This window comes from Delphinus delphis, chromosome 10, assembly GCF_949987515.2.
Source record: "Delphinus delphis chromosome 10, mDelDel1.2, whole genome shotgun sequence".
Taxonomy (NCBI): domain Eukaryota; kingdom Metazoa; phylum Chordata; class Mammalia; order Artiodactyla; family Delphinidae; genus Delphinus; species Delphinus delphis.
Window position 1 is genome coordinate 8,889,697 of NC_082692.2, and position 288,358 is coordinate 9,178,054.

Genomic DNA, 288,358 nt, shown 5'->3' on the forward strand with positions numbered 1-288,358 from the left:
GTTGGTAAGGAAGAAAGGAGACTCGCTTGTCTCAAATTCATCCCCTTTTCTGAACCTCCAAGTCTTTTCGTATGTCTGGTGATTTGTTGCTGTTTCTTTTTAGCTCTTCCTTATAGAGGAGGGTCTTTTTATTTGTCCAGTATTGGTAGTCTAGATGGGTTTTATTGGAAGCTCTGTGGGTTGCTTTGCTAAACTGTATAAAAAATGGAAGCAACTCTTTCTCTCACTGAGTACACAGCCTTTTGTTATATGGCTTTTCAACTTCTCCTATCAAGGTTTGGAGTCTGTCTCCCTACTTCTCAATTTGGGCTGGCCTTTGACTTTCTTTGACAAGCAAAATATGGCAGGGTCATATACCAATTCCAAGCCAAGGCCTCAAGAGGTTTTGTGCATTTTGGTTCTTTCTCTTGAATTTGGCAGAACCACCACATAAAGAGCCAGCTAGCCTGCTGGAGGATGAGAGGCCACGTGAAGCCCAGGAGGCATCACAGCTGAGGCCTTCCTAAATCAACCAGCCTCAGCCAGCCCAGTAGCGGATGGTACCCATAAGTGAACCCAGCCAAGACCAGAAGAATCACCTAGATAAGCCAGCCAAACTGCAAACCTGCAGAATTGTGGGCTAAAGAAATATTTTAAGTTACTAAATTTGGGGGTGGTTCATTATGCAGCAAAAGCTAACAGGCACAAATCCCTATTCAAACCTTTTAGACTCAGAAGAAAGGAGGAGAAAAAAAAGTTTGGATTTATTTTCTCATGTTTTAATTTGGAGGCTTAGGCATCCAGCAGTCGGTCAGGTAGGGAGGTGGTCAGGTGGATGGGGAGTTTCAGTGACCTGCTAAGACTACACGGTGCTAGGTGATCAGTAAACCATGGTAGGTCTTATCCTCAACTAGCAGTAATCAGGTGGTAATCAGGAGAAAGTCAGTGGGCCAGAGGGCTGTTTCTATAGCATTGTGGCCTCTGAGAAAGCCCATGGCCCTGCAGGTACACATCCATAGCATGAACTAGTACATCTATTTGATTTGACCTGTTGTGCTAGGAAGATCAAGGGAATGTAAGAGCATGGGACATCCAAACAAAAGAGCAAAAAAATAGGAGAAACTTTCAAATGATGATTCTTTGTACTGCAAGCCCCTTAAGCCTGAGTTATCTCTACAATGCAATCCAGTAGAAAAGTCTGACAAAAGTTTGGGGCCACTCACTCAAGCCAGGAAGTTTTACTGAATGCCTAATACTTGTGGTATAGTTTTAAGAGCTAGAAAAATAATTATAATAAATCAGATATTTCCTCAGTATGGCCTCAATGAGGGCTTTCCTCAAGGAAGAGGTGGGCTAGGAGGGAGTAAGGCAAGTATTTTAATATGGCAATATTTTAATATTGGTAATATTATTTTAATAATGTTTCAGTAATGGTACTACATCCTCAGAATTGGTGGGTACCATCTGGAAGTGTGAATTCCACAGGAATTCAGTGGAAAGTAGGGATCAGTTGATGATTCGTCAAAGGGGAGTCATCTGATCTTGAAGGAAAAGCAAGATCTGGATTAAGAAATGGCTTCAGCGTGGGGTGGGAGGAGATGGAGGCTCTTTCAGCCCAGACACTGAAGAAGGAAGCTTAAATCACAGTCCATAGATCTTATATTTAGGAGGCAACATGAAGGTTGACAGAAGACCAAGCAGGAAGTGGAGAACTAGCTATGTGACCCAACAAAGTCGCTAAGTCTTGGCTTCCATTTTCTCTCCTGTGAAATTCAGGTGTTAAAGTTGATGTCTAAGTTTCCTGCCAATGCTAAAATTCTGAAGGGCTTGGAACAAAACACCGTTGTATTTTAAGTCATTAAATAGAGTTGTAGTCATAGTTTCATTTTCACAGCCTATTGTTGGTCACATTCTTGATTTATTTAACATCAAATCCTCATTTGAGAATGCAATAGCTAATTATAACACTAAAATGATGGAAAATATGATTTGCCTTGCAACAATATATTCTGACAGGAGCTCTAGGAAGGCCTTATGATAAACAAAACACAAACTTTGTGCATTAATAATGTGTACAGTAGAAATTGGAAAATGTGTGAGAGGGAACTGAATTGTTAGGGATATCTATAAAATAAGGGTTAAAGGCTCTAGGAAGAAAAAAAGATTAAAAAAGTAAAATGATAACTTAAGTGTAAAAATGAGACTGATTATAGAAAGAGGAATTAGAAAAAGAAATGAAATTTTTGTTGAAATTTGATTATGCTAAAAAGGAAGCTTCAGAGCTTGTTAATCATGTTTAGTTTTGTCTCAATAAGAATAAAAGCAGATACAGCCACTATGGCGAACAGTGTGGAGGTTCCTTAAAAAACTAAAAATAGAACTACCATACGAACCAGCAATCCCACTACTGGGCATATACCCTGAGAAAACCATAATTCAAAAATAGTCATGTACCACAATGTTCACTGCAGCTCTATTTACAATAGCCAGGACATGGAAGCAACCTAAGTGTCCAACGACAGATGAATGGATAAAGAAGATGTGGGACATATATACAATGGAATATTACTCTGCCATAAAAAGAAATGAAATTGAATTATTTATAGTGAATTGGATGGACCTAGAATCTGTCATACAGAGTGAAGTCACTCAGAAAGAGAAAAACAAATACCGTATGCTAACACATATATATGGAATCTAAAAAAAAATGGTTATGAAGAACCTAGGAGTAGGACAGGAATAAAGACACAGATGTAGAGAATGGACTTGAGGACACAGGGGTGGGGGGGAAGGGTAAGCTGGGATGAAGTGAGAGAGTGGCATGGACTTATATACACTACCAAATGTAAAATAGGTAGCTAGTGGGAAGCAGCCGCATAGCACAGGGAGATCAGCTCAGTGCTTTGTGACCACTTAGAGGAGGGAGGGAGACGCAGAGGGAGGACATATGGGGATATATGTATATGTATAGCTGGTTCACTTTGTTACAAAGCAGAAACTAACACACCATTGCAAAGCAATTATACTCCAATAAAGATGTTAAAAAAAAATAAAAACAGAAAGAAGTGGAACTCTGAAGTTACACTGATTAATAACTGAGATATACTTGCATGCATAAGGATTTAATAATCTACCCTGACTGCAGTAGTGTATAAAATCATAAAAATATATTCAAACATTATTTTCAGTACATATAATTTTAAACATTTAAAAAGTATTTTGATGGTATTCTGATACCTCTAAAGGTGTAATTAAATCTCCATTTACCTCCAAGTGCAAAACTTTTATGTTTTAGCTAAAATAGTGGTCATCATCCAGATTGTCTCTAGACACCATCCCTAGGTATATTAAATAATACTGAGTCCACATGTATATTAAAATAAAGTAGGATAAAATTTGACATGTTCCTGAATTCCTTCCTGAACGCTGACCTTTTTTCAATAGACTTGGAAGTCTGTTATTTAAAGCATCTCAAGTTAAAATGCTGTCATTTTCCATTAGAAAGTAGGTTATTGATTTTTCTTCCTTCTTCACCCACTGTCACTGACCCATATCCTGTTAAGAGCAAAAGAGCTGTGGCATCAGATGGAGGGTAAGGGTAGTAGAAAGTCTCTGGAAAGTCCGTGCTGAAAAAAATGGATTGATGAGCATGTACTAGGGTAGAGGATAAAATTCCTAAGACTGAATAACCTAGCATTTCATTCAGACACAAGTTAAACATTACACAAAGGAGCTGGTCTTTTTTTTTTTTTTTTTCAAAAATCAGACATATAGTTTCTCGGTTCTAAAGCATATTTGTGTCTACTGGCAGACAAGTACAGGTAATTGCCTCCAGGTGTTTGCCTGCAGGAAGTTATTGAAATTCAGTGCTAGTAATCGCAGTTTCCTCAGCAGCAAAAACTAACCTACAGGAACCTCGTAGGCACAGGTATATTTTAGAATAGCAATGCCAGCCAGTTTAAAGGCCATAGACCCAGAAGGCCCAGTTTAACAGGGAACAAATTAACTAAAACAAGATTCAGGGTGTATTTTTAAACTATTATCAAAAATTTAAGATTTAAAAAAATACGTTCTTGGTTTTAAAAAAGTTTGTAAACTTGTTTCTTTTTCGTAAATTTTTACTCATTTATGCTAACTGCGTAGCAGAGTCCCCCCACCCAAAGGGAATTACAAGAATATGTTTCTTTAAGTTGTGTTTTTATGAAAGCTCATGTTAAAAAATAATTCATTATTAAAAACTAATCTGGATCTTTATTCCACTGTGAATAGATACCCTATGGTATTTAATTTATCTATTTTTTATTGAAGTATAGGTGGTTTATAATATTATATTAGTTTCGAGTGTACAACATAGTGATTCAGTATTTTCATAGATTGTACTCCACTTAAAGTTTTTACAAAATAATGGCTATATTTCCCTGTGCTGTACAATATATCCTAAACATCATAATTAATCCTATACCCCTATCTTGCTCCTCCCCTAGATTAACCATTAGCATTTAGCTCATTTCCTCCACTCAAATGACAATAACATTTTGAAAGGCACAAATCTATGAAGACAGAATAAACAAGAATGAAGACAACAGCAACAAAAATTTGGAAGCTGGGAACAGATCTGAGAAAGCTAAATTCTAAGTCAGCTATGGGAAAAGTTGAGAAGTAGCCTGATTTGGGGGAAACATTTTCAAATAAAGATCCAGGAATGGGCATCATTAGATACCTCTGGAAGTTCTGTTGCAAGTGAGGTTGTTTAAGGAGGAGCTGGACCTCCAGATCCCCTCCCTTGTTCCATGCAACAGGTCAACTGCCAACCCCAGCAGGTGACTGGAGAAAATGATTTCCTGCAGACAGACATGCAGAGGGTACAGTCCTAAAAACAGCAGGATTGAGCTTACATACTGAGTGCTAGGATTTCCTTCTCCTTTTCTGGTCTGAAACACTGGTGGACACACACACACACACACACACACACACACACACACACACACACACGCACATCCATCCAGGCAGGTGATTGAAGTCTTCTCTAGAGAATTTGACCAGCGTAAGAGAAAAGATCTGAAAATACTGACACTGAGGGCTCCACCAGGAAGAGCAACGCCAGGTCAGCATACAGTGAAGTCCCTGGTGAATAAACACTAGTCACACACTCATGTATTGAGCTTTCAGTTTGCAGTCCCTGTGTGAACATCCAGACAAGGATCACCAGGATCTACTTCTCCTGTGAGAGAGGCTGAAACAAATAATCAGCAATGGGAGAAAACAGAGGCTGCGGGGAGAATAAAACTGGAAAACTAATGTTAATACACTCAGGGAGAAGCTATGGCATGTAGGAGACAAGAAAAAGATGCTATTTTATAAATTTATTTATTTTACTTATTTATTTTTGGTGGCGTTGGGTCTTCGTCGCTGCATGCAGGCTTCCTCTAGTTGCAGCGAGCGGGGGCTACTCTTCCTTGCGGTGCGCGGGCTTCTCATTGCGGTGGCTTCTCTTGTTGCGGAGCACAGGCTCTAGGCGCGTGGGCTTCAGTAGTTGTGGCATGTGGGCTCAGTAGTTGTGGCTCACAGGCTCTAGAGCGCAGGGTCAGTAGTTGTGGCCCATGGGCTTAGTTGCTCTGCAGCATGTGGGATCTTCCTGGACCAGGGCTTGAATCCATGTCCCCTGCATTGGCAGGCGGATTCTTAAGCACTGTGCCACCAGGGAAGCCCAAAGATGCTATTTTAGAAAAAGAATATTTGGGGGGTAAAGAGCCCGTAGAAATTAAAAACAGAATTGTGGAAATAAAAAATTCAATAGAAGAATTGGAAGATAAGGTAGGGGAAATCTTCCAGAAGTGGAGCCAAAATGGGAAATAGAGGATGAAAGATAGGAAAACTAGAGGGCACGTCCAGGAGGTCAAACACCTGTCTGATAGGAGTTCCACAGAGAAAACTGAGCAAACAGAGAAGAGAAGACGCCCAATGAAATAACTCAATACTTCCCCAAACACAAGGACATGTGATTTTAGATCAAAATAAACCCAGCACCAGAGATAATAATAAACCTACACTAAGATACATCATTGTGAAATTTCAGAACTCTAGAGATACAAAATATACCAAGAGCTTCTAGAAAGAAGAGATTTCATAAGAAGAATCGAGATTCAGAATGGCAGGACATTTCTCAACAGTAATGCTCAAAGCTAGAAGACAATGAATTAATGCCTTCAAAATTCTGAGCAAACATCTTTTCCATCCTAGAATTCTTATCCTGACAAATTATAAATTAAGTGTGAAGGTAGAATAATGACATTCTCAGATGTTCCAAGTCTCCAAAAGTTTTGTTTTCTATGAATCCTTTCTTAGGAAGCCCCCTGGTGGGTGGGCACCACCCAAATAAGGCAGTCAAGAGATGCAGGAGGTGGTGTCCCAGTTGAGAAACCAGGGGAAGGCAATCCCCAGGATGATGGTAGAGGGGATCCCCCAGGAAAACAGTGACACGTCAGGCCTTGGGGTCACTCTTCAGAACACAAGTCAAGAAGCTGCGGGACAGAGCTAGTCACTAAGACCAAATTAATACTGTACTGAGTAAGTTTGAATGTATTAAGGTGGCATTTACCCATCTTAGAATGAATGAACAAATACAAAGCAAAGGCACGAATTAAGCAATTATTTTCACCGGGGAAATAAAAAGAGACAGCATTGTAGTATGTGATATGGTCTAGCTGTGAATAGTGTTCAGAATAACACATGTAGTCATGTGATAATGTATCTGTAAGCACTTTTGGTCCAAGCAAAATGATAATCTCTGTGGGGCAAAAGGGGGGGGCATTGTAACCGTTCGTGCTGCAGGATAGAGTGGTGGTGATAGAGATAAAGGCTCATGTTTCAGAGTGAGAAGTCAATAGATGAGTCTAAATTGAAAGGTCAAAATTAGCAATGTGCATTTCTTACTTATAGTTACAAATGTCAACATTAAAGAATTGGCCAGAAGGACTGAGAATATTTGTGTCTAAGGAGTGGGAAAATATGAGAATGGAGATGATCGAAATCTGCTTTTTTTCATAGCATGCGTTATAATATTTGACTTTTTAAACTTTAAACTTTGATGAAAAATTGTACATTAATTTTAAAAAAAGCTCGGGTTAAAAAATATACTCCAGAAATCTTTGAGTGAATTATTCCTGAAGATGTGGCTAAAGTGGATCGTTTATCTGACGAAGACCATACCTCCCTACTTCTTCATTCATTCATACAGTGATGCTGTGAATGAACATTTGTTGAATGACTGCTTGTGCAAAGTACCATGTGAGATACCATGGAAAAGGTAAATAGGAAGGAATACTCATGATTTCCTTCCTCATGTTGCTTGAAAACAATAGGAAAGATGTGAAACAAGTTTTTACATGTTTATATGAATAAATGAAAAAAGATGTGGTGGTAGGGGAACTACATGTGACGGTATAAAAGAAACAGATTGGGACATTTTCCTGTTGGATGTGGCAATTTGAGTTGAACACTGAACAAAGAGGTAGATCAGATAATACTAACATGAGCAAAATCATAAAGAAAGGAAATGTTTCAACCAGTTGGGATGGTTGCAAATTACTCGATATAATGAGAACAAGGAATGACAGTGTTAACTCCAAGGGAGCAGGGACTTGTGGGTCTTGTTCATCACTGTATTCTCAACACCTAGAACATTGCCTGGCATATAATAGATACCCAATAAACATTTGCCCAATGAGTGGCTCGATAGGATTGGAAAGAAAAATGAAGAGTTGGTAATGGAGGGCCTTGAGGCCATGTTAAGAAATTTAGACTGTGTGGAATAAGAAAATATTTGAAGAGAAGATTTTCAGAGTTCTAATTTTGATGGCTGAATTCAGGATAAATTGGAAACATGAGAGATGTCAGGCTAGTTGGGAAGAAATGAGAAATAAAGGACTAAATAATATACAGTAGCCACTAAAGTAGAAGGGAAGAAACAGTTATTGAAGAAGCTTGCCGTGATTTTATGTACATATACTAAGTCTGGGGTTAGAAAATCTAAGTTTAAAACTTGTCTCTGTCATTTAATGTGTGTGAAAATCCTGACAAGTCAGAAATTCTTTTATGAATATCAGTTTCCTTATTAGTAAAATCAGAAAATTTTAAAAATCCTTTACCTGTTATCTAAAGGGTATCAGGTAACTTTCAAGGATATCTAAATATTGGGTTGGCCAAAAAGTTCATTCAGGTTTTTTCCGTAAGATGTTATGGAAAAACCCGAATGAATTTTTTGACCAATGCAATACATTAAGGAAGGATAAATTGAGTGGAACAAAGGAAGAGAAAACCTTAAGAGTGGAAACAGGATATTCACAGGGTTGAGAAACTGAGTCTAAGCAAAGCCTTTTTTTTTTTTTTTTTTTTTTTTTTTTGCGGTTCGCGGGGGCCTCTAACTGCTGCGGCCTCTCCCGTTGTGGAGCACAGGCTCCGGACGCGCAGGCTCAGCGGCCATGGCTCACGGGCCCAGCCGCTCCGCGGCATGTGGGATCATCCCGGACCGGGGCACGAACCCGTGTCCCCTGCATCGGCAGGCGGACTCTCAACCACTGCGCCACCAGGGAAGCCCGATATAGTATTACTAATTAAAGTCCATGGTTTACACTCGAGTTCACTCCTTGTGTTGTACCATTCTGTGGAACCCATAGCTTTTTAATCTACCATTTTTAATTGTATTAAAGAAAGTCTAAGAAGGTGAGGCTCATGATTAAAGACGATTATCACAAAGTACCTGATTAGAAAATTCACCAGTCTTTGAAGTAGAACCAACAAAACTGTAGATTCTTTACCCTAGAGTGGAGTTTATTGAGCTCGTCCAGCACAGTCACTTCACAGGTAAAAACTAAAACCCAATGAGGCATCAATGTTAATGATGAAAGTCACTACCTACCTATGTTTCACACGCACACACACACACACACACACACACATAAAGTATTGGACACAAAATGCAATATTTCCCTGTAAGGATGCTTCATGGATAACATCGAGTCGGTTATTAATTAATTAGTAAGGAAGACTAAAGGGGGGTGTATGTGGAATTATAAGAGTTGTCTATTCTAAACAATTTAGACCGGAAGCTAGAAACCTAAAAAAAGTTAAACAATGGCACTTAGTGTTGCAGACATGATCAACTACCTAATTGAGAGTATGCCAATTTTATATGAGTCTATCGGCCTGTCTCATGGAGTGGTCACAGGAAGGCTACCATTCAGCTGGATCTTAGAGAATGGGCAGGGTCTGGATGAGCAAAGGGGAGGAAGGCGGGCACTCCTTGTAGTGACAGTGATTGGAAATAGGGGAAAAAGGAAGCATCAAACTCATTGCAGAAACAGCAAGTGGAAACATTTAGCTGAAATGAAGACTTTATTTGGGGAAGCAGCTGATGAAAATGCTGGAAATGCACACTTGGATCACACTGTGGTTTGAAAGGCAGCTGGGAATATGGGCTGCATCTTGTAGTTAGAGGGGAGCTACTGGGTTTCTTTAGTCAAGGAGTTACATGATCGAAGCATTATTTTTAGGAGACAATTAGTGCCTGATTAAGTGAAGCTGGGAAAGTTTGGACTCTAGCCCTATCTTTTCCAAGTTGTTTTCATGATGGACAACTGTGTTCTTTCCCCAGACTCCAATGTTAATATTGGCAACAATGGAGTACTACTGAATTAATCTACTATGGAGAAGCTTCTTATTAAACATAATATAGGCTGTACTTGCTTTTCATCTTTAGCAATCTTTTGAATAAAAGAGGGAGCAAAAACTTTTTTTAATGTATCACAGTGGACCTCTACATCTTAGGATGATAATGATGAAATCCCAAGTCTTCTAAATGTGGGGGGAAAGGGAGTTAGTGTTGGGAAAACAGGCAGGAGGGTGTTGGTTAAGAGAAAATTGAGGGAATTGGAAAATGTGGTTGGAAATGATGTCAAAATTGTGGGTTATGGGTGGTTGTAAAGAGATAATTCTGATTTTAATTAGTCAGAGAATCTATATTCGAGAAGCTTGATGTCAGGTCAAAACAAACTAGAAGAAAAAGAGAGATTGTGCAGTAATCTTCATCCAGAGAATTCAGTGCACTTGTAAATATCAACAGGAGTAATTGTAATTGAATTTAAGAGGGCAAATGTCCAATTCACAGACTTTGTAGAACCTAAAAATAATATTGTCCTGGGTTTAAGAATAAGCCATTCACTTCAAATTCAGGAGCAAAGAAGAGCAGTAGAATGACAAGTAGGTACCAGTATGGAAATAAATGCTTACTTAAAAAGGAATCCCATTATGTACTATGGAGGATACAATGAAGAGACATGGAAGAATAACATAAAAGACATTACACACTGTGATGGATAAAGAGAAGGAACTATTTAGATAGATACTTTTGTAGAAGTGGATACATCCAGATTACTTAATAAGCACTCATTGCTCTTTTGTAAAGCATCCCTAGAAAGTAGGTTATGATTATCACCCCATTTTACAGATGAGGACACTGTAAAATGCCCCTTAAAGCTTTAGCACATTAATCTTAGGTTGCTAATTGGCAAAGCGTCTAAATAGTAATTTGGCCATGATCAGAAACACTAATATTTCTTTCCGTTATCTGGGATCTTTAGTTTAACCTAGAAGAATGGTTCCTTTGATTTATCTGCTACACAACTGGTCGGTATCCCATGATGACATCTCAGTACTACCATATATTTTACATTACCAGAAAAATCAAGCAAGCTTCAAGGGTATCTTAGTAGCAAGAAATCCATACTCATGAGTATCTGCTAATATTTCTGCAGCATCCCAGAATTTCTTTTGTAAGTACTGCCCAAATTTATTCTGGCTTTCTTTGAATTTGTGAAAACAGACACAGATGAAATATTTTCTTGTGATTTGTTGCAGGGTGGCAGCTTGGCCTTTTGGGAATATGAATCACAGACCACTGTCATAAAATAACTTGTGTTTGGAAACTTTTTTGAATAATAACTGGTTTGGGACAAGACTTATTTTTTCCTAAGAAAATGAAAAGTTTCTTAATAAGAAATTTCATCAGAGATTTGAGTGAAAAAAGAAATGTGTGATTTTGTTTTAATGGTACCAAAATGGATACAAGATCATCAAATGCTCAGAATAGATACTTGTAAGGAATGATTATTGAGACAGTAAAAAAAATATATTTTTGAAGAAAATTCAGAAGCTAGCCACCTTCCTTCCCCCAAACAGACTTTAGGGTAATAGAAAACTATACCTTTAGAATATGACAAATAAGAAAAGATCTACTGTTAGGGAAATGTCTGATTTACCTTTCTGGAAATCATTTTATTTGTTCCACAGGGGTGGACCATGGAACTTTCTGAGAGAGCAGGCTTACAAAACTGTTGTGTGATCAGAGCTCAGGGAGGGACTGCTTTGACTCTCTTGTTACTATGTGAGGGATAGAATCTTGCAACCAGAAGGTTCCACAACAGTTGGGAACGACAGTTGTATGAGTAGCAAGTGGAAGACAAATGTGTGTCGTGTTACTCCTGCTCGGAGACTACATACCACGAGTGTGCCAAGATTTCCTGCCTGCATCAGTATTTTTTATAATTACTGAACCTCGTGTGTACGTAATCCACGAGTAGCAAAAAATCTTACAAATAATATCTACACCTTCTTTAGGTTGGGCACTCTGGCCGATGTTCACACACACACACACGCACACACACACACACGCACACACACACAGCCTTATTTAGATGACTTTCTTTGTTTTTTTGTGGTTTTTTTTGCGGTACGCGGGCCTCTCACTGCTGTGGCCTCTCCAGTTGCGGAGCACAGGCTCCGGACGCGCAGGCTCAGCGGCCGTGGCTCACGGGCCCAGCCGCTCCGCGGCATGTGGGATCTTCCCGGACCGGGGCGCGAACCCGTGTCCCCTGCATCGGCAGGCGGGCTCTCAATCACTGCGCCACCAGGGAAGCCCTGGATGACCTCTTATAGCCCTTGTTCCGTTTCCTATCTTCCACTATAAATTAAGCTCCATCTCCTCCTGCAGAATTAAAAGAGCGGAAATTTAAAAAGTATGTTAAAGTTTACCATGAGCTGTTCTTGTCCTCTTATTAGTGGCTAACTCTTGTCGTTCATTTCCTTGCTGGTCACTTATCTGTGTACTAATATTATTTTTGTTCTCCTTGGCTTTTATACAGTCAGTTCTGCCTATTGCTCTTTCTCTGACTTGTCCCATTGTGGACTTTGACTCTTGATTCCTGGGCCCTGCTGCACTGATACCCATAGACATTTCGGCATAACAGGAACTGCTATGAAAAGAAGATACCGATAAACTCCAAAACTTCATCCAAGGAGCAGGCATGTAGAGAAAACTTTTTAGAGCCCGACAACATATGTAGAAACCCAGAACCTGGTGAGTTTGGGAGCTGACAAGATTCGGGGTGGCAGAGAAGGTAGTGGAGCCCGTAAGTATACACTGGCAGTGGACATGTGTTGGAGAAAGAGGGCGCCTTAAAGCTGGTAGGCTTGGAGTTGTGGTGTAGGCAATTTATTTACAGGAAGAAAAGGTTACTTATAATCAATGACATCCAAGGGAAACCTGAACTGCTTAAACGCTGTGTTGAATCCTGTCCTGTAGCCTGGCCCACACACCTAGTGTACCCCTGTGTTGATGCTGAAATTCCATAATTATAGATATAACCCCCATTAAAATGAAAATATGCCGGGAATAACCTAATAACCCGGCATATTTTGAACCTGAGATATAAAATATATTTTTTAAACCTGAAAATATATATATATATATTAAACGTGAAATCAGGTTCTACTAGATAGACCATCAAGGTGGGAATTAAATCTCAAAGAGGAGAAAGGTAACTTGGAAAAAGAACACTATCTGCTGCAGAACTGTGTTTAGGCGCCACGTGCTCTCCCAGCGCCTCGACGGCTCCAGGTGAGAGTGTAAAGGAAAGCTCAGACTGACTAGGAGGCAGCAGGTGCGGGGCTTCAGGAGGTGGTCTGTGCTGCAGGTGGTGGGAGTCCCTGTAAGGCCAGATGTGATTGTACCTTGGACACGTTACTTAACCTCTCTAAGCCTGAGTTCCTTTATCAGTAAGGTGTGGATAACAACACCTTGCAGCTGCCAGTTATTATTTTTAAAATAACCTTTATTTGAGAATATTTTAGATATACAGAAAATTTATCAAGGCTGTACAGAGAGCTCTTGCATACCTGCATCCAGTCTCATCCATTGAAAACATTTTTATATTATTATGGTACATTTGATCAAAAACAAGAAAATGCCATCAGTGCATTACTATCAACTAAACTCCAGGCTTTATTTGGATGTTACCGAATTTCTCCATTAATGACCTCTCTCTATTCCAGGATTCCATCCAGGGCACCATGTTCCATTTAGTTATCAGGCCTCCCCAGTCTCCAGAGACTCTTTTCAATATTTAAAAGGTAATTAATGTTAAAGAACACTTAGTAGAGTGCTGACCATGCAATAAGGAATTGGTCAACACTCACATATATATATTTATAACTATATGACAGGCACTATTCTAAACACTTTAGAAATACCAACTCATCTAATCCTCGTGATAATTCTATGAAGACTCCAGTTATAGCCACTTCACAGATGCGTAAACCGAGGTTCAGGAATGTCAAATCAGTTGCCCGAGATTATGCATCCGGCACAGCTGGGATTCAATTCAGGCTGGCTGGCTTCCAAGTTCATGCTTTTAATCATAGGTTGCCTTTCTCCGCAAATGCTTAATACACGCTGCTCATTAGTAGTAAATCCTGGAACTGGTGACTTCTCTCCAGTGTAGTAGGGCTATTACTAACTAGTTGTTTTCTCCCCTCCATTCCTCACTAAGAATATGTTTTTTTCCCACATTGTTAGGTCATGGATAAGGTTGTATTGTTTTAACTGAATGCTGTTGGCTCTTTCTAGCGTTCCCTAGTATGCACTTGTCAACATTGCTTATGAGGAATTCTTTTAGGAACCACAAGTATCACCTCTATCAATCACTTCTAGTACTTTTTCACCTCTTTAACAGATAGGACACCAAATAATACTCATTAAACTCTTCTACTAGTTGGCATTGAACTAGGTGCTTTTTTTTTTTTTTTTTTTTTTTTGCAGTATGCGGGCCTCTCACTGTTGTGGCCTCTCCCGTTGCGGAGCACAGGCTCTAGAGGCGCAGGCTCAGCGGCCATGGCTCACGGGCCCAGCCGCTCCGCAGCATGTGGGATCTTCCTGGACCGGGGCATGAACCCGTGTCCCCTGCATCGGCAGGTGGACCCCCAACCACTGCGCCACCAGGGAAGCCCAAACTAGGTGCTTTTAAATGAAGTTAGAGACTAAGTTCCTTGTAATAGCGTATCCTGTAAGGTTAATGGTATCAATATTGGCATTAATGTGGATTAAGTCATTGTTCTTAAACCTTGACATGGTTACATTTAAAGCCATTTTCTCTTCTTCCCCTCAAGCATCACACCATACCAACTTCCCCATTTTCACCACACAATCTACCAGGTTCTCAAAACTGTGTGAAGCAGTGGACTTTTTTTTTTCATTCCCTTTTCGTCTTTGTTTCAGGGAGGTACAACGTTATAGAGTTATTGTAATGTTTTTCAGAAAATATAATCTTTAAGCTTTAGCATCTCAGTATCCTCTGGGTTCCAATCACAGCACTACCACTTACTAGCTCTATGGCTACAGGCAGATTATTTAGCATTTCTAAGCCTCTCTTACTTCATCTGTGGTGTGGATTTATGGGGGGGAGTAAATGAGTTTATACAGGAAAGCGTGGCGAGTCATAAACTCTCAGTAACTGTCAATTACCACCACCACCATTACTGCTGTATTCCTCCTGCCGCTGATACAAATACTACTATAAGAACTTCTGCAGTGTAAATGCTATTTTCTATTACTGCCCATATAAATACTACTATTACTGCCCATACAAATGCTACTATTCCTGCCTATGCAAATGCTGCTATTACTATTTTTGCTGATACAGACACTACAGACAGTCCTGTACTGTATATTTTTTCACTATACAACGGTGCAAAAGCAAGATTCAATAAAAATCATACTTCTAAGTTTCTACTTTATTTTGATGTTTTCCCAGGCTAGCAATTCGCGTGACTATGATACTGGGCAGTGGCCCCAAACCACATCGCCCAGGCAGTCACACCATCCAGACGGTAAAGAACCAAACACATACAACTATTCAGGTTTTCACTTTCAGTACAGTATTCAGTAAATTACATGAGACATCCAACGTTTTATTTTAAAATAGGCTTTGGGTTAGGTCATTTTGCCCAACTGTCGGCTAATGTAAGTGTTCTGAGCACGTTTAAGGTAGGCTAGGCTAAGCTCTGATGTTCAGCAGGTTAGGTATATTAAATGCATTTTTGCCTTACGATATCTTCAACTTACGATGGGTTTACTGGGCATAACAGTACTGTAAATCAAGGAAGATATGTGCTATCACTATTTCTGCTGATACAAATACTACCATTACTACTACTGCCCATAAAAATACTATGACAGATCCTAAATCCATCAGTAACAATAATTTTCCTTAAAAAGATCCTTCTCAGTCCAGATGTCTCCAAATGACATGCAATATCATGTCTTAATGCCTTCTTAAGAATGCCCAAGAAGGCTTTTCTCAGCCCATTCTGTCTTCACAGGTCACTACCAGAGAACCCATTCCTGTTTGGCCGGGACTGTTTGGCCTCTCATCAGGGTATAGTTATTCACGGCCTCCCACTTCCTCTCAATAGTGCCCTGGTTTGCAGGCTGCATTTATATGGCCACCCTTCTTTTTTTTTCACATTTACTTTGACTTTCTGCTCTAGCCAGAAAAACCATCACACACAGTTTACTTGCTGTCTCACCTTCAAGCTATTTCCCTTACCTGGAATGCTATTCTCAGACTATTGCCAAATCACGAACTTTCTCTCCTTCAAAATCCTACTCAGAGCTCACCCTCAGGATGGAACTTTCTCTGATAATCCTGCCTTCCACCCAATCCAGAAAGCTCTCAGCAATCATGTAAGTAACTGTATAACTTTAATTGGCTCTGTTCATAAGTTGCTTCTTGTATCTTTTCCCCTCTAGGTATTTTTCCATGTGTTTATTCTGTCTCCATTAATTTGTAAACTCCCAGAGGGCAAGGTCTGAACACAGGTTGGTGTTGGCATAAAGTGGATGGACAGATAGGGCTGAGGGCTGAGTGTTAGACTGCATTATTTCTTGATTACTGATCTGTTAAAAAAAAAAAAAAAAGCATGCTTTGTTAGTGCTTTGTTTGTGATGGTCCTGAGCCTGCTAATCTAATGTAAAAATATATCCAGTTTCTGCTAGTGACCAGTTAAGGAAGATAAAATCAACAGTTACAAGCTTTCCATAAAGGGAGGGGAGGGTGCTGGGAGATTATGACCTGTAAGAATGGTATATAAAAGGCATGTTATTACAGAATTTCTTTTCTTCAGAGGTATCTTGTCTCTTCAGGGCTGCAGGTCTAAGAAGGGAAATAATATTTACTTTCAAAACTGAGATCTAAAAACCAAACAAAGCCTCAGAAATCGTACAGTACCACCTTGTTCTAAGTTTGTGCTGAGTGGAGGGAAAATGAATCTAACTGAGAAGGCCTCTTTTCTGTGTGTCTAACAGAAAATGCCACATGGTCCAGCGCTCCAGGATTACTAGATAGGCGGATTGTTCATTTCAGTCCAGGTAACAAAGGGAAGCGGGGCAAATGCTCCCTTCTCGCTGCGGGCTAAGAAGTGGGAATACTTTACCGTGACCACCTGCTTCCCTCTCTTCAAACCAGCACGTAAAGTGCCAAATATCTGTGTATCATTCTCGGCGCGGAGCCCACGGTATAAACCCAACGTAGGCGGTGCACCAGATAACATCAAAGCCCCAGGCAGGGGCCAGAAAAGGGGGGGCAAAAGCAGCCGAGGGAATGAAGCGCCTCCCCCTAGCATTTCCTCTCACGCCCACTTCCAACCTAGGAGGCTTTTGGTTTCTGCTTTTGTTGTTTTTAAAATTAAAAGTTAAACCCAGGAAGCTTTGGATCAGAGTTTGGCGTGGCAGTTCGGGTAAGTTTTCCCTCGGCTCTTTTGTCTGGCGTCTGGCTGGGGAAGAGCCCGGGCGTGGGGCACAGTTGGCAGAGAGTGCGGGGCAGGTTTTGTCGCCGGGTCGCCCCGAGGAGGAGGGGATTCGGCCGGTGGACGGGAAAGCCCAGCGCGCGCGGAGGGCGGAGGGCGGAGGGGAGGGACGGGCGGCGGCGTGACCCGGCCGACAGCTGGGAGGAACCTCCGGGATCTCCGCGTGGCGGAGGCGCTGCCGGGCCGCGCGCTGGGCGGAGGGCCGGGGCCGCGGGGCCGCGCCAGGGGGGAGCCCGAGCCGGGCGGGCCCGGCGGCCGCGTGGGAACCGGGGCAGGGGGCGCGCGGGCGGGGGCGCGGAGCCCCGTGGACGCGGCGGGATGGCGGGGTCCCCCGACGAAGCCCCGCGGAGGACTTGTGCTGGCGCCTAACTGCCCTGCGAGGAAAATGTGTGCGGAGCCTCTCTGTGACACTGCCCTCGCGTGAACCCCGCTCCCCAAGAGCGCTCTGGCTGCCGGGAGGGTGCAGCCAGAGAGGAAGGGGGCCCTAGGAGCCCCCTCTTTGTTTTTTTTTTCTTTTTCAGAGTAGGGTCACCTCCCCCAGTGTTCCAGAATTTTTGACAGTTCAAACTGCTGTTTACCATTCCCATTTATCTTGTGGTTAAAAAAAAAAAAAGCTTTTCCCCAAATTCCGTTTATAAGATACAATTTGAGAAATTGTATTCAATTTGCCACAAAATAATTAAAGCCGAAACTAGCTACTTTATAGTTTAGTTGGATTCCCCTGCATTCTGATAACTAGGAAGTTAGAATTGTAGGCAGAATTAGGAAAAGAAATTGCACTTGGAAAATTCGGAACTTGAAAATGGGAAAATGTTCGGTATTATATATATTTCCAAAAAAAGATTAATATTAATTTGATGCTCAAGATAGTTAAATTGTGAATAGTCTATTTAAGAAAAAAGTTCTTTAACAAACTGAAATGACAAAATTAATCTATTACAACTCCAAATTGCATGTTTAATTTGTTAGAGAGTTCACAGCAATGCCAAATCCCATATAAACCTTGTGTTCACACTATGTATTTGTTATGGTAACAACTATTGGGTTAAAAATGTATTCAGTTAGCATTTTTGACTTAGCAGGTGACACAGAGTAGAGTCAGTTATCATCAGCCTTACCTTAATCTTTATCGTCTGACAGATTAGGTGTACTTTCACATGTAAATGGATTTTTAAAAAATTATTTATTTATTTTTAACATCTTATTGGAGTATAATTGCTTTACAGTGTTGTGTTAGTTTCTGCTGTATAACAAAGTGAATCAGCTATACATATATCCCCATATGCCCTCCCTCTTGTGTCTCCCTCCCACCCTCCCTATCCCACCCCTCTAGGTGGTCACAAATCACCGAGCTGATCTCCCTGTGCTATGCGGCTGATTCCCACTATTTTTTTTTTAATTCAAGTTGTAAAGTTACATTTACATACGTTTTGTGATTGCAGTCCATTAAGTGTCATTTAATTTCATACCAGAGATGATTTTATCACATCGAAAATGAAAAAAATTGCATTATTTCATTGCAAGGTTGGAAGCATAGTGTGCTAAACATTATTTCAAATTTAGGCAGTTGTTGGCTGATCTTCGCTTTTATGACCAAATCTACTTTTTAATGGGCATATTCCCCCCTTTACGTGACACTATTTTTGGTTACAAGCTCGCCATTATTGAGTATTCCATTTTTAATCATTCGCATTCTGGTGCATTAAGCTTTTCTTAGCTCAAATGAGCTAGAGGTAGGATTTCCTCAGGGGAATTTTAGGGGTCAACCCTAGGAGGAAAAACCTAGATCTCTTTATGGAAGCCCCAGGGAACAAAACAATTCAAGTTTGCGCAGATGGCCAGCAGAGTGGGTGTACGGTCGTTCAGCATTTTTATTCCTTAAAAGGGGAAAGCACTTTGGTTTGTATATGAGAATTTTTTCTGCATCAAAATTGTTCTTTCACCTTATTCCTCTCAAGTTCAGCGTGGCTACTTAAACCAGTCATTTGTGCCTGCTTGTTTCGGTGTACATGTGGAATTTCTGAGCCCCAAACTTCTAACGTTCTTTATTTAGGTCTAACCCTGAAAACCTGCATCATTACCCTGGTGCAGCCCCTCCTGATTTCTTTTCCATAGATTTCCACTCCTTGCTTCCTCTGTTGCTTTCTAGCAGCCGGGGTCAAACTCTGGCTTATGGTAATTACTCCTTCTTCCCCCTTTCTCTCCTCCTTGCGACCCTGTGGCCAGGTCGCTGCCCAGGCCCGCAACCCCCTTTTCCTGACCCCAAAGAGCCCTCTCCTCCCTGCCCCAAGCTGTCAGGCGGACCGACCGGCAAGGGTTAACTGCGCTCGCTGCTCCGGCTCTGGGAACCACCAGCGGGCATTGCAGTGGCCTCTGGAATAACCTTGGCTTTCCTCAATCTTTTAATAGAACATCCGCCACCAAAAAGTAGTTTCAGTTCAGGGTTAAAAATATGTCCCCTTCCACCCTTCAACTCAACACCCCGCCCCCCTCCCGTTTTTTTATAAAGTTGTTTTTCAAAGTTAATGAGTTTCAAGTTTCACAATGACTTTCCCCTTCCCTCCACGCGTTGCTGAGGAAACCCCCTTGGGGTCCCCCCGCACCCTGGCCCGCCCTTTTCCCTCTCCCCTCCCCCTTTCGGCCCGGGCGGGGGGCGGGGCTGGGAGACCCCATGACGTCACCGGGCCGGCCCACATCCTGCTTTAAAAAGTAAAGAGACGGTAAAGAGAAACTATCGCCCCGCCCGTCCCCGCCCCTCTTCCCGGACCAACCGCCCCCAACTGCGCGACCCGGCCAGGCCTTCCCTGGGCCGCGTGACCGGCGGGCCCGCCCCTCCGCCCACGCCGGGCGCCAGTCCCCGAACCGGCGCGACCCCGGGCTCCCGCCCCTCGCGTCCCTAACCCCGCCCCTTCCCCCCTCGGGCCGCACCGCCCCCTCCTTCCGTCCCCCCTCCCGTCCCTGCGGCGGCCGGGCGGGGCTGAGCCGCGGGCGGGCAGCGGGGGTAGGCGCGGTCCCGGGCCCGCCCCGCCAGGGAGACCCGGGACTCCGGGCTCCGAGCGAGCCCGGACCCGGGGCACCCACCCTACCCCTACCCCACGGCAGGGCTGGGCAAGTGGCGGCGCCAGTCCCGCTGGGCCTCCGCCCCCGGGGTGACCCCGCCCCTCCCCCCGCAAAGACCCCGCCTTGGTCCCCGCCGGGGGACGCCCCCTCCCCCGCCCCCGCGTCGCAGCCCACGGCCTCCCCGCCTCCCGCCCCCGGGGATCCCCTGCTGCCCCGCCTACCCGCGGGAAAGCCTCCGACCTTCGCCCTCCCTACCCCGCGCCACCCGGCCCGCGCTCCTCCCGTCACCCCTAAAGACTCTAAACGTGCCCTACTCTGCCCCGGGGAGAGGTAAAGCCCGCGCCTGCCCTCCTCGCCCCAGACCCCGGGGTCCCCCCGCCCCGCCTCCCGCGGTGCGCGCTCCCGGCCTCGCCGCCCGGCCCCCCGGACGCCCCCTCCCCGGCGGCGGCGATCATGCCGCGGCCCCGGGCGCCGGCGAGCGCTGCCGCCTCTCCCTCTCGGCGCTTGCGGCCCCCGCCCGCGCGCCCCGCGCTCGCCCCCCCGCCCCCCGGCCGGCTCCCCTGTTTAATATTTCAGCGCTGGGTGGTGAGAGTGCCAGTCGCTGGCCTTTAGTGTGGCTGCTGCTGGGGGCGGCGGCGGCGGCGGGGAGGGGGACGGAGCCGGGGGGACCGGGAGCAGCAGCCGGAGGAGGTTATGTTTGTGTTTGGGGTTGTCAAGTGAAGGAGGGATCCCAGGCGCCGCCGCCGCCGCGCGGGGGTCGAGGAGATTTCGAGCTGCGGCCGCCGCCATCAGCAGCGCAGCTCTAGGGCCGGCTGCAGCGGCAGCGGCCCCGCCGGGCGTCCTGGCAGCAGGTTCGGCGCGGGCTCCGCGGCGGGGGCGCTGCAGCTGGGAGGGCGGCGGGGGACCGGCGTAGTGGGGTGGGGGGCAGGACCACATCCCTCTCCGCGGGCGGGGGGCGTGCGGGCGCGCGTGTGTGTGCGTGTGTGTGCAACCGCAGACCTTGCAGAGGGGATGGCTGCGTGCGGGAGACACTTGCCACTTCTGGGCTCCCTCGCCGCGCGCAAGCGGCCCGAGCTGCGGTCCTGCGAGCCGAGCAGGTACGGAGGGACCCAGCCTCCCCGCCCGCGTTCCAGCCGCAGACGCATTCTGCAAGACGGTGGGGGGTGAGGGAGGCCAGGCCTCGGCTTCCCAACCTCCCGGCTTTGTGGCTTGCTTTTCCTTTCGTTCTTTGCTCTAAGTGCCTGTTTACTCCCAGCCACCTGGGTAGTTTCTTTCCGGGTTGGGAGTACGCGCCTGCATCAGTTGGGAAGAGGGCGGTGGGTTTGGGCGCGGGTCGGCTCCGGCTCGCCTTGGGGTCGGGCTGGCGAAGGAGTTGCTGCTGGAGAGGGGAGGGGGCGGCGGCGGAGCTGGCGGCGAGGAGGAGTCTCAGGGCTGCCGCGCTCGCCTCGCCTCGCCTCGCCTTGCCTCGCCTCGCCTCGCTTCGCCTCGTCCTCCTCCTCCTGCTCTCCGCATTCACTCTGGACTCCTTCCTGAGCTGGCACTTCCATTCCCCCCTCCTCCTGGCATGCGAAGCGCTTTGTTCAGTGCAGCGTTGCGGAGGGGTTTTCCCAGGCTCCGCCCTCCACATTCATTCATGTTTTTTCTCGTTGCAACTAACTGTCTTTACGCTTTTTGATCGTGTCATGTTTTTGCTCCATGTAGTATTTATTTCTTTCCGTAAAGGAACGGTTCATCACTCGTCTTCATCGCTACAGTGCTGCTGTCGTTGGAAAGACTCACTCCCCCCCTACAAGGATTTAAAAATGGGATGGACAGCTAGGGACAGTGGGTAGGCAGAGAACAGGGTAGCGGAAAGCTGTTACTGATTGGGAATTTGCATATTTTCTGTGCAGGCTCCGGATCTTGTGGTGTCACGTGATTGAATTACAGTCGGAGTTGTCGCTTTAAAAACTTCTAAATATCGTGACCTTTTAAAAGCGTTAAGTTGGGAGTTAAGCCTTCATACAGTTTATTTGGCCCTGACGTCTCTACATTCTCTCTTGAATCGGAAGCTCCGTCAGTTGGATGGTGGATGTTTTTCGTGCAGGGAGTTGGGGAACTATATCTTTTATAGACCATTTAGCACAGTGCTAGATGAAGTACACGGTATTGAACCTTCATATTTCATATTCTTTACCATGCAGTTAAAAAATTGCAAATATTTTTTATGCAGTGCCCACATGCAGCCTTATCGGGGTTAAAATACTAAAGTTAATCATAGCCTTCTTTCCTTCTGCTTCTTCTCTGCTGTATTGAAACCATAAATTTCTAAAACCTTATACTGGTTATTAGATACAGCCCTATGGTCCCATATAGGCATTCTTAAAGAGGATTAATATTTGATATTTCCGTGTGCCAGGCAGTGAGCAAAGCACCTGAATTGTTTAGTTCTTACAACCCAATGAGGTGGATACCATATCCTAGTTTTACAGTTGGGAAATCTGATCTTCAGAGAGGTTAAGTACCTTGAACAAAGCCACACAGTAAGCCTTGAACCCAGTGTGATTTGACACCGAAATATATAGTCATGACTTGTTGTGCTATACAGCCTCTTGAACAAAACCCCCAGAGCAGGTACTATTTCCAGCCAGGAAATAAGCGTTGAGAGTACCTGAGTCAGGTGGTGCCACATTTCTTATTTGTTGGCCGTGGGCAGGTTCCTTAACCTCTTCCTGTCTTAATTTTCTTATCTTTAAAATGGATAAATGATAGCTACCTAAGCAGTTATCATTAGGATTAAATTAGGTAATGTGTAGGAAGTACACAGGCACACAGTAGGTGCTTTTGTTTTTTTCTGTAGTACTGGATGTTTTAAAAGTATTAAACAAAGCATTGCTATTCCATTCTTGTGTCTTTGCTTAGTGATTAAACATAATTTCATGTTTAACATCATCATCATGGGCTTTGCTTATCAGCCTTATTGCAGGAAGTTAAAACTAAGATTTTATAGCTCAGGGGTCCTTGAGGATCTCATGGGGGAAAGAGATGGTTAAGTTTTGGATTCTTACTGTTTTGACACATTGTATTTCAAATCGCTGTTTTTAAAATGTGTATGTCAGGACAGGGTTATGCTGCAGTAACAAATAACTCCTAAACCTCAGTGCTTAAAACAACAAAGATCTCCTTTATGTTTCTGCTCCATGATCACGTTGGGTTGGCGGGAGCTCAGCTCTGTGTTGTCAGACTCGCTGTCTAGAACAGTGCCTGTCTCATGGCAGAGGAAGAAGAGCACTGGGGGATCTGGCTTTGATAACTAAATGCTCCACCCTGGAAGCGATGCCTGTTTCTTCCACTCACAGGTAATTAGCCAGAACTGGTCACGCATTCTAGCTAAACACCGGAAGGGAGAAAGAACAGTCCTAAAGGAGCCTAGAAGAGAGAACTGGAATAATGGGGGAACAGCCTCAATAGCAACCACATGTATTAATTGAATTAACTCAGTAAGACAAAATGAATGAGACATGGTCCATGCACTAAAGAATTTATAAACGGGCAGACTTGTACTATATACAGCAAAACCCTTTTATAGCCTGATGTACTTTAATTGTACCTGGAAATGTTGCTTTAAAACACAATTCACTCAATTTTTTCACTCTTTTTTGTTAAAGGTACAGTGATTTTTTTCCCCTGTGTTTTTCACGGGAAAGCCCAGATAGTGGCAAAATGATGTGTCCTACATCGAATTAAAAGTTAGTAGGTAACCTTCTGCAGTGGCCTTCAGCTTGATTAGATTAGTTGAGATTTTGTTGAGTTTAGACTAGTGCAGTATTCAGCCATAACTTTTGAAGTGTCTTTTTCCTTTGAAGGTAGTAAAAGGTAGTGAAATGTGACTTTTTTTTTCTTTTTCAGCACATGGATTAATTGATGGACATTGGGTTTATGGAGCTGCCTTTCTGTGACCTGCTCTTCCTACAGTTTCTAAGAAGAAAAAGGGGCCCCTGAATCAAAGAAGATGCCTCGAACTAAACAGATTCATCCCAGAAACCTAAGAGGTAGGGCTCTGCATTAGATAGAAGTAAGGTTTACAGTCAATCTTTAATCAAGTATCTCATTGGTGGCAGGAATGGCAGCTTGTTAGATGGTGACCCTGCTCCATGGTCCGGCGGCTCCAGGACCCCTGTTCTGTTTCTCTGGTTCACTTCCTCTTGCCCTGCACAATTTCTGTCTCTCAGGAGATGCTTTGTAAATATTTGTTGAACGAATTAATTGAATCTGACAAAACTACAGTGCCTTCCCAAGCATTAGTGTGGGTATTAAAGTCTGAGATTCACTGTCTCTTAACAGGCACCTTGTTTGGAATGAGGAATCTGAAATAAATGGTTGGATATTCTTTGCCAACTAGATCACCATGAATTAGTTTTTTCCACCCCTCCCCCATACTTCTTTTGAGATTTATTTTTGTACCAGTCTATACATTAGATTAACAAGAAGTGAAGACAGTTGTAGTCGACGTTAACTCAGACCACTGTTTGCAGGACTACTCAGGAAGTAGGTATACTGATTTATTTTCCATAGGGAAGCAATTGGTCAAAAATGTGTATGTATATGATATACATTTCATATAAAACAAAAAAAATCAGCATTTCCTCTTAAATGTGAAGAGATATTTTAATATTAGGAAAGTCAGCTTTTTTTAGCTTATTGTTTTAAAAGATTTGTATTATTCTAATGTACCTTATCCACTGGGAACGGTAATTATCTTTTATATTTAACTTAGTAGGTAAAAGTGTGTAGCAGTGTTAAGCAAAGAACTGTTAAAGCAAATAATTCCAAACTGAGTAAAGTATCTTATGAAATATTTACAATTACAGAAAAAATACTCTCAAGCACACGCAAGGTAAGAAATGACTTAAAAATCAGACAAATTTAATTGAAAATGTTCCTTGGTGAAATAATTTGGCCAGTCCCTGTAAGGCGGTAAGTGAAAATGTGGCCAATTACGTGGCCTACTTGAATCTGCAAACAGTGCTCATTTCCTCCCTAAGCGTACTAGAACTCTCTGCTAGCACAGGTAGATACCTCAGCCTGAGTTCAAATTGATGATTTTAGTACCAGTGTTCAATGAGATGAGGATTTAGATGGAGTGTGTTAAGTGTCGTATGTCGAAGTCTGATTTTCAGGGTCACATAGAAAATGTTGGAAACTGACTGTATTTGCCTGTCTCTTTTACTAAAATCTGAGCCCCCGAAGTCGGACTTTCTCTCATATACTTCTGTAGGTAATGGCTCCATGCTCACAGCCAGCTGAGGCGGGCGTTTGGAGTCCTGGGCTCAGCTTTTATAATTCATCTGTCCAGAGAGGGTACCCTGTTCCGATGGATCTGCACGCTCTAAGGCAGCTTTGGGGCTGGCAGGGGCCCTAGCCCAGCACAACCCCTGGCAGCTATTAGGAGCCCAGATACTCACTGAAAGAATGAATGCCTGATTGATCTGAAAGTATCGTTCATTAGGTCATAAACATTAAATGTTTTTCATATTTAAAATATATCCTTTATTATATTCTAGATAACATGGCTATCCAGAGAAATGCAGATTTTTAGGCCATAGACTTTTCCTTTCTGTATCAAATAAATGTACAACTCAGCAGGCACTTGTTTTTTGTTTTTGTGAATTTATTTATTTATATTTATTTTTGGCTGCGTTGGGCCTTCGTTGCTGTGCGTGGGGTTTCTCTAGTTGCAGAGGGCAGGGGCTACTCTTCGTTGCGGTGCGCGGGCTTCTCATTGCAGTGGCTTCTCTTGTTCCGGAGCATGGGCTCTAGGCACGCGGGCTTCAGCAGTTGCGGCACGTGGGCTCAGCAGTTGTGTCTCATGGGCTCTAGAGCGCAGGCTTAGTAGTTGTGGCGCACAGGCTTAGCTGCTGCGCGGCATGTGGGATCTTCCCAGACCAGGGCTCGAACCCGTGTCCCCTGCATTGGCAGGTGGATTCCCAGTCACCGTGCCACCAGGGAAGTCCAGCAGGTATTTGTTGAACACCCTCCTGTGCTGCCATTCCAGGTGGCAGGAATGAAATGATAATCAGACATGGACGCTGCAAAGAGAAGGTAGTGAGGGAAGAGCAGACGTTTAGAGATGACACTGGAGTTTGGGGATCATGTTACATTCCAATTTTGCAGGGGCTGGTTTGGAGAGGGGCAGGGTGGGAAGGAAAGATAACATCTGAACTGGGTTCTTAAGGCTGACAGATTACCTAGGAAGCTGACAAGACAGGATGAGTGCATTTCATCTTGGGGTGGGAGCTTGTGAAGCAACTTGGGGAATCCAAGCTCCTCTAAGTTACCATCCATGACCAGAGCATGAGAAGCTCTACTCAGAGGGGAGACGAGGGAGGGAGGGAGGAGATTGGAGTGGGAGAATTGGGAGGAGTCAGATTATAAAGATCACGAAGTCTGGGTCTAAATTTAGTATGCAAAGTGAAAAATTTTAGCAGGAAAACTTGCTTGTTTTCTGAAATTAAGATGTTTTGAAAGTTTTCGAAGAGAACTTGTGATAACTTGGGTTCTGGCCCATTGGTGAGAGTCTAAAAAGTTGCTTGACTAAGGCAGTTATGAACTCTCAGCCACTAAAGAAAGGATCAAAGTAGATTAGCGCAAGATGACAAAAGCAACTTTGCTAAAGCCGTGTGGGCGGATGGGCAGATTCGGCAGGCACGGGGGAGGGGGGACTTCATGGAAGGGGTGGTGTCTGAGCCAGTTAGCTCACTCAGCTGAGAAGGGTGAGGGCCAAGCTGTTCCCATTGGGAAAACCCAAGTAAGCAAAGGACAAAGGCAAGAACACCTTTACAGTTTCCTCTTTCCTTCTAAAAATGTATGAGAACTCTATCACTAGGCGCAATTTGGGGGTTAAAGTAAGCAGGGAAACAACAGGTACTAAAATGAATTTTTTACTATTTACTGTTGTCCCTTGAACGGCAAGTTTTGAACTTCACAGGTCCATGTATATGTGGATGTTTCTCAACCACAGGTTGGGTGAATCCTCAGAAGCTCAACCCCTGGATACGGAGGGCCAACTGCCTTTATTTAAGGGACTTGGGCGTCCATGGATGTTGGTACCCGTGGGGGTCCAGAACCAACACCCCGTGGATACCGAGGGACGACTGTATTTTGTATCTCAGTTGTGTGATACAGTTGGAGTATCATGTTTGCTTGGCTTTACCTGTGACCCACTGCTTTGTCTTGTAGAAGAGCTATCTCATAAAGTTAGCTCTGCCGTGGGGAGAGACGCAGTCAGAAGACCAGCTCCTCGCTGCTACTCTGTGTGCTGTCATCTTAGGGGTTTCCATTGAACACGTTGCCTCTATTTAGTCTTCCTTAGAAAAGAGCCTGTGAAGAATTTGTCTTGTGCTTGGTCATCAAGTCAATAATTAAAGCTTTATCCTTAAATCTGAAATCATATGTTTTTTATGCTTCCATGGCATGTGGAAGGATTGGGGGAACATATGTATACACGCACGTGTGTGCGTGTGTGTGTGTATTCACGTGTTAAAGTATTATACAAGTGTAGAAAGAATACATGCAGGGCTCTATCCTGGAGGAGCACACAGAGTTAGTACGGGTTTAAGTTAGGCACGCAGGCTGTGCTCCCATAGGAGGCGGAGTTTACACCTCTGATGCTAGAGGTTCTTTAGTGGAAAAGCATGAGAGGAACTGGTATGTTAAGGGCAGGACATGAATTTGGGGCATAACTGAGTCAGAGTTAGAGCCGATGGGTGACTTGTACAGTTCGTGAGAGTGAGGTTTGCCGAGTTCTGGTCTCTTCACCCTTGGCCACATAAACCACCTTTGTCTTTGGTGCCCACTTGCACACTGTGGGTGGGTAGCGTCTAACAGCGACATTTCCTTCGTGAGGTTGAATAGGCATTTCTGAAGGTTCCCTGGAGAGGGGCTCTTGGCCACCGTGTGGCAAACTCCAGGCCCAGCTCCACGTGTGGTCTATATGAGCGTGCAGCAGGGTGGCGCCTTCCTCCCCAGCAGTCATTCCCTACCCGTCGCCTCCTTCCCAGGTCTTCGCAGGGACTCTTGGGTAACGTGGAATGGAGGAACTGGGGACTTGCAGGGGCTCCATCTGTCATTTTAAGATAAAGGGCTGTTTTTGTGCCTTGCCATTCGTCACTGTGAAAGTTTCAAAGCTTTGGGAAAAAAAGCTTTGGGTGTCACCTATTTTGGGCCTAGGGTTTCAGAGAGTCATCGGCCTTAGGATTGGAAATCAGTGTGGAAAACCTTTGCAAAATGTATTTTGAGAATTTGGTGTGGCTGTTTTTCATTTTTATTGGTTGAGTGCATTTGGCTCTGAACACATTGTGAAAGACGAGAGCTCTTTTCCCCTCTGAGAGCCAGCTTTATTATAATGTGAGAAGTAACACTTGGGAGGGTGATCAGAGCGTAGCTGAGATCCACAGGTGGGGTCTGTGGATGCCCATCGCCTTAGAAGATAAGGTCCAAAGCCGTGAGTTTAGCTGGGACACACTTGCCTCGCTCTGGCCTTCTTGTTCTCCTGTGTATCTGTTGGATAGTCATTTGCCATTTCAGGAGCTCAGCGTGCAAACCCAGCATTTTTGTGTTGCTCTTCTTTCTGGAAAGTATCTCTTCCCCCTCCTCACTTCTACTCTGTTTTCTTACTCTGTGTGGGAGGTGTGTCTGCCAAAGAAGATTTCACCACTTCTTTGACTTTTTTCCCCTTTCCTCCTCTCTTCTCCCCCTGTACTCTGCCCCCCACTGCCCCCGTATACAGTGGGCTTCTGTTGCTTGTGTCTACAGGTGCCTTATTATACTTTGTAATTGCATCATGATTATTCTACAGATCTGTCATCTTAGCTGGATATAAATTATGTCAAAAGAGACTGTTTTAGTCTTCTATCTGTGCTCAACAAAATAACATTCGTGTTAGCTTTTTAGCCAACTAGAGGGTTAAAGATGATTTGTACTCATGAAATTTGCTTACGTTTTTGAACTTTAAGTAGCAATTGCTTCTTATGATATTTGGTGACCTCTGATTAAGTAACCTGTTCTAATATAAAGTTTGAATCGCCTTAAACAGGTAAACCAAGTAGTTATTATTAACTTTTGTTTTATGTGAGGTTTTGCCGTTTGGATTCCTAGAGTTTATCCCTTTGGTACATTTAGTTAATATAATGGTAAAGAGTTGGGCTTTAAGCTGTCACGGACAGCTTAAAGCCGTGTGGCCTTGGGCAAGCTGGGAGTGTTGGTTTCCTCCTCGTAAAATAGAGACAGTGTGTGAAGGTTATGGCAAGTGTAGGCAGTTGGGACAATGCCTGACACTGGATAGACACTCAGTCCAGAGACCTGTTTGTTACTTTTGGTAAAAAACTGGTTTATGTCCAACTCTTGAGTTACACGTTCTTTGCAAACAGAGGACACGAGGAATCCCTATGTGAAGCCTCTAACTGCATTTTGATAACTGCATAAAGGAGGCTGCCTCTGTGCTCAGCACTGTTTACTGATGTGCCGCCTCCTGGTCCTGACTCCTCAAGGCTTGGGATTTGGGAGATAGAGGTCAGTGCGGACAGTCATCTGGGGAGGGAAGTTCTTAGCCAGTGCGCTGCCGCTCAACTCTTTCAAACCTTGCCTCATATTTTGACAGTGTTGAATGAAGTAAAACATGTTATTTGTTCTGTCTGCATGGAGTTCTCAGGAAACTGATTGTGAGGTCTTCTATTCTATTATAATTGAACTGTTGTTAAAAATGTTGACATCACTGTCACGTGGGATAGAAGTGACGTGCTCTGGTCATCGCTATATGGTACCGTCTCTCCATCCCCTGGCCCCCTCCTGTGTGAGACCGCAGGAACCCAGCTGGGATTTCGGAAGTAATCTCATTAATGTGAATATTTTCATTTGCTCTCAGTGTATGAACCTACTCCAGTGATTGTTTTGTAAAATCTTACTGTGAATATAATTTTATGTTTTCTTGTTATGTGGGGATTATCTTGTTGAGCTTATCTGTAGAATAGGTTTAATTTTGATGGTCTTCAGATGGAATTCCAGCTGCTTATGCATTGCTTTTCACATTTGAATGTTAGGTTAGCACAGCCTTAAGATTTGAGAAGTTAGAAATTTTGTTGGGAGAACCACCCCATGTCTTACAAAAAAAAAATGCTATATATGACTGTAGCTAGAAATAAAGTAAGTAATAAATTAAAATATAGTTTTGATGACAAAGGTGAAAAAGCAGTTGCAGTTATTAGGAACTATTGTATAAGTAGATGATATTGTTTATTAGGAACTATTGTATAAGTAGATGATATTATTTATTAGGAACTATTGTATAAGTAGATGATATTATTTATTTTGACGAGGATAAAAATAGAAGAATAGACTTAATATAGCAAGCCTCCGTTGTTTTTTTTTTATTCCAGATAATTATTTTTTGGCTCCTGTTGAGAGCTTATCTGATGCTTTTTGAATGCTTATTAACATTAACCAAATGCTTTTTTCTTTTCAAAAGCAAATACAAGATGTAATAATATGATTAATCAGAGTAATGACTTTATTTTAGAACATCTTTGCAGAAAATATGTTCTGATGAGGTAGAATTTTGTCTTACCATAGACTGGAAAAAGACATACTATGCATAACCCCCCTGGTCACATACACAGGTGTTAAAGCTGCACATTTTAGAACGCGGTGTAACGTGAGTAAGTCTGGGCTAAAGTTGACTCTTGTGTTATCTGAAAAAATATTTTATGAATAAATTAAGTGCCTTATTTTTTCATTTATGTATTGAATTCTTTTAAAACAGTTAAACTATTTTTGCATATTAATAATGTGCTATTAACAATGTGCGAATTACAAATGATGCAAAGCTGTTCTTATAAAGCACTGGATGTTTGTAATACTGTTAGCCGTCTATAGCACAAAAACTTATCACCAGTTAGGGTCCTTTCTTCTCAGTACTCAAATCTTTATGTTAGAGGGAAGTTCTTTTTGACCATTAGGCTTAAAGCTTATAGTTGGTGCAGTATTGCGTTAACTTTGACCTTTTTTTAAAATAACTTTAAAATGAAGACTTTTCAGAAGGTTCTTAGACATTTTCTATAATGAATTTTGTTCTAGAAAATATCCTGAGGCTGTGCTGCCATGCAAAAGTATTCAGAAAATATATAGTGATCACAAAATAGCTGGCTACTGTGAGTGGCTACTCACAAAATGTGAGGTGGAACCATAGTAGTTTAAGAGTTAGAGCCGCTTAATTGATACAAAGCTTGATTTTTATTGTACTTAGGTGTTCATGTGTGTATATTATTTGTGTGTGCTTATATGATTAGAATATGAATTTGCTCAAACATATTTACAGGTTTGTATTTTGAAGTGTGCTTATTTGTATATGCTTATCTTCCAACTCTTTCAGATTCTCCAGTGAAGAAAAAGGTACAGTCAGCATGTAGCCGCTTAATGTTACAGTATCCAAATAGAAGTTGATTAAACATATTGCTACAATGGGGCAGTGTTTGATAGTTTAAAAATAAAAAAAAATGAACTGAGCTGCTACACAGGGACCTGGAAGGTGGTTTAACAGTGCCAAGGAGTTATCTCTCCAGTTGCTAGTCTCTCATACGCTTCTCCAAGAGAATTATCCAAGCTTTACAGCTGGGAAGGACGGACCTTTGAGGTATTTCGTTCATCTTCCTCATTTGACAGATCGGAAAGTTGGGCAGAGACATTTAGGGGAATTGATCTTGAGCAGCTCATTTGTGTCTTGTTCAAGATGATGTTTGTGGAATGGTCTTTAAAATCTTTTCTTATCATATTGCTTCCCACAGTTACAGTTTGTTGTGGGCCGGTAGCAAGAGGGAGGTTGTGCCATGTCACTTTTATGATGATGAAAAGAGCTAGCGGGCTTCCCTGGTGGCGCAGTGGTTGAGAGTCCGCCTGCCGATGCAGGGGACACGGGTTCGTGCCCCGGTCCGGGAAGATCCCACATGCCGCGGAGCGGCTGGGCCCGTGAGCCATGGCCACTGAGCCTGCGCTCTGCAACGGGAGAGGCCACAACAGTGAGAGGCCCGCGTACCGCAAAAAAAAGAAAAGGGCTAGCCTCTTCGCAGGTCTGTGTACTAGGCTGTATTCAAAGAGCTTTTTGCATGTTTGTTTGTTTAATCCTTACAACGATGTGAGATGGCTGCTGTTACTGCTCGCATTTCATGGACATGGGACTGAGGCACAGAGAAGTTGCTGGTTGCCCAGAGTCCCACAGCTAGGAGTTTCCAGTGCCTTTGCTCTTAACTGTCATGGTTATGCTTGTTCATGTTGATAGCAGAAAGAGCTTTCCTGACTAGAGTAAGAGCTTAGAAATGCTCTCCATCCCAGTTACAAAATAAAGCTTGTCAAGCTTAGCACATAGAGCTGAGGTTACTCAGCAGGTCAGAATTTGAAGGACCTTTTTCCCCCCTCTAAGTCTTTAACTGTTGGAAATCCATTTTGGAGTTGTGTACGTAGACCGTAGTCCAAGTTGGATTTGCTATGACAAACAATCAAGGGAACTTCCAAGCTCTTCAAGAGGGAAAGTATAGCTGTTCCATCGGAGATGTTTACTTACATGATTTGCTTAGTAAGATGTAGTTGAAAGTAAAGATGTCTTGCTTAAGGTGGAGAGTGGCAGTATTTAAACGGGAGTTTCAGCATAAAGGTTGAAATTTCAGACATAACGGCTTAGAAACTATTTCTGGGAAAATTAATGACAACATTAAAATTCTGAGTAAAATAAAGAACAAAACATTTTATATTTTTTTCTCATGCAGTAGGTACAGAAGAATATAGAAGAGATGTACTGTTTTAGATATATGTGGACCTATATCCAGATTGCAGATATAGGTAAAGGACAAATGAAGAACGACTTTTAGGGGTGAGAGATCAGGGTTAGGAGATTTTATTAGTCTTTCATTTTAACAGTGAACAACAAACCTTGTTACCCTCCTTCAGAGAGTTTTAGAACACATGAAAAAGATCTAAGGGTAATATAAAGCAACACGTATATAATTTCAGATGAGTATGGTACAAGCAGTATGGAATTCTCAAAGGGAAAATGGAGCAAAAAAAAAATCTGAGTGGGATAAAAGCAATCAGAATATACTTTTTTGGAGAAGTTAACTTTGTTCTCCTTGAAAACCTAAAGGAGGCAGAGATTTGAGGTGGGTTTTAAAGAAAAGGATAGATTGACAGAGAAAGTAAGTTTTGAGGCTTTTGAAGAATGGGGGGCAATGATACAGAAGTGGTTGTTGGTCTAGTTTGCCTGATGAGTGGATTTCTCACTGAACTTGAAACTTTAATGAAGAAGAAGAGAGGAAACTTTTTAGATTTGATATGTGTACTTCCAATTATTTATGATAATTGTACAATTACCCAGTTGAGTTCTTTTATACTAAGTTGAATATTTACAGAAGGCTAGGGACAATTTTATAACACTTTGAAATTAAAAAACAACCTCTCCACAGAGAGTCTTTAAAGCAGTGAGTCTCTTCTGTCTGATGCTGTAATGGTGGATACATGTCACTCTGTCACTCTACATTTGTCCAGACCCATAGATTGTACACCAAGAGTGAGCCTTAATGTAAACTATGGACTCTGGGTGATGTGATGTGTACAATTGTCATTTGTAACAAATGTACCATCTGGTGGAGAATGATGCTGGTGGGGTAGCCTGAGCATGTGTGGGGATATATGCGAGATCTCTGTACATTCTGCTTAATTTTGCTGTGAACCTAAAACTGCTCCAAAAAAGTGTATTTAAAAAAACATCCAAAAACGCCTCCACCTCGGTCCGTATGATTTGTTGATATCCAGGCGGTAGGGTGATAGGTTAAAAGAATGAGTCTCTCTCTCTCTCTCTCTCTCTCTCTCTCCCCCCGCCTGCTTCTGTCTCTCTTTTATTTCAGAAAATTATCTTCATGCACACGAACAAACCAGCAAAAACTAATGTGTGACCTCGAGCAACTAACTTGAATTTCGTGTCTTCATTGAGAACACGGCATGGGAGTAGGCAGGGGTCGGGGGCAGGGTGATCTGTAATTTCCTTTCTAGCTGTAAACAGCTGTTATTCCAGGCAGGGGTCAGCAAGCTACAGTCCAGTGGTCAAATCCAGCCTTCCACCTGTTTTTGTAAACGTTTTTGCTGGAACAGAGCCATGCCCATTCATTTACATGTTGTCTGACTGCTTTCCTGCTACGAAAGCGAGGGGCTGCAAATGGCTGAACAAGGCCTAGAATATTTACCATCTAACACTTTACAGGAAACGTTTGCTGACCCCTGTCCAGGAGCTAGAGGAGAAGTAGATTATTTATTTATAAAGCCCTTTCTGCTTGGGAGTAAGTCAGAAAGCTCCGTCTTTCCGTAGAGTTCCGCTGTCGGAGTGCATCGCAGGGGGGCCCAGAGCTGCTGCGTTAGCACGTCTGGGTCTGCCGCCTCACATCTGTTTGGGAAGGAGTCCCTTTGCTTGTGGTTCTAAGGTGAAGAGAGCCTTAGAGGCTGAGTTGGTCTTGCCAGAAAAATTCTGTTGTTCTTGATGTTCTGATGCCAAGATCGTGGGTCCCCACCCAAAAGGCCTGGGTCGTCAGGGAGGGAGCCAGCTGCTCTGTCAGGTAGAGCACTGTCCTTTCTGTGATTGTGTTGTTCCCGTAGTCACCACTGTATTTAACTCACAGCGTAGAAAAATACCATAAGCAGCGATTTCCCATGCTGTACATCTTGTGAAGGATTGTTCTGCAGAGAAGCAGAGCTGCCTCTGAGGGGAGGGCCTTCTGAAAAATGGGCTTGAAAAGGCAGTCCTGCCCCTTGTGAGCGGACCTAAGGATGGGACAGGTCGTCTGAGCAATGACTGTACTAACACGTGAGGCATTACACTTTGTGCTTGGGTGTTTGAGAACATGATTAATACCTGGTGGGTCTGAATTCTCAGTATTCCCTACAACACTTTCTTTAATCTCCAAGTGATTCTTTATTTCTGTTGGTTTGGGATAGTGAGTAGGATGGGGGTGAATAGAGGAAATGATATTTTTGTGTTCTGGTTTCATTTTACTTTATTTTGCTTAAGTTTAAATACTCTATGTTAAGGATAGGCTCGATTGAGTTCATAATAACTCTTTGAGTAGTTTGAGAAATGCTTTTGAAAGCAGTGTCAGTTCTCCACAAACACACTGGAACCTTAGTCTCTTTACTTTGGTACCGGCTGATGTTAGCACATGGCTCAAAAATGGTCTGAGAATCGGGAACTGTTAACGCGTTGCCTTTCTCGGTGAAAGGAAGAGCCTGTAGGGTCATGAAGTGACCCAGAAGCCTCTGTCTGGAGTTCTGCAGGCCCTGCTGTGATGTGTGGGACACACTGTGGAGTTCAACAGCTCTGCCCCTGTCTTCTGGGAAATTTATAGTTGACGACGTTTAAAGACCGTAATGGCTTACACATGCAAGTTCAGACAGCTGTGCAAACATCTGATGAGTGAATATGTAAGTAATACTCAATTAACATACATAAGCAGATGTGTGACTATGTGACAAGGGTTAAATGCATCATTTGGCCTCTTCTTTGTTGATAGTTTAAGTTGATTTGTTGCGTTTTGATGAAATTAATGCCATATGAGTGATAAGTTACATGCCTAACATTCACACTAACATCCTGGACGAGCCAGAGTTTGCACTGTTTGTGTTTGATGCTCTTTCGTGGAAAGAGTGCCTTTGTCAGTCTCCAGACAGTAGTTTATAATTGCCTCTGTCAAACCACTATACAATATATTTTTTTTACAGACTTGTTAAGGTATAATTTACATGCAGTAAAATTCACCCACTGTAAGTGTACAGTTCAATGATATTTGGTACATTTATAGAGCTGTGCAACCCTGACCACAATCCAGTTATAGAACATGTCCATCCTACGCCCCAAATTTCCCTGAGCTTTTAGTAGTCAGTCCTCGCTCCCATTCCTGGCCCCAGGTAGCTCCTGGTCTGCTTTCTGGCTCTTTACGTTTGCCTTTTCTGGACATTTAATATGATGGGATCATGCAATGTACAGACTTTTATGTCTGGCTTCTTTCAACTAGCATGATGTGTTTGAATTTCACGTGTATCTGGTTTTTTGTTACCTTTTATTGCTGAGTAATATTCTGTTGTACGACTAGATCCCATTTGATTTACCCATTCACCAGTTGGTTTTCATTTTTTAGTTATTGTGAATAATGTTGCTGTAAGCAGTCATCCCCAAGTCTGCAGTTAGCTGGAGTTTCTCTAAATGCCACTTAGGTCAAGTTGGTAACATGTTTTACCTGATACAATTATCTCCGATTCCAGTTCTCTTAGGGTTGCTATTTGCGTAGTGTATCTTTCCCTGTCCTTTTACTTTGAACCTTTCTTTGGCTTGTTGAACCTAAGATATATCTCTTGTGGACATGTTGTTGGAATTGCTTTTTTATCCTGTCTGACAGTTTGTCTTCTGAGTGTGGTGTTTATTCCATTCACATTAATGTAATTATTGTTACTGATGGATTTAAGTCTGCCATTTTGTTCTTTCTTTTCTGTTTGTCTCATAATCTTGTTTTTCTCTATGTCACTGTCTTCTTTTGTGTTAAATATTTTTTAGTTGTACAATTTTGATTTCTCTGTTGCTTTTATTGTTGTTGTTATTATTATCATTTTGAGTCCATTTCTTTGACCAAGTCATTTGGTTGTTTTAGAGATTATAATATGCGTCTTAATGTATCACTGTCTACTTGAGAATCATGCTAACTGAACAATGGTAACTTTGTTCCAGTTTGTCTCTTTCTTTCCCTTTATGCTATTATTGTCATATATGTGTGATCCCTGTATGTTGTAAACCCAGTTATACAGTGTTAAATTATGGCTTTATACAATCTTCTATGTTTTAAAGAATTTAGGGAAGAAATGAGAAAAAAAAGAATGTAAGAAACAATATTAATAGCGTCTTATTTACACTTCCAGCAATCCTTGTTTCTTCTTGGGGATTTGAGTTATTGTCTGTGTCATTTCCATTCAACCTGAAGGACTCATATAGCATCTTTGCAAGGCGGATCTTCTAGTAATACGTTTATCTTTTCGAAAAGTCATGGGATGTCTTTCTTTTCTCATTCTGTTTTTTTTTTTTTTTTTTGGTGGTACACGGGCCTCTCACTGTTGTGGCCTCTCCCATTGCGGAGCACAGGCTCCGGACACACAGGCTCAGCGGGCATGGCTCACGGGCCTAGCTGCTCCGCGGCATGTGGGATCTTCCCAGACCAGGGCACAAACCCGTGTCCCCTGCATTGGCAGGCGGACTCTCAACCACTGCGCCACCAGGGAAGCCCTCTCATTCTGTTTTGAAGAGTGGTTTTCTGGTTATAGAATTCTTGGCTGGTAGCTCCCCTTCCCCCCAGCACTCTGGACATCCCATGGCCTTTGGTCTTCCATTGTTTCTGGTGAGAAATCAGATGTGTATTGTGTTGGTTTTCTCTGCGTGATGTATTATTTTTTGCTTGCTGTTTTCAAGTTTTTCTCCTTGTTTTTGGCTTTGAGCAGCTTGAGTACTATGTGTTCAGGTGTGGATCTCTTTGTGTTTATCCTATTTGGAGTTTGGTTGAACTTCTTGGATGTGAAGATTAATGGTTTTCTTTTTTTTTTAAATCAAATTTGGGAAGTTGTAGGCCATTAGTTCTTCAAATATTTTTTCCACCCTTTTCTCTTCTCCCATTACAAATATGTTGGTAAGCTTGATGTTGTTTCACAAGTCTCTGAGGCTCTGTTTATTTTTCTTTGATCTTTTTTCTGTGTTCCTCAGATTGGTTAATTTCCTTTGAGCTACCATCAACTGTACTGACTTTTTCTTATACTAGCTCAAATTTGCTGTTGAACCCCTCTAGTAAGTTTTTCGTTTCATTTATTGTACTTTTCAATGCCAGAATTTCCATTTGGTTCTCTTTTTTTTTTTTTTTTTTTTACAATTTATATCTCTTTTTTTGAGAGTCTCTATTTGTTGAGTTATAATACTTTAATTCTTTAAACATGATTTCCTTCAGTTCTTTGAACGTATATTTCATATAATAGCTACTCTGAAGTCTTGACCAGTTAAATCCAACATTTGGGGATAGTAGGGATAGTTTTTATTGACTGCTTTTTTTTTTCCCCTGAGTATGGGTCTTGCTTTCTTGTTTCTTTTCACGTCTCCAAGTATTTTGTTGAATATCTTACATTTCAGACAATAGATTGTAGCAACTCTGGATTCTAATTCTTGTCTTCTCAAGAGTTGTTATTCGGTAATCGTTTGTTTAGTGACTTGCCTGCAGTCAATCTGTGAAGCCTTCTCTCCCACATTGTGTGACTGCTGGTGCCTCTGTTCAGCTTGTCTTTTTGTTTCTTTTCTCGTTATTACTTTTTTTTTTGGGGGTACGCGGGCCTCTCACTGTTGTGGCCTCTCCCGCTGTGGAGCACAGGCTCCGGACGCGCAGGCTCAGTGGCCATGGCTCACAGGCCCAGCCGCTCCGCGGCATGTGGGATCTTCCCGGACCGGGGCACGAACCCACGTCCCTTGCATTGGCAGGCGGACTCTCAACCACCGCGCCACCTGGGAAGCCCTCTTGTTATTACTTTTAAGCCCAGCTCCCCAGGGGTCACCCTTGAGGCAGCATAGTTTTGTGTTCAGCCAAAGCCTGAGCAGAGGTTGACCTGCTTTTGCTCTGTGCCGATGGGTCCATGTGTGGGCAAGGAGCACCTTCAGATTCCAGGCAATTGTCCTGTCTGCCCAACTCCTACTTTCAGCCAGACCCCCTCACATCTGTGTGTGGGTGCCAGCAAGGGATGTGGGGCGGGGGGGGGACGTGTCCACTCCGACACCTGCGATGCGTGTGCAGGATCTCTGGTCAGCCTGGGATGTCTGTGGAGAGTTGCCTCACCTCCCAGAACTCCCCTTGAAATCCTGGCTAGTCTGCTGGTCTGTTCCTTGACCCTCCCTTGACCTCAGCCTCAGGCTAGCTGAGCTCAGGCCTTTGTGTTCTCTTGCTAATGGCATCACCTCCTTAGCTGACAGTGCCCCGTATCTAATGAGCCTCGCCTGCAGTGGCAGTGAAGCTGTTGGTTTTCTCAACTGACCCACCCCTTGGCTAAACTGTTGCATCGTTAGGAGCTGAGGGCAGGGGGACAGGAGCGGCCGGAGCAGAACGGCCGTGGGCTTGCATTGTGCTGGTCTTACCTGAAGTTCAGTGCTTTTCAGGAAGAAACATTTCTGTTTGTGTATGGCTTTCATTGACTACCAGAGTGCTGAACTGGTTGTTTTGAGGTTTTGTCTTGCTTCAGAAGTTGTGTTTAGGAAGAGAATTTATCGACCTCCTCATTTTGCTGACACTGCATTTCCTCTGGAGGTGTTCTGAGTGTCCCCCTGTGTCAGGCCCTGCCCTGGGCCCTGGGCAAGTCACACAATGTGTTTTAACCAGCTTCTACTTGACTGCTCATAGAGACCCAGCTAACTGGCTGAAAATCTAAGTGCTTTTTAAACGATAGGAAAAGGGAGATAATTGTGTTTTTAGGATACTATTGTAGTCATTATTCATATTTTAAATCCATACTACTCATATAAATATTAGCCCACTGATAGCTTTTATATCAAAGCTTCTATCACTGAAAGTGTGATTTAGTGGGGGGGGGGGAAGCAAGGGCTTTCAAGTTTGGGGCTGTGAAATTGGATCGACTCCTAATTCTATAACTTACTAGGTCCTTGAGTTACAGAATGTTATTTAATCCCTCTGAGCCTATGTTTCCTCACCTTAAATTGTGGCTCATTGTACCTATCTGATGAGTTATTGTGAAGATTAAATATGATACAGATAGAAGATCTGGTACATAGTAGGTATCCAGGAAATGTTACTGTTCCTACCCAGCAGGTTTGTGCTTGTAGTTTGGGTAGGTTTTTCTTTATCAGATTATCTGTTTCTTGCTTTACTTAGCTTTGCTTCTTAAGTTTTCTTCTCCTTTTATTGAATAATTTTGGTATTTATATGGTAATTGAAATGTACAGTATATTTTTTTCAGAGTGCATTTTGGTTGAATGCTCTTTCCAGATATCCAAATGTTCCCAGTGTTTCATAGTGATTTCCTTTCTAAAATCTAAACTTTATGTGTTTATAAGTGCCATGACACTTTTTACAGCCACTTTATTGTGAATGAGCTCATATATATATGTGTATATTTATATATATATATATATATATATATATATATATATATATATATAAGCGTGTCTGTCTTGTGGGGAGGTCTATAAAATGAAAGAAAGTGGATCATTATCTAGACATTCTCAGGACATGATTGGAAAGGGCAAAGCAAGGTCTCTAGTAGAGAGAATCAAAGACCTTTACAGAGAAGTTTTCTTGGATCTTCCTGGATCAGAGCTCACCCTGTTCAACCTTAGAGGCTCTGTCCTGTGAGATTTTTGTTAATATGGAGGAAGTGGTGACTTTGGTTCCATCAGGTTTTAGTGTCATCTTTGGTTTTAGAGAGGATGTGATTGGACTGTGGCATATCCAGATCCTCTTGGTAGCAGCCATACTTTCATGTGATTCACAGAACCGAGAAGTTAACAATTCTCTTGCTTAACATTCTGCTTAACTCCGGCAGAGGACCTTATGCCAGGATATTTTGTAATACTTTCTATTAAATTTTTTAAAATTAAATTTCTAGACACTGCCTCTTCTTAGAATTCTTTAATTTTCTTCTGAAGAATGTTTGTATGGATAATGTGTTTATCAAGAGTAATTCTTGAAAATAAACTACTTGGATAACTATAAATTTTTCAATATTGACATTGCAGAATTTAGAAATTCAGGAAATCAGGATTCAGAGCTCCCTCATGGTCAAGTGAAGTCAGGGAGCCGCTGGTCACAGGGTGGACAGGCTCAGGCAGGCACTGTGTAGGCAGTGCCCTCCCACTGACAGATGCAGCTGTGTGCTGTCTGGAATGAGTTCTGATTTAACAACCCATACATGCCTGTGACATACGTGATACAGCCCAAGTTCTAGAGTTAAATAATGGACTTTGTAAACATGAAATGGTCCTTTAGCATCCGTATCTGTTGCAGGGGTAAAGGACAGAGTGATATATTCATGTCCTTCCTGTTGAACACTGGTGCAAACGTGTCTCTGGAGACAGGTCTATAAAAATGATTACTTTTTTTCCCTTCAGGCTTTAGAAACCATATTTTTGGCAACAGTGTCTGTGATAAAAATTTTAGAAGAGTTTTATTAAATGAAGTAAAAGTTTAGACTTTCTGTTCTGTGTAGATTGGATGTTCTGTCCTGTGTGCTCAGTGAACATTTGATGAATAGGCGTGCAAGGTGCTGGCCCATTGAGCACTGTGGCGGGTTCCAGAGGAACCCTGGCCTGTAGGACCCAGCCTCCATGGCTCAAGAGGAGCGGCCGGACCGGCCCCCAGTTGTGCAGACAGGTGCAAAGTGGTCAGTGCCGTGGGCCCCTGGAGCTGCTGCGGGGAGCCTGGGAAGGGAGGCAGTGCTTTCTGGTTCAGAGGGGAAGCTACCCCTGAACCCCAAGAATTCCCTTTACCTCCTGTGTCCAGATCGAACTAATTCTCCAAGCCCCTTTTAGTGCATAAAACCTGCATACATACATATATACATATACACACATATATGTGCATATAAATATATATGTATGTGTGTGTATTTTTTTTTCTTTTTTAAAAATTTCCTTTCATTGTGGGAGCCTGAAAGAGAGGAAAGAGGAATTCCGTGGTGAGAGACTTGGTTAAGGAGAATAGCTTGGATGCTCGGTGTGGTTCCTCCCCTTGATGGGCCAGGTTGCATGTGGCGTCTGACCTGACATGTCTGTCACTGGAAAAGCCTGTAAGTGCAGGATCTCAACAAAAATATCCTGGAAAAACAACTCGATACCGTTTGCGTGAATCAAGCCCTTGGTACCAAATGTATGAAGAACTACTGACACCTCATGGATGTGGATATTATTTTTTTTCAGTTGCATAAAGAGTGTGTGTGTGTGTGTGTGTGTGTGTGTGTGTGTGTGTGTGTGTGTAGCAGAGTCTATCTGTGTGTGAATCCGGACACTATGTGGCCCTGGCTCAGATTGATCTGTGAGTTTAATCAGTGACAATGAAGGCAGTTCAGTATATTCCCAAGTTATTTGAAAAATAAAATAAATTGTAGTATATTTTGTTCAGTGGAATCACAGCTTAATCTTTCCAAGAGTACCCAGATTTGTTCTGCAGAATTCTGCCTATAGGAGAAAGTAGAGACAAAGCAGTACTTAAATAATGCCTTATCCTTTTCAAACGTATGGGCATGATTGCAATCATGCTTTTTCCCTTCCTTTTTAATGAAACAATAAGAACAGTTCAGAGAAGTAGAGTGTTAGGACCCATTTACAAGTAAATCTAGGAGACTGGAATTTCAGTGGAAAATTACATACAGCACATTTTACTTTTCATGTATCCCTTGCTCTGTGGACTCGTGTGTATATCAACAAAGTTGGTGTTAAAACCTATTTCTAAAGTGCATCTTATTTTCTAACATTTACAATTTTGGAATTATTCTTCATACACATATAAATGCGTATACACAAACAGAGAAGGATCATTTAAAAATGATGTTGGGTTTAACTGAGAAGGTGCTTGGGAGGGAAGGTACTGAAACTTCACCCCACAAGTCAACATTTAAAAGAGTGGACATGTAGAAAATCAAAATATATTAAAAAAAAGAAAAATAGGAAATGCAGAAGAACATGTGAGACCTCTGGAGAGATTACAGTCTCAGATTTGAAGAGTTAGAATTCAAATAAAAAGCATGACAGATATAAAAGTATAAAATATTTATCTCAGGGCTGTTAGACAAGGTTAATGTTAAAGGTAGCTTATTCTAATACGTAAGAAACTATGATAGGTAAATGGACAAAGGAAACTAGAAATGATAAAGTAATATCTGGAAAAGTTACTCTCAGTAATAAAAAGTGAAAATGGGATAGAGATAATTTTTATTTACCAATGCATTTGGTATTTAAAAAGAATAACACCTAGGTCTCCTGAGGTTGTGTGCAACAGGTGTAATCATTTGCTGCTGGTGACATGGAGTAGGTTTCAGGGGTGCAGGTGAAGGTGTGATGTGCAGCTCGTGGGGGATGCATACATATGCAGAAACCGTCTTGTCTCCAGGGTGAATTTAACAGTGACGAGCGGTGCAGAGGGCATGCAGTGGGTGGGGAGGACCGGGCCAAGGAGGGTGTGTTTGTGTCGCGAGGGTTGGAAAGGACTGCGTCACTTTCACCTCCCAGCTCGCTCTTCTTTCTGAGTAGAGCGTGAGCAACCTGTGTTGTTAGTGGTGCCCCATGCTCATAAGTGTTGGACTCCTGATTGTCGGGCTACTTGCTAAATACCGTCAACTGCACAGAATCAAAATATACTCACTCGTCCGTGTAAGTTTCTTTGTGTATTTACTGTCGTGGTCATTCCTATATTGAGCCCTGATAATTTTCTTGAGACTGTACGTGAATCAGTGGCAAAAATTAGATTTTCTGACTCCTGATGCATGAAAGTGTATCCCCTTTGGCCGTTTATTGCTGAGTAATCGGTTACAGCTAAATTAAAACATATTTGTGGATCATGTGGTTTTAAGTGGTTGGGAAACGAGCTTTTTTGGATATTATAGGAAGGAATTTTGTGTATGCAATAGGCAGGGAGTGTTTCACTGTTTTTTAAAAAATATTCTTCAACATTAATATCTAATATATTCTGACATTTACTCTTTTTCTTTTTTTAAAAGTGTCCTATATAGAAAAGATTAAGGAACATGATATATCTCTTAGGCGTTAATGTCGGGCAACTTCATTATGTTTTAATGATTTGAGCTATTGATGTCCTTTCTGTTGAAGGCAAATAGCAATAGTTATTACGTGCTCTGTTAGCGCTTCTATAACATCTTCATAATTTCTAAAATGAATTTTTTTAATAGTCGATATAATTGGTTTCTTTTTTTATTAACCTATGTGTTTTATGCATTTAAAAGCATTCTGAGAAGAAGTCTATAGATTTTACTAGACTCCAAGCTGCATACAGCACACAAAAAATGTTAAGAACTCCCCACCCCCTAATCCCTCAAATCTCAAAGCCAGGAATGGAAGGGACCAGGATGAACTATAGAAATTAACAAATAGACGTTTGAATCTCTACTCTGCCTTTCATGACCCTCATCAGGTGGATGATACCTTTAACTTTTGAACTTCATTCTCTGCATTACAAAATGGGTATGATACATACATCACAAGTTCTGATAAGGATTAAAACAGATGCCATATATAATATACCTGGCAGGGTAACGGGCCCATAGAAGAAATGTTGTTACCTTTGGTCCTAACTCTTACCAGAAACTAGCTGTGTGTCCTTGGGCAAATTCCTTATCATTTCTGGATCTTTGTTATACATTATTCTAAACTAAATGGATTTAGACTTGTCTTTTTCTACTTCAACTAAAAAAGTTATGAGATTATTTTGAAATTCAGGGTTGCCTTTTTCAAATTGGAATGATGTACATGTCTCTATGTGTCACCCCTAATGGGAAGAAGACACACATCTTTGTTTTGTTGATTAAAGACAGATGAGCATTATTTTTCGCTTCTATACCACCTAGCTTTTCTTTACCAGTTTTCTTTCATTAGATGTTTGCCAGTCACCTTTGATTGAAACCATGCCTGTTGCCTCAAATACCAGCTAGAGCGATATGGAGGTTATCCTGGTAAACAAGCCTGTCTTTGGGGTGGATTGTAGGAATCCCACTTCAGTTCCAACAGCCATACTCTTGCATTTTGGGACTGGTCGCCCTCTCTCCCTTATCTTCATTTCCAATAGCTCTTTAGGCCTTCTTTTTTCCTTTGGCTCCAAGTTGGTAAAAAGGCCATAGGATCAGTTGATTGTGGGTGGGTGGAGGGCTGGCATAGGCTTATGATAAAGTAGGAGTATACAGTCAGGGTTCCTGATTGCAAAGGTTAGAAGCACATTCCAAGTCAGTGAAGGAATTTGTTGGAAGGATATTGGATAGCTCACATAATCACCCACACAAGTGGGTAGCTGTGTTTAAAAGACAGGTGGGAAGCTGTGTGTGCAGCCAGAACCTGCAAGGTCACGGCAAGGAGCAGCGTGATGAGGTTGCTACGCGGGGCACTCCTGGACCCTGGACAGAGCCTGGTGGGGAGGCCCTGTGAATGAGCGCCCCAGCGGGTGCAGCGTCCAGGAGCCCATGGTGGGCTCCTGCAGCCTGAGTCAGGGAGGCAAGGCACCTGGCCCTGTAGCCCTGGAGAGGGGAGGGAAGACCTCACCCATTGGTGGATTCCCCAACCATGGGTGGGGATTCAGATGCTGAGCAACTAAGGGGAGCTACAGACAAAAAGAAAGATGAATGTTTTCTACTACTGGATGCAGGGGTTGTCGAAAGTGCCTCTGATTTGTGTGTTTGAGTTTGTACCTGCTCTGAATGTGCATGCACGTGCCCGCTTTCGGAGAGGAGAGGACCCACGGCTTTCATCGGAGTCCTAAAAGGGCCTTTGATCCCAGAGCAGCCAAGAAACACTCTATAATAAAGAGATTTAATGTGTTTGGATCTTTGCTTTTTCCACCAGGTGGTGCAAATCTTTTATGATGTTCACAGAAGTTAAATCTTCTTACAAGACAAGAAAAATTTTAAATTAAATCATTTTCTTTCTTTAAGAGTTTAGTTCTACCGCATAATGAAGGATCGTTGATCTGATTCTTGCCTTCTTTCTGTCTTTCGTGGAGAAATAAGTGGATTTTTATAATGCTGGCCATTGCTTTAAATTTTCCATAGATTTTTGAGGCTGGAACACACCATTTCGTTTTGTTCTTTCTAGGAAAAAAAATATGAAAACTGGGAAAAGGTATTAATATATTCAATATACGGACTGTTTCAAGCTCTTTAAGAAGCCAGAAACACTCAATTTTTATAACTTTTTGCTCGACAGAAAATGTGTATGTTTTAAATTTTTGAAGATTAAGGGTATCTTAACAGACATGTCACACTTTAACTGTCTCATAATGTGGCTCAAATGACAAGTAGGATTGTAATCAGCACAGGAGGGAGCGCTGCTGAATGGAGAGGCCCCTTGATTTGATCTTCCATCAGTGTGGCTTAGAAAGAAGGTGGGGGGTCGGGTGCGGTTTGCAAAGTGTAAATATTTCATTCTCAGGGTAAAGACAAGCAAGAGTGGATTTTCAGTTTGAATATGTTTAAGGTTGTCTTAGAAACTTGGAAAATTTTCATATTGGACATGTTTTGAATATTTTGGGGAAAAGTATTTGAATATACGTACTAAATTTAAGTGTTATATAGACTTGCCATTAACAGAGTTGCTTAAAATATACACTGAGATTAATTTTTAATAGTTTAACATTTGAATTTGATTATTTGATAGTTTAGATGTTTATACCAACAGCTAGCTAGTAACGGTTTTAATTGATACCTAACAACAGGTGAAAGAGTCCGAGCCAACTAGATGGCCTCAAGGTCCACGCTGTGTGTCTCGAGTTTAGATGAGAACTCATTAAATGAGATCTTTTTTGATATTATTATATTTGTAACTCTACTCATTTGGCTATATTTGAATTTCTTATTTTTAAAAATTTTTTAATTTAATTTTATTTTTTTATAAAGCAGGTTATTAGTCATCAATTTTATACACATTAGTGTATACATATCAATCCCAATCGCCCAATTCATCACACCTCCACCCCACTGATTTCCCCCCTTGGTGTCCATACGTTTGTTCTCTACATCTGTGTCTCAATTTCTGCCCTGCAAACCGGTTCATCTGTAACATTTCTCTAGGTTCCACATATATGCGTTAATATACGATATTTGTTTTTCTCTTTCTGACTTACTTCACGCTGTATAACAGTTTCTAGATCCATCCACGTCTCAACAAATGACCCAATTTCGTTCCTTTTTAGGGCTGAGTAATATTCCATTGTATATATGTACAACATCTTCTTTATCCATTCATCTGTTGATGGGCATTTAGGTTGCTTCCATGAACTGGCTATTGTAAATAGTGCTGCAATGAACATTGGGGTGCATGTGTCTTTTTGAATTATGGTTTTCTCAGGGTATATGCCCAGTAGTGGGATTGCTGGATCATATGGTAATTCTATTTTTAATTATTTAAGGAACATCCATACTGTTCTCCATAGTGGCTGTATCAATTTACATTCCCACCAACAGTGCAAGAGGGTTCCCTTTTCTCCATACCGTCTCCAGCATTTGTTGTTTGTAGATTTTCTGATGATGGCCATTCTAACTGGTGTGAGGTGATACCTCATTGTAGTTTTGATTTGCATTTCTCTAATAATTAGTGATGTTGAGCAGCTTTTCATGTGCTTCTTGGCCATCTTTGTCTTCTTTGGAGATATGTCTATTTAGGTCTTCTGACCATTTTTGGATTGGGTTAGTTGTTCTTTTAATATTGAGCTGTTAATATATTTTGGAGATTAATCCTTCGTCCGTTGATTCATTTGCAAATGTTTTCTCCCATTCTGAGGGTTGTCTTTTCGTCTTATTTATGGTTTCCTTTACTGTGCAAAAGCTTTTAAATTTCATTAGGTCCCATTTGTTTATTTTTGTTTTTATTTCCATTACTCTAGGAGGTGGATCAAAAAAGTTCTTGCTGTGATTTATGTCAAAGAGTGTTCTTCCTATGTTTTCCTCTAAGAGTTTTATAGTGTCTGGTCTTACATTTAGGTCTCTAATCCATTTTGAGTTTATTTTTGTGTATGGTGTTAGGGAGTGTTCTAATTTCATTCTTTTACATGTAGCTGTCCAGTTTTCCAAGCACCACTTATTGAAGAGACTGTCTTTTCTCCATTGTGTATCCTTGCCTCCTTTGTCATAGATTAGTTAACCATAGGTGTGAGGGTTTATCTCTGGGCTTTCTATCTTGTTCCATTGATCTATGTTTCTGTTTTTGTGCCAGTACCATATTGTCTTGATTACTGTAGGTTTGTAGTATAGTCTGAAGTTAGGGAGTCTGATTCCTCCAGCTCCGTTTTTTTCCGTCAAGACTGCTTTGGCTCTTTGGGTTCTTTTGTGTCTCCATACAAATTTTAAGATTTTTTGTTCTAGTTCCGTAAAAAATGTCATTGGTAATTTGATAGGGATTGCACTGAATCTGTAGATTGCTTTGGGTAGTATAGTCATTTTCACAACATTGATTCTTCCAATCCAAGAACATGGTATATCTCTCCATCTGTTGGTATCATCTTTGATTTCTTTCATCAGTGTCTTATAGTTTTCTGCATACAGGTCTTTTGTCTCCCTAAGTAGGTTTATTCCTAGGTATTTTATTATTTTTGTTGCCATGGTAAATGAGAGTGTTTCCTTAATTTCTCTTTCAGATTTTTCATCATTAGTGTATAGGAATGCCAGAGATTTCTGTGCATTAATTTTGTATCCTGAAACTTTACCAAATTCATTGATTAGCTCTAGTAGTTATCTGGTGGCATCTTTAGGATTCTCTATGTATGGTATCATGTCATCTGCAAACAGTGACAGTTTTACTTCTTCTTTTCCAATTTGTATTCCTTTTATTTCTTTTTCTTCTCTGATTGCCATGGCTAGGACTTCCAAAACTATGTTGAATAATAGTGGCGAGAGTGGACATCCTTGTCTTTTTCTTGATCTTAGAGGAAATGCTTTCAATTTTTCACCATTGAGAATGATGTTTGCTGTAGGTTTGTCATATATGGCCTTTATTATGTTGAGGTAGATTCCCTCTGTGCCCACTTTCTGGAGAGTTTTTATCATAAATGGGTGTTGAATTTTGTCAAAAGCTTTTTATGCATCTATTGAGATGATCATATGGTTTTTATTGTTCAGTTTGTTAATATGGTGTATCACATTGATTGATTTGCATATATTGAAGAATCATTGCATCCCTGGGATAAACCCCACTTGATCATGGTGTATGATCCTTTTAATGTGTTGTTGGATTCTGTTTGCTAGTGTTTTGTTGAGGATTTTTGCATCTATATTCATGAGTGATATTGGTCTGTAATTTTATTTTTTTGTAGTATCTTTGTCTGCTTTTGGGATCAGGGTGATGGTGGCCTCATAGAATGAGTTCAGGAGTGTTCCTTCCTTTGAAGTTTTTTGGAGGAGTTTGAGAAGGATTGGTGTTAGCTCTTCTGTAAATGTTTTATAGAATTCACCTGTGAAGCCATCTGGTCCTGGACTTTTGTTTGTTGGAAGATTTTTAATCACAGTTTCAGTTTCATTACTTGTGAGTTGTCTGTTTTTATTTTCTATTTCTTCCTGGTTCAGTCTTGGAATGTTATACCTTTATAAGAATTTGTCCATTTCTTCCAGGTGGTCCATTTTATTGGCATAGAGTTGCTTGTAGTAGTCTCTTAGGATGCTTTGTATTTCTGCGGTGTCTGTTGTAACTTCTCCTTTTTAATTTCTAATTTTATTGATTTGAGTCCTCTCCCTCTTTTTCTTGAGGAGTCTGGCTAATGGTTCATCAATTTTGTTTACCTTCTCAAAGAACCAGTTTTTAGTTTTATTGATCTTTGCTATTGTTTTCTTTGTTTCTATTTCATTTATTTCTGCTCTTTATGATTTCTTTCCTTCTGCTAACTTTGGGTTTTGTTTGTTCTTCTTTCTCTAGTTCCTTTAGGTGTAAGGTTAGATTGTTTATTTGAAACTTTTCTTGTTTCTTGAGGTAGGCTTGTATAGCTATAAACTTCCCTCTTAGAACAGCTTTTGCTGCATCCCATAGGTTTTGGATCTTCGTGCTTTCATTGTCATTTTTCTCTAGGTATATTTGATATCCTCTTTGATTTCTTCAGTGATCTCTTGGTTACTTAGTAATGTATCGTTTAGCCTCCATGTGTTTGTGTATTTTACGTTTTTTTCCCTTCAATTTATTTCTAATCTCATAGTGTTGTGGTCAGAAAAGTTGCTTGATGTGATTTCAAGTTTCTTAAATTTACTGAGGCTTGATTTGTGACCCAAGATGTAATTTATCCTGGAGAACGTTCCATGGACACTTGAGAAGAAAGTGTAATCTGCCATTTTCGGATGGAATTTCGTAAAAATGTCAATTAAATCTATCTGGTCTATTGTGTCATTTAAAGCTTGTGCTTCCTTATTAATTTTCTGTCTGGATGATCTGTCCATTGGTGTAAGTGAGGTATTATAGTCCCCCACCCTTATTGTGTTACTGTCGATTTCCTCTTTTATAGCTGTTAGCAGTTGCCTTATGTATTGAGGTGCTCCTATGTTGGATACAGTCTATGCGTATAGATTTATAATTGTTATGTCTTCTTCTTGGATTGATCCCTTGATCATTATGTAGTGTCCTTCCTTGTCTCTTGTAACATTCTTTATTTTAAAATCTATTTTATCTGATATGAGTATTGCTACTCCAGCTTTCTTTTGACTGCCATTTGCATGGAGTATCTTTTTCCATCCCCTCACTTTCAGTCTGTATGTGTCCCTAAGTCTGAAGTGGGTCTCTTGTAGACAGCATATATATGGGTCTTGTTTTTGTATCCATTCAGCGAGCCTGTGTCTTTTGGTTGGAGCATTTAATCCATTCATGTTTAAGGTAATTATCGATATGTATGTTCCTGTGACCATTTTCTTAATTGTTTTTGGAGGTCCTTTTTTTCCCTTGTGTTTCCCACTTAGAGAAGTTCCTTTAGCATTTGTTGTAGAGCTGGTTTGGTGGTGCTGAATTCTCTTAGCTTTTGCTTGTCTGTAAAGCTTTTGATTTCTCCATCGAATCTGAATGAGATCCTTGCCAGGTAGAGTAATCTTGGTTGTAGGTTCTTCCCTTTCATCACTTTAATTATATCATGCCATTACCTTCTGGCTTGTGGAGTTTCTGCTGAGAAATCAGCTGTTAACCTTATAGGAGTCCCTTTGTATGTTTTTTTTTTTTTTAAGAAGGACATCAGCTCAGCTTTTATTTATTTATTTTTGGCTGTGTTGAGTCTTCGTTTCTGTGCGAGGGCTTTCTCTAGTTGCAGCAAGTGGGGGCCACTCTTCATCACGGTACGCGGGCCTCTCACTGTCGCGGCCTCTCTTGTTGCGGAGCACAGGCTCCAGTAGTTGTGGCTCATCGGCCTAGTTGCTCCGCGGCATGTGGGATCTTCCAGGGCTCGAACCTGTGTCCCCTGCATTGGTAGGCAGATTCTCAACCACTGCACCACCAGCGAAGCTCCCCCTTGTATGTTATTTGTCGTTTTTCCCTTGCTGCTTTCAATAATTTTTATTTGTCTTTAATTTTTGCCAATTTGATTACTGTGTGCCTCGGCGTGTTTCTCCTTGGGTTTATCCTGTATGGGACTTGCTGCGCTTCCTGGACTTGGGTGGCTATTTCCTTTCCCATGTTAGGGAAGTTTTCAACTATAAGCTTTTCAAATATTTTCTCTCATCCTTTCTCTCTGTCTTCTCCTTCTGGGACCCCTATAATGCGAATGTTTTTGCGTTTAATGTTGTCCCAGAGGTCTCCTAGGCTGTCTTCATTTCTTTTCATTCTTTTTTCTTTATTCTGTTCCACAGCAGTGAATTCCACCATTCTGTCTTCCAGTTCACTTATCCGTTCTTCTGCCTCAGTTATTCTGCTATTGATTCCTTCTAGTGTAGTTTTCATTTCAGTTATTGTATTGTTCATCTCTGTTTGTTCTTTAATTCTTCTAGGTCTTTGTTAAACATTTCTTGCATCTTCTCGATCTTTGCCTCCATTCTTTTTCCGAGGTCCTGGATCATCTTCATTATCATTATTCTGAATTCTTTTTCTGGAAGGTTGCCTATCTCTACTTCATTTAGTTGTTTTTCTGGGGTTTTATCTTGTTCCTTCATCTGGTACTTAGCCCTCTGCCATTTCATCTTGTCTGTCTCTCTGTGAATGTGGTTTTTGTTCCACAGGCTGCAGGACTGTAGTTCTTCTTGTTTCTGCTGTCTGCCCTCTGGTGGCTGAGGCTATCTAAGAGGTTTGTGTTCCCTGATGGGAGGGACTCTATATTTGAATTTCTAAACAAAAAGATTTTCTGTTGAACTGTGGCATTTTAATGAGGGCCTCAGTGGGGTCACTGAAGTGCACCTCCGGAAGCTTGAGCCCCCCAGCCCCGCTGGTGCCCTCTCAGCCCACACATCTCTGACTCCAGACAGTGGAGCTTCGGTTGCCCTGTCCACGCCCCCCTCCTTCCTCCAAGCAGACTGGACACATCCCTCCTCTGCCGTCCTTCTGGAGCCTCCGCTCTGAGGCTTACCTGTCAGCGTCTGTGGAGCGTTTGTTTTCTGGTTCTAGGGCTTTTGTGGCTGTTTAGGAGAGTTGTCAGGAACTAGACTAGGGAGGTCACCAGGGCGATGAGACATCGTGTGGCTCTCGGCACACTTGTCTCTGTTCCTAACCCTGATCGTCCCCTGAGCATTTTTATACCTACCATTGGTCAGAAGTTAGATTGTGTGAATATGTGTGTGTGGATCCAAATAAATTCGTCATCCGTCTCAGACCAGCAGCTTGGTCCCTGGTCCTGGGAGGGTCCCGTGAATTGCCTGGTAGAGGGAGGAGCAGGTTTGCTCCACGTTAGAATTGGTTCCTGGCAGGTTCGAGTAATCTGGAAGGAAGGTGGAGCATGTTTGAATCGATTTGACACGTTAAGGGAGATTTATTTGGTTTGTGTACTTCCTTTAACGTGTCATGAATTGGGCGCATTTTTCAAGGTGCTGTCAGAGTGGAAAGGTGGCCCAGGGATACTGTGCTGTCAACTCCAGAAGTCCGTGGGGATGGTGACCCCTGGGGTTGTGCAGCAGGCAGGGACTGGGACTAGCCCCTTAATTTCTTCAGTAAATTCAAGTTGAGTTAATGCTTGGTAAGGGAGTGTGTCCCGTGGTCAGTGGAGATTGACCCACCTGAGCCTCAGAGGGTGTGTTCATAGCACCTTTTACACCTTATTACCTTTATCACCTTTATCACCTCTCAAACAACAATTAAAGATGCATTATGATTTTTACAGTGCATGCCTATTAAATGCTTTCTGTAGCACCTGTAGTGGTGCAAACATCCCTAGTAAAAATTTGATTGTAACATTTGCAGAAATTGGGAAGCCCTGCTTTATAGTTGTCTTTTAAATTCTACCAATTGGAAATCGGCAGTTAATTGTATTCTTAATACTTGATGTTTCTTTTTATAAATGAATGTGATTTTTCAAAAGAATGTTAAGTATCTTTTGTGAAACATTGACCCAAGAGATGAAATACATATAGTAATTTAAATTACCCGGGATTCACTAGGAGATTTTTAGAAATAATTGTAGCCATATAGAAACTAGAAAAATTTTTCCTTGGTTGCCCTGAGTATCTGAACTACTTCTGTAGATTTTATAGACTTTCAGATTGTGTTAAATTTTTAAAAATGTACTTTCAAACACGTAGATATTCTAAACTGGAGTAGTAGTTTAAAAATTAGCCATATGGTAATAATATTTTGTGTATGTTGTTAGGGATGGTGGCCAACATTTATTGAGTTCTTACTGTATTTCTAGACCTGTCCTAATCTTATTACCTCATTCTATCCTACAAAAAATTTTTGTAGCAAGTTCATACTTGCTTGTCACCGTTTGAGAAAGAGGAAAACTGAGGCGCTTAGGAGGAAGAAGCCACAGGCCCCAGAGGGCCTGAGTGGCAGAGCAGAGACAGGAGATAGAGTTCTGGTCTGTCCTACCCAAGGCCTTGTCCCTCATCTTACTGCTGCCACACTTCTAAGTGCATAAAGTGCTATTCAGATACTTTCTGCAATAATATATAAATGACACAGTAGTGACATAACTCTGAATGCCTATGCGATATGTGTACGTCTTATAAGATTTAAGTTTGGGGATGTACTGGTGTACAGTATACCCCTCATCCAGTGATGTACCAGGATGCCAAGAGTCAGTGCAGCTTTAAACAATTGGAGGCACTTTGCCAAGATCATTGTCAAAGGATTCAGGGAGCTGCACAGTTGGCCAGTGGGTGCAGCGGGGTTTGGGGAGGCATCCCTGGAGAGTGAAGGAGCTGGGTCGTGTTGCTGCCCGCCCTGTGCGGGCGCTGTGCTGAGGAAGCAGGCTCCTCACAGCCCTGGGCAGTGGCGGTAACCTGTCCCAGGTCACTCAGACGCCGGGCGGGCGGGGTTGTTAGAGACGAGGGCGTCTCCCCCAGACCTCTTTTCTCCATCTGGCGCGTCGCTGATCGCTGTTGCCCAGGCTGCCCTTCCCTCACTCTGCTTGGGGGCGGAGTCTGAGGGCGTGTTTCCTTCTGGTTCCACCCCCAAATTCATGGAGCTGTGGGTCCTTCCACGCGGGCCGCCTCACTCCTGTGGATGCCCCGAGGAGGTGACATTTTAACTTGCTGCTGTCTCCGCCTGCAGCCGAGGGAAACTCGGAGTTGTCTCAGTGAGCCAGCCGGGAAAGAGTTTCAGACCCCATCTTGGGTTCATTGCACTTGAGTAACTGAGCAGTTCATGTAGTTGGGGGTATGGCAGGGACCCTCTGAGTTTATCTCTGAGGCCGGCTAACCCTTCGCATTCCCGTTTAGGAGTCATGGTACACCTGGGACCTCCTTTTCTTACCAGCTGTTGTGCCCATGGATGTATTAAGCCTTTCCCAGGCTGTCTGTTAAGCAGGCACCCCCATTCGGGGCAGTTATTTGTTTCCCTTAAAAGTCACGAATTTTGGGTACCTCGGGGTCCACTGGTGAGGGCAGGTGGGCTGTGCAGAGCGTGTGACTAGCCGTGGAAGGCACCTCAACACTGTTCCTGAAAAGAGCACATTACAGAGGCCCAAGAGTCCACATTTTTCCACTTCTTTCCATAATGGTATGAAAATTTGCTTTAATAAAGAATTATGATCATACTTTTCTGAACTTTGTCACCCAGACATTAAATGAGCATTTAGTACTTGGAAGAGGTGGCTTATATTCCCAATACTTCTTCTCTACAAACAGCTCTTGGCCTACTTCCAACCGGAGATGTCCACCATCCCTCCCAAAATTCCTGCTGTTTTTTTCTTAGTCGTCAAGATGTTACTTGTGATTCACAGCATGTTTCAAAACATGCATCTGCATCTGTTGTTAATGGAACCTGGATACCCTCTCTATCTGGGAAGTCAATGTGCGGGGTCCAAACCAGAATGCTTATTTTTCAAAATATCTTTCCGGTTGAGGTGAAGAACTCTAGAAGTTAAAAACAGAGTTTTCTCCTTTCTAATATTATTTAAATAAAAATGTCCTCAGTCTTTGAGAAACCGGCACCTGGGGTTGCTTTGTGACGCTTTCTTCCCAGGTACTGGGAATGTTGGGTTAGTTTCAGGTGTACAGCAAAGTGACTTTTATATATATATATATATTCAGTTATATATATATATACACACATACATATATTTATATTCTTTTTTAGATTCTTTTCTCTTATAGGTTGTTGCAAAATACTGAGTATCGTTCCCTGCTTGGGAGCATTTTTGTATTATTTTCTCAGCACTACTCTGTCTGCTCAGTTCAAACCAGAATCAAGCCTGGAAGTGTTTATGTGATGCCTACTGGCTGCTTACTGCATCTTAACAAGAATGTCAGTAAAAGGATGTTAAGATAGCTATCCATTGTGAATAAGATTCTGGATTCGAACAAATAGCCAGCTCCTGGTTGTCCAAAGGAGGGTGGCAGAGGTGTGAATACAAAAACAGGTGTGTGTGGCTCGGGGCGGGTGATCCTCTCAAAACAATTTATAACCATAGCATTCATTATGGGGTTAGATTAGCAAATAATAGGCGCACCCTTGAAACCGGTGCTAAAATACAGGAATCTTTTCAGTATGTGGATGTTGGGGATTCATGATACTTACTGTGGCAGAATCCATTTGTCTTTAAGGTGAAAGGCGATTTTGGTGCACACCCCTCACCCCCCGGATTCCCACGGTGGGCGGGTCATCACCCTGGGGTAGAGGAGCCAGTGGTATCTGAGGTCCTCAGGCAGCTGTGGGGTGACCGTGCTCATTTTCTGCCTTTGGAGGAGCGTGTGTAAGGCTTTTCACAGACCATCATGTCGGTTGCTCTGCCTGAATTGCTTCTCTTTCACTGACTATATAGACTATTAAAAACCTAGGAAGTGCTTTTTGATATATAAACTTCACCCAGTTCTCTGTTAAAAAAATCGACACAAGTAGCTAAAGAAGATAGTTTTCTGTCTGCTCCCTCGGGTAACAAATACCACTTATATGTAGGAAAAAAAAAAAAAAAGATGGAAGTATGATTTACAGATGACTCAGGATTATGTAAAAACAAATTAAATTTGTTGTTATCTAACTAAGAAGTATATACTTTCCCAGCAAGTTTGAGTAGTTCTAGTGAATAAACTTCCTTTTTCTAGCATGCCCTATTTGGGATTTCAACAATTTTTATTATGTAATGAGGGAACATTTCTTTTGTGAAATTTTGCTTCCTTTTTAACATGTAACTGTTATAATGAGAAAACTGAAATTTGATGACCTGGTTTGTGACATTAAAATGAGGGTGTAAACTCAGGCATTCGTTGGGAGGATGCTCATGATGGGGTGTCGCTGGGTGTAGTGAGCTCCCTGGTGTAGGGTGTAAGTCAGGACACCCTCAGTGTCTGTGGCCTTGCAGCTCCTGAGAAACCTGAAGCCTCCTGTCCCATCAGCTTGCCTGGGCCTCTCGCCTCTAACCTGTGCGAACAGTGACCCCATTATCTGCCCTGAACGCAGGGCACCTGGTCCACCAGCCCAGGGGGAGCAGCCCTGTCTTCAGGAATCTTCAGGCTTGGATCCTCGTTTTCCCCACTTACTGTCCGAGTGATAGATACGCCTTAGCATCCTCATCTGTGAAGGGGAAGGGTCCTGCCTGCCACAGATGTGGATTGAATACTACAGTTCCTCAAAGGAGCCGGCACAATGGGTGGGTGAGTATTCGTTGAATCTGGTTTGCCTTCCTCCCTCCCTCCCTCCCTCCCGTCTTCCCTTTGGGTTGAGCTGCTTGCTCAGGCTGTCCCACGTTCTTCCCCTCCACCAGCCTCACTGCAGTGCGCTCACCTCACACCCTCTGGCCTGGCAGGGCTACGTGCTTCATCCGACAGACTGTGTTCCTTCGGTTTTTCCAGTCTCTGCTCATCCTTCGCCGTCCGCTGTGCTCCTATTCTTGGGCTCCAGCAGCTGAAACACTCTGCTGATGACCCCCAGATGCGGTGGAAGACGGAGTCTCTGGGAGCCATAGGCTGGGTGCCGGGTGTGTTCATCGCTGCTGGGCTGGCCGTTGTTCCCAGGCCTCTTCGGTAGACTCGGTGTGTGTGTACACACACAAGTTACACGTATATAGTTTAAGACAAAAATCATGACTGTAGGGTTATTATTTTGATCTTGGGTCTGTATCTCCTTTCTCTCACAAGGAGAAACCTGATTCTCAGTGACTCCTGGAATGGTAGAATTGCATACTTGCTTTATCCCACGATGTACCCAGGATAGTTTCAGAATAATAACGCCAACACCACCATCAACATGGTTTTGCATTTTCCTTTTTCCTTAGGGTACCTATCACTAGGGGTATGTCGTCGAAGTATTGTCTCTTGATATCGCTTGTTCCTCTGTGTATGGTTATGCCACAACTCAGTACATCCTGAAATTCATTCGTCGCATTTTGTCTTTGAATTTTAGGGATGGTTTTATTTTAAAATTTTCTTTTGTAATTACATAAAACATTTACGTAGTTCCCAAGTGTAATCTAGAAAACAAGCTACTACTGTCAAAGAAGTTCAGCTCTCATCTGTGTCCTCCCCGTGCAGTAAGTAGCCATTCAAAAATATTCTGGTTTGTTCTTCCATTTTTGTCTTTACTGTGTGTATATTATATAATTTATAGGTAAAATATAAAAAATGTAGGTATATACGTGTGTACGCTGACCCCTGCTTTGTATTTCCAAAGGAGAGGAAACGAGCCTAGTTACACTTTACATGTTAACATGCAGACTATAACCATTTTTGGTTCTGTCTGTCTGTCTGTCTGTTTTTCCTGCGGGAAGGGAGGATGTTGGGGAGGAGTGCATGAGTCCGTATTTTTGAAGTCACCTCATCAGAGGGACCGAAGCCTTTATTTGTTGTTGTCCGTTTTTAGCCTTCCTAACCCTTCCCGAGTGGCTCTTTCTTTCCTGTGGTTCCCTTCTCTTTCCGTCACTATCCTTGCCCATAATTACACTTCGGCAGCCTCGGGAGAGAACCTCTGTGGCTTTCTGAAAATTGGCCTTTTTTTATAAACTTGCCCAGATGAGTTATAGGAGGAACTGTCCTCTCTGCTTTCCAAATGAGTTCAGATACCGCGTGGGGGGACTTGCCGGTGAGCGGAGCGTGTGTGCTCAGCCAGCCCCACCCTAGGGGCCGCACAGCTGTTCCTCGCTTGGGAAGCAGCCTCTGGGGTTGGGGCACCTTTGGAAACTCTACCTGCCAGGTGTGCAGCGTGCCTGAATAAAGCACTGTCTTCTTTTTTTGTTTTTAACAAGGACAACATTTATTTATTTCATATGGAGGTAAAAGTATATAAAAGATGACTAAAAAGATTTGCTAGAAGTTAAAAAGACAGCTCAGAAAAGCAAAATCTAAATAAAACATACAAAGACAAACTAGGAAAAATGTCATCCATCTGAGCTATACATAATAGGTCTAAATTTCTTTTAAAATACAAATATGGCAGTGCTTTATATCAAAGATGTAAAATCTATCAACTGCTTTCAGATAATAAGCCATAAAAGCAAGTGAACGCCAACTATTTACGTTAACAGTTTACTCTATATTTGTTACCTTTTCAAATGTTTATATGATTTATAGGCATCATATCAATTAAAATAAATAAAATATTTTAAAATGAAATCATGGATAACAATCTATTAAATGTTACCTATACAACAGAAAGAACAATGTAAACAGAAAATGAAAGGTAATTCTTAATAAAGTAGTACTGATCATAAACCCACTTAAGAGAATTTTGACTCCTGATTATTTAATCATACTACTTACAATAGAAAAATAATCAAGAACTTGAACCTGATACAAACTAAACCACATTTTAAGTAAAGGACAGCAAAGGCAGAGAATGGAGTGGGCATCTGGGGCTCTAATAGAGTACTAGGATTCAGAAAAAAATTTCTACAAAGGCAACAAAATTTAACTCTCGCAAATTGGTATTTCATAAGGAACCTCCATACTGTTCTCCACAGTGGCTGTATCAGTTTACATTCCCACCAGCAGTGCAAGAGGGTTCTCTTTTCTCCGCACCCTCTCCAGCATTTATTGTCTGTAGACCTTTTGATGATGGCCATTCTGACCGGTGTGAGGTGATAACCTCATTGCAGTTTTGATTTGCATTTCTCTAACGATTAGCGACGTTGAGCATCCTTTCATGTGTTTGTTGGCAATCTGTATACCTTCTTTGGAGAAATGTCTATTTAGGTCTTCTGCCCATTTTTGGATTGGGTTGGTTGTTTTTTTGATATTGAGCTGCATGAGCTGCTTGTATATTTTGGAGATAATCCTTTGTCAGCTGCTTCATTTGCAAATATTTTCTCCCATTCTGAGGGCTGTCTTTTCATCTTGTTTATGGTTTCCTTTGCTGTGCAAAAACTTTTAAGTTTCATTAGGTCCCATTTGTTTATTTTTGTTTTTATTTCCATTTCTCTAGGAGGTGGGTCAGAAAGGATCTTGCTGTGATTTATGTCATAGAGTGTTCTGCCTGTTTTCCTCTGAGAGTTTTATAGTGTCTGGCCTGACATTTAGGTCTTTAATCCATTTTGAGTTTATTTTCGTGTATGGAGTTAGGGAGTGTTCTAATTTCATTCTTTTACATTTAGCTGTCCAGTTTTCCCAGCACCACTTATTGAAGAGGCTGTCTTTTCTCCATTGTATATTCTTGCCTCCTTTATCAAAGATAAGGTGACCATATGTGTATGGGTTTATCTCTGGGCTTTCTATCCTGTTCCATTGATCTATATTTCAGTATTTGTGCCAGTACCATACTGTCTTGATTACTGTAGCTTTGTCCAAAGTAAGGGAGTCTGTTTCCTCCAGCTCTGTTTTTCTTTCTCCAGATTGTTTTGGCTATTTGGGGTCTTTTGTGTTTCCATACAAATTGTGAACTTTTTTGTTCTAGTTCTGTGAAAAATGCCACTGGTAGTTTAATAGGGATTACATTGAATTGGTATATTGCTTTGGGTAGTATAGTCATTTTCACAATGTTGATTCTTCCAATCCAAGAACAAGGTATATCTCTCCATCTGTTTGGATCATCTTTAATTTCTTTCATCAGTGTCTTATAGTTTTCTACGTACAGGTCTTTTGCCTCCTTAGGTAGGTTTATTCCTAGGTATCTTATACTTTTTGTTGCAGTGGTAAATGGGAGTATTTCCTTAATTTCTCTTTCAGATTTTTCATCATTAGTGTCAAGAGATTTCTGTGCATTAATTTTGTATCCTGCTACTTTACCAAATTCACTGATGAGCTCTAGTAGTTTTCTGGTAGCATCTTTAGGATTCTCTATGTATAGTATCATGTCATCTGCAAACAGTGACAGTTTTACTTCTTGTTTTCCGATTTGTATTCCTTTTATTTCTTTTTCATCTCTGATTGCTGTGGCTAAAACTTCCAAAACTATATTGAATAATAGTGGTGAGAGTGGGCAACCTTGTCTTGTTCCTGATCTTAGTGGAAATGGTTTCGGTTTTTCACCATTGGGAATGATGTTTGCTGTGGGTTTGTCATATATGGCCTTTATTATGTTGAGGTAGGTTCCCTCTGTGCCTACTTTCTGGAGAGTGTTTATCATAAATGGGTGTTGAATTTTGTCTAAAGCTTTTTCTCCATCTATTGAGATGATCATATGGTTTTTATCCTTCAGTTTGTTAATGTGGTGTATCCCATTGATTGATTTGCATATATTGAAGAATCCTTGGATTCCTGGGAGAAACCCCACTTGATCATGGTGTATGATCCTTTTAATGTGCTGCTGGATTCTGTTTGCTAGTATTTTGTTCAGGATTTTTGCATCTATGTTCATCAGTGATATTGGCCTGTAATTTTCTTTTTTTGTGACATCTTTGTGTGGTTTTGGTATCAGGGTGATGGTGGCCTCATAGAATAAGTTTGAGAGTGTTCCTCCCTCTGCTATATTTTGGAAGAGTTTGAGAAGTATAAGTGTTAGCTCTTCTCTAAATGTTTGATAGAATTCGCCTGTGAAGCCATCTGGTCCTGGCCTTTTGTTTGTTGGAAGATTTTTTTTTTTTTTTTTGTGGTATGCTGGCCTCTCACTGTTGTGGCCTCTCCCGTTGCGGAGCACAGGCTCCAGACGTGCAGGCTCAGCGGCCATGGCTCACGGGCCCAGCCACTCCGCGGCATGTGGGATCTTCCCAGACCGGGGCACGAACCCGTGTCCCCTGCATCGGCAGGCGGACTCTCAACCACTGCACCACCATGGAAGCCCTATGAATACTTTTTAACTTCCTGAAACATCATTTTAAAAAATTAATGTTCTAAATATACTGCCCGTGGTACATCAGATAGTTTCGATATTGTCTGACCCTTACGCCTGTGAAGTTATTTGGCAGTTTATAAAATGTGCATTTGAGAGGAAGGGAGGAAGAGCTGACTGACGGATATTGCCCTTCCCCTCGGTGGCTGGTATGTTACATCACTTATCTCGTTCAGGAATTAAAACCATCTTGTGAGGCAGATGGTGTGCTTTAATTTTGGGGTTTTGGTTTTGGTTTGGTTTTTTGATGGAAAAGCTGAGGTGTGGGGCTGGGAGTAGAGTTGCTTGCCTGGTATCACACAGCCAGTGGGTGGCAGAGCCAGGATGGAGCCTCAGTTTGTCTGAAAACAAAACCCTTACTATTCCCACAGCACACTGTTGCCTCACCTTTCCTTTCTTGTCCTAAAATGAGACCCAGGGATCTCATTTCACCAGATTAAGATTAGGTAACTGCTTGTTAGGTAGAAGTTTAGTTGACGTAACAGTTGTTGAAAACCATGCAAAATGGTTAGGAAATGTTACATGAAGACTTGGAACAAATACTCAAACAGTAGTTTCTTGGAGTGAGAGGTGGGGATTCTCATTTTTAAAATAATATTTAAAATAATCTAGTTTTTAAAGTAATTTGATTTTCATTATTGGAAAAGCTGTATAGTTCCTATAATTAGGCCATGTGCCTATTATACTTCACAGCTATAGTTTTTCCCTAGATCACAAGACTCTCTGTGCAGCTGCTTTAATTCACATACCCATTTTGGGGAAGATCTAAAAGGATATGTGTCTCAAGTATATGACGTTTTAGAATACTGATTTGCCTGTGATGAGATACAAAATTATTACAAATACTTTCTACTGTGCTAGTTTTTTTTGTGTGTGGATTGGAATTTTCTATGGCAGGTCTAGTCAAATTTTATTTTCTGCTCTTTAAACATTGAGATCTCCTGATATCAATTTATGGTTTGTTTAAAAGAAGAGAGTGAGGGTTTCTCCTGGTCAAGTTAGAAGATAAAGTTTACCAAGGGTAAAAATAAGAGAAATAGCATAAAAATGTGTTATAAGCTCTGGGAAAAAAAAGATTTATCATAGGAAAACGTTCTTAATTATAAACTCACCCAAATGTTTGGACATAACAGAAAACATAAATAGATGCTGCAAGTCTTGGGGCAAGAGACCAATAGAAATGTCCTCAGACCCTGGGGAGATGTTCTAATTCCCTGTAGGGAATTCTCAGACTATTACAGCTCTAGGTGAGGGCTTCACTGAAGCTAGTGTGTTGGCAGTAGGGGGACGAGTGTGAGGGCTATGGACTGCTTCAGCCAGGATATGTTTGGAGAGAAAATAAAACACCAGTTTTCCTTTCCCAGTTTTCCCAAACCCCACACAAAACAAGAGATGACATAAGAGCATAAGAGATAAAGACACACAGCTCTGTTATGTGGTGGCTTCCTGTTCTTTTCCAAAATAAATACTATTATGATGGATACGTGGATGCATAGTGCTGATTCCATATTTAAGATTTTTTTTTTTTCAGTGAAGAATCTCACAAGTAGGGTAACAGAAGGAGAGTGTACTTTTTCATCATTCCCCATTAGAAATAAGAGCTACGTCTTGTTAAAATCAGAAAAAAATGGGTTATCTTTCTTTCTGCATTGCAAGAAGAGACTACTATACTTGAAAGCTAATAGCTTTCAAACTCTTAGAGCTCTTAGCTCTCAGCAGCAAGTATAAAGTGTCTGCTCTGTATTCAGTTAACTTTAATCTGATGCTCCTTTAGTCAGTTGTGATGCCGGTGTGCGGTATTTTAGAGTATTATATATTTGGTTCACACATTTGACTGATGACTCTGTAAATAATTAGATTGATACCAACGTTTATGCTGTGGAAATTAGGATAGGAAGAACAGAACCTAGTCCATCTTTCTTTCTCCCTCTGTAGGTAGAGTTAGCAAAAAGTATTATTTGTTGATATGTTTATTGCTGAAAATTTGAAAGATCCACATACAAAACTTGTCGTCACTCATGATTGTATCATCCAGAAATACTAACCATCTGATATATTTCCTATGTGTATATGTATACACGTATCCAGACTATATACATTTACACACACATGCATATGAACATATAATTATATATGTGTAAATTTTAAAACACATTTAGGCTCATATGCTCCCCTTTAATGGTATCTGTCACTAGTATTTCTCAATGTCATCAGTATTCCTTTTAGACATTGTTTCAAATGGTAACATGATATTGCATCCTATGACTTTGCCATAGTTAACATTCTCATGCTGTTCTGTGGTTGGTTTATTTCCATTTAATCTAATCATTATCGTGGAACCTCTTTTTTCACTTTTCTAATTAACATGGTTTAATGACATAGCATATTATTTGATCAAATATGTCTTGCTTCTTGTTCATTAAAAAGTCTGAACATTTGAGAAGCTGATTCAGGACTGTTAATATTCCATTTCTGTATTTATCCTGCAATAATTTTAAGAAAAACACTTTGTATTTTAAATACCTATTTTAGAAACTTATCTTTATTAGTTTCAGTTTGATCTGTTGTACTTTCATGCACTCTTTCATGAAATACAGATCGAGTGTCTTCATGCCAAGTAGTCAGACTACGATGCAGAACTAGATGGACAAGGTTGCTGTTCTTGTAGAGCTTATTGCCTGGTGGGAAAGTATAGTATGAAATAATTACCTAAATTATTATAGAATTACAGTTGTAATAAATGTTACAAACCAAAAGTCTCAGTGGGCTATTAGAACATACACTTGAGGAATCTGAACTGGAAAGAAAAGAGGATTCTTAAATTAAAATTATTCTTATTAATTTTATTATCTTTTGTGGCTTCTGTTTAAAATAGAAAACCTCTGTGCTTGATTTGAGGAGCTGCCACAAACCAGAGGATACAAAGCAGACACTTTATTTATGTGTTTTCCTCTCACCAAATACCCAGTCTGGGGGAGAAGAAATCATTAATCCTTCTGGTTGCGTATTTGACTTCTGAGCTGGAATATTCTCTGAGTTAGCAAATTTCAGGGTATAAGTTGAATTCTTTCAGCCAGCATTGTGGTTTTGAAGTATGAGATTTCATCATCATGATTAAAAAGCGTTCACCTGCTTACAAAGTAAGTTAAACACAAAATGAGCAAAATGACCTAGATAAACACGTACCCAAGACGAGGATCCGATTAAACCAGTGCTGTTTATACAGGTAATGCAGTGAGACGTGGAGGTCTCAGTACATCATTTAGGGGAACTGTGCCTCGCGGAATACTCATGGAAAGAATGACGTAACATTTGCTTCTTTTATTATACATTTGATTGCTCAGCAATTTAGTTAACAGAAGTCATGTGTTGGATTAGAAAGGCTGTGGAAGGTTCTAGGGATCCAGATTAGATCTAACCTCCATCTTGTGCAAAAATCGGAAGAAAAGCTGAGACCTAGAGTGATTAGTTAATAAAGAGCCCGAGTGAAGAATACAGAGCAGAAAGTAAGTTTAAATGCCCTCAGATTTATTTGGAGGCAAAACAGGATAAATAAACTGCCAGTAGGGTAACCGGGCAACGTTGGAAGATTTTTTTTTTTTTTTTTTTGCGGTATGCGGGCCTGGCACTGCTGTGGCCTCTCCCGTTGCGGAGCACAGGCTCCGGACGCGCAGGCTCAGCAGCCATGGCTCACGGGCGCAGCCGCTCCGCGGCATGTGGGATCTTCCCGGACCGGGGCACGAACCCGTGTCCCCTGCATCGGCAGGCGGACGCCCAACCACTGCGCCACCAGGGAAGCCCTAAACTTCCCATCTTGTACGGAACCTTGCATGGAAGGAGTGTGATATTCTTAAAAGTAATAAAATTTAAATCCCCATGTTTCCTTCACTCAGATGCTCATCTGTTAACATCTTGCCACATTTGCCTTATCTCTCTCTCTATGTACTATTTTTGGTTTTGCTTGTGGTACATTTGAAAGTACATTGAAACTGTCTGTTTTTGTGAGTTGACTTTGTATACGGCCGCTTTACTGAATTCTTACTCTTTCTTACAATTCAGTTGCTTTTCTTGGTTTTTCTCATTAGATTATCACATCACTGCAAAGAAACGATTTTGTTTCTTCCTTTACAGTTTTCACGCCTCTTTAAAATTTCTTTTCCTATTTTATTGAATTGTCCGGGACCTCTAGTCAAAGTAGTAAGTAGTATCACTGATAAAATTCTGACTTAGATGGGAATGCTCCCGATAGTCTGCAGTTAAATACAACGGTTGCAGTTAGCTTCTTGTGCATATTATTTATGAAGTTTCAGAAATTATCTTCTAATTATAACTTTCTGGGCCTTTTGGTAGGCATTGTTAGGCAATTTTAGCACTGTTTTGACTTCTATGGTGATATTTTTCCTTACTATTTCTGTGTAGTGAATTGTAGGGATAGATTTTTCTGATATGAAGCTAACCTTACGTTATTGAGATAAATCCAACTTAGTGTGATGATCTTTTGATCATTTAATGTATTTTGGTGCTACTTTATTTTAATTAGATCAGTGAATATAGATGCTGTTGTGACTAGTGAAATACAGATCCATTTAAGAGTTACTTTTGTTTTTTTTTGTTTTTTGTTTCTTTTTTTGGCGGTACGCGGGCCTCTCACTGTTGTGGCCTCTCCCGTTGCAGAGCACAGGCTCCAGACGCGCAGGCTCAGCGGCCATGGCTCACGGGCCCAGCCGCTCCGCGGCATGTGGGATCTTCCCGGACCGGGGCACGAACCCGTGTCCCCTGCATCGGCAGGCAGGCCACCAGGGAAGCCCCACTTTTGTATATTTTTATCATTGATAAGATTCCAACATCAACCAGATAGTAAAAGTATAACTACGATCACTGGGAGAACTGCAGAATTTTTTGTTTAAAAGAGGTCCTCACAGTCGAAATGGTTGGGGATCAGTCATCTAAGAACTTAAAAGCAGGTCTTATGCTCACCCTTGCCCTTCTTATCCTGGTAGTTTTGCTTATGAGTCTGTTGTCTAGAAGATGGTCTTAAAGTTAATCTGCACATCCTACAATCTCAGACATAAAAGGGATTTTAAGAGGTTATCTCAGTTATATTTTCTAAGTAGATTAAATTGTGAATATGAAATTTATTTTTGGAGGATGGGAGGGGTGTTGGTATTTCTTCAGAATCCCTCCTAACAATCAATAGTCATTACATAGTAATTGTAAAATGTGAAGGATATTAGGTTTTGAGTTAATAACTCCCTGAAGCCCGAATGTTGGGTTGTCATGTCTTTTTAGTGTGGGAAGGAAGGAATGCAGATGATCAGATGTATTCTCACAGCTATTGTCTGTTTTTAAAAATGCCTCCGTATCGCTGCGATGTCTGGGTATATTCCTTTCCCCTTTTTACAGAATCTATAAGCCAAACGCATGGATTGTAGAAAGAAGATTATTTAAAACCAAAATGCTGCTGTAACGTAGGGGGTTTTGATCTGGGAGCATGTGCTAGTTGTCAGTATTGCTGGTGATTTGGAAAACGTTGTGTAAAATTTTCGTTTGCTGCATTTATAAAGTGCTTACAAGTAATTCTGACAATTATAGTTTTTTGAAAATAGCCTTCTCCCAGTCCTGTGTTTAGTGAAATACAGATAGTCAAAAGAAGGTGAAAGAAAGCAATTGGTGACGTAAATTACATTTTAGGCCCACTTGCACGTTGGCTGGCTCTTTTGAAGTTGCTTCTCAAATAAAATTCTAGGATCATTGCTCTTAATAGCTGAAAGGAACCTGGAGAGTATTTTTTCAAAATATTTTGGGACATTTCTGATGGAGCAAATATTTTGCTAGATGTTAAGTTTATAAAAATGAATAGAATACGGCTCTCGCCTGTAAAGTCTAGCCTGAGAGACAGATAACCTGAATCAAGAGCTTACTTGGGGATAGTATATTCTGGAATGGAACCCTTCGGCTGGAGGTGGATTTCCCAGGTTTTGTGGGTGTCACTCCCACAGTTGGGCAGACAGCCCAGGTTCACACAGCTCCAGAGTGCTGTAGTGATGGCGCTGCTGAGTCTGGATTCCTGGTCTCTTGACACACGTCTCATGATCTGGTTCACCCTGGGTTGACCTGTTAGGCTTCGAAAAAGAACACTTCGCACCTCTGTTTAAAGTAGCTTGCTCTGTGCACTTAACAGCTGTTTCACTGAGATGCATAGGTATTCCTATGTTCTTATCTCACACTTTTTTTTTTTTTTTTTTTGATGAGGGAGGAATTCCCACTAAACATTTAGAACCAGAAGCAATTGGAGTGATCATTTGAGTAGTTTTTAATCTGATCATGTCACGTGTTCTCTAACATCCTGTACTCTGACCATATACCTCAGGACCAAGGCTCAGACCCTTTCTGTGGCGTTTCGTCCTTCCTGATCTTGCCTACTTCTGCAGCCACATCCTTCTCTGTGATCCCTCTTTTACACTTGAACTTCAGAAAGGCTAAATGCCTACCTGCCTGTGGTTCAACTGATTTGACGTGCTGTTTTCAACCTTCATGCTTTGCCCAGGACCTCTTGACTCCACTTCTGCTGTGGACTAATACCTCTTTCTGAGAGCTTCGCCTTTGGGAATCTTCCAGAACCCTGGGCCGGTCTAGTTGAAGGACAGCACTGACCACCCCAGAGTGGTCCTTCGTGAAAATGCCTCATGTTTAAAAAGAAAAAAAGTTTTAAAACTGCCTTTTTCATGAGACGGTAAAAGCGTTTCCACATACCTGGGTGTATTTAAAATTTTTTTTACTGATTATTCTGTTGTATTGTTTTTCCTTGGAAAATACATCTTTTAGAGGATATTAAAGCAAGCACATTTTATACTTCATCAACCACCAATGGGAGCTTGCTCCATGCAAGTTCAGTTGGAATTCTTATTAATAAATAATCACACGTTGGACGACAGTTTACAGGATTTGATATTTTGTCGCATTCTATGGATTAAAACATGTATTTTAAAATAAGGTATTTTAAAATTTATCAGTTGCTGTTAGTCATGGTCTTATGGACAAGAAATACTTCTGTTCTCCAATCTCTGTAGCCATATGAAGTGTAAACTAGCCATTATATATTTTTTTCTTTAAAATATATTTAGGAAAGGAAACTGTTGGATTACAATATAAGCTAAACCTGATAGCAATTGAAGGATAATCTGTTCAGCTTTTCCCTTCTGTAGCATAATTAATAGATAATTGACTATTTGGTCAAAAGGTAAAAACAAACCTTAATTTTTCTAAATAAATATGAACTCGCAGAAGAAACAATGCATATTGAGTGCTGAGTGTTTCCTGGTAATCATAATGGTTGGTCTCCCTCTCTCTTTCTCTCTTTCTCTGTGTCTCTCTCTAAGAAAGCCAAATTACAGGATAGTTCGTATCTTAAAGGATGCTTATCTCAAATACTGGGATGCCCAGATACAAAAGGGCACTCGCTGAGGTACTGCCTCGGTAAATGAACCTCAGCAAATCATAACCGTCTTTGGATTCTCAGTTACGTTATGTAAGTGGTCATACGGATGGATTTTTAACTCTGATTATCCTAAATTGCTTTCCCATCCATTAAACGGTGGAAGGTGTTCAGAAATAAAAAATAAGAAGAATGCACTGCTGTTACTTTAAGAAGGAAATTAAGTAGGAAGGGAAGAGGTGAATGTTGTGACTGCTGACATTTGTGGCCTCTTTTCATTTGCGTAAGAGGTGGACTGGCTTTTCTGTAGCTGCGTTGCCATGGAGAGGTAGTGGGGGAGGACTCCCAGGACCACAGCCTGTGCGAGCAGTTCTGTCTCCACGCTGCTGCTGCAGAATGTGACGCGCAGGGCAGGGAGCTCAGGTGTGCCAGCGGCACAGATCATGGGGGCTGGCTGACCTGTCATGGCTGGTAACGTGACGGTGCAGAGACCCCTGGGGGTGACAGACACGTTTGTGGAAGTGCCTGTGGATTCTCTATGTGAAGTGAAAGGATTGTAATGTTGTATGTATTCCCACCCTTCATGATTCCTTACACTCAAGATTTGATGGAAAGAGTGTAAACATATTAAACCAAATGTATGCCCTTGTTATAAGAAGAAATGACATAACAGCAAGTCAAATAAATGCTGATGGGAATAATACACTCAGAAAGATCTAATATGGTAGGTGAGACTGTAACCAGGAATGAATGTGTTACTAACCTGGAATCATTAGTGAACGGGTGTTATAGAGCCGTGTAGCTAGATAATATGAGAAAAATGGAACAATGAAAGTTATAATTTTTCTGTGTAACAGGTAGAAGAAAATCAGTTGTGTGTTTTATAGATAAATATGCTTGTATCTTAAGAGATGAATTTTAGGAATTTTGTCATTGCTGTTAATAGATTTTATTGGGAATAGTTTTATGTCAAATAGAAAAGTCTTATTAATGAGTTTGTAGTATGATCATTTTGTGGGGTCTTACTGGCTTGTTTTCTTGACATCAGTGATAAATTGAATATGATGATTATATTAGTCTTTTGATTTCTCGTGGCTGTCATTGTGGATAACGCCTTTGTTTAAAAACAAATGTGATTGGTAATTTTAGCTTAAACTCTGAGCTGCTATTTAGAATATTTCTAAATAAAAATATGTTTCTCTTGAGGAAATCATATAATACGTTAAATTTACCAAACATAAAGAAACTGATTTGACATCCCAGTTTTCCGATGAAATCTGAATGATTGTTTTATAGTAGTTGAGTCAGAAATGGTTTGCGTGAATATACATCGTACGGCTGTGATAGCCATTGATTGCTTAATGCATACTGCAACTTACCTTAAGAAGGATAACCAATTGCCTAATTAAATCCATGAAGGAAATGCCAAACCAAGTCTTTTTTTTAATGAAGATAGTGTTATTTATGTAAAAATCTAGACATAGCGTCATACATAGAGGTACATAGTACTACTGTAAAGATTTGTAAGATGTACAGCTTTATTACTGAATTTACTTGGAAAGTAGCAAATTCAAATTAAGGTATTTCAGAAATTGTTCACTAAATGTAGAGATTATATGTATATATAAACTATTTCTTAAGTGTTAACCTTATTTTGCTTACTAAAACCTACTTCTTTTGTGTTTGGAATATTATATATTAAGGATAGATTTCCTTACTTTTTAAATATAATATTTAAAGGCATAAAAGTTAATAAGTTATTAGGTACAGATGTTGATGGAGTTGACATTTTCTTTATTTTTCTTAATTTTTAAATTAATTCTCAGGTACACCTATTCAACAGGAAACCAAAATTAGTTTTCTCGAGTACTCATGGAAGCCAAAGGGCGATGAGGTGTACAATATTTGCATATGCATTAGATAATAATAGGTAATTTTTAATGAATGTTAACTACAAGCTAAGTACTAAACATTTGTGCTTGTTGACTTTTCTGAATCTCACACACCTTTGCGAGGCAGGTGGTTTTGTTTTGTTTTGTTTTGTTTTTACCCATTTTATAGATGAGGAAGCTATGTCTAGAGGGTAATTTGATGTCACAGAGATAAGAAGGGGGTGGTCCAGGATTTGAACCCATGAAAGTTTTTAACCACCACACTGTTTGTTGCATGTTAAAACTGTAGCCTGGCAGTGTGAAAAGCTTTCCATCCAGGTATCCTGGGATGGAATCTCAGCTTTCCACACCTTAGCCAAGTGATTGATAGCAGAAGTTGCACCTCTCCGTGCCTCGGTGTTTTTCATAGATACTTAACAATAGAATACATGTGAGTACTTTAGTTCTAGTGCAGATGTGAGGCCTGCTTCCCCTCACCCCCATGGTAGTAGTTACTGTTATAATGTATTATCATTCATCACATTAAAATATAAGATAGTAATCCAAATTATGTTTTATTACTTCATTTGGAAATAATTACTAGGATAAAAGAAGAGTAGAGAATATGATTAAAGTAATATTGAACCTTTCTCGGATACCCACACAAGTATGTATCCTTTTAAAGCAGGGTTTCTCAGCCTCGGCACTGATGATGGTTTGGGCTGGATAACTCTTTGCTGAGGGAGACTGTCCTGTGTGTCGTAGGATGTGTGCAGCCTCCCTGGCCTCTGCCCACTCGATGCCAATCCCTCCCCCTCAACGGTGACAACCAAAAAAGTCTTCAGACCTTGTCAGATACCCTTTGAGGGGCAAAGACATCCCTGGCCGAAAACCACTGCTAGAGCTATGTAGACATTAATCAAATAAGTAAACATAATGTAATTACAGAGTGTGCTAATAGACAAGGCTAAGATGCTGTAACTGAGAATAAAGTGAGGGAGCAGACTGGCGTTTGTGGCAGGTGTGGCTGCGTGTGGAGTCCAGCAGGGAGGGGCGTGAAAGGCGCGCAGGCCTGAGTGGAGGCTGTGGCCGAGGTCTCGGTGAGAGGCGCAGGCTTGGACCCGCTGGTGACAGTGGACAGTTTAGAGAGGTTTTTAAAGGGAGAATCAGAGGGCTCGGGGTTTGCTGGAATACTGCACCCGTAACAACAAAGGGTGGTTTGAGGAGTGGACGCAGGGCAGTCTGCAGGCTGACTCACCGGCCCAGTGAACCCTGTGTGCCTGCTTCGCTGTGCACGGGACTCACATGTGTTTCTTGGCAAAGTTAGAAATTACTGAATGTCCTAGACCTTCATGAATATTGGAAACCATGAGTCTTACCGTCTGTGACTGCCAAATGACTGCATATTTAAAACCTGAATGCTTTGCCGTGCTTTACCAAGCAGATGTGCTCTTGAGGGAGGTGAGAGCTCTCACGCTTGACTGTGGCATGCCTCGGTGCGTGCCCCTGCCGTCGCTACCTAGGTTTCTGTCCTGGCCCCGGGGATTTCTCCTCCAAGTGCAGCCGCTTGTAACGCAATCAGTTCTTTGGACAGCAAATGATTATCTTGCTTTTGAGTCACAATTGTGAAGTTTCCAGACTGCTTAAAGCAGGGCGTCCCTATGGTGGCTCCAGTATATACCCCAGGTTTAACAAGTGGTAAGAGCAGGGCATTCCAGACCCTTTCTGTGGGCAGCGTTGAGGGAGGCCTGATGGGAATTCCTCTCTTTCCACAGCAGATAACTTCAACAGGCTGTTTAATGGTGCTATCTTAATGGTAAGATCGTCATAAGCGTAATTTAATGAACTTTTGTTAATAATAGTGAATCGCTGACTTGTAGTTGCAACTTAAATGTTAATATTACAAGATGGTCACGCCTGTTTCCTCAGCAGTGATGATAAAACCTTTTTTTCCCCCACGAAATTAGGTTGTTGGAATTGTGTGTATCTGAGTGTGTCTGTCGGGGATTTCTACCACGGTAAAATGGAAATTCATTTTTGAGCCAGAACTGAGGCCTGTCGGTTGTGAAGTCTGTAGCCCAAGGGAGGACAAAGGGGCCAGAGGAGAGAGAGGCTGGTCTCCTGACAGCTTCCTGGAGTCTTGTTTCTCCGCCCCCCCCTCCCCTCCTCCACTTCCCCACTCCACTTCTGTTGATCAGTTAGGTCAGTTATTGGCTGCTTCATTTTCCTCTGGGAAAAGACATTTTCAGCTCAACTTTCCATCCACTGTCATCCTCCCAGTGGGCCTGAGTAAAAGTAGTCGAGACGTTTTTAGTGAAGGATGTGAATTCAACCACGTTTGAACACGTGCTGTGTCTCTAGGATTGCATTTGTGATGTGGGGAATCCCTTTTCCTACCATTAGGTAGCGTAAACATCTCAGAGACGGAAGAGAGATTTACACGAGAATTTAAGGAATGAGACCACAAGTAACAACAGGCAAATGGGATACAATTAAATACCATTACATAGAAGCTTTATTCCATACAGTAGTATGGAGTAGATGAACTTCTGTGGGATGTGTAGGAAGGTAAGAAAGTGTTGCTTTTCTGGATTTATGCATAGACGTTTCAGAGAGTTGGGATTTAAGCTTGGTCGTGAAAAATTGGGAAGGGATGGATAAATACTGCAGGCCAGGATGTTGGGTGACCGTGATAGATGTTTATCATGGCGTTTATGATTTTAGCAGGTGATACAGGCCTGCAACAAGCAACCTCACGCACACACGTGCGGGAGGAGCCAGGGTGCTGTTGGCGCACACTGTGGTGGCCCCCGCGGGGATCAGGAAAGGCTTCAAGAGTACGTGGTGTTCAAGCTCAAACGTGAAAGATGAGGAATTGCCAACTCAGGCAGGACACCCTTTCAAATAATATGGAGAAGTAGTGTAGCGTAGTGTTCAGTTCACATCCTGGAGGCCACGTGCCTGGGTTTCAGCGCGGCAGACAGGCTTCTCCTTATTAGCTCTGTGAAGTTTGCTTCCGTGACCCATGGTTCGCTCCTCTGTCAAACAGAGGTCAAGGGCGGTTCCTCCCTCCTGGGCAGGTTTTCTGGGGAGGGCTGAATGAGCGAGTACCATCCGGTCCTTAGAGCAGTGCCCGTAGACAGCAAGCACTTAGATTTTAGGTGGTATTGATAGATTTTTCCCCAGTAGGGTCAGAAGGACGATGAGGGCTTCCCAGGCAGGTGTGAGGGGAGCATGGGGAGGCGGGTCCCAGAAGGAACCCGCGAGTTTGAAGCAGCGCTGGGGGCAGGCAAGCTGCAGGTGGGCGCCCCCCAAAGGCAGCGCTGCTTCTCCTCTTAGAAGAAGCTTTTCGGGGGGAAGGATTCTGGCGATGCGTCCGGACAGGTAACGGACAGGTAACTTGTCGTTTCTCCCCCAGCTTTCAGAAATGGGTAAATGTGTTAATTCTGTTTTGCTGGTTTGTTTAACGTATCTTTCAGGGAGTTTAAGAAATAGTTAACCTTATTCGCTCTCCAAAATAATTGTATCCTGGGTATTCTCATGTGCTACAATGTTATTGAAAAGAGCTTTCAATCATGTTGAAAAGAGCTTTAAGTTTTCTCAAGCTCCATTATATTTCTGCGTGTTTTCACCGTAATTTGCCTAACTTGGTCTGTGTGATAGAGTTAGCCTCTGAAACAAATGCCTGCAGATGATAAATGACCAGAGCTATTTTTGGCTTGACCAGATCAGATCCATACATACTAGGTCACAAGCCTAACCACTGTTATTTTTGGCCAGAGTCCTTGCCAGTGAGGGAGGTAGCCAAGTACTTCCTTTGTGGAAAAAATGACATTTGTTCATTGTTTCAGTCGTGATGATTGCTGCAAACATATGGGCTTTTTTTTACTGATTGGTTTGTAGAGTTGCAGATTGGGAATTTTATGCATTGTAAAATTTGTCATAAATAAATGTTTGTTCGTAACCACTTAACTGTACTAAGGGCCCGATGCTATTATTATCTTCTGTGAGCTGTTATACTAGGTAATGGTGAAGACAAATAAATAGAGGACATGTGCATGGACACATATAATGGAGTGGTGGGTATATTTCAAATCAGGTAATAGATACATACACACTATATATTATACAAACACACACATCCATTATAAACGTGCACTTGCAGACGTATACAAAATTGTATGAACTGTTATTTGATTATTTAGGCTAATGGCCTCAAACAGTAATGTGAATGGTCCCCAAATAATTTATTTTCCTAAAATAAAATTTAATATAATGTAATCAGCAGATTTAATGATGTGTTTTCTAAGTGTTAAATTTGTTTCTGAAAATCAGTTTAGGGACTCTCTCTGAATGTGTTGGCCAGTGGTAAAAGGCTAACTTTTAAGTTCGTGGTTGACCATTAATATTGTGGGTCACACAGGTGACCACCTATAGATTTCTTTACATTTTGTCTTTGTAATGAACTAGGTCACTCTGTAGTTCATATCTTTTACATGTAAAATTATAGCATAGAATATTAGTAATTGGAAATTGTTATATGCTGTATATTTTCTTCTATTTCTGTTTTTCTCTGTGAAGCTATGAAAAGTTGGGGAACTAAGTTACTCTAGGCCAATTATGAACCTATAGCACAGAAGAGATAATAAAGATTGTTTAAAAGATGTAGTTAATTTAAACTTTTTGAGTTTGGATTTTTTTTTAAGGTCTATTTTTCTTGTGGTTATCAAATTTTAATTCTTCCCTGCTTTTGAGTAGCCTTATAAGGTATAGAATGGTTAGGACTTAAGACATTTGTCTGATGCCAGTTTTAAGAGTATTGGACAGCTTACCTGCCGTGTGTCCAGCATGGCGTGCGGACTCAGTGGTTAGCACCTACCTGCCCTGCCCTCGTGGGCCTGCTGGGCTGGTGAGGAGTCAGACCTTAAAACAAGAATTGCTCACAGTAAAATGAGGTGACAGCAGTGGCAGGGACGGTGTAAGGTGCTACACAATTACTTAGCAGTGGCCCCTGACAGTCTTGATGAACGACAGAATGTGAGGGTGTTTTAGTTTATTTTGACTGTAATTCCCGCCATAAAGATCGTTATCCGTGGGTGATGACTAAAACTGTTAGACTTTGTCTGTTTTCACTTTAGTTGTTTCCCCTCCACCACCTACTTCGAATTTTTCATAGCCTTTTACCTTCTGATTCTTGCTGGTTAGGGAATTACCCTTTAGAAGGGATGCAGATTGGACTGTTTTGAGTTGAAAAAACAGACTTCTTAACTGACCTCTGAATATTTTGACTTAACATGTTGAATTGGGTAAATTAAAGTGTAAAGAATAGTGGATTGCAATATTTATAATGGTATTATTTCTGATTGGTAAAAGTTAAAATAGCCTCAATTTGGAAGGAGGAGACAGGCATCAAATAATTTGAAAGAATACAGAGTTTAAGTGAGATATTGAAAAAAGGAATCTGAAAGTATGCATATATATTCATATGTATACATATGTATCTACAGATATATGTGTGTGTATATATATGTACACATACATAAGTAATAATATGTATTTTTAAGCATATAAGTAAATAAGCACTTATATACTTTTAGGGAATTGAGGCATTCAAGTTTTATTTTTGATTTGGCTACCCATATTTATACATACATACATACATTTTTATACATACATACATATTTAAATGAGTAAGTTATACATCTTCTTCAATATGAGTAATAAACTTAATTTTAAAAATTAACTCGTATAGAAGCATATACAGTTTTAAAAATGAGCATTTCCCCCTTTTCCTGCCCCTGCTCTTTATCCTCTTCTCAGAAGTAACCACCCATATTAATCATTATAAATAATGATTAAAATTTATAATCATTGTCACTTTTTCAGAAATGTTTATGCAGACACGGCAACATCATTTTTAAAAATATGCACACATGTCCACAAAAAATTGAATTACATAATATCTACTGACCTGAACCTGATCTTTTTTAAAATTTAAGATTTTCACACTCCAAAAAGTCATTGCCCAAATCCCCGCAGTTAGGAGCAAAAATTGAAAGCAAAATCCGTAACCGTAGAAAAACGTCTACTAGTGAGAACTGATAAAGTTTGGCTCTACCCAAACCTCTTGTGTGATTTTAGGTACCCAGTTATTCTCACCCAGAGGTGTCTTTTTCAGTTTATTGCTGATTTTTATTTTTTTCACTGATAATAGTGTTATTTACAGAATGCACTTGAAATAGTATGAGAACAAAGCACTTTCAGTGTTCTCTAGTGACCAAACATGATAAAACCAGAATCTATTAAAATAAAAAGAAGTCTAGACTCAATTCCAAATCTGTATGTCCAGCCTTAACCAGTCAATCGTGTTCTATTTGGCTTCTCTTTAAGCATCTTTCCTGGAATAAGCCCTAATCCCTTCGGTCTCATGTTGCAAATTCAGTATCACGTCTGCAGATGGACTTCTCATCCCTAAAGGACCAGTTTTGGTTCTTTATTCATTTGTTCATATAGTAAGTGATTGAATGATTCCTAGATGTTAACAAAATGCTCACTCTGTTGTATGTGTGTGTTGTGCTAGGTGTGAATACATGGTGGTGAAAGCAGGTCACCTGCCCTTGTGCCACATAGACTGGTACCATCTTTGGTCCAGCCATCAGAACCTGAATTTCCCATGTCATTTTAGACTCTCTGATTCCTTACTCAATATGCGGACTTTTCACCACATTCTCCTCTCACTCTGCATATTTACTTTCTGCCATTTAACACCTACTCATGGTGTCCCATATACTGTATGTTTAGTTCTACTTTGTAACTTTCTTCATGCTCTTTCCTCACAGAAGCCTTTTCACTTCCCCTGGAATTGATGTCAACTCTCACACTTTGCCAGTATTTAATAGGATGAACTAATTAGTAATTTATTTAAAAAGAACTTTAAGAAGAGTGCTTTCAGCTTTTCAAAAGATTTTCAGAGCTGATAATTTGCCTGCTATTTGTAATGTGTACTGGAGAATAGATTGGGGGGAAAAATCATCTATTTCAGTTTTGTGTTTTTTAAAAAATAATCATTTCAATCTAGTACTTTAAGATTTATTTGAAATAATATGAAATAACTTGAAGGTACTAAGATTTGCTGTTTCATTTGTTTTTTTATTTTAGATATTGTGCTTTTGTTATATTATTTCCATTCTTTTAAGAGTTTCTATATTTCTTCTGAAATTCCTCTACTCTCATCCTTCACAAAAGCCGTCTTTTTTTTTCTTCTGTTAAGTTCTTTACTGTATATATTATAGTTTAAATTTCTTGTCATTATTTACAACATCTTTGTCGTGTGCAGGTCTAATTCTTTTTACTGCTGTCTTACTCTGTGTGTCAGAGTTTCATGATTCACACGCCTAGTAATTTTTTCTTATATAAAGAACAATGTGGTTGGTTATGTTTTATAGGCTCTGGATTCTGTCGTCTTCATCTGAAGATCGCTGAGTTTTGTTTCAGCAGACAGTTGAGTTACTATTAGATCTTCTGGAACTTGTAGAAGATGGATTTTAGGGTTTTCAGAGTCGTCTGTTTGATTTGCCCTGATTCCAGGATGCGAAGTTAATTTTAAGGTGTGGCCTTCTGAGATTTCAGTGGAAATAACAGGGTTTTTACCTGGCCTGTCTCTCGTGGCCGGACTTGAATTCCAAATTCTGTGTTCTCTGTACCAATACTGAAAGCTTCCGCTGATACTTTGCTCAGTTTTTTTTCAGCCTGCCTGTGTTTGCTTTCCCTCAAGCTCCTTGGAGTCTCACCCTCCACACAAGCAGTTCAAGACTCAGCGAAAGACTTGAAGGGCTTGTTCCCAGATTCTGGACTCTCCTCTGGGCCTCCCTTTTTCTGGGATTTTCCCCACTCAATTTGCAGCTTTTGCAGCACCCCACACTCTCCCTCTGCCTCCTCAGCCCAGTATACCTGCTGCTTTCTACTTGAGGCGTGCTCTTCACAGACTGGTGACTGCCTTTCTGGAAAGAGTCATCGAAATGTGGGTCTTACGTCATTTGCTTCTCATCCCTCTAGGGTCAAATCCCATCCGATTTTTGCCTGCTTTCGGTCACTCTCCAGTACCTTCCTGTTTATTTATTTAAATATTTTGTGCATAGTTTTATTGTGTTGATACGAGAGTCCCATATAAGCCGCTCTGCCCTTACCAGAAGCCAGAAGTTCTAAATGAGTAGATAATACATTCTTGCTATTAGTGGAAGTTTTTATAATGTTAAGCAGATGGTTGTCTAAAAGAGTTAAGAGACTCCGGGAAGCCTCCCAGGCTGGTGAGGTGGAGGAATCAGAGAGCACTCTGATCCTTTGGTTCCTGAGTTTGCTATCCCGGGATGACGGACACCCAGTGGGAGATCTCACCACTACAGTGCTTTGCACTGTACACCATTGTGAGCAGAAGTAGATTGATTATGGTGGGGTACGTAGTATGAGAGCTTTGCTTCTTTGTCCTTTCTTCCTTTTGTTATTGTGAGGGTATCATTGTTTACTGTACATTAGAGTTACTTATACACTAATATATTTTAGTTCATTAGTGTATTTTCATCTCCGCTAGAGCCTGGGTTCTCAAGGGAAGACACTGCCTATAGCTCAAAGCTTTGCACATGGTAGGTGCTAAGGATGGAATGATATGTGCTGTGCCGAGCACAATGCCTGATGTATTGATACCAGTACTTTTTTCTTTCTTGTCTACTCTCCTCCACTCTTGTTGTTAAATGTAATCAGGCTGGTAAATGAGGAAAAGGAACAGATTATTTGTTCCAATTACCTACTTGTCCCCCTCTTTTTTTCATGTGGCCAAATAAAAATAGTTTTATATTAGTAAGAGATACATTGTTATATAATTTGGGGAGAAATTAAGAAATTTAACAACTGAAAAAATAAAAACATGTTCATTATTACTGTGAAAATGTACCTTTGAATCCTCGCCCAGAATGCAGAACAGTGACAGTGTAGATCAAGTCTCTATCAGAACCTGGATTTAGGGTCTCCATAGATCCTACCGTTCCTGAGATGGTGTGCAAAGAGCATGTGTGTTTGTGTGTGTGTATCATTCACTTCTAGGAGAGGCTATACACAGTGATCATATGGATTTTTTTTTAATAGAGACATTTTGAAGTTTCATTTTCTTCTTAGTAAACTAGCTTTTTCTTTTTTTAATTGAAAAAGTGATGGATCAGTATTGGAACAGTATTGGAATAGGATGGAGATGTTCTGATTTTAAAACAAAAGAAGACAGTGTCCATATAGTTTTTGTGTCATTTTATTTTAAAAAGTGATGTGTGTATGGGGGGTTTGTGTGTGTGTGTGTATGTATGTGCGTGTGTGCGCATGTTTGTGTGTCTGCGTGTGTGTGTGTGCCCACAGATGTGAAAAATGACTTGCAGCCTAAGGTGCCAGTATGCCCAGGTTAATTTGGTTGAAGTACTGTTCCCTTCTTGTACCATATATCATTGTTTAAATTTCAGATCTAAAGTAAATCTCACGAGGTTAACTGATTCAAACGGAAAAGAAAGTAAAAAAATACAATGAAATATATGTCTTTCTCACCTGGTTCCCTTTCCCCAGGGGTGACTGTAAACGCCAGCAGCAGTGAGTGATTTAAGTGTCATTTCCCACACACACAGAGACACACAAACACACCCATTTTTATATTTTGACGCAAATAGATGTATACTGTACACATTGTTCTGCTCCTTAGGTTTTGTTTTTTGATTTGTTTGTTGTTTTTTTTTAACTTTGTATCTTGGAAAGCTTTACAGTCTTCAAATTCTTACCCTCCCCCTGCCCCACCAAAAGGAATTAAGAACACTGGAGATCATATTTCTAGAAATCATTATTTATTCTCTTTATTATCCTTTTCAACTTTGGTGTGTACAAACCGGACTCCTAGTGGTAGCTTAGAAATTATTTAATTTCCTCTTGGCTCCAATTATGTCTGGGGGCAGTGACCTTGATTAAAGGCCTACTGTGTGCTCGGCCATTAGCTACTTAGCTTCATTTCCTTCCCACTGTTCTATATTGTTTCTGGCTTGTGATCATTATTTGAACTATAACACTAGCAATACGTGAAGAATACTTTGGTAATTAGTTTTTTTAATTTTCAGATTGGGCTCCCTCTTTTGTCCTTTTTTTATACCTTTGATTGTGAGAGTTTCAAAATGATTACAAATAGAATGGTGTGATAACCTCTGCTCACCTATCATGCAGTTTAGCAGTTCACACCTGATAGCCAGTCTGGTTTCCTTGCCTCCTCTGGGCACGTCCCCTCCCACAGTGTTTTAAGACCTCAGATATAGCATTTCACTGATAGGTTTTTATGATATAAGCTCTGAAAGACAAGGAATATTTTTTTCACATAATCACAATACATTTATGAAACTGAAGAAAAGTAATTCATAACTGATCATATTAATGATCAGTTATCCTATCCGTGTTTAAATTTCCAGTTCTCTGCAGTGATACAAGTTTTTAAACATTTTGTTAGGGCCAATAAGGTCCACATATTCTGTAGTTTGATATGTCTTTTATGTTTCTTTGATCTATAGGTACCATTTCCAGTTCTCTTTCTTTGCAGATTATTTGTCAGAGAAACCAGGTTTTTCGTCTTGTAGAATTTTTCATTATTGGTTCATTCTTAAATGGGCAAATATATAAATAGATTGCTTTAAGAATTGTTTTAACTGGTGGCTTTAAGTTTCCAGATACTCTTTAGGTATCATCAGATTATATTTGAACGTGCGTTCGTTGGCTAACATCACTCTATTTATGGCTTTCTACCTACATTTGCAGATTTGAAGTATAGGATGCCCTTTGAAATAAAAATTCACAAGAAAAAACAAGACAAAATAGATAAAATTGAAGACAACTCTGAGAGGTCCCCATAGCTATGCATCAGATAATGACTGTATTATGTCTGCTAAATTCGTGGGAGGGGCTCAAGGAAGAATGTGGATTTCTACATTCATGGATCCCTAGTTGCTATTCATCAATGCTTTTATTTGTCCTTAATATTGGTCAGTTCTTCCATTCCCATCAATAACTCTGTCTAATTTTCCCCGGTCTCTAAGACCCCTTCACATAAACGCTAAACTCCTTTTTCTTTGTAGACAACCATGCCTCTTACCTCAATAAAATTGTGAAAGTTGGATATGAACTCCCTCTAACTCATCCTTCTCATCAGCAGACTTTACCCAACACATCCTTCTCCTTCTCTTCCCTCTGACCTCAGGGAATCGCCCTGGGTGTTTCCCTATTCAGAACCAGCCCTCCGCCCGGACTTGACGCTGGCCCCCACTTTCTTCAGTGCCTTGCCCTTCACATCCCACACTCTCGCCTGTATCTTTACTCCCTTTTTATTGGTTCCTTCCCTTGGGTTTATAAACATCTTTGAAAAACACGTCAAATCAGACAACCCACCCTTGACCGTGTGTTTCTCTCTGGCCCCCAAGTTCACTCTCTTGTTTTTTGCTGAGTGTTTTGAAAGACAGTTCTGCTCTATTCTGTCCTCCACCTCCTGTCCCATCACTTTCTCAGCCCTCTGCCCTCCGCCCTCTCATTCCACTGCAGGCTCCGGGAAGCATCACCAGGACCTCTTAATTGCTCAATCCAGTGAAGCTTTTTCAGTCTTTATCAGTTGCATCATCTACTGATTTGATAATGAAACACTGTTTTCTTGACTTCTGTGGCCAAATTGTTTTTGGTTCTCCTAATTTTTTTTCAGCCATTCTTTTCTTTTTTTCTTTTTTGTCTTTCTCTTGGGTTTCCCTGCTTCTCATCCCAAGGAGTCTTAACTGGAGGGTAGGTGGCCCATTAAAACCACTTGTCAAAGCTTTCAAAACTTATACAATCTGGGCCACCATTTCTATAGTTTCTGATTCAGTAGGTCCTTCTAGAAGCCTATAATATAGTTTTTCTTTGATATTCTATTATATGAAGGTACCATAATTTACTTAACCATTTCTCAAGTATTCGACGCATATTTATTGAGCATCTGCTATATTCCGGTGTCATTGGTTATTTAGGGTTTTTTCTGTTATGAAAAGTACTCTGATGAATAGCCTTTGTTCCATTCTTTCATAACCTCAGTCTAGATTTCCAGTAGTTGAATCAATATATTAAAATGCAGAGACGGGTTTCAAGGATCTTGATGCCTATGGTCAAATTACTTCATAGAATAGTTATATTTTTGCTTCCACCTACCCTGTGGTATGGTTTTAGCAACCAGTTATGTAAGACGGTAGCTCTCAAATCCTGTGTGCTTAGATCTGTTGTCTCCGGATTTACGCTGCAGACCGCTGGGAGTGCCCGACTCTGTCTTGTTTTCTGCGTCTTTGCCTCCCCATCCGCCTCATGCTTCCCTCCCTGAATTTCCTCCTCCTCTAGACAAGATCTCTCCTTTTCTTCTCTGCGTATTCAGCGCATGTATTATTTCTTCCATGAAGGTGTTGCAGGACCAGTCTTCCTATTTCCAAGACAAACACATTCACACCCTTCAGTGTTCCCCTAGGACCCCACAGACTTAGTCACCCAGTTACTGCGTGTAGAGGGATTGCTCATTTACTTCTATAAGTTCCTACCTGTAAGATTAGTCATCTTTGTGTATCCCTAGGGCTAGCCCACAGGAGCTAATAAATATATTCTGAACTGAATGAACCATTCACTATATTAATGTTTTTATGTTTTAGAAACTACCCAGAGTCTTTCATATGATCTGGAAATTTGGAATTTAGAACCTATAGCCAGCCGACATATTTTAAAAAAATAATTTGATCGCATATTTTTAGGGTTTTTAGTTTTTATTAAATTTAAATAATATTTATTTTTATATTAAAATATTTATTATAGATAATTGAGTAATTGAAGAAAATAGAAATAACATTAAAACTGTTAATGTTCTACCCTCAGATAATCATTACATTTGAGCCTATTTCTTTATAGATCTGTGTGTGTGTACATCTATGTGGCACAAAATGTTTTTACGTAATACACTTTGAGCATTGTTTTCTATCAGTAAGTATTTTTAAAACATTTTTAATGGCTAAATAATATTCTGTTGTATGGAAGTACCATAGTTCTTTAACTAGTCCTTTATTGTTTTACATGTAAAATTGTCCACAAGTAATTGTTAATTTAACATAAATGCTACCGTAAATACGGCAATAGCAATTCCTTTATTGAACAAATATGTGTTGAGGCTCTAGTGATCTAAGCACGTGTGTACTCTGTTGAATAAGATACAGTTTTAATGAAGAAAGCGGGTGAGCATGCAGGCTCTCGGAATATCCCGTGATGAATGCTGCTCTGGGCCTTAGAACACTGTGCTGGGGGCGCAGACCAGGGCCTGGGGGAAGGGCCAGGGAAGGCTTCCGAAAGGAAGTGATAGGTTATTGGCTAATTTCTCTGTTTTAGGGTGTTTATTAGAATACCACTTCGTTAATATGATGAAGCATATCCTTTTTTATTTATCGTGGAGGGTTTTTTTGTTTTGTTTTTGTTTACACTAGAGATAGGTGTTTTAATCAAGGACATGTTGGACATTATTTAAATTGCCTTCCCCCCACCCCCGTCCTGTCCTGTTACAAATGATAATAACATGCTTCCTAATACTGAAATGTCCTTGCATGCTTACTGTGCACCCTCCTGGGACGTGGCTTTCTGACTGTGGAAAGTACTTCTGGACGTGGGTTGCTACATCCATATTCATTTGTGAGCCTTGCATGGAGTGTTGATTCTTCTGCCCCTGCAGTCACATTTTGATATCAGGGTTACAGCAGCTTTTAAAAATGGTTTAGAACACCTTTTGTGTTAGCTTGTACTCTGGGATAGTTTAGGAAATGCTTTATTCTTCAGAATTGGTAAGAATTTGATAATAAAACCATCTTGGCCTTTAACCTCTAAAAAAGTAATTCTGTGTTGTTCTCTGGTAACTTTCTCAGTCATCCCTCGTTATTCTAGTTGAGTTTTTCTCTTTCTGGATCAAGTTGAGTAATTTTATTTTTTTTCTAGAATTTTTACTAGTAAATCACAGTTTTCAAATTCATGAGTGCCGAGTTGAGTCTCTCTCTCTCTTTTTTTTTTTTACTTATTTCAAGCAATATTTTTCAGTTTGAAATATTACTAGTCTAGACTGTCATTTTCGGCATTATTGTAGAGTCTGCCTCCCTGAAAGACATAGGTCTAGAGATAGGAAAGATGTGTAACTGACAGGTTAAAACGTGTTACTTATAAAGGTAGGTTTCCTTAGCTGATTTAGTAGTGAACATTGGGATCATCATTTAGACGACCATGCATACGTGGTTATGGGTATTGGATGCATTTTTAACATTACGTCATTGTCATATGTTTAGTCTTATTGAAACAGCTCTAGCAGTTACCAGTGAGAACAGGGGGCTCGCACTGACGTGTGATGAGGGACATGGGAGTTAGGTTTATTCAGTAGTAAAAATAGTGCAGTCACATATGGTGATCTTTTTTCAATCAGATGGTATCTCTTCAGCCTTTTACAGTTCCTTAGGATCTACTTCGTAAAATTTACTGTTAGTGTTTCCACTTTATGTTTTTAGGGCTCAGTGAAGAAGGAGAGCCTCTAGGTGTCAGAGCAGAAGTTATGGGTGCCTGTCAGAACAGCAGGAGAGAAACATGAGCTACTAGAATTAGGGGAGAGATCATTTTACTCCTTGATAATCTAATGGAGTGATAAATAGTTGATTCAGGTGCTTTCAGTGCACTGATGCAATTTCCCAAATGTAGGAATCATTTATAACATTAAGGAAGATAAAACGCCAGGCTCTTACGTGAAACCACCTAATGCCAGTTTCAGTTTGTGTGCAGATACGCCTTTTTCCCTTTTTCAGAGTGTACCCTTGCTTCTGTGTGTCACTTGGCAGGTTATCGTCAGCATTTTTAAGGCCAGTAAATCACTCAGTCTGCCTTACTGTCGTTGTTACTAATGATCACCAGATACATAGCTGTGGAAAGACGGATCCTACACGCAGGGGTGGTGGCACAGAGAAGGAAGCAATGGCTCTGAGGAGGGTGTCAGAGCAGGTTTCCTAGAGGAGGTGACATCCTGAAGGGATGGGGTGGGAGGGCAGCTAGCTGGAAGAGTCTCAGGGACCTGAGGGAGCCTGCGCCAGGGGTGTGGCTGGAGCTGCAGAGGAGGGAGTGGGATGACAGACAACTGTGTTCGCTGCACAGGGAATCAGGCTTTATATTTACCGTCAAATTGATGTTAAAATGCTTGTTTAAGAGGTAGAATAATCCGTAAGGTCCTCCAGGGGAGCCATTCTTTTAGCTTTATATTTCTGGTTCTTCCTTTTGTACCTGACACCAGGCAGACATTCAGTGCAATATAAAACCCTCAGCAGTTGTTGAACCAAATCCTAACAATTTAATGAGTCGGTCCCCAAAGCTATGATGTATGTACTGAGTCGCAGGGCTCTTGAGGAGTGGTGTCGAGGATCTGAGACGGTACAGGAGGCCCATCGCCCCCACTTCACCGCAGGGTGAAAAGGGTCAGAGACAGGCACTTGCTGTGAGCTCTCATTTGAAGATTGCTTTAGTTTTCCAAATGATTTGTTTTTAATTATCTAGTCTTCTTCCCAGAACCCCAAAAGAACGGTGGTTTCCTAAGGGCTCCAGGACTTTTTTTTTTTTTTTGGCTCAGTGGTTTCAGATTATGCTCCACAAATCAACATTTTTTTCTTTATTTACAGTTATTTACCTATGATGAAAACAAAATGTTTTGCATTGTTTTCTTGTACAAACAAAAGTTTTAAGATATGTAAGGCATTAAACAAGATTGTTCATAGCCTTTACCGTTAACAAATAGTTTCTGTGCTTTACCAGAGAAGAAAAACTGTAAGAAGGTGTACATTTTTAATAGTTGCAGAACCAAAATCTAACCTACACTGTCAGTACCCTTCCTCTCAGCCTGCCACTCTTTCAGCCATGGGCCCTTCTGGATCTTAGGGACAATTATGGATCCATTCATGTGTTGCTGGGATCTTTTCCAGGTAACAACTCCACGTGTATTTAGTAAAAACTGAATTAATTAGAATTACATCTTAATTTAAATACGGTAAGCACTCATTACAGTAAGAATATGTTATTTATTTTAGATTTACCACTGGTGTGAATGTCAATTTTGCATATATATCTGTTTTTATTTTTAAGCAACAGAGAAACGACTGTTTATTTCTGAATGTGCAGTCTTTGTGAAATTATTACCTCAGGTAACAGTGACACTGGGGAGGGCATGATGGAAGATGTCTCAGAATCTGAGATCCCATTATAAACCACACGCACCCCCCTGCCAATCAGGGCTTACAATGAGATATGTCCTGGCTGGGAAGTGTTGCCCTTGGTTGAGGACTGCTCTTTCTATCAGTGAGTTTCAAGCTGCAGGTTTGCTCCAGCAGTGGGTTGTGAAATCAGTGTATTTGAGCAAGGCAGCATTTTCCATTTTTACTAGGAAAGGATAGAAATTAGAGTGTGGGTAAGTTGGTTTCTGAATTATGTATATACATAATAAAGATACACATGTGTAATTGGTTGGAATGTAAAAATATCTTTCTTACTCTGGGTCATAGTGAAAAAAATGATAAATGTTGCTTTTAAATACTAGTGAATTGCCTTGTCTGAACCAATAAAGAGCATATAATAAATGAGAACTTTCTCTGTAGTTTTGGAGAGTGTCTTTAAAACATCATCTTTTATCAGGAGAATTATAAAACATAGGTTAACTATAAACAGGACTTTCTCTAAAAATTGAGGCAAAATCTTATAATGGCTATTATAAGCTCTCTCATTGAAGACTGTATTTACCTATTGAACTGGAGCTCCAGGTAAAGGCATTTAAGTAGATGCCTATACCTAACACACTAGATATCCTAAATCTACTGATTTATACACAAATGTAAATTGAGGTCATTTTTGCAAGAATTTGTTATGTTAAAGTACAAATAGAAGGTGGCCAAACCTCAATATACTAAATAGAAGCTATTCTTTAAATATTATGTCAAGTCATGAGTTTTTGCTGCCTTGAGCCCCAGTTGGTTCTATTACTAAGAAGTCGTTTTATTGTATAATGCCAAATTTTGTGTGCATAAACTCTTAAACAGTCATTACTACTATGAATATACATAATATATATGTATATATTATTTATGGTTCTCAAGTTTGGACAAACAGCTGGCAGAGAAATAATAGCGCTTTTCATTTTTATGTTTCTCAAAGACTGTATATTTAATATTTATTTACATTTTGAATGTCTCCAATGTACTTAGTACATTTTATTTTTTGAAAAAGTGGGCCTTGTCTTTTTGTTACTTGTGTTAATCCAGGTTTCACCCATACGTTTGGAATTCTCCTTTTGAAGTAAAAGTACTGCTAAGCGCAGGATCTACTTTCTGCATTTAATAAGGGTTTGTGTTTTTTTTTTTCAGTACTGTTTCCAATTTCACTCATCATTTCAGGAGAAATAACTAAAGTTTGTAAATGAGAAGAAATTGTATTATTTCCAAAGATAGTCTCTTCTCCCCTCAAATCTTATCCTGGGTCTGGTAATTAGCAGGAAGCAAATAGGACATTGCTGTGGGGAGTGCATTTGTCAGGATGAAGATTTAGTTACGATTAACCATTGCTTGTTTCCTTTATTCTGATGCTCCCCCCCGCCGCTGCCCTGATATGGCAGGATGGATGGATCAACATGCAATTGAAAGAAGTTTGATCAGTAAATCGAAGGTTCTGTGGATTTCTGGCTTTTCTGGAAAGGCTGATGGGGAAAAGGCAGATAGAACCAGAACTTGAAGGGCATATGGTGGGATCTGTGCCCTATTTAGTTGGGGAAGGATGCCATTTTGGAGGCTGCATCTTCCATGGCCAGTAGAGGGCATTTGGGGAGCTGCTGGTGGATGCTGGGAGGCATGAATGGCTGACATACCAATATTTTGAAAGCGTTTAAACTGTACGCCAAGGGACTATCTAAAATGTTGCATAATTATGGTTACTGTATTCATTTCAGTACAAAATAGTACCCTAGGAATTTTGTTACTTTTACCATTATAATTAGCACTTAGACCACTGTATTAAATTTGGAATTGGTTGCTGTCATAAATCATCAAATATATATCTCCTTATAAAATTTAAATTAATTGTTACCAAAGTAGAACATGTGCTTATTTACAAAATCTAATTGTGCTCAAAGCTCACATGGGAGACCTACAGGCTCTGGGCCCATGTGCCTCCCTCTCCCAACCACTCCTGAGGCAGCCATCCCAGCTCTTCGTTAGTTATTGCTTCTTTCAAAACTGTGTGCATATATAGCACTTCTGTAGTCATTAGTTTTATCTGGTATCTCTTTAATGCAGTATTCCACCCTCACACTTCATTGATAACTATTCTGTAATCAAGGGTTGGCAAAAGTGATGGGTATTGTGTTGCTGCTCTTCAGCCCATCATTTCCTTTATTTTTCCATCCTTTCTTTTATCTCTTCCGTGTTTGGCTTAGGTCTGAGGCTATCTATGAACTTTGCTTAGACTTGTTTCTAAGCCAGTAGGCATTTGCTGTATCTCTCTAATAAAATCTGTGTGTCTTCATAAAGAAAGTATTATGTTTACATACTTTTATTACTCAGCTAAACATTTTTAAACTATGGTTCAGTATTTAAAATGCACTAATTACTTGCATTGTGGAAACAATTGGAAGTAGTCCCTGTGACTAAGACATAAAATTATAAGTATAATTTTTAAAAGGACTTTATTATTACTTTAACAGTTTACACATATTTGTTTCATAAATAATTCATTCAACAAATATTTATTACTATGCGTCAGGTACTGTTCATAAGTAATAATATTTGTTTTACTGTATTCTTATTTGTGTATGATGAATTGACTTATAATTTTTTGTTGCTGTTTTTCTTAGACAAAATTGAAGAAGCACAAAAAGAACTCAATGGGGCAGAAGTGTCAAAAAAAGGTAAATTAAAATCAACCCCAGTATAGGCTTTATTCTTGCAGAGATTCCTGTATAAATATCTTATTATCGCAGCCTCTCTAAATGAATCAGTGTAAACATATCCCAAAGTTAAAAATCACCTTAAACTGATTGATACCTAAAAGTCTATGGACTTTGCTTTGTGAGATGTTTTAACTGCATAGCATATTCTGTAACTGTTTCCCACATGTTACTATTTTGCTGGTGGGAATATGAAAGATGGTTGCAGCTTTTCTGAAAGTCCTGTTTGCGAGACTGTCCCATAGCAATCAAGTCACCAGTATAATGAGTACTGATGGTACTGTGTTCCCATATGTGTGTGCATATGTGTGTTCACGTGGTGCAGTATTCTTTGTGAAATGACAAAAACCTAAGACAACTAAAATAACCCAAATGTTAGTCATTGCCGGGAATAATTGCATCAATTGTAGTACCTTCATATTTTGGGATGTTATGCAGCTTTTAAAAAAATGTTAATTATTTCAGTTGACTGTGGTGATTTGTTGCAATGGTGAGAGAAGGGGCAGAGGAAGGTGATTAACCTTTATTTATCTGGATTTTGTTCTTTCACTAGTTATAATGGGTAAATTTTGTGTAAAGAATAAAAAGCTTAAAAGCAAACATCGGTTTTCATCACAGAAAGCATACTGATTATTTTCCCAGGTAATACGAAAAAACGCTTTCGATGTACAACAGCCTGTGGGAGGGGAGGAAGAAAGGAAGGTGGGTAGAGTTCCAACACTCTCTGTTAATGCGTAGAATTGAATAGAAGGATCTATGGTTCTCTTTATGGCATTTAGATTTCATGATTTTTTATTGCTTTATCCTTGTTGTATCTTCTAATTACAGTGGGATATTTTGGCAGAGTAATTTAGCTACGTTGGATTCCAATGGAAAGTCATTTTTTTAAATCTAGTTAGCTTCCTAACTAGGTATCATTAGTGGAAATAATTTCCGGTTGTCCAGCTTCTCTATCCCTTGGACCAGCCTGCGAAGTCTCCAGGGTTGTTTGGGGTTTGTCTGAGTAGTGACTCTGTGATGCGCGGACACCTTAAAGTGTCTTCCTTCTTTTTTCTCTCCCCTCACCCACCATGGGATCTCTGGGAGGCCCGTATCAAATATGACCCTTTAATGACACTCTTGCAGAAACACAAGTCTAAGAAGAGCAGAGAAGTCACCACAGCCACACCGTTCCTTTGAAAGGTTGACTGAATATCCCTTCCCACATTGCTGAAATCATGAAGCGTTTGAGACACTCAGGCTATAAGAACCTAACAATTTAAAGTTCTTTGTCATGGTCAATCTTTTCCACATCTACTGATGGTTTAGAGCTGCTTCAGTTAGGGAAATAAATCTGTTCTTGTCTTCCTTTTCCCCCTCTTTCCTACCCCTGTGGCAAAGAGCTTTAAAAACCATGAACTAAATGTCTGATAGGAAGGGGGAAATGAAACAGAGGTTCTAGAAAAAGAAATTGGATAATGAAGTTGAAAATAGTCCAGTGGGCTGCATTTGGCAGGCTACACTTATTTAAGACCCAGGATGAATACCAAGTGAGCATTGTTGTGTGCAATTCACTGCCTAGAATTTCTACTCAGCTTTCAGTTTTACATACGCATTCTGGGCAAATTAAAAATAAAATAGTTTTCCTCCAAAATATAATTGAGGAGTAACATCAGTTTGTCTTTAACAACATGAGATAAAATTTTTGAGTAATAAACGTCTTGAGATTTCTCAGGTCTTTGCTTGCTAAGCTGTCTGTTTGGTGAAAGGAAATTCATTTATTCTTTCGAAGAATATACTTTAAAAATTTAGAGTTATTTATTTTTATTGATTCAGATAAGTCATATCGAATAGCCCACTTTTTCACTGTTTTTTCCAACATGCGTTTGGTTATTTCCCCTGACATTTTAACTTTTTCTACATCTGCCTTTTTTTCTACATTGCTCATGTTTCTAAGGCTTCATCTCCATTGAAGATGCTGTGGTCCTTAACCTATTCAAGGTTCTTCCCGCTCCCCTTCTTTTTTTAACCATTAGGACAAGTAACTAATTTATCTTCAGAAGCATTTAGCGTACCGGTAGGCTCTTAAGGAAAACAAACCTTGCTTATTGGTAGATTAAAAAAGATATCTTTCCTGTTTTCTAACATTTTAAGGAAGGATTCATCTGTTTAGTATAATACGGTGGCAAAGAAACTGACTTGGCTCATTATACACCAATAGGATAATGAAGTGCACTAAATTATGGTAATATTTTTTTTTATTCTTTCTCTCCGCTTATGAATGAAAGTCAGATGACTAGAATGTGATTTACTTTGATTTTAACCAATTTGGGGATAAATATAGCATGCAACATTCACACAGTTCTCTATAATGTCCTTATTTGCTTCCTTACAGCACTATTTACTTGGTCTAAACATCCACTGTGCTTGACACTATTTCTAAAATTATTGCACGAGATTTAAATAAAATAAATAGTGAATGTCACAGATGTAGTGATGAATATGTATGAAATAAACTGGGAAGAAATAAATAGATCAGTTAGGAAAGCTTTTATATGCTGTCTCATGAATAAACTTTAATTTTAATACTTTGTTTTAAATTTTTATCACACAATATTTGATACATAAAATAATATATATTATTACATATGTAATATATATTATCACATATATCATATATTATTACATATATAATGTGTAATATTATATATTATCACGTACACTTAATACATAACACTTAGTATATGTAATATGCATTATTATAAATCATAAGAATAACATGGTAATCTTTGATTCCAAAACCCAATTTAAGAACTGGCACATTGCTAATATGTACTGTTGTATCAGCCTACATGCTAGTCTCCATTTCATCCCACTATCTGCTTGGTAGAGATATTTAAGTGTTCTTAAGTTTGCATCATCATTTTAGTGCTTCTTAAAAATAATTGTGTATTCTCAAACAATATCCTTTTTGGTTTTGTCTGAGTTTGAGCTTTAAAAATAAAATTATATTATTTGCAGTTGGAAAAATTTCATTATTTTTTATGGCTTAGTGGTATTCCATTCTGTGTGTATGTATTCCACATCTTCTTTATCCATTCATCTGTTGATGGACACATACCTTGGTAATTGTAAATGATGATGCTATGAACATCGGGGTACATGTATCTTTTCAAATTAGTGTTTTTGGTTTTTTGGATATATACCCAGGAGTGGAATTGCTGGGTCATATGGTAGTTCTATTTTCAGCTTTTTGAGAAACCTCTGTATTGTTTTCCACAGTGGCTGCACCATTTTACATTCCCACAACAGTGTACAAGGGTTCCCCTTTTTCCACATCTTCACCAATATTTGTTATTTGTGTTCTTTTTGATGATAGCCATCCTGATGGGTGTGAAGTGATACCTCATTGTGGTTTTGATTTGCATTTCCCTGATGATTAGTGATGTTTTCACGTGCCTGTTGGCCATCTGCATTTCCTCTTTGGGAAAATGTCTATTCAGTTCTTCTGCCCCAGTTTTTAATCAGGTTTTTTTTTTTTTTTTTGATGTTGAGTTGTATGAGCTGTTTATGTATGCTGGATATTAATCCCTTATAGGTCACATCATTTGCAAATATTTTCTCCCATTCAGTTGGTTGTCTTTTCATTTTGTTGATGGTTTCCTTTGCTATGCAAAAGCTGTTAAGTTTAATTAGGTCCCATTTGCTTATTTTTACTTTTATTTCCTTTACTTTAGGAGATGGATCCAAAAAAAATACCGCTGTGATTTATGAAAAAAAGTGTTTTGCCTGTGTTTTCCTCTAGGAGTTTTGTAGTATCCAGTCTTACATTTAGGTCTTTAATCCATTCTGGGTTTATTTTTGTATATGGTATTAGAGAATGTTCTAATTTCACTCTTTTACATGTAGCTGTCCAGTTTTCTCAGCACCACTTATTGAAGAGACTGTCTTTTCTCCAGTGTATATTCTTGACTCCTTTGTCATAGATTAATTGATCAAGTCAATGTATTTAATAATATGAGATTATTCGAGTTTTCTTTTTTCTCTTCAATCAGATATTCTTCTTATAATTTATCCATTTTATTAACCATTCACATTTATTGGCAAAACGTCATTCATGGTATTCTCTTACTCTCTCTCATTGCTGCTGGACCTGTAGTTGTGTCTCCATTTTCTCACTGTTAATATTGTTCATTTGTGCCTTTTCTCTCTGTCTTGATTAGTCTTGCCAGAGGTTTGTCTGCTTCACTCCCCTTTTATTGTACCAACTTCTGAGTTTCTTGATATTTTCTTGTATCATACTTTCCCATTTCATTACATTTTTCTCTTTATTTTTTCCTCTTTTTTGAGCTTATTCTGTTATGAAATTTCTTAAGTTGGAAACTGGGCTTATTCATTTTTAAGTCTATTCTTTCCTGTTAGAATCATTTAAAGCTATTGATTTCCTTGTAGGCCTTGCTTTAGCTGTATTAAATATGACTTCATGTTCGCTGCTTTCATTAATTTCTGTGCTGGTTTCTTTTTTCCCTCTCTTGATAGAATTTTTTTCCCTTGGGGATGGTTGGGGATTTTATTTTTTTGTTAGTGATTTCTGACTTAATTGCATTGTTATGTTAATTGATTTTTAAAACCAGTTTGTATTTCTAAAATAATTTACTCTCTGTTTCTGAATACAGTATAGTCAAAAGTTTCAGGGAATGTTCTATAAAAATGCTCCTAGAATTTATGTTAGAAATTCAGAATTCAGCATTTTACAGATAAATTCACCATTTTACAAAGATGGAAAGCTGAAGTTGAAAACTGTTAAATAACCTTATCCCAGGGACTGCAACCAGAAAGTGGCATGAGGACTTTTCTAGTCTGTGTTATTCTAATATTATTCTGCATCATAACTGGATGAGAGCTGTATTCTAGTGATAGTTGAATCTGTAGTACAGTTAGTCCTGTTCTAAATTAAGCCGTTGAATAAGGAGATCACCTTTTAAAAGAATATTGTAATGATTCAGGAAAAAATAGGAGTCAAACAGTGGGTATAGGAAAAGGTGGAGATTTTAGGTCAGCTTGCACTGGGATTTTTTCATATTATTCTGTCTCAAACAGCAAAATCCTGAAATCACCACCATAATACCTATAGTTTCCTTTTAGAAGCCATCACTCTGAAATTATATACTCTAGCCACCAGAAAATTTTTATTTAAAAGATAATTTCAGTTAATCATCTATTTTACCATGTATATGAGACTAATGGGTCCTAAGGATATAAGCAGTTTATGGCTTAAGAAATACATTAAGGAATCTATCCTGCTGAAATAACTCTGTGATATTCAGACCTGCTCCAAGGAGTCACTTGACAAGTAGGATTTTTGTTAACATAGGCATAATGAATGGCCTGGAATTACCCTCTTGTTATCTGGGGAAGCTTGAGGGAAGTTAGGTTCCTATGTAAAACTAGATTGAGTAATTCAGAAGTGAACGTGACAGCCTAATGAGCAAAAAACTAGATTGTGAACTCTAATTAGTGGGTAAATATGAAAGCCAGAGTTTGCTCACCTACTTTCCTAAATTTTTTTAAGCTCCTTATAATATGAATAAGTTTGCAAGGAGTGAAAAACACTCCCATTTTTTTTCTTTTTTAAATAGCACATGTGATATTAAAAAAAAAGAAATGAAGTTTCATTTGGAATAGTATTTTATGTTAATAAGGTTATGCTTTAATGCCAGTGACATTCTCTTCCTTAAGAATTCTGCTAAGAATACTTAAGAAAATACAAGAGCATGTTCCTATAATTAGGGATGATGAAGTCCTTCCTAAGTGAGACTAAACTTTAGGTGGCATACTGGAAAAGTTGGACTGATTTTTATTAAATTAAAATGAATAATGTTAAGATAAGATTAAATATAAGATAAGATTAAAATGTTTTAAAACAGCCTGAGAGAAAATATGTGCAATAAAACAAAACTTGGTTGGGTTACTTAAAATGTTATAAACTTGGAAAGGCATTAGCAATTTATAAAATGAAAGCTCACACGGATACAGTCAACGGAAGGGCTAGTGTAATATATTAGTGAGATGTCTGAACTATTGAATTTTTTAAAGGAACACAGTTTAATTATTTCAGTATTATAATAATGCTAGCTAGTTTATAAATTAATTACCAGGAAATAGTGTAATTAAATGAGCATTAATGGCTGTTTATTTTTTACTTTATTTTTATAACCTAACCAAAAGTATGATTAATCCCCAATATTTCTTATCTTCAATTGTGAGATGAATTCTGGTTAGTGGGAAAGACAGAGAGAGAGAGAGAGAGAGAGAGAGAGAGAGAAAGGGAGAGAGAGAGTAAGGGAGACAGAGAGAGAAAGTGTGTGTGTGTGTGTGTGTGTGTGTGTGTGTGTGTGTGTGTGTGGTTGTTTCCTTTTGGGTTTGTATCCTCTTACCCATTCTTTTATTTTTTTTTTTAAATACAACAGGTTCTTATTATCTATTTTATACATATTAGTGTATACATGTCCATCCCAATCTCCCAATTCAACCCACAGCTCCTCCCCCCTGCCACTTTCCCCCATTGGCATCTATACGTTTGTTCTCTACATCTGTGTCTCTATTTCTGCCTTGCACACCAGTTCATCTGTAACATTTTTGTAGATTCCACATATATGCGTTAATATACGATATTTGTTTTTCTCTTTCTGACTTACTTCACTCTGTATGACAGTCTGTAGGTCCATCCACGTCTCTACAAATGATCCAATTTTGTTCCTTTTTATGGCTGACTAATATTCCATTGTATATATGTGCCACATCTTCTTTATCCATTCGTCTGTCGATGGGCATTTAGGTTGCTTCCATGACCTGGCTATTGTAAATAGTGCTGCAGTGAACACTGGGGATGCAGGTGTCTTTCTGAATTATGGTTTTCTCTGGTATATGCCCAGTAGTGGGATTGCTGGATCGTATGGTAATTCTATTTTTAGTTTTTTAAGGAACCTCCATACTGTTCTCCATGGTGGCTGTATCAATTTACATTCCCACCAACAGTGCAAGAGGGTTCCCTTTTCTTTACACCCTCTCCAGCATTTGTTGTTTGTAGATTTTTTGATGATGGCCATTCTGACCCGTGTAAGGTGATACCTCATTGTAGTTTTTATTGCATTTTTTTAATAATTAGTGATGTTGACCAGCTTTTCATGTGCCTCATGGACATCTGTATGCCTTCTTTGGAAAAATGTCTATTTAGGTCTTCTGCCCATTTTTGGATTGGGTTGTTTGTTTTTTTAATATTGAGCTGCATGAGTTGTTTATATAGTTTGGAGATTAATCCTTTGTCCATTGATTAGTTTGCAAATATTTTTTCCCATTCTGAGGGTTGTCTTTTTGTCTTGTTTGTACTTTCCTTTGCTGTGCAAAAGCTTTTAAGTTTCATTAGGTCCCATTTGTTTATTTTTGTTTTTATTTCCATTACTCTAGGAGGTGGGTCAAAAAAGATCTTGCTGTGACTTATGTCAAAGAGTGTTCTTCCTATGTTTTCCTCTAAGAGTTTTATAGTGTCCGGTCATACATTTAGGTTTTTAACCCATTTTGAGCTTATTTTTGTGCATGGTGTTAGGGAGTGTTCTAATTTCATTGTTTTACATGCAGCTGTCCAGTTTTCTCAGCACCACTTATTGAAGAGACTGGCTTTCCTCCATTGTATATCCTTGCCTCTTTTGTCATAGATTAGTTGACCATAGGTGCATGGGTTTATCTCTGGGCTTTCTATCCTGTACCATTGATCGATATTTCTGTTTTTGTGCCAGGACCATACTGTCTTGATTACTGTGGCTTTGTAGTATAGTCTGAAGTTAAGGAGTCTGATTCCTCCACCTCCTTTTTTTCCCCTCAAGACTGCTTTAGCTATTTGGGGTCTTTTGTGCCTCCATACAGATTTTAAGACTTTTTGTTCTAGTTCTGTAAAAAATGCCATTGGTAATTTGATAGGGATTGCATTGAATCTGTAGGTTGCTTTCAGTAGTATAGTCATTTTCACAATATTGATTCTTCCAATCCAAGAACATGGTATATCTCTCCATCTGTTTGTGTCATCTCTGATTTCTTTCATCAGTGTCTTATAGTTTTCTGAGTACAGGTCTTTTACCTCCTTAGGTAGGTTTATTCCTAGGTATTTTATTCTTTTTGTTGCAATGGTGAATGGGATTGTTTCCTTAATTTCTCTTTCTGATCTTTCATTGTCAATGTATAGGAATGCAAAAGATTTCTGTGTATTAATTTTGTATTCTGCAACTTTACTAAATTCATTGATTAACTATAGTAGTTTTCTGGTGGCAACTTTAGGATTATCTATGTATAGTATCATGTCATCTGCAAACAGTGACAGTTTTACTTCTTCTTTTCCAATTTGTATTCCTTTTATGTCTTTTTCTTCTCTGATTGCCATGGCTAAAACTTCCAAAACTATGTTGAATAATAGTGGTGAGAGTGGACATCCTTGTCTTGTTCCTGATCTTAGAGGAAATGCTTTCATTTTTTCACCATTAAGCATGGTATTTCCTGTGGGTTTGTCGTATATGGCCTTTATTATGTTGAGGCAGGTTCCCTCTGTGCTCATTTTCTGGAGAGCTTTTATCATAAATGGGTGTTGAATTTTGTCAAAAGCTTTTTCTGCATCTATTGAGATGATCATATGGTTTTTATCCTTCAATTTGTTAATACGGTGTATCACATTGATTGATTTGCATATATTTAAGAATCCTTGCATCCCTGAGATAAATCCCACTTGATCATTGTGTATGATCCTTTTGCTGTGTTGTTGGATTCTGTTTGCTAGTATTTTGTTGAGGATTTTTACATCTATATTCATCAGTTATATTGGTGTGTTATTTTCCTTTTTTGTAGTATCTTTGTGTTGTTTTGGTATCAGGGTGATGGTGGCCTTGTAGAATGAGTTTGGGAGTGTTGTTTCCTCTGCAGTTTTTTGGCAGAGTTTGGGAGGGATGGTTGTTAGCTCTTTCCTAAATGTTTGGTAGAATTGACCTGTGAAGCCATCTGGTCCTGGGCTTTTTATTGTTGGGAGATTTTTAATCACAGTTTCAATTTCATTACTTGTGATTGGCCCATTCATATTTTCTATTTCTTCCTGGTTTAGTCTTGGAAGAGTATACCTTTCTAAGAAAGTGTCCATTTCATCCAGGTTGTCCATTTTATTGGCATAGAGTTGCTTCTAGTAGTCTCTTATGATGCTTTGTATTTCTGCAGTGTCCATTGTCAATTCTTTTTCATTTCTGATTTTATTGATTTCAGTCCTCTCCCTGTTCTTCTTGATGAGTCTGGCTAAAGGTTTATCAATTTTGTTTATCTTCTCAAAGAACCAGCTTTTAGTTTTATTGATCTTTCCTATTGTTTTCTTTGTTTCTATTTCATTTATTTCTGCTCTGATCTTTATGATTTCTTTCCTTCTACTAACTTTGGGTTTTCTTTGTTCTTCTTCCTCTAGTTCCTTTAGGTGTAAGGTTAGATTGTTTATTTGAGATTTTTCTTGTTTCTTGAGGTAGGATTTTATTGCTAAAAACTTCCCTCTTAGAACTGCTTTTGCTGCATCCCATAGGTTTTGGATCATTGTGGTTTCATTGTCATTTTTCTCTAGGTATTTTTTGATATCCTCTTTGGTTTCTTAAGTGATCTCTTGGTTACTTAGTAACGTATTGTTTAGCCTCCATGTGTTTGTGTTTTTTACGTTTTTTTCCCTGCAATTTATTTCTAATCTCATAGCGTTGTGGTCGGAAAAGATGCTTGATGTGATTTCAATTTTCTTAAATTTACTGAGGCTTGATTTGTGACCCAAGATGTAATTTATCCTGGAGAATGTTCCATGGACACTTGAGAAGAAAGTGTAATCTGCCATTTTTGGATGGAATGTCCTAAAAATATCAATTAAATCTATCTGGTCTATTGTGTCATTTAAAGCTTGTGCTTCCTTATTAATTTTCTGTCTGGATGATTGGTGTAAGTGAGGTGTTAAAGTCCCCCACCCTTACTGTGTTACTGTTGATTTCCTCTTTTATAGCTGTTAGCAGTTGCCTTATGTATTGAGGTACTCCTGTGTTGGATACAGTCTATGCGTATAGATTTATAATTGTTATATCTTCTTCTTGGATTGATCCCTTGATCATTATGTAGTGTCCTTCCTTGTCTTGTAACATTCTTTATTTTAAAGTCTATTTTATCTGATATGAGTATTGCTACTCCAGCTTTCTTCTGATTTCCATTTGCATGGAGTATCTTTTTCCATCCCCTCACTTTCAGTCTGTATGTGTCCCTAAGTCTGAAGTGGGTCTCTTGTAGACAGCATATATATGGATCTTGTTTTTGTATCCATTCAGCGAGCCTGTGCCTTTTGGTTGGAGCAATTAATCCATTCACATTCAAGGTAATTATCAATATATATGTTCCTGTTACCATTTTCTTAATTGTTTTGGGTGTTTTTTTTTTTTTTTTGGTCCCTTTCTTCTCTTAGGTTTCCCACTTAGAGAAGTTCCTTTAGCATTTGTTGTAGAGCTGGTTTGGTGGTGCTGAATTCTCTTAGCTTTTGCTTGTCTGTAAAGCTTTTGATTTCTCCATCGAATCTGAATGAGATCCTTTGCGGGTGGAGTAATCTTGGTTGTAGGTTCTTCCCTTTCATCACTTTAAATATATTGTGCCACTCCCTTCTGGCTTGTAGAGTTTCTGCTGAGAAATCAGCTGTTAACCTTATGGGAGTTCCCTTGTATGTTATTTGTCATTTTTCCCTTGTTGCTTTTAATATTTTTTCTTTGTCTTTAATTTTTGTCAGTTTGATTACTGTGTGTCTCAGAGTGTTTCTCCTTGGGTGTATCCTGCCTGGGACTCTGTGCTTCCTGGACTTGGGTGGCTATTACCTTTCCCATGTTAGGGAAGTTTTTGACTATAATCTCTTCAAATATTTTCTCAGGTCCTTTCTCTCTGTCTTCTCCTTCTAGGACTCCTATAATGCAAATGTTGTTGCGTTTAATGTTGTCCCATAGGTCTCTTAGGCTGTCTTCATATCTTTTTATTCTTTTTTCTTTATTCTGTTTTGCCACAGTGAATTTCACCATTCTGTCTTCAAGGTCACTTATCCGTTCGTCTGCCTCAGTTATTCTGCTATTGATTCCCTCTAGTATATTTTTCATTTCAGTTTTTGTATTGTTCATCTCTGTTTGTTTGTTCTTTAATTCTTCTAGGTCTTTGTTCTTTAATTCTTCCAGGTCTTTGTTAAACATTTCTTGCATCTTCTTGATCTTTGCCTCCATTCTTTTTCCGAGGTCCTGGATCATCTTCACTATCGTTATTCTGAATTCTTTTTCTGGAAGGTTGCCTATCTGCACTAAATTTAGTTGTTTTTCTCGGTTTTTATCTTGTTCCTTCATCTGGTACATAGTCCTCTGCCTTTTCATTTTGTCTATCTTTCTGTGAATGTGGTTTTCATTCCACAGCCTACAGAATTCTAGTTCTTCTTGCTTCTGTTGGCTGCTCTCTTCTGGATGAGGCTATCTAAGAGGCTTGTGCAAGCTTCCTGATGGGAGGGACTGGTGGTCGGTAGAGCTCAATGGCTGTTTATTTTAAATAAATATATTTATAAATTCTACTTTTTAATATTAAATGCTCAAAAAATCATCATGTTTTCCTTGTAAAGTTGTTATTAGTTCATTCTTTTATTCAGTAATTTTTTATTATGCATCATCCGTTCTTTTTAGCCCTAGGAAATAGATAGGAAAGAAAAAGTCTGTACCTTAACGGAACCTGTTTAACTCAGCTCTTGCCCAAATTATCATAAAATCTGAATTGGTGGAATCAAAATTCATGAGGTTTTCTGTAGTCTGGCAGCAGTGCCTAACTAATTTCCCTTGGGAAAACAGGAACAGATTTTCTGTTTTTTAGAAAAAAAAGTCATCTCTTTTTTCTTCTCATGCTATATTACTTGGAATTTCAAATTTAAATATTCAGGTCTCCTGAAGTGTTCTTTTTTAGTGTAATAGGCAATGCTAATGGCTCACGTAACAGGAAAATTAGTATTATTTTAATTATTTGTGCCATGTATATGAGTTAAAGGTATCATATGTCAATGCTGTCAGTATTTCGAGATTTAAAAATACTAAATCCCAAGAGATCATTGCTTTGCAACTAGACTGGTGCCGGCTTTATGGAAGATGATCTGCATAATGATAAACAAAGCACCTTTTAGTACATTTATGTAAAATAAATGTCTGTAAGTATTCTGTTCACGGTTTTTAAATGCAAAACGTAAAACTTTGCTTCCTACAAATTATGAGAGGCAAAAACCCTCAGTATATTTCCTATGAATCTTACTGATTACACTCTATGGTGTAATCATTTATTAAATTAGAGGCTAAAATAGTTAGCAAGATTAACTGTTATAGAATTCATTGAAAGGCTTGCATTCTTTTACAGTTTCATAGCCTATTCTGTTGACTTCAAAATGCTATTGATTGTAAGATGCAACGTGATTTCATGCACCATTTAGGAATGGAAAAAGTCACTGCCAGTTAAGTCAGGACACAGCGCCTTTATAATTGATTGGAAGGTGCCCCAGGGTTTCAGGGAGATTAAAATGTTCAAAACACATTTGTTTAAGATTCTATAAAGTGTGTGTTTATGTCCACTGCTTCATTTTTTCACAAGAGAGATATGAAATAGTTCAGATTATGATATATGGATTTGAGCTGCTTTGAGGACAGCATCTCTCAGGACTGTGGAAACCAAAGAAATGGGTCTCATTCTGTTGGTTCACTTGGGGATTCATGGAAGAATGATAAGGAAAAAAGCCCAGATTATGTTTAATTTACCATCTTCACTTTCTTAGATAATTGACCTCATGCATATGCCTCTATTATTTTTTATATGAATCGTGTTGCAGACTGACTTAAAAGGATAATGTGTGTAATTGCTGTTGATTTATTTAAGCTTTTCTCCAGCTTTGCTTCTGTATCCTATGTATGGGGCAAAAGAAAGAAAAAAAAAGAGAGGCGGGTTCAGATGTTTATTGCCTCCATGGAGACTTGTTCTTTTTTCTCATGTTTAGTCAGATCAGAGAAAGCAGTACACATGTTGCGTGGAAGTCAGGGATATAATTCTGGGGAAGAAAGAATAGAAAATAAAAGCAATGGGAAGGCAGAATCAGTTGAAGATAGGTAAACGATTGTGTGAAATTCTAGAAAATAAATCTTAAAAGAATTGAAAGCAAACAGCTGTGGAAACAACAAAGTACCGTTTCACCCAAACAGGGCATTCTTTTGCTACTGTTTCAGTATTCAGAGTGTGTTTTGTTGGGCTATGCTATATATAAGAAGAATATCAAATTTTAAGGATGATAATTTAGAATTTTGCACTAACCACCAAGCATGGGATACAATAGTAGCTATTTCATTCAAGAAAAGATTTGGAAGAAGAAAATGAGACTCTCTTGATGAGTGAGAAAAGGCAGGAAGAGGACTGAAGAAAATTTAAATGAGAGCAAATGTATATAGTAACGTGTGCCTAGTTGGATGTTTAGCTAATGTGGAAAGGATTTGACAGATTGTATTGGAAGTACAGCTCTGCAAGGGAACCAAGAATGGGGGTGTTGCTATGGGTGTTTATTTCTTGAAGCCCACCACCTAGCATGAAGTTAGCCACTTAGTAACTGTTGACAAACCTCTTTAATGGCTTCCTGTGTCTCTTCAGTGTGAAGACAAGACAAAGCTCCCTAACACAGCCTATGAGATCTCATCCCTTAAGCTCTTCCCCTCACCGCTGCCACACAAGTGTCCTCATGAATGCTGTAGTTCAGTTTGCCCAATATCATATACTAGCACCTTCTATGGCTCCTAGTGCATACAGTAGGCATTTGGCAAATATTTATTAATAAATGAAGATGGATGGCTGGGTGGGTGGATGGAGGTGTGGTACGGATGGATTCCTTTACACAGCAGGCATGGCTTTTAAACAATATATACTTTTACTTTCTTCTGTTTTCGAAGTGTGTTTAAATCGATATATTTTATTTCTCCTGCTGTAATCTAGACTGCATATCTGAAGTAAATTGTTTGATTATATCAAATTATCTCCAAAATTTAATCTATATAATTTAATTGTATATAGCTGCAGTGATATATAAAGATCATTTCTGTATGTCTCTCTAACAAAAATAAAAGCTTCATTCTTTAGTCTTTAGTAGAGACTATGGACATCTAGTACAAATGAATCCTTTCTTTTGATTTTTCTGAACACTGAGATTAAGACTACTCTTGGTGTAGTTTATAATGTTTATATAACATTTTAGTTAACCTGGTGGGAAGTTGTGATGTTCTGAAGAATTGAGGAACTTTCTTAGAAAAATCACCAAGGTTTTTAGAATCTTTCTCAATGAAAACGAAGCAAAAGGATATGAATTTGTATTACTCTTTGGTCAGGGAAGTATGATTGTTATTTTGTAAACTTATTGTTTGAATCAAAGTCTGAATCAGCTTTCTACCAGGTAATCTTTTTAAACCTGCAGAAATATATCAGAATATTTGGTTTTTATTAGTGTCAGCTATCTTGTTGGCAACATTCACATTTTTATCTTTTGTTTCAACTCACTATTTTCATACAAACCATATTATAAGACATTAGAACAAGTTATAAAAATAGAAAATATACTTATTTTGTAACACCTCATCTCGATTGTTGTCAATTTTCTATTACCTTCTTTGCTAACTTGGCTAGAACATAGCCAAAGAGGACCTGTTTTGAAGTACAAGGTTGTTCTTACCATTTTTTCTGGGGTGCTCCTTAAAAGTCAGGTTGAAAGTGCTTATCAAAATGGCAAATAAGAAGGTTCAAATAACAAATGCTATAAGTATGCACTTGCTCTCCTTCTCTTAGTGGTATCTTTAAAAGACAGAGTTATGTCAAGTAAAAATTATATCATAGTATTGTTGGAGTGTAATGTTTATGGATATGATATGTATAACAATAATTCCACAGAAATAGGGAGAAAGAGACAGGAGGTATATAGTTGTAATGTTTCCATGTCTCACTGGAATTAAGTTAGATAAGTTAAAATGTAAGGTAAGCGCTGAAGCACTACAAAGGAAATAACTCAAAAAAATAGTGAAAAAAAATCATTGAAGAAATTAAAATGTTATATTAGAAAATACCACCTAATGTAACATAAAGCAGTAAAGCAGAAATGTAGGAACAAAAGAGATACAACATGTATTAAAAACAAAAAGTAACGTGGCAGAGGTAAATACAGCTATGTCAATAATAACATTACATGTGAATGGATTAAACAGTCCAGTCGAAAGGCAGAGATTGTCAGACTGGATAAAAAAACAAGATCCAGCTATATACTGTCTATGCTGAGACAAACTTTAGATTCAAAGACACAACTATCAATAGATTGAAAAAGACCAATAGATTGAAAGTAAAAGGATGGAAAAACCAGTAGATTGAAAATAAAAGGATGGAAAAAGATATGTCATGTAAATGGTAAGCTTAAGAAAGCTGAAATAGCTATACTAATATCAGACAAAAGAGACTTTAAATTTTAAAATGTTACTAGAGATAAACAGGGGCATTTTGTAATGATAAAAGTATCACTCCATCAGGAAGACACAACAGTTATAAACATAACAGAGCCCCAAAATATATGAGATAAAACTGACAGAAACGAAGGGAGAAATAGACAATTCAATAGGATAGTTGGAGACTTCAATACTCTACTTTCAATAATGGATGGAACAACTAGGCAGAAGGTCAACAAGGAAATAAAAGACTTGAACAACACAATAAACCAGCAGCCCTAACAGACATCCATAGAGCATTCCATCCAACATCAGCAGAGTACACATTCTTCCCCAGTGTACATGACACATTCTCTGGGATAGACCATAACCTAGGCCATAAAAATTTTTATCAGTAAGTTTAAGAGGAATGACATAATATAAAGTTTGTTTTCTGACCACAATGGAATGAAATTAGAAATCAGTAACAAAAATTGTACTTATCTGAAAATGTCCTTCTGATGCTATGGTAGTCAGTAGAGTAAAACTTTTATGTGCAGATGATTCAAAGATTTTCAAAACAAGTAGACTGAACATTGCTATGAAATTGATCAAAGGGATTCTACATTAGATTCTCTATCTACACATGAGGAAGCTAACACAGATAAAGCCCACTGGAAATACTTTCTTTGAAACAAAAATACAGCTTGCTTTAACAATTTTTTTAAAGACTACAATTGCTCCAAAAGAACATAGAGTTGTTCTAAAGCATTTCCTTAAGTAATGTAGCAAGAAGGGGATTATTTGGTTCTACACTCCAGAGAAATATATTTGGAACTCTCTCATCTCTCTTCTTTTGAGTAAGATAGAGTCAGAACATCTTAGCTGCTGAAACTTTTAGCAGAAAAATAAACTTGTGACCCAGTTTGGTTACCTTGGGTCTTAAGGATATACTACTGAAGAGATATAATTTTATTTTTCTACGTTGATTTAATATTCTTTATTTTAATGGTGTTCAGTTTATTTCAAATAATTATTCTTATTTTATATTCTAATACATGGAACATATTAGAATAATGTAAGCTCTTTTATAAACTAAGACATCAAACAAAATATATGTTTATGATTTTTTATTAGAAGAGTATTAAAATTTAGTTTCACTGAAGCTAAAATACACGTGTTAATCAGTATTATTCAGTATTCAGTTTGGTATTATAGAAAATGCGAAAATACTGGTTTACGTATTGTGTTCTAGTATCACAATTCAACCGATGATGATGATATAATGATAATAATGGTAATAATAATATCATCAACAATAGCAATGTTAATGAGCTTAAATTGAAGTTCTGGACACCACACCATGCTTTCTACATGTATTATCTCAAAAAACCCTCACAACCCTATGAGGTGCCATTATGTGCGTTTTACAAATGAAGAAGCACAGTGACAGAGCTTCCCTAAGGTCACATAGCTAGTAAGTGGTCAAGCCAGGACTTAAAACCAGGCTTTCTTCTGTCCAAAGTCCACCGGGGACATATTTGCGTAATGATGGTTTGGTGAAAGAACAAGCAGCAGTGATCACTGGGTACAAGAGAAGGATGGATCTAGGATAATTTCTGGCTTTGGAATGGCTGTGCCATGCACTGAGATTGGCCTGTAATGTTAAATCTGTTTTGATGTGTCAGGACTTAATTGATTCTGTTGGGTGGTTTTCCTTATGTTTAATATGAAAGTTTACTGTAACTTACTTGAAAGTTGAATGTTTGCAAAGGAAGAAGAGCATGTATATGTCTTCAGTAGGTGTATTGTTATTTTCTTCCTTAATTAGAGGCTTGTTCAAGCTTGTGCCTTCTTGGGTCGATTGCATTTATAACTTCTTATATTCTATATGTTATACAAGTATCCAAATATTTTAAGATGGAGGATAACCTTCTCTTATAATTTTAAATAGTTTTTTTCTGTTATGTCCTACCCTTTTTCATTTCTTTTTTAAAAATGTATTTTATTTATTTTATTATTATTTTTTTTTTATGGCCACACTGCGCGGCATATGGGATCTTAGTTCCCTGACCAGGGATCAAACCCACACCCCCTGCAGTGGAAGCACAGAATCTTAACCACTGGACCACCAGGGAAGTCCCCCTTTTTCCTTTCTGAGAACATTTATTATTGATTAGATTGATTTTTTAAATAAATATATTTATTTTATTTATTTTTGGCCACGTTGGGTCTTCATTTCTGCGCACGGGCTTTCTCTAGTGGTGAGCAGGGGCTACTCTTCATTGCGGTGCACAGGCTCCTCATTGCGGTGGCTTCTCTTATTGCGGAGCACGGGCTCTAGGCGTGCAGGCTTCGGTAGTTGTGGCACGTGGGCTCAGTAGTTGTGGCTCGCAGGCTCTAGAGCACAGGCTCAGTAGTTGTGGCGCACGGGCTTAGTTGCTCTGCGGCATGTGGGGTCTTCCTGGAGCAGGGCTCCAACCCACATCCCCCTACATTGGCAGGGGATTCTTAACCACTGCACCACCAGGGAAGCCCTGATTTTTTATTTAATTAAAATTTTCAAACATAGTTGTTACTTATTCTATTTAAAAATTTTTCAATTTGATTTATCTCTGATTTTATTTTTGTTTTTATTTTTTATTCCTACAGTCAAAATTCTTTCTCTGAAATTATATTGACTGCTTAAGAAATTTTCTTTTATATATAAAAAAGTTCTGCAGATTTATTTGCCTTTGAATGATTACTAACACAAATACTTGAGTACCTATTTTGTCTCTGCTAGGTTTTGGTCTATATTTTAAATTATTGTTAAATAAGCAGTTATTTGTTGGGTTCTTAATTTGCTAACTACCTGCTTTGGGGTTGAGTATTTCATTACACATTTATTTGTATGTGAACAATACCCGTGCATGATGAATTTAAAAATACAGAACTCCAGGTGACAGAGGTGTGCCATCTCTATACTCCGATCCCGTAGTGTTTTAATTTTTTTGAAACTTAACGAAATTTTTATTTTAACAAAGATTTTGTAATGTATAAAATTTAGTATGTCTTTATTCTCCTACATTTTCCTTTTCTGTTAAAACCTATATTCTTTTCCTGTTTCCTGATTTTTTTTTTTTTGCTACATCATAGCCTGTTAATGGTGAATTCAGATTCCCTCCCTCACCCCATAATTATGTTTCTATTTCTTATGAACAGTTCTTTAAAATGTATTCTGTTGCCTATTTGTTATGCTGTAAAAGTTTAATGTTGTATCTTGCATTGTATAAACCCTTGACTAAATGATTCTAGTTGTTACTTTGGAGGAGTTGATCTCAAATTCCACTTATATCCCATTCCTGCTTTTCTTTTCAGGGCTGAGGTTCTTGTTCAGAGTTGCTGCTATGTTCTGATTGTTTTGTAGTGTATTTCCCCCATTAGGAATATTGTCAAAGCTTTGAATCTATTTTGGTTAGTAAAACTAAACTTATTCTTCACTCAATGCTGCAAGAACACTGACCTTCCTCTCCATGTGCCTTTAGTGAAGCATGGTGATGCTCCGAGAGGCTGCTGTTGTGTCAGATGCTGGCTCCAAGCTTTTGGGGCTCTGCCTCCACAGCATTTGTTCCTTCCTCTCTTATGGGTGTGTCCATTTACTCTGCTTTTGACTTACATGCTATTATTATCATGTATTTGAATTCCACCTATATCTTTTATTACTTTTATGCAGTTGCTATTCATCTTCATTTTTCACACTCATTAATCACTTTGGGACTCATTTCGTCTTACATCTCTAGTTTCCCATGTGGGATAATTTTATTTTATATGAAGAATTGTCTTTAGTTTTCCATTAGTGCAGGTCTGTTGTGACATTTCAGATGACAAATTATTTCAAGTATCATTTATTAGAAAATGTCTATTTCTTTTTCATTCTTGAAAAAATACTTTTCCTGAGTACAGAAGCATAGGATTCTAGCTTGGCAGTTTATTTCCCTGAGTACATTGTTGCTGTTGAGTTGTCACGTGTGAGCCTAATTATTGCTTGTTTGAAGGTAATCTGTCTTTATAATTAAATTTTCTGTTACTGGTAAGACTTTTGGCCTCGTCTCTGACTTTTGCAGCTTCATAGTGATGTGCTGCATAGGTGTGATTTCTCTGTGTTTATCTTGCTTGTGGTTTATAGTACTCTCAAATCTGTAGATTCATGTGTTCCATTAGTTTTTGAAAATTTTTAGACCTTATCTCCTCAGATATTACTTCTGCCCAATTATTTATCTCCTCACCTTCTGAGATTTCATTTCCAGCCTTTGCAATTTATCCTCTTTGTTTTAGATCTAGCTCCTGAATTTTGCATTCCTTTGTCTCCTAGCATTGAGTTGGCCAAAAAGTTCGTTTGGGTTTTTCCATAATATGTTATGGAAAAACCCAAACGAACTTTTTGGCCAACCCAATACTTTATTCCGTGTTGTTTCTTTTGACTTCCGTCTCAGTTTCCTATTGTTTTCAGCTATTACGTTCTGAACTTAAATCCCTCCAGTGAGGTCTAAATTTGATTGTATTTTTTCAGTTCTGTAATTTATATTTGGCTTTTCAAATATGTTGTCTCTCTTTTCATACTTCTCAGTTCTCCTCTGGAATTTTCAGTATGCTTGTCCTTGAACAAAATAAGCACGTCTATTTTTAAGTCTCTATATTAATTCCAATATATTGAACCCCTGTCAATTTATTTGTAATGTTGGTTGTTTCATGTTGAATTCTCTTCTCAGGTGCCTGGTTATCTTTGAATATGAGTTAGACATTCTATCTGAAAAACTAATGAAATAGTTTGATGCCTAAGTTGATGATACCTTCCTCCAAAGAAGGTTTTAGTTTGCTCCTACCAGGTTCCTAGGAGGACTAGCCAATACAGTATCAACTTAATCAAGTTTGGGGTTTGTGGATTTTCTGGGTCCCTGAAAGTGAGTTACAGTTCATGCAAAGGTTGGTCTACATCAGTTCTCGCGTTCCTAGAACGAAGCCCTTCCAGATCTCGACTGGAAACGTAGGTTTTCATAGGGACTCCATGCATGGCCTGCCCTGGGTTCTGTCATTTATACCCTTCACTTCTTTAGATTGTCCAAAGAGCTGCTCAGCTTTTCATTGCTCCTTCTGGTTAAGCAAAACCTCTCTGAGCAAAAGGAGCCCCAGATGCTGATTTCACTTTTTGGACTTTTATCCTCCCCTAGATCTTGGCCGAGTACCTTTTCATTGCCTTCTTAATGGTTTGGTGCCTTTAAACTGATAATGTTCATATTTTGTTTAACTAGTCTGATGTTCTCAGGGAGGATCATTTGATTTACTTAATTTGTCATTACTAGGAGTCCCTTAGAAATGTTATTATAGTTAGAATATTAACTTGTTGTCAGCCTATATGTTGCAATACTTTTCTCTGTCATTTGCTTTTCTATGTTGAAGTGTTTTTGATATACACTGAGAGTGTTTAACTTTTATATATTAAAGTGGTTTTTCTTTTGCTTGTTTTTTGGGTTTTTTGTTTGTTTGTTTGTTTTGCTTAGTAAATGTGTTTCCACTCTCAAAATTAGCTAAATAGTTATCCATATTTTTCCAGTTCTTTCTGTGGTTTTATTTCTTACACTGAGTTCATTTAACTTATTTTGGAACGTGGTGTCTGCTTAGCATCTACTTTACTTTATTGTCTCATTGTGAAACCTGCATTGCGTATTTTAGAACTACATTATCCTTTCACCAAGATTTTGAAATATGCCACTTTTTCATATACTAAACGCATATATAGTCTTTCTATGGATTTTCAGTTTAACCATTAATTTTTTTTTTTTTTTTGGCGGTATGCGGGCCTCTCACTGTTGTGGCCTCTCCCACTGCGGAACACAGGCTCCGGACGCGCAGGCTCAGCGGCCATGGCTCTCGGTTCCAGCTGCTCCGCGGCATGTGGGATCTTCCCGGACTGGGGCACGAACCCGTGTCCTCTGCATCGGCAGGCGGGCTCTCAACCACTGTGCCACAAGTGAAGCCCTTAACCATTAATTTTGAGAAAATACTTTACTATTTAATCTCTTTCTTTATATAATTCTTTTTCAGAATTTTATTGTCTAATTTAGAATATCTATTCTCCCAGGTGAAGATTAGAGTCATGTCATATTTTTTAAAGAGCAAATCTTAAAAATTGTTTGCAATTGTATAAAATTTAGACATTTGGAAAGAATTGATATCCTCAAAATATTGATTCTCTCCAGGAGCATGATGTGTTTCTTCATTTTGTAAGTACCTTTTGAAATCATATCAGAAGACTTTTAAATTTTCTGTATGTTTTGAATATTTTGTGCTAAATTTATTTCTAGGCATTTTTCTATTTTTATTGCTGTTATAAATAGAATATTTTTTCATTGTATTTTCTGGTTTTGGTATAAGCAAAAAGGTTGATATATGTATGTTTTGGGTGGGCAGCTGACTTACTGAACTCTTGTTAGATGTAGTAGAGTTTCAGTTACTTCTCCTAGGTTCTCCAGGAGACCATTATGTTATCAGCAAATAATGCCGTTTTCTTCCTTACCATCATTTGTATCTTATTTCTTTTTATTCTGTTATTGTATTAGCTAGATAATTTGGAGACATGATTAAAAATTATAGAGATTATTACAAGAATCTTTTAGTTGTCCCAGACCTTAGGGATTTCTCTCGTGTTTGATTTTGAGTATTGCCTGTCATTGGTGTGGTAAATATTCTTTATCATGTTTTCCTAGTGCTCTGAAGGTTTGTTTTGATTTTTCTAATTCCCCTACGACTTCCTCTTTAACCCCTAGGCTATTTGGAAATATGTTGCTCAATTTCCAAATATTTGGGGATTTTCCTGATGTCTTTCGGCTGTTTATTTCTCATTTAATTTCTTGTGGTCAGAGAACATAGAAAGTTATTTTTTTGGGCAACAGACTTTGTTTTTAAGTTTAAATAGTCATATGTGGCCAGTGGCCCCCTATGATAGTTTCCTGTTGCTGCCTAACTAATTACCATAAGCTTAGCAGTTCAAGAAACACTTCTTATCTTATAGTTCTGTAGGTCAGAAGCCTGACATGGTCTCACTGGGCTGCAGTCGAGGTGTCAGCAGGGCCATGTTTCTTTCTGGAGGCTCTAGGGGAGAATCTGTTTCCTTGCTCTTAGGCAGAATTAAATCCTTGTGTGCGCCTGAGCTCCTCCTCTCAGTTCAAAGCCATTCCCAGCCTCTTGAGTTCACCTGTGTTCCTTGAAGCCTGGTTCCCCTCCTCTTCAAAGCTAGAAATGGCAGGTCAAGTCTCTCATACTTCATATCTCTTTCCTGCCCCTTCTGTCAATTGACTAAGTTTGAAGAGGTCCTGTAATAATCCAGGATAGTCTCCCCACTTTAGTACCTTAACCTTATCACACCTGCAAAGTCCCCTTTGCCACGTAAAGGGGCTTATTCTCAGGTCCCTTGGATTAGGGTGGACTTTTACAGAGCCATTATTTCACCTACCAAACTGCTGTATTGTGCACTACAACTTTACGTCGTATTATATTTTAAAGCGATGACATTTTTAAAATTCTTTTTAAAATTTCCTTTCGTTTTTATCATTTTCAGAGCTCTTTATTTCTTTATTTATATGTATAGCTCCACATTAAAGTTTTAACCTTTCAGTACAGGTCTGCTGGCAGTGAATGCACTCAGCTTTTGTTTTTCCCAAAAAAAGTGTCTGCTTTGGGCTTCCCTGGTGGCGCAGTGGTTGAGAGTCCGCCTGCCAATGCAGGGGACACGGGTTCGTGCCCCGGTCCGGGAAGATCCCACATGCCGCGGAGCGGCTGGGCCCGTGAGCCATGGCCGCTGAGCCTGCGCGTCCGGAGCCTGTGCTCCGCAACGGGAGAGGCCACAACAGTGAGAGGCCCGCGTACCGCAAAAAAAAAAAAAATGTCTGCTTTGCCTTCATTTTTTGAAAGCTATTATTTTTTGATGTAGAATTCTGGGTTGGCAGTTTATTTTTCTTTCAGTAGTGTTAAAATGTCACTCCATAGTTTCTGTTGAAAATTTGGCTTTAATTTTTATCTTTGATTCTCTGTATAATTTTTCTACCCTCTGGGTGCCTTTACCCAGCTTTTCTCTTTACCTTTAGTTTTCAGCAGTTCGAATATGATTTGTCTAGGTGGTTTTTCTCCTTTTATTTTTTTTTTATCTTTTATTGCTTTTTTGTTTTTTTTCCACCTTCTTTCCTCATTCTTAATCTTTCTTATTCTTATTCATTCCATGGGGGTTCTCTAAGCTCTTTGGATCTATGGTTTGTTGTTTATTTTTGGAAAATTCTTGGCCATTATTTCTCACATATTTCTGCCTCCCTGTTTGTTCTTTCTTCTCCTCCTATGATTCCAATTATACATGAGACCATTTGATATTGTCCTGTGGCTCTTAGATGTTTTGTTCCTGTTTTTTCCCCCCCATGTTACTTTTCTTCTTTGTGTTCTGTTTGGTTTATTTTTATTGGCCTATCTGTAAGTTTACTTATTCCTTAGTTTTGTTGAGTCTGTTAATGAGCCAATCAAAGGCTTTCTTTATCTCTATTCCTTTGTCTTATTTCTAGCGTTTTTGTTTGACCCTCCCACTCTGTTTAAATTCCCATTTGTGAATGTATGTTGTCAATGTTTTCCATGGATATTTTAACATATTAATTATAGTTATTTAAACTTCCCCATCTGAGAGTTCTGACATCTGGATCATCTCTGAGTCTGGTTCTTTTGGTTGCTCTGTCTCTTGACAGTGGGTTGATAGTGCACGTATCTTAACTTTTTATTGAATTTTGGGAAGTGCGTGCCTCACGGTAGGTACTGAGTTCAGTAGTTTTTAATAGCTGAAAATGGGCACTGCTCTTCTGTCAGGTCATCAGGTGGGGAGTTGAGGCAACCTGCTCAGGAGTGGGGCTGCATTAGGATTTTGGTCCACTGTGTTTATCTTCAGTGCACCATGCTGGCCTCCAGTTCTTCTATCAGTGGCCTGCCCTTTCCCTGTGCTTATAGCAATGCTGGGATATGGAGTCTCCCCCTCCTTGCCCCTCTGCTTGTAGTAGAGCGCCGTGCAAGGCTGTCGTCGGGCAGGTGAGGACTGCTCTTTATCCTGGTGCAGCCTCAGTCGGAGGCAGTTCCGTGTTCCCTGCTGCTCTCCCAGGGTAGCAGACCTCTCATTGTACGTGAATGGGATTTTGGTCCCAGGACAGTTTGCTACCTCCCCTGGGATAGAGATTTCCTGGTCTGCTCTCCCCCAAGTCACAGTGGGTTTTACCCAAGGCTGCTGCTCTTTTCCCAGCAGCTTAAGCCTTCAGGCTTTTGCTCCACATCAGAGAAGCGTTCAGGCAGGGCCCGGGGCTTGGCGCCTTTTCTGCAGTGGCAGCTGAGCCCCTCCCGCGTGCCCGCCATGAGCACCTGGGGGAGGCCTACAGAACAGAGCCTGGGTGTGGGTGTGAAGCCCCCTGTGTCCAAGGCCAGGCCTGTCCACCCCACGCTCAGCCTCCAGCAGTTTGTTGCAATTCGGGGTGATGCTTTCTCACTCGTTCGCGAGGCTGGCACGTCTTCCTCCACATTCTCCTCCCCACTTGCCCCAGCGGAGCTGGTCCACACATCCCTCTGTGGGGTTCAGGCTGTTTGGTTGCCTTGTGATTCTGCTTTATGGTGAACTCAAGAGAAGTTCTGATTTTTGTGATATTTCTGGCTTTTTCTTACTGTTTGGGTCAGGGCAATGCTTTTCGAGTTTCTATATCCTCAGGCAAGAATGGATGTTGAATTTTATTAAATATCATTCACCCTTATTCAGAATGGTCATGTGAGTTTCTCATTTATTCTTCCTGATGTGGTGAAGTATATCAATAGGTTGCCTGATATTAAATTCATCCCTTATTTTCTCTTACTCAGAGAATTCTTTCATTAGCAAATATTTTTTTAACACCTATTAAGGGCTGGATGTATAGGGATGAATAGTAAACATAAGATCTTATAAATCTTATACTCTAATCAGAAGGTAGACAAAACATATAAGTAGATAAATAGGGCATTTCAGATTGTGATCATAATTATGAAAAATAAACAGGGTTTGGGCAATATGGGGCAACTAATGTAGGCAGGTAACACTGATGTTAGGATTTAAAGGTTGAAAGTGATCCCGGCATTTAGAGTTGAGAGTAGGGAAGGCTTTTCAAGAGATGGCGAGTCCAAGTTCCCAGGGGCAGGAAGGAGACAGGCCTGTTGAGGCATCAGAGTTCACCCACCACGGCTGAAGCATAGTGAGGAGAGGGGAACGGTGTGGAGGGGGCTCGGGAAGCTGGGTAGAGGACCACGCTGTGTTTTGGTGTCTTAGATGTTTGAATTCCATTCCGTGAGGAATGGGAAGAACTTGGAGATGGATGTGGCTTTCTGTCGCTTGCTAAGTGAAATTAGTTGTTCCCATATCTTACGTGGTCGGTCCCTGGCTGCTGTACTTCTAGTGTGGTTCTTCATTGCACGTTAATTTATTTGTTATCCGTCTTGCATTTTCAGTCTCTTTCTCTCTGCTGACTTTTACTTCCTGTTTATAAGCCCACTCAACACCCCTTATCCTACAGAAACCTTGCTATGACCTCCTCTACTCTGGTACTGGCATCCTGCCTTTCTCTCTCCCTCCCTTCACGGCCAGATTCCCAGCGCGTGGTCTGTATTTGCTTGCCCTGCACTTCCCCAGGCCCTCCCTCACTCCTTGCCCTTTTGTGATATGGTTTTTATCCCCTGGACCCAAGTGACGACTGCTCTGAGATAACAGCCCCCCAAGCCCAGCAGCCTCGTGTCTCGTCCTGTTTATCTGAATGTGATACGTAACACTGTTGCCCACATCTTCCTCCTTGTAAGTCTCTAAACCCTGGCTTCCTGAGCACTTCACTGTCACATATTTTGTCTTACGTTTCTTATTACTCCCTGTTTCTTGTCGTTTCTAGCTCACCCTTAAATATAGGGATGACCCAAGCCTCTGATGCCAGACTTCGCTCTACTGTCTATTCTCTGTGGCTTCTCATTTCTGTACTTTTATAGAAACAGCACTCACTACGTGCTCCCAGATCTGTGCCTCTAGCCCAGACTTCTCTGTGGGTAAAGGAGAGAATATGCATATATACTTAATATGTCATAGTTTTCACATTGCTGTGTAATCTCTGTAATTATTTTACATGGATGTATAATGTTAAGTGGCTGTGCCGTAGTTAGCCTGTCCATTTCCTGCTGAAAATTTCTAATCCAGGGTCTGCAGCTCCAATTTATAATTGTACACAAGGATATTGAGCTTGAGATTTGGTGGAATGGAAAGTGAGTTGAGTTTTTTCCCCCTCCCAAACTAGCTCAGTCCTCCCAGAGAACAGGAAACCTCAGCAGAATCTTTGGCAAAACTTTCTCAGGCTTTCTTGCTTTGAGAATCAGCTAAGAGGCCCATTGTCACTACCTGAGTTCAAGGTAGCACTTTAACTCTTGCATGAACGACTGAAAGGCCTTCTAAATGGTCCCCCTACCTCTGATCTCTTGATGCTCTGACACAGTATGCCATCAATTGTTAGAAAACAGGTGGTCCTTGTGTCCCCAAGACCTAAGAGAGATCTGAAGCTTTTTACACTGATGTGTCTTGGAGTCAGCTGGAAAAAGATATTCACCTTCAGTCAAGGCAGGGTTTTAAACACACTGTTAGATTGTAGGTCACCATACTTGAGAATATCCAAACGTGAGAATATCCTTTGTCATACTTTAGCTCCTATTTCCCTAACCATTCACCTTTTTCCAGTCAGGTGGCCTCTGCAATCTCTCCAAGCTGTTCTCAACCTCCTACTTGGTGGAGAGCTGGCTTGTTTATAAAGCCCAACAAGTCAGGGATTCTGACAGTGGCTATGCTGCCAATCTTGGTCCCTCTTCTAAGTGCGATTTGTGTCTTTTAAATGAATTCCTCTTTGGATCTCTGACCTGTTGATGCCTCAGAATTTCTGCCTGATGGTCAGCCATTTCCAGCAGCATGCTGACCAGAATATAATTTTCAGCAGTTGGTCGACCTTGATGTTGAGCCTTTCCCACCCACTTCCTGGTCTGAGTGTGCATGCTCACTGTGTAAGGAAGGAGGGTTGTGCTTCATCCTTCACACAGAGAGGGTTATGGGCCCCCAAGGATGTCCAGCCCTAGTGTTGGTAAAAAGCAGCAGCTCTGGAATCACATGGTGATAACTATAAAGCAGCGTTTGTCCCGTGAGGCAGAGGGAAGGCCTGTGCCCTGGGAGGTGGGAGAGTGAGCATCATCCTGGTACACCTTCCACCACTGTCTCACGGTCTTTCTTTCTGCTTCCTTTAATTTATTTTCACGTTAGTCTACCAAAATAACAAATTGCCCTTAAAAGTAATGAAAAACCTAAGCACTGATGGTAAAGAGCTGCTCCCCTCCCATCTTCCACCCCAAGCTGTATTTCTGCTTTGAGGCATTCTGGTCTATACCCTCTCTTAACTCTATGGCCTGCGGTAACTGTATACCGTATGTTGTCGACGTAGCCACAATGTTTGATTATTACATTCTTTCCTGTAAGGGCGGGAGAAAATAACTCCAGTCACGCTTTGATAGGTTTGAAATTAATCAAGATTAAGTTGAGTTGAAAAAACTATCCTGAGTGTATGATTCTCCAAGACCCAAGGGTCTGCTACCTCACACTTCAGGGCATTGGTTCCCCAGAGGAGGCTTGTATCCCTGATTCCTAGCCAGAAGCCTTAGCCATTCACTCTGTGCACTCCAGCCAAGGGATGGAGAGTAACGATCCCATGCAACTTGCCTTAATTCCACCTCTAGAATAATAACGTGGGATTCACCTCAGATGTGCCTGGCACCTTCCCTCTTTACATCGGTCTCATCTGCTCCACCACCCTCTCCCCTCCTGATAGCAGCAACAGCAACAACAAGCTCCTTGCCTGTAGAGACTCCAGCATCGAAGGTCATCCCCTTTCAACCACCCATGATGGAGTGGACGTTACCCCTTGAATGAGGGGAGTGAACCCTGGTAAAGGAGATCCAACAAATCTTAGAAGAGCGAACACAACTCAGAAAAACACTGTTGGGAACATATTCTCCATTGAATGCCACTCCCTGTGATGCCCCATGATCTCAGGCAATGGAAAAGCCTGATGTGATGAAGAGAACGTGAAAAGACAGACCAGAAACTCAGCCTTAAAGGAAACATTACTTCAGAAACAGAAGCTTTTTTTTTAAGCATTGAACTTAATAAGAACATAAATTTATTAAAGCAACAGTTCAAATATAATATGAGACCGTAAAAGGAGATGATATGGGCAATGTGGAACTTAGGGAACAAAATGAGAACAAAGCAACGTCAGTCCAAAACCAATAAACGAATTTGAAACAGCAAGGAATTTAATGGCCTGAAAATCAAATTACTGATGTAAGGGAAGAAACGTTAGATAATTCTAGAAAGAGCGAAGGAGAAAAACAAAAAGATTGAAGAGATTTAGATCATCATAAGGGTGGTCCTGCACAAAGGTCATTTTTTTTTTTTGCCTACGTTGGGTCTCCGTTGCTGCACGCGGTCTTTCTCTAGTTTCGGCGAGTGGGGGCTACTGGGCTCTAGGTGTGCGGGCTTAATTGCTTCGCGGCATGTGGCATCTTCCCAGACCAGGGCTCGAACCCGTGTCCCCTGGATTGGCAGGTGGATTCTTAACCACTGCGCCACCAGGGAAACCCCATAAAGACAATTGATGTCAGTAAAGTAAAAGAGCCAACCCCAAAGAAAACAATTGGCCAGAAAATGTATTTGAAGAAATAATAAAAGAAAATTTTCCTGAAATAAACTAAATGAATTTTCTTTTAGAGGTCATTGTGTTCCAGGAAAAAAATGAAACGTTGTACAGTGGTAAACTCTGAGCTGACTTCTAGTGATGTTATTAGACTTTGAAAATAAAGGTTTTTGCAGATACGCTGGCAGAAAAAAGGCAAGTCACCTCAAGGAGGAGAAACTACCAGTCAGGCTGGCAGCAGGCTTCTCTCTACAAGCTTCATTGCCAGAAAGCAAAGGAGTGTGCAAAGTTTTGAAGGAAAGAAGTGGTATATTAGCACCAGGTCTTAAAATTCAAATAGAGAACGAAGGGTAAACAACTATGCAAATAGAATGTAAATGTTATAAACATTCATCAAAGAGAGATGAGTCCGTCTTCATCTAAGATTGAAACATGGTGCGTAAAATCTGTTTAAAATGCGTTTTTTCAAATTCTTAACTTTAGAGGAATTATGTCTATAAAGAAATAGGGATCTTAAGTCATTCCTTCCTTTTCACTTCAGCTTCATTTTCTTTAAGTACAAAGTTGAATTGTACTTCTTAAAACAAAAAAAATACATAGAATGTTCCCTTTAAAACTTAATGTAGGGTTTCCCTGGTGGTGCAGTGGTTGAGAATCTGCCTGCTAATGCAGGGGACATGGGTTCGAGCCCTGGTCCAGGAAGATCCCACATGCCGCAGAGCAACTAGGCCCGTGAGCCACAACTACTGAGCCTGCGCGTCTGGAGCCTGTGCTCCGCAACAAGAGAGGCCGCGATAGCGAGAGGCCCGTGCACCGTGATGAAGAGTGGCCCCCACTTGCCACAACTAGAGAAAGCCCTCGCACAGAAACGAAGACCCAACATAGCCAAAAATAAATAAATTAATTAATTAACTCCTACCCACAACATCTTCTTAAAAAAAAAAACTTAATGTGGTATTTCTGGTTTTAGCTGTGGGTTGAATGTTTGCATTTTTTTCTTTGGAGTGTAAGCCATTGTTTAATTTTTTTTTTTTTTTTACACGTAACTTTACCTAAAAATAAAATCTTATTACAGAAAGTATGTAAAACATAACAAAATAAACCTATCTACCCCACCCAAGGCTCTGGTTGCATAGGGTGGTGGTTGGGCTTGGCATGGGCAGATTTTTTAAAAATCTCTTGTGTTTCTGCTCTGACAGTTGCCTGAGTTGGGAACTGCCGTTCCTCCAGGTGGCTGCTGGGCTCTGCTTTTGTATTTATTTTAACAGCCTAGTGGCTCTCACTTTTGTTTCAACCCACCTCCGAGCTCCCGGGAAGTGAGTAGGGAAACTAAGCACCCGAGACGCTGATCATCATTTTTCGTTTTGCCTGCTTTCTTGTATAGTTAACGAGAGGCATAAAGTACATCACCGACTTTATTGCATTCATCCTGAAGAGGGAAAACCACTGGGCAAACATCATTTTATAAATGAGTGGGTTGAAGAATAAAAAAGGTTTGCTCAACATCATTTTGTAGCGGTATCAACAATATGATACTTTTTTTTCTATTTTTCTTTAGCTCAAATAGTTTCATCATGAGACACCCTGCCCACCCTTTTATTTGCCCTTCTGATTATGGTGGGTAAATGTATCTTTAGTGGATTAGTATGCAATTTTTAATTAAATTAATACATGAAATCACATGAACTGATGTCACAAGATGACCAGAATATTTTATTTTATGTAAATTCTTCTGTTAATGCAAAGCGGTTATTTTGGTATAGACATTTTGGTCTAATATGAATTTTTAATAGGTACATTGTAACAGCTATTTGAAAATAATGAGGAATTAGAGTATTTGGCTTTTCTACAAGTAAGTAATATAAGCTTGAATAATTTTTGTTTACGTGCCCGAGGATCCAACAAATCAAAACAAACGAAATTATGGCAAAAGCAGTTATTGCTCAAAACTACAATACTTGACAGAGATTGTGGTGGTTGATGCCATTTAAATGGTGATTTATTTCAACACAGCAAGAAATGGAGGTAGTTTCATCTCTTCTCTCCTGTTATAAGTTCTGTCTGTCTACCTACTCACCTATCATTAGTGGCAAAGAAACATAGCCATTGAATATTTTGTTCAATTAAAATGGTGATTTTTATTTTAAAACTAAGGGCCATTACAACATTAGGACTTTAAAATTGTGTTGGTGAAGAACCACAAGTAAGTATATTATTTTACTTTCATATTTTTCTGTTTATTGATATAACTGCTATTTAGCAATTCTTCAGGGTTCTATCAGTGAATATCCCATGATCATCTGAGGTATCTGTGTCTAAAAATTATTGTATAGTAACCTTTGTTCTCGTAAGAATATCAGTATTGCCTATTTTGGAGCAATACTGTTATGTAGAAACTTGCTGAGAAGTTTGCTTTAAGAGATACTAGGGCTTCCCTGGTGGCGCAGTGGTTGAGAGTCCGCCTGCCGATGCAGGGGACAGGGGTTCGTGCCCCGGTCCGGGAAGATCCCACATGCCGCAGAGCGGCTGGGCCCGTGAGCCATGGCCACTGGGCCTGCGCGTCCGGAGCCTGTGCTCCGCAATGGGAGAGGCCACAGCAGTGAGAGGCCCGCATACCGCAAAAAAAAAAGATACTAAATGTGACAAGACAAATACCCAGCATTAAAGGTTGAATTTTCTTCTTTGTGGGCCAGCTCTCTTAAGACTATTGTGTAGGGTCCTCAGCTGCAAGGGTGAAGGGGGAGGATAATTTAGTTTTGAAACATCAGGTTCCAGGACTGTGGTGAGATAGGGGGTCAAGAACGGAACACAGCCTTCTAGAAATGTGCACTAAGGTCTTCGCATGATTGTTTCAACAGATGTTGATGGCCAGCCTTCTTAATATTGCCAGAATGTAGGAATGCAGTTTTATCCAAACCGGCTTTCCTTTAAATTGCCTTCTTCAGTTGTCATAACACCCTTGTGATCGAAATGTTAACCTAAAAACATCATAGTTGGTGTACATACCATTTTACCAATTGGTTTTCTTTTTTCTTCTTTGAACAGAAATCTTAGAGGCTGGTATTAAAGGAACTTCAGAATCACTTAAAGGTGTGAAACGAAAAAAGATTGTAGCCGAGAATCACCTGAAAAAAATACCAAAATCCCCACTGAGAAATCCTCTTCAGGCAAAACACAAACAAAATACAGAAGAGTCATCTTTTGCCATTCTTCAGAGTGTGGCGGAGTCCCACAAGAAGCAGAATCACAGTCCTGTAAAAAATGGGAAGCAGTTTACCAAACACAATGGAGAAGCCCCTGGGCTAATTGCCGAGGCCTCTAAGTTGCAAGAGGCTGTCTCCCCGAGGAAGCCCGCGTTTCTGCAGCACCCATCCGAGCCGCGCCGGTGGAGGTCGGAGGGCTCCGACCCCGCCAAGCCCGGTGTCCCCGAGGGAAAATGTGACTCCAGTTCTCTGTCCAGTAAAAGCAGGACTGACCACCGTGAATGTATCTCTTCTCACTGCAGCCCCCCGCCCTCCTCGTATGCAAACACCGCGTTCGATGTCTTACTGAAGGCCATGGAGCCAGAACTGAGCACCTTGTCGCAAAAGGGCTCCTCTTGTGCGGTTAAGAGCGAAAAACTGAGACCAAATAAAACTGTACGACCCCCTTCTCACCTGAACCACAGCCCGATGGATGCCCCCGATCCGACCCCGCAAGAACCGGCTGCCCAATCACAGCCGCCTCCTCGGACCTCATACGCCGGGCACGTGTCTGCCGCTCAGAAGAACGACCAAGCGGCACTTCAGGCCGTTTCTCCTTCGTGTAATCCACGCGAACACTCTGTTTCTAAACCTGGCCAACAAAATCAGCAGCTTCCAGCGTGTTCGGGTTTCACCAGATCACTCACGAGTCTGCAGAATCAGGAGAACGCCCAACTTGAACACGTCTGTAACGCAGCAGTGATGTCATCCGTAGGTGTGACGTCACCCTCCAGTAGAACTCAGGTTTCTCCTCCAAACCAGCAAGTGGATGCTGCCTTGCCGCTGTCAGTGAGCCCTGCCCTTTCCACGCGGTCACCCCCCACGCCAATTTACAACTCAACTCCTGTCGCCTCTGTTGTTAATCACAGCGTGGAACAAATGTGCAATCTTCTTCTGAAAGATCAGAAGCCAAAAAAACAAGGAAAATACATCTGTGAGTATTGCAATCGAGCCTGTGCAAAGCCCAGTGTGCTTTTAAAGCACATCCGCTCCCACACTGGAGAGCGACCCTATCCCTGCGTGACCTGCGGGTTTTCATTTAAGACTAAAAGTAACCTCTACAAGCACAAAAAGTCCCATGCACATACTATCAAACTGGGTCTCGTCTTGCAGCCCGATGCTGGCGGCTTGTTCGTGTCTCACGAGTCCCCCAAAGCACTTAGTATCCATTCGGATGTGGAAGACAGTGGGGAGAGCGAGGAGGAGGGTGCTGCTGACGACAGGCAGAACGACCCGGGCTCCATGGTCCTGCAGCCCGTGCAGATAATGAAGATGGTATCCAGCTCGGAAGCTTTACCTAAACTGGGTTCCATTCCAAGCAATCCAGATCCTGTGGTAGGTGACTTTTCACTACAGGACAGATCTTCAGAAGCACAGACTGTGACAGAGTTACCCAAGGTTGTGGTCCACCCCATCAGCGTGTCCCCTTTAAGAGCTGACAGCCCGAAGGTTACGGATTCCAAGCCTGAACCTCCTAGTGCACAGAAACAGAAGGACCTTCAGGTAACCGGTATACTGTCCCACTCAGCCTGGGCGTGCTCCCTGGAGATGGATGACAAGTCCCATGAGAAGGGCGATGTGAGTCAGCCCGAGGGAAAACAGGAATCTCACGTGGGAACGGTACATGCCCAGCTCCAAAGGCAGCAGGCCACCGATTACTCCCGAGAGCAGCAAGGCAAACTTCTCCTGAGTCCTCGCAGTTTAGGAAGTACGGACTCGGGTTACTTTTCACGTTCTGAGAGTGCCGACCAAACAGTGAGCCCACCCACCCCCTTTGCCAGAACGTTGCCCGCCCCAGAGCAGGACTCTAACAAGAATAATGGGTCTTCTGCACCTCGTGTCAGCACACCAGCAGCTTCGGCTCTTCCAGCAGGTGAAAAAGCGTCACTCCTCCCAGGTCAGATGCGCCCACCTTTGGCGACAAAAACGCTTGAGGAACGGATATCAAAGCTTATCTCAGACAACGAAGCCTTGGTAGATGACAAGCAACTGGATAGTGTAAAGCCACGGAGAACCTCTCTCTCACGACGGGGAAGCATCGATTCCCCCAAATCGTACATATTTAAGGATTCTTTCCAGTTTGATTTAAAACCAATGGGACGGAGAACAAGTTCAAGCTCTGATATACCAAAGTCCCCTTTCACTCCCACAGAGAAATCAAAGCAAGTGTTTCTTCTGTCTGTACCTTCCCTCGACTGTCTGCCCATCACCAGAAGTAATTCTATGCCTACCACAGGGTACTCAGCAGTACCTGCGAGCATCATCCCTCCCCCACACCCACTGAGAGGAAGTCAGTCCTTTGACGACAAAATTGGTGCTTTCTACGACGATGTCTTCGTACCAGGGCCTAACACTTCTGTGCCCCAAAATGGACATCCCCGCACTCTTGTCAGACAAGCAGCAGTAGAAGACTCCTCAGCAAATGAAAATCATGTTCTGGGTGCCGGGCAGTCCTTGGACGAGAGCCATCACGGAGGCAGCCCCGCTGGTGAGACCGCAGCAGCAAGAAGCAAGCCCCCGGCCCCGGGTTCACACGTGGAAAAGAAGAAGTCTCATCAGGGGCGAGGGACCATGTTTGAGTGTGAGACCTGTAGAAACAGGTATAGGAAACTGGAAAATTTTGAAAACCATAAGAAATTTTACTGTTCAGAGTTGCACGGACCAAAAACCAAGGTAGCTCTGAGGGACCCCGAGCACAGCCTGGTGCCCAGCGGCACACAGCCTCCCATTCTGCACTACAGGGTCGCCAGTGCCACCGGGGTCTGGGAGCAGACGCCCCAGATACGAAAAAGGAGGAAAATGAAAAGCGTCGGAGATGACGACGAACTTCAGCAAAACGAAAGTGGAGCATCTCCCCAGAGCTCCGAGGGCCTCCGGTTTCAGAGCGCGAGGGGCTCGGTTCCCAGTTTGTCTCAGCAGAGCGTTGCCATAACTGGTGACCAGCCGCCTAGAAATATCCAGCTGCAAAGCTCCCCGATTCAGCTCGTGGCCAGAGGCCCCGAACAGCCCCCGGACCCGAAGCCGTCCTCCGTCGTGGAAGAGCAGGTGAGCTCGGCTGCCCAGGACAGGACAGAGCCCAAGAGACACGGGGCCGGCATCTCCGTCATCCAGCACACAAACTCGCTGGGCAGACCCGGTGCGCTTGACAAGCTGGAGTCTTGTGAAGGCGCTTCCCCCATTTCTTTCCAGGAGCTGAGAACAGGGAAGCCCGGGTCTCTGCACATAAGAGGGATTTCCCAAGAGGAAGGCCGCCTGCCCCGGAACACGTCTCAGCCCGCCGAGCCTGCACTGTCCGATGCTCTGAGAGGGGAACTTCAGGAAGGTTCCAGAAAGATCTCAGGTGAGCGACACGTGTTAGGGCAGCCCTCAAGACTCGTTCGGCAGCACAACATCCAAGTCCCAGAAATCCTGGTCACAGAAGAGCCAGATCGGGACCCGGAAGGCCAAGGCCACGATCAGGAGAAGTCTGAGAAGTTCAGTTGGCCTCAGCGGAGCGAAACCTTGTCCAAACTGCCAACAGAGAAACTGCCACCCAAAAAGAAGCGGCTCCGTCTTGCCGAGATCGAGCACTCCTCAACCGAGTCAAGCCTGGACTCCACTCTCTCCAGGAGTCTAAGCAGGGAGAGCAGTTTATCTCACACTTCGAGTTTCTCTGCTTCCTTAGACGTAGAGGACGTTTCTAAGACTGAGGCCTCCCCCAAAATCGATTTTCCGAATAAAGCAGAGTTTCTCATGATTCCACCTGGCTCTAATACCCTGAACGTTCCTGGGAGTCACCGGGAAATGAGGCGCGCTGCATCGGAACAGATTCACTGCCTGCAAATGTCGATGGAGGTCTCTGATTTCAGAAGTAAATCATTCGACTGTGGAAGCATGACTCCACCTCAGCCAGCCCCGCTTGCTGAACTGCAGCCTCCGACATCCCCTTCTGGCATGGGGGTCGCCGGGCATGTGCCTCTCTTGGAAAGACGGAGAGGCCCGCTGATACGGCAGATCTCTTTAAACATCACTCCGGAGGGTCATCTATCTCCTGGGAACCCATCCTCTTTCCAAACTATCGCTCGCCCTGGTGTGAACACAGTGCCGTTTCAGGGGCCTCAGCTCACTCATGCACCTTCACCTGAGTTTCCTGCAAATACTTTGGACTCCCAGACTCAGATTAAGGATCTGCGAGCAGAAACTTCAAGTTCCAACTCTCCAAACATCTTTCCTGTTCAACAGCTTCTTGGTATCCATTTGTTAAATCAAATCCACGTGCCCCTTAGCCTCCCAGACACACAGATGTCGCTGCAGGTGTCTACACAGAGTGTCAAAGCAGATGCAAGCCCCGGTGGACATGTATCTTCTAAAAGTGAGGACTGCTTTGCTCCCAAGTACCAACTTCAGTGTCAGGTGGTCCCTTCGACCCAGCCTTGCACTTCTAACGCTGTACATCCTCTGCCAAAGCAAGTTCTTTCAGACCCAGCTGGGGCCAACCATCGTGCGACCTCGTTGACATTACCAGCCAAGTTAGTAGAAGCCACGTCTAATTCGTGTCCTCTGCCACCACTGAAGGTCGGGCCTCTCGGCAGTCAGGTGCCGAAGGTGCCGGCGTCCTTTGCGCTGCCCTTGCAACTGCAGAGTCGGGTCCCAGCGTACTGTTTCGCCACAGCCACAGCTCTGCCGCAGATCCTAGTGACCCAAGATCTATCCAGTCAGCCGATTGGCCAGGCTAATCATAGTATGGTGCCAATCAGCGAAGAGCAAAATTCTGTGCCAAAGTCGCAATACGCTCACCGGAATGCTTTGCCAAACCCAGAGGGAGAGCTTGTCTGCGAGAACGTTACTTCCGAGATGGGCCAAAATTCGTCGCCATCAGAATCCTTGCCTGTAACTCAGAAAATGTCTGTTGGTAGGCTTTCCCCCCAGCAAGAATCTTCAGCTTCAAGCAAAAGGATGCTGTCCCCAGCAAACAGTTTAGACATTGCCATGGAAAAGCACCAGAAGCGGGCCAAGGATGAAAATGGGGCCGTTTGTGCCACAGATACTAGACAGTTGGAAGCACTGAGCTCAAGAGCTCATGAAGTCAGTAAGCAGAAGAAGCCAGTCCTGGTGAGGCAGGTTTGCACTACGGAGCCCCTTGAAGCTGCGATATTGGAACAGGATATTTTTTCTCACCCTGAAGTGAGTAGTGAGGCTCTGCGTTTGACTGGTGTTTCACCAGCTGATAATTTGTCAGCAGGACACTCCAAGCCTGTGGTTATAGAACCTGTAAAAGAATTGCAGGAATTTGAAAGCATCCCGTCGGCCACATCGCTGACTCTGACAGTTAGAAATTCAGCTGTCCCTGCAGAGAAAACTCACGTTTCTTCTTCGGAACATGTAGACGATAACCAAGAAAGGAAGTCACCAGGGGTTAAAACTCCAGGCGACGAAGCGAACGTCCAAGAACAGAGTCCGCCAGCAGCCACCACTCCTTCCGCATGTAAAGCCAGTGACACACAGCAGCCGTCCTTCCCCAGCCTGAAGACTGCAACCAGCTTCACGTGGTGTTACCTGTTGAGGCAGAAGGCCCTGCACCTGCCCCAGAACGACCAAAAAACTTCGGCCTACACCGATTGGACCGTGAACGCCAGTGATCCAAATCCACTCAGCTTGCCTACCAAAGTGGCTCTTTCTCTCCTGAACTCAAAACAGAAGACCGGAAAATCTCTATATTGTCAAGCAATAACGACCCATTTCAAGTCAGATTTATTGGTCTATTCAAGCAAATGGAAAAGCAGCTTAAGCAAGGTACTTGAAATATCATTTATCTTGAAAACTAGTCTGTGCAAGTTAGTTCCAACATGTCTGGATGCCTTTAAAGATTTCGATGGGAGGTTGTATTTTAATTTTGAATGACAAATTGTGCTTTCGAAGTGTACAGTTATTTGAAAGAAAGAATGATAAGTTTACCCAGGGAGTTATACTGATAAAGATTACCCAGAGTCCTCTAAGGTTTGATTTTCTTGTTAGGTGAGAGAAGATTATGTTTATGCTTTATCCCTGCTAATGAAGGGGAACAGAGGTGTGGATATTAGAGATTGTTCTATTTCACTTAAAAATGTAAGCAGAGACCCATTCATCCTTGTTTTATGCAAATCTGACCACTCTCCCCTCACCGTGCTGATCCCAACTCTCTTCCTGTGTAGCTCTGAGAATCATCTTAGTACTAGAGAGAAGGTTCACAAAATGACTGTACACTTGATAATTAAGTTGGTTTGGTCAGGATTTGTACAGTAAGGTCGTAAAACGATGATTTGGGGTTATTTGTGGAATAAAACTATAATTAGAGTTGTTGGCTTTATAAAATGGGAGAAATCACTTAAATGATTAAGAATAAATAGATAAGGGTATTAGGTTGGACTCTGGACATTCAGAATTATAGATTAAGTTCATGATCTCTATAGGCTCACAAGCACATAATACAGGTTCATAAATATTTATTTATCAATAAGAAAATATCACAGGATCAGTATGATAATAGAAGTACCCATAACTTTAATAAAAGAAGGAAGTCTCTAACACTGCCAGTAGCTTGAGCAGGAGGTGTGGTTACACGGAAGATATTCCAAAGGTGGTGATACTTCAGCTGAGTCTTTAAAAAAGAAAAAAAAAAAAGTAGGGATTTTTTTTTTTTTCAGGCAAACAAGAGTGAGAAATTTTAATAGTCTGCCAAGTGATGTGGAAGTGAGAATGAACTTAGTTCATTTAAAGAGCCCCGAGGAGTCCAACATGGCTAGAAGGTGTTGGAAGTTTGAAACACTGACGTAATTTGAAGTTGGAAATGTAGGTAAAGACCAAAGAATACGCGTGGTGGTAGAGAGCCTTTGATGCTTTCTCAGCGGAGGAGGGTGCATCCGAACCATTCAGAATTTAATTGTTAAATGCTCAGGCTCTACGTCTACTAAGTCAGATGGAAAATGAGGCTTGAGCGTGAGAATTTAAACAGCGCTTCGTGTATGTATGTCCCTGAAGTACCTATGAAAAGTGGCTCTCCTTCAGTACCAAGTGCCTTGGTAGAAATGCCTTGGGGAATGCACATCTGGATTTGGAGCTGGGAGAGAGCTCCGGGCGGAAGGTGTAGAGATCGTTCAGTGCATAGGTGCAATTAATGAGGCCTTTAGAGAGAAGGGCCTGGAATGGATCCCGAGATCCCTACTACTCAAAGGCTTGAGTGGATGAAGAAAGTCCACATAGGAGATGAGAGAGATTGTTCATAAAGGAAGGAGGGGGACTACGAGAAAGTGGTATCACACAGATCAAGGAAGAAGATATTTTAAAGAGAGTTGTTCAAGCCAAGAGGCCAAACGAAGATGAAGACTAACATGGTTTCTGGACTGAAGGGTTCTAATGTCCCAGAGACGTGAGTTATATGGGCAAGTGGCCGTGGAGGACTCGGTACTGGGTTGACTGTTAACTCACAACCCAAATGTGCATGTATTTATAATTCAAAATGGAAGAGAACAGGTCGATGGTAAAGTGAAAGCATTTCTAAGAGAAGCAAGGTGTCGACAACATACAGTGTATAGAGCGGTCAAACATATAAACTAAGGAAGTAGTAAATATTTTGGCATTTAGCTTCTTGGTGAATAGAAGTCAGATTTGATAGCAAGAAAGTGAGCAAAAGATAAGTGGGAATTTGGTACTGAGAAGAAGGTAAGAAATAGGATTACTGTTAGAGGTATAATGTCAAGGAAAGGTATGTGTGTATTCCAAACCTGATGTGTTTGCCAGAAAAAGAGGAGACAGTTGCACTTGTACATGTCAGGGTCAGTGTCATTACCTCTTCACACCACCTTTTTGAGACACTCAGGCCAGCAGCTTTTCTTTATGCCTGGGTTTGTAAGGACAGGGCCTTCCCAGGGGGTTCTTCCCGAGGCCACATAGGCCCCTGGGTCCATGATGCACATACTCTCTTGTCACTTACTGTTGTTATGTCATCGCAGTATGATAGCTTTCTACTTGGTGGTGTAATTTTTAAAGGAAGTTTGTAACAAAGAGGACCTTGATCAGAAAAGTTGTGCCTTGTGTTGGGCTTGGCCAGAGGACTGGAGTTTGAGCTCTTGCTGTTAACACTTGACGTTGGACAAGTGACTTCACCCTATGCGTGTCCTTCCTCACTGGGATGTGATCCACCAGTGCTGGCTGCCTCACAAGGATATGTGAGAGCAGAGTAGGCTGGGGAGTGAGAAAAGAGGTAGTAAATAGTGCGGTTGTATAAAATCATAAGGTCGCGTCACTACAGAGTTTCCGTAGGAAAAGCACACACTGTTTATTATTCTGATGTTCACTACTTTTTTCCTAGAGATTTTAGTATTATCAGGCCAAGACCTAACTTTTGACCTGCCCTATAATTCACAGTTATCAGTATTCAGGAACTTTTGATATATTCAGGATATAGAGAGGAAACGTAATTATGGTTCAAAATGATGGGAGACGGGAAAATAAAATACTGGGAAATGGAGCTTCGGCTCTAGCTTTACACTGCATTGATGTTGAAGGGAAGTTAGTCATGTTTCTCAGGAGTATGAGACATTGTACCATAATGGGGTAGCTAGCTCTTTTCCATCTTTAAATAATAAACTCTTTAACAAGTATACTTAAACTGTAGTCTGAGTGGTTCGTTAGCTATAAGAAAGAATATTTAGTTTACTAAAAGAAATTCCTAAAATTAAACTCGTGGAATACCAGGGTGGAGGGTTGTAGAGTCTTTATTTGGGGGTGTCAGTGGAATGTGGTGGGATTTTAAAGTAGCATGAGCTGTGTCAGTTTGCTGTGATTCAGACAGATAAAGGAGGAGATAAAGCGATGACCTTTAAAGCTGTTACGTCCTTGAAATGCCTTCCATTAAGCTAACCGCATGCACTGTACTCGGCCATGTTTTAATTTCCAAGTGAAACACTAGCATGTTTGTGTTTTCAGTTTTATTAAATTAGTGTCTCTCTCTCTCTCTTTTTTTTTTTCCCTTTCAGAGAGCATTAGGTAATCAAAAGTCCACAGTAGTTGAATTCAGCAATAAAGATGCCTCTGAAATTAACAGTGAGCAAGATAAAGAAAATTCCTTAATCAAAAGTGAACCAAGAAGAATTAAAATATTTGATGGAGGGCAAGTACAACTTTTCCTTCTTAAATGTACATTTAAACTTACTTTTTAAATGTACATTTGCTTTCATGTGAATGAAGACTTACCAGTGCCGATTTTATATAACCGTTGCAAGATTTCTCAGCTTATTAACAGAATCTTCATGGCAAAATACATGTTAGGTATTATGTTAACTAATGCCATTTTGATCAAGAAAATGACAACTATTTAGAAAACACTGTAGGTTCTAGGAGGCAGCAGAGCACTGAGTTTTCAGAGTGAACCCTGGGTTTCACGTTGCTTCATAGTAAGGAGTGAACTGAAAAAATCTGCTCTAAAAGAGACGAATCATTGCCTGTTTGATGTCTTCTGTGAATTCGGTCGTGAGAAAAATTGTAAAAGCCAACTGTAGTTAAAATGAAGCTCAGAAATATTTCAGTACCTGTAGCTGTGATTGAATTTAACAATAAAGGAAACTTTTAGAGCAGTCACTTAGAGGAGCTATTTTAAAATCAAACCTGGTATTGAATAAAGTTGTTTGATAAGAAGTAGCTATTAGAATATTATGTTGATGTGAAAAGCTGGAATATTCTGTTACTTACATGTGCATAACATTTATATTCATTGAGTGTAAAAATTGTGCCTTGTTTTATTTTTTAGGTTGAATTTCAATCATCAGTATTTTCTCAAAGGCATAGTATCCAGTTGCCCTATTCATTTTCCTTTTCTTTAAATTAGATACAAATCAAATGAAGAGTATGTATATGTCCGAGGCAGGGGAAGAGGAAAGTACATTTGTGAAGAATGCGGAATCCGTTGTAAGAAACCTAGTATGTTAAAGAAACACATACGAACCCATACAGATGTCCGCCCCTACCACTGCACTTACTGTAACTTCTCCTTTAAGACTAAAGGTATGAGATGACATCGCTTCATGGTCCTTTATTATATGCATTGAGTTAGTAGACCTAAGACCCAACTTTACGTATTCCTTGACCAAGGATGCAGTAGCTTAAATAGAATAATATAAATTACATCTTGTCAACATCGTAGTCTTATATCTCTTTAGATATTTCTAGACCTCTTGAGAAAAAGTTTTAAATTACACACTTTGAGAATATACGTAATAAATATGACATTTGAAAAGGAGCAACTGCCCTTTTTTCTTTTACTTCCCAAATTAGAGTTGTATAACATGATGACTAACACGTTTTCAAAAATACTTACTTTGGAGCTAAAGAAGAAAAAAGAAATTTTCACGATCACATTGTAGATGCATTTCAGTGCTAAAAGATTAAAGAAAAAATTAAAATAATAACTGCAGTAAAGTTATACTGATTACATTCATGTTTTATTATCTAATTTTACTCATGCATAGCCATTTCTTTTTCTTTCCCATGAAGCTCTTTTACTGAAGTACTGTTGAATATCAGCTTCAAAAAATTTCTAAATTTTGTACTATTTAATGTTTGTGGAACTCAGAACTAGTAATTAAAATTATAGTTAGTACCATTTCTGTATTCTTTATATGTTTTTATTTAAATTGTAAGCCTTTATTATAGTTAAGGTAATTTTACTCTCTACAAATTTCCTGTGACATATAATGAATAAATACACTATCATAAAATGTTTGCTTTCTCCATTAGGTTCCTTGTTATGAATCATTATACAAACATTTCTTGCTTGAGACTTTAATTTCATATACCACCCTTTAGAAAGTAAGAATCTCGCAAATACAAAGCAATATAATCATAAAATTATTTGTCTGAAAGGACAAAATCTGTGAAAAATATTTAATCAATATTTTTTAATAGAACTACATTATTTTTATACCTTTTCAGTTAACATTTGCTTTTTTTTCTGATTATATTGGTTGTCTTTGCAGTTTTTGTTTTAAAAATTGATCAGCTCTTTAGCAAAATTTATTCTATATTTTGGCCAGTATTTATTGGCATTTAAAGAGTATATAGCAACTAAATAGCTTCAAATTAGCTCTCCTTAAATGCCAGTAAAATCTGAAACAAGAATGATGGGGGAAAAAACAAAACTGTTCTTCAGGTAGCCTTGAATATTTCTAAAGTTTCAAGAAATCATAAGTCAGAAGGAACCCTAATTCTGTCATTCTCAGGTTGTGGTATAGAACCTTCTTCTGGAAACGGAGGGTGCATTTCAGGATAATTTTCCTGATCTTGTGTGAAGGCTTTGATAGGATTAAGTGCTTTGATCTTTTAACCCAACTTACTGCTTTTACACTGGTGTTGATCCTATGATTAAGAAAAGTCCGTCTGTTGAATAATTTCCAGTGTGAGACCAGGAGCCAATATTACAAATAAAACATTACCAGTTACAGAATGATGTTACCAAACCACATAAAAGAGGATCCAGGTATAATGTGAAATGGGTGTTTCTCAAAAGAAGGAGGAAAAGGAATCAGGAAATTTTATAAAGTAAGGGCAAAGAAAGGAAGGAAAACTTTGATGTGGAAAACAAATGAAACTACAGAGATTTCTTGGCAAAGAAAAATATTATGAATCATCAAGTGTTAATCCTAATGAAATAACTCAAGCCAACATCATGTAAAATATTAGATAAATGTTTGTTAAATGGTGGACAGGGCATAATGATCTTTGAAGAGTGAGCAGTATATGTTAGCAGTTTTCATGTCTTTCATTTCTCAAATATGCTGGATACCTGAATTTACATTAACTTTTTTGTTTTGTCAGATAATTCATTGGAATTATGTGATAAATATTTATTTGAAGAAAGCTACCCTAGCTAAGCAGACTGGTGAAGAAAATATTAGAAGTTCAGTATTTCCCTATTCTCGGCATGGCAGTTCTCTTTTTTATGGTCGCTTCCTTGTAGAAGTCTACCTTTTATGAATATATGTCAAACAGATTCCATAGTACCTTGTAAAGGTAGCTAAATAATAAAAGACTTGTTTTTAGATTAGGCTGTAAATTTTGCCCTACTCTGATTTACTTTGTTGTCCCATTCTTGAATGTGTCTGGTTATTAACAGAAGGTAATAGTGATGTAATGGCATGCTATATAAATAGGAGTATGCAAAGATAGCATGGTACTATCAAAGGAATGATCTGCCCTCCTAGAAATTGATGCTTCTGATGGTAATGCTCGTAAATCTGTACTTCATCATTTGTCCTCTCGGTTTATTTTATGAATGCATTTTCAAAATAATTTTAATTGGTTTGTTTTCACTATTCTGCTTTAAAGGTCAGTCAGCTCCGTCAGTGAGCTTGCATCTCTGCAGGATTTAGTTCCATTTATATCACAGAAAGCTGGACTTTATATATAGCTATAGGAACCCAGAAGCAAAATCTTTCATGCTTTCCAGAGGATTTATATTACTGTTTATTAAGTCTGTTGAAAAATTTATCTGTTAAGTTAATGCACAGCCTTGCTAGGGGATATTTGCATTTGAATGTACATACTTTGCATATTGAAATGCAAATTGTTTTATATTAAATTATTTAAGAAGTTGGTTAATAATAAGTAATAGCCCAAGTTATGAGAAAATATGCTTATTAAAAACTCATATTCCCAAATTTGCCTAGTTACCATTATACATTAACTTCTCAGAAAGCAAGTGACCTTCGTGGCTGTCTGTTTAGGGAACAAAAGCATTTTGAAAGCACTATTAGTGGACCTTGTGATTTGGTTTATAATATTGTCATCATACTAGAAAGTGTTTTGACTAATAAGTGGAAATTTCAGCTACAATAAGATGGGAAAACTATTTTTCATAACTTCTAATGTGAAAAATTTGAAGCATACAGAAAAGTAGATATTTGCATAATGAACACCAGTATGCCCATCACGTTTTAATAATTGTTAATAATTTGCCGTATTTGCTTCATAGTTTACTTTTAAAGTGTATTTAAGGTAAATGTGAGACATGGCCAAGTCATTTAAGCCGGGCGTTACCTGTAGAATCACAGAGGTCAAGGTTTGCTGGATCTTAGACATTTCCTGGTCCGGGCCCTCTCTTACACTGGAACCCCTTGAGCGCTAAGCTCTGGGATGCTGTGCGTACTAACTAGTGCAAGAATTGGCCTAAACGGGTGTGACCAGTCCCACGGGCTTCGTGCAATTTTAGTGAAGGTGAGGCTCTATAAATAGTGCAATTTTGCAGGTCTTTCAGCTACTGCAGACTCAAATCTGGACCAATGATTCGAACATTTTTTGCTCTGCTGAAGGTTTATTCTGAAATACTAATTTGCCCTGCTCGCCAAACTCAGCATTTAGATTTTATTTTCGAAAGAGACGATTTTCCCTTCTTGGCAATTCTGTGTGTGTGGCATTATCTACTCAAGCTGCTTGGTATCCTCGAGAATTTGAGCTCTCCCCCTGCATTAGTGATCACTTGGGGCCAGCACGCCCAATGGTTCCCAGTTAATCTGGTGATACTTCCAGAGGTGTGCACCAGCTGCCAGAGGAAACACACCTCTAGGGATACTATTATGAGACTTGTAGTCAGTATGGTGAAGTAAAATTAATGTAGGAAATTCTTTCTCTTGTTCCAAACACACAGAACTACTATTTATAGTACAACAACCAACTGTAGTTTTAAATAGATAGCCAAGCTTGAAATTTAGAAAGAAAGACTCCCAGCCGCCAAAACTAAGGAAACTCCAAACTAGAATGGTGAACAGATATTAAAAAAAAAAAGTCCATAGGGACATCAAGCCAGATATACGCCCACAGGCCTGGGATTTAATGCTGCCAGATATATGCCCACGGGCCTGGGGTCTAATGCTGGTCCTGGAATGGCATCTGAGACCTCTGAAATAAGCATGGCTCTCCTGTCCAGTGACTTTGGACCATGTGGGGGAAAAGCTACCTGCTAAAAAGCAAAACCCTATACCTGTGCCATGCCAAAAAAACCTCACAAACTGATCCAGGATTAGCGTAATGAAATTGTTAAGGTCCCAGGCAGAAGCAATTGGAAGGCTGACCCATAGCGATGTGTCTACAACCCAGGGTACGTAAGACTCCACGGAAACCAATCTTGCTGAAGATAAGTTTACAATAAAAACTAAAAAATGTGCAAGGAAATAAAGTACTATGAGGGAAAGCCAGCGCACACAACTGGTGGAGAATTCAGAAACCACAGATCATAGTGCAATCTGAAAGGGACTTTAAGTGTATATAAAATGTTCTAAGGAATAAATAGGGACTAGAGAATAGTAACCATAGGCAAAAGTAGACATTATCAAAGTTGAGGAGGCAGATTTGAAAGAGAGAGAGATTATTACCAGTAACAAGGTTATTACAGCCTATAGACACCAGTATTATTTTTTGAGCAAATTTTAGTCATTGGAATTGTATAACCACAATCTGTACTTTCACTTGAAATAGGAATGGAATTTGCCAGTGTTGACAAATGCAATAGCAAAATAATACTATGTAAGCTTAGTAAACATTCTTTTCCCTTAAGGAAATCTGACAAAACACATGAAGTCCAAGACACATAGCAAGAAATGTGTGGATTTAGGCGTCTCAGTAGGTTTAATAGATGAACAAGATACAGAAGAATCAGGTAAGGCTTTATTCCATATTTTTCATAAATGCTATTTACAATGTACTCTTTTTTTCTTTGCATCCATACTCTTCTTTCCATTCCCACTGATACTGCTCAGTTCCTCCTTTCATTACCTCTTATTTATACTATGTGATAGACTCCTAATCAGTTTTCTCACCTTCCCTTTGTCTTCCTTCCTTTGCATCTATCCCCACTGATGTTAAGTTAATCTTCCTGAAGCATGTGTCTGATCATACTATTCCTCTGCTCCAGGTCTTCCATTGGTTTCCATTTGCCTACCAAATAGAATATGAGCTACTTGACCTCAAGTAATTCCTCAGAATCCTTTATAATCTGATGCCTGCCTACTTCTTCACCTTTATCCCTCATCTCTCTCTCTCTTTCACCTGCCCTAATGCTTGAATCTCCTGCTTACATGACACTGATCCGGCTCTCTGCCTGTAAAGCCCTCACCCTCAATCCCCACACAAACGTGGCTCCCCGTCTGCATTGGTCAAAATCTTATTTTCCTTCAAGATCTAGCTCAAATCCACTGCCGTCATGAAGCCTTCTCTGATATTCCCTTCCCACACCACTTGCGGGAAGCAATTTTTCCCTTTTCTCAACGCCTGTAATATTTTAGAGTTCACTCTCTGAGAGTATTGAATCCCTTTCTGCCATAACTTTTTTTTATTATTTACATGCTTCCTCCCTTACCTCTTCGCTGATTCTCAAGCGTGTCATGAGTAAAACTGATGCCTGAGTGATACTCGCTGTGCCCGCAGCCTCAGCGCAGTGCCCTGCTCATGGCAGCTGGTCTGGAAATATTTGGGGAATAAAACATTTGTTTGCTTCCCCAAATTGTTTATCATTTTGAAAAAAGGTTAACTGGTTGTTTTCTTAGTGATGTTAACTCAGCAAGTAGAAGTATTTATCTCTAACCAATTTTGAGGGGAAATTAAGCTGTTCATCTGTTCCGACTAGTCAGACAATAGAATTATTTTTTGGTAAGACTTTTTGTTTTAACCCAAGAATTTATCAACAAGAGATAAGTTTTTTTAAAAAAAAGTTGTCCTATTGCTTTTTTGAAAAACACCCTAAATTAAACATTTACCTGCTTGCTATGTTTTAGTTAGTATGTACTAAATTTCCAAAGAGAAAACGGTGAGGACATCTTTGAAAATGCAGGTTAAAAAAACGCAAATGCTTTTCATTCCACCGGACAACCAGTAACACACTAAATGAATCAGCCTGAATTTGTTTCTAAATATGCAAGAGAAGTGACTCACATCTTAAGTGCTACAATTGATATGATTTCGTATTTTAAGCACAAGGAGAGGATTGCCTTTAACTTGAATTTTGGGAAATAAGTGGATGTATTATCAGTAGAAGGAAAATATAATCATAACAAACTTAGGACAATAGGGAGGTTTCTAGTGCTTTATAGACACTTTGATGCTCTGATACATATTGGGGATGGCAGTATCAGGATTTAAAAGTATCAAATTAACATATGTGTAACTTTTTGTCCTAGGAACATACGTATTAAAAACTGATTTTTGAATGGCTAGGAATTGAATTCTGTGTTGATGTCTTTGTATAAAGACACACATTTAATAAAATTAATTAATTTACTTCTAATGTAAATAGTCTGTTTGATTTATTTTCTGCTCTTAGTAGTCATGCAGTAAATTAACTACCATAACTATTTAAGTGAAAAAAAAATCCCTCTTTATTATTTATTTGCTTTATTGCTGTTACGCTGAGCAATTCAGAATTAAAAAGCTAGGAAAAATGAGTAATGCTTTCAGTGAGTATATTTGTTACCCGGAGACTAGAAAAGGCACAAAGTAGAGGCTATAATATGAAATACTGATTTCTGAAAAATGTATAAACGTTAAAAGCATTATTATTATAATATATACTCTTAGGTGTTTTGCTTCTTTAAGAAGATGAGTCTTATCAAAATTAAGTAAAATGTAGAATCTTCTAAACTGTCAAGGGAAGGTAGTGTTTATATCCCAAATTTACGTAGGAGAATTAAGTGTAGTTTCCATTAATTATCATGCATCGTTTAGATTGGCCAGCTGACTGATGGACTTACATATCTATCTGTTCATTTTTGTTATTTCTCACCTGATTCCAGAAACACTTGAAGCAGGTCTTAGACTATAACTCAAACTTGATAGCCTAATTCCCAATTCAGATGAGATCCTCTGATTAAAACTCTAGGTAGTTTTACCTGTTTTTTCTGTGTTGTTTTTTTTTTTAAAATTACTGTACTTATCCGTGGTATACTCAAAGTTTTTTCACGGTTTTAATTGAATAGTAAATTATAGCACATAGGTGGATTTTGCCAAGTGCTGTGTCATACCTCGTAGTTCTTTATAACATGCCAACAAAATATATTCCTCCACTTTTGCTTTATTATAGGCTTGGAATGTAGGTATAAGTGTGGCAAACGCTGTTTCAAACGAATGGTCTGGTTTTCCCTTTATTGTCTTTTGTGCTTTTAAAAATATTTTGAGATGTTTTTTAAAAATACAGAAAGATTACAGAGAGTTTTATTACATGCGCTCATGTATTCACACCAGAGTTGGGGATTATAAATATTTTCTCACATTTGCTTCAAGTCTTTTTCATAAATTGTGTTTTTGAAAATTGTATTTTCATAAATCTGTACTTTTGGAAAAAAACAAGCTAAGTAAGGCATTACACATTAGGTGCAGTATCCCTAACTCGCCCTTGCCCGTCACATGCCCTCCCAGAGGCAAACACTAACTGCACTTAGGGGCTTTCTCTCAATTCATTTCACATACGTGTGTATATCCACACATAGCGTGTGCTTTTGTTTGGGTTTGTATTCCAGAGTTGCAGGAACAGTACCACCTTGTATGCAGATACCGAGGAAATTGATTTTGCCGTATCATTTTAATTGCTGCCTAGGATAATTTCTGTTTCTGCACATCCTTAACTATACCTGGTGCTACACGCGTTTTAGTTTGGGGCCACCTTGATGCATGGTAGTCTGCTGTCTGTACTTACATTTTCTTGACTGCTGTCCTACGTTTGGATCTTATTATTCTTCGGGAAGAAGATTCACTCTATTAAACTGATGGTAGTTAAGAGATGGGATCTTGCGTAGCAATTCTTTCGATGTCTATGTTTTTAGAGAGGAAAGCGCAGAAGCCCACAGTGTGATGCTGCGTGTCCGCAGCGTGTACTGTTTTCTAGTCCAACACCAGCCTAGAATATTCTAGGCATTCTTTCTTCACTCTCCTTTACTGGATCCTTCTCATCTCCCCAGCCTCTGAACGCAGTGCCCAGGGCTGCGGTCACTAATCTCTCATCTCTTCTGTCTGTGCTCCCTCCCCAGGTAGCCTTCCGACTTTAAATACCATCTATATGCTGATGATTCCAGTATCCGCTCCAGACTTGCATGTCCATCTTTCCACTCACCATCTCCACTTGGATGTCTAATAGGCATCTAGAGTGTGACGTGCCCCAAACTCCTGGTTTCCCCCTTATGTGACTCTGAGAAGCACGCTTTCCTGGAGTCCTTCTCCCATCCTTGCAGCTGCTGGACCAAAAACCTTGAAGTCGTACTTGGTGTCCTTTGGCTCCAACCCACCAGTAAAACCTTTGGCTCTTCCTTCAAAACGTATTCGGCAACCTACCGCTTTGAACCACCTGTTCCTCCCAGCCCTGGTCAGAGCTATCATCACGTCTTCTAAGTTGCTTGCAGTAGCCCCTCACTGGTCTCCGTGGTTCAGCCCCTGCCTCTTTACAGCCTGCTTTCAACACAGCGGCCAAAGTGGTTTCTACAAGTTACGTCATTGCTTTGCTTAAAACCCTCCATCGGTTTCCTGTCTCGTTCGGAGCCGTGGTCTGTGTCCCCTGCGAGCACCACGCCTCTGAAACTCAGCTCCACTCCCGCCTCCCCTGCCCCTCAGCCGTAGCCACCCTGATCGCCTGCCTCGGTGGCAAGCATACCGAGCTGGACCCTTTCCAGGGCCTTTTCTCTTTTCCTCCCTTTGGAATGGCCTCCACCAGGTGCTGCAAGACACCCCATCATCTCTCAGTGCTCTTCCGCTCAGATGTCACCTTATCAGTGAGGCCTTCCTGAAGCTCCCTAGAGAAAAGAGCACCTCACCCTCTTACTGCCAGCATTACTCACGCCCCCGACCTGCTTTATTTTTCCATATAGCACTTACAACCACTTAACAACTTACAGATGAGTGTGTGTATTTATTATCTGTTCCTTTCAACTAGAAAATAGGACATGAGGACGGCGATCTCCCTGTGGTCACTGCTGTATCGCCAGCACTTGCTGGGATTGTGGCTAGCAGCAAACCATCGATAGTAAATAGTTGTAGATTGAATGGATGACCGGAAAAAAATGACCTATAATCTGTCAGGAAATCATTCAATATTGTTGTTTTTAGACTATGATATACTAGTTTTCCATTACATTCCTTCACTACAATTCAGTGGTAGCTGTAATACAATATTTAATGCCTTTACCTATGAATAGTGTTTACATGATTTGGCCGTGGTCGATATAGGAATTTTCAAGGTGATGATGGCCACTCATTTGTTAATTTCTTATTTATTGGTTATTAGATCAGAAGACTAGAAGATATTTTAAGTTATCCTGACAATTCCATTTTTTCATCCTCAGTAATGATCTGTGCAGACTGATAAATATCTGTTCCATTTTTCAGTGGTTCCAGAGAAGAAGAGTTTATTCTCTTTGTGATTGATTATTTATTTATTTATTGGTTATTAGATCAGAAGACTATTTATTGGTTATTAGATTTATTTACTGGTTATTAGATCAGAAGACTAGAAGATATTTTTTATTTATTTATTGGTTATTAGATCAGAAGACTAGAAGATATTTTAAGTTATCCTGACGATTCCATTTTTTCATCCTCAGTAATGATCTGTGCAGACTGATAAATATCTGTTCCATTTTTCAGTGGTTCCAGAGAAGAAGAGTTTATTCTCTTTGTGATTGATTATTTATTTAGCACCGCAGCAACTGTCTAGTATGTCCACAGTCACTGCCCTCAGGAGCTCCTCGCCTGTGGCTGTGATGTTGGGACGTTGGAGTGAGCTCAGACTTGGCAGGGTTCACTCCTCAAGGCTGGGATCTGGGAAGGACAGTGACGGCCTCGTCTGGAACAGAAGGATGACTAAGGGTATCCTAGGAGAACGAAAAGAAAGGAAATATATCAAAATATAATTATGCATATATTGCTTTGTTTGAAAAAGTATTGATGAGGGGGCGGGGTAAAGGAGGGCAAGCATTCTGGACCGGGGGAGTTGTTGAGCAAAAGCCCAGAGGTTGGGAGAGGGGAATAGGGCATCAGGAGTATAAATGGGGCAGGATGAGAGAGTTGGGCAGGGCTCTGGGGGACAGGTCCTAGCATGCAGGGGAGTTTTAGCACCTTCCTTTAAGAAAGTCTGAGGGATTTTTTTTTTTTCTTGTATCATCTAAAGTAATTTAAAGCCACTACCTCTTTAGTCCCATATACATCTGACTTTTAATCTGGATTATTTTCTCAAATGTTTTTTAAACAAGCAAACAACAAATAGTAGGCTTTTAATTTGTGTCCCCAGGAATTTTCATTGCTGAGCTTTTGTTTGTTTTTTCTTTCTGCCGCTGCTGTTTTATTTTGTAGTGGGAATTTAGACAATAATGACTAAAAGAAGCATGATTTCTTTAAGTGGTTAGTCCCATTCGGCAGCAACAATAATAAATAATACGAGAGAGCAAAAATCTTTTGGGGGCGGACTTCCCTGGTGGTCCAGTGGCTAAGACTCCGTGCTCCCAGTGCAGGGGGCCCGGGTTTGATCCCTGGTCGGGGAACTAGATCCCACATGCCACAGCTAAGAGTTCGCATGCAGCAACTAAAGATCCCATGTGCTGCAACTAAGACCCGGTGCAGCTAAATAAATAATTTTTTTTAATCTTTTTCTGAAAGGGTGTTTTTATGAACAGAGTACCTCAGCGTTTCAGCATCCCTCATTCTCTACCAGATGGAGTTTACAGGTTTGGGTGGAAAGTCTGGTACGATTTTTTCCCTTGTGACACCCAATTTTGTATGTATATGTGTATAATGACTCATTTAGAAATCTTGCTCTTCATTTATTAAATTAGGGAGCATTATTTCTCCTGGAATTCATTTCTGCTGAGCAGCACCAAGGGGTAGAACTTTCCCCACAGACTAGACTATCATAAAAGATAAGGACTTGATTTTTTCCTACCTTAGTGTTTCCGGGTATGTTTTAAAACCGCGCCCTTATCAACTCCATAAGGGTGCTGCACGAAGTAGTGGCGTGTGTTACGAAGTGTTTCATTTTACTATCAATTTAATTTTCCAAGGAAAATTACAGATTATTAGCCATATAGTAGTAGTAGAAGTAGTGACTAACTTGAAAAAAAAATAGGAGGGAGAATATTTTCAACTATCATAGTTTTAATCTTTGAGGTGTACATCTGCTCGTAGAAGGAAGCTTGGGGTCCAGAATCTGGTCAGTGCCGAGTGATCTGACATGCTGGGTTCTCTCTCCCCCTGCTTCCTCCCTGCCCGTAGGAGTTTCCTGCCTCCCTGATCACACCTGGAAGCTTCCCCCTTCTCAGGGATCAGGCTCATGGCAGCGGTTCCTTCTGAGACTTCAGCCGCCAGCTCGAGATGGCTGCCTGACAGTGTATTCCCTATTTTCCTGGCCCAACAAATGAAAATAAGTGATGAAATTGCATCGTGTAATGTAGGGTCTTTCCACACATAACTTGCTGTCTCTTCCCTTTAATGATGAACAGTTTTATCAAGTGCTTTTGTGGCATCCTAGGGTCATACTGTCATTTCTCATACTCTTAATCTAATGTAACTCTGGTGTTAAGCCCACTGCACAGTGCACTGCTAGAAACCGCACTGAGATTCCATTTGCTGCGTGTCTACGTAAAAATTCAGGAAGATGCTAAGGTTTGGCCAGCAGTTAGGTGTCACAGCAGTTTCTTACCTGTGTCCCAAAAGGTAGTGATTCCAGTGGCTCTTCCGATGCCTTTCATGTTGCCCTCACGGCTGCATTTATCCAGGGACGTGACTGATCTACTATATGAAATACGCAAGTATGAAATTACTGAGTAAACTCTTATCAGCGGAATCTCCTTTGTCACCTAGGCTTTCCTAAACACAGTCGAAGTTTCTCACTTAATTATGCAACTAGATTACAGATGGCTACCAAATAACGGTGATTAAAGAAAAATAAGTAGCCAGGTTCAGGAGCCACGTGTCTCTTGGGAAACCAGTACACTGACACATCGTCTTGATCAATACGAAAATTTGTGACATTAAGTCTTCTCTAGATACTGAATAAAATCCTTAAGTAGTTTTGATAGCCACCTTCATATTTCACATTGACAGCAGGGCAGTTCTGTCAGAAGTGGAGTCCTACAGCACCTTAGGAAGGACTATTCAATTCAGCACACTTATATGAAAGTCACATATACCTAAACAGCCAGTGCTAACAGGATATGCAAGAACTTGTTCCAGATATTTACACCTTGATTATCTCAGACATCTGGGAAATGGGGTAAACATTTTAAAGAAAAGAACCCCACAAGGATATTATTTGGGCACCCTGATTCTAAATGCCAGGCTTTGCAGAATAGCAACCAGAAACCTAAGGATAGTGTTTCTAAGGTCTAGAGGAAAGATTAGGGGGCTTGGTCGTTTGATCTTTTCTGTAGCACATACATAATCATCAAGAAATATCATCTCTGAGCTTTCATTTATTCAACAAAATTTGTTAAAGGCTCTCCAAAGGCCAGTGTTACTACAGAGTATCCCACCATATTTATTTTTGAAAACTCATTACCATTCGGTAATGTCTTGGTCAGCTTCTGGTTTTCTGGGAAAAGTCCAAGTCTTTTTGTTCTATGTTCATATTGAATTTTTCCTTAATATCTGCCTTGTTTTGTTTATTTTCATCAAAGGTTTACTGTATATTTATTTCTACTTATCTACAGTATTTCTTTTCCTGGTATTATCTTCAATCTTTTTCTTTCTTTGAATGTCCTAAACCTGTTTTCTACTCTCTACCAACTTGATACTCTGAATGTCATTCACCAGCAGAATGTGCATGTTTCCTGGTTGATAGAGTGCTTATTAAAGGTCAGCGTGAAGAAGCTGTGATGCAGGAGCAAAGACTCCTGATTTTTTGATGCTTTACTGCCCTTAGAACAGCGGGCTGTATGGCTGCCCTTTTTTTTTTTTTTTTTTGCAGTACTCCGGCCTCTCACTGTTGTGGCCTCTCCCGTTGCGGAGCACAGGCTCCGGACGCGCAGGCTCAGCGGCCATGGCTCACGGGCCTAGCCGCTCCGCGGCATGTGGGATCTTCCCGGACCAGGGCACAAACCCGTGTCCCCTGCATCGGCCGGCGGACTCTCAACCACTGCGCCACCAGGGAAGCCCTAACCATTTTATCCTTCAGCAGATGAATTCTTGTTCCAATTTTCAAATGGAGTAAATTTAGAGATGTTGGGAAACATTTATTTTGAATTAAGCAGAGGGGACTGTAAATTTATCTAAGGCAGCCATTAAAATTTGGACATTTGACATCTCAAAGGAGTTCCCGTGTAGTTTAAAACTAGCAACTCAAGCTGTAGTTATAGTAGGTGTTCCTGAAAAGTCTAATCCCTCCAGCCAGCTGCACGTGTCCCTGTATTCTTGCCGTGCAAAACGATACAGCCTCAGGAATTGCGTCCCTGTGTTCTTGGGGTATTAGTAAGTACTTTTTCTTTTTCACCTTTTGTGTCAAAAACCATGCTGCTGGCTATTTGCTTTTCATGTCCTTGATCCGAAGAATGTTTTTGTCAACAGACTGCTCGGAATGTTAACATGTGCCCTCCACTGCCAGACTGGGAGAACCATTCAGTGTGGCAAGGTGCAACTGGAAACACTGTTCCCGCTGGAGGTTCAGTACTTAGGATGATGCGTGTAAGAGGATGGCATTAGATCACAGGATTTAAAACCTGTATCACGTTTACCCTTAAAATAAATTTAATGAATTTTTCTAAATGAAGTGCTTTCAAAATGAAACCTGTAGAATATGTTTTTGTCACTGGGATGTTTACAGAAAACATTATTAGTTCTTTTAAGAGAAACTTCCACGCACAATAAGAAACCATGATAGGTCTTGGGACTTACAGTTAAAGAAGTGTGTATGTCGTTAATGAACAGTGCAGATACCACTGCCTTTTGGTTTACTGCCTAAAGTTAACAAACGTTAAACCCTGGCTCATTATGTTGTTAAGATGAAAACATAGTTTAATAAAAAAACCCAAACAAAAACCCACTACTGCAGTAGTTGCATGCTTTAAAAGACTTTTTCCCCAGGTTTCCCTTGTTTGTCTGGATTTCAGAGTAATTTTTCTAAACATGAGGAAAACAAAAGCAGACCAATTACAGCAGTAGCAGAATGTTGAAGAGGGAGGTGCTGCTGACCTCCCAGGGGAGCCTGTCTGAGGGAAGCCCCTCCTGGCTCAGCCAGCAGGGGTCACTGTGGGGCAGCGATGGGAGGGCAGCCTGGGGTTCATCCAACTGAAATCAGATTTTGAAACACATCTTCAGGGAAGTGGTTTGACATAAATTACTTTTGAAAAACAATATTGCTGCATTGTTTACCTTCTTTTTCCCTCATGAATTTAAATTCACAGAAAATAGAAGAATTAATTTTACACATATGTAAAATTGTACTGAGTAGTAGAAATTTTATTTGTAATGAGTTGGGAATGTATCTAGGAGGACAGAAATTAAATAGAAATTTTATAGGCCATTTATTTATGAATTTGTTCTGCAAGTATGGGTTCCTTATACCTGTTCTAGGGTCCTTGGGGGATGCAGAGGGGTGAGCTACAGCCTTCCCCCTGCTGGCATAGTACAGTCTACATTGTACAAAGCAAGGAAGGAACAATTGTCATAGAGTATATCTTACTGGAGTAATGACAAGACTCCTAAATACAAAAAAAAAAACCTGTTTCCAAATTCTGACTTTGATGCTTTCCAGCTGTATTTAAGTCTCTTAACTTCCTGTGTAAAATGAGTTTGGTATCAGCTCTGTCACGAGTGGCTGTTAGGTTTAAACATAACGAGTAAAATGTTGGCAAACTTTTTCTGTAAAGGGCCTGATAATCAGTATTTTAGGCTTTGTGGGCCGCACAGTCTCTGGCGTGACAACTAAACTTTGTGAGTGTGGCAGGAAAGCTGCCATAGACAGTATGTAAATGATGGGCCTGGCTGTGTTCCAGTAAAACTTTATTTAAAAGAACAGGCAGGAGCCGCGTGAGGCCAGCAACTATGGTTTGGCAGCCCCTGATACAATAGGAACTCAGTGTAGTATGCCGTCGTAGTTACTATGCTCAGTAACAGGCTGTAGCAAAACGAGCAGTATCACAAAGTACAAAATGGCAAGTTCTGGAGGAGTTAACACGTCTGTGTTCTTGACCTTGCTGACTTGTCACGGGCAGGTCACTTTTCTTTTCTGGGTCTTCTACCCTGCACAGCTTCTGACCGGATAGCAGCAGTCTTCGTTGGGGGTAGGGGTTAAGGGGACAGGGCAGTAATACGAAAGGACTTTTCTTAGCATGCATCCAGAGAGCAGAGGTGTCTGGGCTCTGTTTTGGTGCTGTGCATCTTTAAAAGATGCCATTGTCTTCGGTTCATTTACGTTATCCACTGTATCTTGTTCCGGTCACCCTAGAATATCCACCCTGTTTAACAAATATGTAATGACCCCAGATTCATTTTCAGGTTCCCAAACTTTGACAGGGGTCTTCCCCTTCAGGAGTTTTACGACCCAGTGCACGTAGAGAGATAAACATTATTCAATCCTTATCTTGGGGAAGGAAAACTACAGAAAGAAATCCCAGCTCTTCTCAAGTCCTCTGTGAGCCGTAGGCATGTGGCTCTGTCCAGGGAGAAAGAAAGGTCCAGGGACACCAGCCTGTACGTCTTCCCACCCAGAATACTTCAAACCTTGATCTGAAGTATGGGACGATCAAGGCCAAAGAACATTAAAAGGGAGCCAAGTAGTCTTACTCCCTTCCCCATTAAAAAGCGTATGGTGTTCTTTATAAATCCTTCTCATACGCTGCATACACTGACATTTTGTATCTATATGTAAAATTAAAAACTTTAAAGATTTATAGTATAACTAATTATTCTTAAACTTCCATACTTACTGTAAAATACAGTGTATTTGTTGTGAAATTAAAAAGGTTATTAGTTTACATTTTCCTTGGGGATTGTATTTTATATGTTCTACTCTTCAAAATGAAATAATTACTTGAAGCTTTTAATGTCTGTACCTGTAAATATTCAACTCACTCATGCATATTTATAAGCTAGGTTATTGACTGTAGTTCATTGTTGACCTTTCTTTCAGATCATTCTGTGGTTAGGTTTTTATAATATGACATCTGAATGTGGAGACCTGGGTTTAAATCTTGGCTCTGACACTTCTGAGCTGTGGGCTTCACACTTTAAAATAATTAACTGCTTTTTAAATTTTTTTTAAATCATTGTCTGATAAAAAGTCGGGTCCTTAATTAGTCCTTGTTTTAGTTATGATCAGATGGCACTGGTCTGTCTGTAGTACTGAGCTGGGCTCTCTCGCAGTCTCGATGGCTAGAACCGGAGTAGAGGCATTCAGGCATCATACGTACAACTGAATAAGAACTGCAAAAATACAGTTACAGATACAAGGTAAGAATAGTGTTAGGTGCCAGATATTTAAAGAGCGTGTGTGTGTGTGTTAGGATGTATTTTGGAGAAATTACCTGTGCCTTTAAATTAAACAAGAGAAGTGTTGGAATTTGTTTCAATTAATAGTTTCCTATTAAATAATGGGAAAGAAAAAAATTGCTTGTCAGAAAGAGAAGTCTTGATGGGTATAATAAGAACAGCAGGGAGATGGAGATTGTGCAGGCTTATCTGAATGAGACAGAATATTGGTGTCAGTAGAGTAAAATAAAGGTCCTGGAGCATTGGCAAATAGGTTTTTCCTTAATGTCATTTTTTAAAAGATTATTTTGGTCTTTGTAGAAAGTCGAAAAACTAGTAGAGAGAGTTCTTGTATATTCTTTACCGAGCCTCCCCTGTGCTAGCATCTTACATAACCAAGAACATTTGTCAGCTCAGGATTGCTAACTAAAGCATGGGACTTACCAGTTTTTCCCCTGATGTCCTTTTCCCGTCCCAGGCTCCCCTTCAGGATCCCACATCACACTTAGTCGTCGTGGCTCCTCCACCGTGCCCCTCAGTCTTTCCTGTCTTTCATGACCTTGGCATTTATAGAGAGTCCTGATCAGTTATTCTGTAGACTGTTCTCAGTTTGGGGTTTTCTGATATATGCTCACAGCTGGATTGAGGGTATACATTATTGGGGAGGCGCCATAGGGTGGTTATGCTTTTCTTAGTGCATCATATCGGGGGTACAGCATGTCAGTGTGTATTACTGGTCACGTTAACCTTCTTTACTCGGCTAAGGTGATGTCTGCCAGGACTAGCTACTGTAAACTTACTGTTGTTCCCTTTATAAATATTACATATTTGCGGAGATACTTTAAAACTATGCAGGTATCCTGTTTATGCACTGAGGGATCTTGCCTGTGGTAAGTATTGCTATGGGGTTCTAATTTATCAATTAGAATTTTTCTGCAAGGAAAAGTTACCATTTCTCCATTAGTTCATTCATCCGTTCATTCATTTACATCAGTATGGACTCAAGGTTATGTATTTTATTCTTTGGGTTATAATCCAGTTATTTATTGTGCAGCTCAAGTTCTCATTGACCATTGAGAGCTCTTTGAGGTCCGTTCCTATGCCCTTTCAACATCCTGCTTCTTTTTTTTCTTTAAGTGGTTCCTTACTTTTTTTTTTAATTTTTATTTTATTTATTCATTTATTTTTGGCTGTGTTGGGTCTTTGTTGCTGCTCCCGGGCTTTCTCTAGTTGTGGTGAGCGGGGGCTACTCTTCGTTGCGGTGCGCAGGCTTCTCATTGCAGTGGCTTCTCTTGTTGTGGAGCACGGGCTCTAGGCGTGTGAGCTCCAGTAGTTGTGGCATGTGGGCTCAGTAGTTGTGGCTTGTATGCTCTAGAGCACAGGCTCAGTAGTTGTGGCGTATGGGCTTAGTTGCTCCTAGGCATGTGGGATCTTCCTGGACCAGGGCTTGAACCCATGTCTCCTGCATTGGCAGGCAGATTCTTAACCACTGCGCCACCTGGGAATCGCAGTTCCTTACTTTTTGACACCCAAGATGTTCCAGCCATGGAGTTCACCATTTCCCCAGGGACCCCTGGTTCACGTTACTGGAGAATGGTATTTAGGAACCAAGATCTAGCCGCTAGGTGGTGTGTTTCTGGCTACTAACCTGTCACTTCTTCTAGCCCCTTTCGTTGGATAGAGCTGGGAAATATGCATATTTATGCTAACTCGTACATATACTTACATCTGTGTTTATTTCTGTATCTGTGTATGTGTACGTGGGCACACACGCACACACGCACACACACACACACACACACACACACAAACGAGAACATGAATCCATACTGATAATTCCAGTTCCAGTCCAGTCCCACAGAGTTTATTTTAGCCTGCTCCATTTCCTTTTTTTTTCTTTCACCAACAGTGAGAAACCTTCTCATCTACAGTATGTTCACTTACTTGTTCAACTCTAGCATACCAATAAACTAGTTCCAGAAATGCTGACCCACCTGTGAAAAACAGGTTTACAATCACAGCATAGTGTCTGTGTGCAGCTCTTTTTGTCTTTAGCCTTCACATTGTCTGGTCAGAACCCCCTTTGCCAGGGTTACCTAGGTCATGGTTGTGGAGTTCATTTGTACTCAGCCATCCGTCTCAGCTTGCGTTTCATCTTAGATTTCCACCACATCCTGGTTAGTTGTGTTTGTATTTACACACCCTACAGTTCACCTTAGGGTGCACAGTTCTGTGGTTTTCGACAAATGTGTACAATCGTGTGTCCAGCCCCACAGTTCCACAGAGAACAGTTCCATCGCCCCAAAATTCCTCTGCGCCACTTCTGTATGGACACCTCCCCCCTGCATCCAACAGCCCCTAGCAGCCACTGATCTCTTTTCCTCCCTGTATTCGTACGTTTTCCAGAGTGTCATACGAAAGGAATCAGAATAAGGAGCTTTGGGGGGTCTGGCTTCTTTCACTTAGCAGAATACATGTGAATTTGTCCATGTTTTTGTGGGTGTCAGTAGTTCATTCCTCTCTATTGCTGAGTAGTATTCCGTCGTATTGATGTGCTATAGCTTCGTAGCCACTGGCCACTTGAAAGATGCCTCTGTTATTTCCTTCCTGCTCCTTGCTTTCAGTTTAGTTTGATTGTCTTTTTCTAATTTCTAAAGCTGAGAACTTAGATTATTTATCTGAGACCTTTCTTCTTTTCTAATAGAAGTGTTGGATACAATAAATTTCCCACTAACCACTGCTTTAGCTGCATCCCACGAATTTTGAATGTTATATTTTGGGTTTTATCCAGTTACATTTCTAGCTAAAATATTTCTAACTTTTCTTTGAGGCTTTCATTTCTGACTCATGGATTGTTTAGAAATGTGTTATTTAATTCTGAAATATTGGGGGATTGTTCAGATATCTTCCAGTAACTGATTTCTAGGTTATTCTGTTTTCAAGCAAAAACGTAAGTATGATTTCTATTCATTGAAATGTGTCGAGGTTGGCTTTGCAGCTCAGAATATACACATGGGTGAATGTTCCACGTACACCTAGAAGGAAAGCACATTCTGCTCTTTGGATGGAACATAACTGTTAACTAGGTCTAGACGGTTGACAGTATTTTTCAAGTCTTCCGTGTTCCTACTGATTTTCTGTATGCTTGTTCCATCCGTTACTGAGTAGAGTGCTGAAGTCTTCAGCTGCAGTTGTGGACTTGGTTATTGCTTTTTCGTTTTGGCCTCATTTAGTTTGAAGCTCTGGTTTCACTGCTACACATTTAGGATTGTTGTATGTTCGTGGAAAGGTAACCCTTTGATCATTATGTAACGTTCCTGTTCATCCTTGATAATATTCCTTGTTTTGATGTCTGCTTTGTCTGATATTAGCATATAGTTTTTTCAGCTGTATTTTAGTTAATTTTTAAAGGTATATCTTTCTACAAACTTTACTTTCTATCTATTATGTCTTTATATTTAAAATGGGTTTCTCATCCATAATATATACTTGGGACTTGCTTTTTTACCCAGTCTAGCAGTCTCTCTCTTTAAATTCATGTGTTAGAGCCTTCCTTTTATTTTTATTTTTCATGTAGTTGGAATAAAATCTATCATCGTGCCAGCTGTTTCCTATTTGCTTCATTTTTTCCTTCTTTTTATGCCTTAATTAAGCATTTTTATGGTTCTGTTTTTCTCCTCTGTTGACTTATTTGTGTCTTTTAAGAAAATTTAGTCATCTGCCTTCAAATAATATTCCATTACTTTACATGTAGTGTAAAGACTTTATATAGCAGTGTATTCACAATTCCTCCTTTTCATCCTTTGTGCTATTATTGTTATACCATTTACATTTACACATGCTCTAAACATATAGCACATTTTTACTACTGTAGACATTAAATTATCTTTTAGAACAAGCAATTAAAAATTTTTTAAAATTTTATCTTCATTTATTGTATTTCCATTGCTTTTCTTTTTTGGGGGTAAATATGAGTTCCCATCTGATACCATATTCCCTGTGCCTAAAGAGCTTCCTTTAACATTTATTGTCAAGTAGGTCTGCTGGCAGTGGATCTCCTCAGTTTTTGTTTTCTAAGAAAGTCTGTACTTCTCTTTCATCTTTGAAAATTATTTTCAATGAGCATAGAACATAGAATTCTGGGGTTTTTTGTTTTTGTTTTTGTTTTTTTTTTTTTTCCTTTTCTTTTCTTATCATTGTTACTGTGTTTTTCATTGCTAGCATTTCTTTTTTTTTTTTTTTTTCATAGTTTCATCTCACAGTTGAAATTCCCGCTTGGTAGTATATATTGTTCACCTTTCTCGTTAGAGCCTTTAACATATTGGTCAATTATTTTAAATTCTCTGCAAGTTCTAACATCTGTATCATATCTGACTGGTTCCGATTGCTTTTCCTCTTCTGCGTATGTTTTTTCTTGCCTTTTTGTATGCCTTGTAATTTTTGTTGAAAGCTAGACATCTTGCATAAGACAGTAGAGACTAATGTACATGGTTTTTATGCCTAGCAAGGCCCTTTGTGTGGGAGTTAGAACGTTTCTAGTCAAGAGTTGGACTGGGTTGGAGAGATTTGTTGTTGTTAAGGCTACCATCAGAGCAACAAAGCCTTCAGATTCCTATAGAGCCACTTCTTGTTTGCGGTGGGGGTTGGGTTATAAGAGAAGTGCTTGTTCCTTTCCAGTTTTAGGTGTTTCCTTTGTGCTATGCCTCAGAGAGGGTGCTCTACACATTCTATTCTTCTCCTGGTCCTCTTCCAGCAGTATTTTGCTGTTACCTCTCATTTCAAGCTCCTTAACTTGGCATTAGGGGGTGAAGAGGAGGATGGGATGCCACCTCTGTTCTGATGCAGCCTCAGCCTTCTACGTGCACCATGTTCTCAGGTTTCTGGACTGTGGCCCTCTTGTTCTCCTTCCCTAGCTCAGCTGTTGTGGTGGACTCAGCTGGCAACCTTGTCCCTCCTTAAGGAGTAGAGTTGTGTTTTTTCTCTTATTCATTCCCTTTCCCTACTGCAGTAAGTTTTCACCAAAGTTCCCAAGGGCAGCAATGCTTGTTGCCCTCCTCTTCACAGGACAAAGTGTTTGTTCCCTAGTGGAGAGAGGGGAGAGGGACCTAGGGGGAGTTCCTTGCCCCTCCTAAATGCTGCTGCTCTCCCCCGGATCTGGACCACAATGGATACTTAGTGCTCTTTTCTGTGAGTGCTTGAATGGTGTTCATGACATAGAGCCTGCAAGAGAATGTAGCCCCAGAGGAGTCACACAGCCCTCCCAGCCCACGCTTGGCTCTAACCAGTCTGTCAACCATTTAGCTGACCTCCCCCGACCCGTGTCCTGCTGCATCTGCCCCAGATGACACAAGCATGTGTCTCCTCTCTTCCTACAGACACTGTCTCTAGAGTTTGGGCTGTTGGATTGCCTGGGAGTTCAACCTTATAATGGGTTTAAGGAAATCTTCCTACAGACACTGTCTCTAGAGTTTGGGCTGTTTGATTGCCTGGGACTTCAACCTTATAATGGGTTTAAGGAAAGTCATAAATTTAAAGTTAGGCCTGTTATTTAAAAAAAAAAAAAGAAAAGAAAAGAAGTAATAGCTTTTACGATAAAGCAAGTCTCACCCTAGTCAGGCTTTGCGGCAGGGTTGGCCTCTGATGAAATCAGCCTCCCTCTCCAGTAACCTGTTCCCTCTCGTCAGTCATCCGGTTTCTTCTGTTTTGTTTTGAGTTTTTTTACTTTCTCCTTTGAAAGAAAAATTTTTTCTCATATTAAAATCTCTAAAAATACATCTGATTCGGCATTCATGTGGCAAATTCAAAATATATGGGGGATGACTCTCTCATTTTAGCATTTCAGACATCAGACAAGGTATCAGAGAGGGATCTGTGAGGCAGGAGGCAGGGCATCTACCCGGAAGTCACCCATTCCACGTCCAGCATGGGCATCTGGTGGGATTCAACAGATTGGTGTTATTTTATGTATGATTTTACAGCAAAATAGTAGAACCCATAAATCAAAAGACATGAAATCACATATGAAAGGAATCTAAACGTATATGTTTTCTGTTTGAATGTTTTAATTATAAAAGTAATATATGCTTGAGATTAAAAAAAACATAAAAGTTCTAGTCTGTTCTGTCTCCTAGAAATAAACATCCTCAAATGTGTTGGTGTTGATGCTTCAAGACTTTTCTCTAAGAACTTATCTTTGTAATATAGAAAGAGTAGTAAATTAATGTGCAAACCATTTGGAAAACCCAGGAAATATACCTATTAATTATTTCTGTTCACGTTTTTTTCTCTTCAAAAAGAACATATAAATGCAGACTGTATCACAGCTAAGTTGAACTTGGTCTGATGCCTTCTTTATTATAGCTCAGTGACAATGAATTGGGGTAGAGATTTTGCACTCCTCGTCCATTTAACTTTTTAAACTTTATTAGCTTTCTAAGGGAAAGTACCTCTAATTTTGCAAGATTTTGAATAGATAAGGTTTTAAATCCAATTTCACATGAGCTTATGAGATATCTGAAACTATTCCCTAGATTATCTTGAATATTCCTTGTTAAACACAGTCTCACATGACATTATAAGGCTGATATTAATGACTTTTAATTAATGTTCCCCTTCCTGTGAGAAGTGGGTTGAGTCATTATAGAAAAAAATGATGGGAAAATTTAGTACCTTTCTCAGTTAAAAAAAAAAATGTACAAGGATTAAATATTACAGAATATTACTACTCAGAGGACAGTGGAAATATGCCTAAACTACTATTCAAATATAAAGGAAAATTATTGTTTGCAAATACGAAATACCATCATTTTTTTGGTTTTGTTTTCATTTGTTCAATAAAAGGGAGATACAAACAAGTATATAGAGAAAAAGAGCTCAGAAAAAGAGTTGCAGTGAACTCTTTGTTAATTTTCTTTATATAGTTCAGTTTTCTTTTGCAGGTTTTACGAGTATAATATTTGAGGCCTTTATTTCTGGTTTTCGTTGTGTATCACCCTCTGCCTGTCTGCTCCCGCGAGGTTCATTTCACGTTCTGCATCCCTAACAAGCCTCCCTGGCCACGCCCCACTCTGTCGGCGCCTCACTCCCCTGATTCCTGCTGCACAGACTGACCTCCGCATGTCATTCTCCTTGACTAAACCGTAGCCTTTTTATGGGTAGAGCCCTTGCCTTGAACATTCCTCACAGTATTGCCAAGCTTATAAAAAAGAAAAGGTTGCATTCGACCACTTGCAAAACATTCTGTAACATACCCTCCCGGTTGTTTTTATCAGATGAAAAACAAAGATTCAGTTACGAGCGGTCTGGATATGATCTTGAAGAATCCGATGGCCCAGATGAGGACGAGAACGAGAACGAAGACGAGGATGAAGACAGCCAGGCCGAGTCGGTCCTGTCGGCAGCCCCCTCGGCCACGGCCAGCCCGCAGCGCCTTCCGGCTAGAAGCGGCCTCCAGGACTGTCGGGGTGCTGACGAGGACGTCAGGATTCCTGATTGCTTTTCTGGGGGACACACGGACCCGATGGATGTTCTCCCGAGAGCGTTGCCCACCAAGATGACCGTGCTTAGCACAGTGCAGTCGGACTACGGCGGGAAGCCGGGGTCTCCGGTTAGGACCAGGCAGCGGGCTGCGGGGGATGAGGGTGAGGCAGCCGCTCCTGGAGACTCTGCCAGGTCACCCGAGGCTGCGCCCAGGTCCCCGTGTCACCAGATGTCTGTGGACTACCCCGAATCCGAAGAGGTCCTGGGAAGTTCTGTGGCAGGAAAGGCTGTTGCTTTAACACAGGTAATAACTTGGTGGTTTTCTTTTCGTTTAACCTACTGAATATGGGGAACCTACTGACTTAAGAAATCAGTGCACTTAAATTACTCATTTACAGCTAAGGCAGTTTCTTTAACCTTATTTTTTTGTTTGATTTAAGGCCAAAGGACATTTATGTCCTTTGGATTCTTGCTAGGTATTTTAGTCAGAGTTTGTATATTGTATTATAAGTCTGTAAAAGAACCAGTATATTTACAGTATACTCATTTGTTATTATTTGGATTTTTTTAAAAAAATCTTGGAATAAAAAGTATGTGTGTGCCAACAGAGAATGTGAGTCTTGGGACCTACGTATTCCACGGCTTCCTCTGAGATGATCTTCCACTGGCATCGATGTGGTGGATTTGCACTAAATTACCTGAACATTTTGCATTTTGCCCCTGTTAGCAGGCAGCTACCAGTTTCCATGACAAAGTTAATGTGACCCAAAAAACGTATTAAGAAGTTCACTTTGCTTGAATGATCAAATTGCTGTGACAGCTTAGGAAAGCTTCCTGCCCAAGAACTAGCTCAGGGCCAGACTCAGGCCTCGGGAAAGTCACCCTCCATGTGTGCTGTGAATGATTCCTGCTTTCACAAACCCTGGTGGGCTTGTGAGGAATCCGTTCTTCTCTCTCATTGACAGTTCTCTTACCTCTGGTATGGACTGATAATTGTAATAGGATTTATTTCTAAATGCGGCAGATTTTGGATTGCTGGGTATCACTGGAGAAAACTAAAAAGACTGTGAAAAGATTGGATTTCTGTAGCCTATCCTACATTAATATAATTTAATTAAATTACGTTCCTATTTAAGTAACATTAATTAAATTAGTATGTACATTAATGTAGTTCCATAATACGGATATATCAGGAAAAAGCTAATATTTATACGATAATCTTGGGTGGAAGGGAGGATTGGTGAGATTTATCCCTTCTACTAACATTTCATTACTCTCACATTAGTCACCTGTGCTCTAACCTTCTCTATCCCCAAATCGCTCACACACCTGCCAATGGCTGGAAATCTGGTTTCCAGTAGACATTTCATACACTTAGAATAAATGAACAAATGAAAACTGCAGACCTTTCCGTTAATGGCAGCTCTTTATTTCATAAATGGAGAGTCCTCCAGTTAATTTTCCCCCGAGTCGATACTCATAGCCAACTAATATCTCAGAATTTCTCAGTAACTCCTAATCTCTAAAATAGGGTGGAGCCGGTGGTGGCAGCAATAATAGAAACAACAACAATGGAAGAAGAATTATGGCCCCTCTCAGGGTTAATTTCAGTATAACTGAGATGATATCCAGGAAATTTGTTTGAAAAATGTAAAGTACTCTACAAAACTTGTTGCTGACCTTTGGAAAGAGATGAAGAGTGTAATAGGTTTTAAGTTGGAAATTTATTGTTTAAATCAAAATACAACTTTTAGCAAGCTTATCATTTTTATAAAATACAAGTGTACATACTTTTACCTCAGGAGGAATAGACTTTACAGGAGCTAAAGATTTTAGCTCAGTGACTAATAAGGAAGCTCTGCCATCAAGGACCGTTCCGTCTTGTCTTTTAGGGCCCGTCATCCGTGAGCCTTCCTCCGCGGGGCACTGAGCGCAGCCCTCAGCCGGCAGGGGCACCTCCTTGCACGACCTCGCCTCGGCCCGGCGCTCAGGAGCCGAAGCAGCAAGTCGCTCTCCATCCGCCTCCAGGCCTGCCTTCTCCCCAGACGCATCTGTTCAGCCACCTTCCTCTGCATTCCCAGCTGCAGTCAAGGACACCGTATAATATGCTTCCGGTCGGGGGGATCCAGGCGGTCCCTGCCGGCCTCACATACTCCACGTTCGTACCCATCCAAGCTGGGCCAGTGCAACTCACGATCCCCGCTGTCAACGTCATTCACAGAACTGTGGGCACCCCCGGGGACTTGACCGCCGAAGTGTCCAGCGCTACCAGCCCCTCCGGAGTGGCTGAATTGAGCAGCGTGGTGCCCTGTATTCCCATCGGCCAAATCCGCGTGCCGGGCCTGCAGAACCCGAGTCCGCCGGCCCTGCAGCCCCTGCCGGCACTGAGCATGGAGACCGTCAACATTTTAGGCCTGGCCAGCGCGAACCTCGGCCCGCAGGTGCGCCCGCCCGGGCTCGCTCTGAACGCCGCCGTGGGGCTGCAGGTGGTGACCGCCAGCCCTTCCTCCCAGAGCGGCCCCGCCCCCCCGCCCCCCATCCCGGGCCTCCAGATCCTGAACATCGCCTTGCCCACGCTGATCCCCTCCGTCGGCCAGGTCACCGTGGACGCCCAGGGAGCCCCCGAGAGGCCCGCTCCCCCAAACAGAGCCCGGGAGGCGCCGCCCAAGCAGCCCTCGGCCGCCGGTGCGCACCCGGGCGGTGGGAGCGCGTCGCCGCAGGGCTCGCCCCGAGTTCCTCGGGAAAACGCACCGAAGGGTCTAGACCCACCTGCCCCGGCCAGAGACCACGCCAGGCGGGACGGCTCCAGTCGCCTGGACGCGGGGACGGCCGCCTCCGGGAATCACCCGAAGCCCCGGCACGAACTCCCTGCGGCTCCGGGCAAACCAGCATCCGGGCCCCCGCCGTCCGGCCGGCAGCCTCGCCCCCTGGACCGGGAGGGACCCGCGGCCCGGCCTCCGGCCCCGGCCCCGCCCCCGGCCCGGAGGCAGGCCGCGCAGTTCAGCGATGTGAGCAGCGACGAGGACGAGGACAGGCTCGTGATCGCAACCTAGGGGCGTTTTATTTGCGGGTTTGGGGTTTTGTTTGGGTTTTGGTTTTCTGGAATTTTTTTTTTTTTTTTATAGAACACTTACAGGTTTCTTTGAAAACCCTCCTTTCCTTAAAGCACATTTTTCTGACATAAACTCATGACTAATCTTTGTGCAATCATGAACTTTTGACCAATAATCGTTGTTTTGTGTCAGCTCCAGCCATTTTTGTACATGTTGTATAGACAATTGTGCCTTTTAGGAGTTTTATGTTTAGAGACTGTACAGATTGTTGAATATCTATATACATAAAATATATATTATATATGTATATGAAAACCAGGTAGTTATTTGTGTTTAGCAAAAAAACCTGTCAAATAAATCCAATGATTAAATTATATGTTGCACTGTTAAATATAAATTTTTATGGCTGTGGGACAGAGTTTCTGTGTATAAATTAGTACGTGAGCTCCATATTTATTGTATTCATATTAGTCTTTGAAAATGGGTCTGTCCTTCTTGCGTAAGACAGTAACTTTACACTTCAGACAGAGTTTCTGTGTTATGTTTCAGTAAAATATCGTTTACTGACTTTACCATCGCTTTAGTTGTGCTTTCTTTATGTCATGTAGGGGCCAGCAACCTACATTCGGAAGATAGCCCTAGGTTAACATTCCTTCCACACTCGCCCCCCTCCACCCGTATTTTTGAGAAATGGGGGCTTTATAGTGGTGTTACTGCTGTGTGAAACTCACTGAAATCCATTTAGCCAAGTGACCAATTTTTCCAACTTGTGAGGAGTAATTCTGTAGCTGTTAACTTATGAGGAGATTCAGTACTTGAGAACACTTTCTGTAAGTATACATAGCATACGGACAGAAATGGGCAAAGTTCCTAAGGGTGAATATGACAGCTTCTGGGAATTGTAAATTAAGTTACAAAACAGTCGTCCGGAGAGCTCGGCTTGGGTGAGGTGCATGAAACCCCGTACCTCAGGTATCACCCCAGGTCTGGGCTTGAGCCTGGCCTCTTCTTTCCCTCAGCCCTGATCGTTACACCCGGAGACCTCTGTCCAGTACCAAACTACAGGGGGTCCGGGATTTACAGAAGAACCAAATTCAGACTTCAAAATTACTTCAGTTGACTCTTTAGAAATGATTACTCCCTGTCCTGAGAGGCTTAACTTATTCAGAAAAATGGGGAGGGTACCCACAATTACCACTGCAGTGATTTGCATTATTACCTGAGCATTGTAGATGCTTCATTTGTGAAAAAAATGTTTTAATGTTGGAATTTGAATACTTAGCACGTCATTAAGGCAATGTGTTCATGTTTTTAAAGGCCTACGCTGTGAAGATTTCAGCAATACGAAGTTGGTGAGACAACAGTGCATGAGGGAAATACTCTAAGGAATTTGGAGTCCTCCTTTTAGCCAGCCCCTGCTTCAAATCTGGGACTTTGGGAACCAAGTGCCTGTCATCTGGGCCTGCGGGCTCTAACCTAAATTATGATCTCTAAAATGCGCCCCAGCCCCAGTAGGCTGTGACAGATCAGTGATGCTTTTGATGCTTGCTTCAATTTACATTTATACTTTTCCACAGATAGTAACAAAATTCTCAAAAACAATAAAACTACGCTTTATATTCCAAGATGTATTTGAAAAGAATTCTGGACACTCTGTCATAGGAATTGTATTGCTCTAACAATAGAGTTGTTGAAAATGAGGTCCATTATCTGTCAGATTTCTCAAAATAAGTTTTAACTTTGTGTCACACCTCTTATTACAATTTTGTTGCCTAAAATTCTAAAGCAGAATAATAAACATATTTTTGTTTCCTAATCACATTTTAGGTACATATGACTTCTCTAAATTCAAAAGTAATGCTAAGAATTTTGGCATTGAGGGGTTTTTTTGTTTGTTTGTTTTTTAGTTTATATAAATAGAATTTTCTTAATTTGAAGAATTCCTGTATTTAACCAAATACTAAATGTTGTGATATGCTTGGATCCTCCCTTGAAAATTTCAGAATGCCGTAACATACCATAGGCTCATTTTGTACTCTTGACTTTTTAAGATTCATCACATCGTACACATATCTTTAGTATCACTGGCTATAATGCCTTCATGTGGCTTTCAAATATTTTGCTAGCATTTGAAATACGCAGCTAACTCAGAAACATTATCAAAGTTTGTGCCATTATATTTTGAAATAGTCCCGTGAGCAAAACATAAGGGGATAATTTTGAACTGTTTCTCCAGAGTCTTCTTTTCCCAAGGAGCAAGTCATTCTCAGATATTAATGACTTACAAATAATGACTCGAATAAATTACTTACAAGTAATCCAGAGAGCTGGGAAACTACATTTGACTTTTATTTTGTTGTACTCTCATGAAAGACCCAGGTCAGTAGAGCACTAGAATGCAAGGACCCAGCAAATCTCTTTAAATTATTATCAAAACAGGTGAAACCCGTAATGTGAAACAACTTCAATATCTTCTTGTATGAATCCACTGAAACCATCAGAAGTGTCGGCGAGAGCAAAAGAACAAAAGTCATTTGTCTAGTTTTTACAGATTAGTACATCTGTTTTATGAATGTTTGCTATGACTTAACATAAATCAATGGCACTAAAGTAGTTATTTTTATTCTCTAAGTTTTAGGCTACAGCAATAATTATTTCAGAATGAGATGATCCACTGATAATATTTATATAGAGATTTTGTTTCTCATCTTTTTTCATAATATAGGCATGATTTTCCTTTCACGGAAAAGGTATAAACAACACTTTTCTTATTAGTTGATCTCTGACCTGAATTTTAAATGGTGGGGCTTAACAAAGATTAGGGATCATTATTTTCCTTGGAAGACTGTCAAGATAGGTAACATTTCTTTCATGATGCGTGCTCAGGGCAAAGTACATGCTCTTCTTCACTTCTCTGTTTTTAGCATTACGTTTTAGGGTGAAGTTTGAGATCGACTTGAGATCATTTTGAGATCAAGCAACACCAGAAAGGTGACTTTCATTGGAGTAGTTTTGTTTCCAAACCATCTATACATTCGAAACATGGGATATTAAATGTCCCTAAAATAAGAATCTTCTCCCAAACTGACTTCCCACGACTTAGGAGAATTATCTATTTAATATTCAATAATAATATTCAATAATAATAATAATAATAATATATAATAATAATAATATATATAATATATTTAATATATTATAATTATATATATTTATATATAATTTAATATATAATTTAATATAATTATATATATTTATATATATAATTTATATAAGATATAATTTATATATAATGTAATATAATTATAATTATATAATATATATTTATATATATATTATATAATAATAATATATAATATTTATATATATATTATATAATAATATAATTATAATATAATATAATTTATATATAATATATAATTTAATATATAATTTAATATATTAAATTATATATTATAATTAAATATATATAATATATTATATATATTATATATTATATATATATAATATATATATATAATATATTTAATATATAATATGAATATGTATTTTAATGACAGTAACTCCTTGCTGTCATAACGCCCCAAAGATATGCAGGGAATTAATTTAAAGCAAGAATAGTAAAATATTTTTCTCTACAGATTGTATCATCTGAAAATCATGAGGCTGTTACATATATTGGTTTCATCTAGAACCGTGCATACATAAGATTCTGTGCAAGGCAGTGTAGGCATGAGTTAAAGCAGAGGTACCTGCCCTCAGGTGTTCCCTCTTCTCTGAATCAGGAGTGGATTTGAAGAAGACTCTCAGGCATCCAAAACCCAGGAATAGTTTAAGTATAAACCAACTCCATTACTATGCAAGATACAAAAGGAATTAGAAGGCACACTTTCTACCCTAGAGGGGCAGGCCTTCTTAAGATTTAGGCCATAGAAACTGGAGAATAATACTAGACCACATACATCTCAGAAACCACAGACTATAAGCATTTCGAAAGGTAGAAAAGTTATTGCCTGAATAATTAAAGAATGAGCTGTGTATGTTGGGGATTGCTGTATTTTTGAAGGAGATGATGTAGGATTTGGGACTCTAGAACAGAGAGGATGCCAAACAGCAGAACAATAGAGTAATGAAGGTGGAGGTGAATATGTTATTTAAAATTATGCTGGGAACCGGTCTAAGTGGAAGAGAGAGGATCCGTTCAGACTTTCAACAAATATTTATTTAGCACCAACGAGGTAGGAAGCACTTTGGAGATGCTAATTTAATGCAAGTTAAATGGTGTTTACCCTCAGGAAGCTTATGTTCTAGTGGAAGAGCACAACCAGGCACAAAGTACCGTATCATAAGGGGCATAAAAGTGCTACAACCAAGAGCAGGAGGTGAGCACAGAGGGGAGAGCTCGGGGCTGAGTAGATCCGGGGATGCTTATGGAACAGGTGACATTACTCTTGACCTTGAAGTGGCTTTGCTAAGGTGAAAAATAGAAGGGAAGGGGATTCCAGACAGAAGGGTTGTGGAAGGGGACCAATATTCATCCTTACTATGTGTCATTTGTAATGTCATCAATGCTCCAGGCAGGTGTTATTCTCCCATTTTAGAGACAAGGAGGCTGCATCTCACAATGTTATGAAACTTGGTCTTGCAGGTGCTGGAGCTGGTACTCGAATCCAGGATTGTACACACAACAGCATTACACACAAGTAAAGGTGCAAGAAGCTTAAAGGAGTATGGAGACAAAGGGAATAGACAACATTATTGGGGCTTAGCAAAGCATGTAACTAAGCCATGATAACATTCTAGAGAACAAGGGCTGAATTTAAAGATGATTAGAACGGCAGGGGCTCTTCATGTGAAAAGGGCACTCAGTGGGTCAGAGTTGGTGGGAAGGGAGTGCCATATCATTAATGTGCTGAGAATTTATGGGGGGCGGGGAAGTAGGACAGCAAAAGTGAAGAGGAAAGGGGAGTAATTCAGCGACCGTGAAAAGCAAATACGTTATCCATTGCCACGCTGGCCACAGTATCTCTTTAATTGGTGAACTCAATATATTATAGGAGACATTTGTTGACGATCCAAATAAATAAGGACCAGCATCCAAGAAGACTGGACTTACTGGAGAGATGACATGAGCAGATGCTCTGCCACTTGTGTTGAAAAATTAAACTGTATCTTTTAAACGTTGCCGTTTCCTTTATACAAAGTTCAGCACGTGCCATCCTCACCCCCTCCCCAAAGCATCACTGTGGAGATATTAGAAATACAGTACTTAGACCCAGGTGAAAAGCATCCACACTCTATACCCATGAACAGAGCATCATGGGAGTATCCTTTCTGACGGAGATTTCTGGACTCCAAGCTTGAACAAGATAGAGACAAATGAGCGCATTTCCAGGCCACCAAGCCCTGGAGGCAGAACAGCCCAGATGGTTCATCCTGATGGTTCAGCCACGAAGTCACATCAGGAGAGTCCCAGCAGCAGGAATATAAGGAATAATTGTAGTAAATAATAATAAGAAAGTTACCTTTTCTTTCAGTAAGGGAGAGAGTTTGGGGATTATCAAAAAAGAAGTCAGACTACTAGGGAAATCCTGTGTCTCCATTAATTTTTGTGTAAAACCAGGATTAACCTCACAGCAAACAGCTAGTGGGCATTCAGGGCTCACAAACTAAAACTCATTTGCATAAGAACCAGGAATAAATATTAGGAACATAGTTATCTTCAAGGGAGACTGCAAGATTAAAAATTCTAGTGTTATTCACATCAATCCTTTAAGATATATCAGGATCGACCAGGGAGGAAACGTGTAAGTGTTCTTCCCTCCAGTTTATTCTGAAGCCAGTTCTGAAAGAGCACGACTCCCAAGAGCTCGGGTGCTGGGGACCAGATGTACTCTGGCAAAGCACAGAGGCAGCTAAGAAGAGCCCAAGAGTCTGACCAGTCAGTGATCCGCCCACATTTTAACATCAGGGAGAAAGACCAAGCCGATGTTTCTGTCAAAGTCATGGATCAAGTGTGGCTTAGTTTGCAGTTTGAGTCTTTTCTAAATTAAAAGTCCCCCTGAAAAATAACAAAAGTTTTCTTATTGCCTTGCTTTTGTTGTCTGAGAAGTTAGGGCTCTCTTATTCCATAATGCTTGAGGGTTACATTAGAAAATAAGGATTTATTTCAGGGCGCTGAAGAATTATTCTCTTGAGGCACTTGATTGTGGCAGAGGTGGGGAGTGCATGTTGGGGAAATGACGGAAGAACGGAAGTTAAAGATCTAGGAAGTTTAAAATTTTATTCCTCCCTCCCACACTCAGGTGATACACCTAATTCTGAGAAGACGTAATGAATTCAGGTAATTATGATGAAACGTCAAATGAAATGTGAAAATCTCCTGGTTTAACAGGATATGATAAATTAGTTTTCAAAATTAGGTAAATTTTCTTTAAAGGTATTCGTATAGATTTAAGTTTTGAGATTATACACAGTTATGCTCCATTGACACCATAATGGTATTTTATGGGTAAATCGCATTATATATAACGCAGTATTTCTAATTTTAACAATTACAACGAATACCATATTATGTTATCCGCGTTTTATGTTTGAGAAAATGTCTCAGGGTTACAAAGCTAGTTAAGTAGTGACGCTGTGATTTAAAACTAGGTCTGTTTTTTCCACTCTACCATGCTGCTTTCAGTAATGATTTATAGTAATTGGGTTGTATCGTATTCATTTCTAGGTGAAAGTCTACTTAGTATTCATAAATCATCCCATTTAAATTTCTTACTGAAATGAACATGTCCAGTGCCAGGCATATTTGTATAGCTAATAGATTTTATAACCTTTTTCTATACCCTTTCTCATAATTGATATGAGGAGTCATAAAAATATTTAGTGAGGAAATATTTAGTTTTAATAGCAGGAGATAAAATGGCAATCTAAAGTGACAATTCTAATCAAGCATAAAATATATAAATCTCCAAAGTGTATTAGGTTTCAATTATTACTCATTATTGAGGAAAAAGTCTGTTACATATCATATTATGATGATAAAAGTTAAATTGAAAAGAGGAGAGTTGAGTGTGGACTCACATTGTTTAGGGTGTAGACAAGGTCTGAGCACAGCATAACATAATGTTATTAAATCTCTGAACTTGATCCTTTCAGGAATATTTCCAGAAAGAAATAGAACAATTTTCCATTACTTTTGATAGAAAGGAAAATTATTTAAACATACTTCTCTTATGAGAGGGGACATCAAATTGTACTATTTTTCCAAGGTACCGATTTAAAAATAATGTAAAGAAAGCAAAGATAGGAATTTAAAAGGAAATGAAGACATTTATAAATTCTTTTTACAAAAGCCGTGAGGAAAATAATTGATCTATTTAGCAAATGATTCCATATCTCAGGATAAACCAGTAGAGGTTAACTATATAAAATTTAACTTTTTTTCTTAATTTTGGTATCTGCAATATAGAAGTGAATAATTAGATACCTTTTATGATGTTCAGATATTCGTGGGTTTTATAAAGATATAAAGACCAATAGACACTTGTTGGAAGTTGGTTTTGCTTGAGACAAGACATCTTGCATTCATTGTTTTCAGTTACTTGAAAGACAGCGTGTTTAGTTATTTACCTATGAATGTTGCCAAATGGGATCTAAGGAAACCTTGTAGGTGAAAGACAAGAAGACTTCACATTCCTGAAGGTTAGTCATGGAAAGAAAAGCCAGCTTTGGGATCAGTCAATTAGCCAGGCATGCCTAGTTTTCTTTGCTAATAGCAAGGCTTATTTTTGCCCTGAAGGGTCAAATGTTAAGACTGGGTTTGATTCAACAGTTGTACCCTTTGATACATTTGAATTTAGTTATTTCAGAACATCTTTATACCTTATACAGTGAGACATTTTTTGTTACTTTGACACTTATATTCCTTAAAAGTGGTTCCTTAGAAGTAGTTTAAGATTTCAAGCAGAGTCTGCTTTTATAACCAGCCATGTATAATCGTAATCACTATTGATTGAAAGATCCAGTCTTCATTAAGAATATATTAACTATTCTAATAAAATAACTGACATCACTTCATAGTAAGAAAGGGGCTCCAACCTTTTGAATTCATCATTTTGATGATAAGAAACTGAATTCCAAAAACTAATCTACGAGGAGAAAAATAAAATAATTTTTTAAACTTACTTTTTTAAAGATGAATTTCAGATCCAAATTATTAATGACTTTTTTTTGTTAATGGCCATGAAGTTAAATGTTTAATAAAATATATTTTTCTTTGTCTCGGCCTCTGTTGGAAATAGTTGTAAAATGTTCAGTACATGGTGCATCAGTCCTCTTTGATGCTTAAGCAGCCCTGAATGCCTTCAGGTCAATGCTCGGAAGGTCCTTTAAATGGAGATAAAGATCAGAACTGACACAGGGACCCCAGAGGCCTATCCTGGAAAATGTTTTGTTTGTTTTGTTTTGTAGCTAAACAAATTCCTGCGAACTCTTTGTTGTCATTTTTCTAAATCCTTCAAAAAAAGAGGGGTTTGGAAGACAAAACAGATTCAGGCATCAAAACATTTAAACTTTCTGCTATAGGTAGGTAAGGACATATATTCTTTAGAATTTCAGCTAAAATAGATTAAATATTTCATAACAGACTTTCATTAATGTCTCTCAGAGGCACTTAAAGCTTTCATTGCTGTTGTTTTTATGTTGCTATTTAAATAACTCTCTCTGCGGCATGTAGAATACATGCTGAAAGTATTTGTAAATGATTTGTGATGTGAAAGATTTGTAAATAAATGATTTGTAAAACCTCCACATCTCATTAATTCAGTCCAGAGTTAGGGAACACTTAGATCTGTTGGCTGAAGTGTGTTTGAATTTTGGTTCAGTCTCTGCTCAAGGCTTATTTCAGTGGCCGTAAGATTGTATCCTTATTGTTGTAAATCATCTTACAAATTTATGATCACATGGGGTATGGACAAGGGAGAAGGGATTTGCAAAACATGTCTCAGGTTCATGATCTACACATTGCAACAATGTTATTAGCACAGATAGTACTGATGTCCTATAGTTTGTTTGTCAATCAAAACACAAGCTTAATTTTCTGTTCTTATTTTTAAATATTACATATGGAAACAAGTAACATATTGCATACGGAAACAAACAATCTTAAGAAGAGATTGCCTAAATTTAAATTCCAGGTCAATGACTTATCAGCTAATTGTCAAATGATTTATTTTCTATGCCTCAAGGCTTTCATCTGACATTTAGGGCAAAAGTGAGTAGCCACCACACAGGGTCTGGGGGAAGATTAAAGCAGACAGTATGTAAAACGGTTAATTCCTGGTGCATAACATTATCTGAATAAATGTTAGCTCTGATTGTTAGAGTTTTTCAATGATTTTGAATGCTTTGCAATAGGACAGATACTGATAGTCATCCAACAAATACTTATGAAGCACTTACCACATGCAAGACCATGGTCAGATCTTTATCTGTGACTATGTTGAAAACCACTGATACCCTTTTTAAAATGCTGCGTTATGCTAAAAATGTTTTCTAACATTTTGCTTTGCAGGAAAACCAGACAAAGCCGAAGTAAAATGAATAAACCAAATAGGTGATTTCTAGCAGCTTACATGAACTCTTCTGTCTAAACGTTCAAAAAGGGGAAGTTATCCCTGTTCATTTTCAAGGAGAAGAGGGGCTGTCAGCTGGCAAAAAAGGTGTGTGTGACATTTGCAGATGATGGAGCACACTCCCAAAGGGAAGGTACCCATTTCCCCGGGCTGTCCTGTGGTCGCCTTTATCCTTGGTAGGGCCTAGCAGGAAGTGGGCACCAGAGTTTTCTTTGCAGACATCACAGCTGGGCCCAGGCGTCCCCAGACCTGCCCGGAGACCAGCGTAGGATAAAGATTAAACCTCCCGGAGGCTTGAGGAACCCATCAGCAGAATTAGGCTGGTGTCTCTCAGCATCTCTAGTTATTCTGGAATTGGGGTCGTTTTTCATTACCTCGCAGCTTACTCCAGAGTGGGATAGGAGAAGATTCAAATTAGATGCTTAAGTGGGGATTGAAAACAGCTGATTAGTCAGAGAGCGATATGGTTCAATTCTAGGTAATTTTTTTTTTTAAGTCTTGGGTGTGTTTTTAAGAATCACAGAATTTTAGGTGTAAAAAGCAAACTCAAGCTAACTCCTTCAATCTCCTCATTTAATAAATGTGGAGAATAATGTCCAAAGAGGAAAAATACATCCTTTAAGAAAAGTACAAAGTGGCCACATTCGCACTGGCTGCCAGCACGGGATCTGGAGAGACGGTGCCTGAGATTATAGTTGTCCCCCTCCACCTATGAGCTTTCTAAATGTGAGGTCACTGAGCCCTCCTGTATCTCAATTTCCTGATCTATAAAATGGGTACAAGAACACCAGCCTCAGAAGTCAGCGTGAGGATTAAATGAGATCTCATATGGGTGTTTGGGAAAGCGCCTACCTAGCCTGTAATAAGCATTCAATCACAGTTACCTCTTACTATTATTACTATTATACTTATTGGTATTATTTGGGGGAAATGAAAGTTAGACACCAGTAGACAATGACGGACAGTCCAACATCCCTTCACTCTAAACCTCTAATGAGTTGGCTACATGATAAGGAGAATTTTTATGCTTAGGAGTATTTGGTTTTGTTTTTAATTTGTATGTCTTTCAAGTCAGCAAAGTACTTGAGAGAAGAGATATAAAAGTTATGCTTGTGGGAGTTCTCTGGTGACGTGGTGGTTAAGAATCCACCTGCCAATGCAGGGGATATGGGTTTGATCCCTGGTCCGGGAAGGTCCCACATGCCGTGGAGCAACTAAGCCCGTGTGCCACAACTACTGAGCCCGCATGCCACAACTACTGAAGTCTGTGCGCCTAGAGCCCGTGCTCCGCAACAAGAGAAGCCACCACAATGAGAAGCCCGTGCACCGCAACGAAGAGTAGCCCCTGCTCGCAGCAACTAGAGAAAGCCCGCGCGCAGCAAAGGAGACCCAACGCAGCCAAATATAAATAAATAAAATAAATAAATCTATTTTAAAAATACGTATAGAGAGACATAAACAAACAAAGTATAGATTTTTGGAGTCATAGCTCTTTATGTAAAAGCACAGGAAAAGGCATGGAATGATACTGGGCATCACTGGAGAGGAGCTGAGGATTGTGGGGAAGGTTTTCAGGGGATGCTTGGGTTTTATGGGGCCAGCAAAGAATACACCTGTTTTCCACTATGTAAAACATGAATACATGGATGGACACAAAAATGTCAACTTTATGACTTATAAAGGCTGGGGCAGAGCAGGTGGCTTAGGTTCACAACCAAATGGGCTTGCGGGGGTCTTGCTCCCTCACCTCCCATCACTTTCACCTGCCCTGCCTGTCCCGTCCCCCCGCCAGGCCAGGCTTTGGGACAGTCCATGAGAAGGGGACTTTAGTTCTGCATAACTTCATCTTGGTCAGAGCCAGAGGGGAAAGTGAAGAGACTGATTCCTCAGTCTCATTGCCTTTTAATAGATGAGCCCCACCTTACTTAAAAAATGCAGACCAACACTGTCACCACCAAGCTTACTTCTCCTTGTCATCCTCTGGAGAGGTGAGGATGGAAGGGAGGAAGCAGGAAGGGTGTGAAACCAAGAGCCCTCTTGTGATTGCTGCTTTTTTTTTTTTTTTTTTTTTTGCGGTACGTGGGCCTCTCACTGTTGTGGCCTCTCCCGTTGCGGAGCACAGGCTCCGGACGCGCAGGCTCAGCAGCCATGACTCACGGGCCCAGCTGCTCCGCGGCATGTGGGATCCTCCCGGACCGGGGCACGAACCTGTGTCCCCTGCATCGGCAGGCGGACTCTCAACCACTGCGCCACCAGGGAAGCCCGTGATTGCTGCTTTTATTGTTACTTTTCCTATTGTTCCATGAGGATGGTGGGTGTTTGTTCTAACAGTATTACTAACAAGTAATGTGTTTAGAAAGGAATGTGTTCTTGTAGCACAAGTGAACAAAACCAAAATTTGAGTAGCATTCTACAATGGACTTTAGGCTTTTCTCCCAACAGTAGTCACTTATAGGTAATGTTTTAAGGCTTCCAAAATGGAAAATGTATTCATGTTACATTCATGTAATAAAATAAAAATTAAGATAGAAAACAGAATGGGAGGCTAATGAGCTATGACATGAATTTTCTTTGAAAAGACTAGAAATTATTTCTATGAAATTTAACATGAATTAAGAATTTCATTAGTATTCATTAGAAATTCATAGAATTTCAATAAGCTTTACAGCAACATCAATATACATTCAAGAATTGAGCAGCATTTGTGAAATAATAAAAATAATAATTATTAAAATATATGAACAGTTACTGCATGCCAGTTGTTCTGTTATTCACTTTACATTGTTTGTTTGTTTGTTTAATCCTTTTAGTAGCACTATGAGGTGAGCAGTCCTCTTCAGTTAAGGAAACTGAGACTTGGGATGGATAAATATTTGCCGAAGGTTCTAGAAAAGGTAAGCCCATTTCAACTGTGTATTTGTCTTCCCTTTTCTTCACCCATATACTCTTCCAGCTGCCAGGCCAACACTGGGTAAGCTGAATATATGCATATTAAATTCAAGTAAGTTCAATTGTTTTCTTATATACTTTTGCAATGATTCACAAACTTGAACCTTCATCTACTGAGAAGAAAGAGTCCTTTATTCTTATAAACTATAATTATAAGCATTCAATATTTTTAGAGGGAAAAATGTATCTGTTTATACTAGGTGTTTAATAAGCACTTACAGATTTGCCCTAATTGTCAGCTTCTCCCAAATTACTATTGTTTTCTAAATTTCTTAACGAGTAATTATAAATAGATGTTTGGGTATGAAAAATGAGAAAAGATATTCAGTGTTTCCTGTATTTCATAAACACCACATAATTTCCATTCATCACAATTTCCATTTGTGATATGCAACAGTGTTAGGCCGCGCCAGGGGCCCAATCTATCCCAGAAGCTGCCGCAGATTCTTTTCCTTCTAGATTACTACAGATCTTCTCTGCAATGTCAGAAATTTACACAGATTTATATTTAAATACATGAACATATCTTTGTTTTCATTTGCAGCAAAGGATTGTTTTAAATTGTAAGTGCTGTTTAACGTTGAATAGGCTTGAAAGGCTATATCAAGTACAGGTATAAACAACATACGATTTCCTTAGTAGTAGTAAGTATAGTACAGTAATGCTGGCAACTGGGTCAGATTCAAGGTAAGAGCTGATACTCCGAATGTGGAGACTATTTATACCTCTGATTGTATGTATGTTTAGCTTGGCTTATGAACCTGATCCAAGCTGTTATTGCAGAGAACTGAGGTAATGCAAAGGAAAAGTATTTGGGGACTTCCAGTAGCTTCTTGAGCCAACAGAAATAGAGCCACATGCCGAAGCATGGACTTCCTCGCTAAAATCAACACATGAAAATGTGAGCATTATCCTGGATGCCATTGTGCTAACGCAAGTGTGCAAAGGTGAGAGTCTATATTTGTCTAGTGCAGATTTGATTCTTCTCATGTCATAAAACAGGAAAGCTGACATCTTGATGACTCACCTTAAAAATCCTTTTTTTCCCCTCTTTTGATAATGATAATGTATTTTGTAGTACAGACAAGAAAAGCTGCTTTTTTTTTAATCTGCCGAAACACACTGAGATTATGACAAGCCAAGATATAGAAACTATGAGATACCTCGTGTTTCTTTTCCCAAAACTTGATTCCCTAGATATCCAAATCCAGTAATTCTGTAGCTTATTCACAGCTCCTAAGATTTGGGGATTAGACAGTCCATACACCAGGAACAAAGCGTAAGTGCTTTCTGTATTAACAATAGAGAATAAAATATCACTCCAAAGGGAAAAGCAATTTAAGATGCTGATTAAAGCAGATATTTAGAAATTTTTTCTAGGAAACTGTCAGGCTGAAAAGTCAGAGAGAAAGCAATTCGCACGTAATAGCAGTACCCCTTTTTTTCTATTTTGTTCTTTAGATTTCCCCTTTCATTTAAAAAAGAAAAAAGAAGAGCCAAAGAAAGGTATTTGAGGAATCACACTGAGAAATTACTTCCTCATCCCATGCCTCAGGGTGTGAAGCAGAAAAATCAGAATCATCAGTGCACTGGTCAGAACGCTGGTAGATGATTGGCACCTCTAAGAGATCTTTCGTTCTTCTTCCAACGAGGAGCAAAAGTTCTGATCATGTGTGAATTAATATGAAGCCAAGTATTTTCATAGAGATGTCAAAGTTTTAATTGAATTCAGAGCTGAAGGAAACGCCTATTTCTTCAGGGAGGAAGAATGGCTTAGTGGATTGTGTCCCTGACCAGGGGCTGGAGAAAATGGGTCCTCCCTGCAACTCCCCCACTATTTTGATCTTTCATTTCTTCCTTCTGAAAGGAAATGTCTGTCATGCCTGCCTCGGAAGAGCCTTGTGAGGAAGAGCTGATGAAGATGTATTCGAATCACCTAATAAAATAAGCAGTGCTGTATGAGTAGAAGTAGCCACCATTCGTATCAGAATTTCCTTGTGATTACTAATGAGTGTGGCACTGTGTGAGTCCTTGCTGCGGGGATGAGGTGTCAGCTCAGATAGTGGCCCTCCCCAGTGACTCAGAAAATGATATACATCTTAGCATAGAAGGAGACCTAATTTTTTAAAGTGAAGAAGCAAGGAACAATGCCAGAGACCAAACTGCAGTATAATGTTATCTATGGGGGAGACTTTGCTGCAGGACATTTAAAAAGAGAAAATTTAAAAAGATGAAATACTTTCAACTAGAACAGCTAAGAGGATTTTTTTTTTTTCACTTTTAGGAAAGTATGAAGCCAAAGGAAAACAAAAGAAATGTTGGGAGGCTACCAAGTCCAGTTTTAATCATTTTGAGAAGCAAGAATACTTGAGAGCTGATGAATTCATAAACATGGTGCAACAAAGCTGCTGTTGGTACTGGTCTTAACGTCCTCTGCAGTATTAATCATTGACACAAAAGTCTCAGGAAGCAAGCTGAGAGAGAGAGAGACAGACAGACAGACAGACAGACAGAAAGGCACATTTAAAGGGTATGACTCTGCCGTGGAGCAAACTGGCTCCAGCAACTTCTCTTGTTTATTAAATATTCTGTGCAAACGTCTGGGTTGCAAAGCTGCATTATGGAGTTCTTGGCTATTATCTTTTAGATAAAAGCCCTCACTTTTTAGATGAGAAGGATACTGAGATAACTAAGTTATAATCACTTAATTTAATTTTGTCCTTCTTGGGCTAGAATTCAGGTTCCCTGATTCCTAATCTTTTTGCCGACTTTCATCATTTTTCACTTTTACAAGATAAGATCTTTTAATTATTGGACAGGGATTTCAGCTCATTTCTGGAAACCCTGTCTAACCACCACCACTCAACATCATATTCCAGCACACACTGCTTATATACGGATATGAATAAAAGTGAAGTATAATCTTAATAATTTTCTTACATCCCTTGAAATTAGAGATACAAACACAAGGGGTAGAATCTATGCTCATAGTTTTTGATGTGAAGCAAAAAAGGTTTGAAATACAGATTGCTAGCAAAAATAAATTTTAAAGAATTTCAGATGATTAAGCTCAGTATAACTTTAAGAAATTACACTGGCAGGGATTGTAGGCTAAATCACACTACTGATATGAATTCATTGATAATCTTTTGGGGATGTGTGAGCTATTTGTCAGAATTTAAAAGGGAACTGTTACCATCCTCCTGTCAAGTACTTGCAGTTGGGAAACAGTTACAGATTTAATGGGATTGCCTTTCTTTTTTTTGCCTTCAAGAGACTATAGGCAGAGTGTTTTCAGCAAAGATCCTAGTTTGGGATCTCTGCAAACCTTTGTATTGAGAAGACAGCTGATCCATTTGTGGGCTAATCTGGAATTTTCTAGAATGTTAGCTACCCAAAGTTGAGATATTAATCCCTGTAATAACATTTGGCGTAAATATAAAATTTTTTTTTCTTTACCACGTACTTACAATCATGTATCATCATACCAAATACAGACTAGGACAAACATCCACTATTGCAGCCGAGCACACGAGGTATATTTTGATCTGTATTCGTGGTCCTCTATTAGTACGGCATTCACTAACAATCCAGTTTTGGCAGACTAAATTTACATTTTAATTTCATTATCATCAGAATAATGAGGCTATTGATGTTTCCATTTTCTCTTTGAACAGCCTCTTCAATTTGAACTGTGGCCCTTTTGTGCATCAAACTGTTGTCACAGATGGAATCTTTTAGCATGCATTTTTTTGTTTCTATGAAGCAGTTAGAATTGGAAAAAAAATCTCTTCACACTCACTAAATTCCATCAATAAGATCAAAACTTTTTTTTTTTTTTTTTTTTTCTTTCTTTTTGCGGTACGCGGGCCTCTCATTGTTGCGGCCTCTCCCGTTGCGGAGCACAGGCTCCGGACACGCAGGCTCAGCGGCCACGGCTCACGCGCCCAGCCGCTCCGCGGCATGTGGGATCTTCCCGGACTGGGGCACGAACCCGTGTCCCCTGCATCGGCAGGCGGACTCTCAACCACTGCGCCACCAGGGAAGCCCCAAGACCAAAACTTTTATAAGTGATTATTTTATCGTTCCATACAGTAGACGTTTCAGCGAAAGGTGATATGTATTATTAGTTTATTGCATTAAAATAATTAAAAATTAAAAATCTAGGGACTTCCCTGGTGGTCCAGTGGTTAAGACAATGTGATTCCACTGCAGGGGCGTGGGTTTGATCCCATATGCCACGTGGCATGGCCCAAAAAAATTAAAAATCTTCCTAGAAGAAAGTATTATTTATTTAAAAATGAAAAGCAGGGCTTCCCTGATGGCGCAGTGGTTGAGAGACCACCTGCCGATGCAGAGGACACGGGTTCGTGCCCCGGTCCGGGAGGATCCCACATGCCGCGGAGCAGCTGGGCCCGTGAGCCATGGCCACTGAGCCTGCGCGTCCGGAGCCTGTGCTCCGCAACGGGAGAGGCCACAACAGTGAGAGGCCCGCGTACCGCAAAAAAAAAAAAAAAAAAATAGAAAAGCAGTGGAGGTCTTCAAAATATTTCAGGCTAAAATTGATGTATGTGGAGATGGAGATACATATATATATTCTCTATGAATACATACTTTTAAAGTAAAATTTCTAGGATAAACATAAACCTTTTAGTATTTAAAAAGAAGGGACTTCTGGTTATGGATATGACTAAGTAACAGGTATTGGATTTAATTCCCTGAGTAATCAACTATCAACCTGGACAAAATATATGAAATAATTGTTTTCAGACATTGGACAATATACCACACAGGTCTACGGTTCTTAGGAGAAGAAAAACACAGGACTGTAGAGACATCTTACATTCACCTTATCTTTCTGCCTGGGGCACTGTCCAAACTGTAGTACAAGGAATTTAACCCAGGCTGAGAGCAGTGGTCTTCTGGGTGGAGGAAACAGATACCAGAGTTCAGGGCTGCTGAGTCATCTGTAATTCATGGAGGAGGGTATCCAGAGATGAAAGCTGCACAGAGAAGTGGCTTTAGAAACCTGCATAGACATTCCTTTGAGCCTCTCATAGACGACGTTCCTTTGAGCGAGTCTCTCGCCAGGTGCTAAGCTGGGTGTGCTCAGAGCGACACTCCATGATTACCATCAGAGAAGAGCCACTGACAGGCTGGCAGTTGCAATGGGTGGGCTCCTGGAGGTACCATTATGCAAGGGGGTACTGGAGTTCTGACCAGAGTGGAGTCAATTCACTGAATCCCCCAGGCATTCTGTTGAACTCATAGGAAAGCCACCTTAAAAGTAGGGCTAACAGCCGAACGAAAAAGTGAGCAAAAGATTTGATACACATTTCATTTTTAAAAGATCCGTGGGGCTTCCCTGGTGGCGCAGTGGTTGAGAGTCCGCCTGCCGATGCAGGGGACACGGGTTCGTGCCCCGGTCCGGGAAGATCCCACATGCCGCGGAGCAGCTGGGCCTGTGAGCCATGGCCACTGAGCCTGCGCGTCCGGAGCCTGTGCTCCGCAACGGGAGAGGCCACAACAGTGAGAGGCCCACATACCACACACACACACAAAAAAGATCCATGAATGGCTGATAAGCACATGTTGAGTAAAATTTGCCATTAGGGAAATATGTGTTGAAACAAAAATGACATACCACTACACACCCACTGAAATGGCTGCAATAAAATGTCAGACAATACCAAGTGTTGCAAGGATGTGGAAAAACAGGAAACTTCATGCGTTCTTGTGGGAATGAAAAGGCACAGCTACTATGAATAACATTTTGGCAGTTCCTTAAAGTGTTAAACATAAATTTACCATTCAACCTAGCAAATCCACTTCTAGAAATCTACCCAAGAGAAATAAAAACATAGGTCTACACAAAGATATGTACGCAAATGTTCACAGCAGCATTATTTATAATAGCTAACCAATGAGAAACAATCTAAATGTTCTTCAGTTGGTGACTGGATAAACAAAAATGAATATATCCATACAATGCAACTGTATATTCAGCAACTAAAAGGAATGAACTGCTGATGCATGTTACAAAATATATTGTTAAAAATGTGCTAAATGAAAGAAGCCAGAAACAAAGGGGCTACTTAATTTATTTGCAATGTCTAGAAAATGCAAATTTATCATCAGAAAGCAGGTCAGTGTCTGCCCAAGACTGAAGATAGAAGCTGGAATTGACTGTAAATGGCACAAAGGAGTTTTTGGGGATGATGGAAATGTTCTTAAACTGGATTGTGGTGATGGTGACACAATTCTATAAAATCATTGAATTGTTAAAAAAAAAAAATCGGGCTATACTAACCATAGAGTAAGTGCCAATCTAGAACCTTCTTAGTAAAGCCAAACTCAAGCTGCTCCACCAGTAAATTAACTGCCTCTGAAATAAAACCCACAATTGTTTAAAGGGAGGCAAAATCCAGACTGTAAGCAACATAGCAGCTGCACTGTCCAACATGCAATAAACAGTTACTAGACAGGTAAAGAAACAAGAAAATGTGGCCCATAGCCAGGAGGAGAAAATGTCAATAGAAACAGACCTGAGATGATTCAGATGGTGGGATTATGCAATAAAACCTTCAAAGAGTATTATAAATCTGTCTGAGGTTTAAAAGAAAAACACAGACATTTTGAGTGAAGGTACAGTGAATTTCAGCAGAGCAATCAAAACTATAAAAATTGAATACATGGCAAATCTGGAACTAAAGAAAAGTCAGAAATGAAAAATTTGCTGGGTGGGTTGATCAGCAGATTGGAAAATACAGAAAGAAGTAACGGTAAATTTAATGCAGGGCAACAGAAAACTCAAGTATAGAGAAAGATTTCTTAAAAATGAAGTGACGTATGAGACATATCAAGTGGTATAACACGTGTAAGTATGTTTAATAATATGAGAGTAAGACAGCCCTTTCTAAACATAATACAAAATATAGCAACTATAAAAGAAAAGACTAGTGAATTTGATCATATAAAAATTAAAAGAAAATTTTGCTTGGGTAAAAAATACAACATGCAAAGTAAGTTATAAACAATAAATGGAGAAAACATCTACACATTAATTAGAAAAAGCCAATAACTTGGTGGAAAAATCAGCAAAAAAAATGAAGAAATGATTAATCAGAAGAGAAATACATATACATTTTTCACCTATGAAAAATGTTCTACCTCACTTATAAGTGAAATGTCAATTAAAATGACTATATACTCACAGATATAGAGAATAAACTAGTGGTTACCAGTAGGGAGAGGGGAGGGGGGAGGGGCAAGATACAGGGTAGGGATTAAGAGGTACAAACTACTGTACCTCTTGAATAAATAAGATACAAGGGTGTATTTTACAACATGGGGGAATTGAGCCAATATTTTTAAATTTTAAATGGAGTATAATCTATAGCAATATTGGATCACTATGTTGTACACCTGAAACTAATGTAATATTGTAAATCAACTATACTTTAATTTTTAAAATAATAAAAATAAATAAATAAAACTACTGTACACTACACCCCACAAATGATTACCGATAAGAACAAGAGTGGTTGATAATGCACTACGAAATAAAGATCTTAAAGAGATATTAGCACTCGTTCATTACAGCACTGTTCACAATAGCCAAGGTGAGGAAACAACCTACACGTCCATCCATAGATGAAAGGATCAAGAAAATGTGGTTTATACATACAATGAGATACCATTCAGCCTTGAAAAAAAGAGAAGGTGATTCTTCAATATGTGACAAAATGGATAAAACTTGAGGACCTTATGGTAAGTGAAATAAGCCAGTCAAAGAAAGACAAATACTCCATGATTCTATTTATAGATTCATAGACTCAAAGAGTAGAATGATGGTTTTCAGGGGCTGAAAAAAGTGGGGAAATGAGAGCCATTAATCAATGGGCATAAAGTTTCAGGTGAGTAAGATGAATTCTATAGCTCTTCTGTACAACATTTTACCTACAGTCAACAATAGTGTACTGTATGGTTAAAAATTTAAGAGAGTACATCTGATGTTAAATGTTCTTACCACAAGAAAAAAAATTAAAGAAAAAAGAAGGCTGATTGAGGGAATATATGGAGAAACCATTAGTTTCATACATTGCTAATTAGAATAAAATAATTGTTCCAACCAATTCAAAGGGCAATTTAACACTAGATACCAACATTAAAGATAACATGTCTTGGAATTTATCCTATTTGTAGGAATTTATTCTTACATATTCACACATGAAAAAAATTGAACAATGATATTTGTTGTGTCCTGATGTGTGATGGCAACAGTTGGAAACAATTGAAATGTCCAAATGAAAAACAGACTAAGTGAATGATGAGATATTCTTTCAATAGAATGCGATTCAGCCACTAGAAAAAAATGAGGCAAATCTACACATATTGATATGGAACACTCACTAAGACATATTAGATAAAAAAGAAAGCAAAGTGCAGAACAATGTATATATTATGCTACCATTTGAGAAAAACTATAAACATGTTTGTAGGCCCACATCTCCACCCCCTGCCCCATACACAGATCCAAAATGCTGATAGCATTTGTATCTTCTGGAGCAGGGACTCAGGATTGGGGACAAGGAGAAATGGGAGAGGCTGGCTCTTTACTCTATAACCTTTTGCTCCCTTTGAATTACAATATTTACTATTTGTATGCATTACTTAAAAAAAAAAAGAAAATAAAAAATTTCGAAGTTGAATAAGCAGGGTGGAGGGGTATTGCACCCAAAATAAAAGTCAAACTTCTTTCCAGAGTTACAAACCCTCCTTGAACTGACTTTTCCCCCATTTCTTCAATCACTTCTTATTCCTTTGTCCTCCTCACACTCTGTGGTTTCCAGCTATGCATTAGTCCCAGGACGCCCTTGGATTCCAAACTCTACAGATGCTCAAGTCGTTCATATACGATGGCGTAGTATTTGCGTACAACCTACATACATCCTCCTGTGTATGTGTATATATTTTTTAATAGATCTTTATCAGAGTATAATTGCTTCACAATACTGTGTTAGTTTCTGTTGCACAACAAAGCGAATCAGCCATGTGCATACACATGTCCCCTTATCCCCTCCCTCTTGAGCCTCCCTCCCATCCTCTCTATCCCACCCTTCTAGGTCATTGCAAAGCACCAAGCTGATCTCCCTGTGCTATGCTGCTGCTTTCCACCAGCCAACTATTTTACATTTGGTAGTGTATATATGTTGATGCTACTCTCACTTTGCCCCAGCTTCGCCCTCCCACCCCACATCCTCAAGTCCATTTTCTATGTCTACCTCTTTATTCCTGCCCTGCAACTAGGTTCTTGCGTCTCCCTCCATTCATCTGTCGATGGACATTTAAGTTGCTTCCATGTCCTGGCTATTGTAAATAGTGCTTCAGTGAACATTGTGGTACATGTCTCTTTTTGAATTATGGTTTTCTCAGGGTATATGCCCAGTAGTGGGATTGCTGGGTCATATGGTAGTTCTATTTTTAGTTTTTTAAGGAACCTCCATACTGTTCTCCATAGTGGTTGTATCAATTTACATTCCCACGAACAGTGCAGGAGGGTTCCCTTTTCACCACACCCTTTCCAGCATTTATTGTTTCTAGATTTTTGATAATGGTCATTCTGACCAGCATGAGGTGATACCTCATTGTAGTTTTGATTTGCATTTCTCTAATACTTAGTGATGTTGAGCACCTTTTCATGTGCCTCTTGGCCATCTGTATCTCTTCCTTCGTGAAATGTCTATTTAGGTCTTCTGCCCATTTTTTAACTGGATTGTTTGTTTTTTTGATATTGAGCTCCATGAGCTGTTTGTATATTTTGGAGATTAATTCTTTGTCTGTTGTTTCATTTGCAAATATTTTCTCCCATTCTGAGCATTGTATTTTTGTCTTGTTTGTAGTTTCCTTTGCTGTGCCAAAGCTTTTAAGTTTAATTAAGTCCCATATGTTTATTTTTCTTTTTATTTCCATTACTCTAGGAGGTTGGTCAAAAAAGATCTTGCTGTGGTTTATGTCAACAAGTGTTTTTCCTATGTTTTCCTCTAAGAGTTTTATAGTGTCTGGTCTTACATTTAAGTCTTTAATCCATTTGGAGTTTATTTTTGGGTATGGTGTTAGGGAGTATTCTAATTTCATTCTTTTACATATAGCTGTCCAGTTCTCCCAGTACCACTTATTGAAGAGGCTGTCATTTCTCCATTGTATGTTCTTGCCTCCTTTGTCATAAATTAGGTGCCCACATGTGCGTGGGTTTATGTCTGGGCATTCTGTCTTCTACCATTGATCTATATTTCTGCTTTTGTGCCAGTACCACACTGTCTTGATTACTGTAGCTTTGTGGTATAGTGTGAAGTCAGGTAGCCTGATTCCTCCAACTTCGTTTTTCTTTCTCAAGATTGCTTTCGCTATTCAGGGTCTTTTGTGTTTCCATACGAATTGTAAAATATTTTGTTCTAATTCTGTGAAGAATGCCATTGGTAGTTTGATAGGGATTGTATTGAATCTGTAGATTGCTTTGGGTAGTCTAGTCATTTTCATAATATTGATTCTTCCAATCCAAGAACATGGTATATTTCTCCATCTTTTGATGGAGAATTTTGAATTTTGTCAAAAGTTTTTTCTGCTTCTATTGAGATAATCATATGTTTTTTATTCTTAAATTTGTTAATGTGGTTGATTGATTTGCATATATTGAAGAATCCTTGCATCCCTGGGATAAATCCCACTTGATCATGGTGTATGATCCTTTTAATGTGCTGTTGGATTCTGTTTGCTAGTATTTTGTTCAGGATTTTTGCATCTATGTTCATTAGTGATGATGGTCTGTAATTTTCTTTCTTTGTGATATCTTTCTCTGGTTTTGGTATCAGGGTGATGGTGGCTTTGGAGAATGAATTTGGGTGTGTTTCTCCCTCTGCAATTTTTTGGAAGAGTTTGAGAAGGATTGGTGTTAGCTCTTCTCTAAGTGTTTGATAGAATTCGCCTGTGAAGCCATCTGGTCCTGGGCTTTTGTTTGTTGGAAGATTTTTAATTACAGTTTCAATTTCATTACTTGTGATAGGTCTGTTTATATTTTCTAATTCTTCCTGGTTCAGTCTTGGAAAGTTTTACCTTTCCAAGAATTTGTCCATTTACTCATGGTTGTCCATTTTACTGGCATATAGTTGTTTGTAGTAGTCTCTTATAATCCTTCGTATTTCTGCAGTGTCAGTTGTGATTTCTCCTTTTTCATTTCTAATTCTGTTGATTTGAGTCTTCAACCTTTTTTCTTGATGGGTCTGGCTAATGGTTTAACAGTTTTGTTTATCTTCTCAAAGAACCAGCTTTTAGTTTTATTGATCTTTGCTATTGTTTTCTTCATTTCTTTTTCATTTACTTCTGATCTGATCTTTATGATTTCCTTCCTTCTGCTAGCTTTGGGGTTTCTTTCGTTCTTCTTTCTCTAATTGCTTTAGGTGTAAGGTTAGGTTGTTTATTTGATAATTTTCTTGTTTCTTGAGGTGAGCTTGAATTGCTATAAACTTCCCTCTTAGAACTGCTTTTGAGTGGCAAGTCCCATAGGTTTTGGGTTGTCATGTTTTTGTTGTCATTTGTTTCTATGTACTTTTTAATTTCTTCTTTGATTTCTTTGATTTATTTATTTTATTCTCTGGGCAACTTCTATGATAGTGCCTGACACATTGCAGGTTGGTTGGAATGCAAATATCTCTTGAGTCAATTAACTCATTCATGAAAAACCAAAAGTTTTATTACAGGTTAGAAGAACTGTCTTACTGATTGGTATTTACGTGTAAAAATGTGGCCCCTATGTTTAGTATTTAAAACTCCCATGATGTCCAATATTTTCTACTGCTTTATACACTCAACTTTCATGCACATGGCTCATTTTTCTTAACAATCTCAGTGCTTTGACAACCAAATCAGAAAAAAGAAAAGCACAGAAAAGTGTAATTTTAGCAACTACTAAATGGACTAATAACTCCAGTGGTGATTTTAAAAAATTCTTAAGAAGCATAATTCTCAACTAATTTTTCTTATAACAGTAAACTAAGTAAGAGGAAGCTGGTGCATATAAGATGTGGAGGAACCACACTTGTGTAGGGGGGCTGTTACTTCATCTACATCAATTTGTTGAAATATCTTCCACGTGGCCCAACCCATAAAGGAAACCATAAAATTTGTACATAAGTTAACATGCAATGTTGTTTGATTATTTTTGCCACGTCCAACTCACAGTGTAGTTATAGGGCTGAATTTTAAGAGTAGTACCAATGTAAATGGCATGATGCTTTTCATATTTTAAATTGCTTTCATAAATATTATCTCATTAGATCCTCATTATAAAAACACAACAGAGATGATTTTGGCCCTTGCTTTTGTAAAATCATACAGTTTTAGACCTGGGAAATTTACAATGTCATGTAGTTCTGTTCAGTTTATAAGTAAGAAAACTGAGGCCAAGAAGCATTAGAAAGGTGTGTTCCAGTCTCACAGCTCAGTAGGATCAGGACCCAGGTCCTTTCTTGGGCAACTGGAAAATGACTGAATATGCTCCTGCAACACCTTAACATCATACAAATGACCTTAAAAATGTACAGATTTATTTATTTAAATAAATTGCACCCTTTTCTCTTAAAACATGGAGCACAGTGCAATAAAAAACATCATCTATATCCTATTACCCAGATAGAACCATAGTTTTCATTTGGAGATATTATTTTCTAGTATCTTTCTCTGATTTGCATAAATACATTAATATCAGTAACATTATATAATAATGTTATATATTATATATTAAAAATACATATCTTAAAATATATATTTAAAAGGTATATAAAATTTCATTCTATGCTTTTCACTTAACATTTTATTATCTCATTTTTAGTGCTGAAAAGTCTTCATAATCATAATTTTAATACATATTTAATATGCTGCCTAATTAATGTACTGTAATTTACTTATTCCATTTTCCATTTTGGACACTGAGGTTGTTTTTACTTTTTGCTTTTACAAACCATTCTGAAGTAAACATTCCATGTCAATACCTTGGTCAATACCTCTGATAATTTCTATAGGACAGATTCTCTGAAAGATGATTACAGGACCAAATAAAATGAATATTTTTAAAGTCATTGACTCACATTGTCAAAGGGTTTTCCTTCAAAGGATGTGATAATATCGCCAAGAGTGTGTGCGAAACGTTTCCCTAGGTTTTATTCTCACTGGGTATTTTCATTTAAAAATACATTTCTAATTTAATAGGCAAATAGCTCCCAATTGTTCTTTTATTTTGCATTTATTTACTTGTTATTGAGCTCAAACACTTTCCAACTTGTTTACCTGATATCTTTTAAGCCTAGATTAATCTAATACTTTTTTTTTTTTGCGATACGCAGGCCTCTCACGTTGCGGAGCACAGGCTCTGGACGCCCAGGCTCAGCAGCCATGGCTCACGGGCCCAGCCGCTCCGCGGCATGTGGGATCTTCCCGGACCGGGACACGAACCCGCGTCCCCGGCATCGGCAGGCGGACTCTCAACCACTGCGCCACCAGGGAAGCCTTAATCTAATACTTTTTTTAAGGCAAGCTATGACACTGAAGATGAAAAAGAATGAAGAGCAAGAAATGAGGAAAACAGAGGCAGAAGTGACAGCGACCCCTACCAAGGTGATGATGATCTCAGATTATATTGTCGGGTACATTAATAGGTTATGAGAAAAAGAGGAAACAAAAGTCATAAGACTTGAGCTCATAGTGAAAAACTACTTCACCCTGGCTCAGTTTTAGATCTTAAGGGACTTTTATCCTTTGTTAAAGTTTTTACAAACTAAATGAATTAGTTTAAGGGAATTAATTTAATATTAAAAGGAAATAATGGGGCTTCCCTGGTGGCGCAGTGGTTGAGAGTCCGCCTGCCAATGCAGGGGACGCGGGTTCGTGCCCAGGTCCGGGAGGACCCCACATGCCACGGAGCGGCTGGGCCCGTGAGCCGTGGCCGCTGAGCCTGCGTGTCCGGAGCCTGTGCTCCGCAACGGGAGAGGTCACAACAGTGAGAAGCCCGCGTACCGCAAAAAAAAAAAGAAAAAAAAAAAAGCCATCCATTCACCGTTGCAGAATGGTATAATCCACTGTCATAAACAACATATAATCAGATTTCAGCTGGGCATTTGATAAAGGTCACTTATAATAGTTTCGCAACTAAGGCTGGATTATGACATTCAGACCAATTAGCAGTATGTGGAACCACTGATCTGAGTAGTGTGAATTAATAAGTTGCCATGAAACGCATAGGAAGTCATGGGAATAAAGCTCTGTTCCTGATCTTTTTGCGTTAAAGAATGTCAGTGACTTGGAGAAAGTAATAACATTCCCATTTTTATCTGATCACACGATTTTATATTAATTCCTACACATGGACAATTAACCAATACACTCCCATTACACATGTCCTCTTTTCTACTTCTTCCTCTAGTAGAACAAGAAGTGACCTCGATGTGTTATATTTAGGCATTTAATCCATTTATTTTTAAGCACACATTAAATGGAATTTTTCACTCTTTAGCCCTCAAGAAAGAATCAGCACAATCGTAGTTTCCTCATTTTGATCATTACTCCAAAAAGAATTCTTGGGCGTGGACCAGGTGTTGTCTGAGGTAAGCATTCACGTTCTCTTCCGCCACTGGTCCTGTTCTCTGTATTGCATCACTTTGGAATATCTTCACTGCTCTGTTATTTTTCCTGCTAAAGGGAAGTGACATCAGACTGACTTTGGGTTTAGTCTCTGTCACATCGACACAAGTCCCTGCTCCAAATCATTCCTTCCTCTCCCCTTCCGCACCAGTATTTGCCATCCCCCATCACAGCTCTGAATCGCTCTTTCCATTTCTGGCGCGTTGCCCCGGTAGAGATAGAGGACCAGTGGTCGAATCCTCTTCCCAGACTCCTGGTGAAAGTAGCCTCAGTCTTTTACTTAATCTCAAGTTGCTCTGTCACAATCCATTTATTTCATTTAATTAAGATTTATTTCGCTTTATGCTGTGCTGGGAACTGACAAGAAAAGCAACTATTTCATTTAAATAAGATTTATTGAACACTTCTATGCCAGGAATGGAGCTAAGAACAAGGGATAAAAATATAGAAAGACATATTCCTTGCACTCAAAAAATGCTAAGTTTAGGAAGATGGAGTTAGTGAGTAAATCAACTTCAATTCAGCGTCATAGATGCTAGATACGATGAGAAGTATATAGGTGATGCTGTGAGCGCTCCTAGAAAGAGGATCTAAATCATCCAGGTGAGGGAGTTCCACAAGGTGAATGTTTAGCAGTAAGTCCCAGTTGGCTGTGTAAATAAAAGGGCAATGGGTGTTGCAGGCAGAAGTGTCAATGTGAACGAAGGCAAGAAGACCTGAGGAGGTGAAGCTTTGGGAACTGCATTCTGTTTGGCTCGGGGAGGGTACAGAGCAGGGGGGATGTGGTGGGAAAGCAGGTGAAAAAGGTAGATTGGCTTTGGATCCTAAAAGACTTTAGACAACGTCTTAATGCTGTGCGGAGGCAAGGGAGGGTTTTAGGCTGGGGAACCACAGGGTCTGATTTGCATATTGGAGGGACCACTCCTGGCAGCCATGGAAGGTTGAGACAGTAGGGAAAAGGCAAGAGGAAGGAAGGACGATTAAGGGGTTAGGAAGTAATGTTTACAAAACGTGGTGGGGGTCTGAATAGGGCTCCTGAAGAAAAGATGGATTTGAGAGTGACGTAGGAGGTAAAACAAAGAACTTCATGAAGATTTGTCTACGGGATGAGGAAGAGGGAGGAGATAGAAGGGAACCTGGATTTCTGGCTTCGGCAAGTTGGGTGGGCGAGGATGTCATATAGAGAGTATACACGAGGAGGGTAGGTTTCGGGGAATGACAATGGCTTCAGCGTTGGAAATGTTGAGTTTGAGATGTTCGTGAAACGTGGGGTGTGAGGCTGGGAAGCGTATCAGGCAGTTGTCTTAAAGCATCTGCAGCTCCAGATGAGTGGGCTGGGCTAGAGAGAATGATATAAATAGACATGGCCAGCGTGGACATGGTGGCTGGAACCCTGGGTTTTGATGACATCACCCAGGAAGGTGGTAGAGAGTGATCAGGTCAGAGGACCTCTGAGGATGGAGCCCTAGGAAAACATTTGTGGTTGGTCTCTATTGTTTTGTTTTATTAAAATGGGTCCTCTTGAAGATTTTTTTTTTTTTCAAGATGCTAGGCAAACTCTCCAAGGCTAAGCAGGCAGCTGAGCCAGGGTTGGAACTCAGCAGTTTGATTTTATTTATTTATTTATTTATGGCTGTGTTGGGTCTTCGTTTCTGTGCAAGGGCTTTCTCTAGTTTTGGCAAGCGGGGGCCACTCTTCATCACGGTGTGCGGGCCTCTCACTATCACGGCCTCTCTTGTTGCGGAGCACAGGTTCCAGACGCACAGGCTCAGTAACTGTGGCTCACAGGCCCAGTTGCTCTGCGGCATGTGGGATCTTCCCAGACCAGGACTCGAACCCATGTCCCCTGCATCGGCAGGCAGATTCTCAACCACTGCGCCACCAGGGAAACCCCTGAAGAATTTTTTTTTTTTTTGTAGATTTTTTTCTTTTAATGCTGAGAGGAAAGAGCCGAAGGAGAAAGTCTGAAGAGGCAAAAGAGAGCAGGTAAGTGCAGAGTGATTTTCCGGAGGGAGCAGAAGGTTTTCATTCATTTGCTCATTACAAGTATTTGCTGAAGTCCTCCTCGAAGCTGGGAATCAAAGACCCCTGCCCTCATGCAGCTTACATTCCAACCGTGATGAGAGACAGCCAGAAAAATTTAGTAAGTGATAGAGTATGTTAGAAGGGGACAAATGCTACAGAGGAAAATAAGGCTGCATTAGGAGGATGGGGGTGGGGTGGGGAGAGTATATGTATGTGATTTAAAGCATGATCAGGGAGAATTTCCTGGGGAGATGACAAAAACTTGAAGGAGGTAAAGGAGAGAGTCATGCAGACTTCGAGTGTTCTGGGCAGCGGCAATAGCAAGTGCAAATACCCTGAGCCTCAGAGAACAGCAAGGAGGCCAGTGTGGCTGCAGCAGAATGAGTAAGACGAAGGGCAGCAGATTAGACCAGGGAGGTGCCTTGTGGACAAATCACGTAGCTGGCAGTTTGTAGGTCTTTGTAAGGAGCGTGGCCTTTTCTCCGAGTGAGATGGGAATCTACTGCAGGGCTGTGAGCAGAAGAGGAACAGGGTCTGACAGCTTTTAAAGGGTCATTTTGAGGCTGAGGACAGATTGTTGGAAGCTGTGTTAGTCAAGGTTCTTCAGGAAAACAGAGCCAGTAAGGTGTGAGTGTGTGTGTGTGTGTGCTTGTGTGAGTGTGTACATGTGTGAGTGTGTGTGCATGTGTGTGTGCATGTGTGTGAGTGTGTGTGTGTGTGTGTGTGTGTGTGTGTGTGTTTATATGGAGAGAGAGACAGAAAGAGAAAGAGGGAGAGATTGATTTTAATGAATTGGAGCACACAATTGTGAAGGCTGGCAAGTCCAAAAATCTACAGAGTTGACCAGCAGGCTAGAGACTCAGAAAAGGGTTGAAGTTCAAGTATAAAGGAGTCTGCTGGCAGATTATCCTCCTTTTCTTCAGAGATGGTCAGTCTTGTTTGTCAGGCCTTCAACTGATTGGATGAGGCCCACCCACATTATGGTAACTTGAAGAAAGCTTAGTTTGTGGAGGTAAAAAAATAACTCATATATCTCCAATATGAGAAGTTACTTTTTTAAAAAGTTTTTCCTAATTGCTTCTTTCTAAGATTTTTTGGTAAACTTTTTATTGTTTGGTTTTATGGCTATGTAGAGGGGTCTCATGAGAATGACACTAAAATAAGCTTTTGCTGACTTGGAGGATAAAAGGTAGTGGGAAGAAATCCAAATGTGTCCAACAAAAATGGTCCCCTCTGCACTTAAGAAGTTATTTTTCTAGAATTCAGATATTTGGAAAAACACTGATCTAAATCCATATTTTCTTGGAGTCAAAAAAATTTTAAACAACTTTAAATACTACAGTAGACAATTTTTATATTCTACTCTCTTCTAACATGGAGAGTCTTTTCCTCCATATTTTATGACTTTGAAAGATTTATTCTATTTCATAACTTGGAGCACATTTCTCATTTTCTTGCTATGTTTCCAGTGATGCAAAATTATTGACTGTTTTTGGTATTGTCTGTTCTTAATTTACCCCCATAATTGAGTTAGGACATTTCTGGATCACTTCTCCCCTTCCTGCATTTTCTCTCTTTCTTTCAAAATCTTCTATGTCAGCAGAGTAGGTTGTAGGTAAATGCTTGCTGAATATAAAAGAGTTGATGCATACCCAGAATATGCAAATTCATTGTAATATTAAGTTTAAAAACGTATCCCAAGGAAGGTAAGTGCATTCCACCCTACCACTTGCACCAAACACGCTGGATCTCTCTGTCTCCCTTGATCCATCGTCTACAGTGTGAACCTTGAATTAAATGTCAGAAAAGTTACAGTTACTAGGAAATTACGTGGAAATCAGCGCTCCATCCTCCTTCAATTTTCTGAAAATGAAGTAATCACAGGGACACCCCTTCAAATCTCTGTAATGAATGTAAGTACAGAAAGTGCATTTGTGAACTGCGAACCCCAAAGATCTGGCTTTCTAAATTCCAAAAAAGGGCATGCATTTTTGGATGTCAAATGCACATTGATGTCAGACATCATTAACGGCAGCACATTTTTGCATTTTGCAGTCCAACTCCCAAGAGATCTCATCGAAGAAAAAGTCTCTCCCTCTTGCCCTTGATTTGTGGGGAGGACGGTCTGACACATGAAGCTTTGTCACTGAGAGCACCACTTTGGCAGCTGGAAATGACCTTATATAGTAGCATCGCTTCACACTCCCAGTGTTGGAAAGATCGGTTTGGAATGTGGTGACTTCGACTGCTGATAAGGACATTCCACAGGAGGATGGATGCTGGGGTCGGCTTGAGGAAGGATGGCTGCAGCACCATCACCCATTAAACATAGTCCTTGTTTCAGACCCGTGAACAGTAGCAGCAGAGTTTTCATTCATCATAGACACTATGAACTGGGCTGGGCCCATTTTCCTTTGAAACGTTTGGAATTGCCAGCCAATATGCATCCTGTGGAGTGAGTGTGCCTTTCAGTGCGGCCGTTTATTATTATAGGGGTGACACTGGTACACAGAGTCACTAGCGAGCTATTGCTTCATTTGCTGAGAACAGCAGGAGGAGATAAAAAAGCCCTTCAGAAAATAATGTATCAGACATTTGTAAACCAGTGAGCTGAGCAACTGTGTCCTGAGGACAGAAGATGCCTCTGAAGGTGACCGCACATCTAGAAGCTTCATTGCTCATCTTGCTACTATTGGGCAAGTGAAGTTCAGGGATTCAGAGAATATCCTTTCTCCTCGTAAATGGGAATGAAGAGCAGGGGCACTCAGAGCGCTCCAAGCAGACAGCCAGACCAGCACAAAGTAAGGTGGCCTTGTCATTTTGTACCATCTGGGACAAGGACACATCCCAGGCTACCAGACTTCTCACGGGCGCCCCTCGTTTCTCATCTTTGTCGCCGCCTTCTTGGTACACAGCTCAGTGCATGGTGGGTGTTCTTTCTTCCTCCTTTGCTGTTCTCTCCCTCCTTCCTTGTTCTCTCCTTCCATGCCCGCCCACCCCCCACCCCCCACCCCCACCCCCACCCCAAGCCCACTCCTTTCCTTCTATCCCAGGCACTGTGCTCAAGAACAATTTGCAAAGCCTCATGCAGGGTGAATTTCAGCAACAGGCATCCTCCTAAATCTTAAGAAAAAAAAATCCCTTGCCAAAGCAATTTATTTTCAGCCCACTTCTGTGCCACTTTCAATACATTTTGGTTTCTGCTTTTTTTTTTTTTTTTTTTTTTTGCGGTACGCGGGCCTCTCACTGTTGTGGCCTCTCCCGTTGCGGAGCACAGGCTCCGGACGCGCAGGCTCAGCGGCCATGGCTCACGGGCCCAGCCGTTCCGCGGCATGTGGGATCTTCCCGGACCGGGACGTGATCCCGCGTCTCCTGCATCGGCAGGCGGACTCCCAACCACTGCGCCACCAGGGAAGCCCGGTTTCTGCATTTTAAAACTGGCAATGATTATATATTCAGCATGATCAGACCCAGTCGTAGCCACCTAATTCATTGCTTCATTTCTCCATTCACAAATATTTATCATGCCCCTGTTATCCACTAAGCTCTGGGATTACAGCAGTAGATAAACAACAAAGACTGTCCTCATGAAGCTAGGGGGGTGGGAGAGAGAAGCAATATACAAACAATGAGTAAACATACATCACATCAGGCGGGAATGAATGACACAAAGAAAAACGAAACTCTCTATGCATGAGATGCATAGAGAGTTGCCGATGGAGAGCTGGATGCCTTTGGAGCAAAGACTGGAACAAGTCCTGTGGAAGCCAAGGGGAAAAGCATTGTAGCCAGGGGGAACAGCAAAGGCAAAAGCCCTGAGTCAGAGAGTGGCTGGGTGTTCAAGAACAACAGTGTAGCCAGAGCAGAAGGGTTGAGAAGGATAATGGGAAACGAGGTCACAAAGCAGGCAGGGGTGAGATCTCCCGCAGTCCTGCAGGCCATGGTAAGGACCTTGACTTTCCCTCTGAATCAGATGGAAAGCCAGTAAACATTTTTGAGCAAATGCAAGTAGGATATGATCTACTGTATCACCCAGTGGTTAAGTCCTGAGGTCTGAGGCCAGGCTGCCAGTGTTGAATCATGCCTCTGCTTCTGGCTAATTTTGTGACTGAGCGTAAGTTACTTTAGTGCTTTCTGTATGATAACTTTACCCACCCCCTGGGGTTGTTATAAGGATTCTATAAATTAATGTGTATATAAACTATGCATTTTTTAAATATATAAACTAAATGTATTTTTAAAGGATCTCTTTAAAAACTTGTGCAGGGTAGTTTTGACCTATTTTTCAGCAATTACTACAAGTGACTTTCCTAAGGCCGAAACTTGCAGATGACCAGGTCAGGATTTATATACAGGTCTGCATGACCCTGACGCCCACACTTTACCATACAACACAGTACCTGCCTCTTTCCCTCCGCAACCCAGGCTGCTAGAGCCATCATTAATGGGGTAGTAACACTGCATGTTATGAGTTGAATTGTTGCCCCACCGAAATTCCATTGTTGAAGCCCTAACTTCAACACAGAGTGTGATCTTATTTGGAGATCGGGTCTTTACAGAAATTATCAAGTTAAAATGAGGTCATTAGCGTTGGTCCTAATGCAATATGGCTGGTGTCATTATACAAAGGGGAGATTTGGACACAGAGACACACACACAGGGAGAAGGCTGTGTGGAGATTGGAGTTTTGCAGCCACAAGCCCAGGAACTACCAGAAGCCAGGAGAGAACCTGGAGAAGATCCTTCCTCAGCAGTTTTAGAGGGTGCACATCCCACCGACACTTTGATCCTGACTTCTAGCCTCCAGAATGTGCGACAATACATTTCTGTGGTTTTAGCCAGTCAGCTTGTGGTACTTTGTTACAACGGCCATAGGAGACTAATACCCTGTGTTTAGGCTATCTTTAATAGTTTATATACTCGAATTAATCCTTGCCAAGTTTCTAGCAAAGGCCCAGTGCTGGACTCCCTGCCCAGCTAAGAGGCCTGAGTTGCATCCAACTTCATTGCTGTCCAAACCCTTTGCCCAACAGGTGACTGAGAAGCTGTAGCCAATCATTTAAAATTAAAGGTGATGGCAAGTGGTATCACTCACCTAGGTCTCTGAGGTGCACTCATTTCCTCCTGTAATTACCCAGTCAACACCACCTGTTAATAAACCTAGGGGGTTGCCAACATTGATCAAGTAAAACGTGAGGAAATTGGATCCTATGGAAAAATGTCACATCAAAGTATCAGAAACATTTTTTAAAATCTGTTCTGATTCTGCTGACTTTTTAAGTAGGACAAATCATCCCTGATGAGTAGAGATTGCCCGCACCTGGGTAGATAGCCTGGTAAGTCGCTTCATTTTAATTGCCTGTTGTGTGGTTTCATTTTAGCCTGAGATCTTAATTCCCACAACTGATCTCCACAGCATGCACACCGAGAGGTCATGCACCTGCTGAAGATGGATTTAACCACACTAAACTCTCCATTAAAAAGACCTAGTCAGGGACACTGCCTTTATTTAATTTTTAAATGTTTGTGCAGTATGGTGGCATATAAGTGCTCAATAAATATCATTTTCATTATTACACTTGATGTTTTCCCTCAACCTTGATCTCTTCCCATAGACAATTTAAATTCCCTGTGTTAATACTAAACCAGAGGTTTCCACTGAATTCCTATAGTTTGCACACTCTTCTACAAATGCATACTACATTGCCCATAACTGCTGAGAAGCGACCTCTGAAGCAGACTGGGGCGGCCAACTTAAGGTCTGATCCATTGCTTAGTAATTTCATAACTACTTTGTAATCAACAATCTAGATTTAAGGATCATGGTGTGGAATACGGCAGGTCTTGATCTGAACTCAGCTGTGCCACCCACGAGCTGTTGGTCAGGTTATTGAATCCCTCTGGGCTTCTGTTACTTCAAATGTAAAATAAGGATGATAATAACATCTCAGTCGGGATTATTTTGAAAATTAAATGAGATAGTACACATACAGTGCCTGGCACCCAGCAAGCGCTCTTCAAATGGTAGGTAGCTAGTGCAGCTCTTACTCACCACAGGGTGTTACTACGTGATATTTTTAGAAATACCTTCTGAGGCCATTGCTCCCCTCAATAATGATAATGAAAGGCTATAGAATTTTTTTGCCTCTGAAGAAGCAATTGTTGATTCCCTGAAAGAAGGAAAGTCCATAAGGATTTTTTAAGTCAATGCTTCATTAGTACTGATATTTCAATAGGAGGCACAGGACAGTAGTAATTACTTTTTTCTAGTTCTTGATTGACACCTTCCATTAACTTAGATGAGTGCTTTGAATCACCTAATGTCTCCCAATCTTTTGAGCAATTTCCCAGAAAGAGGTAATAATGATAATAATGACAACTAACATTTACATAGTGCTTGCCAGGAACCAGCTACTAGTCTAAGTACGTATACATATATTTTTTTTCTTTTGATCTTCCTAAATCACCCTAAGAAGTAGGCACATCTATTCCCATTTTTAAGCTGAGGAAACCGAGACGCAGAGAGCTTAAGTAACTCACTTGAGATCATATACAGCTAGCAAGGGGCAATATAGCAGAACGCCGAAGAGGAGATACCGCCAATCCATTGGTCTTCGTGTTCTTTTATCATGTTTTATTATTATTTTAAAATATATCATGAAACATTTCATATATACAAAGAAGCCCAGGTGATGTAATCAAGTTGTTGCTGGTGAACTTTCTAGGACGCAAAGCAGAGCAGAAAGGGACAAGAGCCCGTCTTAGGGTCAGGGCTGGGGGAGGGGGAGGAAGCATACAGAAAGGAATCACCTACCGTGGAGTACACACTGTATCTATCTGATAGTCATAGGGTATTTTGAATTAAGTTTCATGAAAATGTTTATATTCTTGAGTTCATAATTCACCTCTAGGAATTTATCCTAGGGAAACTGTTGGAGGAAAATACAATTTTCATTGCATTGTTATTTATAACCAAAAAATAAAGAAATAGCTTAAATTCTTGGAATAATAGGTTAGCTAAGTAAGTTGTGATATATCCACAGGATGGAATAGTATGTAGCCCTTACAATCAGGGTCTATGGGGGGGTCTATCATCCCCTTTGTACCCTCACCATCCACATTTCTATTTGAGAAAGTATCTTTCTTTAATGTAGCAATATATCAGGATTTGGATGTCAAAAACAAATTTTATATATATATATATATATAAAGCATGAAGAAAATACAACACTCTTATTTTTACTACCCAGGTGAAACTATAAAACATTACCAATAGCATTGAACAGCACTATGTAGCCTTCCCAACCGCAACCCTAGATAAACACTATCAGAGCTTTGTGCTTGTCTTTCCTACTCATGTCTTTATTCTTTTATTTGTAGATCCCTCTACACACTATTGTTTAGTTTTGCATGCTTATAAGTTCAAATTTCCTGGCACATTGACTGTATTTTTTGATAACATCCTTTTATTTTCCCTTCTCTATTCACCTCTCTTCCGGTTTCTCTTTCCTTTCTCTTACCCCCATTTCACCATTCACACCAGCCTCCAGAATCACAGAGTTCGGGGGGATATCAGGTTGAGTTTTGAGCATTAAAGCTCCCAGTCGCAGTGCAGCAAGCTGGGGAGAGAGCAGGAGACCTAACGCTTACACTGCAACATTAAAAACATAGGATGATATCCTCCGATTTATCTTTCATTGAACTGAAGGGTGTTGTAGAAACTCTCCTCTCTGGTCCTCTCTCCCTCTGCCTCTTCCCTTTTCTCTACACCTTCCACTGGACATTTCACAAACAAATCTCTGGAGTGGAGTCTATTCTACTTAACAATAAGCCCCTCTAGCAGTTGGAGTCACAAAACCACAGTCAGACGTGGAGACAGCTGTAAACCCTGCTTTCCCAGATGGAGAGCAGCCCGAGCAGGGATTTGGTGGAGGGAGATGGGAATACATTAGGCAGAGTCTGTGATGAGAACAAAAGAGGCAGATGACTGGTCACCACTCCATCTTAGAGGGCAAGAGTGTAGCATTCCAGATTTGTCATCACCTTGGGGTCTGGCAGGGTCATTAGCATATTTCCAATAAGCACAAGAAAGAAACAGAAAGTGACAAGTATCTGGGGGTGCGCCTGCCTGCCTCTCTCTTGTGCAGACAACTGGAAAATATGACTCCCCCCAATCCCACAGGGGAGGGAGAAATTTGGAACTGTTCTGATGAAAGAGATGATGAAAGAATGGAGCTAGATGAAGAGGTTCAAATGCTGTTCCTGGTCTGAGAAAGAGAAATGATTCATTTTTAATAAGATCGACTGCAAAGAGTATAATCGTGTGGGTAGAATCCTCTCACACTGGCACCCTGGCGGATAGAGAGGGGATAGGACATCCGGCATACCTACGTGTGCACCAAACAGCAATGCAGTAGACTAAGGGGAGTCGTCCGTAAGCCCCCAGGTAGACACGGGGTGCAGGTCAGCCTGGCCCTGCCCAGGCCTATGGCTACTGCCTGGGAGAGTGTATTGCAAGTACCACATCACTGATTTGCATCACCTACAGATATGTTTATGGATAAATTTATTTTATTTTTTTAACATCTTTATTGGGGTATAATTGCTTTACAATGGTGTGTTAGTGTCTGCTGTGTAAAAAGTGAATCAGCTATATGTATACTTATATCCCCATATCCCCTACCTCTTGCGTCTCCCTCCCACCCTCTCTATCCCACCCCTCCAGGTGGTCACAAAGCACTGAACTGATCTCCCTGTGCTATGCAGCTGCTTCCCACCATCTATTTTACACTTGGTAGTGTATATATGTCCATGCCACTTTCTCACTTCGTCCCAGCTTCCCCTTCCCCTTCACCGTGTCCTCAAGTCCATTCTCTACGTCTGCTTCTTTATTCCTGTCCTGCCCCTAGGTTCTTCAGAACCATTTTCTTTTTTGTTTTAGATTCTGTATGTGTGTGTTAGCATGTGGTATTTATTTTTCTCTTTCTGACTTACATCAATCTGTATGATAGTCCATGGATACGTTTATGAACAAAGTGTCTAAGTAGCACAACTACACAGGAAACAAAAATGATCGAGTTATGCAAGTGTGGATTTATTTTAACCATCCCATTCCACGCCTTTCTCTAGCCAGGTGAGTCTAGGCTACCATCGCTCTTGTCTTGGTCGTCTCTCACCCCGTGACGCTCATCCTCTGTGGGTGACCCGGGTGTATGGCGGGTACTGTTGTAATAAACTCCCGCTCTGACATTCACTACAGCTCCCCATCAAAACCACTCCTTCCTCCCCGTTTCGTGGCAGGGTGTTCCTGCCACTATAGCGTCTGACAATGGCAGATAATCATTTTCCCCGTGTCTTGCAGCTCAGCAGAGCAAGCGTACCCAATTCTGGCCAAAGGAACTTGAATGTTTCAGGAAAATATCTTACGTTTCCTAATTCCAAAGAGAGGTTTCTCTTTGGTTTTTTTGCTTCCGTAGAAGAAGCGTGTGATGCTTGGAACTGCAGCCACTGTCTTGTGATCATGTGGAAACAGCCCCAAGATCATGAAGAAGCTGACCCAGATCCTGGACGTCGCTGAGCAACTGAACCAGTCTTGGAAATCCCTGTCTCTAGGCTCCTTGTTAGGTAAGAAAGATAAACTTGTCTAAGCCCTTTTTAGTCAGATATTTTATTTCCTGCAGCAGAGAGTATTAATGATAAATTGCAGCAGAAACTGACACACCATTGGAAAGCAATTATACTCTAATAAAAATGTTTAAAAAACATGATAAATTGCAACATATTATGCCATGTAGTAATGAAATGTGTAATCACAGTGCCCTTTTATAGACCCCTTGGGTGGGCTTCCATTGCAGGTGGAATAAAGTATAGAGTCCTTACCTGGGTTACCAGGCCTTGTGCATCAACCCCTCCACCTCTCCAAGGACTCAGACTTTGTCCTATGTTCCCTACCCACAACCTCCTTTTCTTTCTTGTTTTCCATCCTGGCCAAATTTCTACCACAGGGCCTTTGCACACATTGACTCTATCCTATTCCTTCCTCTACATCTAGCTTTAAGCTTTAAGGCAGCTTCTTCATAACAGCCTTGCTTTGTTACCCAATCTAAAGCAGATCTCGCATGCTATGCCTTCTGACTGCTCCCTGCTCTTTCCTCGGTGACTATGGCTGACGGGGTGGGCTCCCTCAATGTGCATTCCAACCTCCTTCTAGAAGGCAGGGACTGAGACTGAAACTGCCCTTTCCAGGCTCCCTGGAAGCTGGGCTCTAGAAGTGGTTGAGATTCTGCCAATCAGACATACATGCAGAGATGGTTTTCACATGCTGTTGCATGAGCAGAGAGTGGTGGCTAGAGGAGCTATTTGCTGGCTGGGAACCTGGAGGAGGAAATGTGATTTTCACCTTGACAAAGGCACCAGGTCCCTTCGTGGCCTAGTTTTGCAATATGGTTTGGGGCGTTGATGTAGGAATGTTTGCGAAGAGTTTGTTTCTTTAGGCCTCTTTCAAATGTGGAGCCAGCTATAATTTTTAACACGTCCCTTTCTGCTTAAGTTGTCTAGGGTGGATCCTGTTGTCTGTAATTAAGAACCTGACCCATAAAGAAATACTCACCGTGATTGTAATTTTATATCTATTCATACATTGCCTTGTTACCTGGTATCTCCTGCTAGCCTCTATGCCTTGAACAATCAGCACGGGGTATGCACGTATCTAGGGCTACAGTTATTTACTGAGTGGGTAAATGAATGATTTAAAAACACCAGACATTGCGTATAAAGCTGTAAGAAAAAATAATGTCTTGAAGTCACATGTATGATATTTGAAACTCTAGCCACGTGTAAGAAGCCAGGAAGCTAACATTTACAGTGAATTTCCAACTTGCTGATTTCACCTGGCAGACTCATGGGTATGACAGACAAATTAAACAACAAACAAACAAACTGAAGACCAGGGAACATGAACTCTGTTATGAAATGAAATAATAATCCTGACCATAATGATTTTGTTTCTCAAGATATGGAATTTTGTTTTCTTTTTTTTTTTTCATTTTAACATCTTTATTGGAGTATAATTGCTTTACAATGGTATGTTAGTTTCAGCTTCACAACAAAATGAATCAGTTATATATATACATATGTTCCCAAGGATATGGAATTTTACTCAGGGAGATTTCCCTGGCCCTTTCCAAAAGAGGACAAGCTACACTCTGATCTGAGACGCTGGCATAGAACCATGGAACGCTCCATCGGAGACGCAGCCTCACCTTCTCTCTTGGGTGATTCCCTGATTAGACACTGGCCATGCCTTGCCCAGTGGACCGTCGGATCCATGAGGGCATGAACCCATGTCTGGCTTGAGTAATCACTGTTCCTGATGCTTCCTAGCACAATGCCTAGCACACAATCAGCACCCAGGAAATAAATAGATTGTGCTGCATGCTTTTTAAGCATCAATTCTGAGGAGTTTCGTAAAGGACTAAAGTTAGTGTTATATTTACATCAATGAATCAGATATCTCTTTTTACGTCTTATTGGTGTATGTACATTATAAACGCACAATCCCCGTCTCATACATGTAAAAATATATTTTCTACAGCCTACACAGTCTTCTTTAATTGTAGTAGGCTCTCTCTTTTACTGTGGTTTTTTCCATCAACTACTAAAAGTAGCAAATAAGTGTATCTCTTGCTCTCTTTGCTCTCCCTCCCCGTAGCTGGGCTTGTTCCCTGAGTCTGCTCTCTATCTGGTATTTCAACTGAAAGCTCATATGCTCTGAAGTTACCCATTGTTTGGAGTTGTTCCTGGGTGACTGACTCTCACCATTATAAATATTAGAGAGGAGGGAGTGGGAACTGAGGGGACAGAGGGAAAAGGGGAGAAACCACAGACCTCAGAAAAGCCCTCCAGAAAGATCATCTCCCCAAGAGACAAAACAGAGGTTCATGTTTCTTCACTGTGGTCACATGTTCCTACTCAAAGGCTGGTGTTGGCTGGAAAAAAACATGTTTCTGCCATGTTTTCTTGTGTTTAATTCTGTTTTGTTTACTGATCTATAAGTTACGTTAATAAGTATAGATTTTACCATTTTAATCCAATCCAATTTGCAGTACATTTCATCCTACACACAGTAGGCATATATGACGTGGAGCTCATTTATGCAAATCAATAATGTATTTTCTCTTCTTTGATGTCTATAATCGGCTTTTGTGCCCCAAATCTCCACTGAGTCTAGGAGTTTCCATTAATGCACAGATGATCACATCCTCACTTCATGCCACCAATAGTTGAGATTCCCTAGTCCCGAAATGCTCTGATGTTCTTTCTTGTGACCCAGAGCTGAGGACCCTGCATCTGCCCTCGTCCTCCCATTGCATCCATCTTCTTTCACATGACTCCCAACACACACACACACACACACACGCACACACACACACACACACACTCACTTCACCTGTCCTTGAGTCCATGCTCCCCAGGGATCTGGGAATCTAGAGGGTGCTCTCAGAAGCCTGCCTGAGGGCATGACACACACATGCTGAGCTGCAGGAGTGAAGGTAAAATTCACGAAGACGGGGGCACAGAGACCCTGAGCCCCAGAGCCTGGGGTGTTTGGGAACCAGGGAGAGGGAAGGGAGGGAGCAGTGAAGGATGATGGAGAGGAACTAACGCAGTTATTCTCCAGCACCTGCAGCTCAGGACTCCCCAAAATTCACACCCTTTTACCTTGAAATTGCTAAACCAAGATCGCCTTCAGGCTCTGGGAGTCTTTTCATTTAAAAGTTGTATCTTTTGTAGTATTGAACTCATGCAAAAAGAATATGTGCAACTCAAGTAAGTTTTGTCCCAAAATGATAACCTAAATACTTGTGGGCCTGAGATTCACATGTCCACGGAGGACCTTGTAACTCAGTTTCCACTAACTTTTCACGATTACCTGAAATTCCTTTTGTAGAAGACAAAAGCTTTCATGCTAGACATTGACAGGAAGGCTAAAAACGCAGCTACCAGAGAGAGGTGACACATTGGTATGAATGAGCTTCAGGCAAAGCCTAAATGGTGACAGCCCAGTGCTTTGTAGGTGCAGGGGGCTGGGGGGAGGGGCAAGGGAGAAAGGGGGCTCAGAAACTCTAAAACCAAACGCCCCGAGCTGAGCTTCACACACTGTTTTCCATGCCTGTGCCCCTTATATCTATCTATTCAGGGACACATGAAAATTGTGGACAGAGGCACTCCAAATCCCATGCTGTCACAACTGAGCCTTCTAGAAGCTGTTTCCAAGATAGCAATATTGCTATTAGTAATATTTATAATGTACTGAGTGCATATGAAGTGTATTGCGCTCAGCTCTGGGGCCTCAGCTCTGAGAAAAAGTGAAATTTAGAGTTCACAAACACTGTAGTCTACCAGGGGGACAGACAAGAAATCAGGCAGTTATCACACAGTCTGAAAAGTGTGATTTTTATGCCAGTTTAATGCACACTTTCACAGCATCCTAGAGCCTCCTTAAAATTGAAACCAAAGACCTTTTTGGGGAAGTGATTTGTTTCATACACGCCTCCCCTGATCTATTGTTATTTCAAGAGGCAGAGGGCTTGAGTCCGTCCTGCAGACGCTCTACACGGCACTTAATAAATAATCGCTAAATATCCGAGCGAGGAAACCACCAAATGCTAGAAGAGAGGCAAGCATGGAGACCTGAGGGACAATTAACTCTATCCCGGGGCTCAGGGAGGCTTTGGGGAAGACCAAAGCCTGAATCCTACAAGAAGGAGCAAACCCCTTAAAGTCCGGGAGGCGAGACCGCTCAGCGCGCATCCCGTTGGAACTGGGACCCGCGCAGCTGGAGCTCAGAGCTGCTGCTCTGTCCACGGATTTTAGTGCAAAACAGAAAACGGCGCCATCACCAGGTGGATAAGTTGCCGGAAGGCGCCTCCTCTCTAGACCAACCAATTAGAAAAAAGACACTTTTCTTCCAGGATGATTGACTGTGTCTTCCCCTTGTCCGGGGCCACCTGCCCAGCTGCCCCAGTAGCCTTGGCAATGGGTAGGTGGGTGGCCAGAACCGAGCTAGCTCTAATAAGCAGGGACAGACCCACAGGCAGCCCTTCTGGCCCCATAAGGAGTTTGAACTTCATTCTGTGAGCAATGAGCTTTTGAAGAACTTTAACTTGGGAATGACGCTGCCACAGAACTTTACTCAGCAGACACTTCTTGAACTCCTGCTTACGTGAGAGGCGCACATTGATAGGTACCTGCACTGGTGGAAGCTACAGTTTAGTGATGAGAAAATGGGCTTTGGGGCCGGCAGCAGGTAGGAGGAGCCTCTTCAACTAGAGAGAGAATCTTATAACCAACCCTGTGAGGCAGACATGGTGATCCCCATTATACAGATGAGAAAACTGAAGGAAGGGAGGTGAAGTAACTTACCCACCGCTACACAGTTTCCAACTCATATCTGTGCGATCATAGATCCCACAGGCTGGCACTACAGAGAAAAAAGCAAAATGCTGAACAGTATATGTCCTTACAAGAAATTTAAATGTGAAAATAAGCAAGATAAATCACTAATTGAGCACACACACACACACTAATGAAATACAACCTCACATTCCAGAAAATGCAGTCTGGAAAGTACTGGTCAGAATATGGCCAGGGGCCTAGCTTTAAACCCTATATGAGCTTATTCAGACAAGTTAATTCCATCCTGGGTGAAAACATTCCATAATCACAGACCTTGCCTCTCAGCTTAGCAGGGCCCCTCGAAAGTGAATGCTATTCATAGGAGCCCAGAGCTGTAAAAAGCCGGTCGGAGTACCCGATTTGGAACTCTCAAATTCAGTTGAGCAGTTTTGCGAATTAATGTCAGTTTTCTCTTCTTTTCTGGAAGCTCTCTAGGGGAGGAACTCTGTATTCCAAAGTTTCATCACCCTGATCAGTAAAATGTTCCACTGAGTTCAAACTCAATCTTGAGTATGGGACCATCTCTCCCTTCTTTGGTCCTCTATTGGAAGGGAGGTCGGAAAGGCTCTTAAACGTATTTCTTCTCTGAACTGGACAAACCCCAGTTCCTTTTAAAGTTTACCCTAAGATTCATTTTCTCTCTTTATAAAGTGTTCATTTCTCTTCTCTGAACTGTCTCCTTTCCAGTTTCCTTTCTGAAAAAAAAAAAAAAAAAAAAAGCAGGAATATGCGTTTTGGGAAACAGAAAAGCCAGCAATGGTAGTTATGACTGATTCCTGTTCTTGGTGGTATTGTGTTCTACAGGGTTGCTGTGAACACTGAATTGATGAAGACTGAACCATTGCTCCCAGGGGAAATAAAGGTTAGGTTCCTGTGAGCCTCTGGTCATGTTTTCATCAATCGACCAATACCTAACCTTGTTTTATGTGTGTTTTTGTCGAAAGACGCTTTATGTCAAGTATCACGTTGATTCATTGACATTGAATTCATGGCCATCAGAGCTGTAACTCACACCTGAATGAAACTTAGGAGACACATAGATTTTCTCCGTAAGGCACATCACACAGCCTCTGTGCTTAGGACACTAGACGGCCCTTTGGCACTATGCCTGGGGGACATTTTAAACAGTGAAACCCCTCCAAAGACACAGAAATGCAAAGAACGTGGCACTAAAGAGATAGCAAAGACGACACTTTATCAGTATGGGAGCTGAAACAAGAAGCTGGGAACATGCACATTGGTAACTCATAGGCTTCCCTGTCCTGCCTGTGTCCATCAGTCACCGTGAAAGTGCTGCGAGTATTGCTTTGGGGGTTGCAAATACATTTTAGCAAGTAGGTAGATTTGACTGTGTTTGTTCCTTTCTGTTAAGTGATCAAGGCCTTTTACAGATGGTAGAAAAAAGGGTGAGAGGAGGGAACTGGGCATTTTTTTGGAGATCCAGAAGATTGTTGAAAATGATTTTGTGAGAGGTATTGTACCTGGACAGTAGCTAAATGGCCTAAGGTGGAGACATATAGTTCCTTACATCTCCAGCAATCTGCCTGCAGATCTCCTAGTGTGAAAAATGGCTTGCTATAAGATGCAAGTTTTGTCATCCTGTACGTGTAATTATATTTCAATAAAAAATAGCTCGACAGTGAGCCGTGAGATTATACAGCCCCGAAGCTGCTGTGAACTTTCAGCCATCAAACCCCAGCCCTCCTGCCCCTATGGCAGCCCTGAGTTTCTGCCCGGTGGTGGGTGTTCGGACACGCTGACACACAATGGGCTGTGAGGGCTCCTGGGAGCCACATTCTTTGCTGGGTACTTTCACTTGAAGGACAGGGCATCAAAACTCCAATTCAGTAAATCAAAAGCCAAATCCATACTTAACAGGAAAAGACAAAAATCACTGATTTAAAGGGATGACCCAAAGCTAAAAACTGATGGAAAAATCATGTCATGAAATCCATTCAAAACATGTACTTCTTGGGCTTCCCTGGTGGTGCAGTGGTTGAGAGTCCGCCTGCTGATGCAGGGGGTGCGGGTTCGTGCCCTGGTCCGGGAAGATCCCACATGCCGCGGAGCGGCTGGGCCCGTGATCCATGGCCGCTGAGCCTGCGCGTCCGGAGCCTGTGTTGTGGGGAGAGGCCACAACAGTGAGAGGCCCGCGTACCGCAAAACAAACAAACAAACAAACAAACAAAAAAACATGTACTTCTCGTAGTTCCCATATGCATTTGCTGCTCAAGCTCGACTAGTAAAAGTTATTTTTTTTTCCTCCTACTGGAACTAGCCTATAATTTGATTTCTAGATTCTTCCAGGGTTGTGCTCTGAACAGAAACAAAATGAAAATATTTCAGGGACTTATTTGACAACCACTGCAAAAGAAAACACATGGTTATCTGTGGAGTCGTAGGTTAAAGCTATAAATTTATTTTATTAAACAGAAAGGGAATGGGTGAAATTTAAAGACACTGTAACCCTGACCCTGTTTTCTTGGAATAATATTCTCGTCTGATTTATTCCTTTAGTTTTTACTTAGAGATATCACATGCACACCAGTGGTAACCCCTTCTTTTTGGTAAGGTTTTATCTCTCGTAAAAGTCTGATGTATTCAGTGATGAATTTGGATTAAAAGAAGTTTTTCCAAAAAATCCATAGACTTAAAACTACAAAGAACACATTAACCCTTGCATTAAAGAAGGAAAGGGCAAAATCTTGACATTTCCTCCAAGAGAGAGCAGGTCTTCACCTTCTTTATATAATCTCTTAGAATATAACGTCTAATATATATATATCTTATTTTATATATGTATATTTTAATATATACTATATGCATCTCAATATATATTATATATCTTAATATATGCCATATGTATGCAATATATATATAATTTCTAGTAACATGATCACAGTCTCCATTAATACTAGACTAGATCACTGTTTGGGAAGTCTGTTCATATTTTTAGTAATTGAGTTTATTTTTTTTTCGCAGACAATAAAATGTCCAGTATCAAATAAATAAGGGTCAGATGATCCCCAAATAACATGACCAGAGTGTTCATAAGATTCAAAGAAGCTGAGTTAGATCATTTCACAAGGACAAATGCAGCTCTCCTCCAAATTCAGTAACTCGTGGAATGTAGCAATCTTGCCTTGTCTTTCCTCTGAGCCAAGCAGCTTGGTGCTGTCACGCTCATCTTTCAACTCCTGTGCCTTCCACCAAGTGTAAGTTTTTATAGTTGGGAGAAAAATTTATGAATTTCTTAGTTAAAATGAAAGTGAGTCTATGAAAATGAAGTTGATCCTAATTGATCCTGATTCTCTCACTCAAACTATGAATAAATAGACTGGAGGAAACCGCTGTAAGATGTGAATTAGTGATGTGGCTTACTGACTGTAGCTGTTGTGACTCATTGGATCGGCCTTTCTTTCGTTATTTTATAACGAAACGTTGTTGGGTGCAGCCTTAAAAGCAATGAGAAAATCAACAGAATGTTCTTGGAATGACTGTTGGCAAACTTTCTTTTATTTGCCTCTGTTCTCTTCAGGGAAAAGAGAGGGCACGTCACTTTCAGAAGGATTAAAAGGTCAAAGGTCTTGGTGAAGGGACGTCTACACAAGCCTTTAGAACACTGTTATCAGAGGATCAGCTAGAAAACAATCTTCCAGCTAATCCTCTGCCTGGATCCAAAGAAAACCCTTTACCTTTCCCCCCACCCCCATCTTTTTCCCTTTACAGAAGTCATGTTCCACAAAAGCCTCTCACTTTGCCTTGATGTCTTAGCCTAGGTTTACAGGATCCGAGTCCTTCTCTCTCCAGCTCTCTCACTTTTTCTCAGTACCATCTTGGTCTCCAAGGCTAGCCCTTCCTTCCTCACTCTGTCCTCTTCCTGCCTTTCTCTGACCTCTTACTGTCTTTGCTTGGTTTTATCTAGGATTCCCTGTAAAGCCCTCCTAGCCTCCACAAGAGCCCAAACCTTAGCTGAGGCAGAACCTCTTCTGAGGGAGAAAAGACACTGACTTCCAGATTGCTGGTATTAAAGATCATCTGGTCTACCTGCCTTGTTTGTCCACCATGTTATAGGTGAACAAAATTCATGGAATTGCCCGAAGTCACACAGCCAGGCAGTGGCTGAGCGTAGACTAGGACTCAGAACTGTTCATTCTCCATGGCCTCTAATAATGGCTGCACGTTGGTTGCAAAGTCCTTTATGTTGTCCGGCTGCTCTCCTAATCTAAGGCAGTTAACCCAGTGGGCAAGATTGCTGTTCTTGTCCTGACGCCAACTCAATGAGACCAGGGTGGCATGCGTGTTGGCAAGCTGTAAATGGAGAGGGGTGGCTCCGCTTTACACCCAGAGCCCCGTGATCTGGACTCATGGCCAGAGGCTCCAGTCACTGCACCACAAGGGGGAAGCGGACTTCTCACCGCCTCAGGGTGGATGTCGCCAAGAGACCCTCCTTCTCTCCCTCATCACTGCACTTTGTGAACCACTGCTCACCAGGAGATTGAGTAAGACGGAAACCGGGGAAAATCACACAGTGTGTGTGTCGGTTTGACGAGAGTTTACATAACGCTATAGGAAAAGAAACCCCATAAAACTGTCAGCTTTGCTGGGGCTGTCTTCTCCTCCCTCCCAGCTGGAGACGGAAGAATGGGGAGGACCCAGTACTCCCTAGTGCCCTGTGCTCCTTGGTCATCAGTCACAGAGGACAGGAGCCTATCTGGATGTTTGTGTTAGGTTTGGGAAGTTGACACTTGGTAGTGATGCTGAATGCGCTTTGCTGTTCACTTTTTGTGGTTGGAAAAATCCTCCTAATATCATACATTAGAATAAAGCACCACCTTGTGGTCTGATGCATTTATTAAAGTGGCAAAAATCTGAGAGCTGAGACTGGAAATGCTCCCCCACCTGGCAGCAGAGAAGCCAAGTTCTGAAAGCTGACTCCAGGGTGGCTGAAGGTAGCAGGAGCCCCAAAATGTCTTTCTGCTCCTTCTGGGGGTTCTCGGATCAGGTAACAACAGCATCACCTTCCATGGTGTGAGTTTCACGTTTCCGACACTAAAATACTATGTTATTTACATAGAGTAACCAATGTAATCCTTTCAAAACCACAGGGAAATGAGTCTTAATATTTAAACATTAGAGGTTGCAGCTGAGGTCACTGCATGATCCAACCGCACTTAAGTGCAGAGCTTAGATTAGGGGTCAAGCCCTTCGGACACAAAGTCTCTGCTCTTAACCACTGCTCTGCTGATCCCCAAACCAAGACCAAGACCAAGACCAGGGTCCACTTCAAGCTCTCTCTCCTAGGGGACTGTGGTTCTGGACTCAAATCAGAAACAGCTAGAGTCTTACCTGAAATTCACTCAGGGGGCTGGAAGTAACCCATTCCCCAAGGTTTACTTGGTAAGGAAAGTCTGTACTCAGACGTGGAGACCCCACTGGTGCCCATCCACCTTCTGAGATGGCCAGAGGTGAGGGATTTTGAGGATGAGCCAGAAAGTGGCTGAGCAAGCAACCTGACCCGAAACCATTTCACGAAGAAACAAAACCAGGAAGAGATCTTTGGCAAATATTCACTTGTACAATTATAGTCCTTTCCTGAACCATGATATTTTATCTTCTTTAAAAAGTCATTATTTTATCATGTAGTTTGTTTTAAAGGGAGGGTTGGAGAGTCTGTTTGGTTACTATATAAGGTGAGTAGGTAGTAGTAATATAGGTAAAACACTTTTAGAAGGGAGACCTGGCCCCGGTCTTGTTCCTGTGACATTGTGAGTATCTTTGGGCAAGTCACTTCCTTGTCTCGGGCTCTCAATGATCTCATTTGTAGAACAGGGGGTTGGAGTTGACTAAAAGGTAGATGGCTTTAAAATAGTGCTCAACGCAACTGTGGAAGATCTGAGTCAAGAACCTCAGCTTTCTCCATTTCCTTAGAAAGTCTATCCTGCCCATGCTCCCTTCCTATTTTCAACTGAATCTGCTGCTCATTTTGGTAGCACAGTGACCTGCACACAGAGATGGTCAATAACATTTTCTAATGACGATGACTTGGGGAGACATATGCGTCTGTTTTTCCAGAGGAGGTAAATCCACATCGTTCTTGACTTCCTAGTCCCTTTTCATCCACCAAAAAGAAATCCAAGCAGTGTTTTAAAGTTCTATAAAAAGAGGAAGCACTGCTCTGGACTTCCTGCCCTTGGAGGGTTACTATGTGACACCAGGACAGTGCCTGTTTGTTTCAAAGCCTCTCACCTTCTATTTCCTTCCTGTGTTCTCACTCTGGGTGTCTATTTGTTGAGCCCTTCTTTTAACAGGTAATCTGTGCTAGCGTAGACCCCAGGACAGGGCTGTCCAATAGAACTTTCTGTAATGTTGAAATGTAATTAGTGCTTTGCAATGTGGCAGTCAGTCAAAAACCAACAGTTATAGGTGACTACTGAGCATCTGAAATGAGGTTCGAAAGCCGATGCACTGAATGTTTAATTTTATTCAATTTTAGTTTATTTAAATCTTAATTTAAGTTGCCACATATGGCTGCTGTTACCACATTGATGAGTACAGCTCTATAACATTGTTATGACACGGGTCTTTGATTCAGACTCTGTGGTTTTTCTAGGACATCAAGCATATATTATAACAGAGCTATCCTTAATCCTGGCTCTATAAGCAGACCTTTAAAAGATTCTTTTTCTGTGTTGTTTTTCTTGAAAACAGGGTTTCAAAAATGTAATGGTGTATTAGTCTTTGTAAAATATCTATCTTTGAGATAACTGAATTTTTCTTAATTTTACCCTAAATGATAGAAAAAGAATTCTGGTTTGATTCCATGGAAATAGAAATTATTCTTTAGTTTAAGTAGAAAAAGAAGTATTTTCTCACTCTGTAGATTTTTTTCCGGTTAATAATGGAATAAATTTGAATGTAATCTTAGAATATCTTCCAGTTAATGAGTATTTTTGATGTCAAACATTTAATAATAAAAATAGATCCTGTCCTTAGAAGTACGGATTTATATATAAGGTATTTTTTCCTAAAATATTTGATCTGTAGGATGAAATTTAAAAAAAAAACTGGTGAAATTCTCAATGCTTTATTATATAACTCCTATCTTGAATAAGCTCACGTTACTTTCCAAGTATGTTTCTAATTAATTAGTCCAGTATTTCTCAACTGGAACAAAGATTGGGTAACATTATACCCATTAATCTCAAAATAAAGCCTTTATCCTCAAAAATATAAAGAGGTTTTCAGAGAGGTGACAGTCCTGAGAAAGTGACTCCTATATCGGAAGAGAAGACTAAAACGTCCTGTAAATAATTTTGACAAATGCACGGAAGCGCTCGTGAGAAAGCATGTTGATGCATTTCAGAGTCTATGGTGGCAACGAGCAAACAAGAGACTCTGTCCCCTGCAACGAAGGAGCGGTACCCCTAGTGTCTTTCCTTGTCCCCTCCATTATGAAGTTGTCAAGCTGGGACCGCACGATGGTCTGCTGCTCTGGGCCTGTCCTGGCTTTATGATGATGATAAGCAGACACCGTTATCCTAGGGGACCAGAGCTCTATTTGAAGGATTCTTCCTACACTTTTAACCCTGGTGCAGAAAATCATCCCCACTCCAGAAAGTGACTTAAAACCCCAAACTGCATTTCCTCGGATTAAACATGTATTATGTGCCCAAATACAAATGAATGGAAATCAACTTCAGGAGTTTAAAATAAGCCAAATTGCTGCAGAAAAACAAAGGTAGCCCATGCTTCTATTTCTTTTTTTTTTTTTGCGGTGCGTGGGCCTCTCACTGTTGTGGTCTCTCCCGTTGCGGAGCACAGGCTCCGGACGCGCAGGCTCAGCGGCCATGGCTCACGGGCCCAGCCGCTCCGCGGCATGTGGGATTTTCCCGGACCAGGGCACGAACCCGTGTCCCCTGCATCGGCAGGCCGACTCTCAACCACTGCGCCCCCAGGGAAGCCCTATTTCTTTGTCATTTGTTTTTCAGGAGAGTTTGTACTTGAGAGGATGTAGACGTTTCACTGGCGTCTGAAGGCACATTTACGCCATGATAAAAACCAGATGATACCCCAGTGGGGTCCCTTCCCAAGCCCTGAGTCATTTGTCCGACGTAGAGGAAGCGGAGAGCCCTTCAAGCCCACTCTACACCCACTCACGTGGCTGCAGCGGACGAGGGAATATTCAGCACCGTCGGACAGGAATTGCCCTGGACTCCGTGACCCTCAGAGCCATGAGGAAGTTGGTCAACAGCACTTGTCAGAGACTTACCAGAGAACACACAGGGAGAGAAAACCCTTGCCAGGGTTGACTAACACGATCCTCAGGCTGCTGAGAATCCTCGTAGGAGGAGAGGAAACCTCCTCTGAGAACTGTGGTTGCTGCCAACCGTGGGTGAAGCAGGGCCATTTAGCTCTCGTAGGAAGAGATATTGAGACTCCTTTACTGCAATCAGTTTGCAAGCCTAGATGTGAGGAACTCACCAGTGTTAACGCAGACGAGACATCGAAGAGGAAAACGCAACACCGTGCCAGCAAGAGCTGCGAGAGGCGTTTCCTTAGGGTCCACCTGACTAAAAGCTTCCCAGTTCCTCGGTGAAGAGGAATTAGAACTTACGCGAGAACCATACCCTGTATCACTTCTCGATTAATATATACAGTGCACAGGCCAATTGTTTGGAAAACTGTATATCTCAATTAGGTCAGCTGAACCATCCGCGACTGATCTTTGAGTAGTTGGCATAACATTCTAGCTTTTAGAAACTTCTTCAGGATAAATTAGATGCATGGCAAGACCCAGGTTGGCTGAAGAGCCCCGATCAACCATGACTGTTAACTTCTGGGTGCAGATTAGGCAAACTAAGTAAGCAGCATGTCTTTCAGAATGTCACCTCAATACTGCTTGCTCTTCTCTTGCCGTGATACACATGAGAGTCTCTGCAGCAATTGTTCATTTCCCTAAACTCATTTTAAAAAGACACATAGAACAGCTAATCTTTCCTGAATGTTCTTGTTCTCCTTCTTCCTCAGTAATAAAACCTCTGAATGCTAGTAGTCATGACCACCTAGAAGACAACCTCTATTTCCTTGTCTTCCAATATCTGTTTTCCCCGTCATCCTCAGGGAAAGAACCAAGGGTTGTAAGCAGCAGTAATGTGTATGATATCTAGGAAGTGTCACTAAAGGAGATATTGCAGCCTTAGCCTGCCTCCTTTTTTTGTATCCTGCTGCCTGGAATGCAGATGTGATGGCTGGCGCTGGGTCCTGATGAGACGAATGGAGCATCAAGGTAGAAAGCACTGGATGCCCTGATTATGGTGGCGTCATCATTCCAGTCCTGGATCAGCCGCATTCACAAAAGAGATTATACAAATTTTCGTCTCATTTAAGCCACTTTTATTTTAACTGTTCAATCACTCTCAGTTGAACCTGATCCCAACTCCTCCAAGAAAACATTTTCATTATGAAGACTTGAGGATATACATATTGAGCAGACACCTTGAAAAATCATGATGGGAGGAGAGATGGCTCAGAAAAGGCTGCAGGCTCAGCGCTCACATTATAAAAATTATTTGCAAGAATCATGGGTCTACATTTCTTCCTGATAAGATTGCCCATTGCTCTATGGTGAGTGAAATACCGATATAATTGCTCACCTGTCTTCTTTCTTCAGAAATTAAATATAGTTCAGAATTGAAACCAGGTCTTTCTTCTCTTGCTCTTTCAATAGGAGACAATCACGGGAGTGACACTTTTTTGAAGACTCAATCCTTGTTTCCACTCTCTTACATTCCCTAGCAAAGGATTTTCTTAAGCAACTTCCACAAATTGCATCATCACACATGCTTGAAACAAATTTAAATTCAGTAAACCAAAGAAAGCAAGGGCGTGGTGGTGGGAATTGCTCCTGAAGCACTCGAGTGTATGCTGTGGGCCACCCCTATCTTTACTGCTTTCCCATAAAAGGCTTGAGAAAAGGAAGTTAAGCTGCAACTCCATTAGGTAATAGGCTGTGCATTAATATAATTTATGGGGAATGAGGAAGAGAGACTCAGCTTTGAAAGAGTTTCCTCAAGAGCATATTTCTCTTTGCTGCAAACATCAGTTGAGACATAGGAGGAAACCTGGAATCCCTCACCCATCTTATACCAAACACTTTCTGGAGGTGGGCGATCTTTCAAGATATTGAAAATGTTTCTCAGTAGATGGTGCAGTTTGACAGCCAGTCTTCACCAGGCTGATTTCCAACCCAGGGAACAGAAGTGGACATAAAGAAGAGTGGTGAGGGGTTTTGACTTAACCCAGAATCCCTCATACCCTTAAAAATTATTGAGGACCCCCAAAAGCTTTTGTTTATGTGGGTTATATTTAACATATTAGAAATAATACTGAAGAATATTTAAAATATTAATTTTTTGTTTAAAATAACAAGAAACCCAGTACATTAAAATAAAATAATTTGTAATGCTGTTAAAACTGAAAGAAATTTAAGATATTTATTTGTTTCAAATAACTGACAAACTCAGTGCGTGTTAGCAAAAAATAACCCCTTTTAATGAAGTTAATTATTTTTTCCTAATGGATCTTTCGCCCAAGCACGATTTTGCCGTATAATGCATCAATCACTGGAAACTATTGTTTCACTGAGTGAACATTTGAGCTTCCAAATACGGGCTATACAATATTTTTTTTAAATCACGTTTGTTAATATCACTGAGCTCATTAGAAAAGTCTTTAATCATCAGGAGGCTATCAGGTTTACATTTAGCAGATACAAGTTTTCCAAAATTCCAAGTTTTGCTTGAAGGCTCAAAGTTTATCTTTGGCAGCAAAGAATGTCTGTCATTTTCCTTGAAGTGACAAGCTCTCTTTATGCACTCTCAAGAAAAAGTCTGTCAAAAGACAAGTTCAAATAACAATAGTTTGCTGTCAGCTGTCTTTCAGGGAAAAATGGTGTTCCATGAAAAAATAGGCTATTTCAGCTTGCAACTCAAACGACTGCATGCATGATGGAGTATAGTTGTTGACGTGCTTTATACATACTGCCTATTTTATCACATAGAATATTGAAAAGACATCTGGTCAAGGGTCAAGATTAACTAAGTTAATCATTTCCCTGTTTTATTGAGGACATGAAATAGTCCCCCCACCGTTTTTTCCTACAAGTTTGTGGTGATAAAAAAAAAATACAGTGACGACTGATGCAGGCTGGAGCCCCTGCCCCGGTTGGTACAAAGGCAGCAGCTATTATACCTAGTTTTGCTTTTGCACAATTAATGCAAATGTCAACGCAATGAAAAAGGCAAATAACATTGTAGTATTATTATAAAAATAGTTTTCCTCTCCTGGACCCACACAAGGATCTCAGGGAGTCCCAGGGGGAAACAGACTACACTTTGAGAATGGCTGTGGTAGACGATTCTAGTATTAAATTAAGATTCATCAACATTACATGGATGAAATTTACAACAATAGGGTCTTTTAATTAAGCATCTTTTCTGCACTGTCTACCCCATCAGGAGCAAATCAAGAGTAAACTGTTAACAAAAGTTTATGATGACTGCTATGATCTAAAATTGATCAACATACAAGAAATATCTTACCAATAATTACTAATGTAAAAAAGCAGCCTCAGAATACATTTTAAAAAATTTCTACCCCTGAAAACATTTCAGAATTTAAGAGGCAATAATAATAATAATAATAAATAAATAACTACAAAATCCCCTTTGAGTGCATTTTCAGCAGCTCTTTTCCTAAAGGTTTACGTTATTTTATTTTAACTTGAAAGCGTCTCTGTGATGTGGTTGCACAGGGCTTTGTATCAGCTTCATTTTGCAGGTGAAGAGTCTGAGAATATGAGACTTAGCCACAGTCATAATGGGAAAGAGGGGAGGAACCAGGGGGGTCCTCCTGGTGAACATTTTAAAGCCCTTTCCTTTTCACCACCCTGAACCACTTGGTGTGTCCATCCTCAGCAGCCATATTTCATTTCAATAAAAAGAGACGATTCCAATGAACTCAGAGACCGTAGAAATCCCTAAGGTGGAGTTTGCCAAATAACTGAAAACCTGCAGGGCAAGTGTGACTCCCATGAGATTTTTCCAGTTTCTATTTCTGCTGATAGGCAGAAGTTCAGAGAAAGGAAGAAATTCTCTCAGCCGGGGTCACATCACTTGCTAAATTTGGAATTCCAGATTAGAGAAACACCCTCAGCTGACTGAGCCTTCCATTCCTGATGTCCTGGAGATGCTCATTCTGAAAGTACAGATGCATGTTTCCTTCCCCTTTGGAACCAGAGGGCAAACCTGGCTAAGACGGCTGCCGCCCTTGGCCCTCGGGAGTGATGGGGACACTATGTCGAGATTTAGGCAGAATGTGTTGAATGGGAAGGGGACGTGGGTGGGGACCGATGATGAGTGAAAGACAAGGAAATGGGAGCCGGTGGTCCTATAAGCAGGAGCAGTTTTAAAGTGGTCAGGTTCGTAATTTCCTAGCCTGTTACAGGTAACAGAATCTTTCCTACCTGTCACCAGTGAGTAGTTGCCATAGCAACGCTGTATTTATGTGACCCATATTTTACCTCCCAAAGGCAGAGGAAAATCCTTAAAGAAACACATAGACCTCCAGTTGTGTGCAGAGAAGAGCGACTGTCTTCCCTCCTCTTCCAAGTCATACGACCCTTTCCTCTTGAAAATACCCGTAACTTTTCCTTCTTATTTCCATCTTTCCCTCCACTCTAAATCCTAGCACTGGACCTAAATGGAAAGCACATAGGAATTCCCTGGCAGTCCGGTGGTTAGGACTCCACGCTTTCGCTGCCGAGGGCCCGGTTCGATCGCCGGTCGGGGAACTAAGATCCCGCAGACCACCTACCCCACCTACCCCGCCAAGATAATAAGTAAATAAATGAATAAATAAACAGATAAATAAATATAAATAAATGGAAGGCACAGGCGAAGTGTTTTTGAATGGAACCTGCCTGACCCGAGCTGGCTAGCAGGCAGGGCAGCATCTAAGAGCCCTTCTGCAGCCCTCGTCTCAGGGGTCAGAGAGAGATCACAAGAATACACATTGTTCGGATGCAATCACTTCTTACCGATGAAAAACAGCTTGCCGGGGTGGAAAACTATTTTCTCAGATAGCAATTTGCCTCAGAGCTGCAAGGACATTCTTTTTCTGTGCCAAGAATGTCAGTCAGTTCAGAATTCCCTCTCCCTTGAGATCCTTGGCATATGTCTGTACAAGCATGTGTAATCCTTATGCTTGGTGCTAGTGTGAATGTCAAGGAGGAATATTGGGATTATTCTGCCAGTACTTGGTTTTCCTATCTCCTCCACCCTCACCCCTTTTACGTTATCTCTTGACGTTCCCCCCGCCCGCCCCCCCATCTCTTGATTCTATTGTTTCTAGATTTACTGTTCTCAGTTTAAAAGTGTAAGCCCTTTGGGATGAACGGTGATATAAAATCTGGGCAGGATCGAGAAGCATCTTACAGTATAAAGGAGAGGGCTGGACTTGGACCATGGTCCAAAAGACCCAGGCTGGACTTTACCCTGTCAGTTATTAGCTTACACAAAGCCACTAACGTCTCTTCGTCTCAGTTTTCCACCTTAAACTGGGCATGATAATCCTTACTCTGTCTGCTTTCCAAGATCTATGTAAGAATCAATTGTTATTGTGTAATATTATGTAACACTATCTGACATTGTTTATTTGCTTCATTCCAGTACCAAGAACGGTGCATAGCTGGTGCTCAATAAACATTAGTTAAATGAATGACTATTTTCAGAAATGTTTTGTAAAGTGTGTAAGCACTGTACAATGTTTTTATTATACTTCTTGTAGATTATCCTAGTAGAGGGCAATGCTCTAGACCCCTGTTTCTGTGATGTGTGGTGCGGGAGCCGGCGGGGTCCTGCCCTGGCTGGGGTTGCAGGGATCTCTTTCCAGGCCACGGCATCTGCTTTTCTTCCGAGATGCCATCTCCTCATGTGGATCTGAACCACTGCCCAGCAGATTGCGATAAAGGACATTTGGTATGTAAATGTGTTGCTGGAGGGCAAAGGGTGGTTCCCAGGAGGGTTGGCCTTATACGTTCATAACACATTTTCATATAACACAGAATGACACAGATACTGGCACTGGGAATTTTATTAGTCTGGGAAGTTTCAAGAGAGTTCCAGATCAAAAAAGGGACAATAGTAAATACCAGGATTATGGCAAAAAGAAGAATTTTAGAAGTATTCTTATGAAGAATTCCTACTTACACACTTGTTATGGATTGAATACCGTTCCCCTTAAATTCTGTGTTGAAGCCCTAAACCCCAATGGAGCTATCTTTGGAGATAGGGTCTATAAAGAGGTAATTGAGGTTAAACAAAGTCGTAAGGGCTTAGTTCTCCTCTACAACTTGTGCTTATAAGAAGAGGAAGAGATACCAGAGCTCTTTCTCTCCCCATGCCAGCCCCCACCCCTGGGGGCCACAGAGGAAAGGTCATGTGAGGACAGGACAGAGCCAGGAGGCAACCATCTGCAAGCCAGGAAGTGACTCGGTCAGCACCTGAATCTGGGACTGCTAGACTTCTGAAGTATGAGAAAATGAATTTCTGTTAGGCTACCCAGTCTACGGTATTTTTCTACAGCAGCCTAAGACAGACTTTGGTACGGAGAAGTGAGGTGCTACTATAATAAATACCTAAAAGTGTGGACGTGGCTTTGGCGTCAGGTGAAAGGTAGAGGCTAGAAGAGTTTTGGGGTGCATGCTAGAAAAAGCTTAGATTGCCTTGAAAGGTCTGTTGATAGAATTGTGGACATTAAAGGCAATTCTGAATGAGGCCTTAGAGAGAAAAGAGGAGAGCTATAGAGAAAGCCTCTATCATCTTAAGGAATACATATTTCATCAGGAATATAATGTTGGCAGAAATATGGATATTAAAGGCCATTCTAATGAAGTTTCAGACAGAAACGAGGAACTTATTATCAGAAACTGGAGGAAAGGCCATCCTTTTTATAAAATAGCAAAGAACTTGGCTCAATTCTGTTTCAGTATTTTGTGTAAGGTAGAATTTGTGAGTGATGAAACTGGGTATTTAACTGAGGAGATGTCTAAGCAAAGTGGAAGAAGTAGCTTACTTGCTCCTTATGGTTTATAGTAAAATGAAAGAGGACAGAGGTGAGTTGAAGGAATTGTTAAGCAAAAGGCACCAGAGCTTCAAGATTTGGAAAATTCTCAGCCTATCCATTTTGCACAAAATGAGGAAGGCGTTCTGAAGAGAGCGCGATAGGTGTTCTTATTCATTTGATAAGGAGATTAGTATGGGTGTAAAACACAAATTTAATGAGCCATTTCAGCTGAAACCCAGCATAGAAATGGGATTATACCATCAGAAACACTGCCAGCTGGGACTAAATGGAACAGAGAAACAGAACAGAGTGAAGGAAGGCTGTCAGACTTCTGGGATTCTGCAGGATGGGACAATAGAGCTAGTCAGTTGTAAACATGAATTATCCTTCAAGAAAAGGAATGGAACCAAAGGTGATTCAGAGAACACCAGGATTAGCACCAGAGGCCCAGGGAGCAGGGCTGGTTCCTTCTTGCTTTCAAAGGGTGGGGCTATGTCTTGATATTAACGAGCCGGAGCCTCAGGGACAGGGCCACCACCAAAGGCCATGGGGATGACACTGCTGCCCCAGTAGGCCTGGAAGGATGAGCACAGAGCCAGAGAAGATTATTCTTGAGCTTTAATATCTTATGGAGTTGGCCTTGCTAGGTTTTGGACTTGCTTGGGACCTAACGCCCCTTTCTTCCTTCTGGTTTTTCCCTTCTGAGATGGGAATGTCTATCCTCTGCCTGTCTCACTGTATTGTGGAGGCAAGTAATTGGTCTGGTTTCACAGGTTCATAACTGGAGAGGAATTTGGCTTTAGGATGAATCATATCTCGAGCTTCACTCATATCTAATTAAGGTGATATTTAGATGAGACTTTGGACTTTAGACTTTAATGTTGATGCTGGCGTGAATTAAGACTTTTGGGGCTGTTGGGATGGGGTGAATGTATTTTGCTTGGGAGAGGGACATGAGTATCGGGAAGCCAGAGGGTGAAATAGACTGAGCAGTATTTCCCTGCCACCCAACCCCAAATCGATATATTGAAGCCCTAATTCCCAGTGTGACTGTATTTGGAAACAGTTTCTATAAGGAGGTAATAAAGATTAAATGAGGTCATAAGGATTGAGCCTTAATCCGATGGGACTGGTGTCCTTATAAGAAGAGGAACTCCACATGTCTCTCTCTCTCTCTCTCTCTCCTGCCTCCCCCAGCCTTTTCTCCCCACAAATCCCCCCACTTTTGTGCCACAAAGGGAAAGCCATGTGAGAATCACTCAAAAAGCTGTCGGCAAGCCAGGAAGAGAAATCTCCCCATGAACCTAACTGGCCAGCACATTTTTCTGGGAATTCCAGCCTCCAGGACTGTGAGGAATAAATTTCTGTTGTTTAAGCCACCCAGTCCGTGGCATTTTGTTATGGCAGCCTGAGCGGACGAAGACAATCCTCCTCTCCTTCGGTTTCTCCAGCTCACTTGTGAGTAGTTTCTCTGCAATTGACAGCTCTGTCTCCATCCCACATGCAAAGTCACATTGCAGTCCAGGAGTGACTTGAATGTATGTTAGAATATCCTTGTGATCCAAGCATGATGGAAAAGAGGAGAACAGTTACAATCCACTGAATGACAGTAAATTGAGGGCAGCTCTGTTACCTGCCTGGCCAGAGATAATTTGGGTATATTTCATTAAACTTCAGGAGAGTGAAAGATTGTTTCAGGTAGCCTGTGGAATTTTCTGAAGAGCACATGCGTAAGGTCAATGACTTTCTCTTGCATCAGGTTTTTTGAACCAAAGTTAATTGTGATGAATCAACTTTGCTCACACCACTGCTATCACTACTTGAAGCCATAGCTAGGTGGTATTGGTAGCGTACATGCACACGGAAGTTATTATCTGGGAAAGTGAAAAAGGTGTATTTTATATAACATGGTAACAGAATAAGTGTGAAGACTGAATTTTTGGAGCTCGGGTTTGAACCTCCACTTTTAACTTTTTTTGAAAGATTGTTGCTACAGTCTTATTATTTAGCACAAATATTGAAAAGGTTGGACATAAATGAGTCACTCTCTCACAGTCTTTCTCAAACTTTAATGCTCCTACCTATTACACAAAGGGCTTGTTAAGAGACGGATTCGGATCCGGTGGGTTTTGGATGGAGCCCCAGATTCTGCATTTCCGAGTTTCTGTTTCTGTTGCTGCCGCTGATCTAGTGAAGATCACGTATACTGTGTATTAGACAGAATGTTGTGGAACTGTATTGTTTTTCTCCATGAATAAAACACCATGTGAGCTTGAGTTGTAGTACATCATAATTCCTCTCTAAGAATGGTTCAAACCTTCCACTTTGAAGAATTACGTTATAGGGATTGTAAAGTGATTTGAGCTTCAAATGCTTGATGTGAAAATCCGCTTCATACCTACTGATTAGTTGATTCCCGGAAAGTAGATCTTCAGAGATGTGTGAGGAATGTCTCCCAGTGATACATAATGACACATCCCTATGTAGGGGCTCTAGAAACCTGTGCATTTAGAGACAAGACAAAGTTAACACTGCAAGAGCCAGTGAGAAAGCATGACGAATCTGAGACTAGCACTACGGCTCCTTTGCAAATAGTCCTTCACTTGGGGTGAGCAATTAGTTTAGGAAACGGTAAGGAAGGTTTGTTTCATAATTTTATGACTGGGTACCTCCTGGAGTGAAGGAAAGGCATTGAAAAATTTGGCAAGAGCTAGTAAAGCTGGAGTCCTTATCTGCAAGGTTTGGTATGCATATGGGTGTGTTATTGCTTATTTCATTGTGATTTATGACAAGCAAATTCCTATTGCCGATTATACCTATTGGTGATTATGGCCTACTTGGGACCTCTTTCCCTCCAGACACTAGGGACTGCCAGAACCAGGCTTGCCTGTGGGTGAAACAAGGAAATTCCCAGGGGTCAAGGGAAGGCTAAAACGCCTCCATGAAGCAATCTTTTGTACCCTTTCAGAATTTGTATACCTGTACATACACATATGTATGTATGTGTATTGGGTAAGAGATTATAATTCATAAAGTAAAATTGAAATTTAAGAGCATTTTTGACAGAAAAAAAATGTGCTTTATCTTCCTACTCCTACTGAATCAGATTCCTCAGAGGTATACAAGATAAATCAATTTCACAGATTATAAGTAAGACTGTTGAATGTTGGAAATAATATGGTGTCACATTGGTTGTCAGTGGCTTAAGTTGGATAAAGGTGGTGCACTTTTTTTGTATTTTGCTTGTCGTTCTTTGTTTTTGTTTTCTTTTGTAAGTTAGACTTGACCCTGGAATTGATACTCTACCAAGAGGTCTTTATGACACCTGCCAGTGGTGAAAACAACTGCAAGTTTTGCAGATGATTGACTTGGAGCAGGTATCTTCAGGCTCAGCTCACTTCAACTCTTTGCTCAAATAATTCCAAAGTTCTGGGTGGTTTGTCATTATCAGTGAGTAGAAACTTTCGGCATTGCTAAAAGTTGTTATGTTCTGTGAGAGAAACTTTGGGCAAGATTGAGCTTTGAGGAAGTTTCATATTGCATAACCTAGGGGATGCCTGTTCCTGCTTACATCTAAACAAACTTTTCAACTGTTTATAAGGAACGCTGTTAATGTTAAACAGCGTTTAAACATTAAACATACATCTAAACAAACTTTTCAACTGTTAATAAGGAATTTAATCTCCTCTATGTCCAAATTTCATTTTACCATAAAAGTACTCCTTTCGACTCATCATAAAAGTATTCCTTAAAAAAAATATAGTACCCCTTTAAAAGGTTTCTTTCAAAAGATTCTCTCTCTAGGAGATGGAATTAAAGAATGAGACCAATTACCCTTGTTTTTCTGTAAGTCCAGGGCTCCCTAAGCACAAATTTCCAATGGCTCCTAGCACATGTGTGTATACCAACAGGTTATCCATACAATCATTGCCTATAATACCATTCAAACATATAATGAAATCCAGCAAGTCATTCCTGCCTAACTGATGTAACACAGATCAAGCCATGCTTCCTGAGACTGAAAGGTTAGCATGAATCTGACTAGGGCAGATGTCTCGAAAATTACTGCAAGTACAAAATAAAGGGATATTGGACTGAGGAAAGGCAAAAATCAGCAAAATAACATAATTAGGGAAGATCCATCTTAGCTTCTATGCCTCTGAAGTTAAATATTAGATGCATACATATCACAATACTCACATGTAACTCAAAAGAGATTAAAATGAAAACAAAACAAAAGATGTATTCAGCCATCCTCAACAAAACCTATTCAACTGACGAGTTATTTCATCATTTGATATAATGCATAGACCAGTGATGAATATCTCTTTAGTAGGAACATTGTAAAGTCTTATACGACGGAAGCCATAAATGACATAGGTCTTGCTGAAAAGTCGATAAAGCAAGTAAAACCACATATCACACTAATGAATGTGGATCACATGCCTTTGATGCATAACACTCCAAACTTGAGGTGTTACTCAAAAAGACACACTTGCAATTTCTGTCTTTTGATTTCCTAGGAGAGATTACTATATTGTCTAAAATGAATGTACTATCAGATGACTGACAAATGCATTTTAAATTTACACGTCTTCAGTTGTGCACGTATAAGTATGCCACTAAAATATCCTTTTAGCTTTCTGCATTTATAGTAGGTCGGATTGATATACCTGTTAGGTGTTGTTTGACGTGGATTCAGTTTGCATTGTTCTCCAACTCATTTGCTCCTAAAATCTGACGGTAACAAAAAGTTCTTGGTATATTGTGTAAATATAAATGATCGCTGTTGATCCTGATGGGATTCTATACCTACTACAGAAATCAACTTCGTGGCAGCCAAGGGAAGAATAAAAAAGGAAAACAAGAGAAAGATATTTTAATTTCACACGTAATTTGTGTCATTGACAGTGTTTTGTTTCATACAAATCATAAAAGCAATAAAAAATTAGGTTCCATTTCTGTCCCTTATCATGTCAACTCTCTAAGGTAAAAAATTAAGCATTTTGGGGCTTCCCTGGTGGCGCAGTGGTTGAGAGTCCGCCTGCCGATGCAGGGGACACGGGTTCGTGCCCCAGTCTGGGAAGATCCCACATGCCGCAGAGCGGCTGGGCCCATGAGCCGTGGCCGCTGAGCCTGCGCGTCTGGAGCCTGTGCTCTGCAACAGGAGAGGCCACAATAGTGAGAGGCCTGTGTACAGCTAAAAAAAAAATAAATAAATAAGCATTTTGAGTAGGTCTCTGAAGTTTATTAGATAATAAAGGTATCGAAAGAGGGGCTAATTTGATTTGGATTCCAAGAGCGGTGAAGCTTTCTGCATGGTCATAATGGCTTTCCAGAACTTTCGGGTTTTAGTAATTCTGCAGGAACAGAAGGTGGCATGCCTGACTCCTCTTAAGTTGTATCAATGTCAGTTGAACTTGAGATTGATAGTCAGGAAGAGAAATGGTGGCATGGTTTTAAGTTTACCTAAACATAATTCGTGTGTGTTTATCCAATATTCACTCCACACCTACCATAAACCATATGATCTGCAAGATACACAAACATGAATGAACTTGTCCTCGAGGAACCAGTAATTTTAAAGTTAAAAGATAAAGAAAAATATCCAGCTTGCATCCCAGAAGAAAAATAAAAGGGTCACCTATAAAGAAATGAAATCCAGCAAACTATTATATCTGGAATGGATAAACAACAAGGTCCTCCTGTATAGCACAGGGAACTATATTCAGTATCCTGTAGTAAACCATAATGGAAAAGAGTATATATATATATATATATATATATATATATATATATATATATATATATATATGTCTGTGTGTGTCAAACTGAATTATTTTGCTGTACACCTGAAACTAACACGACATTGTAAATCAACTATACTTCAATAAAATAAATGTACAAAAAAGAAATGAAATCCAGATAACCTCAGAACTTTTCTTCAAAACTGTAAATGCCAAAGACAATGGAGCAACTTATAGAATTGTGATCAAACCACACTCTATATGTAGTCTCTCTGGTGAGAGAATACAGAAAATATGTCCCCACTCTCTTTCAGAAGAAGAAAATGCTTGAACGCATGCTATAGCAACCAAGAATTGAATAAAATTAAAGCTTAAATTGTGTAAGAAACAGATTGCCAATGAACAGTGAAATTAGTGATTTAAAAACTGAATGCGGGCTTCCCTGGTGGCGCAGTGGTTGAGAGTCTGCCTGCCGATGCAGGGGACACGGGTTCGTGCGCCGGTCCGGGAAGATCTCACATGCCGCGGAGCAGCTGGGCCCGTGAGCCATGGCCGCTGAGCCTGCACGTCCGGAGCCTGTGCTCTGTAGTGGGAGAGGCCACAACAGTGAGAGGCCTGCGTACCTCAAAAAAAAAAAAAAAAAAGAAACCAGGATTAGGACTAGAAGGCCTAATATCACCATTTCCGTACACAAGGCAGAAATGCCCAGAACATCAGTTTTGACTTAAAATTGACCAAAATCTGCTGGTATGCTTCTGCTTTGATTTTGGTTTTGGAAGACTGAATAGATAAATACCTGCTTCAGCTGGACTTCTGGCATCCTGAGATCCTGCCTGATCAAAAATTATATGTTTATGTAGATGACCATCACATTTAATCAATGATTGACAGTTAATATTGCGATTATGAGATTTTGCACTTGTAGGTCAAAATGTTCAAATGGCAGCCTTTTCTTATGGTTTAGTCTAATACAAGTATTGAAGAGAAATATGTTTGTTAAATAACTTTAGGGAGAGCATTATATCTGTGGAGATAAGCAGGAATTCACGAGTGAACCAGAAATTGTTAGCAGGTGTGTGGTAAGGAGGGGTCTATACCTAAACTCAGCTTCTCTTACCCGCGTGCTTAGGAACCAGTGTTTCCCTACCCTCCCCTGAAAATCTGGCACAAAACGAGACTGCTTGTCCTCTGAACTCAAAATATTCTTCCCCACAACTCACTCCATTCCTCAAGGAAACATCAACCTAATAAAGAGAGAGTAACAAAGCATGGGGTCCCTCTGCTGGGATACAGTTCCAGGGTGCATGCAGCTGTGACCAGGGAAAGCATTTTCTTCCCCAAGAGGCCAAAAAGATGGATAAGAAACTGCTGATTTTCTTCCTGTGAGCTCCATCCTTCACCGAGTGATCCTGGCTATAGTTTACCTGAGTCTATGACATGACGGTAGCCATTTTGAACCAGCCTTAGCTGGTTAGCTATTCTATAAAAAACAATAAATAACAATATAAGGAGAATAATGGAATTAGATTATATAGTGCTAGTAATCCTCATTGGATTGTTTGCATACTAGTACTCACATCATGGAATAAAATAATCATGAAGAACTGTACTGGGCTTCCCTGGTGGCGCAGTGGTTGAGAACCTGCCTGCTAATGCAGGGGACGTGGGTTAGAGCCCTGGTCTGGGAGGATCCCACATGCCGCGGAGCAACTGGGCCCGTGAGCCACAGCTCCTGGACCTGTGCTCTAGAGACCACGAGCCACAACTACTGAGCCTGCGTGTCCAGAGCCTGTGCTCTGCAACGAGAAGCCGCGATAGTGAGAGGCCCGCGCACCGCGATGAAGAGTGGCCCCCGCTTGCCACAACTAGAGAAAGCCCTCGCACAGAAACGAAGACCCAACACAGCAAAAATAAATAAAATAAATTAATAAACTCCTACCCCCAACATCTTCTTTAAAAAAAAAAAAAAAGAACTGTACTGAATTTTCAGTTGTTTAACTTTGTGTAAGCTGTGGGTATTTCAGGAAATGTGCTGCTTAGGAGTTCTTCATCTCTTGTGAAGATGAGTTAACAGCAGAATGTCAGCACTACCGCCTTAAATTTTCATGAGGAGGTAAATCTTGAAAATCATGGACAACAATAATATTGATGATTTAGAATAATATAGTGAAGAGTATGAGAAAAGAATGTAAGAGAAAAATGAGGAACCAAACCACAGTTGATGGTGGTTTGGTTTAATCTACTGATGGTGGTTTAATCTACTTTCAAAAACTAGATTTCACAAGAATGCTCTAAGAAGATAATCCTTCATGTCTCTGAGTCTCCAAAGGTAAAAGTTTTACTATAAATCTTGTTGAAATGATTGCTAGACTGCTATCATTTTCAGGATGTGAAAAAGAAGGATTATTCAGATTTCCACAATCTACGAATCCTAGGTACAATGTCCACTTTTGGGATGTATATTACTAAGAAATATTTTCCGGAATTCCATTTTACTGTGCACAAGTTTATTGACATTTTAAATGTGCTACTTCTGCATCTTGTTTCTCAGTCATTGGGACATGCAGAAGCCACCAGAAGTCCTTTTAAATTTGACAATGTTGTGGGTTCATGCTGAATTAGCTAAGTTTCTCTTTTATGTGCTGAATGAGAGATTTGAGGACACAGTTAATGAATCTGATGAAGAAATATTTATAGAATGGAAAAATCAGTAAATATAATTATTACCAATGATGGACAGACATGATGAAGGCTATGATTGACTTAGGAATGATGGGCATACACTCTTTTATTCATAACCTTCAGTTATGTTTGGAAACTGATCCTAGCACAGTGTATCTTAACAGAATTATCTACCCAAGAAGAAAGACCACAAGACTTCTTGTTCTTTAATCAAAGACAAACTTCATGATGTTTAAGAGATTCTGGAACAGGCTTGCTGTGTTTAAAAAGATAAGAATGTAGCTATTATGTATAAAAAGGCTGCTTGAACCAAATAAAGCCTCAGTACTGCAGGTTACAGTTAATGATACGAGCCTAGCAGGGGGTACTAGCTGCTAACTTTTTTTTTTATTCAGAGAAAGTAGTTTGTTCTTTGGAACATTCTCAAGAAATAATCAAACTGGTGAGTCTTAAGAGTGCAAATACTTATTACATGATTCCTGTTATAAAAATACTCCTGTTACTCCACTCCAGAAAATATTGCTGCAATTTCTTTATAGGCAATAGAAGCTGAGATGCAGAGGGAAAATCAGGGATTATTCTGTTATCCCATAAGTTGATTACATTCCATTTCGGCATTTTTAGATTCAAAGCTTGAAGACAGATTTTTATCAAATGATTTATCTGAATGCAAAGTATATTAGAAATGTAGCATAAGTGAATGTAAAAATCTCAAGTGTGATTATGGAAGTATTTCAAAAGCTCTCACTCCAGCAGTTCACAAAACTTAAGTTGGTGCAATCGTTTTAGTGAAACTACAGCATCATCATCAACCAAATCTCCAAGGCCAGGAGCTAAAGGGAAGGAAACTGCCTACTCTGTAACTGTCAGAGACGAAGGAAAGCTTGGTGGCAACATGTCCACCAGCAGTGCCTATTCTTGTATAACTACCCAGAAAATTTCTCTCCTCTACCAGTCTTGGTGAAACTGAGCACTTATTTAATATCATCAATGTGCAGTGTGGTAAGTACAGGAGGAATGTAGTGTCCAACAGAGCTGAGGAATTACCAGTTCTAAACTGTAATATCAAATTTAAAAAAATTAACTACTAAAAACTTTAGTGATAAAATTATAATGATAACTTAAAATAAAATTTTAGATTTGGGCTTCCCTGGTGGCACAGTGGTTAAGAGTCCGCCTGCAAATGCAGGGGACACGGGTTCGTGCCCCGGTCCGGGAAGATCCCACATGCCGCGGAGCGGCTGGGTCTGTGAGCCATGGCCGCTGAGCCTGCGCGTCCGGAGCCTGTGCTCCACAACGGGAGAGGCCACAACAGTGAGAGGCCCACTTACCGCAAAAAAAAAAAAAAAAAAAATTTTAGATTAATTTTGTACTCCTGCAATTTGTTCTATGTTGATGATATATGATTTTGCCATGGTTTGGGTAAATAACAAATTTTAACACTTGGCTTTTCTATATTCTTCCAAAATATGTAGCCGGTATCCCTCTATTTAATATGGTTCAGAAAATACTGGTTAAGGCATTAAATCGTGAAATAGGAATGAAGTATAATTCCTGAAGGAGAGGAGGTAAAGTCACCATTATTTGTAGATGATACAAATATAATGGTAGAAATCTTATGAGCACCAACTGAAATATTCTTAGAATTAACGTGAGTTCACTAGCAACTCAAAATTTTAGCAGCTTAGAGTTTTAAAATAAGATTTAAATAATTAGAAGGATATAACTTTATCGACACAAAATAGCACTGTAAAGAGTAAATACTTCTTAATTTGTCGGTTTAACAAAGTTCTGGTCACACTTGCAATGGAATTTATTTTGACATTTAAAATGTCAAAAGATCAGCTAGAGAATAAGTGGGTAAATTGGCTAAGAATATTTTTAAAAATTAAAGTGATGGGCAGAAATTGCTCTATCATCTATAAACTATGTTATAAAGTAGCATTAAGTAAAATAGTGTGATTTTACTGAAAAAATTGAAAAATAGATCTGAAACAAAAGAGTCAGAAATATATCCCAAACCTATGGAGAAGGAATGGTGTTTGTGGTAATACCATAGGAAAATTAGCTCTTTGGGGAGAAACAATTAAGTGCCTTCTCTCTCTCATATACCATTAACTGAATCAATGTTTAAGAAGAGCTTATAATAGTGCCTGGCACATAGTAGTTCTATTAAAAAAAAATAAACATAAGATATCAAGATAAATTAAGAACTTGAAGTAAAGCATCAAACCTTTAGAAATAAAGAAAATACAATTTAATTTGGAAATTTCTATACAAAAATGTAAATATTGATATACTTGGTGAATTTTGTCCAACATCAGAAACATAATACAAAACAAACAACAAGCTGGGTAAAATATTTCCTAGCAAACATGGTAGACAAATATATAAAAAGTTCTTACAAATCAATAAGAAAACCAGTAACATCTCTTGATAAATAAGTACATGAGCAGACAAGTTACAAAAGAAATATGAAATTCTGATACTTATAAGAATACGAATTTAAAGTAATAAAAACTTTAAAAATTGGTAAAGACTTCCAATAATCTCAACATTTTAGAATACTGTTAAAATATATTTTATCAAAGTAAACATGTTCCTGGTTAAAAGGGTCTCATAATTAAAATCAATAGGCTTCTTTTCTTCTCGTCCTTACTCCAAGTCCCACTCTTTGAAGGCAAGTACTTAACTCTTTGTTTCTTCTCATATTAATGTTCATATCTCTGAGTAATAAGATTACATTGCTTTCCCTATTTTTATCATTTTTATACCTCAGTTATTGATCGCTACAGTAACAAATACAATTTCAGCTCTCTTACAATATACACTTTCCTCTCCTCTCCTACCCATGGAATTATATCACTTTTTAAAGTTAAATCATTACATTGTTATGACCATGTAAATGTCATTCCCTGCAAAACCAGGCAATGTTTTATGATTATATGTCTTTTACAGTTTTGCCCCCTGATCCCCTGGAATTTCTGATTGCTTTTATTTTTTTATGGCAGTAATTGCCTTTATCATACTGTCAAGGTTTTTTCAAACTCTTTATACTTTCAAGGCATGCTGGCAAATCCTCTCCTGGACTTAAACTACCCTCCCAGAATCCTAGAGTTTTCTACTCCAATCTGGGCTGCTTGCTCTGCAAAGATTTGTTTAAAAGGTTATATAGAAAAAAAGGGTGTGGTGAGACACTCCAGTAGTGCTGGTGGAGTGTACATTGTTACAACACTCTTGAGAGCACTCTTGTCAATACGTGTCAAAAGCTATAAACAATCAAAGACTTTGACCCCATGTTTTACTTCTAGAAATGTCTTCCAAGACGACAACCAGAGACGTAATACAGAGTTATGCTCTAGGACAACTACTCAATGATATTTATGTGAAATATTGGAAGTGACTTAAATGTCCATTTATTCCTGAATTATTAATAGATTATGGAGTATTCTGGATTTACTGAAGTTTATCAGTAGAACAGCTTTTGAAATCTACTTTTGGGAAACACCTCAAAGAGAGAAGTGGCTATCTTCAAGCATCTAAAACTGAGGTATATTGAAGTATATTAAAACTGTAATAAAGGGAGATGTGATAAGAAAACCACGTGATTGTCAAACAGTGGGTCTGTGTTTCACACATTGGGAAAACCTAGATAGAGCAAGGAAAGTCTGCAAGTCCTAAGTCCTGAATCACTGTAGTGTGGCTACTCACGTGGGCAACCCTCTGCAGCATGCATGCCCCAAGTGGGTCGCAGGGGCTTTATTTTTCATTTAATGATGGTAGTGAGGCTTCCAAACAACGAGGAAGACAGCTGAGAATGAATGGGTATGAGGAGTTAGGTAGGTATGTGAAACTGACAAGGAGGGGAAGAGGTATTATTGGAGAAAGGCTGAAAGTTCACAGGGAGCCGCAAACAATGGCCCAAGCTCTAAGGTCCTGGGCAAAAGGTGTGTGGGGAATGAGTACACTCACCTTGAGAATGATAAGGGAAATTATGTCATTGGGGGAAATCCAAGTTTCAGCTGGGGTGAGGCAGAGGAGTGTGTATTTGAGGCAAAGTTTCCAAATTTCTGAAAGTTTCTTGGCTATCAGAACAGGGTGCAGCGAGGGTCAGAGGGAAGGATGTGCTGGAGGACAGTCAGGCTGCTCTGCATGGAATGAAGAGCAGAGATAAGGGTGGGCCACCAGAAATTTGTCCCATAGCGACCCTGAAGATGAGAAATTCCGGGAATTGAGGGTAAAGACCCAGGGCATCAACAGAACTAATAGGATGGCACTGACAGCCCCAGGATTACAACTGAAACTTTGGAACGAATTGTGGAGATGCCTCCACAAACTTTTGTTTCAACTCTCTCAGGTCCACCAGATTGTTTACCAGGGCTTTAAGGATGACTTCATGCACAAATATCTGGGAGAAAACCCTATGGCTTAGTCATCTGAATGAATGCTTTGCAAGAGAATGAAGCAGTAAGGAGGATGGATTTAGGATTATATATTTATTTATTTTTTGTTTGTTTATTTTTGTTTTTATTTCCATTACTCTAGGATGTGGATCAAAAAAAATCTGGCTGTGATTTATGTCAGAGTGTTCTTCCTATGTTTTCCTCTAACAGTTTTATAGTGTCTCTAGTCATATAGGTCTCTAGTCCCATTTTTTTTTTTTTTTTTTCTTTTGTGGTACACGGGCTTCTCGCTGTTGCGGCCTCTCCCGTTGCGGAGCACAGGCTCCGGACATGCAGGCTCAGCGGCCATGGCTCACGGGCCCAGCTGCTCCGCGGCATGTGGGATCTTCCCGGACAGGGGCACGAACCCGTGTCCCCTGCATCGACAGGCGGACTCTCAACCACTGCGCCACCAGGGAAGCCGTCTAGTCCCATTTTGAGTTTATTTTTGTGTATGGTGTTAGGGAGTGTTTTAATTTCATTCTTTTACATGTAGCTGTCCAGTTTTCCCAGCACCACTTATTGAAGAGACTGTCTCTTCTCCATTGTATATCTTTGTCTCCTTTATCATAGATTAACTGACCATATGTGCATGGGTTTATCTCTGGGCTTTCTATCCTGTTCGATAGATCTATATTTCTGTTTTTGTGCCAGTACCATATTGTCTTGATTACTGTAGCTTTGTAATATAGTATGAAGTCAGGGAGTCTGATTCCTCCAGCTCCGTTTTTTTCCATCAAGACTGCTTTGGCTATTCGGAGTCTTTTGTGTCTCCATACAAATTTTAAGATTTTTTTGTAAAAAAAATCTAGTTCTGTAAAAAATGCCACTGGTAATTTGATAGAGATTGCATTGCATCTGTAGATTGCTTTGGGTAGTAGAGTCATTTTCACAACATTGATTCTTCCAATCCAAGAACATGGTATATCTCTCCATCTGTTTGTGTCATCTTTGATTTCTTTCATCAGTGTCTTATAGTTTTCTGCATACAGGTCTTTTGTCTCCCTAGGTAGGTTTATTCCTAGGTATTTTATTCTTTTTGTTGCAATGGTAAATGGGATTGTTTCCTTAATTTCTCTTTCTGATCTTTTATTGTTAGTGTATAGGAATGCAAGAGATTTCTGTGCATTAATTTTGTATCCTGCAACTTTACCAGATTCATTGATTAGCTCTAGTAGTTATCTGGTGGCATCTTTAGGATTCTCTATGTATAGTACCATTTCATCTGCAAACAGTGACAGTTTTACTTCTTCTTTTCCAATTTGTATTCCTTTTATCTCTTTTTCTTCTCTGATTGCCATGGCTAGGACTTCCAAAAGTATGTTGAATAATAGTGGTGAGAGTGGATATCCTTGTCTTGTTCCTGATCTTAGAGGAAATGCTTTCAGTTTTTCACCATTGACAATGATGGTGGCTGTGGGTTTGTCGTATATAGCCTTTATTATGTTGAGGTAGTTTCCCTCTATGCCCACTTTCTGGAGAGTTTTTATCATAAATGGGTGTTGAAATTTGTCAGAAGCTTTTTCTACATCTAATGAGATGATCATATGGATTTTATTCTTCAATTTGTTAATATGGTTTATCACATTGATTGATTTGCATATATTGAAGAATCCTTGCATTCATGGGATAAATCCCACTTGTTCATGGTGTATGATCCTTTTAATGTGTTGTTGGATTCTGTTTGCTAGTATTTTGTTGAAGATTTTTGCATCTACATTCATCAGTAATATTGGTCTGTAATTTTCTTTTTTTGTAGTATCTTTGTCAGGGTGATGGTGGCCTCATAGAATGAGTTTGGGAGTTTTCCTTCCTATGCAATTTTTTGGAAGACTTTAAAAAGATGGATGTTAGCTCTTCTCTAAATGTTTGACAGAATTCACCTGTGAAGCCATCTGGTCCTGGACTTCTGTTTGTTGGAAGATTTTTAATCACAGTTTCAATTTCATTACTTGTGATTGGTCTGTTCATATTTTCTATTTCTTTCTGGTTCAGTCTTGGAAGGTTACAGTTTTCTGAGAATTTGTCCATTTCTTCCAGGTTGTCCATTTTATTGGCATAGAGTTGCTTGTAGTAGCCTCTTATGATGCTTTGTATTTCTGCGGTGTCCATTGTAATTTCTCCCTTGTCAATTCTAATTTTAGTGATTTGAGTCCTCTCCCTCTTTTAATTCATAAGTCTAGCTAAAGGTTTATCAATTTTGTTTATCTTCTCAAAGAACCAGCTTTTAGTTTTATTGATCTTTGCTATTGTTTTCTTTGTTTCTATTTCATTTATTTCTGCTCTGACATTTATGATTTCTTTCCTTCCACTAACTTTGGGTTTTGTTTGTTCTTCTTTCTCTAGTTCCTTTAGGCATAAGTTTAGATTGTTTATTTGAGATTTTTCTGGTTTTTTGATGTAGGCTTTTATTGCTATGAACTTCCCTCTTAGAACTATTTTTCCTGCATTCCATAGGTTTTGGATTGTCATGGTTTCGTGGTCATTTGTTTATAGGTATTTTTTGATTTCCTCTTTGATTTCTTCAGTGATCTCTTGGTTATTTAGTAACATGTTGTTTAGCTTCCAAGTGTTTGTGGGTTTTTATGTTTTTTTCCCTGTAATTGATTTCTAACCTCAGAGTGTTGTGGTCGGAAAAATGCTTGATATGATTTCAGTTTTCTTAAATTTACCAAGGCTTGATTTGTAACCCAAGATGTGATCTATCCTGGAGAATGTTCTGTGTGCACTTGAGAAGAAAGTGTAATCTGCTGTTTTTGGATGGAATGTCCTATAAATATCAATTAAATCTATCTGGTCTATTGTGTTATTTAAAGCTTCTGTTTATTTATTTTCATTTTGGATGATCTGTCCATTGGTGTAAGTGAGGTGTTAAAGTCCCCCACTATTATTGTGTTACTGCCGATTTCCTCTTTTATAGCTGTTAGCAGTTGCCTTATGTATTGAGGTGTTCCTATGTTGGGTGCATATATATTAATTATTATATCTTCTTCTTGGATTGATCCCTTGATCATTATGTAGTGTCCTTCCTCGTCTCTTGTAACATTCTTTATTTTAAAGTCTATTTTATCTGATATGAGTATTGCTACTCCAGCTTTCTTTTGATTTCCATTTGCATGGAATATCTTTTTCCATCCCCTCACTTTCAGTCTGTATGTGTTGCTACATCTGAAGTGGGTCTATTGTAGACAGCATATAGATGGGTCTTGTTTTTGTATCTATTCAGCAAGCCTGTGTCTTTTGGTTGGGGCATTTAATCCATTCACGTTTAAGGTATTTATCTATATGTATGTTCCTATGACCATTTTCTTAATTGTTTTGGGTTTGTTTTCATAGGTCCTTTTCTTCTCTTTTGTTTCCCACTTAGAGAAGTTCCTTTATCATTTGTTGTATAGCTGGTTTGGTGGTGCTGAATTCTCTTAGCTTTTGCTTGTCTGTAAAGCTCTTGATTTCTCCATCAAATCTGAATGAGATCCTTGCCAGGTAGGGTAATCTTGGTTGTAGATTCTTTCCTTTCATCACTTTAAGTATATCATGACACTGCCTTCTGGCTTGTAGAGTTTCTGCTGAGAAATCAGCTGTTAACCTTATGGGAGTTCCCTTGTATGTTATTTGTCATTTTTCCCTTGCTGTTTTCAATAATTTTTCTTTGTCTTTAATTTTTGCCAGTTAGATTACTATGTGTTTCGGCCTGTTTCTCCTTGTGTTTATCCTGTATGGGGCTCTCTGCACTTCCTGGACTTGGGTGGCTATTTCCTTTCCCATGTTAGGGAAGTGTTTGACTATAATCTCTTCAAATATTTTCTCAGGTCCTTTCTCTCTTCTCCTTCTGGGACCCCTATAATGCGAATGTTTTTGCGTTTAATGTTGTCCCAGAGGTCTCTTAGGCTGTCTTCGTTTCTTTTCATTATTTTTTCTTTATTCTGTTCCATGGCAGTGAATTCCACCATTCTGTCTTCCAGGTCACTTATCCGTTCTTCTGCCTCAGTTATTCTGCTATTGATTCCTTGTAGTGTAGTTTTAATTTCAGTTATTGTATTGTCCATCTCTGTTTGTTTGTTCTTTAATTCTTCTAGGTCTTTGTTAAACATTTCTTGCATCTTCTTGATCTTTGCTTCCATTCTTTTTCCGAGGTCCTGGATCATACTCACTATCATTTTTCTGAATTCTTTTTCTGGACGGTTACCTATCTTCACTTCGTTTAGTTGTTTTTCTGGGGTTTTATCTTGTTACTTCATCTGGTACAAAGGCCTCTGCCTTTTCATTTTGTCTATCTTTTTGTGAATGTGGTTTTTGTTCCACAGGCTGCAGGACTGTAGTTCTTCTTGCTTCTGCTGTCTGCCCTCTGGTGGATGAGGCTATCTAAGAGGTTTGTAGGATTATATGTTTATTAAAGGAAAAAGCACAGATGAGAGAGTGTTCGAGGTGCACCTGTAAAAGGTGGAAAATCCAGCATTGGCTCAAGATAGCTGGGACAGGCTGGGTGCTTGCATGGGAATATTCTGGGACTATCTGAAATCTGGGCTTAGTTCTGAGTCAGGGTGGAGCAAGGTATGGATCTGTCTTCCTAGCAGAATGGAACTTATCCCATTGTTGAGGGAAAAATCTTTCAGAAATGGCTCTCCTTTTGGACTAAAGGAAGGAGCAACTGTTACACAGTAAAGGAAGACTGAAAAAGGGAGCAAAAAGGATTCATGCTTTAGAAGTAGACACACAAAGGTTTCAGTCACCCATCTGGTGACGTTTTGCCTTCCCACTTCCCCGAAGTGTTTAAGTTTAACCTAGGGCATAATTCAAAGTGGGTGTGGTGGTGGGAGGTATATTTACAGGTGTTCTCATATTTCTGGCTGATTATAAAGGGTCAATGTGCACAATTATCTTTAGAGTAACCATATAACTGTGAAGAAGACAGTCCTATCATCTTATAATCATTAGCATTGTTAATGTTTCGTTTGCCCAAGTGTTGAGAAATTGTTCATGTAGATAACAGCAAATGCACAGCATCTTCTGACAAAGAAGATTCAGAGCAACTCAAACCCTCTTGGACCAGCATGTGACCTCATTCCAGAATCCTAAGCTGCTGCACTTGAGTTCTGAATTTGACTTGGTAAATATATGTTTTGGTAAATCTACAGAGCAGAGTTTGTCCAGTGTTTGAAAGAAATCGTATTCTGTATCATTTACCTACAAACACATCTACCAGAACCAATGGGAACAATTTCCTTGAGGGCTTAGCACAAAAGAAACCTGTTACAAAGGAGGTACATTTGCAAATGATTGAAAGAGAACAAAAATACACCCAAGTTCTGTGTGTTACCTCTGCCTTCATCCACGGTATGGGCATTCACAGAGTGGCCTCATTTTTCACCCCTCTGACATTGTCCAGCCCACCACTCTGGGTCTGCACAGAGGCTTCTGTCTTCCTCATACTTGAATTCCATCATCAGCGGTCTCATGGAAAAATCTTTCACCACCATAAATCAACTTGGCTGTTATTGATGCTTGGCCTGAAGTTACACAAACACTATGAGATCTTGGAAGAGAGGGTTAAATGGATTAATTCTGGACATCTTTCATGACAGTTACATGCTCCTCACATTTCTCTGCTGGGTTTTCCTTTTCTGAGTGGCTTCTTAATTTCAGTATAATCATTTTCTCTATCCTGTCCAGCTCTTTGTTAAAAAAAAGAAAGAAATGTGTTTCTTAGAAATTGTCTTTGTGAACTGACCTTTGCATATTAAGCTCTGTTGCCTTGATTTCTAAAATGAGTGGAAGGAGAAGTAATCATGAAGGTCTAACTCTCCTTAATCTTAGGTATGAGCTTACTGAACAATTTTTCTTTTGAACTCATTGGAACATTTAGTATTATTTTCTTTAAGAAACAAAATGTCATTTAACAATGGCTCTTATATAACTATTTTTACCTGTAACACCCAAGAGTTTCTATTGAGTAAAGAATAAAGAGTAAGTCCTAATGTAACATTGAGATGTAGGTAAGCTCTGATAATGGTATGAATAGTCTCATCTTTCTTGTGGTTAGGTCTCTGCTCATCAAGAGCCCCATGACTGTAGTGAGAGAAGAAACCAGGCACCTGAAGCAATGTGGTTAGAAGCACGGGATCATGATGAGTGTGAGAACAACCTGGGCTTGAATCCACTGCTCCAATAACTGTATAAACTTGAAAAAGTTTCTTAGCCTCTCTGAGCTTCAGTGTAAGAGATGAGATGTGGTCAAGTGGATTCTGGGTAATGGTCCTGAAGAACAGGAGAACCACTTTTCTAACAATGAGGGCAGAATATCTAAAAGGGGATATTATTTGAGTTTCTTGTTTAAATTCAGTGGGCAGGTTGGAAGGGAGGTGACTAAAGATAGGAGGTTCTAGATATAGGGCGTGGCATGTCAGCAGCCTCAGACATGGACCATGAGAGAAGTGGAGGGAAGATGAGTTGGGAATAGGAGGAGATGAAGAAAGTCAAATGTGACTAAGGCCATCTTCTCTGCCCACGTGTTTCATAGTATGAATAATGACATCCTTTCAGTAGAATTTAATATCATAGAGAACTTGATTTCCTAACTGGGGATTTCCTTTGTGAGCCATATTCTCAACTGTGTTCCATTTCGATTTCATTTATCAGAAGAGAAAAGTCTATCGCCGAGGGAACAAGGAGGGAACAAAGGGCCATAGCACTTAGCCTCATGATGAAGGTGATAGGAATGCAGAGTTGGAGATGAGCATGGGATGGAGTATTGCAGCAGGCTCCAAGGAGGACGGAGCTTTGGAGGAAGCTGCCTAGATGCCAACAGAAATGGGAGGTCTTGATGTTAGCTCTGCCTGGGTTATAGGAAGCTTTGTACCAGACCTTGTCCAATGCCAAGCTAGGTGCCTGAGCTGACGTGTAATAATTTCTGAGTTTGTTGCATGAATGAAAATAAGAATCTACCTGTTAAAGACTGAATTGTGTCCCCTCCGAATTCATATGTTGAAGCCCTACGCCTCCCCATTAGTCAGAATGTGACTGTATTTGGAGGTACGGCTTCTAAAGGGCTTTTAAGGTAAAATGAGATTGTTAGGGTGAGTCCTAACCCAGCATGTCCTTATAAGGAGAGGAGATCAGGACACAGAGAGAGACATCAGAGATGTGCACACACAGAGAGTGGCCGTGTGAGGACACAGTGAGAAGGCAGCCATCAGTAAGCTAAGGAGAGAGGCCTCTCCTTAAACAACCCAGCAGATGTCTTGGCCTCGGGCGTCCAGACTCTAGACCTGCAAGACTAAAACTTACGTTGTTTAAGCCATCCAATCTGCAGTACTTGTTTATGGCAGCCCTGGTAAACTAATACACCACGCCTCTCATTTAATATCCCTCCAGATGACAATTACGCCTTAGTTATATTTGTTGTCTATCCCCATGGTAGCAACTTTTTTTTTTTTTTTAACATTCTAAATGACTAAGCTAGGTGAGAGTTGAAGAAATTAAGTTGAAGAAATAGGGACATACATGAATGGGGAACAGAAAAATGTAATTGAGATGGATGTAAAGTTGAGGGAACACTTTCCACACTTTTCCAATGACTCAGAGACTGGTCACTGCTTGACAGAATTTTTTTCTAGAGAACTGACTCATATTTGAAGAGGAGGCAGGCATTAGGACCATCATTTTAGCTCACTCTTTCACATATGGGACCGGGGGGAGGTGATGATGATGAGAAGCTGGAATTTGGGCCTTGGTTAGGGAAATAAGGAGACCAGAGGAAGAGCTGGGGTCAGGGAAAATTCATCATGTGACTGCCTCCTGCATTTTTATATATGCAAAATAATTCAGAACAAACATCAAGGCAGAAAAGGGAGCTGATAATGATTGAGTTGTACTCTTTGGGGACTGTGTAGCAAAGATAGCCTTGAAAGCAAGTGGAGAAGATACTGTGAAAGCTCTAAATTAAATGTCAGGGGTGGCCCGAGGGAGCTTTGCCAGATGGGCAAAGGATGTAGAGGAGAGCTGTAGAGAATAATGTCATGGGAGTGGTGGTGATCCAGTTATTATTATAGGCCCTTGAACTGCTCTCATTTATTTAGTGGGGATCCAGGCACAAAAGACACAGCTCATCTTCCCAAGGATTTTCCAGTCCAGTGAGGAATACTGACAAATAAACTGCAGCTTGACTACAGTGTTGTAAGTGCTAAGGCGGGAACACATGGTGTTCAGCACAGAGAGCACAGAGGAGGGACGCCTTGCCTGTTGCTGGGCTGATCGGATGAAGCCTCCCCAGAAAAGGTGATGTCCAAGCCAAATCCTATGAGAAAAGCAGGGGTTAGGCAAATACAGAGAGAGGTGGAGGTGTCTTTCAGGCCTGTGAAAAGTTCGTGAGATGACAGTGCATGACTTGTGGAACTACAGGTAGGTTATTATGGCTGGGGTAGAAAACAGTATTTCTGGATCTTGTGTTTTCTCAGAGGTGGGAGGAAGCACAAGGGAAGAAACCCACAGTGCTTCTCTCAGAACTCAAAAGTGGCTTTATTTTAATAGCAAACATCAATATATGCATATTGGGAATCTTCTACATGATTCACATATGCTTGAGGGCTATTACCATAAAGGTGGACTAGGACAACATGAAACTTAGCAATATATATTTTTTTCTTTTAAAGGGATGTGTTGAGACACTGGTGAGAAATGTAACTAGAATGGTAGGCAGGACCGTATGTTTTAAAGTTATGGCTTACCTGCAAAGTTCCTGGTTCTAACAATAGCTCGGGGATCTGCAAATTTCAGGGTGTTGAGTTAGCACCCCAATTCATTAGAGCATTGGAAAGACTTAGTGGATTCAGGGTTCAAGGGAGTTTCTTGTGTTATCCTTGAATTTCAGTAAGTGCCCTTTCTGTCAAGGATACTGGAGAACTGGAGCTATGAAGAAAGTCTTCTAATGTAGAAAATGGAACCAAAAAGAGCCACCAACTTTAACAGGAAATGTGAAGTGGTCATACAATGAAAGAACAGTTGTGGTTAAGAAATACCGCTGGGTGAGGTGGAGCTGGGGACTGAAGGAGCAGAGTTTTTTCTTATGCTTGTGCTGTATTTGGCTTGCACTGCACCTGGATGAAATTTCATCTGTTACCTACACATGGTCTTCACCGTTATCTAAAAAAAGAAAAAACAATCCTTTGCTCTCAGAAGCAGGTATTGGTGCATTTTCATTGTGCTTAAAAGAATTGTCTTTTGACTAGTGAATTATGAAGAAGTACGCCACACCCTGCAAGATGTATTAAACCACCTAAGATTGGAATTTGAGATGCAACTGATGCTAATAGGTTCAGATATATTTAGTTACAAATACTAAAATTTGAAGGACTGTGAGGTAAGTAGCAACTTAAGAACTTTTAAATAAAAGGCTCCTTGACTTTTAGGCAGGGAGCACAATGGAAAGTGACTAACTGCACATTAGAACAGCGCCCTGTGATGGAATTGAAATCCATCAGACATATTTAATAAATCATGAAAAGTCCCCAGTAAACGAAGGTAGGTTCCTGATGGAAAAGTGGCAATTTATTTTCAAAATGTTGATTTCATTTCAGCCCAAATTCTAATTTCTTGTGTTTCTCCCCTAGTTGGAACTTAAGGACCTGAGTTCAGGAACTGTGTGGTTCACCACTGCAGTGCCAGCGTCTAGAACACGGCCTGGTCCATAACAGATGCTACATAAATACACCCAGGATGAACTAAAATCATCTGCACACCTACCTTGGGCCAGGCACTGTGTGGGAGGGTTTTGCAATCTTCATCTCATTGACTCTCATCATAGCTAGTGAGGTCTCCCCTTGGTCCATGTGGAAACTGAGCTTCAGAAAGGCTAACTGTCCAAGAAAAGAGCCAGTGAGTGTCAGATCTGGGATTCCACCCAGGTTTTCTAACTTCATTCTCAATAATGTTTCTGTTTACCTTGAGTTTAGGGAGTAATTCTGGTTCTTTGGTGGAAGGACTGGGTCCTGACTACTGCAAAACTTATGGAAGTTTTTCTTCTGCTGCTGGTATATATATCCTCAAAGACCCATGATGTGAACTACGTAAGTTACTAATCAATGTCCTTCCAGACCTAAATGTTTAGTGATATGCCAAGATTCCATGCAACCTCCACAAACTTCTATCCCAAGAGCACCTCCAGTGGTATCCATGGGGTCCCCCCAAGGGCTCTTACTCATACATGAGCCACTAGGCTCCAGGACCCCTCACTTGACTCCTTGCTGCTGGCACCCTCCTCCTTTCTTTGCACGCAGCCTTCCTTAAGAGTCACAGGGGCAAACAGAAAGTACTGTCCTGATGAGTCATTTTTGGCCCCGAAGCCACTTCTCACTCAAGAGGCAGGAGAGGGATGGGAAGGAGTTTGGGCGTGAATTCTTGAAGAGAGAGACTTGGCCTGGTTACACATATTTCTTTTGTTATAAAATCCTGATTAAAATAGACATCTTTCACTTAACGCAGCAGATGTGCGGTTAGTGTTTTTCTTCTCTACTGTAACCAAAATTCACTTTCCTCCCACCTTTGGACTTGACCATGAAGATGATAACTCATCATAAAAATATAAAATTCCCCCCACTTTCTTCATAAGAAGATCTAGGGCATACACCTTCAGGTAGGCTAAACAAACGCTACTTTTGGAAAATTTTATAAGGGGCATTTAAAAGGCAGAGGCCTCGCATTCAAATCTTCCTTCTTAATTAGCTGGTTAGGGTGCAAAGTGAGGACTTGGAGTGAGAGGGGCTTGGCTTGTGTGTTCAGTGTGTGTGTGTGTTTGTGCGCGCGCACGCGTACACCTGTTTGTGCATACAAATGAAAAAGAAGAACCCTAGCACACAAAGAGTTTTATTTACACAAAGATGTTGATATGTTCAGAACAATTTCTAGGAGGGAAAATTTTTATCCAGCTGGCACGCTCTAATAGGGGAAAGAGAAGGGAACCCCGTGACTGTTTGTGCAGGCATTGTGTTAGGGAATTTACGTGCATCATGAATTCAACTTGTACTTAAAACTCTGTTTTCCCAAGTACCTTCTAAATGCGAGTTACTAGGCAAAGGTTGGGAAACAAAGATGAATAAAGTACATTCCTTTACGCCAAGGAATTTACAGTCTAGAAGGTGAGGCAGGAGAACAACTGGTGATTATAATCGGGTGTAATAGGTATTATGCAAGACGTCTGTACAGAGTTATTATGCAGAAGCGCTTAGGAGGGGCACTGCCACTTAATCTTAGCCGAAGGACGCCAAGCCTTAGTACAGGCAGTCAGAGCAGGCTTGGTAAATATGTATGTGGAGGGTTTTAGGAAGTCTTCCCTAAGGGGTTTTGGGAAGACTTCCCTTACTTCCACCGTAAGTCTTGAAACACTGGTGCAGAACTGTAGAGACAGCTTCATTGCAGGGAGAGGAGAGAAGCACGAGGAAGCTGGTAGAAGCAAGAGAGGGCTTGACAAGTTCAAGGACATTGCTCAAATATGTAAGGCTGGGAGGCAAGGCCATTTTAAAGAGTTCAGATTCATCTTGATGACTGCGGGAAAGCAGCAAAGGATTAAAATAGAGGAAAAATAGGATTGGTTTTGCATTTTATAAAAGTAAATCTCAGCATTTTGAATAAAGGCATATGATTATTTTTGTTTGTTTGATTTTTGATTGTCTGGAATGATAAATGATGAGGGACGGGGACCTTGCGATACACGTTGTTTCATATGATCTCCCGATTATGACGCTGGCTGTCAGCCTAATTTTCTCCCCGTGAAACTTTTTATTGGAATTTCTGGTGAGTTATAAGATAAACTGATCTCGGTTCATTGTCTTGCAATGCGGTGAATGGATTCTGAAGAAAGGAGACTGGAGGCAGAGGACCAGTCATGAGGTTGTTGAGCAAAGAAGGAGTGGCAAATGCTGCCAGGAGACAGAATGGATGAAACTGGGAAGGAGTGGGTGGGAGAGACATAGGCGTCAGAGATGACTTGTGCCTTTCTGGCTCAGGTGGTTAGCTAGGAGGATGGTGATAAAGCAATAGCTAACGTTTCTTGAGCACTAACTATGTGCAGGTACCATTCTACACGCTTTACATATATGCAACTCGTTTGGTACTTACAAAAACATGGGGATGTAAGTACTACTCTTTCCACATTCTACAGATGAGGAAATGGAAACAAGAAAAGGATGAGGAGTTCGCCCAAGGTTACATACTTAGTAAGAAACAAATTTAGGAGGAGTCAGTTTATAGAGGTACTGAAGACCAAACAAATGGATGGAATTACCTAGAAAGCATCTGCTGGGTGAGAAAAGGAAAGAGCCCAGGGCAGGACCTCAGGAAATTCCCGGCAGAGGAAGAGATGTCTGTGAAAGACATGGAGTTGGATCAGCCCAAGAGGTTGAAGGCCTCAGAAGACAGTAATGTGATAGATGCCAAGGGCTTGCAGGTTGGGGTTGCCACCTGCCTTTTCCAGAGGAGAAAATGGAATCTGGGAGGTGGTAGAGCTGGAATTCACTGCAGCCCTGGACGTCATGTGCTTCCCACTGCTCCATGGTCCCTTTGTCATCAAGGCAGCATTCAGAGGACTGACACGTGATTCTTATTTTTATTTTTGGGTTCTTGGTTATGTGGAATGATAAGGAACGAGGGACTGGGACTTAGTTATGCACCACAATTCAGATTATGCCTTTATTATAAGTGCTGGCTGGTAGTCTAATTTCCTCTGCATGAATTTTTTTACTACAACACTTCATGGGTTAGAAACTTAACTGATTTCTATTATATCTCCTCTTTTCTCACCACTGAAAATTGGTTAGAAAGTATCTAGGAGGAGAAGGAGACAAGCCCAATTATCCTCCAAATACTCATTGTTGGTACAGTTAGCCTTGACAGCTTACAGCTCACAAAGTTTGTTGGCAATCATTATTATTTACAATAATTACCAAGGTAAACTGACTATTTTCTCTGGATTAAAATTCAGCAAACGACATCAATTCTCGGGGATCTCTGCTTTTCTCAGGCCACTGGGTAGCTGGCCATTCCCTCTCCTTTTCTTGAATTGTGTCAGGTCGAGAAGGGGCTGTGATCCGCCGGTCTCCGTCCTTGCAACGGCATTGCTGGGGCAGCTCCCGGGCATCCCCGAGGGTCTTTAATCCCTGATGCCTGGCCGCTCTCCCTTCTGAGACTAGTCACAGCCACGTAGGCCTTTTATATATGTCACTCACACCACATATTTACTTTTCCTTCAAGTTCTATATTTAAAATTCTCTTGGAAAAGCTAACTTAAATACTTGAGTCCTTCATAAAGTTAAACACTTGGCTTGCTTTTTGAAAGAATACTGCCTTTCCACCTGAATGTTTATGTTTTTATTTTTTCCCCCTTTCTCTGGCAGCGTTTGCAGCTAAACTCCCAATTTAGTGTCAGAAAACCATCAGAGTTTTTGCTTGTACAGCCCTTCGCTGAACTTGTCAATTTTTATGTATCTGTTTACTTGTCTGGCTGTTCCTCCCCCTACCTTAAAGATCTAAAGAGACAGGAATTGTGTTTTGTTTTTTTTTTTAACTCAACAGTGCAAATTCTATTTTCAATTCAAGCTCAGTGCTTTTTGAAAACTACGGCACACTGTACCAGAGACAAAAAGAGGAGGCACATCTTAGAAAGTTGGTCCCTAGAAATGGAGATGAGATGGGCAGATTTGTCCACTCCTGAAGCTACCCAGAGAAGCTCAGTGTCGGTAGTCAGTTTGAGGGAGGGGTCCGTTAGAGTTTGGAGTTGGGGGTTAGCTTGAGCTGGAAACTAGAAGATGAAGTGTTGGGATGGAGGATATAGGAGCCTGTAAACCAAGACAGGAGCTAAAATGAGCACTTACTTACACACTGGAAGGATGGAATCAGGAGCCAGAGAGAGAGCAATGTAGGGCTGGTGTAGGATAAATTTTGCTAAGTCAGGGAGTCTGAGAACAGATTCCCTCTTTTCTCTCATTTTACACTCTCTTGCTCGGCAATGTCATTTCTCAGAAAGATGCCATTAGGAAAACTTGAACTGAATAGGAAAATCTGACTGGTGAAACAAAAATGCTAAGAACCTTAAATGAAACTGCAACCTACTATTCCTTTCAACAGTGAAAGAAGGTGCAGACAGACACCATAGATTTCTGGAAAGTCAAAAAAAAAAAACACCAAAAAACAAAAAACTAGGTATCAACCTTCAAGATTGTTAAAAGGGAAACTGTTCAAGAAGAAGGAGAGGGTTAAAAATATGACTCAATAAAGTATAGCTATGAGAAATCCAATCAGACACCATTTTGATAAAGAAGGAAAAAGAGAGGGCTTCCCTGGCGGTGCAGTGGTTGAGAGTCCGCCTGCCGATGCAGGGGACATGGGTTCGTGCGCCGGTCAGGGAAGATCCCACATGCCGCGGAGCGGCTGGGCCCGTGAGCCATGGCCGCTGAGCCTGCGCGTCCGGAGCCTGTGCTCCGCGATGGGAGAGGCCACAGCAGTGAGCGGCCCGCGTACCGCAAAAAAAAAAAAAAAAAAAAAAGGAAGGAAAAAGAGAGATAGAAAAAATAATGACCAGGAGAGAACATTTCTTTCTTTATAGTCTATAATAACTTGGTCTTATTAATAGCATATTTTCATTATTAATAATTTCATACTCCAAATAACATTTTACATACACTATTGTTTTTAATCATATCTATTTTTTAACATATTGTCATAAATGAGAAAATCAAAAGTTTTCATTCTCTATCTTCTCACTTAAGGCATTTAGTGCTTGCTTTATGTATGACTGGTTTAACATCTATACAGCCCAAAGGAAAACTTCTATAACAAATTTCATCTCATATAAAGAAACAACTATAGTCCATTAAAGTGAAAGGGGCTTTTTTCCTCTGATAATTTTTTCTTTTGTAGATATTTACAAACTATGTTTTCTCCACTGCCCCTGCGTAGCTTGAGTCCTACATTTTCAGCTAGAATTAAGATCTCATATGCTCAATCTAGAAACCATGCCTTCATTCTGATTGCCTAATCCTTCCTCTTTCAGATATCTGTTTACACAGTGTCTCAGGGTTTTTTGTTTGTTTGTTTTTTGATTTTTCAAATTAAAGATCTCCGCCAATATTTATGATTCTGATATTGTTTTTCCCTAGTCAGCATCCAGTAATAGAGCTTATATAAAACTGTTCTTCTGCTTTTCTTTACTTCTTTTTCTACCTTCTGCCCTTGACAACAACTTGCTCTTTTTTTTTTCTGGATCCTTGACTTAAAAGGAATTGACAGGGATCTCTGTATACCTCGTTAATTAAACCTGTCTAATTGACATGGTTGTCTCAACTAGAGAGCCTCAGCTAAACACTTTCATTTAGGCATCCTGAGATAAGTAGCAGGTGATATTTTCTCCTTTTATATTGGGAAAAGGCAGACAGAGACTAAGTACTTTGCTGAGTGAGGGGTTGTTTAATTAGTCGATGCTAGTTCCTAATAAGTTGTATAACTTACATTTGGGCCATGTTATTATTAAGAGTTTCACTTTCCTAAGGACTGGGTGTTCTCCTAATTTGGCATTCTGGCTTAATTATAGATTGGGTCATTTTCCCTCCGTAGATTCTATTTTTTTCAATGCGTTCTTTTTCCTCCTTCTCTTAACTTAGTGGGTGCTGGCTCTTCCAAAGGTGGCTATGCATTTCAGATTCTGGGTTCCTTGGAAGAAAACAAAGCCCTTGAAAAATTACTAAGAATCTATTACTTATGTATCATTTGTTAGGTTATGTAGCTAGGGTTTTGAACCCATATCATCTTACCTTTAAGTGAGAGGAATAAAGTAGGTATACATTTGATTGAAAGAAGCTAAAAAGGATATTAGGATTAAACTGTCCTAGGTGTTTTCCAGTCATCCTTTGAGAGCAGGAAATAAACAATCCACATCTCAACATATATATATATAGTGGATGTTAATCATTCAAGGGGGGGTGGGTGCTTGGTTGGAAATCTGTGTGTGTGTTGGGAACCTGTACTCTGTGGCCCATTTTGTGGGATTCAAGTCACCATAAAGTGGCAAAATGCTCCTTGGAAAGGGGAGGGGGATGGGAGGGAATTGGGAAAAAGGAGGCTGCTGGTGCAGAGACCTGGTCATTAGTCCAAAAAGATAGTTTCTTCCAGATAATGCACAAAAATAGAATGGATGTTGAGGGAGAGAGAACAGCCAGAAAGAAACAATGCTGTTAACGGCTTTATCTAGAAAACTTTAGCCCTCCCTGACTGGTCTCGAAATAACTTTGGAAAAAAGTCTTTAAACAAGCTACTTCGCAGTTCCCCAAATCTTTTCTACTTTGTAGCAAGATAATGTGCTTTACATGAACATTATCAGTTTCAAGATTCTCTAAGTCATACTTCCCTGCTTCCCTCACATCCTAGGAAGAAGGAGGGCTGAGAACTGGGCCACGGCTTCATGCCTGACCTTCCTCCTGCCCCTCTTTTCCTCCTTTTAAAGTGAGTCTTCACACAGACTTAGAGAACACACTTGTGGTTGCCAAGGCAGAGAGGCTGCAGAAGGGATGGATTGGGAAATTGGGATTAGCAGATGCAAACTATCATACAGAGAAAGGATAAACAGCAAGGTCCTACTGTACAGCACAGGGAACTATAGTCAATACCCCGTGATTAAACCATAGTGGAAAAGAATATGCAAATGAATATATATATATATGTATAACTGAATCACTTTGCCGTACAGCAGAAATTAACACAACATTGGAAATCAACTATACTTGAAAAAATTAAATAAATAAGCTATAAGGATATATTGTACAGCACAGGGAATATAGCCAATATTTTATAATAATTTTAAATGAAGTATAGTCTATAAAAATATTGAATCATTATGTTGTATACCTGAAACTAATATAATATTGTAAATCAACAAAAAAGAGACAAAAATTAAATAAAGTGAGTCTTCAATACTGCTTTCCCTGGAGTCCTACCATAGCCTGAAATTCAGCCATAAACAAACACCTCCTATAAGCTTTCATTTTATTCCATTTTTCTTTTCCCCATATTTCTCTAAAATAAAATCAACATAATAAGGTAGCAACAAACACAATGTCATCACTCCACATTCTTTGCTCTTGTGAGTCACATGTAGAAAAGAAAGTCCTTCAATGTCTTTTGACTTATCTCACTGTCCTTAGTAAAAACTACACTCAGAAAGACAATAATTAATAGATATTAAACAATATGAACGAAAAGTATACAGGTGTTTTTTAAGCTTCACCGAAAAACAAAATTTAAAGGCATCAATTTACAGGAAAATTATTCTTGTAGCCAGTCCAAAAAGTGTTTTTTTTCCCATCAAAAGAACAAACTAAAAAAAGTGCAAATGCCAAATCAAACAAAACCCTTACCGGTAGATATATTCTGGAACTTGTGAAAGTAAATTAGCATTTTTCAATGAATCCAAATGCCCCTTTAAAAAAGTAACCCGCTTTTGCCCAAATTTCTTTTCCTACAATGACAACCAGTAATTATTTTTCCTTTTTCACTGCATACTCATATTTAAGAAAATATATTATTTGAAGAGAAATTTACTTTTATCAAAATCATTGTTTAAAGAGGGAGACTTGGGCTTCCCTGGTGGCGCAGCGGTTGAGAGTCTGCCTGCCAATGCAGGGGACACGGGTTCGAGCCCTGGTCTGGGAAGATCCCACATGCCGCGGAGCGACTAGGCCCGTGAGCCACAACTACTGAGCCTGCGCGTCTGGAGCTTGGGCTCTGCAACAAGAGAGGCCGCGATAGTGAGAGGCCCGCGCACCGCGATGAAGAGTGGCCCCCGCTTGCCGCAACTAGAGAAAGCCCACGCACAGAAAAGACCCAGCATAGCCAAAAATAAATAAATAAATGAAATTTTTTTTAAAAAAAGAGGGAGACTTGAATTACTTGTAGGTAGGCAGCAGATGAGAGTAATAAAAATAATCCTTGTATCAAATCTTTTCTCATGAAAGGAAGGGGACAAGAAGAAATGTAGGCAGTCAGAGAACGTTTCTAAAACTCCATTTGAAGATTTTCCCCTCTTGCAAATGACTGAATCTAAAAAGGCGATTTGCAAAATATGGGGATAATTTTAACTCGTTTAATATTTTCTAATACAAATAAAATCCAGACCTTCTAATGGTGACATAGTCCATACAATGAACTGTCAAAATCATTTCAGCTTATTCACTAGGAAGGAGTTCTTCATGGTTTCCGTGCCTTTTCCTTTTTGTGCCCCATGTCCATCCTTAGGATTTCAGAGTGTGAGAACTACAGACCTTGTACGTTATGCTGTCGCATTACAGAGATATTAGAAATATTAACCATATATGTCACCTACACACTCTTTCTCTCTTTCATCATCATCAGCCATCTGGTCCCAGTGAAACTGTCAATCCAATAACCAAACCATCTTGCTGACATTCCCTGCCCCTTCTTAGCCTCTTTGCCACGGCTCCTAACTCCTCTCATCTTTGAAGATCTTTCCTGCTATCTTTTAAAACATTCATGCAGCCTCTTTCATTCTGTGATTACTCCTTGAATCATTCAGTACCTAGTATCATCATATCCCTTGCTTTCTTGTAGGTACCTTAGCTTTCCCACCTCAATGATGGTCCTTTTTCCTCCCTGGTGTTGCTTTTCCCCTGGCGGCTTTTATGAATCCTATGTCAGTCTGTTGACTGATGAATATGAAGTCATCGAACTTGGAACCCACAAAGTACCTAGAACTACTTTTAGCACCCATGGGGACTCAATAAACATAAGTGCACATGAAATTGAATACTGGAAGCTTTCCGATTTCTAATATAAAAATGAATTTCGAATGAATCGTTTTCTTGCTACCTTCCTAGAGTAGCTTTGTAAATGTCAGCAGGATACCAAAGGAGTTTTATTACACCAAAGCTGGGAAACAGCTAAGACCTCTGGCGTATTTTTTGTCATTATATATGAGGTGCGAAAGAAAATTTTTGTTTCAGATTTATAGAGACATAGTTGACATATAACGTAAGTTTAAGGTGTACAAGGTGTTGATTTGATACACTTATATATTGCAAATTATTACCACTGTAGCTTAGCTAACACCTTCATCATAATTACCATTTGATGGTAACACATCACATAATTACCATTCTTTTTTGTGGTGAGAACATTTGAGATATACTCTCTTAGCAACTTTCAAGCATATAATACAGTATTGTTAACTATAATCACCATGCTGTACCTTACATCCCCTGATCTTATTCATCTTGTAAGTTTGTATTCTTTGACCAACATCACCTTCCATTTCCCTCACCCACCTCACCTCCATCCATGATAACCACCATTCTACAGGAAACTTTTAAAAACCAAAAAAGACATGCATAATTTGAAATGAAATGGTGTCATGAAAAGGGTTCTGACAACAGCGGACTTAACCACAGTCACCGCCCTGAATGTCACCCACAGGCAGTTTGCTTAAGAAAACATGAAGGTAGCCATCTTATTTATATGGCATCTGCCTTCCAGAATTATTTCCTTTTACTGTCCCATTCAAACATGTGGAAGGAAAACTTGTCTAGAATGACTACATAAATTAGGTTTAATGAAATCACTTGACTCTATTCCACTCACCTCCAAGTAGTCTTATTTTTTAACTCCTGCACCAGAATCTCTTCAGTTCCAACATATCATGAATGACATAGAATTAAAATTAAAGAGAAAAACATGAGGAGGCAGCTACTGGCCGTCGCATTTTTCTGGTCTCCCTGATGTGTGAAATATTACAACTACTATCTCATTTCAATCTATAGGTTCACATGTGGGGTGTGTGTGTGTGTGTGTGTGTGTGTGTGTGTGTGTGTGTGTGTGTAAACACTCAGAGAGAATATTTAAATTCGGGATAGAGGATCAAAATAAGATAAAAGGCAACTACCAAAACATTGAAGTGATAAAGCAAGGGGAAGTATGAACTAGGAACTTTTTGGATGTGAATTCCTTGTTTTTCTGGATTCTGGATGCCAGAACTTCTGTTTCTTTGGAATGCATCCATATGAGAGTTTTTTTTTTTTTTTTTTTGCGGTACTCAGGCTTCTCACTGTTGTGGCCTCTCCTGTTGCGGAGCACAGGCTCCAGACGCGCAGGCCCAGTGGCCATAGCTAATGGGCCCAGCCACTCCGCAGCATGTGGGATCTTCCCGGACCTGGGCACGAACCCGTGTCCCCTGCATCGGCAGGCAGACTCTCAACCACTGCGCCACCAGGGAAGCCCCATATGAGAGTTTTGATGTAGAATATTTGGAGATTATCTTGCAAGTAGAGGTCAGAGAGTGGAATTAAACCAGGGCTTAATTCTTAACATAATAAGACATAAGACATCAGATTGGAAGGAATGGTGTTCCCCAGGAGTGGGAAGCGTGCTGGTGTTGGTGTATCAGGTGACAGTACACGGCAGAACGCTTTTGATTTCTAATAGCTTAAGGAGCACACGATAAGGACGTTTATTCTAACATGTATTAAACCATGATTTCAGGCGCCTTATTTAACCATATAAAATGTATATGATTTAACCATACAGACCATGATTCCATATATATAACTGCTTAGGATAGAAGCAATAGAAACTTTCCTTAAAACTATTCAAGTAAAAGAAGTAAGTCAGTTGAAAGAAAAATATTCAGTAAAAATATATGGGTGGCACACCAATATGGCAAAAGTTGTGAGAGAGGTTTATGAATGACTGAGGTTTGGGAAACGCTAGGTTAGAGAATTGGACATATTCTTTTAAGCTAAACAGCTGCTATCTGTCATCGTCTTATGGATGAAAGTGTTGGGGAAGCAAAGTTGCATATGTTACATATTTTTTTCTTTTTTATTGACGTGTAATTGACTTACAATATTCTATTAGCTTCAGGCGTCCAACATAGTGATTTGATAATTTTATACATTACAAAATGAGTATCATGACGAGCCTAGTGATAATCTGTCAGCATACAAAGTTATCACAAAAGTTATTATTACCTATATTCCCTACGCTGTACATTACCTCCCCATGACTTATTTATTTCATAACTGGAAGCGTGTACCTCTTAATCTCCCTCACCTATTTCACTTAGCCCCCTACCCTCTCCCCTCTGGCAACTACCAGTTTGGACTCTGCATCGACAAGTCTGTTTTTGTTTTGTTATTTTTGTTGGTTTGTTTCGGGTTTTCAGATTTCACATATAAGTGAAATCATATGGTATTTTCTTTCTCTGTTTGACTTATTTCACTTAGCACGATACCCTCTAGGTCCATCCACGTTTTCGTTTATGGCTGAGAAGTATTCCACGTGGTGTACATATATATACCACATTTTCTTTATCCATTGACCTATCGACGAACTCTTAAGTTCTATGCTTTTAGATACATGGGATGAATCTCTGCTGAGCAGCACCCTGTTTCCTGTGCTAAATACCACTCGATTTTGGACACAGGGAGAAGCTGTGTTTGTTCATGACTCGTGGAGGTGTGTAATATGTCATGGAGTAATGTCTGTATTACGCAGTCTTCCACAACAGTGCTATGCAAAGTAGGAATGTAAAACAGTCAACAATATATGATCGAGCTAGTGGCCTGGACAGCTTCACCGACCCCACACTAAGCCAGCTCTTTATGCCTTGTGCTCTCTCTCATCAAGCAACCTAACGGCTGTTCTTTTTGCTGAGCTCATTGCCACATCTCGCCCCAGATTTATTGGCTGGGCAAAGTTGCAAATTGTTTTACGCAGAAGTTGAGAAACAGCAAAGCTGAGGAGTGCTAAAAACAGCACACTTTGCTACTGTGTAGTATCTGTACTTGGGGCCCAGGGTGTTTTATTTATAGCTATCTATTAATACACAGCAAGAGATGATACAGAAAGAAACACATAAAAAATACTTTATCAAATAGTTTCCAGTATTCAAGTGTAACATTAAAAGCAAGAACAGCAACAGAAGACTGTTCTGTTGGGGAAAAAGGCCATCTTCTTTACCTCTTCTCTCCCTTCTCTTCCCTTCCCTTTCCTCTCTGAGGCGGACTGTGCCTGCAGAGAGCCTTTCCCCTGCTAGGTCCTGGAGGGCTGGGCTGGGGGTTGGTGATGGAGGTGGGATCTCCACTTCTTTTTTTTTTTGCTGTACGCGTGCCTCTCACCGCCGTGGCCTCTCCCGTTGCGGAGCACAGGCTCCGGACGCGCAGGCTCAGCGGCCATGGCTCACGGGCCCAGCCGCTCCGCGGCATGTGGGATCTTCCCGGACCAGGGCACGAACCAGCGTCCCCTGCATCGGCAGGCGGACTCCCAACCACTGCGCCACCAGGGAAGCCTGGGATCTCCACTTTTATTACTTTGTCCAGCAACTTTAACCTTCTCGTCTCCTCCACGCTCCCCAGCAAGGCTTCAGGCAGAGCAGCAGCGGCAGCATCTAACTTGTAAAACTGGTCTGTTGGGGTTCTTCCTCCCTCCCGCTCTTGCTTCTTGGCAAACTGTTTTGTTGGGCAGCTGCCTGGCAGTAGGATAGCCGCCTTCTCTGCAGAGAAAGGCTCCCCCCTTTCCTCCTCTAGGAAGAAAAGAGGCTGCTGCAAGAGCTGGAAGTGGAGAGATGGACAGACAGGGAAGGGAGATACCACCATTGCCCCAAGACACACAAAGAAAAATGGAAACGCGCACATGCACACCCACGTGAGGGTGCGTCTTGGAAACTCACGATTCAAAGAGATGGGGCAAGATGGGCCTTGGAACAATGCGACCCTCCCGGATCCGAAATCCTGCGCATTGACTTGAGCAGAAGGCCCGGGGTGACGGGTCGGGGCGGATCACTGCTGCCCACGTTTTGTATTTATTTGTCATTCAGATAGTTCACAGGAGAGGAGGGCGGGTGGGCTGTGGGAAGGCTTGTGGGCAGTTTCATTTTGCTTCACTTCTCCACCTGATCGCTGGGCGCTGCTGGCACCTGTCTAGGCAACCTCAGCGAGGTGGGTGTGGCGTCGAGAGATGGGCTTCCCTACCTGCCGGAGGGTGGCCCAGGCTGGACCTGGAGGGACTGGGAGGGACCGGGCGGTAGTTTCCAGGGAGGAGCTGAGGACAGGTTGGTCCTGACTGCGGCCAGTGTTTTGTTAAAGTTTCCAGGAGGTTAAAAAAAAAAAGAGTTGGGGGCGTGGGGGTGGGACCCCGGCCAAGACATATTTCCCAGGCCACCTCTCCCTCCCTGGGGGAAGTTTGGATCCTGTGAATGTGATATCAGCTCTCTTCTGCTCTCCTGTGTTCTGCGGATGGGAAGAAGTCGGAACGCACTGGCCAGGGCTGAGGCCAGCAGAGCTGGCTCCCTGCTGGCTGCCACTGAGTCCAGGGGGAGCTGTGCCCTCCCCGGCCCCTGGGGCTGGGCTGAGGCAAGCATATAGAGGAGGGGCCGAGGGCCCAAGCAGAGACCCCTGGGGACGCGGGGGAGGCCTCTCTGGGTGTGGATGTGGGGGGGAGGGTCCCTGCCTCCCTCCACCTCCACTCTGGCTGCAGTGGCTGCTTTAGGGGACAGATCTCATTACGGATCTGCTACCGCTACTGTCCCCCCTGCTGTGACTTTGAGGGATGTCCAGGCAGACCAAGTGTGCCCAGGTCCACGGCTTAGGTGTTGGGATAAAATCTGTCCTTTTGATTCTAGGGGTGAAGAATAAACAGAGAGGAGGAGGAAATGGTTCTGTGGGACCCTCTTGAGAACTGCAAATGAGTCTGCATTTGAATCCCTGCGTGTGCGTGTTTGTGTGGGTGGGTGTGGGTGGGTGGATTAGAGTAAAACAAGGTGAGGAAATGGAAGCAGCATCTATTTGATGAAGCTAGACGTAGACACATCTTTTTCGTGTGCAGGGAAGATTCTCTACCTTTATCCCATGGGCCTTACTCAGGCACACCGAGAACTTCGATGGAGCAGGGAAATTCTGGGGACCCCAGCTTTCTCACTTGACAAATGAGGCTAATTGAAAAAGCCAGATGTCTTACATTCATGTTCTGCTGTACACATTGCAGCATGCTGTTTCCTCCGCAGTGACTGCCCTGTGAGGACCTCAAGGCGTATTTCGTGCTTACATAGACAGGAAATTGCTTTGAAAACATAAGCACGTTATTAAAGGCGAGGTATCGTCTGCTCCCTTATTCAGGGCGGGCATTTCCTCCTTCCCAATACTTAACCCTCTGCAAGAACACCCCTTCGACTTACAAGAAAAAGCCAAAGGAAAACAAAGATCCAGAAAAGCTGTCCCGATGTAGGGAGTAAATGGAATATTCCGAGGGGCAACCGCGCTTTCCGCGTCAGGTGTCATTCCTCCCTTTCTAGGCTCCCACCTCAGGTGGCTGCGTTTCCTTCTGTTATTTGGAAGCCAAGGCTGTGGTTTTTTTCCTCAAACATCAGCCCCGGTAGCTCTTCGTCTCCCTCTGGCGTTCCTCTCTCGCTATTTCTTTAGATTGGTGCCCCGGCAAATGGGGGGATCCGGGGACGGGAAGAGGGTGGGCGCAAAAAGAAAAGCTGATGGGGGCTTCTAATCAGCAATCCCGAAAGGACTGGGTATGTGCCTAAAAGGATCCTTTTTTTTTTTTTTTTTAAACTTCCTTTTCTTGCCAACCCCTCTCCTATCTTTCCCACTGTGGACGCAAAGAACTTGAGCCGAACAGCCTTGGTGGGCGGGGGCTGGAAGAAAGAGCAAAGTGCGTCCATCTATCTGCCAAAATGATCTGACCCCGAGTCGGGGGCGGGGGGAGGCGTAAGTATAGAGCGAGAGCGTCCCCTGGACTGATCAGCACTAAGAAATCGGAGAGACATAAAAGGCAAATGAAGCGAACAACAATTAAAAAAAAAATTCCCCCGCACACAACAATACAATCTATTTAAACTGTAGCTCATACTATTCATACCAATGGTATGACTTTTCTGGAGTCCCTCTTCTGATGCTTGAACTCCGGGGCTGGCAGCTTGCAAAGGGGAAGCAGACGGCAGCGCTGCACGGGCAGGTTTACCAAAGGTCTCCAATGGGTATTTTCTTTTCCTTAGCCCTGCCCCGAATTGTCAGACGGCGGGCGTCTGCCTCTGAAGTTAGCAGTGATTTCCTTTAGAGCCCGGCCTTATCTCCGGCTGCACGTTGCCTGGTGGTGACTAATGACACAATAACATTGTCTGGGGCTGGAATAAAATTGGAGCTGTTTACCCCCGCTCTATAGGGGTTCAGTATAAAAAGCCTGCCGAGAGCTGTCCAGGTCAGACGCGCTTCTGCCTCTGCGCTGGGACCAGCGCCGCCAGGGTCCCCGGGTCCCCGTGCGCCACGGCCGCCACCGCGTGCGTCCTCGGACCGCTCCCACTGCCTTCTCTCCTGGCAGACGCTTCTTTTTTCTCCCCATTAAAGAGCATTCGGGCTGAAGGATCACTTTGAGATCCGAAGAACCCGAAGCGCTCGGAAGGAACTGAAGCTGATTTTTCTGCGTTTCCCCCCCCCCACCTTCGGGTTTAGTTCGCAGTGGGGAAGGATTTTGATCCCTTTTTTTCCAGAATGGATTATTTCCCCATGATTTTCGCTCTGCTGTTTGTGGCTTTCCAAGGAGCTCCAGAAGCAGGTAGGCACGTTGACTTGTAAATCCCTGAATGCTGCCGTCTTCTTTTCCACCTTAATGCTTTTCTTGCTTCTGTGTTTTCCCCCATTTCTTTTTATGACTGCCGCTCAGATAGCAAGTGTAGGGGAATTATTGCTCAAAGGTGCTTACATTTTCTAGTGGAAAAAAAAAATCCTCTGTTGAAGACCATTGCTCCTCTAGCATTAAAATAACATTATTATTATTGCCTAGTGTATTTCCTTGGCTTTTAAAAATATGACTCAATTAAAGCGAGATGTAATTTAGCTAAATGTATGTTTGCAATGTATGTGTTCACACAGGTCATAGGACATATAGGAATTTATATCTTGTTCAAATACTGCTTTAATAGTGTGTTAATGTGTGAACTATTTAAACATTTCAGCTTGAAGCCGAGGAATTTTATTCAAGTCATTCAAGCAATGTATGAGAAGTAAAGTCACCTGCAGAACAGCCTGGTGAAAACCACCCCCAGGCGGTTTCAGGGTGAAGCAGGTGTTTTCTTTAAAATTGTCATTGTTGACTTTAGATTTCTTTTGGCAAGTTTTTGGCACTCGGAACAGTGTGGGCTCTATTTCCAGTTTTATTCACCTGTCTTGGGAGGGAAGCTAGGATAAATCTTGGCTGCTGAAGGATTTAGATAGCATGCGTGCATCTGCCCGTTTCCCTCTTTTAGGGTCAGCGCACTTTTTTGTCTTTTCATGACCCTGACTGAAGAGAAAGGATGTCAAGGGAATGAAAATCCTGGAATGTGTCTGATCATTTGAAATGTACAAAATTAGGCAGATAAGCTGCGTGGCTAACTTGTCAGTAAGAGGAAGCATGCTGCCGTGGGGAACGGGAGACGGCAGATCCCGCCCACACCATCCTGCTCCGGGGATTCAGAATTCAAAACCCACGGAACCTTGCCTGGGTCCCCGGAGCTGCTGCTCAGTTTTCCCTTAGGTCAGTGGTTTTAGTGTAGAGCTGATTTCTCTTCTCTCTCTCCAATCACCTCCCCGAAGCTCTGGACCTCCACCTAAGTTCAAGCGGTGTGTCTCATCTGGGCTACTCCCCACCTTACACAAGGTGTGAAGTGGTGGGTACTGCCCTAAATGGAAGGTCATCCTGCATGAGGAAGTGGCTCTGAGTCATGATTTACTTAGTTTCAGGTTTTTGGTCATCAGCCAATTTTAAGCCACCGTAGGTTGTGCTAAGTTCCATGCAGAAGGCAACCCAAATGTCTAACAGGCAGTATTTCTAAGCATTTCCTTGAAGGCTGCTTCAAGGGGCTGGTAAGTCCCTTTTCAGGTGGTTGTTTCCCCTGCACTTGTATAATCTCTCTGAAGCTGGATAAGCCAGTGGCGATAAAGGTGAAGTCATGTTAAGGAGGGAAAATAATAGAGTCCTTTTTGCTCTGTGTTTCTTGCCGGAGGCCGGCTGGGTGCTTCATCTGCTTTTATCTGCTCTGCTAGACGTGGCATCGACGCTGTGACCAGTGTGCCTTTGGGCCTTGGGGGAGACGCCGCCCACTGACCTGCTCTTTGTCTCCCCAGCGGTCCTGGGTGCCGAGCTCAGCACAGGAGCCGAGAGCGGAGGGGAGAAGCCCTCTCCCAGTGCGCCCTGGAGGCCCCGCCGGGCCAAGCGCTGTTCCTGCTCTTCCCTGATGGATAAAGAATGCGTCTACTTCTGCCACCTGGACATCATTTGGGTCAACACTCCAGAGTGAGTCTCTAGAGGGCATCGTTACTCCAGGCTTCCTCCCCTCCAGCTTCACGGGAGACTGGAGCCCAGTCACTCTCGTTACTTTTGGGTTTGGACTCTGAAGGTAGCATTTCTGACCCCAGGAAAGTGCCCCAGTGGGGAAAATGCCCCTCAGGAGGCTACCACATGTCTCGGGGGAGAAACTCTGTGTTGGGCCTCCGGGGAGAATGTTTTCCATTGGGATCTGCCTGGGTTTAGGGAAAACGTTGCTGAGGTCATACGTGGCTTGGTCCAACCTGTGCTTCTCATGGAAGGGCATAGACTGAAGAGGCAGAAAGGATTATAGAGAGTTATAGTCTAATGTCTTTATCTTAATTATAGAAAAACTAAGACCCGAAACGTTGAAGTCACTTGCCAGGATGAATTTATGGTAGAGCGAGACCTAGAACTTGGGTGTCCCGACTCCCTGCTTTGGAAAAGCCTATTTCAACACAGCAATAGAAACGCGGTCCTTAGAGTTCCCTTCTGCCTCCCGAGCGAAGAAAGCAGTTTCCCCCATCTCCACCTGAAAAGTAGTTCACCCATCAGAAGGAATCCTAAACAAAAATACATTGATTGTGCCTGCGGTGTCCCGTTATGGTGAGGGATGACTGAAATGCAAACAAAATCAAACGAAACAAAAACCACAGCGAGCCTCATACTTAGTAAGGTGATACTTCCAAGGGGAGGACTTTATTCTTTAGGCGAGAATCACAATGGACACCCTGGAAATTACTGGAGAGCCTTCTGATGAGGAGTCCCTCTACAGTTGTATGATAATCACCAAATCACAGGAGGTGTGCAAACCTGGCGTGAACCATGCACGCAGTAGTGTGTCCCCCCCAGCCTCCTCAGGGGGCCCTTTTAGCATTATCATGTATCACTTGAATTGAAAATCGGTTTTCGAAATCTTGTGAGTCATGGTTTTGCATGGAAGTCCCCCACCCCCACCCCCAAGACCTGTTAACTAAGTAGAGAGTCAGAAAAAGGAAGAAAATACGAAACAGATACCAAAGCAGAGATGTCATAATTTCGGCCAAAAGACAAGGCTGCTGTGTTGAGAGTTGACATGGAATTTCATTGACTTAGAAAAACTGATTTTCTCCTGGGTGGGTCCACACACTTGAGGCCGTTGACCGGCATGCCACCCTGACTGTTAGCAACATTTGACTCTTCTGAGTTTCGCTGCCAAATCCTGTGGTGTGAGCTCCTTAGGAGCTTGCCCCAAAGAATGCAACCTCTGGAGACGATCAATTATGCTCATAACTTTTGTTCCTCTCTCTCCATGATAGGCACATTGTTCCATATGGACTCGGAAGCCCCTCTAGGACCAAGCGATCCTTAAAGGATTTCTTTCCTACAAAGGCAACAGACCACAGGAAGAGATGCCAATGTACTAGCCAAAAAGACAAGAAGTGCTGGAATTTTTGCGAAGCAGGAAAAGAACTCAGGTGAGTAGAAACACCTGTGTTTTCCTTCAGTTTTATGCCTTCCTGACCGTCTTCCTCTTATGATGCTGTCTTCTTGTTTAAAAGAGATTAACAGAGGCATTGAGAACAACTGAAGTTCCTATTGCTGAAATGTTCTCCCTATGTGTATTTTAACAGGGACCAAGACACCATGGAGAAAGGCTGGAATAAACAAAAGAAAGGGAAAGACTGTTCCAAGCTTGGAGAGAAGTGTCTTCATCAGCAGCTGGTGGAGGGAAGGAAAATAAGAAGGTAAGAGGCTCCTAGGAGCAGCTGGTCCCCGTCACCTATGAATGGTCTACTCTCCTAGTCATTCTTGCCTTGATGGGAGAAAGGCCCAGAGGACAGTAACAAAGAAAAGGGGAATCTTTGTGTTCTCTAGATTGAAGAGAGCAAAGGAATCCCTCTCAAATGTTGTCTTGAAGGCCTTGAATGCAGGCTGCTGCCCTCTGTACACTTTGGTGATTTCTAGCACACACACCACTCATCCTAAAGGTAGATTTTCCAAACAAAATCTATCTAGAGACACCTTTGTCATTTGGTCACATCTAGTTTTTTTACAGCTTTCCCTGAGAAATTAAAAATCCTTTCAGGGAGAGTTTTTTATTTTTTTTAATTAAAGTGTCACATATAATCAAATTCTTCAAAACACAGCAGTTATTCAAATGGCCAAAGGGAAAATAAAGTCAGGGTTGGTAAGAGTTAGAGCATGCCATTTTTTCAGGTTTATTTACTTTTTAAATAGGGAAATGCATTTGGTGGAGACCCAATGTCATTCCCAAAAGCTTTCTCATTTTTTAATCATGAGCTGGGATCCGGATTAGTAATACCATAGGATTGCTCTGAGCAGTTTTTTTTTTTTGTTTTTGTTTTTGTTTTTTTTTTTTTTTTTTTGCGTTACGTGGGCCTCTCACTGTTGTGGCCTCTCCCGTTGCGGAGCACAGGCTCTGGACGCGCAGGCTCAGCGGCCATGGCTCACGGGCCCAGCCGCTCCGCGGCATGTGGGATCTTCCCGGACCGGGGCACGAACCCGTGTCCCCTGCATCTGCAGGCAGACTCTCAACCACTGCGCCACCAGGGAAGCCCCCTGAGCAGTTTTAGAGTGATAAGTCTTCCAAATCCTAAACATTTTGGAATTCACAAGCTGCAGGGAGGAATCCTGCTTTCAGATCCGCCCCATATTCTACGTTTCCCTATCATGGTCAGTGGCAACTTTTCCCGGAAATCCAGTGGCAAGAAGTCCTAGGATCCAAGTATTACGAGCACAGGCCTGGCAGTCATGAATGACTTCTGAGTTGTTTACTGCTGATGCGGGGCCATCCTCAGCACTTCCCATGTGCTGCTGAAGTTTCCATATTTATAACTTCAGGCCACTAGTGCGCCTTCAGATCGCAAGATTACGTAAATCACCGTTTCTGGACTGACTTGGAAATCATTTTTTTTTTCTATTAGCTTCCATTACATCAACTATTAAATCAATGTTACAGTCCTTCCCTTTTTCTTTCTCCTAGAAACAGAAAACATGAAACCTGCAAAAACAAATTTTCTTTACTTGCCGTAGAATATTGTTTTGGGCCTGCCTGTAGGTCTCCTCTCTTTGAATTTCTTTCCCACGAAGCCCCCTTCAATTTCTTATGTGTTTAAGAAGACACTCCTGGCTATTTGAAACCTCTGCCGAATGAGTCTCTCCGTACGATCCCACAGGGGTTGGGATAGTGCTTGGGACAGGGCTAAAGAAGGAAAGAGAAGATCTCTAGTTGACCTTAGAAATTGTACTTTAAAATTGTATTTAATACCCAATTCCCTTTAGATATGACCATATCACCCTTATTCTCCCTGCTCACCGCCCCACCCACTGCCATTCTAGGCATAAGAGGTAGTTTATTTTCACTTGAGGTTAGCAGGGTAACATGTGGTTTTGGTTGGGGGTGAAAGTTCAGGATCCAGATTTAGATTTGTTTTTACCAGATTCTAATTTTAGATGTCTCTTTTGCCTAGGAATGATTTTTGTAGAAAAAAAAATAATAACATCGTTTTCTCTTGTCTGGTTTTAATAGGTTGGAAGCCATCAGTAACAGCATCAAAACGTCTTTTCATGTTGCCAAGCTGAAAGCCAAGCTCTACAGAGATAAGAAAGTGACCTACAACCGAACACACTGATGGCAGGTTGTTGGGGCCTGTCTGAAGCCTTCTCATCCACCAAGAGCCCTGGGCCTGACTCTGCGCTCTCTCCACGTGGCTGGGATCAGAGCAAATGCATCCTCCCTGCTTAGACCACTTCTCATTCCAGACTAGCACAGGACCAGCGCCCTGGGTGCAAACATTCCAGGAAAGGTTAAGGAGTCCCCCAGCCCGTCTTCATTTGCCTCCACCAGTGGGAACTGCTTTCGTTTCTCTCCTCCTTTGGGGTGACAGCGGGCTATGCGAAGAAGGCAGAGAGATGCAGTGACCTGCAAATTAGGGTGACCTCCTTCTTAGAGGGAGGAGGAGAGGAGATTCCACTTGCGGGCGGCGTCCCCGTCCCCGAAGAGGTTCCGAAGGGAGTGTTTGTGTCTCACTCAGGCGCCTGGCACATTTCAGGGAGAAACTCCAAAGTCCCTGCAAAGATTTTTCTAGGGAATGCACAAATTGAAAACACTCTAAGGACAAACACTCGAGTTAAAAAAAAAAAAAAAGAGAGAGACTTTGTTTTTTTAAATTCATAAAATGCAAAATTGAAAGAAACTGTTACTACTGTAAATCAGGATGAGTTTCATGCATATGAGTCTACCTCACCTATATTGCACTCTGGCAAAGTATTTCCCCACCTTTAATTATTGCTTCCCCAGACTCTTCCCTCTCTAAAATCCCCACACTAAGCCCTAGCCTCATGGAAGTCTGTCTAATGTGTCAACAGTAGATATAACATTTTCAGGGTAATCTACTAGCTCTGTTCCATAAGAAAAGAAAGATCAATTGAATCAGCAGATTCCCTTACCTTGATTTTTGGAAACACAATGGTATAGGATTGTTTAGGAGAGACACTGAAGGGTAAACATTGTGGTGATTTAAAGCTGTCAAATTGTTTTCCTTTATGTAACTGGCTCATGGAAGAGGTTGGATTACATTTTGATGTACTTATTTTTTTATAGATATTTATATTCAAACAATTTATTCCTTATATTTACCATGTTAAATATATGTTTGGGCAGGCCATATTGGTCTATGTATTTTTTTTTAATGTATTTCTGAATGAAATTGAGAAAATGCTTTGTTTTGCCTGTCAAGGTAATGACTTTAGAAAATAAATATTTTTTTTCCCTACTGTATTGACTTTGAGTCATTTCTGAAATTTCTGAGAAGTGGGCCAAAGGGGTAAGAATTAGGTAGGGGGATGATTAAAGATGGTTTCTTGGAAAGGTGACAATTAGAAGGAAAAGAATCATGGCTAATGAAAACAAGAATTTGATTTATATCTTAAAAGTTGCCTTTAGATTGCATTAAGCTAAAAACAAAACAAAAACCCAGCTTTCACACCTCTGTCTTTCCCTGCATAGCCGCCTCTGCTTCCCCTTCACCTGCAAACTCTCCAGGGACTTGATCCATTAGCTATGCTTTGGCTATTAGACGGGATCCAACAGTTTAAGCTGATGATGTGGTGAGAGGTGCTTTCTCCATGTTAATAGACTGAAGGAAGCAATGGCAAGGCGACCTCCCCAAAGGTACCTAATTATACACATTCCACACCAGAGTTGCTTTGAGAAAATGGCCTTCTCACAGCAAGTGAGGGCTCCCACTGGCTTTTTATTTGCTCAGATTAAGAAGTGTGTTTATTGGGCTTCCCTGGTGGCGCAGTGGTTGAGAGTCCCCCTGCCGATGCAGGGGACACGGGTTCGTGCCCCGGTCAGGGAAGATCCCACATGCCGCGGAGCGGCTGTGACCGTGAGCCATGGCCGCTGAGCCTGCGCGTCCGGAGCCTCTGCTCCGCAACGGGAGAGACCACAGCAGTGAGAGGCCCGCGTACCGCAGAAAAAAAAAAAAAAGAAGTGTGTTTATTGAGGAACACCAAGCACCTTCTCTCTTTCACGGTAGGGTAGGACTGGACACGTGCCCTTGGAGCCAGAGACACCAAATGCTGCTTCTGGGCCTCCTGCACCTCGGCACCTCCCTCCTCCCCACTTGGCCTTGGCTGACCTGCCAACCCGTTGGGGAGAATAGTGCTGCGAACGGTTGTTACCAACAGAAGCCCAGAAGAGTTTGATCAGCTTCTGAGAATCTTCACCGCCTTTCCCTTACAGTGTTTGAAAGAATGCCTGGCATTCCTCAAATAGTAGCTCACAGGGGTCACTGTTGTCCAAACAGCGACACATCTGAAGGATGTTAAGTAACAGTCTTCAGGTGCGCACAGCCAGTGTCCTGGGCAGAGTTTCTATCTTTACCGGCATTGCTTTTCATCTTTCACTTTTTTGTTTTTAGGAGACAGTCCAGTGTCTTTGGGGAATTGCTTATAAAACTCATTTCATCTAGCAAACTGTTTCTCGGTGTGCGGTTCTCAAGAGGAGGGTGAAGTTTTGTCCACATTGACAAGGGACTTGGCCTGAACTTAGCCCCTGTTAATTGTGAGCAACCATTCCATCCCCTGGCATCATGAATTTCCTCATCCATTAAATGAAAAAGGGGAGGAATGTCTCTAAAACTCCAAGAGCTAGCCTGAGATGGCAGGAAGAAGTGGAGGTGACAGCAAAGAGTGAAGATCTGAGCCTGGAGGACATGACTCTAGTATATTTAAGAGGGAGTTGGCATGGGAAGAAGCCACTGAGAAAAAGTAAAACAGGGCAAGCAACGGGGATGAGATTTTCCTTTTCTTTTCTTTTTTAAGAATATTTTTTACTATTCAGACGTTTAAATCCTCTTCCCCGGTGCTTTCTGCCTCAGTAACCAGCAAGAAAAGTAAAAAGTGTGAAGCAGCGCTCCTAGGGCATGAGGGTCAGTAGTAAAATACGTTGGAAGCCTCATAGGAAATAAATATTTTTGGAGTATGTAGGAAAGATTGACTATTACTCAAGGATCGTGCCAGCTCGAGGGGTGAATTGATGGCCCGGTCTGTCATACTTTCTGCTGCTCTTCCAGTAAAAGCATGGTTTCTGGAAGCCCACTTAGAACAGATTTCTCTCTACACACTAACGAACAGGCAGAGCTCTGATCTCAGGGATCCAAGGACCCAAGGCTCCTGGATGGGGAGAGGTGAACTCTGGTGAAGGGAGAGGTACCCACTCCAGGGGTAGGTCATTTTCACTCCAGGGATTGGCTTCTTTTGTGATGGAAACGATTGGCTTTTATCCTGCCTGTGCTTCCCTGAAATACTCAGGGTATTAGACAAAGAAACTAAGTAGAGTTCTCACAACTCCAGGTATTACATTAAGCAGGGGTTCCCTCAGGAAAGAAAGAGCAATCTTTGGTCTTTCCAGGGGAGAAAGCCAAGGCCCAGAGAGGGAAGTGACTTACCTAAGGTCACACAGCAAGCTGTAGCATCTCTGGAGCCTGAACCCTTGAGCACGGCTGTTTCACTCAGAGGCACCTAGAGGTCAGTGGAAACAGACACCCAAGCCAACCTCATTAGAGGGTTCTAGGTGGTAAAGCAAAATCGCTCTTCACAAAAGCTTTGCCTTCCAGCCTCACAGATGACGGTTGACAGAGCCATCCTTTTTATTACTCTCTCAGGAATATCAATGTGCCCCTGAGCCCCGGTCACAAACATTTTAGTTGTAAAATATTTGTTTATTACATCATCCTCATGATGCCAATACACAGTTGGCAGAAAAATTACTATAATTTACAACGCCAGCCTCCAAATCTGGTGCCATGAGTGCTTCACTGACAACTCCTTCTGGAAACAGATCTAACACACGGGAAGAAATTGCAGTGATGAAGGCAGAGGCAATAGCGTTTCCTCAAATCCCAGGTGGCAATCAGAGAAAGATCTAGGGCTGGTGCCATTGGATAATGAAGAGAGAAGGGCCTCAGCCTTGGGGGTCACTGACTGATGGAAGTGACGTGTGCCAGGCCCGACAGGCAGCGTGCTCTTGCGAGGCAGCACATCGGGAACCTGACTTGCAGTTTTGCGGGTTCAGAGTCTTCTGTGTTTCTGCAGCTTATTTTTCTCTTTCATATTCTGAATCCTTCCAGGCCTCCACCCTAAACTGCTGTGGAAATATCCAGGGGTGAAATTAACAACAGCCATCACTGGCATGGCGTGGGCACTGATGGGGACAGAGCCGGGGGGTGGTTCTGTGGTCCCCAGGCCAGCAGGTTCCTGGTGGTCCCCAACTAGACCAGATGTTAAACCTCCAGGTGTTCGATTGTGGGAAGGTCCAGCCGTCTGAGAAGGCATGGGCAGCCAGCATGGAATGTCCAGATTTCTTGCTTCTACAGCTAGTTATCAGCCATTATGAAAGTATTTCAACAATAGCCAAGACACGGAAGCCACCTACACGTCCATCGACAGATGAATGGATAAAGAAGTGTTACATATATATATAATGGAATATTACTCAGCCATTAAAAAGAACGAAAGAAAGCTATTTGCAGCAACATGGTTGGACCTGGAGATGGTCACACTAAGTGAAGTAAGTCAGACAGAGAAAGACAAATATCATACGTAGAATCTAAAAAAAAATGATACAAATGCATTTATTTACAAAACAGAAACATACAGAGAATGAACTTCTGGTTACCATGGGTAAGGGTGTTGGGGGAGGGATAGATTGGGAGTTTGGGATTGACATGTACACGCTGCTATATGTAAAATAGATAACCAACAAGCACCTGCTATATAATATGGGGAAGTCTGCTCAGTATTCTGTAATAACCTAAATGGGAAAAGAATTTGAAAAAGAAGAGACACATTTATATGTATACCTGAATACCCCTGAAACTAACACAACATTGTAAATCAGCTCTACTCCAATATAAAATAAAATTAAAAAAAACTCATATAGTCTCACTGGTACATGAACCCGTGCATATCAGACTTGGAAGTGTCAAAACTCTTGGTCAGCTATCTTCCTGACGTTCACTGAGTGGGCCCGCAGGTCTTCACACCTGCTAAAGTTTAGCCCCACATCTTTCTGTCCTTGAACCTTTGCTGTCTTGCTGCATTTTCATCCCTCTGTATCATCCTCTCACTCTCCATGCCCCCCTCACTCATACACTGACCTCCTTTGGTAGAAGTGGAAATACTCTAAGGTATTCTTCGTCTCCTTGGAGGTTTTTAGAAGGACAATTTTACGGTGGCCTCCACTGGGGTCTGCCTCAGACCAGAACTTGCTAGGGTCTTAGATCTGCTCTAGGATTCACATGAAGGAGCTACTTGTAAGGCTGAGTCTTTGCCTCTTAGATTAACTTTGGACCCTGAAAGGGTGGCCAGATAATTTCTCATTAAAATGGGGACACTTTGGATAGGGATTGGTGATGCTCTTAACAACGACCACAGACTGTCATGGGCAAACTGGGACATATGGTCACCCTAGAACAGGAGAAGCCTTGAAGGAGGTCAGAATTTCAGACCCACTTTGATCTCTTAGAGGTGACCTGGACCTTGGCTCTGTTTAAGCAGACTCAATGTCTATATCTCTTTATCTGCAGACCAGGCGAGGATAGAGAACTTTCACCTTTTCTGGGGCCTCCAGCCTTGAGTGTGGAATTTCAGGCATAATATATAATAAATGTACAGATGGGTTACAGGGTTCCTTCAGTGAGAGAGGGGCAAAGGTGACAATGAGACGAGACTACAGAAGATTTATAAGACCCGTCTACAGGGATCTCTTTAGAGAGTTTGCATAGGTAAAAAATTCCTTTATTCAAGCTCCACTTTAGTGGTAATTGTCCCAACTGGGTGAGTCTTTCTATCTCTTTGTACTCCAGTTCACCCTGCATATCACCATCATCATAATAACCTTCCCCAAGCGCTTCAATCATAATTTCCACAAATGCACAGCTAGAAAGAACTTAAAAATAAATGATGTTATGGATTCCCTTCTCAAAAAGTCTCCCATTGCCATTCTCAGCTTATAGAACAAAAAATGTTACCTACTGACAGTGAGCAAGGAGAAGGACCAGATTGAAAGAAAGGTTAGAAAGAGGTACGATGATTTCTAAGTTCTTAATTCTTTATTACGAATATCTTCAAACATAGCTAACGTTTGAGAGAATAGTATAATAAACCCAGTATACCCATCATACAGGGTTAACAGTTGTCAAGGTTTGACTGATACAGTTTCACCTCTACCGACACTCTGTCCTCCCTTCCTGGATGACTTTGAAGCAACCCCAGGTGTCACTGTCCCATCTTCTGTCAATATTTCAATATGGATATAATGCATTTGATATGCTTTGTTCATCCAAGTAAAATATGAAATAGCCAATTGGATATGGGGGTCTGGAGCTTAGAGGGATTGAGCAATAAATGTCCCCGGACCTCATGGGACCCATCATAACACAGGAAACAAATATGTTACCAGCTAACATTTATGCAGTGCTTACTGTATGCCAGATACTCTTTTGAGAGGTTTGCAGGGATCAACTCATTTCCTCCTTAACTATCACCCTGTGAGGTAGGTACTTTTATTTGCCCTGTTTTATGGATGAGGAAACTCAGGGACAGATTAAGTAGTAACTTTCCCAAGGTCAGGCAGCTAATTAAAGACAGAGCTTCATATGACCCAGATAAACTAGTTCACTATGCTTTGTGCCTAAGAAGAATACAGCGATAAAGGCTACACTGTGGGATAGGAACAAGTCCTATGACGGTGTAAAAGTGACAGTGATCTATTCTGCGTGGGGGTGAAGACAGGAAGTGTGATGGGTTCTTGGGAAGATACGGTGAGGATGGGCCTTGACCCTTACCTAAGCAAGAAAGCGCCCGAGAGATTTATAACTCAATCAAAAGTATAGAAGAGTCTCAATAACATGCTTCGTCTACAGAGGACTTGATCAGAAGAATGTAGCCTAACATGCTATCTATCTCATCAAGAGGTAATTTATCTTACTACAATTCAGAAAGGATCATTAATTCAATGATACTGAAAATCGTCAAGCATCACAACCACAAGAAAGAGAATAAAACTTTCATTTTCCTAAGTGACATTGATATTTTCTGCTAAATTATCCTGCTAAAACCCAGAAAGGGTAATTAACTCAATGATATTGAAAATCCTTAAAGAGCATAACAACAGCAAATGGGACTAAAATCTCTTAATTTCAAGTGGCATCAACTGGATTGAAATTTGGGGACACGCCTTTAAAAATAAAAAGAAATCAATTTGAATAGATTTCAACTAAATTTCGAAAATTTATCGAAACTTGTGGCGAATAAGAGGAAACGATTCCACTAGAAGTCTCTGTATTTAACCAAATGTAGAATTTATTGTATAGTTCAAGTGCTCTGCTATTCTCTTACTGTTTGTCACATGGTCATAAATGTCCTTTCACATGTTGAGAATTAGAAATGTTAAAGATTGTATTAAAATAAAGAGCCAGGAATTGAGCCTGAAGGGGAACCAGCCCAGTGGATTCCAGGAGGTCAGTGGAGGAACATCTTCCAGTTATGCAGTACCGCTAAGTGAGTTTCTCGGAGCTCTTGAGCTAGGATGTTGGTGGTTTGGGTCATGTTGTCTACAGGGTATACCTGACCCTAGAATTCCACTAGGTTTGCCGAATGGTCCAGTCAGTGCCTTTTCCAGGGAGAAATCAGACCCATGAATGGTCTTCTATGGTGGTCAGTCCTTCAAAGTACATATCAAGCCATTGGGCTTTAGCTCACAGGGCTTCTGCAAATCCTAGGGAAAAGGGCCAGGCAACCAGGAGTCCCAAAGGGACCCAGGGTAATCTGGTTTTAGTTCTCAGTGACACAGAGACAGGCAGCAGGGAGAAAAATTGAAAATGTGAGTTTGAAAGATTATAGTTAGACCTTGAAGGAAACTGGAAGGATTGAAAATCTGATAAGGATTGACAATTTGGGAAAGTAACAAGAGTCAGTCCCATTTACAAATGGATACCCAAACCGATTTTTCCAGAGTTGGGGAGCAAGTCCATTATCTATCCAACAGACAAGATGGAGACAATTTGAAAAGAGATCCAAACTAGTTCAAAGACAATGAGCAGGGCTAGAATCGGATAACCTGGAAGGTTGTGCTATATAACAGTTTTCTATTGAAACAAATAATTTCCCTCTACAGTCACCATACTTTTTTGTGTGTGTGTGCGGTTCGCGGGCCTCTCACTGTTGTGGCCTCTCCCGTTGCAGAGCACAGGCTCCGGATGCGCAGGCTCAGCGGCCATGGCTCATGGGCCCAGCTGCTCCGCGGCATGTGGGATCTTCCCGGACCGGGGCACGAACCCGTGTCCCCTGCATCGGCAGGCAGACTCTCAACCACTGTGCCACCAGGGAAGCCCCACCATACTTTTGATGAAAGATAATCTCAAAGAAACATTATTCTTGGTGGCAAAATAAGGCTAGTCTCATTAAATTTGGCACAGTTATTTAGACAGGCACAGCAAGAATGGTGAAGTACCATATAGACAATATTAAGTTTGCTTTCTGGAATGTTTCATAGGAATTTCAGATTGAACTTTTATAAAAGCCTTTAGGAGCCAAGGAGTCAAGCCAAGAACTTGCTACCAGATTTTACCTGGAATAGCTATAAATTTGGGCAAATTTGTCTCTTGTTGAAGTCTCCCAAATACCCTAAGATTACTGGGTCTGCCAGGAAGAGACTTTTCTTACTCACCTGTGAGGCTGGGAATCTATAAGCCATCAGACCTATTCACCCATGAGGACCTTGTGAATACCTTCATAAAGCCAGCCTTAATTCCTTAAAAGTATCTGGTCATATCTGATTAAATGAGCATCATTCTCAAATATGACACTGCAGGCAAGGTCCTGGTTGCATACTTCATGATTTAAATTATGTCATAATAACAAGAAGGAGAGATTCTTATTGAACCTATGCACGTACATTGCCATGGGAATAAAAATACTAACAAGATTTTCTGAATACTGGACGAGTCAGGCAAGGAAAATAAAATATCATGTATAAATGTTTCATTTCAGTTTACAAAAGCCGTCTCTACTCAATTACCATGCGCTATATAGATAGCTTAAGAGGAAAAAGAAAAGGCTTCCTTATATATCCAGAAAGTAGAGTATTAGAACAGCTGTATTCCAAACAAACAACACCGTCTTTCCTCATCAGCTCATTCAGTGTTATGTAATTAAACCTTATTCTGCTCAGTCTGGAGTTAGCAGTGTCATAACCCATCTGTTTCTCAACTAGAGTCTAGAAATCCTGACTCACTCCACTGGTATGATCTCAGAGCTGTTTAAGCAGTGCCATTGGAACTCTGTGCCCAAAAGTACTTGACATAGTCCTTTCCTATGGGACTAAATAATAAAACAAACAAACAGTAAAACAAACAAACAATTATTTATAGACTAAATAATAAAACGAACAAAAACCTACTTGAAGATGACAACAGACTTTAAATGGCTGTGGTTAACTTATTACTGCTCATTTTAATAGTGAAAGATCTGATGATGGTTCATTACAAAATAATGCAACTGACAAAGACATTTGGTTGTTAATGTGGCATAAAAAGCAAGGTAATAAAGTCAGCCCAAAAAGTTCTGGACAAAATAATTATAAACATACTGATTACCCCTATTTTCAAAGAAGAGTGGATATTACATCTAATTTATAAAAATAGATGAATATTATCTTTACAGAGAAAAAAATTCTTCAGATGTAATTGTAATGATCCTGACACAATAAATCATGAATATAGTATATCCAGCATATAGTTAGAACATACAAGGATATATCAAGAATATCAAGAGATTCTGCAAGTCTTAAACATCTATATAGAAAGATAGAACTCCATAGGTAAGTGATGGGAATCCCAAATGAAAATCACTGGCCTGGAAGATGCCAGGTGCAAATTAAATAAGTGAAATTGTGACAACTTAATATTTAAAAAAATTGAAATTATGACCAATAGCACTATAAGCTGTTAAATAATAGTAGGCAGAGCAGCACTAGGACTCATAAATAGAAACATATCACAGGTTTCCCTGGTGGCGCAGTGGTTGAGAGTCCGCTTGCCGATGCAGGGGACGCGGGTTCGTGCCCCGGTCCGGGAAGATCCCACATGCCGCGGAGCGGCTGGGCCCGTGAGCCATGGCCGCTGAGCCTGCACGTCCGGAGCCTGTGCTCCGCAACGGGAGAGGCCACAACAGTGAGAGGCCCGCGTGCCAAAAAAAAAAAAAAAAAGAAAGAAACATATCATGGACAGTTATGGAACTGACAGTTCTCTAGGAACTTCTCACATTGCACACAATTTCTCAAATGTTTATAACATTTCATCCATGCACATTTTATCCGGGGACAACTAAGTGTCTCTTCTGATGTGCTAACTCATCGATAGTAACATATCAAATATATCTAATTATTTCTAGCACCTTTCCTTTTACAAAGATGAAAGCAAATCTTGGTGTATTTCCAGAAGCCCTCTGGGAATACATACGTACATATATACATACATACATATGACCATCTTTGTACCACATACAAATAAGAGGCAAAATTATAATGATCCAGACATCTAATGAAGATCCACTCATTAACTCAATTTAGCATCAGTTAAAGGTTTAAATTTACTAAATATCTTGCAAATTATCTTCAAGCTGACATAATGTAAAACATAAAAAAATTTCAAAGTAATGATTCAAGTGGGTTAACCACAAATTTACATTTGTCATGGTCTTAAACATATACTAGAAGTTATGCTAGCTTATTCATTCAGTAAATCTGTATAAGTTTAGGAATAACATATACAAGTAGAATAAAAATCTATGCTTATTTAACACTGATATTTAACACGGATAAATCAGAGAAAACATAGCTGTTTTTATTAAACTAAAATTATTAAACTAGTATTGTTTACCTAAATTATGTTAACTTATATTCTTAAAGTATTTCTTAGTTAGTTTCTATAAAAATACCACTGTTTTTCACATGGAAAGTATTAGAGATTCGATTTTCTTAATTTCTGAGAATTTAAGGAATATTCAGTTTATAGAAGTACTTATTTATCTCTAAGCCAATCAGACTAGAGCTCCTTTAATTTAAGAGATTTTCTAATCAGTTTATTAATATCACCAGGAGATAAGAAAATATTATATACTCAAACAATGAAAGGCAAAAGCCTTTCTAATTTACAGACATAAACATACAGACACACACACAGAGAAAGCTTATAGTTTCAATTCTAAAATTTCAGCCATAGGTCAAGCATAAACCCAGAATAAAAAACTCCCTAGTCCGGATATTTACTTCCTGGTTGGCTTGAAATTCTTAGTTGATCTGAGCTCAAATTAGATAATAAGAAGAGACTAACAAGTCAAATTCCCCGTTACCGTTCACCCAGCAGAGACAAGAGCTCTATAAACCATCAACTGTTTACAGAGACCATCAAACGATTAGACCATGAAACCGAAAGGAGATGGCATCAGAAATCGAGTGCTCAAAAACAATCAAAATCAGGTCTTTACTGTGCTCCCTATGGACAAGGGTCTGCAGCAAGGGAGTCAGATTCCCCACTGGGTCCCCGAATTGCCAGTCAGGGACACAAAGGGCTCCAGATGGCTCATGCCCTGGGTGGAACCGGGATCTGACGGTGAGATCCAGCTCTATCCAAGTCATTGCGTCCAAATGAGAGAGTCCTTGTTTCCCGGGAGAATGTGGGAAGAAAGAGGGGAGCCAGGTCAGCACAAATGTATGAAGGAAAGCAGCCCAAATGCAGTTAAATGGCTAAAAGCACGGTCACTGGGTTCAGATATACCATTGGTCCAGACCACTTCTATGACCGTTGGGAAGCTTTTTTACTGTCCTGACTCCCCATCTATTCATACATAACATGGAGATGATAACACCTGCTGCACAGTGTGATTGTAAAGGTTGACATTCCACATAAAAGAAAACTCCAGATACCAGCCCTCAATACATGATATCAACCCTTTGCTGTGTACCTTCAACTTATTTTTCCTCTTTTATCTTCAACCTTCACCCTCTATTTTAGGTAGTACTTTAGGGCAACATTTCTCAAATTTTGTGTGCAATAGAATTACTTGTAAAGTTTGCCAAAATGAAGATTCCCAGATCACAAACCCCAGAAATTATAATCTGGTACATGGTAAGATCCAGAAAACTTTGCTTTAGCTACCATCCAGGTGGTTCCAATGTAGACGGTCTTCAGATTACAATTGAAAAAAATATTGCGTAAGCTGTTCGTGGCCGTGGACTTTGTCTCCACCCTGCGTTTTCATATGCTGCTTTCTCAGAGCAGAATGCTCTTTCTTCAGGGTTCTGCTGGTGAAATTTTATTTATTCTTCAAGGCTCCTTTCAGATGTTTTCTCTTGTATGAGGTCTTCTTGGACTCCCCAAGGCAAAAGGGCTTTGTCATCTCTCCTCTGGTATTTGTTTACATGTCTAATTCCTCACTGACAATGAACTCTTGTAGAGGAAGGGCTGGGTCTTAACTTATCTCTGTGTCCTCAGCATCAAGAGGAGGTAGGCTTTGAATGTCTGCTAAATGAAGTGACAATCTCAACACTAAATTTCGAGGAGAATGATTGGAATGTCTCCTGTCCTTGGCTTTAAATTCATCTAAAATCCTGAACTGAGAGCCTTACAAAGGTTCAGGCCCGAAGGCAGTGAGGTCTGTCAAGCCACAGAAAAAAACATTTGCAACGCATATATTGGATAAAAGACGGGACATCTCTCTGGGGTACCAGTCTCCAAGAAAGGATGCTAACACATGACAGTAATAAGTTCGAAGAATGGTGCCTATTAATTCAGGTTTCCACATGCAACTCATTCCATTACTGGTAAAATAGACATTTATTCTACTTCTGCCAAAGTACACAGTGCCTTTGAGTAGAAGTAAAAACATTCTTAGCATCAACCTATCTCTGCTACTTTTGTGCATGAATCATATGTTACTAGGGCCATGACAGGGTGCTACCATCTCTGAGTGCACCCATCTGACAGTCATCCAGAGTCAGTGGTAACAAGCGGCCGCCATTCTGAAACCAAATAAAGCAGGAGGAGGTGCTCGTTCTAGGGAAAAATGTTTTATAATTATTTGCTGACCTGCACTTAAGAGTGTAAATAAACATTACTCTCTAGCTATGGGTAACCAAATAAGCCATGAAATGGAAGATAATTCCCAATAAGTTCAAATGATAAATTTAGTATCACGTGAACACAAAGAGCTTTACAACCTCGTGAAAAGGAAAGGTGTTTCGACGTTAGGAGTGAAGAGAGTCCTTCCCTTAGAGGGGTGGCCATGACTAGCGGAGAGCACAAGGGACTTGTGATGTTCTATTTCTTGTTCTGGGCGCTGAAAACACGGTTGTGTTGACTTTAGGGGAATTCTTTGAGCTATACATTATGACACAGGCTCTTCTCTGGGTGTGTCATATTTCAAGAACGCTTACTTCTCCCTCCCTTAAAGCATTTTTTCCCCTTTCTTCAGTAAATAAATGCTGAACAAATATATGCAGAATAATAGTTTGAAGTGGTTCCAGAAGTGTAGCACGCTTCACGGGGCTTATGTGTTTGGGTCTGTCTGGGCATCAGATGTGCATTTCCCTTGATGCAACTCATTTCATTGTTCCACAACCTGGCTTTCCTCTTCGGAGTAAAGGCCTCCTTAGCATTTTTTTTCCTGAATAAGGTCCCCATGTTGGCTGCATACAAAAGGCTCCATGAGCACCACTGTCCTGTCTCAGATTAGTTTCCTTGTACGTGTTGCCTGGCTTTGTCAGGTCCTGACATCGTCCCGAAGATGGTAAAATGAGCCAGGTGATTTCACCTCTCATGGCACACCTGGAGGACATTGCTTGGGCACGAGCCAGTTTATTGCTCACAGCCTGAGACATATTTTCCCATGAGCTAGCTCAATCCCCAACCCCCATCCCAGAGGACTTCCTGGGTGGGGAAGGACACATCAGAGAATACGGAGCATTGTAACTAGTGGGAAATACGCTTGACATTGGAGATGCTGTTCCCACTCCCTCCTTCCCCACCCACTCCACACTGATGTGTCAACTGTGATTTCTTTTTTTTTTTTTTTTTTTGCGGTACACGGGTCCCTCACCATTGCAGTCTCTCCCACCGCGGAGCACAAGCTCAGCAGCCATGGCTCACGGGCCCAGCCGCTCCGCGGCATGTGGGATCTTCCCTGACCGGGGCACGAACCCGCGTCCCCTGCATCGGCAGGTGGACTCCCAACCACTGCACCACCAGGGAAGCCCCAACTGTGATTTCTTACTAATGCTTGGGTTTCGCTCTAAGCTGTCTTTGTTGCCCATGCCCATCAACACATACATCCAGAAAAATAAAGAGCATCAGGAAGGTCTGCCCTGTGTGTATGCAATTCTTTGCTGTCGCTGACTGCCTTGAGCAGCTTAGAGAATGTGACTCCTGGAATTCACAGACAGAAGTAGGCTCCCTGAGAACGTCTTTCTCTCCACCTGTGACCTGAAACCAGGCATGAGGATGCTCATCATTTGGCAGTAAGTGTTTGTCGGTTGACACATGACTTCAAGATCAAACCAACCATTTGCTTTCTTCCAGTCAATTCCTCCGGTCCTTCCACTTGGTCAGTTCCATGACTATCTGACCCAGGGCCAGAGAACTTAGCACCTCTACTAAGCTAGACACAACTGCAATGCTAGAAAGGCTTGTGCTGAAGTGCACAGGAAGTAGATGCAAAGAGTTATCTTTGCTGTCAGGTTGCAGTAGTGTTGCAGCCAACTGGATTCAGGATGCTTTTGTATTGTTTTACTCCAATAAATGTTTTCAGAGGGCTTGCCTTTGGTTTCTCAAGCAGTTTGGCAAATTATGAATCTTTTTGATTTAAAATAATTTTATGAGGTCTAATTTATATGCAATAAAATGCCCAGACCTTATTTATTCAGTTTAGTGAGATCTGACAATTCCATACACCCATTCAAACCAAGATACAGAGCATGACCATCATCTAGAAAAACCAATCATGTTCGGATTTCTCTTATCATATTCTGATTTCTCTTATCATAAATTAGCTTTGCCTATATAAAATGGAGTCATACAATATGTATTCTTTTGGGTTTAGCTAATTTTGCTCAACATAATGTTTTTGGGATTTGGCCATGTTAGAACTGTTATGAGGGGACATTCTTGTCTTACTCCCAACCTTAGAGGGAAAGCATTCAGTGCTACTAGTTTGAACAATAGTTTGTAATTAGATGGAGAAAATATTCGCCTATTTCTAGTTTGCTGATAGTTTTTATGATGAGTCGGTGTTTGATTTTGCTGAGTGCAGTCTCTGCATATATTGAGGTTTTTTTTTCTTTATTCTCCTAATATGGCACATAACATTGATTTTTAACTTTCACATGTTAAAGCCATCTATCTTGCACTTCTGGATAAGCCCTACTTGTTGTGACTTATTATTTGTTAATTACGGCTTTTTGTATGTCACTAGATTTTATTTGCTAATATTTCATTAAGGCTTATATATATATATTTATATAATGTTAAAGTTTCTCTTGGAAAATACCAATAATTCTTGAGGTCTAGTTATATTGACTTTTTTTCTTTTGACAATGATTTTGGTTTTTATATTTTTTGCTTGTTTTTGTTGCTTTTTCATACTTTTTTTTTTTTTTGCAGTACGTGGACCTCTCACTGTTGTGGCCTCTCCCGTTGCGGAGCACAGGCTCCGGACGCGCAGGCTCAGCGGCCATGGCTCACGGGCCCAGCCGCTCCGCGGCATGTGGGATCTTCCCGGACCGGGGCACGAACCCGTGTCCCCTGCATCGGCAGGCGGACTCTCAACCACTGCGCCACCAGGGCAACCCCATACTTTTCTTAATTTTAGATTTACTGCAAACATTGTGCATTAAAAAGAACAGTAGAGACCAAGATAAATTTATTTACATCCAGGAAAGGGCATGTCTCATCTTCTGTCAAACTTTTAGTAGAGTGGTTTGGTCAGTAGCGATTGCAGTTGGGTTGGGCTGAGCTCCATGTTGTTTTAGTTATGCCGGTACACCACACATTTCCCAGCAACACCCTCTGCAGACTCCTATTTATTATAAGCACAGGGGTCCCAGAAGGTGTCCCTCAGTTCCCCTGTTCTGCCCTCAGACTTCAGGAGTCCCTGTGCCCTGCACAGCAGGAGGGGGTCTCTCTTAGTATTTCTCCCTTACCCCAGTGATAGGTGGCACTTGGTGTAAAGCCAGGAGATCGGGTTTCTCTGAGCTCTTCTGACCCACCTCTACTCTCAAAAGCCTCCCGCACCTGTGCTTTCTCAGCTACCCCGCCCCCACCCCGCCCCTCCTCCACAGGCAGACAATGGTGCCTCATACTTAGCGTCTGGTCTAGAGTCCAGGAAGGATTCTCTTGGTTTTCAGGCTCTGCCCTCAGACTTCCGCAGGCCATGAGAACCTGTGCTTCAGGGAGGTCCCTTTCCATGCTCTGACCCCCCTGGTGGCAGGTTGCTCCTGCCTGATACTCAGTGTGGGTTCTGGAGTGTAGACGGATTGGGCAGATTTCTTCACTCTCCCGCTCCGCCTTCACACAGGCACATGGCATTCTCTTGCGTTCCTCAGAATTCCCAGCCCTTTCTCTGTTGTCGATGGTCAGTCCCTGGGGCTTGGTGTAAGGCCTGGGGGAGGGGGAAGTTTCTCGATTCTTCTGCTCTCCCTTCGGGTTTGGGTAGTTGGTGTGCCTTGTTAGTTTCCATTCACCATTGGCTCGAATCTTTTTTTTTTTTTTTTTTTGTGGTACGCGGGCCTCTCACTGTTGTGGTCTCTCCCTTTGCGGAGCACAAGCTCTGGACGCGCAGGCTCAGCGGCCATGGCTCACAGGCCCAGCCGCTCCGCGGCATGTGGGATCTTCCCGGACCGGGGCACGAACCCGTGTCCCCTGCATCGGCAGGCGGACTCTCAACCACTGCGCCACCAGGGAAGCCCTGGCTCGAATCTTTGAAGGCACGATCAGGACTCTTTATTCACCTGGGCTTGGGACACTCAGCTTTCTGACTCTTGAGATCTCTCTGCTTTTTCGTCTGGCTGCCGGATTTTCCTATCAGGCTTTTCTCTCTGGTCACTCCTCTGGTCTCCTGCACTTTATGAGGCCTTTCTCCTCCCTGTGTTCAGTTCCTAAACAGGCGGTTACTGTGGGTAACTGTACCATGAAAGGACTTATCTCAGTTCTTGCGCCCTGACCCCAGCTTTCAGCAGGCTACTGGGCTGCCCTTTGTGAGGTCCTGGTCCCAGGGGTCCATCTTGCAGGGCTCCTACCCTGCCTCCAGCGAAAGCCCAGAGTGCGTTCTTGGGATCCTATCAGCTCTCCTGCCTGGTCTCCAGCCCTCGGCAGCCTCTGCCTTGCACTAGTCAACTCCCCTTGTATCTCGTATGGCTTCTATCAGGACTCTGCCCTGTCCCCCAGCCTCTGTGCACTGTCCCCGTGCAGCCGGTGAAGGCCTGGAGGAAAGATGGGGAGAGTGAGTCCCTCGATTTGTGACTAGGCTTCCTTGAGACTCCAGTCCACCATCCCAGCTAACGCGTGGGCATCAGAAGACTCTTCCTTTTTCACCAGGGTTTCAGTCAAGGTCATGGGCTTCTCTGTCCTGAAATCCATCTCATCTAGGTTTTTTTGCTCCACGGTTCTTTGATGGGTTTCTTAAAACTATCATTACGTAGCTTGTCTGGATGTGTTTTGCTGTAAAGGTAGAAGCAATCATCTCTTGCTACTTTTTATATCCTAGCAGGAAGCAAATGTCTAAAAATGATATTAAAAAATCATTTGGCAACTGTATTTTATACCACCCATTAAAAAAAAGAACAAAGCCACTCCCTATTTCCTAATTTCTCTTAAGACTTTCCCTACTCAGCCATCCACATCACTTTCTATGCCCACCTCTTCTAAGTCAATGGTTCTCAACTGGGGATGCTTTTGACCCCCAGGGGATATTTTTGTTTGATGGTTGTGGATGGGAAGAGAGTGCTATTGGCATCTGGTGGGTAAACACCAGGGATGCTGCCAGACATCCTACCATGAGTAGGACAGTTCCCGGCAGCAAAGTCATCTGATCCAAAATGGTAATGGTGCTGATGTTGAGAAACCTTGTTTGAAAGGATCATGAACAAATGCCCACAGCAGATTCGGTCATTGTTTTCCCATCAACAAGTTCTGGTGGCTACCAAGCAAATCAAAAAGGAATGGGAAGGAAAGGAAGAGTAGATCTGCCTCATCCTGGGAAGGCAGTGAGTGGATGTACACACGGCCACATCCCTGGTCACAATGACTTGCCGTGGTAAGGTTGGTAGTAAATGCTGACTGAATGAACGCATGGATGAGTGAGTGAATGACTCAGGGAATGAAGTTTAGATGCCACCTGCCAGCTGGTAGGTCGCTTCTATGAAGCCTTTCCCCAGGCATTCCAGTGCTTGCATTCCAGTACTTGTCAAAGGACTAGGGCATTTGAAATACATGTCCCAAGAGTTAATACAGTTACATTCTGTAGTTTGAAGTTAACTAGGTCATGTATCTCCTCACTTCATTTGGTTGTTCTTGCAAAACCATCCCTTCGTTTCCACAGTTGTGATCGGCTACTACTCTGAAGCACTGTGTTGGACCCTGAGATAATATATTGTGACTACTCAGACTTTGCCTTTGGAGGAAGGAAATATGTGCTCAACAGAAAAGCGTGTCAGTGAAGCCATGTTCGTGATCATGGCTATTCTGAAAGCGTCGCCTCAAATACTGTTTACATTGTGAAAAGATAAACAACTGAGTTGGCTGTAGTCTTGAGTTATAAATTTAACTCACTTGTTGAAACTCAGCATTTTTTTAAAAATGCATTTTTTCAATTACCAGTAGAAATCTGTGTTTTCCAAAATCAATTTGGGGACAAGATAAGTCTTACAACCAATTTACCCAGACAGAGAAGTACTATGAGCTAGACTTACGTGGGTTGCTGGCTTTTATTTTTGTTATTTTGCTCTAGTTATCTGACGTAAATATTTGAATGGATGATTTACTATTATGCTTGAGTTCTGAGGCTTTTTCACTGAGGCTTGAATAGTTAGTGGGGAAATGTTTTTCAAATATATTTCAACTCAAACCATTTAAGTAAATGATGTGTGTGTGTGTGGGCATGTATAGTTTTGTTCTGTATTGTCATACAACTTTCTCACAGAAAGTTCCAGCAGTTTTCCTTTTCCTTTAAAAAGCTTCTCAGACTAATAAGTAATGAAAATCTCATCAATGGATGAAATACAATTTCTTCATCTTTTCGTTAATTCTTTTAATTACTGTCCCCTTATTTACCTATTCGATTTTTAAAATAGATATCCTGGGTCCATGAGATTTAGAACTCTTTCTTAAAATTGCTATGGTTTTAAGAGTTCTGGTTGAGGACTGAGGACACGTCATTGCCAGGTCGCAGGCACAGGTGAGTATTTGGACCACACACCTGTCCCCATCAAACCCATCCTGACATAGGACCCCAGCCAGCGCCATCTGCTGGTGGTTGCGCTCTACATATTCACCTCCCAGGTATGTTACTGTGAATGGGGGCCTCTTAAATGACTGTGTAAGTCAAAGAGGAGAAAGCCCATCTCAAATGAAGGGGTCAGTCTACGGAAGAAATACAAGAAAGTGAAAGGCACACAGTGCCTAGCGACTCATTTCTACGGGCCTCTGGAGACAAGGCGTGTCCCAGGTGTGATTCAGGAGCATGGAATTTGTTAACTCAGCCTAAGGAGGCCACAGGCAGTATTTGCTATCCTTGTAGCACTCCTTATTCAGCCAGGATCCTGGCTTGCCAAACAGGACTGCATGATTCTGAATTAGAAAGAGAGGATCTGTAATCCCAAAGGCTAGATCTCTGTTGGTCTTGGTGCACCTACCCTGTCTTAGGTCGTGGGGGAATCATTTCCTTTTTATTTCTCAGAAGGTCTGGACTCAGGAATGCTGATCTCGTCAATGGAGAATGGAGCCCAAATCAAAATGTCTCCTGTTTCCCGCCATGTAGGTCTCTTTTCTCCTTCACTCTGGGTAAGGAGACAGGGGTATTTGCGCTTTAAGCTGTTACTGTGTAATCATCATGAAGATAAGGTCAGCAGATACACGCTGAGGGCTGCTGGTGACTAATTGAGGCTTCACCTCCTCCTCTGCTCTTCCAGCAAGGATGGAGTTAGGAAATACAGAGACAGGGAGCCCCCGAGCCCCCTCCCCACTGCAGGCCTAGCAGGTTATCTCACTGCTCTGGAGGTGGCCCTGCCTTGTTTTCCCAGTTTGTAGCAGCCCGAGGGGCAAGGCATCTAAAGCTGGTTTGTCTATCACTTTCTGGGTGGCAGGAGCCCCAGCTCATGGTGGGAGATTGGGCTGAGGAAGGACCTTGTCAACATCCCAAGGGTTGTTACAAGAGCTCACTCATTAAGTTTTTGTTTCAGGATCCAAGTATCTAATTAGAATTTTTCTGGTGGAATTAGAGGTATTTCTTTTTTTAAGTGGTTTAAGAAAAAGGAACAGGGGCTTCCCTGGTGGCGCAGTGGTTGAGAGTCCACCTGCCGATGCAGGGGACGCGCGTTCGTGCCCCGGTCCGGGAAGATCCCACATGCCGCGGAGCGGCTGGGCCCGTGAGCCATAGCCGCTGAGCCTGCACGTCCGGAGCCTGTGCTCCGCAACGGGAGAGGCCACAGCAGTGAGAGGCCCGTGTACCGCAAAAAGAAAAAGAAAAAGAAAAAGAACAGGAATGGGGTGACAATATGACAATCTTTAAACATACAGTAACTGCTGAGACTTGGAAGAGAGTAATAAAGACTCCCTCCCAGCAGGAAGAGTTACTAGGCACTTGATGTTAAGACTAAAGAATATTGTGAGATTCTTCTTCCCCAAACTATCTTAAAGAACATGATGAAGCATAATTTCTCTACAATTAGCAAGATAAAGCCAACCTGGAGGAAGCACACAGAGGATGACTATTCATTCACTCAGAAAAGTTAACTCAAGCACCTGCCAAGAGACAGAGAGTGTGCAAGATTAGCCTGGGGAATAATGTTAGTTGCACCCACCCTTTAACCCTCATGTAGCTCATAATCGACCCACCTAGAACGCAATGACTTATTAAGGTGTCTTGTTGTTTTTTATTTAGTACAAAATACATAGTAATATTGACAAACTAGATTTTAAAGCCTGGCATTATATATAGATCAGGCTAGATGCTAGAGATCCTCTATACATCACAGTTTGCTTTTTTAAAGATTGGTCTCACAGATGAGCTTGTGTGTTGGTCGCAGCTCACCTCTTTGGCTTCTTACTCTGCTGCCTTGTGGCTGCCTTCCGCCCTCAACTCTACATTCAAAGAGCTGTTGAGGGAGAGGTGGTGAGAGTAGAATACATGGCAGCCGATCCACAGTAGTTACCGGGCACCCTTCATACAAAGTTCTGTAACCGGATGCACATAGGGCACAGGGACTTACCGAATTAATCCACGCATATTCTGTTCAGTGCAATTAGACAAATTTCCGGGAAAGTGTGTATCCTGGTGCAGTGGTAAGAGAAACACGTCCCAGGTACTGAACGGAAGAACATGGAGCCAGTAGGTCCCCACCCCTGAGAAGCTTCCATTTTCCATGGAACACTGATATTCCTTCCCCTTCCCCCAAGAATACTGCAGGCGCTTGAACTGGCAAAGCAAGAGGAAGGCTCAGAAACCTGTGCCCACGCTCCAGGAATGAAGGGAAGAAGGAAGAGGAGAAGTAAGGATTTTATTACTGTCTCAGACGAGAACAGTTGATACTTAAACTTCCACACTCCACCTTGAAATCCCGGGTTCTTAGTTCACACGCAGTGTACAAGACTCGGAAAAACATCAACCCATCAGCTCCAAATCTATATAGTGTGGTTCATAAAAAGATAACAAGATAAAGACTTCAGTCCGTTTGGTTCTATTCCACTGATGTTTGCTAAGTGACAGGCATGTGCTGGTAATGTCGGAGGTGTGGGCTGAGATGGGATTGCATGTCCTCAGGAAGTTTTAGTCTACTGAAGCACGTTGTCATAAACAGTTTCGCTGTAAGACTGAAAGAAATATATACTAAATATAGGTGTGGCCAGATGTAGAAAATCTCAATTAGCCAAATTCTTTTTGGAGAAAATTCTTTGTTTGGAGCAACTATTTGGGGTAGGGAGTAAAATTGCAAAAATATACTGACATAACCATGGATGGTTTCTGCATTGCCTTGAGGGAAGGGTAGACCTTGTTAACTGATGGCGGGCTTTATTTTCCAAACTCTGTGGGAGATTTTATTATGGCTTCTTGAGCGCAGAAACTGGGGCAGAGATGGATATCTTGGCACAGCTGGGAGGAAGGAAATCTTAAGTCTATGGGGAATGGGGATCCAGGAGGGAGAAGAGAGCTATGTACCACTGAGGAGCACAATGGTCAAAGCTTTCCATAGGGCTTCCTGTGGTGTTTGTGAGATGACTAGTCCCCCTCTTCAGGCCTCTCCAGGGAATCTTCAGTAAAATAGACAAAGGTTTATATGGCTTTTGTGTATTTTTTTTTTTGTGAAGAATTTGAGACCCCTCGTGGAGTTCTGTCTGGATTGCTGGAAGAAGGGGTGAGTACCACAGCTGGTATGGACTCCATTACCACCAAGGATGAACAACGCCATCCACTGTTTGCTGAATAGTCTCCTCTCTTTGGCCCTTGCTCTCCAATATTTTGTTCCACCAAGTAGCCCAAATGATTGTATTAAAACATGTCAGATTGTATTCTGTTCAAAACTCTCCAATTGCAGCCGTTTCATTTAAAATGGAATCCACTTCCGTAACCTTACCAAACAAGTTCCTACTGGATGGGTCCCTGGCTTCTTTCCTGAGCTCATCTCCCGCCGCTCCTAATTCTTACTCTATTGTCGTCTCGTTTTCTTCTCCTCGTTGCTCAAACTTGAAGCGCTGTTTCAGGCGCACATTTGCATGCATTGTTTGCTCGGCAGGGATGCTTTTCCTTCAGAAGTCCGCCTGCCTCATCTTTCCTTTCTTTGACCTCTTTTCTCAAATGCCAATTCCTTGCTGCCGGCCGACACCCCTGTTTCCCCTTTCCGGCTGAGCTTTCCTGCACTCTCACTTCTCACCCCTGACCCGACTCTCTTTAATTTACAGAGTTTAGATGTTTGTTTACTATCTGCCAACTCCCCTCCCCTGACCCCATTAGAATGTAAATCTGTAGGCGTAGGGGTTTGGTTGTGGTTGTTATATCTCCAGAGCTTACAGTGGTCCCTGGTACAAGGTAGGTAATCAATAAATAAGTGTTGAATGAATGGATGAATGAATGAGGTTGTATAGGGAGAGACCATAGAGTAGAAGACAGACTTGAAATAGAGTGAAAACCTAGCCAGCAACTAAGGATTCCCTTGAGGATTCGTAACAACAGTGGTGGGGAATTGTTTTCAAATAATCTTACTCATTTTATTTTTGGCTTGGAACAAGGCACATCGGTGATGCGCTTTGTTTTATTAAACAAGCCTTCCTGAGGGAGACAGAGGGGCGAGGGTTGGTCTGGCCCCCCTCCCTGGGGATGGGATGCAAAAGTGGCCTCTGGACAATGGAATTCCAAGCCAGGCAGCCCTGGGTGGGGTGGGCAGTGGGGCAAGTTAAGCAAGTGTGTGCTGTCATCCATCACTCGGCCTGTCTGTCCTTCCATGTCTTGTGAGACTCAGGTCACTTCCTGTTCAGGTGACTAAGGTCTCTTTAGGCTGGGAGCATAAAGAAGAAACTGTAGTTGTGACAACTCAATGAGCAAAACAGAGAATGAAGAAGAGTGAGAGGAAAGACGAAAAGCAAGTAGTGGAGTCAAGAAAGGATTTTGGTGTAAGTATGATATAAAAAACCAGCCAGGTGGAATAGGGATGAGGGTGTGAGAATTCGCTCGCTTTTTCTCCATTAGGGATTGCTTCTCTCCTGTCCCTTCTACTGTGTATCACCAACTGGGAGAAGAAACACAGCAGTTGCTTAGATCTTTTTCTTGCTGGATCACGGATACTTGCCCCACAACTTACATCTCAGAAAATAAGGCACTACACGTGTTATACATGATAATGATAATATAGCTGACCCTTGAACAATGTGGGGCTTAAGAACTGACCACTTACACAGTTAAAATATAACTGTTGACTCCCCCCAAACTTAACTACTAATAGTCTGATTTTTGTTGAGTGGAAGCCTTACCAATAATCTAGACAGTCAAGTAACACCTATTTTGTATGTTATATGTGTTCTATACTGCATTCTTACAATAAAGTAAGCTAGAGAAAAGAAAACTTTATTAAGAAAATCGTAAGGAAGAGAAAATACATTTACAGCACTGCACTGTATTTATCGATACCATCACTGTACATCATCTGTTTACAAGATGAACTGTCTGTCAGTACCTGCATGAGTATTGTCTTAAATGATAAAAACCATTGTAATGTTATACATATGACTAATGCTAGACATTAAAAATGAAAAGATAATGTGAAAAAGAAACTCATATTTTATTACAAGTATAATGATTCCTGCATCGATAACGAAGAAGCAGCAATCCGATGGCTTCCTGGTAGTCTAGTCTAATCAATGGTGTCATGTACAGTCTGTAAGTGCGTGCACAAGTTTTGATAAATTTAAACTTTTTATAATAGATTTGTGCATATTTTATGGTAGTAAATGATAAAATAAGCTAATATCTACATATAATTTATGCATTCAAGACATAACTAACTTTTTCTTAATTTTTTTTGATATTTCTAGTCCACATGATTTGTCTGCAAGTTTTTTTTCAAACTGCTGCAAATCTCCAAAAAATTGTCCGATATATTTATTGAAAAAATCCACGTATAAGTGGACTCGCGTAGTCCAAACCTATGTTGTTCAATGGTCAGCTGTAATGTCCACTGATTGTTGAGTGCCTCCCCTCGCTAAGCTCAGTAGAATGCCCTTTCCATGTGTTATCCCCACTTCTCACAATAGCATTCTAAGGTGGGGATTCTCTCTATTTTATATATGAAGAAATCGAGGCTTGGGAAACACTAAATGAATCTAGAAATTTTGTTGCTTGGAAACCTTTCTCTCTGCTATTTTCTCTCTCACAGAATCCCATGTATAGCCTTGAGTAGAGCTGAGAGTTACTCTAAGCAGTAATGAATTGAAGGAAAAAAAGAAATCTCCAAAAACTAGATTCTAATTACCTTTGACAGTGAAGTAGCTTGTGACACTGTGCCTTAATACACACCTGGCAGACTGGAGTTCAGGGAATGACTAAAAATATCCAAGAGGAGTGAGAGCAGACAGGGTAGCAACAGGAGGGGGTCACTTGCATATATACCTCCCCACCTTACCCCATCCGCCATGTTAGAATGACAATACTGTGTGGTTAAAAATGTGAATTATCAATGTTAAACATAAGCAGACTTATTTCTTTGGGGAAGGAGGGTCAAGTGTTAGAACTTCAGAGGAGACTGCAAGAAGATTTGAAGTAGTTGCTGGGGAAAAAAAAAAAAAAAAGAGGATGTAAGAGAATATTTCAAGGGGATTATAAGGAAGCAAAGATCTGTTCTAAAACCCACTCTTGATTACTTGTCATTAAGGGTCCCAGGAAGAAGGGAGGGACATAAAAATAAAAAACAAAATGAAACAATATCAAAACCTCATTTTAATTTCCTTCAACCAACCTGCTTGAAAGACTGCTAAAAAGTAGCTAAATTCATAACTTACATTTTACTTTCCTTCTATGTCTTTTCTCTTCCTTTCCTAATAGGAAAATGGGCAAAGGGAGCTCAGATTATTCCAAGATTTTATCATAGAATGATCAAGATTTGGCTGCTTAAAGTTTGGGGGTTTTAAAAAAAAGCTGATTCTCCAGTTTTTTGTGTGTGGCTGAAAGTTGTTTGACGTATCAGGTGACCACATAAGAAGTTTGCTAATTCGTCCACTAAAAGATTTGTCAGCT

General features: G+C 40.8%; 2 protein-coding genes across 6 annotated transcripts; both read left to right on the forward strand.

The window, feature by feature from the left end:
• Window positions 1–17,067: 17,067 nt before the first annotated feature.
• Window positions 17,068–160,269, forward strand: HIVEP1 (HIVEP zinc finger 1). 5 transcript variants are annotated; one of them, XM_060023636.1, is made up of 10 exons: window positions 17,068–17,106; window positions 24,124–24,266; window positions 90,102–90,155; window positions 90,837–90,896; window positions 122,545–128,513; window positions 131,735–131,868; window positions 132,583–132,758; window positions 137,302–137,403; window positions 156,449–156,960; window positions 158,549–160,269. In XM_060023636.1, exons 2-10 carry the CDS (start codon window positions 24,227–24,229, stop codon window positions 159,707–159,709), a joined length of 8,208 nt encoding a protein of 2,735 aa, XP_059879619.1. In that variant the 5' UTR covers window positions 17,068–17,106; window positions 24,124–24,226; the 3' UTR covers window positions 159,710–160,269. The 5 variants fall into 5 exon arrangements, with proteins under 5 accessions (XP_059879619.1, XP_059879617.1, XP_059879616.1 ...); XM_060023634.1 differs by lacking the exon at window positions 17,068–17,106 and adding an exon at window positions 21,938–23,573; XM_060023633.1 differs by lacking the exon at window positions 17,068–17,106 and having other exon boundaries at window positions 23,968–24,266.
• A 96,301-nt stretch (window positions 160,270–256,570) lies between these two features.
• EDN1 (endothelin 1) lies at window positions 256,571–263,573 on the forward strand. Its single transcript, XM_060021590.1, has 5 exons — window positions 256,571–257,065; window positions 258,616–258,784; window positions 260,095–260,253; window positions 260,410–260,523; window positions 262,329–263,573. The coding sequence occupies exons 1-5, from the start codon at window positions 257,002–257,004 to the stop codon at window positions 262,429–262,431; spliced, it is 609 nt and encodes a 202-aa protein (XP_059877573.1). The 5' UTR covers window positions 256,571–257,001; the 3' UTR covers window positions 262,432–263,573.
• Window positions 263,574–288,358: the final 24,785 nt, after the last annotated feature.

What these genes read in the sequence shown, in the direction of transcription:
- HIVEP1 (XM_060023636.1), top strand. Translation starts at nt 24,227, where the DNA reads ATGCCTCGAACTAAACAGATTCATCCCAGAAACCTAAGAG. An exon ending in TCATCCCAGAAACCTAAGAG is followed by an intron (nt 24,267 to 90,101) that starts GTAGGGCTCTGC and finishes TGTTTTTCTTAG; the next exon opens with ACAAAATTGAAGAAGCACAA. An exon ending in ATTAAAATATTTGATGGAGG is followed by an intron (nt 131,869 to 132,582) that starts GCAAGTACAACT and finishes TCTTTAAATTAG; the next exon opens with ATACAAATCAAATGAAGAGT.
- EDN1 (XM_060021590.1), top strand. Translation starts at nt 257,002, where the DNA reads ATGGATTATTTCCCCATGATTTTCGCTCTGCTGTTTGTGGCTTTCCAA. An exon ending in ATTTGGGTCAACACTCCAGA is followed by an intron (nt 258,785 to 260,094) that starts GTGAGTCTCTAG and finishes TCTCCATGATAG; the next exon opens with GCACATTGTTCCATATGGAC. An exon ending in GAGGGAAGGAAAATAAGAAG is followed by an intron (nt 260,524 to 262,328) that starts GTAAGAGGCTCC and finishes TGGTTTTAATAG; the next exon opens with GTTGGAAGCCATCAGTAACA.